The sequence below is a fragment of the Ylistrum balloti genome, unplaced genomic scaffold (genome assembly GCF_031769215.1).
Source record: "Ylistrum balloti isolate Yb309-2 unplaced genomic scaffold, AGI_CSIRO_Ybal_v1 Utg370510, whole genome shotgun sequence".
NCBI classification, from domain to species: domain Eukaryota; kingdom Metazoa; phylum Mollusca; class Bivalvia; order Pectinida; family Pectinidae; genus Ylistrum; species Ylistrum balloti.
In genome coordinates this window covers 715,490-1,003,847 of record NW_026782329.1, presented here as the reverse complement: position 1 = coordinate 1,003,847, position 288,358 = coordinate 715,490, and the positions used below count along the sequence as shown (strand labels likewise).

Sequence of the window (288,358 nt, the reverse complement as noted above, 5' to 3'; positions counted from 1 at the left end):
ATGTGTTGCATATCAAAAGTAGGTCACTATGACCTTTATTTTGACATTTGACCTCTATGAAAAAAAAGTTGTCTGAGCTCTATCTAGACTACATTCACTTAGTCACTGGAACTTCATTCTTCAAGTTTATCATGGTGAGGAAATGTGTCACTCTGACCTACATTTTGACATTTGACCTACATAAAGAAAAAAGTTTGGTATATAATTTATAATTTCACATTTTGTGAGAGACTGGAATTTGCCAAATTACCTTGCTTTTACTGTAATGTTGTGGCAAGAAAACCCAATACATTTCTTTACTGATTAAAATAGCATGTGTAATTATTGCTGTCACAGCAACCGTTTCTCTTGGTGCCACATGTACTGGAATACCAAAACATGACATAATATCAGTCAATATTGGCATCTAATCACAATACTGAATATCTTTTGTGACATGAACTTACTATAAAATATTTCATATTCCAACACCATCTAGAGATTCCCTTTCCTTTAATCATCTCTTCCCAATCCTACACAACCAAGATGAAACCACTAAAACTTTGTTACTTGAAATCATATCTTATGTACTGGGTAGGTATGTCTTTGAATTGTTAGTTCAAGCATTACTTTACAATAGATGTTACAATGAGAAAGGCTCAGATCTTCATCTAGATCTTCTTACAACTGTGCGTGCGTGATAATCAACAGCCAGGCAGGCAATTCAATTGATTATTTCCATCATAAGATGTTTTTACTTTTATGGGTAATTTACAATATTAGACATGAACTTAAGTAACATAATTGACGTGAAATTCTTTCATCAATGTCTGAATCCATTCAGGTGAAGATAATCACCACACAACAATGGTTATAATGAGTTTATCGTGTGCCTGATAAATATAGATCTCTAACATTATTGAAACGTGAACAGCTGTGTTGGAGATAGACTTAAGTGAAAGGTACACGATATATTTTTAAATATAACAAAGCCATCACCACTGAATGATGTTCACTTTTAGAACTTCTGTTCCTCTTGTCAACCTCTGATGTATGTTGGGAGTACATGAATAATCTGTTAATCTGGTGAGTTACTTTTATATCATATACACAGAATCTGCAATAAAACAAGCACCTGCTGTGTTTATGTCCTCAGTTTGTAACAGATGTGTGCAGCTTAAAATGTTCATGGTTGAATGATTCATGTTAAAAATTTTACACATCGGTGAATATGCAGTATGAAGTCACATTTGCTAACTGACCAATCAGAATCAATCCTTAATAGAAATGAAGTGTATATATATATATGTACTGATGTCAGAAATTAAATTAGACATCCAAATAATCCATGCTTCAATCAAAGGATTTACATCCATAAGAGTTGTGTACTTCTATGTTTAAATATTTGTCCATGTTGGAGATTGAATTACCATTTATAGACAAGTCGTGTATGATCAAAGAATAAATTTTACTTAATCAGACCTTTATAAAAAGGTTTGTATTTATTTAACTGACTAGAATTGTATTGTTGGTACACAGATTACAAGTATACCCAACGGCTGTATGATGACTGCCGTGTAAGCATTATTATAAATGGATAAACAGACCACTAATATTGTGTGCTATATGGGGAAAGTCATCAGAATTCTTCTTATCCCTATCATCTCCTCAAGGATTGAACTAAAAGGCACCAAACAAAGCACCTTGTTAAATGTAGTGTCACCAGTATCATGCTGTACATATATGGGTGGTAATTAATGGGCCAATATCACACCTAGTAGAGATAAGATAAATGAGAGGTAAAGGGGTGCTGGTCCAGCACAGAGGCCATGATAGATAAGTACCTCCAGGGATAAATATCACCGGCACTCATCAGCTGTTCATACACTCTTATCTTCAGGACAGCTTGATTCAGCTTCCCTAGTAGTTACAGTTTATATTGTGGTATATGCTTTCCAAAATTTTAGGTATAATGTGAAACTCAATAATTTGAATCAGCAATTATTGAAAATTACATAATTATCATTTGTACATTTCTAATTTTAAAATTTAGTGTATCAAATTACATAAATGTAATTGCAAAAGGGCTTGTTAAATACTTTTACAATACTGGTTGTAAAGATAAAACAACATTTGCATTTATGGTCCCTATCAGTTTTGATTTACATATCAAATAGACATGGAGTTTACAAAAAGATTTATTATAAATATGTTGCCACCAAATGTCATATCATAATGTAAGATTGCAAGATGTCGAAAATGGTGAATGGTCAAAATTTGAAAATTGTAATGGATAAATGAGAATCAAAGAGGGGAGAGGTGTCAGGATGTGTAGAGGAGGGGTGTCAGGGTGTGTAGAGGAGGGGTGTCAGGATGTGTAGAGGAGGGGTGTCAGGGTGTGTAGAGGAGGGGTGTCAGGGTGTGTAGAGGAGGGACAGGATGTGTAGAGGAGGGGTGTCAGGGTGTGTAGAGGAGGGTGTCAGGGTGTGTAGAGGAGGGACAGGGTGTGTAGAGGAGGGGTGTCAGGATGTGTAGAGGAGGGGTGTCAGGATGTGTAGAGGAGGGGTGTCAGGATGTGTAGAGGAGGGGTGTCAGGGTGTGTAGAGGAGGGGTGTCAGGATGTGTAGAGGAGGGGTGTCAGGGTGTGTAGAGGAGGGGTGTCAGGATGTGTAGAGGAGGGGTGTCAGGGTGTGTAGAGGAGGGGTGTCAGGATGTGTAGAGGAGGGACAGGATGTGTAGAGGAGGGTTATAAGGATGTGTAGAGGAGGATGTGGAGTACACAGGGTGGTCTGTCCAATATCAGTGAAACAGTAGGTGACCACATCCTGTTGGTTCTAATCACCAGTCCAGCAGGGGGTCTGACCAGTAGTGGAGATAAATGGGTGTAACTTCAGTGGCCAGTACAACATTCTGAGTGGACCACACAGAAACCATGCCTTCCCTGAAGTTCTCTGCTTTTACAAGAAAATGTTGGTAAGGGGTCTGAAATATGTTAATGATTAATTGGAACAGCCTAATTGATCCAGATGATGATTTAATTGTTGATGCATGCTTAATCAGGAATTTCAAAGAAACAATCTTGACATTTACAAATGATAAACTATCTGAGGAAACATCATTATAAAAAGGAATTAATTATTTTGAAATGTGATTTTAATGGAAATTCCTGAACCATATGTTAATTGTAGTTTTGTAATGTTGTAATGTTTTCATTTGAAAACTGTATTTAAATATTGAATTGCTTGTAATTATGATAATCAACATTTTCAATATTAACGATTCATAAATTATTAATTTTTTTATGGTTCAATTATTTTTGTATTTTAGTCAAAAGTTTGAGACAAAACAATATATAATTAGAAAAAAAAACAGTTTTCTCCATACATATCATTTTCTGATTTTGTCCTATCTTCAAAATGTTAAAAAAAGCCCAAACCTAGAAATACTTTGACATAACAATTTGTGCAGATATGTATAAACATGAAAAGGTCATGAATGACATATAAAACTGATACCATATCTTTATACATGCTGACTGTTAGAAAACTCTGTTTGAGAATATTTGTATATTGTAACTAATTTTTCTGAAAAGGCTAGTTTTCTGGAAGGTAACGAAAATAATGTTATATACATTATTGTACGTGATTGTTCCCTCTGTACCAGGTGAACAGTATTGGACGGCTATGCAACATCCTTATGGTCAGTTCTATTAACATCTATCTTATTTTGGCACATATGTGGGAAATTTGCTGCAAAAAAAACGAGAAAAGTCTATTGTAGATTACATCTGTTGTTTTGATTTTTAAAATCAATATCAATTCTAGAGGACATCAGTATGGCTGTCATTTGGTGCATTGTAGTTATCTGTTTCTCCAGCAGGTATACGGGCAAGAGCTTACAGTCTCATGCTACACTGGTCTTACACGCACTGAAAAATATTGATAATTTAATTGATTGGCATTTCACAATAACCAGTTTTTTTTCTTCTCATTTTTATCTCTAACATTTAAAAAGCAAGGCCCAATAAAATCTGTTGGAATGTTGCTTCAGGTATCCTGAACAAATTATTATTATTGATTAATTTGATTTGTGTCATTACCCAGCTGCCTGTAGAAGTTTGGGCTGTATGGTTTGTGAGATGTAGGATGTTTGATAGGACCATATAACAGTTGGTAGACTTGGAATATATTTCACACCTGAGGGATTGATGAATTTCATACCTATCTCATCATCACCAATATGTCGTGCATCAAAGTTTTAAAATGCCTAAACATATTTTTTGATCTCCCCCCTTCATGCTTTGTGAATCCTATCAGATCCCCATCATGGGGCTCGTGTTCCAGTGATTTTGTTTTCTGAAAGGCCATTACAGACTCCGCCTAGAATCTCCGTCCACCTGTTGGTCAGTGCTATCACCTATTGAGGACCGATGTCCGAGGACAAACTGGCCGGCCTCCCTACTGCAGAAGTTTAATATTTGATCTCAGGTTGTACCCTACTCCACCATTCAATTTGTAATTTATACAGATCGTCATTGTCCACATCTTTACTCCAACTTCAAAAGACAACTCAGTCCAGTCCAGGAGAGTGCTGTATTATCATATCTCTCAAAGGCGCGTGGCCAAGTTCAAATAAACGAAAAATTATAATAGCCCTATTGAATTAAAGGCAGCCCTCCGACCATTCTTGTCAAAAACTTTGGGTATTTAGCAGGTGGAAGTGTGCCTGGAATTTCTTAATTTCAAATGCGTCCAATCAGATTTGAGGTGAAGCCCGTCACCTGCCTCTACCATCTGCCGGTTGAGTTCAGAGTTGATTGTCACAAGGTTAAAATTTAAGTGGTGAAAAATTGAAGGAGGTAATTGAAGGTAGTGGAATGTTTAGAGTTAGGAGTATAATCTGTCTAACTTTGGTGCTAACTGTCAGTGTACCGTTAGTAAGTCGCTGGACAGGTCAGTCTTTACTGTTAGCCGGTCAGTTTTACAGTAAAGTGTAAGGTGTACCTGTAGGCTGTGTATAGAAGAGGTAGAAGTCTACTTCAAAACCTGTGGGTGTTACACAGAAAGATGCCTGCTCTCAGAAAGGACGACATTCTTAGAGCCAGTATTAAGATGTTGAAACAAATGAAAAAGTAAGTGATCTTAAGTAACAGAATGTATATTTTGTGCGTTTTTGCAATAGAACATCATATGAATGAGGCAATCTGGTGTGTTCCATTAATTATAAAAAATGTTTTTTAATTATTGCATATATGAATGTATTTAAAACTTTCAATACCTTTTTGTCATATTTTTTAATTATTGCATATATGACTATTTAAAATTTAACACATTTTGGTCATATTTTTTAATTATTGCATATATGACTGTATTTAAAATTTAATACCTTTTTGTCATATCAAAAGTTGTCAATGATGATGATTTCATCATTAATGGGTTTAATAAATCAGGGTCGTTGTGTATAAAGTTTAGGATATGATGCAAGTTGAAATCAAAGTTGTCATCTGATTTGCTATTAGTATCGTATGAAAAGGAATTGATATTTGCAAAATGATAAAACTACCACAAAAAAAAGTACAGAAATATCTGATCAATTAAAATTATGTATTTGGGGGAAAAAGTATCCGTTGAATTTTTAATGGCAGAATATTTATTAGCATCATTGAAATCAGACAAGTTGTGTGTTTAGCGTGCCTATTAAAAATTAAAACCCAAGTATAAATGAGATTCATGTAGATTATTCGTCAAGCTATCCTAAGTGATTAATCCAGATTTTGAACAGATTGGAGATCAAGTTTCCCTCCTTCTAGTCACTCATTTCCCCCTAACAGATCCATAACTGTAGGACACCTTTGTTGAATATATGTACAGATTTGTCTTTGTGGTATACAGTTACGGTAAATTATGGGAGAATTTGGGATCAATATTGTTTGTGTAGCTCAGAGATTAACAGCTGTTGTATTGACAGATTTTAGGAGCCATATCACAAAAAATACTGTTGTATTAGAGTTATATTCGGTGTTGTGTCACAGGAATGGGGTCATCTAATACAGCTGACAATATCTGTTTCTCCGATTGTAACACTGATAATGACGTTGTCGTGTTTGTCAGAGAGTGGAGGTGAAAGACTACCCATTGTTAAGCATACCAAAAGGACATAGTTTGGTCCACATGATTAGCTCAGTCATTGGAGATCATTGATTTGGGAAAGTTATATGTGAGTTTGCTTCACTTGGTCTGATTAAACTTTACAGATTGAGATGTTTTTTTCAATAATGATTATTTGATATTTATGTATTAATGCTGTTTAGTCATTGTAGGGTTCAGTTAAACTACAGGCCAGGGTAAACAATCCATATAATGACAAATGTTGTCTCTCTTGAGTGGTCCCTCAAGAGAGTTTCTGTGAACACATCACTGTCCCCTACAGTGAAAAAGGTGGTCCCTCTAGAGAGTTTCTGTGTACACATCACTGTTCCCTACAGTGAAAAAGGTGGTCCCTCTAGAGAGTGTCTGTACATATTACTGTCACATTTAGTGATGAAGAACAGGTGGTTTCTCTATTCATCACTGCCCCACACAGGGGTTAAGGTGGTCTTCTTAGACAGTTTTTGTACAAACACTTTCCCATACAGTAGTAAACATTGTCTCTCAAGAAAGTTTCTGAACACTGTCCTATACAGTGGTTAAGTTTGTCTAGACAGTTTACGTACATCACTTGTACATGCAGTGGTAAATGTGGTCTCTTTAGACAGTCTTGGGTACAAATACCATCCCACAGAGTGGTAAAAGTGGCCTCTTTAGACAGTTTTGGGTACAAATACCATCCCCCAGAGTGGTAAAGGTGGTCTGTCTTGACAATGTGGCTCCTTCCTTGTCCCATACAGTGTAAGTCATGGTGAGATAGACATCTGATGGGAAATTTACAATTTTCTGCTTGTTTCCTTAGATGCTATCTCTGTCTGGGGTTACTAAAATTTTGAACTAGGGATAGAGGGATACTAGGTATAATAACACCCATTGATTTACTGGTTCCTGTTTACATTGGAATTATACAGTAATTGGTGAAGACCTACTGGGTCTACTTATGGTGATGAGACATGCTTATAAAGTTTTCCTTAGTGTTTGATGTGGTGGTGTGTATCGAGTAGCTAGGGGAGCAATACCTGTGGCTGATGATAATGTCTCACCTGTTCTTACCTGTCAGGTATGTGAAATATTAAAGACTTATTAATTCTAAATTTTGATAAAGATTTTATTCTATGATATGTGCTACTTAAAATCTACAACAACATGCAAACACTTGGATTTTAAATTGGTCTAGTTTGATATACAATGGATCTATCAATCTTTTAGGGTAGGTTAAATTGATGAGAACTTTATCTGTAGGTGGTTGAATTAAACAGTTTATAACACTTCAAAGGGGAAACAGGTCTGTGAACATTCTTGGTCTTCTGATACAAATAATACTTTGCATGCCTAGTTAAATGTTGACTTTAATAAGGAATCATTAATGTATTTAAGCAGTGTCTGTGGATTGATTCATTTTATACATAATAATTTCATTAGATTCAAATCAGTATTTACTGAACCAAGTTTCTGTACCTGATGACTCCAAAGCTTGTACTGTCAGGCTTCCCTGGACTCTTTGGTTACTCTCCAGGTACAAAGTTTGGAGTTTGGAGATTCTTGGTTAGGGCGGATATCGATGAGGGAGAGGGTGACACTGAACAAATCACTATTTAATATTCAGCCAGGACACTAAAAAAACCTCATTTGGTAATATGGCGATCAACTAGAATATAACTTCACAGCAAATGTTATCAGTTTCTGATATTGACTTGGCAATGAGAAAGAAGAATTATCTTCAGTATTTTCCATTTCTTTTGTGTAATATAGACAGATGTCAATAAAGTGAAATTCTGTATATCACTGAACAAGTCAAGTGTGATCTAAAATAAATCAATTCTGACATCTGTAAGTTGTAAGCAGAGTTGTAAGCTGTGGTAAGACCTGTCATAGATGAGATCTTGTTTATACCCAGCCTGAAAAAGTCATTAACATTCATGTGTGACTTCCTGTGCGGGACTGGTATGTGTTACATAAGACATCAGGTAATTGTTTGCCCTGGGTATATATATCTCTATTGTCAATAAGGTGTGAAATAAGATTAGGGTTTTACCTATTTCATTACCATAGTTACCCATAGAACTGTCAAATAGTGGAATGTCATGCTCCATTTCGTCAGGAGTCACGTTAAGCTGGTATGATGAACTTCCTAGGGACCTATATGTCCTGTGATGACAAACACTTCTACTACACTGGGTACTGTTTGTAAACAGATACACTATTTTTTCTTCAAGCAGTTGTACCCTAAGAATTTGATCTATATCTTGTACTGATGTTTTTCTTTCTGTGTATTTGCAGTGCTGGTGTGTTCAAATGTCCAGAAGATGATAAGCCTTTAGATTATGCTCAGGTATGTTTCATTAATTTGTTACAATCACTAATTACATAATCCTTTAATCTGAATGTTTGTGATGTGTGTGACCTCCTCACTATCAATAAACAGAGTGTGAAATTGATCATGAATGTGAGCACCTGACAAGCATGCTTCCTGTGAATGGTCGCTTTATATAAGATCATCCTTGAAATAATTATACTGTAACTAAGTCTTTTTAGATAAGGAAGTCTCTTCTTATTTACTAACTTATAGAAGGCAGGAAGTTTCCTTTTTATTCCATTTCCTCACTGAATATGTTAACAAATAGATGCTTGTGTGTGTGACTTCAATCGTGAACACCTGTTTTTATATTGACTGAAGACAAATTCACTTGGCCATTTTCTGTGTGACAGAAGTGTCTGGATATGAGTGAAACAGGGCAGGAGTGACCATTGGCCTTACAAGAAATGAGTAGGGTAGTACATTTGTTTAAGCTAAGATAATAGAAAGGATTTTGACTTAGATGAGAGGAATAGAAGTTTATTAAGATTGTATGCCCTTACAGCATCATAATTGTTACCATAAAGACAGTGACAGTATATGATAAATCTTTCAAAATGACTGCTTCATCTAATGGGTGATACTACTAGTAATGGAAATTTAGATGGAATCAAATTTTGTATTTAAGGCAACAACATATATATATATATAGAAAGGATTGTTGAGCTGCCATACTATGTAATTTATAGCAGATGTAAATGACAAAGTTTGCAAACAACAAAGTTTGCAAACATTGCACAGAAATGTCCTATGTTATAATTGCTTGATACAAAGTGAGTCTGTGTAAGTACTAATACCAATTAATGTCTACACTGTTAATTCTAAATCTCTTGTATATATGGCTTAGTATAGTATTGACATAAAAATGCATTGTTTGTCTTTAGTTATCTGATGCATACAACAGTCAAGTAAAGTGTTTTATACCATTAGTCTCATTGAATATACTCATTCATTACATATCAATGTGATACTGGGAAACTACTTTAAATCACATATACTGCCAACACAGTCAGTATAGGGTGGAGGCTGTGTCTTCTGGACCATGAAGCTGCAACATTAGTCCCTTTACAGCTGCCAAATAATGGATAATGTGCCCTCTATAAACTCTGCACATGACTAAATCATCCCTTCAGGGGAGGCAATCACCCATCAGGGGAGTTAATCATGCTCAACAAGGGAATCAATCAAGCTCATCAAGGGAAGTAATCATGCATGGAAAATGATAGGATACTGGAATAGTGTTCATTTAACAGACTGTGTTCATGAAACCTCTCTCAGAACTACCCGTAATTTAGATGATCCAGGGCAGATGATGTATTTATTTTAAAATGAATGTTTCATTGAGGAGGTAAAATAGATGAAGCAGATAACAGGAAGCAAGCATTATCTAATTTTCTACAACATAAGGATGTGTAAAAATGAATTTATGAAGGAAAAAGTTTGGTAGACATGGAGTTTATACCAGCCACACTCTGGTCTAATGCAGAGGAATTTAACAAGTTACATCATTGCATCTAGGTGTCATTTCTATACCATGGTTTTTCAGTAGAACAGCATCCATTCAGTGTAGACAGGTAAAGTGTAACAGACCGCAATTTCTATTGAACAGTGTATTGATTCTGTTAGCTATTTTAAACCTTTTTCTAGTATGATATTCAATTAGATGGCCTAGCTACCACAACTCAAGGTGTTACAAGTAATACCATTCAATCTGTCTTTGATGTCCAACCCTTTCTTCACACTCATTGCTCTCAATTCTGTCTATTTTCCTTCAGCTTATCCTTAACATTACAGTAGCAAATTGCATGTTTGTTGAACATTTTTAATCATCGTTGTGTAAAGGATGTGGTTTTATGACTGGGATTTTATCGCATGTCAGGAGCTTACATGCTGCTGCGTGTAATATAATACCAGAGGTAACTCATGCACATTTTACTGCATGCATACAGGACTAAATCTGTCAGTGACTACCAAACAGTGTCCAACGCTGTACAAATCTTCATTCATTCTTGATATCAATAGTGTATTGTTATCACAGTACAATTTACTACTGATTTCTTTTCCATGTTTAGCCACAGTTGACTTTGTAAATATTGACAAGGGTATTATATTGACTAGACTGTACCCACAACATTCCCTTTTATTGAGTTGGGTTACAGCAGGTGCTTGCTGTTCTGTTGACAGTAGTTGATGTCATACTTGTTATAATGTTTGAATTCGTTTCACAAGATTGGCGGGATATTGATCATTTATCGGGGAAAATCAATCTTGGATTTAATAGGAGAAAAAATAGTGAACATGCCTATGAGGAGTATAAAATCCATTTGATGGTATTGTGATGACAGATTGTATTGATTGGTTTTCATTGGACCAGTAAAAGGGACTCGAGGCAGTAGGGGATGTCAGCTGTTGTCCCTTTGTGTGAGCTATTTGTCCGGCGTGGTCATTATCCCCTCTACACCCTGTAATGAGCTGGGCTAGGTTACTATACAACTTCTAACAGGACATGCAGATGATGTTGACCTCAGGGAACTGAGATCATCAAATCGGTGGTAAGGAGACAGATGGGAATGTTCATTGGATATTCTTTTATTTAAGGTAAAAAGGACACTTTTAATCCAATTAGATGACAAAGGAAATGACTGTTGCCAGTAAATGGAATGAAAGGGTGATGACTTAAGGACGCCCCTTCAGTTTAAATAACGGAACCATAGGACAGTGTCCCTCTATATACAACAGGACAGTGTACCTCTATATACAAAAGGATCATTTATAGTGTTATACAGTCAGTGATCAACATTACTGATAATAAGTTTAATTATATTACATCACACAACATTAAACCTGTACTCTTGTAATTGTACATACTGTTATTAACTGTAATCTTCACCTTTTTCTGGACTTACTGAAGTGTTGACAAAGAGATTTTTGTTTAATGGAAGTTTATGTGGACACTGATATTTACTTAACAGAAGGGTGTAGTAGTGACTTTAAGTCAGGTTGTCATCTAGGGCGTACTCCTTGAGGCCTGCTGTATACTTACACAGTGGTCCCAGCTGTAAACGATAGATGGTGTGGTCCAGTAAGAGACTGGACAGTCAAGTTTGGTCAGTCCATTACAGACAGATTATATACATCCTATGATGATTCACACCATAAACACTTTAAACCTTAATTATAGCCTCGGCCAGCTGTAAAGACACGACCAGTCCGCTGAATTCTGAGGCCAGTATTAGAAGATTAGTGATATATTGACCATCATCGTGCTCAATCAACCATTTCTTCACAGTTTCACATCTTGATAATTGTGATACTGTTGATAGGCTGATCTGTTTAGGAGGAATGTTATCTTTAGGATAGCCATGGAAACAGTATTTTAGTGTGGTGTATGGCTGTGTATCCATTGATTTTTGACATATCAGGGGAAGTTGAATCACTAGGACATTGATGATTGTGGTGACTGGGTAGATTGTACAGGCTCTTTTTGCTGTGTACTATCTACCTCAGGCCTGGTCAGCCAGGTGTACATCAGGTAAGTTTTACTGTGTCTCACAAATTTAATTGTCATCTACTTCATATTGTATGCTGTGGTTAAAAAATTTAGTGTTGTTGTAAGATAGAGCAATTTTGAAAATAGGAACGTTTACACTCTGACATCTATATGTTTTCACTGTGTAAAATCAGCTGACAATGAGAATTTTGTTCTACAAGTCCGTTAATCTTCCTCACTCTATGAAAGGAAATGTCAGGTAGTGTTTGTTGAAATTTCTCTTTCTGCCTGTGATGCATGTACAATATGTTACCTGTTGAATAATTTTCTCCTGTTTTCATAGTCGTGCTATATTTCAAACTGTACGTGTACTACAGATGGCTTTAAAATGCATGTTAGGAGTCTTATATGTGGAATGCAACATGTAAGGTAATTTTAGCATGTAACACATTTTACTACATATAAGAAAATGTTTGTGTATTGTTATCAGGTATTCTCATCAATGTAAGGTCATTTTAGCACCTCCTGTCTTCTCCGTGGGTGTGAGATTAATTGTGTATGTACCACCTGTGATCTCACATGCTGTACTAGAGGACTGTCTGTCAGGTTGTAGTTCCCAGAGGCTGTGCTAACTCCCAAAACACAGCACTGTTACTTTTAATGTCAGGTCACCTAGTACTGAATGGCCACCCAAGTTTCAGTAAAATTTTATCACTTTTTCTCATTGAATAGATTCACTTGATTCATAAATCGCATATTTTTTTTCAAAAGCATGGAACCTAAAACAGATGCTAATATGAAGCATCATACTACATTTTGAACCATATGAGATTGATTTGAAGAAAAAAATAAGCAGTTTAAATATTTATAGACTATAAACTCTCAGTAACGATAGCTAAATTGCAGTATAATGATCAAAATTTTATTGTCAGCAAAAGCTTAGTTATGGCAGGTTAAAGTTGACCTTTTAAACAGCCTGCATGTATTCATGGGAGACAAACAGTTCCATGTTCTATGGGAGTTTGACCACATGTGGAAATATTGATAAAAAAGTTGGGGTCACTTGTTCCTAAGTTTCCAGATTCAGGAGACTTGCACCTGGTGATGATGTAAGCAAGGTTATAGTGACCTTTACACAGCTGTTGAGGTGTATTAGACCACCAAAATACATCAGCTGACTTTACAGCTGAGAAAATTTGGGGGCTAAAGCCTGAAATCCCCACAGACTTGAACTCAAACTGACCTGATCTCTGAAATTTTGGCACATATAATAAAAGGGTCCAGCTGTGCCCATCAAAAACTAGGACATACATGTAATTTGTATATTTTGTTCTTAATTAATAACAAAACTTGGAAACTGTATTTGTTAATTTGGACCTGTGTTTTTTTACGTCAGATCATATGGTATAAATGCCTTTGTTTATCACAGACTATTTCATGCTACAGTGATTGTTTCAACGAAATAAAGGTCTTAGTAATTCTGATCTTGGTAACTTAGGTGCTTTGAATGCATAGCATTTCCTTGAATAAAATAGTGTTTCTTTGATGCACAGAATGAAAATGACAAAAGACATCTTAACGCTGTATCCCATCTGTGTATGGTAGGTGTTTTTTCATCTGCCATTATAATATAGGGTGGATGTACAGGTGTTGCCAACAGCTATAGAGAGCCAGGTAGCTGTTGTATATAGAATACCACATTGATTTTCCATATATCATCAGTATAAGCCAAGGATGAAATGAGGTAGCTAATTACCATATCTAGTGTTTCATGAATATTGTTAAATATGTGACAGGCCTGCCAAACAAACTGGAATTCTTTATTGATGATCTGGGTCCATAACTTTTCCCTTATTTGAATACTGTTACCTGAACTGTATTTCCTAGAAAAATAATATTCAAATTACATGACTGTATAAATAAACCTAAATAGATGTAAATTGTTGGTGATACTGAAAACAGGATACAAAATACAAAAGATTGTGCTTTCACTAAAACTGGGATTCTAACCGTGAATATCTATACTAGTAGATAGGTATTCTCAGGCCACTCTGGGCACTGAAGGTGGGCACTAAAAGTGGGCATTCAAGGTGGGCACACAAGGGGTAAATGTTCCTAACCATTCTATACACAGTACTTAAAATAAATTTGGGCATCACTCTCATAGGACCAAAAGTTAGCCTATAGGAATTTGAGCACATTTTTGAGAATTTTCAGCAGTGTCATTATTATGAAACTCCTGAAATGGATGCTGTATGTAACATACTATGCTAACTGACAGTCACTTTGAGGTGTAAACCAATCATTCTAAGTCTTGTACTTATTCAAATGTATGTTCATTATAGTCTCAGTATAGTGAGATATGGTCCTTAATCAAATCTGATCCTGCGTGTACAATAGTACCAACAGGTACATGGAATTCTCCACTTTGGTGGTCAGAAAAGCTTTGATCTGTTACCATTGCCCCCAGCGAGTGTTAGTAGGTAATAGAGAGCTGGTCCTTATCACTGGCACAAGTTCTAGATAAGGAATCTGCTGACAATTTATAATTTTAATACCATTGATTTATACCTGGAGACAATAGTTGGTATTTGGTAGGAATGTTACAACAACACCTGCAAGTCATATTGTGTACCATACATGTGTCCAATACACCAATATAACCTGGCTATACAGGTGTACATACCTATACACTGACCTACCTGAAAGTACTCCCAATGACTCACCTTTGTCTGTGGACACAATAGTTAGCATTATCTTATGATATGGTCTAATTGATATGTGTTTATTCTCCCATCAAACTCGAGAACACACATCAGGTGTTGGACAGAAAATCGTTCCAATTATAATTAATTGCTTTAGATTTAAATTTTTATTTGAAAGCAATAATCCATCAGATAATTTAAACATATTACCATATATGGGATTAAATGGTATTATTTGAAGCCATGTTGATCAATAATCAATTTGTCAGTCACACACTGCTGAATGCTGATGTGTGTTCTGGGCAAGAGGGATTACCATCACAATGGTAAGTAGACGCTAGGCTGGGGACATTCAGGGGTAATGTTACTCAATACATTAAAATTTATGAGATAATTATAGATATACATCCACAAAATTGTCTCTTATTTCAGGCTTCAGTTCTTATAGACCAGACAATCAGACTGCTGATGAAGATTAATGGTATTTTCTGTGCTATACTGAATAGCTTCAAATATTCCATATATTTACTTCAGGGAAAAACTTATTTCATAATTGTATTTCTATATATCCGTAAACATAAACACAGACTTGTGAAGTAACCAACATTTTGAATGGTTTTTTTGGCCAGTCAAATTTTATCTGTAAAATCACCTGATAATGTTTCCATTCTTAACTGTACAAGGAGATATTTGAGAAAGCTAGCTCGTCATACACCTGTCAAAATTCCACAACCTACAAGATTACATGTTCAGATAAAGAGTACAAGATACCAGGGTCTGATGTAAATCCATTGTCATTGAGTGGTACTTCAGGGGAGATAATCAAACATCAATTTGGAATGTTTATAGTTACCCCAGGCAAATATGTCCTAGTATGTGGAACCTTATCATCTGATTATCTGTTGTAGTCATTGTGAACAGTGAAATAATAATCAGGAAGAGGTAATCATCAGTGTAGTAATATTTACATAAAGAAAGAGGCTATGTCCTTAGGGTAGGTTCTTGATATGTTAGTGATACGTCTCAGTTCAGTGCAGCACTAGCTGTATCTATACTCCATACCTCCCATTAATGACATGCTTCCTACATATCAAGTGTTGCCTAAATCGAAGGCTTTATGCTGTCTTCATGTCATGACAGAACCATCTTCTGAATAAAACATGGGGTCAGACTGATGAATACTCCATGGAAATCTTTTGAATATTTATGGTGATTATGATGTAATATTAGGAGAGAATGTTTGGGATATTCTGTATCGGTCATTTAAGGATCAAGGATGTATTTTTAATGAGTTTTGTGTTTTCTGGTGTAGCTCTGGTATTTTATCTGGGAGATTTGGATGCATTCCAGGTTAATGTGTATTTATAATATGCCATAATGATTTTTTCTGATTAACAACTCCACAGATTTTCTTGCTCAGTCTCACATTGATGCAGTGTTGTCATACACCTGTTACCTGAATAGAACATTATAATTATCTTACCTGGAAATGTTACAAGTACCGAGAATGTTGTCATGTCTTGAGTTGTGTAGAGATGTTGAACAGGTATTGTGTTTATCAATATGCATCAGTTAATGTAGCAGGTTTTGATAGTACCTTTCTATCCTGCAAGTTTCACACTAACAGGATATTACCTTTGGTTAAATCTGTAAAGTGGCAGGCTGGAAAGTGGCCGAGGGTTGCTGGTTCAAGCCCTGATGGAAGCATTATGCATGCTAATGTTGAAACAAACTGTAGACAAAGTATAGGCATGAGGAATGTTGTATTCTCTGTAGCGTTATTAGTAGTCTATGTCACCTTTAACATAAATGAATTGTGGTAATTTTCAGTGTGTATTAAGTATTTACAAGTAGATGATTGCTATTGTTTTGTCCCTGTGTTATATGATAAATGAGATGCAGCAACACAAGCAGCTCTATATTCATTACAGTTACATTAGAATCAGCTGTTAAACTGATTGGATTCGTGTGTTGCATACTTAAATAGTATTTTCTTGCAGTTTTTGACTCTAAGAATTACATGAAAAAATTTTGATTGCAGATCTACCCCGATGATGATCTTACGTCTGAGGTAATGAATAGTCTTATCCGATGTCGCTACCATAAGGATGGGTGTCGCTGGGTAGGCAAGCTGCATAATCTTCAGTCACATCTCGACCAGTGTTGCTATGACAATATAGCTTGCCCTAACAAGTGCCCAGCCCTCCTGTCTCGTCTATCCTTGGAGGACCATCTTGAGTTCTCCTGTCCTAATCGTCTTGTGGTTTGTGAGTTCTGTAATCAGCAGCTTCCTGGAGACACATATGAGAGGGTGAGTTGTGTATATATTTTTATATATCAATGACAAAATATCTCTGGGGATTTTTTTTTTATATATCTTAAGGGATGGAATGAAATGGAAAATAAAACATCTCTGAAAAAGGAGCAATGAAGGAGATATGGGTACCAACAAATGTATCTTGAAAATTCAGTTTTAAGTGAATAGCTAGGAGATGAAATTTTAGAATAAAATCAATCAAAGAATATTGTTAGTCTGTTACTGTGTAGAGTTTGTAGGAAGCTGGGTTAAGTGTACTCTTAATGATACTCCTGCACTTGGATATAACGTAGTGTGTATAGGGGCTCTGTGTGCATTCAAATTGGAATCAGCATGACACGACCTGCAGTATTACTTTGTTATCAGCATTAAGATATCTCAATTATCCTTCTAGGGAGTTTACATCAATCTTATCTGTGTTTAATTTTGTTAGGTGTAACAGAATTCCATGTCAGCAGTTACCTCATTGTAGTGTAATTCTATGAAGGAATTTTAGAAAGGTTCAAACACGTGTTGTAAAGGAATCTATTTGTGCTTGACTGAGATAAGCTGTTTTACTGGTCCTGTCTGAATTCTCAGCAGTAAAGTGCACTGAAAAGTGGCTTTGTCAAACTTGTTCCAGTATAGTCCTCCTTATGTTACTAAACTCTTTTATAATAATTTTAAAGATTCCTTTTTGATACGCAACAATTTCTCAATGCATACCAAAATATATTGCCCACTTGGATTTTAACTGTTGTTACTCTCTTTATAATTTTTTGTGGTGTGATATTAAAAGGCCTCAGATAAATGGGAATATTTTTTTTGCATATTTACAGACACATTCTGGCCAGTGTCCCTTTGAGGTGATGTGGTGTGAAAACAAATGTGGAGCCCGACTAGAGCGGCGCTTCCTTAACAACCATATGAGAAACGAGTGTCACAAGCGCACAGTAGAATGCTCCTACTGCAAGAGGGAATTTGTACAGGAAACATTACAGGTATTTCTTCACATTCAAGATATCTCTATTATTTGAAATAGTATAATTTTCATCTGATTTAATATATTGACTATCCCCACTCCCCCAACCTCTGTGCTGTGCTTCATTACTTTTTAGAGTTTGGATTTAGATATAATTGTCTCCCCTGTTTATATCCCCTTGTTAGATTGGATTATGACAGTTATCACCCTTGTTTCATTGTTATGTTTTCATATTCCAGACTCATCAGTACCAGTGTCCTCGTTTTCCAGTAACATGTCCTAATCGCTGTGACCCCACCAAGATTGCAAGAGAGGACCTAGATGTCCATGTCCAGGCCCTCTGTCCATCTGCTACAGTTAGCTGTGCCTTCAAAAAGGCAGGATGTTCTCACAAGGTAAAAACCACATGATAATTTATGTTTTTTTGTAATTACCCTTCCTAGATAGACGTTTAACATGAAATTTGGTCTTATGTATTTATAATTCTCTTATGATTCATTATTTGGGATTTGAAAGTTTACTAAGGTAATATAAGATTTTCGAGCTAATCTGGGCATCATCATAAGAATGAAAAATTGATAATGCATTCTTAATGAGTTACCAAATGATAAATTTTATCAGACTTCAGAAGCTTTAGGGATCAGACTGTTATAATCTCCCATTTGATATCTTTTTTTCAGTGCCCAAGATTCAGTATGGACAAACATGTGGAAGAAAATATGAAACACCACCTGCAGTTGATGTGTGACTTGTCACATCGCCAACAAGAGGAGATAACCCAGCTTTGTGATGCCCTTTACTCACTGTCACATGTCACAGATGGCACCTTCATATGGCGCATCACTAACTACAAACAAAAGTTCCTTGAGTCTGTGTATAAAAGTGTGGAGATTGTCAGTGAGCCCTTCTACACCTCTCGCTATGGCTACAAGATGGTGGCGTCTGTGTTTCTGAATGGAAATGGGGCAGGGGAAGGCAAAAACTTGTCAGTGTATATCAAGCTCCTCCCCGGTGACTATGACAATCTCTTAGATTGGCCTTTCTCCCTTCCTATCTCATTCTGTTTGTTTGACCAATGTTCAAGTCCGGACAAACGCAGCAATATTTCAGAGAGCTTTACTCCTGACCCTACGTGGAAGCATTTCCAGAAACCTCTGAAAGATGCAGACAAGGACACGCTGGGATTTGGTTACCCAAAGTTTGTATCACATGATGTCCTCAAGTCCCGTGATTACATCAAAGACGATTGTATTGTGATCAAGGTCAAAGTGGACAACAAGAAGTTCATCTGTCCCTGAGCTGAAGGGCACTTTAATCTCCCACTGGTGCTTTAAGTGTATAGCACCCAATGGTCAGACTAAAAACAATGTTATATCTCAGGATTTGTGAATGTTATCACAACATAATCTCTAACCGAATGAGGATCCAGGCCACTTAACAAGACATGTTTCAGTAACTCTCACGACAGGAATGACTCCTTACAAGGCTCTGGCAGTCTCTGTAAGGACTGTATACTGTGGAATATGATATTAACACTGAATTTACAGTACCAAGCTCATCAGTCAAACTTTGATACTGCCAATTTAGACTGGAGGTCAAAAGCCAATCTAAGACTTTTATCTATGATGGAAACATGAGCATTGATGAGGTGTTAATGCTGTAGGCAGGAGCGAACTTTGGATGATACTGTCCAGTGGATCATTGTTTTTGTCTTCAGTTAATCTGTAATATACTCAGTGTGCCATAAAATGATTAAGGGAAGCTAGATGTTCCTACCAATATCCAGTCAAGGGTTAGAAAATGCTTTGTTTGACTTATCAAGACAGTGTTTTTGTCAGTGTTTTTGAGGGGGAGTGGGTAAGAATCTAGTTGGAAATCACAAAATATATTAAAAGATTTTGATTTAAGCATTTGATATTTTTAATGCGTTTTATAACTTGTAGCTCATGTATTTGGAATGAAAGTGACTAGATTATGCTGGCTCAATTGGAGCTCTTTTTTAATTTGCTAGAGATCAATTATCTTTTGTGAAAAATCAGTATCCATAGCAACAGCAGTGATAAAAGTCCAAATTCTTATCTTAAAGAATGCATCAGCAGAGATATTAAAAAAGAACATGGAAGTGCCTGATTAGTATGCAAGTTGATGGGTGGTTCTCCATAATTTAAAGTAATCTTAATTGGTTGACTATCATATTTATGATACAGATTCATTGATTGAATGATATTACACTATGTATTTTGAAAGGTCATGAACTTTATTCATCATGTGATCGATCATCACCATTTTACAGTTGTGTTTATAGTAGATAAAGGGGGATAACTCTATGTTTATAGTAGATAAAGGGGGATAACTCTGATTTATTGAGGTGTGAGTAAAAAAAAAAACTTGTACAGGTATTTTATATACATATATACTCAAGCATCATAACACCCACTCATGTAAATCCATTCAGTGATCTCAACAAGAAGTGTGCTTGATGTGTCTATATTAGCAGGACTTGAGTCTTTCAAAGATAGTTTGACAGATATATAAGATATAGACAAAGTGTGTGAGTGAGACATTACTTGCCTTATTCTTAATCAACAGTTGTTTAACATGTTTAAAGGCATTTCTGATGTTTGATCATTTGACTTAACTAGATAAACATGAAAGCTTTGTTTTGTTTAGGGAAATATGATATAGCAGGGACCATTGTCACTAGACATCAGTCTGGTGTCTAGACTTTTGTTATTTCCACCTTGTTTAATTAGTCATTAGCAATGTGTATATTAATATTATTATCAAAAAATGCCATGTAGAATGTTTTGACTGACTTAGGAAAAAGAAAAAAATCAGCAAATTCAATCCTACTTCATTTGAAGTTAACTTTTTATTTTGGATAATTTCAAAATTTCAACCAAAAACTGCGAAATGCATTTAATAGAACATGTCTTTATTATATGCATTCTGTCTTTAATGTGAACTTGAGGATGTAAACACTTATTGTTTGAAGTACTTGTGAAAAACACATGCAACCTGTGAGAATTTCGTGTCTTATTTCTTCATATCATGAATTATTTCCCTTGTTTCCAATTGTTACCGATTCGGTGCTTCTCTCCTGAAAACTGAGTAGAGGTACTGTACTGTAAAAATGTGTTGTAGAGTAAGGACTGACGGTACTGTTCCTAGCAAAATTATGGGATAGCTTTATGAATGATACTCGGCCTCTTTCATCTCTTCAGGTAGTAATTATTGAATGGTTGGATCATAGCTCTACTTGCCTAGTGCTATAAGATATTAACCTGTATGGGACTAATGTTAGCTTTTAACTTGCCTAGTGCTACAGAGATAACACTGTTATTGCTATTGTTATTATTGTTACTGTTGATATTAATGCAATCACAATTTTCTTTTATCTCCTTTACTGAAAAGGACAAATTAAAGAAAGAAATGTTATGTTTGTCATCACAGTTGGGATGAGAGGAAGATTTTAAAATATTGTGGTAATTCAATAACAAAATGTACCAATGCCCTTATAAGGTGATGAGTTTTGATTGAGGAATTCCGTGTAGGAAATTATGGGACATAGGATCTAACTCTCCAACATGGTTACCAACATGGTTACCAACATGGTACCAGATACACTATATAGACTGTGTGTAGAGGTGTATCTGCCCTAACTGGTCCTGATATGCCAAATATTTGCAATGTTAACTTTTCCTATTCAATATTCACTGATGATTGTTGAGTTGTCCTAAGAATATGTATCTGGACATATTTAAACATAATTACATACTTTAACAGTTATGTATATTGCAATGTTGGAGTAATCAATATAGTTTACTAATTTTATTTATGACCTTCTCTATCATAGTGACCTCCTTCAGTCCTTGTATGCCCTAACTACAATGTCTATCAATCCTTTTGAATCCTAGTATCTTTTGAACTTCCCTGATCCTGGTATCTCCTAACTCATCCCCTTACTCTGAAAGTCTTGTCTTAATGAACTACTTCAGTCCTTGTATGAACCTCATTTTTCTTGTACACCTACCTATTTTGCACTTGATACTTACCTGAGTACAGGTGCAGTTACACGGACACAATTCCCTGTCTCCCCGGTATTATGTACTGTATATGATGATGGTCGTATAACGGGCAGAAACATTTAGGCAAGTAAACAACACAAATGTCCTTGTAGAGTTGAATTTCTTTATCATGTCCTGTATCTGTGGATGGTTGATACCATCATACCTTTCTGTCTTCCCTTCATCTTATACATTATACATTTGTACAGAGATTTGTTCTAGTCAGTTTTCACCCATGTTTTACTATGTATTGGTGTATTTCATATGTCCATATTTATTGATGTATCGTTTAATTATAATAAACATAATAAAAATATTTTCGTGATTGTCGTTCTTTGTTGGTAATGTTGTTATTCAACAAAGTGTTGAATACCCAGCATTTCCTGAGTATGATTTGTGGTGTTGCTATTTCGTCAGGGTGATGTAGAAAATGTGTAAAAGAATCCAATATCATTATTGATTTGAATCTTATACAATAATCACAACACTTCCAAAATTTCAATAAATACTTGTCAATTTAAATTGTTACTTTTGCTATGGGTCGTTAGAAGTTAGGAAACAAACATTCTCTGGATTCGGCTGCGGTAGAGCTGACATGGTTAAACCATGAACACAAAATGTCACTACTGAAGGAAACCAGCATCAACATAAAACAATAAAAACTGATATATTGGTTCAAGTTCAACCAAAAATGCATCCGTAAAATAATAAACAAGAAAACAGGAAGTAAAAGAACTAAATTTATCACTAAGTCAACACAACAAGAAAGTCCTAGATGCAGTATCAAATTAAAAGATGAACGCAAAGAAAACATGTACCAGAAGTAGTTTGGTATTGACCGTTATTCTACACTATAAACTACAGTGTACATATAAAACCAGAGTCATCATGGAACGTCATCATCATCATCATTTAATGGGTTAATGGTCAATTTCATTGTGTGGGATTTATAATCAACGTCATTGTGGTTTTTTGATGATTTGGTCTTATTGTGGAAGGAAATTGAGGTTCTCGGGCTGGTGACCCCATACCTTTTTCACATCCTTTCTGGGAATTGAACCACGAACGACTAGGTAAAAAGCAAGTGCATTACCACTGCACCACACGAAACGCTGTCGGTGACAGAATTGCGTGCATCAGACAGATTACATTACCAAATACCAATCATTGTTGAGATATCTACTAGATAAATAATGTGATACTTAGCTGAGTATAAAATTTATTGTCAAGTTATATTGATAACACATTATGAGTTTACTCTATTCTACTTCATTCTATTCCAGCTAATCTCACTCATACATGGTAACTCATCATCATTACAATGGATTACATTATACATCCCTGGTCAATAGAAATATTCTCTTATACTTTTTCTATCTTCAATGATACATTCTGATGTCTTTAAAATGTTTATTCGATGAATAATCAATACTTACACAAAACACATGTACACACAAGTGTCAGCATATCAACTTTGTTCTTTCATTTGCATCCGTGAAACAATTGCATGATTCAAGACAAAATGTCTGCATCCAGCTTTTAACAGAAAACCAGTTGGACAACAATCCTCACTGAATTGTAAATTATGATGAAAAGATAATGGACTTTTCAAGAGTTTTGATAACTTTCGTCATTTCTTCACTTCCAACTTTAAATTCAACATTTGTCAAGTAATTGCACACCCAATTAATTATTTTGTTAATTAATAATTCATACCAGCAGGAATTGGTCTTGTTGAGGTAAAAAATTATAGCTTGCACAGCTTGTCAACCCAAGTATCGGGCTTCTCTCTGAAAACAGAAAGAACATGTCAAATGAAAGTTCTTTCAAAATTTTCAAAAGTTTTTAGTACATTATCAGCTAAACATGAAACAAGTTTATCTGTTATGATTATAATAAACAAGTGATTAAAGTATGATTATCTTCATTTACATAAAGCATGAAGCAGAACACACATATCATTACCTTCTGAAACATCCGATATTTGTCCTTGAATATGTACTACCAAGACCAATTAAATCCTTCTTCTTTTGGTATTTTGAATCAGAATTACGATTTTGTTTAGGACATTTTTCTTCATATTTTTGTTTCCGGATATTCCATTGACAACAGGAACAGTAGCATAAAAAAATTAACAATGTTAACAATTTAATTAAATCATGAATTTTGATAGAAACTATGACAGTACAGGACAAAGAAAATATAGTAACAATTTAATTATGTTAAATATAGTAACAACTTAATGATGTTAATATATAGTAACAACTTAATGATGTTAATATATAGTAACAACTTAATGATGTTAAATATAGTAACAACTTAATTATGCTACTTACTGAATCTCGCTCTTTGAAATCTTCAGACCTTTAGCCATCATCTCGGCAGCTTGGGACACCAAGGGGTCAAAGTTTAAACTTGCCACTGCCACGACATCCTCACCCCTACAACAGAGTTTTGTGTATTCATTGGACTGTCAATATATTTTGATGGACTAAGTACTGCGTACTTCCAACCATTATTCTGATGACAAATACAGATAAAGAATAAAAAGTCTCTTCCATCCTATTTTCTTCATATTATCTTTAACTAACGATCACAATTATCAACACCATTAAACTTATATCGCAGCTCCATCAAACCAGACATAGCTAGCGTTCAAACAAAGTGATTTGTGTAGAAAGTGAACTTGATGGGATGATAGCATCCAGAAAAAGAAATCAGATGATACTGAAATGAAAAAAATCTCAAAGCTTGCCTTACTGTTAGTGATCATTGGTCACACCAAGGTGTACATTACACATATATGAATCTGCTATAGGGTCAATTATAGGGTCAAGTAGTCGCCTTCAGAAGCAATTATATCCTGGCAATAACACGAGGGAGGTGATTTTATTGAATTCCATTTAAAACTTGTTATAAACTTAACTGTTTTACAACAATTGCGAAACAAGATACCAGCTTATATTAATCAGTTCTGATTGGCCCGGTGAGAAGTGCACCCATGGTCTTACTGTGGAAGTAAATCTGAGTACCTGGGAAAAACTGACATAGTCGGGTAGGTGATCCCAAGTATGATTCGGGGATCGAAATCTGGAAGTCTAAATGTAAGGCATGAAGGTAACAATCCATCCTTATAAAGAATGTATTGTAATATTCTCCTGTTTAACTTATTAAGGTTATTGTCATTCTGTATCAATCCAGATTGTTCAACAATATTTAAAATCAAGGAAAGACACGACGGAAGTAATTATTTGATCCAGAATAGAAGTATTGGTCAGTATGCTGATGATACTTGATCCAGAATAGAAGTATTGGTCATTATTCTGGTGATACCATCACACGGGTAAAATACTAGCTGCAATATACCTCATAGTTAGACAGAAGTTCTCTAGCTTGATGGAGCATCCCTGGTTCTAATCCCAGAGGAGGTTTTGAAATAAATAATGACATTTGTAAACTGATGTGAGGTTTCAGGAATTATACTTCAGTTACATTCACAGGTAACACTGTAATCCCTGGAAACCCGAAGACAAGGCCTTTCCTGAAGTGGGAGGATGTAACCCTAGTAAAATACAATTACAGCTTGCCTAGAGATAAATTCTCTCTAGCTTGGTCGGTGAGCGTCAGACTAGAAAACTAGCAGGTTATACTAACATTTGTTGTTTTTCTGTTAGCAGGCAGATCATATTGTTATTAATACAACATGCTTGATCATAAGTGTACATACACTTGGAAAAATTGTGAAATTATTAACTTACCTGGTGTAAAATGCTACCATTTTCAAGTCGTCCACATTTCCATGAAAGACGATGTCATCGTAACCGGCACCATAACCTGTGAGAGACATTGTAATGTAGGATCATAGATAAACAGATATCAGAATTAATTAAAAGATGCACTTTTACGATATCAAATTTCTTAACATGTCACAGTTAATTGGATATCAAATGTCTTATTTCCAATATCACGATTTTTGTGCAAGATGTCAACAACTGACAGATAAACTTACAAACATTGGGTTTCGGAGGATGCAAGTCGACAAAGATTATGGTGAGGTTTTATGTTCGTCTTAATGATCTCATTGAGAAATATTCTATTTCAATGACATGTTTGGTGCTCGTTAATTTGCCTGTTGGTTCTATTGTTGTATACCTTGTTCTCATTGGAGACCTTTTAAATGGAGACTGGAGGGTGTCGTCGATGAAGCAGAAGATGCTTACACTTACAATTCCAAAATACCTAGTATCCTTGAAAATGTTTCTTCATACTTCATCCTGGTTTTTTATCAAACCTGAATTATCTGTGTTGTTTCATACGACAAGATTCCCTAATCAATAAATCTTCAATTAACAATAATCACAAGTACTCTTCTGCATACTCTAATTTTCTTGATGTACAGGACTATAACTTTGTCACCTATTGCATTCAAATTCTGTTCTGACTTGTGTCCGTGAAACAGTGTCCTTACCTGTATATCTGATACTTTTTCCGTACATGACAGTCCAGAAGTAAGGTACACTAGTTATCTCTGTCTTCTTACCAACTATACTTAAGGCAGCTGTCCGGCCTGTAGGATAAAACATTCAAATTAAATAAACAAAAATATGTCACAACAGTAAACATTATGGAAAAGGCTTAATCAGATCTTAGTTTTCTTTAATGTGGACTTAAAATTGTCTTGTACACATCCTGGCACTTGCGTCAGAACCTTTGTTTTATCAATCAGTGAAATAAAAAAATTAAACACTATGACTGCATCTGATTCTTAAGAACCTTTTTTAACCTTCTTTTGTCAATATATTTAGGTCTAATCCTGTTTTTTATTTTTAAATTTCCTAAATCCATCATGGTAAGATGTGAACAATCCGACTGAGTACCCACCGTGAGCATGAGCCATTTGCCAGTGCTGTACGTTAACATTCTTGTCTCCCTCAGTAAACAGTGGAAACTCCACAATATCACCAGCAGCGTATACATCAGGTAGATTAGTCTCCATAAACTGGAAATAAGACGTTTCTCTATGTCAAACAGTCCTACACTAACATCTTATTATCAAACATTTTTGCAACTTAAATTTATTTTTCTATTGTCGATTGGTTGTCGTACTCCTTTTGTTTGTTTTTTTTTCTCTAAGATAAAAGATTTTTCAAATTAGTAATGTATTCCTAATTTTTTGTGTTTCTTACCTTATTGACAGTTAGAAAGCCTCTATTCATTGTTAAACCGGAGGATTTAAGGAAATCTGTTGTAGGTACTACACCTGTTAACACAGAGAACAGTTCCAGGTATATATCACAAACTACTCAGCACTTACCCCGTACTCTTACATATTTTCTGCAAGTTTACCATATCTAATACTTTCCTTTGACTCGGCACAGAGTGACAAATAAGCTGACTGCAAAACTATAACAAAAAACTTGAGTATTATTTGTAAAAAGAATTTTATAAAATGAAAAACATCTTTTATGATGTTAACATTAATTGTTGACATGGCGGCTGACATCCACAAAGCAGAAGACACTTACTCTTCCGGAACACCTGGTCTTATCATACTTGTACTTTTTCAGGAGTCTCTGCGTAAATCTTTCTTCCATTCATATTTTGCCCTAGCTTTATTGAATTTCAGTTTGGATTATTATAATGTTGACATGTAGATATTTTCTTGTTATTTTTTGTTCAATACCTACTGACAAAGTTGCAAAGTTATAAGATATCATAACGTAGTAATGCATCCAAATAATCTATCTAGTTTAAGTATTTGCATAAAGATAGCAAGTATTCTATCCAATAAGATTCCCTTTGCACATGAGAGACACCCACCTACTCCGAGAATGCAGAGGTCAGCAGGCAGTCTGGTTTCGTCAGAGAGAACGGCTTCAGTTACATGACCATCCTTTCCAGAAAATTCTTTGATGCCTCTCTCTAGGAAAAATTTCACTCCATGATCCTCATGCAACTGGAAATAGGAGTCAAATACTACAGTATTTTCTCTTGTGAATGATATATATTTTTGTTTATAAATAATACATCTTATCAGAAAGATTCCGGATTTACATTTCAAGAAAATGTCATAGAAGTATGTTACTTTAAAAATCATTAATATAATATTAATTTTCAAAGGGGAAGGATGTGACCAAGCCGACAAAAGTCAGAAAATATTATTAGGATAAAAAAAATGTGCTATCTAAACTATGACAACAGACCTTATTGGCATGTTACCTTGAGTAGAAAAGATCCAATTTTTTGGCCTAGCACATTTTGAAAAGGGACACATCCTCTCACGACTACTGTCACAGAGAGCGCGACTTTCACCAAACTAGCTGCCACTTCCATTCCTGGTTGGTAAATACTCATTGTAAACATTGATTACAGACTTGTATGTCGTCCTTACGCTCAACACAATCCCTTCAGTACGTGTTAAACTGTTACATAACTCGTATAATCTATAATAATTCGTAGTTTGTTTATATGAGGTTGTGAGATTACCATCTGGTTTATACAGTGCTGATGTGCTTTAATTGAAAGCAGAAAGAGACAGAACCTGATATTAGAAAAGAAGTCATAGGTATCCATAGCTACACAGCAGGTCAAGCATGCATCATGCAGGGTGTAGAAAATACAAAAACTAGAACAGCATTCCTATTAATGTTAAATGATGTGCACTAGGTTTGAGATTAAAATTATTTCAAAACTAATCTATCAATTGTTTGTTACACGGAAATCTTATTTCATCTTTCTTACAAACTGTTGCATGAAATAAACTAATAAATTTTACTTACAAGACTTAGTATTGTATACCGTGGTCAATCATACCTGTAGTTATTTTATACCGTGGTCAATCATACCTGTAGTTATTTTATACCGTGGTCAATCATACCTGTAGTTATTTTATACCGTGGTCAATCATACCTGTAGTTATTTTATACCGTGGTCAATCATACCTGTAGTTATTTTATACCGTGGTCAATCATACCTGTAGTTATTTTATACCGTGGTCAATCATACCTGTAGTTATTTTATACCGTGGTCAATCATACCTGTAGTTATTTTATACCGTGGTCAATCATACCTGTAGTTATTTTATACCGTGGTCAATCATACCTGTAGTTATTTTATACCGTGGTCAATCATACCTGTAGTTATTTTATACCGTGGTCAATCATACCTGTAGTTATTTTATACCATGGTCAATCATACCTGTAGTTATCTTATACCCTGGTCAATCATACCTGTAGTTATCTTATACCGTGGTCAATCATACCTGTAGTTATTTTATACCGTGGTCAATCATACCTGTGTTTATTTTATACCGTGGTCAATCATACCTGTGTTTATTTTATACTGTGGTCAATCATACCTGTAGTTATTTTATACCATGGTCAATCATACCTGTGTTTATTTTATACTGTGGTCAATCATACCTGTAGTAATTTATACCGCGGTCAATCATACCTGTAGTTATTTTATACCGTGGTCAATCATACCTGTGTTTATTTTATACCGTGGTCAATCATACCTGTGTTTATTTTATACCGTGGTCAATCATACCTGTGTTTATTTTATACCGTGGTCAATCATACCTGTGTTTATTTTATACTGTGGTCAATCATACCTGTGTTTATTTTATACCGTGGTCAATCATACCTGTTTTTATTTATACCGTGGTCAATCATACCTGTGTTTATTTTATACCGTGGTCAATCATACCTGTGTTTATTTTATACCGTGGTCAGTCATACCTGTAGTTATTTTATACCATGGTCAATCATACCTGTTTTTATTTATACTGTGGTCAATCATACCTGTGTTTATTTTATACCGTGGTCAATCATACCTGTGTTTATTTTATACCGTGGTCAATCATACCTGTAGTTATTTTATACCGTGGTCAATCATACCTGTAGTTATTTTATACTGTGGTCAATCATACCTGTAGTTATTTTATACCGTGGTCAATCATACCTGTGTTTATTTTATACCGTGGTCAATCATACCTGTAGTTATTTTATACCGTGGTCAATCATACCTGTAGTTATTTTATACCGTGGTCAATCATACCTGTGTTTATTTTATACCATGGTCAATCATACCTGTAGTTATTTATACCGTGGTCAATCATACCTGTGTTTATTTTATACCGTGGTCAATCATACCTGTGTTTATTTTATACCGTGGTCAATCATTTAGTTATTTATACCGTGGTCAATCATACCTGTGTTTATTTTATACCGTGGTCAATCATACCTGTGTTTATTTTATACCGTGGTCAATCATACCTGTGTTTATTTTATACCGTGGTCAATCATACCTGTAGTAATTTATACTGTGGTCAATCATACCTGTAGTTATCTTATACCGTGGTCAATCATACCTGTAGTTATCTTATACCGTGGTCAATCATATCTGTGTTTATTTTATGGTGCGGTCAATCATACCTGTGTTTATTTTATGGTGCGGTCTACTACCACTTTGCATTTCTTACTGCTCTCTATCACGAGTCTTTGTATCATATACCATCATTGTTCTATTATGATACACCATCTAGTAAACTATGATATTAAACTCCCATGGCTTAACTTCCTAATCACTTTTACTCTCTGTGTATTATCAGTTATACTCTGTCTATAAAAAGCTATAAACTTTATCTATTTTACAACAATTGCAAAACAAGTTATTTCAGGTGATACTTATCACTCTTGTTGGCCCAGATTTACATGCGCGAGGGGTCTTATTGTGGGAGGAAACCGGAGGGCATGTGACCCTGACCTTTTCACGTCCATTCCAGGAATCAAACCCCGAATGGCTAGGTGAAAGTCGAATGCGTTACCAGTGTGCCACCCAACCACCTACTCTGTCATAAATGACCATCAGATATAATATATATCAGTTGCCTTCACGCTCCATATTTAAATATCGTCAGGCATATTCCGTAATCATACACCATCAGTTACACTGAGTAATTACAGACCATCAGTAAAACTTTGTAATTACACATCCTCAATTACACTTGGTAATAATACACAATCAGTTATGCACTGTTATTATACACCACCATTGTTCTCAGAAATACACTATAAGGTAAACTGTATTATCAAACTCAACCTCACAATCACTCTTCCATCATGTATCATTATTATACTACAACAGTCATACATCTTGTGTAACGTACCTTCTACCATTACCGACATATTACCCACAGAATATAATCTATATCAACATATCATTCAGGTAAAAATATTATGACCCAATCAAAATACATTTAAACAACTTATGTTAAAGTTATGACTACCTGCACAATGAACATGTGTTACTACTGTAAATATAAGGATAATAGATAAAGTACAGGCGACAAACTAGGGAGTTATGACTACCTGCATAATGAACATATGTTACTACCGTAAATAACAGGATAATAGATAACGTACAGTCCACAAACTAGGGAGTTATGACTACCTGCACAATGAACATGTGTTACTACCGTAAATAACAGGATAATGGATAAAGTACAGTCCACAAACTAGGGAGTTATGACTACCTGCACAATGAACATGTGATACTACCGTAAATAACAGGATAATGGAAAAAGTACAGTCCACAAACTAGGGAGTTATGACTACCTGCACAATGAACATGTGATACTACCGTAAATAACAGGATAATGGATAAAGTACAGTCCACAAACTAGGGAGTTATGACTACCTGCACAATGAACATGTGATACTACCGTAAATAACAGGATAATGGATAAAGTACAGTCCACAATCAAAAACCATGTATGGTACAAACATACAGCTTTACTTCTAGTACGTAAATAATGACAATTACGCAATATAAACAAAAAATATTTATAACTGACATAGCCTATACTCTCACACACAGCTCAGTCTCATCATCACAAATCAACAAACACATGAATGTACATGTCAATTACAGTCGAAACACCACAATTCACAAAAATAATTTCACTCCAGAAACCTGCAGATTATATAGCTATACTTAGTTATAAATGACAAGGTCACAATTCAAATGAAACAAAATAACAATAGTCTGTAGTCTACATACAAATAAACAATAACACCTTACAAAGCAACAATCTGCAACATACAGATTTCAATTAGTTTAGTTTTCAGTCAAAATAGGAACAAAAGAAAATTTTTAAAAAAATTCATGCAAAAGCACACGGAGAGTTAAGACCAGGTGTTCCAGAAGAGTAAGTGCCTTCTGCTTCATCGGCAAAACCCACCATCTAAATCTCAGTCAATTCCAGTAAGAAATGTCATATCCATTAACGAGCATCAAAAACATCCAGCTTCATAGCACACCAAGAAATAGAATATTTCTCAATGATATCATTATGATAACCAAATAACTACCCCATAAATTTTAGCAACTAGCACCTTTTGACAACCCGTGTAATGAGTGTGTCCAAAAGTTGACAACTTCTTGCACGAAAATCCTGACAATGAGAACAGGCCCTTAAATCAAATCAACTGCGACATATAAACAACGTAAGTTGGGGATGCAGGAATGTTGCTATCCAGTAATGAAAAATTCACAATAGCGAAATTGAAATTACTTCACCATCAAACAGCTTGGTGGAAAGCTGTTCATGTTAGTTTTGCTGTAAGAAAATATTGAGATAAACGGCTGACATAGAAAAGTCTGTTGTGTCCTATACATCACAGTTACACCTAATAGTCTATAGGCTTCATACTGTAAACACAAAACACACCTATAATCTATAGTCTACATACACATAAAGTATGTGAGATACCTTAACCATATCATGCCTAAGACCTTTACCTGTTTAAGCAGTTCGCCTACTTTGTCCCCCAAGACCAGTTGGAAAGGCGTTTTTATGATGTCTACAACCGACACACTTCCAGCTTTGTCTGCCAAGTAAGCTGCTACCTCCATGCCTGAGTATAGAGGATACCTCTACATACTACATTTTATAACACTGTAGTTTAAACAGTATTTTTCCTTTAATAAATTGTTCAATTACCGAATCAGCTGATAGAGATAGAAATAAGGATCACAGCCGAAATAAAAATATAGCACATTCAATTTCTAAACATGCAATATCAGAAGGATTATTAAAGCAGCGAAAGAAACTATGATTCTATTAGAAAAAGACATAGATTGAAATTAAACAAAGATATTTAAGCAGTGATTCAGCTATATGAGAACGCTGAATGATTATAAATTAAACAAAGATATCTATGCAGTGATTCAGCTATATGAGAACGCTGAATGATTATAAATTAAACAAAGATATTTTTGCAGTGATTCAGCTATAAGAGAATGCTGGAAAATTATAAATTAAAAAAAAATGATATTTTTGCAGTGATTCAGCTATAAGAGAATGCTGGAAAATTATAAATTTAAAAAAAAAGAAATTTTTGCAGTGATTCAGCTATAAGAGAACTTAGAGAGACATATTAAATAAAATGAAGAAATACATGCAGTTTTTCCTATATCTAGCTCAGAATACATTCAGTTACAAATAATACCGCTGAGGGAAAGGAAAATGGAGATGAAAGTTACAAAAATATCGGAAACAGTAGAAAAAAAAATACAATAATAAGTACTAGAAAGTAATGCAAACGTGGTTAATAATGGACTAAGCTTAAACAATCTGAAATGAAAGACTTCATCAACAGTTAGATATAATGCTCTCAAATAAACAGTAAAGGTTGTACCCCTGAGTGGTCACTAAACCACGACTATTAACTGTAGCATAAAGTAAGTTGATAACTGACATCATGACACCTAAACTCTTCTAAATGATTTTGTATTGTTGATTTCAACACATGTGTATTACGGTAACTTGAAAGTACAAATACATAAAAAATAACCATAAATGTAATCAATCATTTTCAAAAGAGAAATATTTGGTTTACATGAAGCAACCATTTTTATTTGTAATACCAGATAGCTTCCACAACTATCAATAAATCAAAAGATATGCTACTGTTAAAAAATGTAATAAATAAAGATTCTTTATTGTCACATATCGTGGGTGTACATACCAATAAACGATGATCCAATGATAACGACGTTCTTGCCTACGGCATTTTCAGCGATATAGTTGGCATCGGCAGGTGTCCTCAGCATCCGGACATTCTCAAGATCTATACCTGGGATAGGCAAGACCCTTGGACTGACAAAGAGAAGTGATGATGTCATTGATTGGAGGCGAAAGCATGTTAATTGATATAAATGAATTATCCAAATATGAAAATTACATCAACCCAGTGTTATTAACCGTTTTGATAACTATGATACACATACCTGCCTCCCGTAGCCAGTACTAGCGAGCCATATGTCTGTGAGCTTCCATCTTTGAATGTAACAGATTTATTCTCGGTATCGACTGCTTCAGCCTAAAAATCATAACATATCCTGTCATGTAGTATACTAATGTTAAATGTTCGGAAGTAAATCATCGGGAAAGTTCAATATTTAGTCTTTTGACAGGAAATCACCTAAATCAGGGTTGTTGACCAGGCTCTTTAAGATGATATTATAATCAATAATAAACTGTTGCTGGATAAATGATAAACAGTTGTTGACCTGGCTGTGTAGGATGTTGACCTGGCTGTGTAGGATGACACTGTGTTAAATGATAAACTGTTGTTGATCTGGCTGTGTAAGATGACACCATGATAAATAAGAAACTGTTGTTGACCTGGCTGTGTAGGATGACACTGTGTTAAATGATAAACATTTGTTGACCTGGCTGTGTAGGATGACACTGTGTTAAATGATAAACATTTGTTGACCTGGCTGTGTAGGATGACACTGTGTTAAATGATAAACTGTTGTTGACCTGGCTGTGTAGGATGACACTGTGTTAAATGATAAACTGTTGTTGACCTGGCTGTGTAGGATGACACTGTGTTAAATGATAAACTGTTGTTGACCTGGCTGTGTAGGATGACACTGTGTTAAATGATAAACATGTGTTGACCTGGCTGTGTAGGATGACACTGTGTTAAATGATAAACTGTTGTTGATCTGGCTGTGTAGGATGACACTGTGTTAAATGATAAACATTTGTTGACCTGGCTGTGTAGGATGACACTGTGTTAAATGATAAACTGTTGTTGAGCTGGCTGGCTGTTGTTGACCTGGCTGTGTAGGATGACACTGTGTTAAATGATAAACATTTGTTGACCTGGCTGTGTAGGATGACACTGTGTTAAATGATAAACTGTTGTTGACCTGGCTGTGTAGGATGACACTGTGTTAAATGATAAACTGTTGTTGACCTGGCTGTGTAGGATGACACTGTGTTAAATGATAAACTGTTGTTGACCTGGCTGTGTAAGATGACACTGTGTTAAATGATAAACAGTTGTTGACCTGGCTGTGTAGGATGACACTGTGTTAAATGATAAACTGTTGTTGACCTGGCTGTGTAGGATGACACTGTGTTAAATGATAAACTGTTGTTGACCTGGCTGTGTAGGATGACACTGTGTTAAATGATAAACTGTTGTTGACCTGGCTGTGTAGGATGACACTGTGTTAAATGATAAACTGTTGTTGGCCTGGCTGTGTAAGATGACACTGTGTTAAATGATAAACTGTTGTTGACCTGGCTGTGTAGGATGACACTGTGTTAAATGATATACTGTTGTTGACCTGGCTGTGTAGGATGACACTGTGTTAAATGATATACTGTTGTTGACCTGGCTGTGTAAGATGACGCTGTGTTAAATGATATACTGTTTTCAGGATTATAATGGCTTTGCTTTGTTTCAATGTCTTGCCTCGTCATATTAATGTTAGATGTTAGATTTGTGCTGAAGAACACTCTTTTCATTTAATTGTGATTTCATCCTGACGTACAGCAGTAATGAAAACTCAATCAATCATGAGAATTGAAATTTGTGAACTGTTCTTGAATCAACTAGAAACAAAGACACGAGTGTTAAGAATAAGTAGGTATCAATTACATTATGGTATCAGGATCTGTTAAAATTACCCATTCACCTTCGAACAATACTTGTTATCAAGCTGTGTAGTATTTTTGTTGATATTACTTCTGTATTCTTTTGTAGTTGAGACAACGATGATTGCATTATTATTAAATTTTGGATAATCTGTAGTGTAATATATTTGACAACACTGACACAGAGGACATCATAGAAAAGGCATCACATGCACCTATGAATGCCACTGTTTGCATTCCTTGTATCAGGTATCTTCATGGTCAATTGAATCTGAATATATAGAATTAAACATCACATAAATTACGCCTACCTCTTTTTGAGTGAGGATGTTGATGTCTGCATTCTTGTAGAAATCTTCCCCACGGAGAGCAATGGCCGCTGGCTTAACATCCATGGCCTATTAAAAGTGTATAGATGTTTAAGCTTGCTTTCGTGAAATAATTTAATATCACTGCCATGGTTGGTAGCCATGACATCATATTTCTGGCAGCATAATCATTTCCTGGTTTGGTCAGCCATCAGTTTGAAAATTAAGAATCTGGACACAAATGTTTTTATATCATATAAAACAGCTTCAATGTCCCCTACCTTACTTAGTTTGATTCGGTCATATGGTAAGTGCTCCTCTTTAGTTGCTATGGAAACCTCTCCCGTGAATCCCTCCTGTCTAAGAGTTTCAGCACATACTACGGAGGCAGGACCTGTAAATCAAACAAAGATCAAAAGATGGTGTGATGATATATTTTTGTGTTAGAGATCCAGTCTAATGAGTCAAGAATATAGACACGAAAATTTCGCACACGAAGGAACTTACATCTATTTTTTCTTTCTTTACAATGACTATTGCTATCCCTCACCTCCTCCTATTATAAGGACGTTATCAGTGTCGTCTCCCTTTGCCTTACACATGTTACGTTGACGACGGAAATTCTTTAAGGCTGTCTTATTGGCTTTGACCTTGACCTTTCCATCGGCTACGGACACCTATCAACAATAAAACACATATTACCACCTATTCACTGCAAGTGATGATAATAGACAATTTACAGTTAGGTTAGTGAAGAAAAATAGAACTGTAGTAACAATTGTAAATACTGTAACCATCCAAATGGCTCTTCATCTCTCTCATCCTAGTTCTCTAAAGACATGACTAAGATACGATTTAATCGTCAATTAATTTTGTCACGAGAATGACCAGTAATGTGTGAAGTCTGCAGCTTACTAGGATTTGTTTTCTCATCATTACATTGCCACTTTATCTCCAAAACATGTACAGCACACAAGACTTTACAGTACGCAATTATATTACTCTAGACAATCTATAAATGTAACATACTGTAACCTTACACCAAATTTGTGGATACTGTCCAGTCCTGGGTAATCCTCGATGTCTCCAGTCCGTACATCAAAGCATGCGCCGTGCCAAGGGCATCGCACTCGGCCCTTGCAGTAAGCACCTAAAACATAACAGCATCAATGGCTACTGACATTTGAACACCTTCTAGCATTTTTATCTGGTTTGGTTTTCACATCTTTTACACATGTCTACTGCCCACAGGTGATTAACAGTGTAGGTATAACAAATAGACGACACAAACAGTAAAAAGCTTTGACAATGGTAAATCGTAAGTGACTGGTTCCCAAAGTACGCTGAACATTAATTCTACCAAAACTTATACATCTTTTTCATCAGAATAATATCATGGTGAAATTCTGTTTCCTTGTGTGACATGAAGTGACAATACTTAGATTGACCAACATTTAGAATGCGGGTTTCATAGATAAGGAAGAAATGCTTACTCTTCTGGAACACCTGAGATTATTTTCTCCTTGTACTTTTTCATTGGTCTCTATCTAAATCTTTTCCTCTGTTCATATTTTTGTCATAGTTTCATCATTTTTAAGTTGTTTTAATAGCAATTTCCGTAGCTGTTTTTGACATAGAACATTGACTGATGTGACATACACTAAACATTTATCCGAAAAATAGCTTACAACTTGAATGTTAAGTGGGCTGAAGTGAATTTCGACCCTTACAGTTGCCCGTGATACTGACTAGCAGGTTTTGCAAATGCTTTGACGTGATGAGTACTGACCTTTTACGAGGGGAGCTCCGAAGTGAGTACACTGTGCTCCTAGTGCATGGATGTCACTTCCTTCTTTTACTAAAAGGACTTTGCCTTCTCCTAAAGCCACTTCTTTCATCCTACAAACAAGGGAAAATGAAGGGTTGCTACACAGCACATCAACAAAAAGTTTTACATGTAAGAACCTTTTTTATTCAAATGATCAAGGCTCCCTTTTGATCATTTATTAATCAGGATTTCCTTTGTAGAACAATCCTGCAAAACCCTTTAATGTCGAATTACTAGAAAATGATAAAATGTACATGATAATAAGATTATTTCAAAGTGGGTTGGTGTGTAACTATTAAATTTAATTGATGTTGACCCTGGTGTTATGCATGCTGTATGTAACACAAGAATTAAAAAAAATATACATAGTAAAATCACTACATAACATTTCCTGGAGTCATGGTCTGCCAACTGGGCTGACAAACCTTCATAGGAAGTGTGGATGAGTATAAAATTTTGAACCATGTTAGGTGTATTGATGATAAATCTTACTATAACAGATTAAAATAACCTCATTTAAATATGCTTCTATATATTCCTACATTATGTGCATAATTATACAGTATGTATTCAATGGTTAGACTTATCATGTGTATACAGGGATGCACCTAAGACATTAGACATATATCTTATATTGACTGGGGCAGTATATTTGTGTCGTAGAACTTGAAGTATTCACCAACTAAGCCAGAAATCATGGAATTAAACAAACTAAATACACAATTTGCGGTAACTAATTAATTAGAAGCGAGAAGATAATACACATTCTTTGTATATCAATTACATGGTGAAGATTTTATGCTCGGCCTCTTTACCAGACAGTGCCTCGTATGAATTATCCTTTAAAAATCTTGATAGAATTATATTAAACGAGATGCTCTGTAAGGATAGTATTACGGTAATTTTTTCCAAGGTTCTGTTTTACACAATTTCTAAGGATGGTTCATTTCATAACTACCACAAAAAATACATACGTGCAGCTATAGTGCTTTTTGGTAAAACCTAGAAAATTTGAGCCATCAAAAAATCAACCTTTTCAATAACTTACACTCCGTCTTGGAGTTCACCTTCATCACACACAACTGCTTCAATAACGTCACTCTCCGACATGGTACTTTCTAGTTCTGCAACGTTTTCTACAGTTGTTGTTGAAACTACGGCAATGTCAGGTTCAGCTTCGGAGTTGGGTTCTTGTTGTCCAGACACAATGACCTCAGTGGAATCAGGAACAGGCGTTTTCTGTGAGTTACTGTTGGGAGTATTGGCAGTCAATGACGGATTCCAGTCCCAGGGATTGTTACCAGTTTTGTATTTAGAAACAGGCTTCACAGGACAGCTGTTTGATTGCCTAGCAACACTCTTTTCTGGAGGTTTGATGACTGGTTTGTCCACAGGTTTCACCGCCTCATTAAAGACACTTTCTCCGATATAGGACTGTGGTGAGCTGTTCACAGTGGCTGTCAATCACAATGGAAACAATATTTTACTGATGTGCACCACTTTGTAGTCACCTATGACAGGACGTTTGACCAAATGGGTCATCAGTGTGATAATATATGTACAATTGACCTTTGACTGTAATAGGTAGAATTTCTAGGTTGTTATGGGGTGATAAAATGGTGTACACATACAAATTATCCTATAAATCACATAATTATTGATCTACACACTTGTGACCAGTCTGATCTATAGCTCAGTGACTTAGATGATACTTGTGGTAAGGGATTTATCGCTAAGGAGAATTTATGGAATTATTGCAAGTGGTAAGATGTTGTATGTGTTCTACTGAAATATTTTCATCTCTTATCTGAAAGTTACATGTTCTCTGAACATTGTCATGACCTTGCCCAGATCCCTTTCCGAGTTATGAAGGAAGCTGTGTATAAAACGTTAGTTTTGCTGCATTAAATGACAGTTTTTAAGTGAATGCTAACACGCTGAAAGTCATAAGTACATGCATATAGGACAGCTAGTCAAATAAGTGTATGCATCTGTGTGTTGTGCCATCAATAAAACTGCAACAGTTATAGTAACATCGTAAAGTCGACGGTATCACACCTCCCAGTACACACTACCACGCCGGCATATTTACATATCACTAAGTATTATACACACGTGAAGATAAACTTCTCATGCTCGATAACGATAATATAGCAGTGTAAACACATTCAAACAACGATCTATAAAACAAGATTATACGGGCGTTATTTTAAGTGAGGATAAATTCGATATTACGATACGTGCATACCGTTATTTTATCTTCCTGTACATTTATCGGTCCGATTGGGATGACATAACTTGGTCTCACCGAATGCGATTCCAGCGTTTTTTTTAACACAAAATTAGATCCTTCGATCTCCTTTCTCATGTCAAAGTGATTCCGTTCCCCTCACCAATCCATGTTTACAATATTCACGTTACCTTATGAGTTGATGCCCTTTCGTTGATGTTTTGTACACTTCTTTTGTAACAAAGTTAGGGTTCATCCCTCCCACAACCCTCCACGATTACGGCAATGAATCCAGAGATTGCAACCAAGTTTTAAGCTTTAACACATCCGTACAGTATCCACACCCATGCAGTCTCATACATCGGCAAAGACTTTTTATAAAATCTTTGAGAGACAAGATGCATATTGTAATTGTGAAGTAAGTTATTGAGAATCAGTGTTTTGAAATTATTTCATACAATGTGAAATCTGAAATATATATAAAACTTGTTTGCATCTACCAACTATATTAAGGCAACACTGCGAAATATTGTTAAAAACAAACATATCTATCTCGTTTCTTGTCGCGTTCTGTGTATCGAATAATTGACATTTCCTTGAAGCTTCGTTAATGTGGGGAAGAACTACTTTTCCTATTGTTAAGCATCCTTCGTGTTAATGTAAGAAAACATTATTAGCCCTCCCTTAAGTGATTTCTTACCTGACTGAATGTGTGCACTATCCAGGTGTTAAACCACCCACTGCTGTACATGTGACATCTAGTACGTGTTACAAATGAGGAAACACATGATATTGACAACTCCATAACTAGTATATCAATCACAGTGTGGGACTGTGTACTACGTAATGAGTTGAGAAAAGTTGTCAGAGTCGTTGATAAAATGATTTCTGCCGTGGAAAATCACGGACATCACAGACTCTCCTTTACAACCCGCTTAACCTCTATCTTCACAAAAACCGTTCGATTAAGCTGTATCGTAAGTGCGTTTAATTTGATTCGCTCGTTGTTGATGTTCCAGCTCTAGATGGAAAGATTAATCCTTTCCACCAACCTATGGTGTTAACACATGGCAGTTGATTCAATAATCGTGGGCATGTTCTTGGGCTCTTTCACCAATTCCATAACAGATATACACAGATTGATAAAGAATATGAGTTGTTTTGGTTATCGCCGTCGTGATCTCCATTCGGGATTCCCTTGTGTGAAGTCGATTCAATGATATACACAAATTGATGAAGTATATCATGAGTTTCAAAGTTTGGTTCTTGTGTTTCTTGCACTTTTTCAAGAATTTCCGCACAGTTGTGTGTGAATGACGATTTCGTTTACATGTTGATATTTTATCCTTTTTCAGACGAATACAAAGCAAAAATCATGGAGATGTCATAACTTGTGACATCGACTTTAGCACGAACTTTTCACTTGTCTTCTCCAGTGGTCTCCTTGTTTTTTTTTTAATAATCATTAACCATGAAATGTTTATCTTTGGTTCTATTTTATTCTTGATTCAGTGATTTAAAGCAAAGATAACAAATGCGTTCATGTATCTATGAATGGAATATAAACAATATATATATATACACCGCTCCTGTTAGTAGACATTGTCGTGACACGATCCTATAAAGTCGTGTCGATGACTTACGACAGAGCTATCCGGTGTTTAGATTGAATCTTTCGTGTTATGCTTTCAAAGATTAAGGATGGACGAGTATGTATAGAATATTTGGTTCTGCTAATACTTTGCTGTGAGGGACAGGGGAAAACTACATACGTCTTCATGGCCAATGGATATCAAAGTATAGCATCCCCTAGGGTAATAATGATACCGATGTTCTAGATAATGACTGAATTCTTCAGTTGGCAGATCAACAATACACAACTTCACTTTTTTTCACTGTGTTTCCTGAACATTTTAAAGTCATAACTTGCGATGTTTTTGTGCATTATTTTTGTTATCTCTATCGTTTTATTTTCATTAATGACTACGGTACATAACCTCGCCTAACCTTACCTTGCCTTGCCTGCCTTGCCTTACCTTACCTTACCTTGCCTTGCCTTGCCTTGCCTTGCCTTGCCTTACCTTACCTTGCCTTACCTTGCCTTACCTTACCTTACCTAACCTAACCTAGCCTAACCTTGCCTTACCTTGCCTTACCTAACCTTACCTTACTTTACCTTACCTTACCTTACCTTACCTTTCCTTACCTTACCTAACCTTACCTTACCTTACCATACCTTACCGTACCTGACGATCTGTATGTACTGTTTGATACTCGACATTTACTTATGTTTTCTTAATAAACAAAAGTGTTTCCCTAAATTTAGTCACTTGTACATTCTAAACAAATAAAAAGGAATCACGATATTCATTTACAACACATTTAAATAATATATAAATAACAAAATGAATGATAAATGTACCACTACTACACAGATAACTTACATTGTAAGTAAGTTATAAATTTAATGGGTTTTTTTTTTTAATTCAAATACTGTATATATTTTTAATGCATTCTTATGTATTACTTAATTATAAAACTTGGACGGATAACTCGTATAATTACCAGCTTAATACATTACACAGAACTGCTTATCAATAGGAACTTTTCCCAGGTAACATGTAGTGTTCAGTATCAACGCTGAATCTGAAATTCAATAGTTCCTATGGAACTCTGAGGTATACAAGTATGTTATAGGAAACACTAGTTTCACTAGTATCCGTGCATGTATGAGTTTCTGCTCAGACCGTTGTCCTAGTAACGGACTAGAACTAGCATTGCATTTTGACAATTTTGCTGATGACCGCACGATTTAAAACTGTTTTGGAAATTAAACTTTGGGTTGCAAATAGTTAAATCAATCAAGGCATTTTATTAATTGAAGGGATAATTTTTAAACCACTAGTTTCGATGTGTTACTAGTACTTTAGACGGGTTAAATCTGTTGTTATCAACATATTCAAATCTTCACCGTGATGTAACTTTGTTTATGGTTAATAATTTTACAACAACCAGTGAGATGCTACTTACCAAACAAATACCGTGTATAATTACCATTTCACATCGACTTTTTCAGAGAAAGATAAACAAAAAATGTGTGTTTCAGACCTATGATATTTACTTAACCTCTTCCCTATATCACGATTTTCTCGCAAGATGTCAATGACTGACCACGTGACAGAGAAACAGGTTGATGAATGGGCAAGTTTTACAGTCGTCATGGTGATCTCATTGCGAAATATTTTACTTCCTTGTGCGAGATAAAGCTGGTCCGGTGTGTCTGAAGCTCGTTAGTATGCCTGTTGGTCCTTGTGCGACCTGAAGCTGGCCGAATGTGTCTGAAGTTCGTCAGTATGCCTGCTGGTCCTTGTGCGACATGAAGCTGGTCCGATGTGTCTGAAGCTCGTTAGTATGCCTGCTGGTCCTTGTGCGACATGAAGCTGGCCCGATGTGTCTGAAGCTCGTTAGTATGCCTGCTGGTCCTTGTGCGACATGAAGCTGGTCCGATGTGTCTAAAGCTCGTTAGTATGCCTGCTGGTCCTTGTGCGACATGAAGCTGGTCCTTGTGCGACATGAAGCTGGCCCGATGTGTCTGAAACTCGTTAGTATGCCTGGTGGTCCTTGTGCAAGATAAAGCTTTCCCCATGTGTCTGAAGCTCGTTACCGATGTGTCTGAAGCTCGTTAGTATGCCTGCTGGTCCTTGTACGATATAAAGGTGACTCGATGTGTCTGAAGCTCGTTAGTATGTCTGGTGGTCTTGTGCGACATGAAGCTGGTCCGATTTGTTTGAAGCTCGTTTACGTTTACGTTTCCGGAACACCTGGTCTTTTTCTTGCCAGTCTCTGTCTTTCTTATCATATGCTATTGCTAATCGCATATTGAATGCTGTTGATGCTGTTGATGGTGTAACGGTCTCCTGAAATACTACAGTATGCTGTTTTCTGATAGTTGTGTGTTAACAAGTTATTGGCCTTTATTACTGTATGTTGTTTTCTGATTGTTGTATGCCTCACTTTCATTGTTTTTCGTAATTATGGATATATTACATAATCAAAACATCAGATCAATTTTAATTCCGAATTTGAGCCAAAGTCTAGATACAGGACAAGAGGGTCATAGGACTTAACGGACTCCCGGGTTTTAAATGTTTTTGGCAAATAATAAACACAAACAAAAAACTGCCTTATCTAATATATAGCCTACAGTTATGTACAATATTGCTTGTAGCAAGTGTGGATTTAAAGGACATTGCAAAAATTCGGACAAACTCAACTCTTAGGGCAGTACACTGAAGTTTTCAAAACATTGAAACTCATGGACAACCAAATTCCAACTTGTTTTGTAATTCCAAATGAAAATGAATACAAATATTCAAATATTTGACCCCTGTGACCTTGAAATGTGATTCCCTTGAACAAACTTAGTAACCCTTTATGCATGCCACGAACCCAATATCAGACTTCTGAGCCTTTAGGTTATAATATAAAGATGAAATCGTTTGAAGATTTTAGCTCATTTGACCCCTGTGACCTTGAAAGTCAGTCAAGGTTATTAATTTGAACAAACTTGGTAGCTCTTCATCCCAGCATGCTACAATCCCAATTTCAGAACGGTCGGAAGAAGTCATTGATAAGTACTAACATTATATAACCTATTATCCTGAATGCTACAGGCTTATTTTCGGTTATTGAGAAGAAGCCGCTTGAAGGTTTTAAGATATATGACACCTGTGACTTAAAAAGTGGGTCAAAGTCATTCCCTTGAATAATTTGGTAACCCTTCATACCAGCATGCTACAGTCCCGGTATTAGAACTCTGGGCCTTCCTGCCATTAAGAAATCAGAAATGTCGCACGACGACGGACAAGAGGCGATCGCAAAAGGTCACTCAAGACTTTGTCTCAGGTGACCTGAAAAGAGAGAACAGAGGCAAATCTCAATAAACAAGAAGCCTAATGCTAGCTGAAGACTTTAAAGACATGATTAAATATCAAACGACAGCAAAACATGTGATGACATCACTGTGTAAGACAATTTACAGGGTTTGATCTGTGGACATCCCATGAAAAAATCCGTACATAACGACCACGTCCCTCTTTCCAATTGTACAGGTAAAATTCATTGTACTGTAAACTGAATTAAGTATGTGTTTCGTGGGATTTTCACCTATGCTGTGACTCCTGTAAAACGTATAATGCTTTCTATCTTCTTACATCAACAATCGATTATAAATGAAACCGCTGTTATGTAACTTACTGAATTGTGTACAACCCATGTCGTTTAATGGCGATGATATGAATGTCCAATTATAAGAATTTATTATTGTATTTAGAACCTTAACGGAAAGCATTCATTCACTAAAAAAAGAAGAAGAAGAAAAAAAAACACAAAAAAAAAAAAACCAAAAACCAAAACGACAAAAGAAACAGGAAAAACACATTCACATTAGTTGCTTATTAGACAGTCCCTGGGAACATTCTTTAGATAGATAATGAATAATACATTCATAGTGTAATGGGGTCGTGCCAAAGTAAATAATTCATATTCAGGAGAGAATATTACCACAATACACTTATGTGCGAGTTTTGACATAATGTAACAAAGACATTCCCGGTTGTTTATTCTCTATTAGTTAATTAAGTCTACAGCTTGAATTATAATCATCTATATTGACATATGCACCATATCAAGGTAAACACACAATCACGTATAAAAATAAACATATTCAGGGAAAATGCAAATGTAATGAAATGAGAAAGAAAGCTATTACTACAAAGGGCATCTCAGCACGTCTTACAGGTAATATTGGGCATATATATATATATACATTGTAAATAGGTAACACGGGGCACATAGATAAAATAACAACACAGTGTACTTCTCAAAGACTGCAGTCAACATAAACACAAACGTTGAAGCTGTAGAATATCCCTATGGACCATCCGGAACGTTACCCATATCATTTTAAACAAATACTGGAGTTCGGGATTCGAACCCGCACCCACACTCATGTCCGTACAAATCTTAAATGTATTTACACATACTTACCTAAATCATAGGACCTAGACTGTGTTTTCCCCATGGCGATGCCTCTTCAAAGCAGTTTCTAATATCACACTCAGTTTCTTTTTTAATCCTAATAGTGGCAAGCTGTTCCGTAAAACGTAGACCTTCAGGGATAGACAAGCAAATGCATTCTAATATACATCAAGTTCTAAAATACATACAAAAATGAAGATTTCAATCTAAGATAGATTAAGATATGAGAAAGAAATTTCCCTACCAGTTCCAGCGAGACCTGGATAGTTTCACATCCCAGGGGTTTCTGTTGGGTATTTGGAACATTAATACAATATACTTTCCTCCTATCACACCTACCTCTCCTGTAACGCTGCAAGATAAATCCGTCCTACTTCGTGGTGTGCATCATAACCTTGTTGAGAACCAGTAACAAATGACACCTTGGTGAAAATAACATTCGAGATGACATCAGGTCTTTTAAATGAGGAACATAAACGTTGAATAATATGCACGTGATTCATCATCGTATTAGTCTTGGTTCAAAGGTCAACACATATGTTATATGTCTTTTTGTAAAGAAATACCATACGTAATACGTGTAAGGTTTATCCTCACTGCAACAGGGGCGCTTTGTGATGGAAGATGATTTACAGATTATACAGGGATAGGAAGTTTGTTAAACAACACATTATTGCTAGTGAAAATCACAAACATCAATAACATACTTTATATAGCTGATAGTTTACGAAAATTTTCAATATGAAAAATGTATGAAACTTATAATGGATGTTATATAAAATAGTATGTCCTTCCTTACCTCGTTTTCTCACGGACAATACAGATTGATCCTCTCTACTGTCTGACTTCACGAGCATGTTACACACCCACTCGCCTGCCTCGAACAGGACTCGAATACTAATACGAAAACTATGGACTGGACCTGACAATATGAGAGCTGTTCTTATCATTCCTGTTTCATTTTTATTTATTGAGCACAATCAAAATCGCCAGAGTAACGAAATTTAAGAACTTGCTATTTAACCATATAATGTATTTAATAATTCCATGAAAAATAGGAATTATGAAGTATAAAATAGTTACATGTTGCAAGAGAACTTCTGGTATGTCTGTGACAATGATCGTGTAATAGAAAGACTCTATTCCTCGTCAAGTATCATTTCGTTCAGTTTTCTGTGGAAGAATAATTTGACACGTCATTGATGCCCGAATGTACAAATCACGAGAATGTATATAAAAAAAAAACTTGTCTTAAATGTTAAGATGTTAAATATACGAAACATTTATTTTCTCCTGTAAAACTTATCGTAGAAAAGGGCTATTGCGAATGACTACTTAAACACCTTTGTAAAAATTCTGATTCAACAACAGATATATGATTTGTCAGTAGCCTCCTTTTTATTATCGACTCTTCTCCGCGTGACCAATTAAATTGTTCTTTTTTTTTCAAAACCTTATTTCTTACGTTACACAAGTAATTCGTATCCTCCTCCGTTTTCATCGATATACTACAACCACACTATAGACGTTCGTTCTCTGATACAACTGTTCATCTTTCCCGAGTATAATTCATGATCACCTTCGCTACAAGTCCAGTCCACTTTTCCCACATCACAATAAAAATGCGACAATGACAAGTCTCAGGTAAACAATTAGTGGCGTTAGGTCATCCTTGCTGAATACATCACTGGTCAGGTCTGACTGTCAGGTAGTACAGAATTCAGTAACTCGTTTTACGGCGGGTTAATAACATATGCAATTGGGAAAAAATATCATATTAGTCGTGAATATATATAGGGTCAAATCTGTCTGTATACGATTATCGCATGATAATATGGACCGTGTATGTCAATGTTAACCCGAGTAATTGTATGAAAGCGATACTCCTGAAACGGTATGTTATTTGTGTACTTTCATACCACTTGCATATGATATTTCGTTACTAACTACAACGACAAAATAAGAGTGAAAATCACGTATATATATATATATATAAGTCGTTGTTCATATAGACAACTTCATGTTAAAGGATTTTTTACATTGAATATAGAACTATTTTGTGTAATCCATCAAGTAAATGTAGCATGGTTGAGTTGTTCGGACAATTTTCACAAATATTACCCATTCACATTGGGTTCCTTTTACCGGACACATAGATTATTTATCCGACAGGTACGTTATCTGAATTAAACCCGTAACGGATTTTTTTCTCAGGACGTTGAGAAACGGACCTGTCTTCGCTGAAATAATTGACTCGTTGGGCAAGACATTTAGTTAAATTGCTCTGTCATGCGACGTGCCTCCCGTATGTTGTACAGTAAGGTAGTCGTCAGATACTACAAGGAAACCCAGTCTCAATATATAAACGTGATTCTATCGCACAGATATAAAGAGTCAGATTTGTATCACTTGGAAACAAAGGTTCCTCTTGGTATTGCGTTAAAATTAATCTATCCACGGATCTTTTAATGTCCAATCTGACTAATTAGCTTCCGGAAGTTCATTATTCCCATGGTTACTATCAGATGACTTAATCCAGAAATAACTAGGTCTGTATATGTCATTATGTACGTGACTTCAATTATGGCCGATTTATGGCTATTACACACATGCTGGTCGATGTGAAGGTATTCTTTCTTTAACAGAGAATATATCATCAAACGAGAAAAGTCAAAACACATTGTCAACAACAGCAAGATATATCACTTTACTCTGTTGATTACACGACATACATCAATAAAAAAATACCTTCATCCCATCAACAACATAATCACCTCTAGTTCATGTTTAATCTGTACCTTAATCTGTATCCGAGAGTATTTTTTATACTAGTGTTCTATCATGATTCAGATAGATAGAAGCAATCCCATGGTTATGTGTCATGATTTTTCTTTCTCTAAAATACTAATACCATTTGAATAGTAATGTAAATAAAATGATAATCAAATAATTGCTATCGGTTAGCTTGTAATCATTAAATAAGTGTTTATATAATAATATTAATTTTAACATATCAACAAATATTCATCATACAACACGAGTTGCATCCCTTGAATCTCAGCCCCGCCCACCAAATATCACAGCGAAATGGCATCAGATTAGATGCATTTATCGGAATCCCTTCACTTGAAAGCTAAAGTTATATTATTACGTTCGGAATATCATCAAAGAAACTCTGCTCTTTCATTCTGATACACTGACTGATAGCAAGATGAAATAAAAATGCCGTATTTTTCACTTCAAATCACCGCGCTGCAACAGACTATGTAACGATCAAGTGATGGAAGAGATCATGATGTCGTTAACTTTCAAGGATTCCCCAAGTTTTGCCTTGTCCAATCAGCTATTACGCTTGTTATGACATCATCCAAAGTTTTTCCTTGAAAACCAATCAGGTTTCAAGGCCATATAACAAAAATAAACTCCGTAATTCTCAAAAAAAAAAAAAAAAAACTGTCCGGAAAACCTTCCGGTGTAAAGGCAATTTTGTGCCAACACATAACATGATGCCTTCGAGATTAGGTACCATTCATCTGTATGTGTATTGTTGTTGTACATGCTCGTATAATCAGTGATTTAGAAGTAAAAGAAACCATATTTATCTACTGTAAATGTGAATTCTGTTGTTCTTCAAATTTTCTGATATCTTTAAACTTTTATATAGACGTGCACAAGTCCGTTTTGAGAGCATCGACAGATGAAACAGAAATTTTATTTTATTTTAATGTATAAAATTAATTATTTGAAATTACACAAACTTTAATGTATAAAAAACATTAACATTTTAGGCTAATTAAACATTTACAAACCAGGTACACACCTAGTCATTTACTCCCCAGGTATACTCATTACATCATTTCAATTAAGAAAAACTTGACTAACACAGGAATTTTATAGGATGATAATTATCTATCATATAGTTAATTAAACAAAATTTAATATAACCAAACTGTACACACACACAATAAATCAGTCATTAATCAGAAGTTATGTGTGTAATACCCCAGGTATTGACCAATTAAACATTTACTATAACCTGGTACATATCACAATATAAATTGGTAGACTTCATAGGTTCACAGTGTTTCTGTGTAACTATCAGTACTTTATAATACGTGTACAATCATTGTGCCAATTTCTATATGAATATTTTAAACACTTTAAATAATTAAACATTTGCATGGTCTAAACAAGAGGTGTAGTTGGTATCATACCAGTCATTGAAAGTTTGTCACAAATTTTTGCTTACACCGGCCGCGGTCACGTCTCCAAATTTTACAAATCTCGCCACAAAATAAACTATTATTATCACTATTTACAAAGTATTTATTCGTAAGAACCCACTGATACACCTCTTTTGATCGAGGTGTTGCGTTTTGGTCTTGAACAGTTTCCAGGCGGACTTCTACCGCACGCCATGTTTCCCAAGTTTTTCAGTAAAAAAGGGAGATAACTGAGGTGAACTTCTTTTGTTGAAAGCCCGCGATTTCTTGATATGAATTATTGACCGTAGCTACTCACTATACTGACTACACGGGGAGATTGCACAAGGTTTACAGGGGTTGTTTTTAGGCTAAACGTACTCAGTACGCATAGCCTGTTGCGACGGCCTTTCAGACAAAATTTACCAATCCTGGCCTTCTCATTGGCTGAAATATCGAAAAGAGTTAGAGCCCTCTAGTGGCAATTTTCTGCGTAAATAATGCCGCGATCTTTCAAATCGCTATTTTAAAAGCATCCAAAATTAGTTTATATTTTTAATAACAACACGATTACTATATATTTAAAAAAAAAGAAGCACAGTGTGGTTGAACTATTGATAAATACAATATATTTTACGGTATTCTCGACATGACGTAAGCGTACAGAACACTGCACGTGCGAGTTGATGAGAAGCTAGTCTGGGGGCTTGGTTTGAATTATCAACTAACAGCACTTATAAACAAACAAAACTTACAAACAGAACATCAATTTTGTTTTAATTTTTGTCGTTGTGGTAGGATCGTCTTAATATATAACATCACTTTACCTCATTAGACGTCATCGAATTGGACTGTCCGTCCCACGCGTACACCCGCCGATATGACACTTTTTCAGGTTTTTCACACTCACCGCCATGACACTTTTTCAAATTTTTGAAGATAAAAAGTTTGCGCTTCGTAGGCAAGGTACAATTGGTGCTCATGATTTATGAATAATAAATTTTTAATACTGTACTGATCATGATGTTGACTCTGTTATAACTTTTTTATAAATTTTTTGTCTTTTAGTTTTATTTGATGAAGGTTGATTGTGCTGATTTTTCAAGGTTTGTTAATGTGTATCAAAGTTCCTTGAAAAGAAAATATTCCTTTAAAAAAAGTGCGTATAAAAAACACAAAATATTCATGTTTATAATTATCAATTAACTAGAACGAAATATTTCCATAACATATTTATTCATTTAGCGTGTCATAGTGACATTATCTAATGCACTGGAGATCAGAAATAGTAGTAGCTATAGTGAAAATATTGTAAATTTTGTATATATATGGAAGTCTGGCTTAATCTCAAAGAACTATGTCTTTATAGACATAATTACTGGAAGAAAAGTCTAACCATGATATTTCAAGGAAGATAGGTATGTAAATACATTTATTGTAATTACTTACACTTTAACCAATCTGAAATGCTGTGCACACCTTATCTACTTTCCTCAACTACAAATATAATTATAATAAGTAAGGACTATTACTTTGCAATACATTCAAAATAAAGAAGTAGGTATTAAGTCCTTTCGACTTGTCTAAATATTGATAGGATAGTAATTGCAACATCTTGGGTATTTCAAAGGTTTTATTTGGTCAACTTCATCATAGAGCTATTTATCATTTGGCTTGTTGGCGATAAATATATGGTTGTGTGTATTTTGTTATGTTTTTTTTATCTATTTTGATTTGTTCACATTATTGTCGTCAAATTTGAAATAAGAATTAAAGAAGATATAAAATCGCTTAAAATTAAGAAAAATAGCCTCTGGTTCTCCTACTTTAGTAATTTTTGCATTCCAAAGTGTAAGAGTAAGGGGAAAGTAATATAGCTTTGCGGTTATCTGTGAACATTTTTCAATACGTTTAGCCTTTCAATACTTTCAGTACTTTGATTTAAGATAAAATCCAAGTTGTGTTCGAGTTACCCCCCTTTAACAAACTTCAAGCGAAATTCCATTTATACGTAATATTATTAAATTACTGGTAATGAATTTAGTTTGATAAGACAAATCTTATCTATATATTTAGAATGGATATTGACACCTTTCTGTATGAATATTGCAAATATACGCAAATTGACTGGTACCCTAAGTTCTGAAAAAAGATTGTTACATACAACGAAACTAATGTCAATATATTGATGGAGGAGTCACGGATACGAAAACCAGTAACCAACCAATCAAGTCAATATATTGATGGAGGAGTCACGGATTCGAAAACCAGTAACCAACCAATCAAGTCAATATATTGATGGAGGAGTCACGGATACGAAAACCAGTAACCAACCAATCAAGTCAATATGTTGATGGAGGAGTCACGGATACGAAAACCAGTAACCAACCAATCAAGTCAATATATTGATGGAGGAGTCACGGATACGAAAACCAGTAACCAACCAATCAAGTCAATATGTTGATGGAGGAGTCACGGATACGAAAACCAGTAACCAACCAATCAAGTCAATATATTGATGGAGGAGTCACGGATACGAAAACCAGTAACCAACCAATCAAGTCAATATATTGATGGAGGAGTCACGGAGACGGAAACCAGTAACCAACCAACAAAGTCAATATATTGATGGAGGAGTCACGGATACGAAAACCAGTAACCAACCAATCAAGTCAATATATTGATGGAGGAGTCACGGATACGAAAACCAGTAACCAACCAACAAAGTCAATATATTGATGGAGGAGTCACGGATACGAAAACCAGTAACCAACCAATCAAGTCAATATATTGATGGAGGAGTCACGGACACGGAAACCAGTAACCAACCAACAAAGTCAATATATTGATGGAGGAGTCACGGATACGAAAACCAGTAACCAACCAATCAAGTCAATATATTGATGGAGGAGTCACGGATACGAAAACCAGTAACCAACCAACAAAGTCAATATATTGATGGAGGAGTCACGGATACGAAAACCAGTAACCAACCAATCAAGTCAATATGTTGAGTCTGGTTTACATGGGCCTTATAGAATCGGCATGGTAGGAGAGATAACATGGTTATTGTGAACACATTTCAATGTATTATGTTCATGCTAAAACGCTGCTAACCTATGTACACAAAAAAAGACAAGACATTTTAAATATTGTCATAATTAAATATTTGTTATCAGTTAGCTTGTAATCGTTAAATGATTATTTATATAATGATGATGTAATATTTATGACCGTAACCAATATATAACTGAAATAAGTATATATTGACTGAATTAGATGATCTGGCACGTGATTCCAATCCAAACTGTCTAGCGTTACCTCCCTTTAATAAACATTACATAAACATTTCCTTTATATTGGATGTTATGAACTGTTAATTATTATAGAGTATAAGCTGAGTTTGATAAAATGGATATTAGCAGAATGTGTTATTAATTCCTTTAAATGGTTACAACAAAACCATTAAATTGATTTGACATCATATCTGAGATCATATTAAATTGACATATTTTTCTTTGATAAAGAATTTTGTAACTTGTTTCCTTCGACTATTAAGCTGATTTTTGGATTATTGTGAAGCTAACTCTTTACAAACAAGTTAAAAATAAGTTACAGTAACTACCCGAGGAACAAACATTTATATGTTAACTTTGTTACAGTCCTGTTCCCTCTGTAACAGTAAATTTTGAAACCATGTACATTAACACGTGACATAGCAAAAATGTGTTTAAATTTTTCAAGATAACATTATTCATCCACGATTAGACACGAGACAACTCTTCTGTGTTTTACTTTCAGTTTCAAACGGAATTAATATTCCCATGAATGGAAGATTTCAACAAAAATAATCATGAAATGCATATATATATGATTTTAATAGCAGAAATTATTTCTATATACATTTTATATACAAATACTCGATAAACTAGTATAACAAGGTGTTTGTTTATGTGAAAGCTTGTATACTATTTACAGTTTTTTTCGCAGAAAATCTACTAAATCGTCCATTGCGCGTATTCCAACTTGAAATGGCATAGGACCTTTAAAGAAAAATATCATCCCATGGAAACCTTCAGGGTAGTGAGCGAGATGTACTTTAACTCCAGCTTTCTTCAGGCGCTGATAGTATATCAACCCGTCATCACGTAATACGTCATATCCGGCCGTTAACACATACGTCAAAGGCAAGTCCTCGTTTTCTTTGTCATCCACCATCAGTGGTGAAAAATATGGATCTAAAATTGTTTTTTCGAGATTCGCCGATAATTCTTCGTCTCCAAAGTCTGTCGGTTTATCTGCATTATACAGGTCTTGATTTCGTATGTGTTCCTTCATCAGCCATCTTTTATCAATATATTTGGCATATTTGGACTTTTTAAGCGCTGGAGATGTGTGCTGATTAGTTAGGATTTTTTCCAGGTGGTCGTAACTGATGTTTCCATAGTTCAACCAATAGGTTAACATCGACACATCGTTTAACATCCCCGGGACGAAGTTCTTATTCTCAACATATGACGGTGTTTTCATGTCTAAAAGCTGAAGACAAGGATATATTGGGATTTGAATTTTGACTTTCTTTTTTAGGCGGAGTGATACAGCGGCTGTGAGATGTCCTCCCGCACTGTCTCCGGAAATAGCTACGCGTGAAGTATCGATTCCTAGTTGTTTACCATTGTTGATCACATGTTCTGTGACTGCTAAACAGTCCTGAAATGGTATTGGGTGGGGATGCTCCGGGGACTGTCTATACCTGAAGAAACATAACGTGACAATTTAAAAAAAAAAAAAAAAAAAATGTCAGTTTGACTACCAAGAAGACAACATCTGATACAGGCCTGACTACACGTTAGGAGAAAAACATATTTAAAAAAACTGTTTTTTAAAAATGTAATTGTACATCGAATTTATTTAAAGGTTGGAATAGTTTTAGTTGACAATTTTGTTCCTTTGCATAAACCTCGCCAATCCAAGAAAACACGCATGGTTTAGTGCCAGCCTTGATATGTAAACAATTATAAGTATTTTGAGAGTAAATATGCTAAAATTATTCTCTTAGCAAATCTGTGTAGAATATAAAAAAAACAACGGAAATACTTACGCCACAGAAACTACAACCATTCCCACTCTTTTCGCCAATTCCCGTGTTGCTTGATCATACACATCTGAAATGTACCATGGCGAGGTGGATCATGAAGTTAATAATTTTCGGCACCAGGTTTAAGAAAAAGATTACTTGTACTGCAAATTAAGCATAACATATACTAACTTCCTATCTAAAAACATGGAAACAGGAAAAAACCAGTTACAACCACGGCTCATTGTACTTCACTCCCTTTCCGACTTACCGACAGACAGCCAAGACCAGCCCCCGCCATGATAATACACCAAGGCAGGGCGTGCTGTGTGTGGACCTTTTACTGGTTCATACACCCGGACCCCTACACCAGCGAACTCCGTGTCATAGATCTAAAACAGTACCAAAATGAGAATATTATTCACAGTTATTTTCGTGAATTATTTTCTAGAAGGGCAAATAAGTTCCATCTAAAACTGGAAACGACTTTCAAGGTTACAACAGCGAGTGTTACTACAGTTGTTGAGGATAACATCCGTAAATGTTTGCTGATATTAACATTGAATAATGCAAATTTTGAGTAATTTGAGATCTCGCGAAACCCCCCGCTCATTGGTTAATGTGAAGAGTCTGGTTTAGCTGGATTTCGACGAAGGTTTAGCTGTCTCATCTTATCAATATACAAGATACTTCAATCAATTAAGCATTAACCGTTGGAGTAATTAAATAATTAAGAAAGTTTGGGAAAACGTGTTATAAATAACATAGTGTGCGACTACAAAACACTGATACTGTAGTGACAGCGGGAACAATTTTTACAACGTGACTAAATCTTTATAATGTTAAGTGGTACTAATATGCTTTACGTGCTAAAATACTTTGTGTTTTTTCCACATTTAAGTAAATTCAGGCCAAAAACGTCGACAATATTTTCTTACGAATGCTTGAAAGAAACATTTCAGTACATGTAACCATCAAAGACAGCAATGATTCAGAATCAAATGTCTATTGGAAACCGAAGAAAACATTTCAATGTTGCCTTATTGGTCATCCTCTGGGAGTCGACAATCAAACCCAAATGAAATGTCGATGGATTCAAGCAATCTTTAGGTCTTTTGATTCAGAACAGAAAAAAATTAAATTTGATAAATTTTAACAGAGGTAAACAAACAGACGATCTTATTGATAAAATACGCATTCATATATTAAACTAGAAAGGTATTATCATTGTACACGCGTACCTTCAACTCTGAATCTGTTCCTAATCCAAACGGACTTCCGGTAATCATTGTTGTCAGGACAACGTCTACCAGTTTCCTTGTGTACCACGTCACTCCACCAGTGATACCAAAGTTGTGAAGGCTCAATATCTAAATAATAAAGGTAAAACAGGATCAGTACAAGTTATATAGGTAAAACTGTAAATCAAATTTAAATTTCAATCCATATGCACAGTGTGAAAGAGCCAAGGTCATACCACCGTTTAAAAAATGTAATAAGCATTCTCCTTCTAACTATCGGCTAATTCCTGCATACTTACACCGTAGAAAACTCACTTTTTATAAACTGCTCAATCTGCTATTTGAAATTTGTCACAACATTTATATTGCCCTTGAAGAGAAAAACCTGTATGCATGGTATTCTGTGACATTCCAAAGGCTTTTGATCGGGTTTAGCATAAAGGTTTGGTGGGCAAATTAAAATCTTACAAATGTTACGGTAACTATATACATGGTTTGAAAATAACTTATTTCACAGGCAACATATAGTTTCTTAAATAGTTCTTATTCTCAATTAAGTTGGAATTAAGCAGGAGTTCTTCAATGCTCCGTTCTTGGTCCGCACTTGTCTTAATATACATAAATAATATTGACGTGTCTTTGGATTTTTTACTTGTCATCTAACAGATGATGCTTTTTATACGGCATGTCTTGAATTAAAAAAGTTAGAGAAAAACAAAAGAAAAACGACAGGCTGACACAGTAAGTATCAGATTCAGATACTCGTTCCAATCGCCGAAAACGTAAAAAAACTACGATTTTTACATAAAATGCATAAAAAGTTAACTCCGGTTGTTTAAACGACCTCCTACCATCCACGATTGCAGAAAATAGCCGATACACTCAGCTTAACAACCTTCGTTGTTGGAACTCGCTAGATCTATCTACAATCTCTTCCTTCCATAGATGTATTTAAAAACTCTCTGAGATTAAATGTACAATTACCTCACCTGGAAACTTCAGGTTTGGAGAAGATAGTTTAACGTTATACTGAGTCACAAATGTTCTCGAGTGAATCTTGTCGAAGATTCGGTTTACAACTTGGGACATCCTTGTGAGAATACCTTCCATTGCTTAATTAAGTGTCAACGTTTCGATAATAAAAACATATTATGCTTCAACATGTTACTGCCTTAAGTATAGAATTCAGAGCTTCTTTTGTTTAGTTGTTCAGATCTTACTGTGGGCCTCAGTTCCCTTGTATTTAGACGTGTGAGAAATTCCGTCACAGCCAACAAGAGATTTTGAAAGATGTGTTATTAGCTGTGAACCTGTGTATGTACAGGTTATTTGTAATTGTCTATTTTATGTTAATGTCTGTTTATCGTTATCGACCCGCTGATGTAACTGATATCCACTGCAAACCCCCTTTTCCTTGTTCACGGGATATTGTAGATATAAGAATAAATGTATCAGCTGTAGTTTACATTTTGCAAGACATGGTATTTTGAAAAAAAAAAATCATGTTTTATCATTATCTATTTCCTACGTTTTACCATTTTTTTCTTATATCTGGTCAGCATATCATTGTTACCCATAATTGTTGACATTGTAACCCATGATTGTAGACATTGTGACCCATAATTGTAGATACGCACTGCCTTGCCGTTAAACCTGAGCGCAGCGTCCAGTATCCGAGCGCTCCAGACCTCGGTGACCCCCTCCGGGACCTGAGTGTCCATATACTGGAACAGTCCAAAAGACAGGAGGGCTGTGACTGTTGCTGTCAAAATGACCTTAAAGAGGCTCAGCCCTCGTCTTTCTGCCTAGAAAACAAGGGTTATCAGTGAAGGAAAATCCGTCATACTCCATCGGAAACTTCTAAAAAAAATGGCTGTGTGAATATTGTGATTTTCTTTTCAACTTTTCACCCTTGTAAGTCTAAACATTTCACGTGTGATAACCAATACAAAAACACTCTTTATCATTTCAATACATTTTCATATGAGGCTTTCTTTTCACATATGACATTCACCACGAATATCTAATCTATGGTTTGTGGATTAAGGGGTTTGTGGGGCTGATTAGTGGATTAAGAGTTTGTGGGGCTGGTTGGTGGCTGTAGTGTTTGTGAGATTGGTTGATGGATTATGTGTATGGAGCCGGTTGGTGGTAGTAGTGTGTTTATGGGGCTGGTTGGTTGGATTAAGGGTTTGTGGAGCCGATGGTTGTAGTATGGATGAAGGGTTTGACGAACTGACTTTAGTGTTATGTCCGACTGACCACCACGAGGGACTGACACCACGACTGAATTACCAGATTCCATAGACCTCTATTAACGACTGACCGATCATCATGTCAGACTTCCCAATGAGAACAACTGACTCCTACATCCTTAATTACATTTAAATTGTTGCTAAAAATGACGTCATTACCTTGACCGTATGTTCGGTAAGGAACTTTCCCAAGGCCGCAGCATCCTTCTTCTTAGCTCCCTTGTGTACATGTACCATGGCTGTCAAGAGAAAGGGGGTTGTATACCTGATTGTACAAAACACACAAAAAGATGACAACTTACAATATAATTTCAGAACTAGATACAACGGAGCCATATAACTAAACAGCATCATACAGCTGTTTCATCCTTCTCGGATTCGACAGAGATGCTAAGGTACTATATTTTGAAATCTAGGAGGTCATCGAGAGAAAGGGGGTTATATCTGGTGATAGAAAGCACACAGATTAACAGCACATTACAATATACATTCAAAACTATAAAAAAAATTCTCTTCATTAAGTAGTGTCCGGACAAAGCACTATAGTTTTTACTTCGTTCATCAAAACAACGTAAACATATGTTCAGGTAACAAAGCATCATAGTATCTGTTTCGTTCGGAAGAACAATATATCAACTTTATGTTTGGTCAAACACAGTACAACTGTTATCATATGTTCGGATTAACAAGTCCTTACTTTTTACAGAGTTGTGATGAAAGACACATCCTTTATTCCGAACAAGGTTACCGTGGTAGTTTTAGTACAGGATAATTACCTGGCATGTTAATTACTGATTATCGCACACGTTTTTAAAATAAACTCAAACTAGTCAGCATTATCATCAGGCTTCTTCAAATAGATGTAAATACACTACGTCTTACCTGTGTTTCAACGCCCGAACAAAATGACCTGGTGTCTGGAGTTACTATATGACCACGTATAGACTGTCCGGCAATATGACCACGTGTAGACTGTCCGGAGTTACAAGATGACCACGTGTAGACTGCCGGAGTTACAAGATGACCACGTGTAGACTGTCCAGAAGATAGCTGTTTATAGTAGAAGAGTGAAGAGCGAGACGACTGTTCTCGTGTGTGAAAGGTGCCAAGGCCAAAGTGTAGGAGATAAGACAATCACCAGCTGGTTCTGGTAGATGTTGTTATTTAGTAGGATAATATCAACGAAACCTTAAGTAGTGTTAACGGCAGGTTATCCTCACACGATTATTAATTCTTATCGTCCAGGCGTAATCATTTCTGAGAAAATTCAGATAATTTTAGATAAATTCACGAACAAGACATTCTTGTAGAGAGTGACAAACATTCTTTATGCGACGAGAAATAGTTATAAAACTCGGAAATATTGGAAAATCTAGTCGTGATATCAGGAGGAGGTGATTCCATTGACAGAAATATGTGAATTTTGGAAAAAATGGCTTGCAATCGCCTTAGAATATCTAATAATGAACCTCAAAGCCAACAAGCAAAAGCATTAATTAATATCTCGTTGGATGAATTATACGACGTCAGTTCAGCAAATCGAAGAAAATGCAATACCAAGTGGAACAGAGGAATTTTAACACACCAATATCTAGCACCACATTAACAATGTTATATCAGCAGTAGAACCTGTATGATCCAACTAAATCATTCCTACAGGATTATTAGGATTTTACGAAGAATAATCCAGCATTTAGACGAGTCATCCTCCCCCTATATAAAAGATTAGTGAAAACACACCTTGATTACGCTAGCTCAGAGTGGTTTCCGTACAAATCATACCAACCAAGCAGTGACCAGGATACAATAACTTAACATACGAGAACCGATTACGGAAACTTAAGCTACCCACCCTGAAATATAGGAAAAGTCGAGGTGATATGATTGAAGTGTACAAGATCTTGAGCAGAAAATATGATATGGAATCTGGAAACTTCGTCGAATTGCGCAATGATAACGTTCAGAGAGCGCAAGGACGTGGGAACTCAAAGAAGATATATATGCAAAGATCCAGGCTGAACAGCAGGAAACACAGCTGCAGTGTGAGGACCGCAAAACTGTGGAACAGGCTACCAGAAAAAGTTCTGAATGCCAGGACAACTTTTGGAAGGATCAAGAAGTATTGTATGACTTCAAGGCGGATTTTGTATTAGACACTACAGGTCATAAATATGATAACATTAATGAGTCCGACGAAGAGGACTTTTTAAGGACCTGTGTTGGAAAAATACTATAAGTTACTATTAGTTTAAAGAATGTACTCTATTTCTTCTCTTTGGCCCCGCCCTTCTCATCCCAAGGGGAAGGAGAGCTAACATTTTTAAAAGATTGATTCCCCTTTACTCAAGACAAAATTAGGTTAATATCCAGTCATTCCCACAGGAGGATTAGGATTTTCAAGAATTCACTCCATTTCCCCTATTGTGCCCCACCCCTCCTGCCCTAGGGTGCCGCGACCTGATGTCTATACAAGATTGATTCCCCTTCACCCAACAAAGTTTGGGCAAAGGCCATTCATTCTGACGAGAGGAGTGTGATATTTAAGACATGGGTTCCCCTGTCAACAAGGATGCTTCAGACCTAATTTGGTCAAAATCTGTTCAGTCATTCATGACAAATAACGATTTTTATTAATGACTTGATGGACACCATACCAGCACACGAGCTCAACGGTCCTTCAAACAAGGTGAACTCAAAATCATTTACAGAGACCTATCAAAATTCACCCACACCATTTGTTTTAATGAAAGAACGAATTATGATCAAACCATCAACTGGAAGAAATTGATTGGTGAAAAATAATGAACACTGATTTTAATTTTTCAATTTTAATTGTAAACTGCTTAAACTCATTTTTCCTCATGATGAACTATGATAATTGTTCTTGAAAATTTTCCATTGTATATAAGTAATAGTTAACAATGAAAATTTTCCATTGTATATAAGTAATAGTTAACCATGAAAGGTTTTCATTCTGAAGAGTACTTCAGGGAGTTCCCACTCATCAAATTTGTCTTGAAGCCTCTGTGATACAGGCAAACTAGTAGACATATTAAATACCCACCAACATGTAACATGTGAGTATATTGTTGTTCATTTCCTCTTTATATTTACAATGTAGTTTTTGTTTAATTGCCCTTAATACCTTTTGATACCCACACTCGCAGTGTTGCTATATCCATGAAAATTAATAGTGTTGTCATTTTCAATTTGAATTGTACATGATGTTATCACCCACATCGCAATCTGAAGACAGAATTCACATCAACCAGCTACACGGACCTTTTCATAATCTATAATTCACTTAAATAAACATGCTGTAAATATAATGGACTCATTGTTGTCAGGGATGAAGTTTGAATGTCACAGCTAGATCTATTAAATATCAAAAGAAAATTACTAGTTTATTAAGTTACTTTGAAGTGCAGAGTTTCAAACTTTCTGTCACTTGAAAGGTAACTGTTAAATGTACTGCAGGATTGAAATCAACAAAAAAGAACAGCATGACATGATTCTGATTTTTTTATTATGAATAGTTTTGTTACTTATCAACATATTCCAAGTAATTCTTTCTGTACCCTGGCACTGAGCCGTACCTGTATCAGGAGACAGAAATTATTTTCCTAATGTGGAACATGTACTATAAATGTGCTTACATTGATGCAGTCAAATTTTAGCACAATACAATTTTGAAAAATAAGTGCAATGATAAATTTGCACGTTCACAATAACTGCTATATCAACAACTTACATTAACTACAACTAAAACAATCGTGTTTTAGTGTGGTATCTTCAGCCTGAAATAATTATATCATCACTAAAACAGGTAGGTTTATAGTATCACATAGCAATAACATCACAGTATATTGGGAAATGAGATTTCCTAAATAATGCATCTATCACTGTCATAGGTTTAGTATTGCATTTGTTTTCTCAAACATTCATCAGCAAAGATATGAGTGAACTTTGACTGTGATCTCAATGTAAAACAACACAAAATAAATATCAAATCAATTTTATAATAGAAATTCATTTCAAAGCAGATAAAAAAAAAACATACTCATGTATTTATGTGAATGTTTGTAAAGCATATCACATGTTTAATCATAATATCAATTAAGGATAATTTGTTATACATAAGTAGTTATTTTGTTATGTACTGAATTTGTTTAAACAAGATAAAGAAATTTAAAGTTAAACATTAAAATAAAATTAACATTCCAGTAATCCCGCCTCCAATCTTTTTTGACTTTGTGGTGGCATCTCACAATTAATCACCTTAGTGATGACATCACAATTACAAATTACCTTGGTGAGCTGACATGACCTTGGCATCAATATTGGAGGGGACCTAGATAAGAGTACCACCAATGAAGATGACCTAGATCAGGGTTCCACAAATGAAGATGACCTACATAAGGTTTCAACCAATGTCGATTACCTAGATAAGGGTTCCACAAATGAAGATGACCTAGATAAGGGTTCCATCAATGAAGATGACTTAGATAAGGGTTCAACCAATGAAGATGACCTAGATAAGGGTTCTATCAAATCAATGAAGATGACATAGATAAAGGGTCCACCAATGAAGCTGACCTAGATAAGGGTTCCACCAATGAAGATGAAGATGACCTAGATAAGTGACCCACCAATGAAGATGACCTAGATAAGGGTTCCACCAATGAAGATGACCTAGATAAGTGACCCATCAATGAAGATGACCTAGATAAGGGTTCCATCAATGAAGATGACCTAGATAAGTGACCCATCAATGAAGATGACCTAGATAAGGATACCCATAGTGAAGATCATCAGCAAATGTTTCAAAAGATTAAATGTGAATCAGATTGCATTCTTTGGCCTTATCAGTATGTTTCAATATAACAACAGAACATGTACTCAAGGCCATCACTGAACATCATTGCTCCATGTTTATATAACACACAATAGTCCTTGTGATGAAGACTTGTCATTTGCACCCTTGTTACCAGGATATCACTAATCCTTGATCACACCTCCTGTTTGACTAAGATGACGAATTATATCCACCCAATCATGGCCTCGTGGACGATCTCCCTGTGCATTCAATTTATCAAACAGTCTTCGTTTTTGGTTTTTTGTGAGCTGTTCTTTCTTTTCCTTCTTTTTGGAAATCTCCATTATATTATTGCTGTTTGATTCAGGTTTGTCTTCAACCTGTCAGGATGTCAACAAAAAATGACTTTTAAAGATTAAATCACAATCAGTTTACAGTGACAATAGTACTGTTTAGTAATGTGCAATGAAAACACCTTATATTATATAAGAATAAAAAATCTCAGAGAATTTAGAATGAGCATCTCAAACTCTTTTCATGTGATTTTAGCTGTGACTGTATCTCTTACAACTTCAATTTAAGAATAAATCTCTTAAATCTGAGAATATTTCTTGAATTTGAGAATATTTCTTAAATTTGAGAATATTTCTTAAATTTGAAAGTATTTCAAAATTGTCGTGATAGTATTGGTATCTCAAACTTCTTCAGACCGGAAAATTGTTTCATAAGTGTGTAGAAAGTTATTACCCTGATTCAGATTTCAAAACCAACCATGTCCTGTTACAAAAAGACATATTATACCCATATAAAAGGGCTCGAGAATATATCTTAGGGGAGCTGTACCTGTATAATTGGCTGTGAATCGGGTTGGTCGACCACCAGGTCCTCATAGCTTTCCTTTATCCACTCAAACAGTGTGAAAGTCATGGCACATCCAAGTAAGTCTGGTATCTAAAACAGACAATATAACTATGAGAATTGTTTAACATTGTATCAACATGCATACCCAGTAATTGTCTCTAGTTACCCTACCATAGTTTTAGAACAATAAACCTAATGGGTTACAAAATACATGTAACATTTGATTCAATTTTAGGGCTTAAAACAAATAAGAACAAGCACTAAATTTAATGGGGACCATTACAAATGTCCCCCAAACGACCCCTTTCAGCAGTAAATAATAACAATAATCAGACCTGCAGTCATGCCAAACATGGACTATGCCATTTTGCTCCTATAGTGCCACCTCATACATATATACCAATTTTCATGAAAATCAGACAATATCTAAAATTTGGCCAAATTTTTACCACAGCTGACCGCTCAGATGACCGATTGGAAAAATTCAAGGGGCCTGCACTCCGCCTCGCATGTATGAATATGTGTGTAAAGTTAAGTTAAATTCAATGCAATAGTTTTTGAGAAATGTGTCGGAAACCTTGCTGGCAGAAGAAAGAGGAAGAAATAAGAATAATAAAAAAAAAAATAATAATAATAATAAGAAACAGAGCAAACACTATATGTCCCTCCACTTTGTTTGGGGGACATAATCAACATTTGACAGTAATTCAACTGAAAACCTATAAATGATATGAGTGTGTTTTTTTTGTTTATTTTTCAATATTCTTTCAATACAGTTTGTATCGTGCAATCATATTACCTGATCCTGAAGGCCACTTTGAATTTTCTCTTTTACTCCAGCAAGTCTGAAAAATGTCCACAGAATATTTGATATAATGTTAAGCTGACAAACCCAAATTTCAATTTTCTTGAAGTCAGAAAATGGATCATTTTTATAAATTAAACACAATATATCTAAATATCTTAAAATCTAAAAGTTGGCAATCATTTTCAAAATGAAAAAGATGGAGATATGCTGAAAACAGCTCAATATTTGCTCACTTTGAAATTAAACATCCTACACTTTGATATCATTCCGAAAGTGTCAGTGGTATCAACTTTATCAAAATATGACCAGGATGATATTAACGACCAATTTATCATACTTATATACATTGTATAAATACATACATGTGTTTGTTGTAGAAAGTATCCAGATTAACGGTTGGATTCTCCTCTGGATAATTGTCACCCCAAACAATCTCTACATTAAATGCCTTGTAACTGCCTTCATCGCCAAACTGGTTTCAAATGAGAAATATGTAAAACATTCATAACCATGTGTGAACACAACTACCTCTTCGAACTAGTAACTCCAAATAGGGAGAAAAACTTACATAACCTTCCTAGGTACCTACAACTTTTGAGAGATTTTTCATATAAAATGATCAATATATTTAAATTGGACCTTCATCAAACATTCTGATCAGGTGAAATAAGATTTCTGTGATACAATGGCAAATGTTTTCCCAATTATTTCTGTGTATCTAAATCTTGTTTTGACAATGTTTTACCTTGTACTGAAATGTTGTGGGATTGACTTCCTTAAATGACTCATCCCCTTCATAAATGGAATGTAGCACCTCCAGCTCCTCCTAAAGTGCCAAAATGAATGAAATACCTTACAACTGTTATGATTACAGTGATTAGTCACCACTGATGAAACTTAATGTGACTGAGTTGGTTTATCTTAATAGTCCTTTGGGTAGAAAGACATTGTAAAACTTGAGAAATCTAATACTAGTTATATACTGGTTGTTGACCTATTCCTGAAAATACCAATAGTTTTGTTAATTTCTGCATAACCTGTTCATTCTCTTTCACAAATTTTCAAACAAAGAATTGCTTATCTTTGATAAAAATCTGTGCAGAAATGTTGGTATCTAACCAACAAAATGCCTGTATTAGCAACCTTTAGTGAGAATTGGTGAATAGTATACATCTTCATTAATAAAACAATTAAAAGATTCACACACACTTGTACATTTGTACCCATAAAATCATCAAAAATAAAATAATTCATATTTTTGCAGTAAGATAAAGATCAGAATCATATGAAAGTATTTTCAAACAAGTTGTTTATATATCACATTAGGAAGAATTCCATTGGGTATTTTGTTACATGTTTACTTATTGCATTTCAAATTCTTAAATTACATTTAACAGATAAATCATGTTAACATAAATCACTTTAATGGGTACAATTCTGCAGTTTTAATATTTTTTGAAAGGCAGGTCCTTGTATATTATAACGTATCATGTGACACTTGAATTGGGTCCAGGGAAGTTACTCTTTTGGATACCTCTACAGAAAAGAAATAGACTACATACACATGCCGAGACATGTATCTTGGAACATATAATTACCTCTTGTTGCTCTTGACAACTCATCCTGTCTTTGTGCGTTATTTATGCAGCTAATTTGTGTTGTAGGGAGATGAACCAATATCATGTAACAGTTTTATAATCTCATCCTTACTTCAAAATAACTGAAAGAAAACACAAGTACTTTAGTACTTAAAACCTTTAATAATTAAATTAATCAACCATTCACTTTAAATGTACTCTTATAAATCTTAATCAAATAAGATTTCAACAATATTCTAACTTCAGTATTATAAAATTACTTGGTAATCAACTTATAATAACCAATCTAAACTATCACAACAGACTCATTTCAAGGGACAGCAGTGGTTTAAAAAAAAGTCATGAGTATTGCTAATCTTATAGTTAAATAGTACTCTTCATGAATTTATAATCTAACCGAATTTCATTAAATTAAAGATTTCCATTAGTTGTCAAGAATCATGATTGAACGAGTGAAGGAAGGGAGGTAACTCTACAAGATCACATGAGAAATCATGTAACTTCCATGTTTTGCAATTTACTTCACTCATTGTCATTCATCTCTATACAAAATTTGCTCTTCATTTGATTTTGATTTAAACATATTTACTGCCTTTTGATAGCGACAGGATTGTATATAAGTTGTACAACTTCAGTCCTTTCTCTAATTTCAAAACATTTACATGTACATATATTAACAAAACTCAAAACAGCATATTTACAATACTAAAATACATTGTTTCACACTCAAAGTCTGTTCCGGGTAGTGTATAATTTACTTATATGGTATGAAGTAACAATTCTTTCAATTTCTGTAGCACGATGATAAAGACACCGGACAATTTGATCCCAAGACATGTAAAATTACAGGAGAACCACTCGATTCCGCCACTGATCGAACCAAATAACGAAATTGATGTTCTGAATTCAGAATAATAGCAGTGGAAACTACAGAGGTATAAAATACCTTCAGTCATCGACAAAACATTCATGCCACATCATGGGCGCAGACATCTTGGTTTTCTTCTAAATTTTGAAACATCGTCCCGGATTAAAATTACAGCTGAGTTAGATTCATATATCAAATGGAAAATATCTGAAATCGTTAATACTGATTATATTAAATGTACATAAAATATTTTTGTTTTGTTCGTTTTAATTATTTTAAACTGGAAATTCTAATTGATATTTTCATTAGCGGAGTTTTTGGTCTCGTTTTGTAATTTAGAACGGTTTCTACATTTCCTGTAAGACGCCTAGGAAATGTCAGTGGAAGTGTCATTTAAGTCTCTTGCATCTTGAAACTTACGGCACAAAAAAATCGTTGTAAGTATGCAATTTGTAGACAAGAAAAGTGTCTTCCTCTAGAAAAAGCATTAACTTAAACATGGCATATATATAGGGTAGAAAAATAAACGGTCGGAAAAAAGCTTCACCAGTTCAGCCCTTTGCTTGGAAGCTTTCTGGATTACGGACTTGTCATATTTACTTTAGATCATAATTATATAATTAGTTATACAACTCATTGGAAGTTATGATGTAAGTTTTCTAAACAACAATATTATGTAGGAAAAGAGTAATCAGTAACATTGTTTTTTCTTGAAACAAACCCGTGAATATTCCAAGTAGATAGGAAAAAATACATTGAGGAATGGTAGTTGTTGAAAATAAGCTCGATTTTAAGTAAACTGTTGGATTGACTAAATCTGCAAGCAAAATAGCGGATCGGTTCTGAGGTTGGACTGCAGCATATATTCAGAACACACAGTTTGAGGGGTCCAGCTATATACCTGTCTGAACCTAACTAGCTGAATATTGTTAGTTTTCAGAATTTCTGCATAAAACTGGATCCATGCATGCATATATTCAGTAGAATTTATGCTATTAAGTACAAGTTCATTGGTTTATGTTGGACAGGAACTACCAAAACTGCATTTTGAGATTGACATATATCTATTGCAACATCTGGTACAGGAGAATTTGTACATTATGGAATAACTCCAAGTCACCTGAACTGCAGATTATGTGAAAGGGGCATAAGGCTATAATGTTAACAGCAATGTATTAAAGTCATAAGAATGAATTTCTTTTCTTTTTAGTGTGTTAGATAATGATATTTTCTTGAACATCATAAACTATGAATATTTTTCAGTTTAAGTATAAAAGCAAATTCATTATGCAGATTTTTTTTAAAAAGAAAATAAAAAATTCTCAGAATGATCATGAGAAGGCTCAATAATGGAGTCAAATTAAATTATAAAATTTTTGTATGGTGTGAGTTAGTTTAGAAACCAAATAATTACATTCATGGTATCTATATATTTATGATTATATTATCATACAGAGAAAAGAAATCAGCACCTGGCCCAAATATGGCCTGGGCAAGTAATCTTCCCCAAGAACTTCTGTGTCGGCCAACTGCCTTAGTGTCCCTCACTGGACTAGACATAACGTACAATGCTATCCACAAATTAATCTGGGACTCCTTCTTTAATAACCGAAGATCTGATCGTGTCCCACTACAATTCAAAGTCACTGCTGGGGATCATGAGTACCCTAAGTGTAGAACCAATAAGGTAAGTCTAGATGAGATCTTTATATAGACAGCATACAGATACATCTAAACAGGGTATGTAACTCTGTAAACCTGATGCCTCTACCTTCGGCTTTGTGCAGTACAACATTAGTCAACTACCAGTTCCAGGAGTCAAATAATTTATACTTTATATGTACCTTGGGAAGGCATATAATATAACATCCAATAAGGAGGGAGGGGTGGGAAATTTATAATATATACTGTTTGCTTAGTAGAAACAATTACATACTGATACATATATACCTGATTGATGGATTCACCTTGTTAAATTCTTATATAAATGTCAATGTTCCTCCTGCAGCGTCAGTCTTATGAATGGTACATTCCTAAGGGAATGCTGAAGAAGTCATGGATGAACAAACACTTGAACCAGGTCCCTGCTGTTGTTGTTGTTTTCTTTGACCTAGACTGGGACGAACACCTCTGGAAGGAGAAGCAGATGGAGTGTGCTACTCGAGTGGAAATAGTCAGGTAAATATTGAGGATCCCTGGATGTGTATCATAAATTTGGATATTGATAGGTACAAGTTGATGGTGTCACATGTATGGATATTGTTGTATAAAGTCTCATGGCTTAGTGCCACTCATATGTAAATGATCTGATTCTTTCTGAAAATCAAGTGAAAATGAGACCAAAAAACATAACTCTGTATGAATGTTTCGGGATCATTTAAAGTTCTTGAATTATTGATGGCAAGCATATTTCAATCAGCCTCCGAAAGCTGCTACATACATTTGTCATTTGCATTATGCAGATATAAAATTGCTCATTCTCTCTGTAACCCATCTCTATGACAGGAACAGCCTGGCTAACAGAGGGACAAAAGTGGCAGTTGTGCTTATCCAGAAGAATGCACCTCTACCCCCTGGAGAAGATGTGGTGGCTGCAGAGAGGGCAGCTTCTCTGTGTAGTGCTTGTGATCTGTCTGCCAAGCAGCTATATGTTCTGCCACACACCGATCATCTAATTGGCTACACCATCAGGTAGAAACTGGTTTATCTCATTCAGACTGATTAAAAAGATGTCATCATTGATAGGATAAGTGAAATAGTTTCAGCAAGTAAGCCTATTGATTCTAATTGATGATTTAACAATATTTTAATCGTTTCTATGATTTTCATCATTGTTGTTTTGTAAAACTTCTGTAAGGCAAATTAGTTAAGAGTATGAACCTATTCAATTCCCTATGTGGAATAAAGGTTTACATTTGATAGTTGCACCTGTATGTCAGTCCATACAGTCTAGAGTTTATCTCATATTTTTTGTAATATGACTTCAAAAAGTGTTCCTTGTGATGCTTAAGTTTGACTCAAGGAATAAGGTCCTCACACAATTCTATATACAGATGGAAAATTGTGTAACTGTTGAGGAACTAAGAATGCTTGTACTAGTATAATGTGTTTTAGTACCTTTGCCTATCATAACTTTTTGAAAAGGTATTTGAAAAATAATGATGAACTGTAAATGATGTTCAAACTGAGTTTTAAATGGATATGAGGATTCTGAAGTAACCCAAACATTTCCTTGAATTTTATCAATAACAAAATTAATACTTCAAATTTTTCAGGTTGGAGAATGCATTTTATGAGTTAGCTCAGAGTTACTATCATGGAGAGGCTAGAAAAGTAAAGGCTCACCGAGACTTCCTTAACAAAACAACCCACCAGGTAAGTGTTAAAACCACTGTACATATCACCTCCATGATTTATATAACATCTCAAGACCTTGGCTTATCCTTTGTCAGTAGTTAAACACATTTAATGGTTTAACCTAAGCCTGTGGTTTAATTGTCATCAGTGGTCCAACTCAAGTCAGTAGTTTCAATTTGTTTAGTGTTTTAATTTCATTTACTGATTAAATTGGTAAGGCTGTGGTATAACCCTAGTCGGCTGTTTAATCTTGTTAAATGGATTTACCTTGGTCAGTGGTTTAACTTTGGTCAATTATTTTACCTTTGTCAATAGCTTAACCTCAGTAATTGGTTTAACCAATATCAGTTATTTGATACTGGTAAATGGTTTAACCTCAGTGTGTAGTTTAACCCTGATTTGTTTTACATGTTGATTATGAATTCAATGTTGAATTTATTTGAAATCTGGATAGCTACAGCATGTATAAATGTAATGTAACTAGTTTGACGTCCATTTTTTCTTTTCCAGCTTTTGTTTGTCAGACATCAGTTTAAAATAGCATTCTTCAGTGAACTAAAACAGGATAGTCACACTGCTTTGAAGTAAGTCTGAAATATTAGTTCAAGCATTCTTGAATGGAATTTTAAATTGAGTTAATTATTCAAATTAACAAAAGCGTATATGCCAATTTTAGGCAAGTATTTTGAATAAGAAAGAGCTTTCATCTATGCACTGAAACAGGTCAGTAACATGACATTCATGTAAGTTTGTAAATACTGCCTATTTTGACATGCTGACACTAATTGAATTTCATTTATAATTGATATTTTTTGTTTATATTCACGTTAAGATTTGAGATATGATTTCCAATTTTCTATCTATAAAGACATTATAAACAAGCTTATGGACACCTATTGGAGTTAAGGATGCACGACACCAACCTCCTGGAGATCAAGTCTATTGCTGGCTTCATCAACTACAAGGTGAGTGTGTATTTATCTCTTATCTTTCCATGTTTCTTCTTTGTTGCATACTTAGTGAATGCTGAAGAAAATTACTCAATGTAAATTGACAATGCAGTGCTAATCATGAAGAATATTTGTCTTGCCTGTTTTAATGAATTTCATGTATGATGGCATCTAGTATTACACATGTGTGTGTGTGTGTGTGTGTGTTGTGTGTGTGTGTGTGTGTGTGTGTGTGTGTTCACCTTCCAAATTAATGTCATATCTTGAGAACATTTTACATAGATTTCCTCCATATGTACCCGAAAGTATCACAATGTTAAATGTTAATTGCTAAACTTTATCATATAAAGATCATGGTTGGTCAAGATTAAAGTCTGAAGTCACATTATGAATGAGAGTGAAGACATCCTTGTCTGACAGATATTTTCTAGTTGTATTAATTCAATTTTTTCTTCATGGACAGATTTGTCGACTGTCTTTCCAACACAATGCACCACTGGATTCCATTGCTCAATTTCGGAAGCACATTGACTTTTTCAAAAGCAAAGTAGGAATAGCTGAGCTGGCTTTTGAACACAGTGCTTGGATGTCCAAACAGTATGTAATGTTTTATCATAATCTGTGTGCCTACAAGTTTGTAGATGCAGTTTATATTTGGCTATCTGTTCCACAGTGTGTGTACCTGTAATGTTCCAGGTGTTTTATGATTTACTGGGGTATAATACATATACCATACTAACAAGACTTTGTGTACTGGCTAGGTTCCAGGTGTTTTAGGGTTTACTGGGGTGTAATACATATATCATACTAACAAGACTTTGTGTACTGGCTAGGTTCCAGGTGTTTTAAGATTTACTGGGGTGTAATACATATATCATACTAACAAGACTTTGTGTACTGGCTAGGTTCCAGGTGTTTTAAGATTTACTGGGGTGTAATACATATACCATACTAACAAGACTTTGTGTACTGGCTTAACTGGGGTGTAATACATATATCATACTAACAAGACTTTGTGTACCGGCTAGGTTCCAGGTGTTTGATGATTTATTGGGGTGTAATACATATATCATACTAACAAGACTTTGTGTACCGGCTAGGTTCCAGGTGTATTATGATTTACTGGGGTGTAATACATATATCATACTAACAAGACTTTGTGTACCGGCTAGGTTTAAGGTGTTTTAGGGTTTACTGGGGTGTAATACATATACCATACTAACAAGACTTTGTGTACTGGGGTGTGTTTTAATACATATATACCATACTAACAAGACTTTGTGTACCGGCTAGGTTTGTTTGATGATTTACTGGTGTTTATAGACTTTGTGTACCGGCTAGGTTTAAGGTGTTTTAGGGTTTACTGGGGTGTAATACATATACCATACTAACAAGACTTTGTGTACCGGCTAGGTTCCAGGTGTTTGGTGATTTATTTGATGAAGCCATCAAGCTAGGTTTGACAGCCATACAGACCCAACACCCTGGGTTTTACTATCAGCAAGCTGCTAATCATGCTGTGAATAGGAAACAGCTCTGCCGTGGATTCTGTAAGGTAACAATGACTACAATTTTTACTCTATCACTACTTTTATTCAGTCTGGTATTAGTACTATTCTGTAAGATAGAGTTAAAATCATTTCAGTTTGATTTATTTTCGAACTCTTTGTACCAAGAGGAAACTTTACTGCAGTTAAAAAAACAATAGATTTTAGTGTGAAATATGATATTTAAACTTAAAATTACTTACCTAATATTTTTTATGATTTTCATTGCAGCCCCTGACACAGCTGATCCACCCTGACCCCCTTGAGTTTTTGGACAACCTTGACTTCTATGGTCAGAGACCATGGCGACAAGGACACCAGAGTGAGTTCCTTTGTTTAACGAATCTACTAAGTCGACAGTGCTGATCTGCTGTCTGGCCATAAATTACTTTCCAAGATAGTATTTTTCCAGAAACATATTACTCTGACTTAAAATTTCATGAGAACATTTATAGGATATTAAACACTTTTCTTGCTTCTATTTGTTGAAATAAAACTTTCTGATTTGTGTAAACCATTAAATTTAAATGTTTTTCTGAATGTAAATTTATTAACATTTGATTTATTTGTTGTTACTGCACAAGTTGGTATTATTTTTAAATCAAATGCTTTGAATAAGTTGCTTCCATTTGTTTTTCCTTGTGATGATGAAGTCAACAGTAAGAGTACTGAATTACAGTCATTCTGAACAAATTTCTCTCCTGAAAAAAAAACACAGTATAGAAATCATTGTAAGTTATTACAATACAAAATGTTTTTTTTTTCACTTTTCCAATTTTTTCAGCTGGTAAGTCAATGTTGTCTGTGACGTATGTGACTCCATGTCTTCCTCCATGCGTTCATCTTCACTCAAAGCACATTCAGAACATTGCACATTACTGAAATCTAGACTGATAAGTGGAGAAGCAAATGATCTGTTTGTACTCTGTATTATCATATCAAGATATCTGAGTATCATTTTCTGATTATTTTGTAAAAGTTTTATTGTGATACAAAAGTTTATATCTGATGATATGTAGTAGTATTTGGTTATTAAAAATGGATCTGTTATTTAATTGAGTGGTTAGTAATAAAATCAGTCCTTGAGAGTTTCTTGGCATGATAGAGTATTTGTGATACAGAGAAGACTTTTACTGGTATCTTGTACCCTACACACTCTGATGTCTAAACCATGCCATGGAGTTACATTGTCCAAGTTTATTGTTGTTTTAACTTGATTGTAAGCTGACTAATCCCTACTTACTTGGTATCAACATAAAACCAGTTCTTGCTTTCAACAAGTTTAATATCAATTATGTCAGCGTTTGCGGCAAATTCTGCTCTTGGAATATCGTCAGCAGTCATTGAGAGGGATGTATTTATGATCAAGTTATTTAATTGTGATTTAGTTTAACTGTTTTGAGTTTTTACATTTTTATGATTTATTTAAAATGTAGCTTAGTCTGTTGTCATTCACATCAAACTTTACACAAAAAATTCCCACCTCTTTTAATCACTCTAACTTTCAGTCACCTTTAATGTAATGTGTGTAGGTGTGGATGTTGTTTTGTATCACAGTCTGTTACAAGTTTGTGTGTGATGTATGGGTGATTAGATGTAGCACAGTCTGTTACAAGTTGATGTGTGATGTATGGGTGATTAGATGTAACACAGTCTGTTACAAGTTTGTGTGATGTATGGGTGATTAGATGTAGCACAGTCTGTTACAAGTTGATGTGTGATGTATGGGTGATTAGATGTAACACAGTCTGTTACAAGTTTGTGTGATGTATGGGTGCTTAGATGTAACACAGTCTGTCACAAGTTTGTGTGATGTATGGGTGATTAGATGTATCACAGTCTGTTACAAGTTTGTGTGTGATGTATGGGTGATTAGATGTAGCACAGTCTGTTACAAGTTTGTGTGTGATGTATGGGTGATTAGATGTAACACAGTCTGTTTCAATTTTGTGTGTGATATATGGGTGATTAGATGTAACTAGGTCTGTTTCAAGTTTGTGTGTGATGTATGGGTGATTAGATGTAACTAGGTCTGTTTCAAGTTGATGCGTGATGTATGTGTGATTAGATGTAACACAGTCTGTTACAAGTTTGTGTGATGTATGGGTGATTAGATGTAACACAGTCTGTTTCAAGTTTGTGTGTGATCTTTAACCTCAAACTTACCTGATAACAGATTCTTCTGTGTGGAATTGCTTGAAATAAAAAAGAGACAACTTTTCATAAAGTGAGATTTAGAAAGAACTAAACCAGTTTGTAATAAAACTGATGACATGTAGGTATCATTTATATTGTCAACAGTTTTTACAATCTTACTGCTTTATTAGAAGCAATTCATCAACTAAGTCATGCCTTTGAAAGCCATGCTTAACTAATTGATGATGAAAGCACACATTGAAAGCAGCAACCCTGATACATTTCAGTTTTCTCTACCAAACTATGACTTATAACTGTATGAAGAAATTTCAATCATAAAGCTGTGCAATCAGAATAATCCTTACTTCTTCCTGTCACAGTATATAAGATAATCATGTAATGTCAGCATACCGTGTGTATTCCTTGGAAAGTGACTTGGTTCGGAATACACACATGATTTAATTTTATTATTAGATACAGGAGAGTTATGATTTTTTTTAAAAATTTTAGTGCTAGTGCACCCTCTCATGTAGATTTTTACATTTCTTTTGTATTTGAATTTTACTGAGTCACCTCATGGGTTTCAAAATTTAGTCCAAGTCCTATAAGGATTAAATAGTTGTTGGATAATGTTAATTTATTAATTGACACTTCTGTATCTAATTCTAAAATTGTGTTTAAAGGTGTTATTCATAGATGTGTCATTTGTACAGCTCTATAGTTGTTTCCACAATGATGCTGGCATTGATGATTAAGGAATATTGATACAGCAATTCACAAGGAATATGTATTTATATCACTGACATACAACACAGAAGTGTAAAAATGAATGTATACACCTATTTAATGGAATTTTCCAAAACTTAAAAAAGTACATGTATATTGTTTAAAAAGTCTCTACCATCCCTATATAGGTAAAAGTAATATATTGAAGAGATATGTATAATTATCCTACATTAAACATCTATCAGTATGATCAAAATGATCTATTTTCTTAATGTTACAAAAAATGAATTTTGTTTAATCAGTTCATTAAGACAATTGATTAAGTTTAGGAAATCCTAAGATGATAATGGTTAATGAAACAAGTGTTTTACAGGTATAGATCCCCCGGACATGCAGAGAGAACGAGATGGGATTGCTGCACTACAGAACATGGAGATTCAAGTCGATCACTCTGTGAGTAGTAATTTGTTCCACAATCATTTCCCTTATAGTAAAGATATGTTAATTCATTACAATAACCATTGTTACATTGACCTGAGTGTTGTACATATTATAATACACTGACAAATGGATTACTGTTATCCTGAAATCTGTCAGTATATATAAAGATGTATGTAATCCAAGTAAACATGATCTGTGTTGCAGTGGATCATCATTCCTCTATTGAACAGTGCTGTAGCTCAGTTTAAGAAGTACAAATCACCGAGGATGAAGCGATACCTAAGTAAGAGTAATCAACAGATCAACATGTCTGTTTCTCCTCATGATACTTTAAAATCATATGTTTTAGTGGGGCGCAATTTTTGTGTGTTTTTTTTTATAAAAATGCTTTTATTGTGGACACTTGATTTTGGATAAATCTAACTCAGTAAATATACATATACTAAGATAATATCAACAGTTTGTGTACATATAAATGTATGAATTCATGAATTAAGAATACTCAGGAAATCAGTGAAAATAAAACACCACAAAGATTGATGATTTTACAGTAAAACACATTTTATCAGGCTTAGAGATGAGTGGTATGTCCTTATATGTAACAGTATCTGTACAACATCTTTTTTTAGTGTGTCATTTTCCTAATAATTATGACATATCCATGTTAATGAAAAGCCAAGGAAGTGTTATGATTTAGACAAATATTAAAGCATTGCATGTATATCACCAAAGTCTCTAATGAATTTTCACACGAATAATAAGCAATCTGTTTGTATTCATTCTATCACTTAACACTTCCAGAAGTTTGTTTCTAAAGGCCTGCTCTATGTTAGAGGTGAACAAATTGGTTATTTATGGGTCTAATCATTGGTGATGTTTGTGTTTCAGTGGTGCAGATGGGAGAGGAATATTTCCATGCTAAAGACTACAACAAAGCCCTCATGTAGGTATTTCTTTTTTCTGGTATATCATTTATTAACTTACAAGAGTATTTTCCTTTGTAATATACCTGGTGCTGTTTGCGTTTCTCTGGAAGCTGAGAAACAGACTAGTCTATGCTGATGTAGTTTTGGCTTATGGCGAGATACTTTACCCTAAATGCTCTGGATGGCATGTCAGGGCCTCTTGTATGTTGTTCATTGAGGAAATTACCAGCTGCTACAAGACGACCCTGCTTAAATATGACTCTGGCTGTTTACTGGATGATAGACCTAGCAAACAAACAAACATGATATACAATCTTAATTGGTAAAATGGAAGTAACCATCATTGCCTTCTTGTACTTCAAGATACTGATTTATTATGTATAATAACACTGCACAAATTCTCATTTGTAATGTGTAAAATCTTCTGTGAGTTAGAAAGGAAGGCTCTGAATTTATGATATGTATGTATAATCTGTGTCTTTGAAACAGTTCATCATAATGTTACTGTAAAGCATGACAATTATTAAGTTGTAAAGAATATATGACATAACCTCGATTATACCATCCTTATGAAACCTCGGTTACAAAGTACTTTATCACCAGTGTTCTGACCTTCCGAAATTCTCTCTCCATAGTCTAAGTATCTTTTAGTTAAGGGATCTGGGGACAATTCTGGAGTTTTATACACTTTAATATATGATAAATCCATTTATGTTTTAATTAGTAGAATAACAAACAAATGCTATGTCATTGTCCTGCAATAAACCTATTTCCAGTCTTTGAGTCCTAGATTATATGTTTGTCACCAGGGTTACTGTAGGATAAATACTGTAGACTGTTTTAATGTCTATATAACACTGATTTCACAGGCTGCTGAACAAAGTAATGTGGGACTACAGAGGGGAACGCTGGTGGCACCTGTTAGATTCCATCCTTGATATCTCACTTAAGTGTGCCTATCTGACCTGTAAACTTCAGGAGTATGTGACTGTCTGTGTGGAGCTCATTTGTAACTGTATCCTTGACTTATGTCAGTTCAGATTTATGTATATTTATGGAAAATAATGCCTCATTATATTGTTACTAAAGCACCATTTGATATTTCATGTGTATGTTATCCAGGCAGAAACTTACTGACATCTATGTATTACTTCCAAAAATGATTTAACACTTACCATATACAGTGAAACCTCGCTATAAAGACCACTTTGGGGACTGGACATAAGTGGTCTTAATAGGGAGGTGGTCTTAATAGTGAGGTGGATCAGATTGACCGCAAAGAACCGTAAAGACAATATATATCATTAAGTAATGTACGTGTATATTATTCAACAATAATAACTAAACTGTATATAAAATGTTGAATTTTATGAAATGCATGTAAAAAAGATAAAATTGATGTATTGACAAAAGAATATATATGTATATGTACATATTGAAGACTACATGCACAGTTCTGAAAAATACTATAATATCACATTATTTTTCATGGAGCTTTATTTCCTGGATTTTCAAATAAATGTTTTTTTATGGACATTTGATTTCATTGATTAAAAAACCTCAATTAATCTACATATACATATTTCAACAGTTCATGGAATTGTGGAATAATTGTACCCTGGAAATCAATGAAAATAAATCAATTATGGAAATGATTTTTTCACAATAGTCAAATGAAATTTATGACCCAAAAATAGTCATTGAGTTATTAAGAAAATATCAACAATAAATTACAAAGACATTAAGGGAATGTTTACAATGAAGTACAAAGGTTAAAATCAAATTACCTGTTCCAAATATGGAGGGAGTTGACTCATTGAGGTTAACCAGATGTTACATTTATTGTATTCCATTCACCACACAAGCACCTGTATTATACCAGGGTATCTTAAGTCTTTTCAACAACTTCAATGGCTCCGAATGTTTCTGAACAACATGAAAAAAAACCTATCCTCCCCACCAGAACTGTTCTCTTGTCATTTCTTTGCTAGGGAGTAATCATGATATTGTAGATATATGTCTTTGGGGTTTGAAGAACCTTGACCTAGTTCTAGACAGCATGCGCTCACCTGAGGAGAAAACAAGAATACAGATGAACCTGATCCGAGTTATATCAGTAAGTACCTGTGTTCTATCTATGAATTATATGTCTTGTTTGTTAACATCATTGACAGGATCATATCTCTTGCTATCATTTGATATATGTGGGGCTGTAAATATTATAAAAAATAAAGAAATTGATCCATGTCTGTAAAAATGTAGAGTTGATTCATATTCTTAAAACTTTGGAGCTGGTTCATATATGTCAAGATGTAGATTTGGAATTCATGTATGTAATAATGTAGAACTGATTAAAGTCTTTGAAACTGAAGGGCTGGTTCATGCCTGTAAAACTGTAGAGCTGGTTTATATTTGTAAAATAATGCAGATCCAGAATTCATGTCTGTAACAGTATAGAGCTGGTTAAAATCTGTGAAACTGTAGAGCTGGTTGATGTCATTAAAACAGCATAGCAGGTTCATATATGTAAAATTGTAAAACTGGTTCATGTCTAATGCTGCAGAGCTGGTTCATATTTGTGAAATTGTAAAGCTGATTCATGTGTAAAGCAGCAAAGCTGGTTCATATTTGTAAAATTGTATAGTTGGTTCATGTCTAAAACAGTAGAGTTGGTTCATGTCTGAAATTGTAGAGCTTGCTCATGCCTGTTTAAATGTAGAGCTGGTTCATGTCTGTTATTGTAGAGCTGGTTCTTTAAGTTAAAACTGTCATAAATGTCGCAAGACATGTTTATATAAACTCATGATTGTCAGTACTGTTAAGTTGTTAAAGTTACTTCTGAAAAAAGGATATCTGATAGACATAAAAGGTGATACATGATATCAGACATTGTTGTACACAGAATGACTCACCAGAACCAGAACCAGGTTTAGATCCTATCTGTGTGGACAATGCTCGGCGTCTCTGGTCCAGCTGTTTGACAGACCCCTGTGTATTTAGTATAGACATGCAAAATATTGTACCGTTTGGTAAGTAAAATCTTCAGAATTATTATCCCAGCATGCAATTTAATTCAAATTCAAAAATATTAAATAATCAAGGTCATTTTGACTCGTATTTATTGTCTCTTTGAATTTGTTTAAACTTTGCAGTTAGCCTGATTTAATTTGATTAGAACTGGTATTCATTTGTTGTTATATATCCATTATCAAAAGTAACTGTGGTATGTATATGTGTTAAATGATTTCTGATGGTTTGTAAGAGAGAAAGCATTGATAATGACTAGTTACACATATTAAACAATTATGTTTCTTATACCTTGGACGCAAGAGTGATCAAATAAGCAAACTTGAAATATTATTGTAATTATTTCTATATGACAGTGGAGTGTAAAGCCTGTTTCAGCACAGAAACAGTAGCTGCTGACACAGAGGTACAGCTGGAAGTCTATATAAGGTAGGTTCAATGAATGTGTACTGACAAAGCGATACAGCTGGAATGCTATAGTAGGTAGGTTCACTGAACTATACTGACACAGAGGTACAGATTAGGTAGGTACACTGAACATGTACAGACACTGAGGTACAGATTAGGTAGGGATACTGAACATGTACAGACACAGAGGTACAGATTAGGTAGGGATACTGAACATGTACAGACACAGAGGTACAGATTAGGTAGGGATACTGAACATGTACAGACACAGAGGTACAGATTAGGTAGGGATACTGAACATGTACACACACAGAGGTACAGATTAGGTAGGGATACTGAACATGTACAGACACAGAGGTACAGATTAGGTAGGGATACTGAACATGTACAGACACAGAGGTACAGATTAGGTAGGGATACTGAACATGTACAGACACAGAGGTACAGATTAGGTAGGGATACTGAACATGTACAGACACAGAGGTACAGATTAGGTAGGGATACTGAACATATACACACACTGAGGTACAGATTAGGTAGGGATACTGAACATGTACACACACAGAGGTACAGATTAGGTAGGGATACTGAACATGTACAGATACAGAGGTACAGATTAGGTAGGGATACTGAACATGTACACACACAGAGGTACAGATTAGGTAGGGATACTGAACATGTACAGACACAGAGGTACAGATTAGGTAGGGATACTGAACATGTACAGACACTGAGGTACAGATTAGGTAGGGATACTGAACATGTACAGACACTGAGGTACAGATTAGGTAGGGATACTGAACATGTACAGACACAGAGGTACAGATTAGGTAGGGATACTGAACATGTACAGACACTGAGGTACAGATTAGGTAGGGATACTGAACATGTACAGACACAGAGGTACAGATTAGGTAGGGATACTGAACATGTACACACACAGAGGTACAGATTAGGTAGGGATACTGAACATGTACAGATACAGAGGTAAAGATTAGGTAGGGATACTGAACATGTACAGACACAGAGGTACAGATTAGGTAGGGATACTGAACATGTACAGACACAGAGGTACAGATTAGTTAGGGATACTGAACATGTACAGACACAGAGGTACAGATTAGGTAGGGATACTGAACATGTACAGACACAGAGGTACAGATTAGGTAGGGATACTTAACATGTACAGACACAGAGGTACAGATTAGGTAGGGATACTGAACATGTACAGACACAGAGGTACAGATTAGGTAGGGATACTGAACATGTACAGACACACAGAGGTACAGATTAGGTAGGGATACTGAACATGTACAGACACTGAGGTACAGATTAGGTAGGGATACTGAACATGTACAGACACAGAGGTACAGATTAGGTAGGGATACTGAACATGTACAGACACAGAGGTACAGATTAGGTAGGGATACTGAACATGTACACACACAGAGGTACAGATTAGGTAGGGATACTGAACATGTACTGACACTGAGGTACAGATTAGGTAGGTACAGATTAGGTAGGGATACTGAACATGTACAGACACAGAGGTACAGATTAGGTAGGGATACTGAACATGTACTGACACTGAGGTACAGATTAGGTAGGGATACTGAACATGTACAGACACAGAGGTACAGATTAGGTAGGGATACTGAACATGTACAGACACAGAGGTACAGATTAGGTAGGGATACTGAACATGTACAGACACAGAGGTAAAGATTAGGTAGGGATACTGAACATGTACAGACACAGAGGTACAGATTAGGTAGGGATACTGAACATATACACACACAGAGGTAAAGATTAGGTAGGGATACTGAACATGTACAGACACAGAGGTACAGATTAGGTAGGGATACTGAACATGTACACACACAGAGGTACAGATTAGGTAGGGATACTGAACATGTACAGACACAGAGGTACAGATTAGGTAGGGATACTGAACATGTACAGACACAGAGGTACAGATTAGGTAGGGATACTGAACATGTACTGACACAGAGGTACAGATTAGGTAGGGATACTGAACATGTTCAGACACAGAGGTACAGATTAGGTAGGGATACTGAACATGTACACACACAGAGGTACAGATTAGGTAGGGATACTGAACATGTACACACAGAGGTACAGATTAGGTAGGGATACTGAACATGTACTGACACAGAGGTACAGATTAGGTAGGGATACTGAACATGTACTGACACTGAGGTACAGATTAGGTAGGGATACTGAACATGTACAGACACAGAGGTACAGATTAGGTAGGGATACTGAACATGTACTGACACAGAGGTACAGATTAGGTAGGGATACTGAACATGTACAGACACAGAGGTACAGATTAGGTAGGGATACTGAACATGTACAGACACTGAGGTACAGATTAGGTAGGGATACTGAACATGTACAGACACAGAGGTACAGATTAGGTAGGGATACTGAACATGTACACACACAGAGGTACAGATTAGGTAGGGATACTGAACATGTACAGACACAGAGGTACAGATTAGGTAGGGATACTGAACATGTACACACACAGAGGTACAGATTAGGTAGGGATACTGAACATGTACACACACAGAGGTACAGATTAGGTAGGGATACTGAACATGTACACACACAGAGGTACAGATTAGGTAGGGATACTGAACATGTACAGACACAGAGGTACAGATTAGGTAGGGATACTGAACATGTACTGACACAGAGGTACAGATTAGGTAGGGATACTGAACATGTACACACACAGAGGTACAGATTAGGTAGGGATACTGAACATGTACACACACTGAGGTACAGATTAGTTAGGGATACTGAACATGTTCAGACACAGAGGTACAGCTGGAAGTCTATATTAAGTAGGTACACTGAACATATACAGGTGACAGTTGCTATAATAGCTCCAGCTTTAGTCACTTTTCAGCTGAATATTGAAACTAACTATGGTGATACTGCAGCAGGTCATGTTTAAAAATATCACAATTTTGCAGATGTTTGTGTTCCAGTACAGCTATGCATGTACATGTACATGTTTGACATTCCTTTGTTCTAAACACGTTTTGTTTGGTGTATTTCAGAGTGAATTGTCCATTCCCAGTGAGATTCAGCAAATTGTCTGTGTTCTTGAATAACCAGGTAAGTATCAGGTCCTTTGTTCACCTCATCACACTAACTTCTAGTATCACCCTGCTTATCTATACCCAATGTTTAGTGGGTAAAGATGTGAGTTATATAATAATGACTGTATCCCATTCCTTCGTATTAAATCAGTGTCATATTATTACATATAGTCCTATATATTATACTAATCACGCCAACCTCCTCCGTCCTACAGGCCTCGCATTTAACATTTTTTGTCACTTGCTGAAAACAGCAAGTGCCTTAAATTTGTACTTGCTAAAGTGACTTTTTGCTATTATTGCAAATCTCCGTGTTCAAATAATGTGTTTTGTTTTGTGATTTATAACGTATTACCTTGCTTCATCCAATATATATCAACATTATAGAAGAACTGCTTTGTCCCAATATTTACACTTTGAAAATCAAAGCTCAAACAATTTAATTCTGTGAAATGTTAGGAATGGACAGGCACTCACAGTTTGCATGTGATGAATCCACTTGCTGAAAAAAGCAAGTCACTATTTTTTCTACTTGCAATTCTTGGATTTCTACTTGCAAATAACCAGTGGAAAGTCTTAAATTTGAGGCCTGTCCTATCAAATCAGTGTCAGATCTTTACATGATTCTATGTAGCAAAAAATGACTGGGACAACATCATTACAGGTAATATCTTCACCTATTAAACCTTTAAACTTAAGTAGAACAACAAGGCAAAGTAGTTGATACAGTATGTAATACTGTATGTTGAAATGATTGCGTGAGAAGAGGTGTAGAATACAGACATTATCCTGCAATAGTCCTAGGGAGTGACACCCAACACCTTTCTTCTGACTCAAAGGGTAGGAGGTGAGCTTATAACAAAACTCATATGACTTTACAACCCTGTTTAATTTGAAATATGTAGTGAGTTCCTGCTACAACAAAGATTTGAACCCTCTCTAATCAAATATTCAGGTACCTGAAAGTTTTCCCAGTCCTGCCAACTTTGGAGGATTGAGTGTATATGAGTGGGCTTATTACCAGGCAGGGACTTATTGTCATATAAATATGGTGATAGTTTATACATGTTTTGTGTGTAAAGAACTTCGTAATCTTCATACAGAATATACTCAAATTATACCAATTTATCACAGAACTAGGTAAGACACGTTCAGAACTTTAACTGAACAGATCACATTGTATGTTGTATTGTTTATTGATAAATAAACTTATTACGTACATTATTTAGATAAATAAATTATTTCACAGTGCACTAGATTGATAGTCCGTCATCTGTCACACACATTCATGAATCCCTGTCTCGTGCCTGACTCCTGAATTATGAACTTGACCAAAATAAAAATCAGTTCATACTGTAAATGTTTTTAAATTGAGTATTTCTTTAAATTTCTATAAATATTCTTGTGAAGAATAAGCATTCCAATGTTGACAATTTGGGATTGATCTGAAACTTGCTCATATGAACTTATGGTACTACAAAATTATCCACTGGTATCTAAATTGGTCACCTGAATCAGTTTTCAGCTTTATTTCTGATGTACTGTAAAGTTTTTACACAAGTGCGGCCTTCTAGCTGTCTATACACTGCCCATAGTGTGTTTTCACTCCCTATGGCAAGTGCCCATGTGTCTGTTATGTCTGTATGGATGAGTCGGAGGAACTGACCACAACTGTTGACAAGATGGAGATGACTGTTCAAACAGTCCCCGATTACAAGGTTCCCTATACTGTCATACTGGGCGTCGACGGGACTGAAAGAAAACCTGTTTGTCATCATGGTTTCCTTATGCATCAGCTGGATGTCTCCCCTGTAATGGAGAATTTTATTGAAATGTTTGTCTGTTATCAGCACACTGCCATTGTCTTTCCCGCCATCCTCTGCCAAATCCAAGTCAATTACAGCAATATTCCCTGTAATGCCACACTCTGTGATTTTATATGGTGTGTAGACCAATGGTAATTCTGACAGAGAAGGTTTGGATGTGAGAATGATTTCACCATCTGTGTTGAACTTTGTGATGCTGTTAGTCATTCCTACAAGGATATGTTCATCCTGTGTGACACAGAGACAGTTAGGTCTGATGTCTGTGTGGAATCTGAGAACAGACATCCCTGATTGTTGGCAGTACTCTGTGATACTATAGTCCTCATCAGAACAAGTCCACAAAGCATTAGTGTTAGGAGAAACACTGATATCTCTGATCCCTGTCTGATACTCCATGCTGTGTTGTACCTGGCCGTTGTTGTCTAGTAAAGTCACAGTATTACTTAAAACATCACAAATCCACACTTGGTTTCCAGGAGCTGGGCATATGCTGCTGATTTCACAGGGGCACTGAAACTCTGTCACGACCTCACACTCAGGTAGAATACCAAACTGAAGAGACAATGTGGATTTCACCATTTCTGGTTCTGGTTCATGGAATAGTTGTGCTATGATCTGGTCCTGAACAAAAGAAACCTGTGGTTCTGGAAGATTATCTTTGACAAGATCTGATTGTGGTGGAGCAGGGTCACAATATCCCAAGATGTTTTGGTCTCTGTTGATGGATTTGTGACCTTGATCGGTGACCTTGCTCCAGTCAGTGTCATTAGATGCGTGACCTTGATTTGTGACCTTGCTCCGGTCAGTGTCATTAGATGTGTGACCTTGATCAGTGACCTTTCTGCAATCAGTGTCATTAGATGTGTGACCTTGATCGGTGACCTTGCTCCGGTCAGTTTCATTAGATATGTAACCTTGATCAGTGACCTTGCTCTGGTCAGTTTCATTAGATGTGTGACCTTGATCAGTGACCTTGCTCCGGTCAGTGTCATAAGATGTGTGACCTTGGTTTGTGACCACGGTCTTATCAGTGTTATTGGATGTGTGACCTTGATTGCTCTGGTCAGTGTTGCTGGATGCATTACCTTGATCCATGACTTTGCTGAAACCAAACACTTTCTCTAGGTCTGTCTGGGGATATTTGTTCACTTTGAAACTTGGTGTAGTGGTCAGAGTTGGTTTAACTGAAATTTTGTTCAAGTTGGCTCGAATTTCTTTCTCTGTGTCAAAAATCTGAACACCTGATGCATCCTCCTGGAGTAATTTTTTACATTCTTTATAATGAGATTTCAGATTTCCAAGTTTGATTTGAAGGTCCTTCGTATAGCTGGCCATCATCTCAACATTGTCATGTTGGAGCTGCTTGTAAAGATGTGTATACTTCTCGCTCAATTTATCTGTCGCTTCCTTTATTATCTCCCCTTGGTATTTTACTTTTCTAATAAGTTTGTCAAATGTTTCTGAGTTTTCTTCAAGTTCTTTTTCTGCTGCAGTCTTCTCCTTCTTAATAGTATTTTTATATTTTCCGAATCCATCAAGATAAACCTGTAGCTTTGTTTTCCTGTCTGGTATAACGTTGCTTAGTTCACTTATGTGATGTCCTGTATGTAAAGTAGAAGAACACTTGGAGCATACCAGTTCATCACAGGATGTACACAAGAACTTCACTTTCTTTCTCTGGTGATAAGCACATAGCATTTGACCTTTAACCCTGACAGGAACTGGTTTTGGTAAAGATGCCATCATGACATGTCTCCATTTGACCAGGAGCTATTCCATTGTCCTTACCTGAGTCCTAGGGCCCTATGGAGTGTATGAAACCCTTCATGTGATTAAATATACTATATGATAATCAGATATTATCAATTAGAATGCTGTCACCTACATGTAAACAGGTACAATTCTAGTACTGAATGATAATAAATTGTAACACAGGTTATCTTACAAAGGTTTAAAATTATTTGATTAAATAAACACTTGAAATGAAACACCAGATATATTCTGTACATTTATAACTGTTGATAATTACAACAGATGCCATTTACCAGCTAACTTTTTGGCCTGTAAATGTTTAATTTGTCAGTTTGGAAATTAGTACCAGATATATTCTGTACATTTATAACTGTTGATAATTACAACTGATGTCATTTACCAGTGAACTATTTGGCCTGTAAATGTTTAATTTGTCAATCTGAAAATGAGTACCAGCGTTTAGTGTGATAATGTAACTAATTATAGATCTCTCACTGACAGGTAAATCACATGTTGTAATGGAGGCCACTAGTGTATTTATCCTGAAATAAGCCCAACAGGCAAATCTATCGTTTACCTTTTTCCTTCCAATGTCCAATTTTTATTTTTTTCATCAAATATTAAGATGGCAACTTTTAAATTAGAATGATAAATGCTTTGTAAAATTCCTGTTTTTTATGAGCAAAAATATGGCAGGGTTAAATTGAATATTCTGCTTAAATTTAACAATGAATTAAGAAATCTGCATTTAGTGAAATGGGCTTATTGACAGATGGGTACAGTATATGACACAGGTGTTTCACCATTGTTTTAAGTATCTGTGTGAAGTAGTCACACTTCCCTTACATCACATGAGTATAGATTGTATGATAGGCCTGGCACCTTGTTATCTTACATACACTATATACAGAGTCTGTCATTGCTTTAGGAAAACAGCTGATAAACATTTATTAAAATTATCTAAAAATGTGATTATTGACTTACTGATGGAGTACTTATAATTTATAGGATGTTGTGAAAAGTAATTGTTTACTATCAAATGTTTAATTTGTAGCAAAATGAGATGATTAAAACTTGATGGTGCCTTTTTCTATGTTAATCGTTTAATTTAATTATGGTGTCTCCTTTTTGATGTCAAAAATAAGGGCTTACAAATAAAATTAAATGTTTTCATCCTTTAGAGGAAGGGTTGGCACCTATGCCTCATAGAGCACTGTACTTTGTACAGTTTTTTGGCATTTTCCCATTTCTTTAGAAAAAAACTGTCCCTTATGCTGTAAATTATCATTGTTGGATTATATCTTTGTACTAATTTTGATGGTGGAATAAAACCTGAAAAATAATGGAGAAAATTTTAATTTATAGAGGAATCATATCCTGTTTTATGAGTTCTGTGAAATATGTATCCTTGTTTCAAGCTTTTAATAAAATATGAACATTTAAAAAAAAGATATTACTGTTAAGTGTTAATTTTGTAGTTAAATGCATGACATTGTTATACTTACAGCAGTACAACCAGTACTGTCAGGTGGTGGATGGTCGTGGAGTCTCGGCTGGGACTGAGGCTGACTCCAGAGGTGGGGACCTGTATTTAGTACCTGGCCAAACAAGGCTCTATGCCTTCAACTTCCTTCCAGTAAAAGATGACGTAGAGACACAGCTTGAGGTAAGAACAGGTCTTTCTTACGCCCCTACCATTTTGTTACCTTTTCTGTCTGTTGGTCCTGTTATATAGACAATGTTATATCTTGAAGACCTCTCTCATTTGTACAGGAGTGAGGGCATGCATGCCATACAGTTTCTTGTCTTTTCAGAGTTTGCAGTTGGTGACAGGAAATACATATGTATCACAATGAGATATCTCATATGCCTATAGTACAACTGTTGTCAATTATTTTCATAAATTCATAATGTTTGTAATTTTTGTACATTCTCCTTAATTTCACTGGTAAAAGCACCAATAGGTTAATGAAAGATTAAGTGAAGATGCTTTTGTGTAGATTTCATCGCTGGTGTTGGAACTGGGAACTGAGGTGGGACGCTGTGCGATGTTACAGTGGATGGGTGGAGGAGGACCAGCAGTTACTCCAGTACAGACAGCACAGTCACTGTTACCAAGGAAACCAGTCACTCCAGGCAGTCCAATAGATTGGAACACTGTTGATGTTCGGTCAACCACAAGGTTAGCCCATCACTATCGATCTGTACATCCTCCTATGACAGTTTTGAAAATTGCTATTCCAAACTCATTCTGTCTTGATGATTTAATATGTTTTTAGTAGGTGCGATATGAAAACTTGTTATATTTGTATAAATTAGACATGTTAATTCTTATCAGTATTAACAAGGTACAAATATGTCATGTAAAATTGTCAAACAGGCACCATCACATAATTCATATAAATCATCACAGTAATTGTCAGATATAAAGATGTCGTCATACAAAGTAGTCGCCAGGTGGTAAGAAACTGTCTACCTAAATTCTACTCGTATGTAATTTTTTTTTGGCCTAGAATATCTAAGTTGTCTTACCCCTTGATGAAAAATCTTTAATAATATTTTCCTTGTTTTCAGAATTGTCCCACGAAAAGCCAAACTAGATGTTGTAATCCAGCATGAACCACCTTGTTTACTCAATGAGTTTTACCTGCTCAAGCTGGAAATCACAAACAAAGAAGACACAGACATAGAGGATATCAGGTATGGGCTAATATGGTTTTGTAACTATAGGCCAGGGATTGTTTGTTTGGATTATGGTCCTGTCAACAGTGGTGATCAATTTGATGTAGGGCTTCCATGTAAGAGAAGATGGCTACCTTATTTGAAAATATATGGAAGACCCATCATTCCATCCAGAGCAGTTAGGGTAAATTGTCTTGCCCAAGGACAAAAGCACCACTAGTCCTTTTCTTAGCTTTCTGAAGATGATTAACCACCACAGGTAGGAAGGGTTGAATCACGCACTAGGATCTTCACCTGAAGGTTTATAGGACAAAGCTGAACCAACTGAGCTATCATGGCCCTCTTTCTAGCTGTGGGAAAGAGCAATCAGTGTGTATTGGATGTCAGGTAGCCTTAGATTACCACAAAGCTTTTGTAGTAATCACATCAGAGTATTTTAAACCTGTCTATCTATCATGAAATATAAAATGTTTAAGTTATAAAAAGCACCTGCAACTGAAAATGTACTGAAATTAGCACAATCAAATTTTAGCGAATTATTATCTAATTCTGGCAAATAAGCACCATAAATTCACACATCAGTAATAATTGCTCTAAATATAAATTGATATACAGAAGTGACAATTTGCACATACGTTTAGCTCAATAAACGCCAAAATGAAATTCCCATAACATATATATACTGCCACTGTATATTGGCAATTATTGTATCTTTTATTGATTCTCTATGTTTGTAGCTGAGCTTTTTCAAATCCTTTGATCCCTTGTTGTCTAGGTGATAAAATGGTTATGTTAACCTACCACTCCAGAAGCATGAGGAGAATTGTTGTTGTACATTGATTATGGTACCCAGTGCTAACACTACATAAATTCTCGTGTCAAACTGTATACAAGTTTTGTGTTTGTGTTATATATGTGACCTCCAAGTCTGAGCACACTAACAAGGTAAATTTGTAATTACTGGGCAGAACTTTAATATCTCTATATTTTTATATCATATACCTGTATAATGACTGACCTTCTTTGGTGACCTTGATGACAATAATTCCTTGTTGACAGGTTATCCTTTGGTATCCAAGGAGATGAGACAGGCAGTGATTCTGAACAGTCATGTATGTTACTTACTTTTTATAGCCTTTTATTGGTGTGCTGTTATTTTAGCTTTCCTGTTGAATTCTGAATGTTTTATTTTTAATTTTTCACATTCAGATCAATATTCAGTACATGTAACTAAATATTTCAAATCAGAACCTTATCAAAATTTTATCCAGGAAGCCCTTAAACTTGTTCTTACTACTGGTTTCCTATATAGAATAATAGTAATAGAATGGCATTTGACCTTGGTGTTCACAGATTTTTGAGCTTTTGATTGATACAAATATATATAAGTTATTTTTATGTTTGTATCTTTTCTGTGGCAGCCCATGTTTGTCTGGAGACCCCAGAGTTTGATAATGTGGTGGAGTATTGTAAGGAGGATATGGCTCTCAACAAAATGGAAGCAGGCAACAAGGTAGACTTTTGTTAATGAGGGAGTAATGTTCCCTTTAAATGGTGGTAGTTTTACGATGTAGATTGATATTACTGTTACAATATCATACATGTGTGATGAACCTTGTAAGGGTTAAATAGATTACAAACAGTTTGGTTCAAAACCATTGTTGTAGAAGAAGTTGATCTTACACACTCCATATTTAGTTCTTCAGTGATTTTACAATAATATAATGTCATGAAGCTTTGATATCACTTTTAAACAATAGCAGTGTAATGGGTGTTGTCACACTCAATGATGAGACAGTTGTTATGTGATATAACAAATCATGTGTTTTCTCTCTTCCAGCTTTCTCGCCGTTTATTTGTCAAGAATATGCAGACTGGTGCAAAGGTCCTGTTTGTGAAGGTACTTATCTGCTTATGATGTTGAAAGTTAAGGAAACCTGTGTCTTTTCTAAAACATTTTTGGGTACAAAATAGGAGACATTATATATTTCAATGTAAGATTTTAAGATTTCTTAAGTTTTCATATATGAGATCAAACAACAAATCAAAATAACTGTGTACTTGTTGTCCTCTAAATCTGCAATATGGGAATTGGGATGATGCAGAAAATTGTGCTGTTAGGGTCACACATTTGAAGATTTAAAATTGATTGAAAAATTATAGATGACTTATATACTAATTACTGATTAGAAATCTTGAAAGTTTTGTGTTAGTCAGCAATTGGATTAGTAGTTAATCAGTGATTGGATTAGTTAATCACTGATTGGATTAGTGATTGGTTTAGTGATTGGATTAGTAGTTAATCAGTGATTGGATTAGTAGTTAATCAGTGATTGGATTAGTAGTTAATCAGTGATTGGATTAGTAGTTAATCAGTGATTGGATTAGTAGTTAATCAGTGATTGGATTAGTAGTTAATCAGCGATTGGATTAGTAGTTAATCAGCGATTGGATTAGTAGTTAATCAGTAATTGGATTAGTAAGCTACTAAAGTAAACATTGATCCTGGAGTAATAATGGTAACTGTTTACAGTTGGCATACACTGTTGCTGTCACCAAGAAAGAGCAGCTCATCACCTGTACCTGTGAACAGGAAGAGACCATCACCTTGACAACGGTCACACCCTTTGAAGTATCTGTAAAACTCAACTCACTGAAGGTAAGCAGGATTGGCAGGTATTGAACTAACGCACCCTCCATGGTCTGTGTTATTTCACTCACTGAAATGTAATATATGATAATATAATATGTAATAATAAAGGTCATATATGGTTATGCTAACTATCTGGCATATTCTTGTAATGTGTTTCTGGAAAGGCATATGTGTGATAGAAATACAGGCTTTCAGTTACTGATGAAGAGAAATTGTGAGTGAAAGAGCACTATGTAATATAACATGCAAATCTTGAAAGTTAATTGTTGTGTCACTTTAGTTTGAGCAGATAGAAGCTGTTCAGATAGAGGAACCATTCCTACTACTACCAGAGCTGAAATGCACCTCTCCCTGGCCAGTGGAACTGCAGTCAAGTCAACTCCAAATGGTAAGTTATATTAACAGCTTACCTGAAATATGATAGCAGTATATGTACCTGAAGGCTTACTCAAATGTCAGGTACATTTATTACCTCCAAGATGAGGTTAACTTGAAATATATATACTAGGCATTTGTAAGTAAAATCTACTGACATAGTTGCAAAATAGATTAAATGCAAAAACTTTTTGATTTGCTCTTTTTCAGACTCCCTATGTGCAGAGCGCTGATGAGGATGCACCATCACAACTGCAAGGAGGTACGGTATAAATACAGCTGTTGAGTTCAGTTTGTTATTTTCGAGGTAGTAATAAAATCACAAAAATATATATGTGATGAAAATGAAATTATTACAATCACAAAACCTTATTTTTTTCATAATTTTTGTTAAAAATGCACCTTGACAGCTTCAAACTTTTATTCAGAATGCAGTAACTGGAACCATTTGGAAAAACATTTTTAAAATATGCAGAACAATGGCGACATATTAACAGGAAGAAAACACACAAGTACATTTAATTTTTGTGGTGATTATAAATATTTAAATTGTTGTAAATACCATCATTTTTCTCTTGCAGACTGTTTCATTTTCTGAATAATACCTTCAATTGTTTATGTATGTTTTGTATCATAAAGTTCTACACATGGCAATTGTATGTTTAGTGTGTTTGAAGAAGTCAGAGTGTGCTGCAGAGTGTATTTGCCTACAAACTGTACACTGCCTACAGCCTTCCATTTCCCTAGGAACATACACAGTATACTGGAGAAGGTAAGCTTCTGTGAAGTATCTTGGACAAATAAGAGTAGGATTTTTAGTAATTTTACTAAGCCTTGTAATTTACAGAAATGTTTGGAATGTCCTGGCTAATTACTGTCACTTGCAGTTGAATCACGGATGATATACCCAGCTACCAGAAAATGTTTGATCACAGAGTTTTAAATTGTATCATAATTTGTAATGCCCAATATCTAAACATTTCAGTGTTGATTGTTAAATACTTACTAATAAATAATACAACAATAATGCTTATTTTTTATGCCTTGTCCTTGTCCTAATTATTTTATGAATTATACTGAGGGACACTTTTGTTTGATAATGTAAGGTTATGGATGACTGTCATAAAGAAATATTAATGGAGCATGGTAAAAAAACAAGTAGCATACATCTGTATATGTTTGGTTTGGAATAAAATTGAGTATTTATATTTTGCTTTTAAATGTATTTTATGTTTCAGACACACAGATGAGAGTAAAGACCTTCCGTTTGTGACCACATCTTTCCCGTTACCTATAGTTAACACCGAACATATTCCGATCTCTATGGAGTTACGTCTGCCAGCCTATGGCAGTGTAAAGAACCTGCTGCCACTCTCTTATGTCATCAATAACCGTACCCCGTATCCTCAGGAAATGGAAGTTACAATGGAAGCCAATGATAGCTTCATGTTCTCTGGAAATAAACAGGTAGGTCGAATGGGTAATTGATACAAAGGTCATCTTATAGGTAATTATGATATAATAATAGTTATATTACTCACTATCATTCTGTTATTTGACCATATGTAGTGTGAAATTTCAATTTGAGAAAAGAATTAAGCTATATTTGTTTTACAGGTCTGTGTTTTAGATAGGTTTTTGTTTTATTCTGTTTTACATCTATTTTCTGATGACAAAAATGAATCGTATAATGTTGTGTACATTGTAGTTCCATTTCCGAATCCTGCCAAGTAAGGCCTACAATCTAACTTATAACCTGTTTCCACTGGTCGCGGGACATGTGGCCTTGCCTAAACTCCATGTTAACATGCTACGTTACCAAGGCAACATTGATCTCATCACACAGAAGATGATTCCCACTCATGTCTTTATCAAGGTGAGTAGCTTTGGCCCAGATATGAAAAGAGTGTCTCTCAGAACTGGAATTCAATTGTGATTCAATCTTTCAAAGAATTCAAAAATGTACAAATTTAGGATGTGATGGCATTCCCACAAAATTAAGCCGGTAAAAGAAAATATGAATGGTACAAATGTCTTTCTCTGAAATTGTGCAGTTTGTAGTACATGAACATTATACTTTTTAGTTGCTACTAAGACATATTTGTTTTTAAAATCAGTCATCTCTTGTGAAACTTAATTGGAGTTTTATTTGTAAAAACAGGTGATTTCCTCTTGAAAATTGTGTGTTTTCAGAGTTTGTGAAACGTGACCTGTACAAATCACCAATTCTATGTGGTATAGTATTGATTTTTGTTTTCAGCCGACTGGCAAGACACTGGACTCCTCTGGGTGATGCAGGGCAAGCTACAATTTAAAATTTTCCTTGTAAATCCAGAAAGTGGTCAATACCTTCTAGTTTGATCCCAGTAGTATTATTATAAATCAATGATCACAACAGTTCTACACATCACTTGGATATCAATTCAAATTCTACAGCTTAAGGTGTTATTACTGAAATTACCTCATTAAATTTGTCACCAGGTGTTGTACCTGTGATAGTTGCTTTTCTTCGTTAATGTTTCTGTCATTTCGTGTGATAAAAAATACAATTCAGTAATTATATTGACATTACAATTAATTTGGTGCAAAAAAAATGTTGATAATAAAGATGTTTACTGAAGTCATAGTGAAAGAAAATCTTTAAATACACTACTGTGAAAAAAAAACATTTTTTTTTTTTTTTTTTTTTGAAAATCTGTTTCCATGGTATAAAGGTCTTGATGCTTTGATTGAGAGAGAGTACCAGGGTAAATGTGTTTTAGTACTGATTATTTTGTGATGAGAAGGGACCAGTGCAATAATATTTTTGAGCATCGTCATTATTTCTTGTGTATTAAATGTGAGCTTCTTTATTGAAAAAGATAAAACTTGAAATTTGGATACATGCACTGTAATAAAGAATTGCAAATATTTCTGCACTATTAAAACTGAATGTCAAATTCTAGATTTATATGTTGATATTTGTTTTCGTTCACTGGTCCACAAACAGAGGGTGTGTTGAATTCACCTGTTCTGTACATGTAAATAATTCATTAATTTAGGAATACATTTCTCTTTTCTGGATATGTCACCAGTAACATTATGATAGTGCACATTTATGAAGACAACTAGTGTAAATTTAATTGATGTATGATGTTTTGTGATAATGTTCAGTAAGACTTTTTACACAAGTGTATGCTGGTTTTATTTGTTGTCATTTAAAGATCAGTTTCATTAAACAGAATTTAATCAAGAAATTAGGATGTTAATACGAATCTGGTATTGTTATTGTGTGTATGTTATAGTGGTGTAGTATATTCTGTTTAATCAATGCTTACCGTGTAGCCTTTTCAACATGTTAGATACTTGATGTAGTGGTCATAAATTGTTTTTATTTGAAAATTTAAGAAACTTTCCTCATTCAGTGACCACATTAAAACAATGTAAAATAAGATGCCTGTGCTATCAGTTAGTTGGCAATGATACGCCAGCAGTGCAGAAGATAATAACACTCATCCCTGTTTGACATTAATGAGTGCATCTGTTGTCAATGAACAATTGGGTACAAAATAAAACAAATACAAAAAATCTCCGCTTTATTTGTTATTGAACATTTTCATCTCCAGCAGTTCAGTCCTCAGTTACATTTACAGAAACAGCAGAAAGACAGACATGTTAGCAAAATTTTAATTCAGCTTCTAAACTGATGAACTTAAGACATAATACAAACAAAAAGAGTTACAGAGAGACTTTTAAAAAAGTACAAAAATAATAAGACCATGTGTTACGCAAGGGTAAGTGTCCTAATTCTGCTTCAGTGACAACTTCTGCCTGTAAATCTTGGTCATCACAAGTAATAATGTCACATTCTCATATGAAATCAAAGTTTACAAGAATGAAACCCTCAGGCATTCTGATAAGCTGCTCAGCTTCAAACACATCTAACTTCATATCACACAAGAAAAGGGAATATTTCTGCTGCATACAACTTGAAGGCGTTCATTTGAACACACTGGGTAGCTCCTCATTGGCTTAAGATCATGACGTGTTCTTGCCTTCTTAAAAATGGAGTTATTAAGATATCCATACAATTTGCCCCTGTAACCTTGAAAGTTGGCAGAAGGGATTACTTTCAATTAGCTTGGAAAGCCTTCATCACGGAATGCTTGCGTATAAGTGGTTAATTTTTTTAAAGATATTTGACCCTGTAACCTGTGACTGGGCATGTTTTGCAGAAGAAACAACATGAAAAGGCGAAATGGTCGCAAGCAGCCACCATGCCATTATTCCAAATGCTACTGACCCCACATTATGACCCTGTTCTTATTGGTTTTTGAGAAAGGTACAGTATGGTTGCGATCTGTGAAGAGGAAAAGCTGACGTCGGACGGTTGTGTATCGTTTCATAGATGTTGAATCTAAGAATTTTTGTGGCACCAAATGGTACAGAATACAACTGAAACACGATTTGTGAAAGATGTCTTATTCTTTTATTAACAAATTAATTGTGTACGGCCTTTGTCATTGAGAATGCATCAATAATTTTAAATAAAATCACCAAACTTAAAGGAAAAATCTATATCAATGCTTAAAATATCGTACCAGCAACATAGTTCAAAATTTATTGAAAATATCTTGACCTTTTGTTCAATGTTGTGTGTTTGTCCAGAATACTGGCTTTTAATACCACTGAAATTTTGTTCGTATTTTCGACTTTGACCTGCCTGTGTACATTAATACCAGATTGCGCATGCTTCGTAACGAGCAATGTTTGACTTCCTGTTGACATTCGATACAAAATTCCTCATCAAAATAATTTATAAGCGTAAGTATTGCATCAAATTGGCGAATACCGACGCTAATTCTAGGTATCACTGTTATATGAAGTATATATTTTTCCATCATGTAGATTGCATGATATGAAAGCAAGTGAATTTGTTAAAAATATCCAAGCAAACCACAAGTGTCAACGTGAATGTACTTGCTCTGTTTTGTGGGAAATTGAAATTACCGCGGTTGATAATCTCGTACAATGTGTTCATTGTTATGTTTCGTTATTATCATATTTCATGTTAACCCTACTTTGATATTAACTTCATATATTTATCATTGTTTGGAAATATTTTTACTGTGCAAGTTCTTTCTGACCTAAACACCAGTTACACGGTTAGCAGCATGTAGTGTTGATGGTGTACTGTGTCTCAAATCAGAAATGCACTGACAATCTGTCTTTCGGACAAGGAAAACTCTTTTACTGTTAAGGCTTTCGTTGTTTACCAAAAAGTGTACGTTTGTCGCCAAAGGAAATTCGGACAAGTGTATGATTCTTACAATACATACACTTCAAAGATCAATACATCAGTACGTGTACCACATATACCTATACACAGCGAATGGTAGACTTAAAGGAATCAAATCTCTGTCCACTATATTTCCATAAGAATTTAAACCGAAAAAAATATATTTTATGTTGATAAAATTATCATTAGAATGTGTTTTTATATATTATAGAGATGACAGTTTTTATGTAGTTTATACTGTATCCAAAGTTTTTTTTATATTATAGAATAGACTGCATGTCCAGTATCAGTTATGATTCTAATATGACAAGAGTTTACTTGACTGTATCCATTTTGTTGCAAATAATAACTGTGATATGTTTTCTTTGGAACAGATGGCACTACCAACAATGCCACGCTACTGGACTTCCAGAAAAAACGTGTATGAACAGGCTATCATTAAACAACGTAACCATCAAAGTGACTTCCACGAACGATGGAGCAAAGACGCAGAATATTGGAACAGATCAAATGTGGCAACAAACAAGCAGAATTCCTGGGAATCAGACGCATCTCTGCGTGGAAGGTAATGTTGTGCTAAAGAGCATTTAACCAATAAATTGTTTATGATATTGTAAAACTAGATTTTATATGAACGGAATACTAGAAACTTTCCTTAAATGTAGTTTTGAACAAGCATGTCTTTAACAATATTATACATCTGATATGTTTTGAGAGATTTTTATTAAAATATGAAATATACATTATGAGCTAAAATAATTCATCCATCTTTTTTGTGTTGGTTCCAATACCTTGACCTGTGTACTAAGACACCCTGTGTACTGAGACGTATTTTTCTCAGTCCCATCAAGTGTTTTATAAGACAGGTTCATCTGAAGTAATAATAGCAGAATATAGTATTTCATGACAGAGATTTCTTATATTCAAAATGTAAAGTGAATATACTTCCATCAGATCTATTCTTCTACTTGAAATTAAGTCTTTGGAAGTAAGTTCACAGCAACAACAAATGTGAAGTCTCTGCAAAAATACAAATCAAGTCAGAAACTTCACTCAATAAAATGGTTACTGTAAATTACTTACAATTAAGAAGAGGAAATGGTTGATATTTTAATGTTCTATCAAAAGGTAATTAATAGGCAAGGCTGTAGACATATTAATGATTGTTGAGGTTCCATTGAATTTTAGCCTAGAGAAGTATAAAGCAGACAATGAAAAGAATCTGAAGGCTATCAACTTACAACGTCGCAGATTGTTGCTGGCTGACATGCTGAAACAAGAACGACATGAATTTGAGGTAAAACAATGTTAGTTTTCTATATATTAGCTACTTGGTACAGAAATTGTTAGATTTGACAGACGTAAAAGGCAAAACATGATTTGTTCAATTACAAAAAAACATTAACATATTGAAAGAATGCAGTTCCAGTTTAGTTTGAAAAATTCCGATGTAGGGGTTAATCTTCAATTTAGGTACCAGTAATACTACTCATTAAGAAAAATGGGAGATTGTAGGATGGACCTTTTGAAAAAAAAATGGAAAATTTTAGACAATGAATATAGGGGGATGAAATATAGATTGCATGACACTTATTTGGGTTAAAAAGATCCAAAAGCATTGTGAATAGATTTGATTTTATGCTGGCATGATTTTCAAAGATTTTATTACAACATTTCTTGAGATATATCAAACCACACACCCTTTGCGAACCCCATTTTTTATATTTTGCATTTACTTAACGGGAATTAGTCCTTATTTAAAGGGGAAAACATACTTGGGAATACTGCCTTTTTTGGTAGTTGCATAGGTTTAGATTTACCCCTGGGATGAATGCCATCTTTTTTAATTCAATGTTGCTGTATGATCATTACTATATGTATAAACTTATAGGTGATAACAGTCTATTGTTTGTATCTCCAGGCTGAGATGAAAGGGTACTCCAAAGCTAACTACACACGCCTAGAAGATATGAGAGGAAGAGCAGATGCTCTACGCAGTGCTAGAGAGGAGAAACGGAAAGGGGTAATAATATGTTGGAACTAAAATATTGTAGCTTACTGTATTATACTAAATTTTTATAATGTATTTTGAAGAAATTGTTAATTAAGCAAAATATATCACAGAAAAAAAGGATATGAAAGAAAATGTAGAACTGATTCCAGTTTATAATTACTGGTAGATATTATATTAGAAATTGAGTAACAAAGTTAATATTTTTTTGTTTTATTTTTTTAACAGTTGGCAGAAGAAAAACTGTATGAACACTGGAGACAGAACAATCCTGATCTGAGACAGGTAAAACCGACACTCATTGAAACTCATACTTCTATTTCAGTTGTGAACAGGCACATATGGAGACTAAAACTCTTATACATAAATTATAAATTAACAGATAGTATTGTTTTATTAAATGATGAAGAATTATTGTAATATACCTGACATTGATAAGGATAGGAATAGTTTATTCAGGAAGCAGGTTTCACTCTGCTGTAAAAGTCAAGAGTTAAGAAGCATTGATCTCTGTATAGGTGGAGCAGGAACTGGTGAAAGACAAAGTGGTCGGCAGCTGGGCGGGGCAGGTGGATGAAACTAAAGCTGTGAGTATATTTAGAAATTTTTGCCCAGATTTGTGAGTAAGTTTTAATGAATTGGAATCTATAAGAAAGGACTATACCATGAATTTTCATTGGTCTTTTATACAGCACATATTAAGTTCATAAAGAGTGATATACTTGCAAAAATTTATCTTTGAACTAGTGCTTAGTTTATTTGGAGCTCTGGACTAATAATACTTTTTATCAGCATGAAAAAAGGTAATTTTCCTGAATGGGACCCAAGGACCTTCATGTTGACTATCAGTAAGTGGAAGATTCTACAGGGTCCTCATATAGACTCTGTGTAACCAAACAGAAGATTCCACAGGGTCCTTATATAGACTCTGTGTAACCAAACAGAAGATTCTACAGGGTCCTTATATAGACTCTGTGTAACCAAACAGAAGATTCTACAGGGTCCTTATATAGACTCTGTGTAACCAAACAGAAGATTCTACAGGGTCCTCATATAGACTCTGTGTAACCAAACAGAAGATTCCACAGGGTCCACATATAGACTCTGTGTAACCAAACAGAGGATTTCCTGGGGCCCTGTTATATTCTGTTGTTCAGCTTCTGATATCTGAAACTCTTATAATCACGTGTAGACTTTCCCTTGCTAATCTTGTTTAAATATTTCATGCACTCAGTTTACTACTGGTAAAGGTTAGCCAGTGTTTACCTTAGGATCAGCTGTTCCCTTGATCATTTATAGGGATGAACATGAGTGATCTCAGAGGTATTATTCAATCCTGCCTTTCATATTTGTTTCCCTTCTGATTATCAAGGAGTAGAACAAAATATGTTGATACATGTATCAATGAAAATTTCTGCTTTCCATCTCACAGAGGAAAGAACAAGAAAAGAAAGAAATAGAACGGATAGAACTTGAAATGGAAGAAGAACGACTAGCAGGCATAGATTCAGATAGAAAGAAAGAAGAAGAGAAATTGGATGAAGAAAAACGTTTGAAACGTATACTCAAAGAACAGATGGATGAACTTAAAGATAGAGAATTTGAGGTATGTAGAGCTCAGGATGGTCCCTAGGGATATAATGGGGCTATATATATGCATAAACTCTATATTTATTCTTGTACAATCTAAATTTCACCACTTCCTCAGGAGGAAGTAGAAGGTCTGGGGTAATGAAATGACTTCAGCAGGAAATGAGCTTTAAGGTCATTTACACCGACATTTTCATTTTGTGTTTATAAAAAGTTACTAGTGAATTGAGAAAATCATGAAAAAATCATTCTGCATAGTTACAGAAGTTAAGATTGGATGCAGGAATTATGTATAGATATTTAGCCATAATGGATTTGTATAGTTCTAACTATTGTTTATCTACAAGTGTTGAAACTTCACAAGGCAAGTGTACTTGTACTCTGTTTACCTCTGGTATCTTTGTAACAACATTAACAGTATATTGTTACACATACTCAACATAAGAATTCAAGTCTTGTAAATCAAACCTTATAAGTCATGTAGCCATTGTGATGTTAAGTCATGCAATGTGTTTATTTTCAACGAAAAGACATTGTATACTATTCATGCTCATAACCAAAATAATTATTTCAGGCTGACAACTTAAAGAAACAGGAAGAAGAGTTACAGCAGGAGCAGTGGAGGCTAGCAAGGATTGACGAAGAGAGAAGGAGAGTAGAATTGGCTCGTCAGCAGAGGGAGCATGGGTAGGTGATTTTAAATGGAGTAAAGATGGTTTGTCAGCATCGGGAACATGGGAAGTTGATTATGTGGAGATTAAAGTTGACTTGATAGCAGAGAAATCTTGAGTAGAAAACCATGGGAAGGAGACCTTGATGAGAGTAAAGATGACTTGATAGTAGAGGAAGCATGGGTAGGTGGTCTTTGTGGGGAGTAAAGGTGACTTGATAGTAGAGGAAGCATGGGTAGGTGGTCTTTGTGGGGAGTAAAGGTGACTTGATAGCAGAGGAAGCATGGGTAGGTGGTCTTTGTGGGGAATAAAGGTGACTTGATAGCAGAGAAAGCATGGGTAGGTGGTCTTTGTGGGGAATAAAGGCGACTTGATAGCAGAGAAAGCATGGGTAGGTGGTCTTTGTGGGGAATAAAGGTGACTTGATAGCAGAGAAAGCATGGGTAGGTGGTCTTTGTGGGGAGTAAAGGTGACTTGATAGTAGAGGAAGCATGGGTAGGTGATTTTTTATCAGGTAGAACTGGCTTTATTTTATTTTTGGCCTTGTAGGCTTTTTACATACTCAATGATTTTTTACAAATGGGAAAATCTTCCATTTTAAAAAAAAATCATGTGTAATGAAACTCACACAAATTTAACCATTAAGCTAGGTGAATATTTCTGGGTAAAATCACCGCTGTTTGAACAATATCAGACTTTAGTTTTACAATTTACAAAACACATGTTTCTAATACTTTCGATTTCAGGCGTGTGCTGCTACGACAACACAAAACTCAAATGATGCGCCGATCAAAACAAATTCAAGCTGAGTTGGTATGTAGTGTAAATAAAAGCAGATTCACATAAGCTGTTATTAAGTTGAATTTTGCTGTGGATCAATATAATTTATTATTTGAAATGATGAGTTACATTTGGTTACTGAAGAAAATGTGTCAACTAATCGTTCACATGGAGTAGAATGAGGAAAAAACAAAGGGGGAGCCTACTGTGAAATCATTTATTTTTATGGGAGATTTATTTTCGTTAATTTTATGGGTGTTCTTAATCCACGAATTCATTTGTCAATGAACTACTATAATTAATTAGTTTAAGGATAGTTATGGGACTATAATTATCCTCAAATCAGATGTCACAAAATAGTGAGTTTTTTTAAAACCATGAAAATTTTTACGATAAGAAGATTTCTGTGTATTTTAAAATAGATGTTCATCTTCACCTTTAGGAACTTGATAAGAAGATCTTGAACTCACTGATAGAACAGGAGCACGAGTTAGAACACATCCAGACTGCACGACGTGAAAAGGCTAAAGCAGATGCAGAATGGATGAGACAGGTTTGTGTGCCATTCCTTGGGTAGAAAGCCAAAGAAGAGTAGTATATCACATTGAATTGTTAGTGTTGTAATATACTAAAATGGAGGTGACCCTGACTGTTGATGGGATGGTAAACCCCGCAAAAAAAAATAAACTTAAACTTCAACTTATTTTTAACTGTATTTCAAAATCACCAATAATTGTACACATTACAAAGTCAGAGTCAATGTGAGTGATGTGTGACATTGTATCATTATGTAGGTGATAGAAGACCAGATCAGACTGGAAAAAACCAGAGAAGCTGAACTAGAGATGTTATACCAGTAAGTACTTCTAAAATAGTGTCAGTCATGTTGATGGCATGGACATATTGTCATCTGTATTTCATTTAAATATAAACTTTATTTATTTTACAACAATATTGCAAAACAAATTATAAACTTGTATTAATCACTGTTGTTGGTCTGTGGGAGGACAAACCCATGTGTTGGAGTAGGTAAGTGTATTACCACAGTACCACCTTATCACCACTATATCATTTATTGCTCTGTTATAAAACAACTGTCGGGCAATTTTTGATTTCAAGTCATATTATTGTGAAAGAGTGTCTGAAGAAATTTTATCGATCAGCTGTTTAATTTAATTAAATTGATTAACATATCAATTATGTGGGTTTTTTTCAGAGACGAGGCAGCACGTATGTGGCAGAAACGGGACGCAGAATGGGAACGTGAGAAGAAAGCAAGAGAACGACTCATGCAGGAGGTAAGTTTAGAGTCAGTTATGTTATTTCAGGGTCAAAACATTATTATATATAAGTATTATATAGTTATGACTTCATTGTAGAGTCAGGGACATCGTTTTAGAGTCAGTGAGATAATTCTTTTAGAGTCAGGGACATCGTTTTAGAGTCAGTGAGATAATGTTTTTAGAGTCAGGGACATCGTTTTAGAGTCAGATAATTTTTTTAGAGTCAGGGACATCGTTTTAGAGTCAGTGAGATAATTTTTTTAGAGTCAGGGACATCGTTTTAGAGTCAGTGAGATAATTCTTTTAGAGTCTGGGACATCGTTTTAGAGTCAGTGAGATAATTCTTTTAGAGTCAGGGACATCGTTTTAGAGTCAGTGAGATAATGTTTTTAGAGTCAGGGACATCGTTTTAGAGTCAGTGAGATAATGTTTTTAGAGTCAGGGACATCGTTTTAGAGTCAGGGAGATAATTTTTTTAGAGTCAGGGACATCGTTTTAGAGTCAGGGAGATAATTTTTTTAGAGTCAGGGACATCGTTTTAGAGTCAGTGAGATAATTCTTTTAGAGTCAGGGACATCGTTTTAGAGTCAGGGACATCAATTGAGAGTCAGTGAGATAATTTTTTTAAGTCAGCAATCACTGTAGATAAGATCTTTTTGTGAAATAAGTTTAGAATCGGTGACTGTTCACAAATTGTGCACATTATGCAGTAACAATGTTTATGTAACAAAGGAAAGTTAAGTCAGTATATTTAGAATGTGGGTCACTGTTTAATATAATGGATGATCTGTAAATATGATCCATGTTAATGCTGATGACTGACAACATCGGGAGGAATCTGATGTAGCTAATTTTCTGGTTTATAATTCTGGTGCTCTGTTCCTCCAATAGGTGTTAGATGATCGACAACAGCAGATTGAGCTGAGGATTGAGGAGAATCGAGAGCAGCAGGAACTATCACTAAAACACCGGGAACAATTACTACGCGAGATGGAAGTAGCCAATCAAATGACACACAGAGAGCAAAAACAAGCTGAGGCTCAAAAGGAAGCTTTCAAATTGGATCTAAAAGAACAGGTGAGCATTTATATTTGTTGTTTAATTGTTTTATTGTCACTAACTACATTCACAGTTGTGTAGGAAGAACAAAAAAGAATTAAATACATGTTGTGTTAATATGGTCATAAGGGACTAAGCTTCTCTGTATTACAAACTTATATCAGGTTTATGGATTGAAATTCTTACTTCTGGTCTGGTATATATTTAATAGTTTACAGTAAGTGAATTACACAAGACATATGATTAAAATATTTGAAAAGACATCCTCAGTTTGGTTGTAACAAATTCGGTAGCACATGAATGTGACGATTAGATTGTATTGACTTATGATAGTCCTTCTATCAATAAATCATTTGATATTGAAACATTCTGTATGTTTTGACAGATGTTTTCACGGAAAGAACGTGAGGAGATTGCAAGACAACAAGAGGAGGCAGAAGCCATTCGTGAACAGGCAGAGAATCAGGAGTACACTGAATTTTTGAGACAGGAAACAGAGCGCATGAGGATCCGAGGACCTACACCTAGGGTAGGTTAATTTTTACAAAGGATTTTGTCATTTTAGTTAACAACTCTGTTATGTCTTATTATGATGAGCACAAGAAAAAAATGTTAATTTTACTTTGTAAACAGAATTTCTTAAAAGACTCATGTACTCAAGGTATTCATATGTTCTACATATCATTACAGCATCATATTTTTTTCTTCATATAAAAAGAAAATCATTTAATTCAACTGTTAGTGTATGACTATGGTCAATAGATTTAAATTTGTGTATATACAATATATTGATAGTCAGCATGTACTGATTCACCTTATCCTGACAGTCATGTTCATCCTCGACTCATATCACCATAAAATATCATGAAAATAATAATGATTATTGTAAATAACAAATTTTATACCAGTATGACAATAATCATTTGGGCTTGTACCAACATTTTGTAACATCAAGAAATTATGATAGCATTGCCAGCAGAAAAATATACGAATGGCAGAGCAATGATTTAAAAACAAAGAAATTAATGCTTTTGTAGTATATTGATACAAGGAATGAATTTGACTTGGAATTTAATGTGATTATTCCCTATATTGATTATCTGTGGTACTTTGTAAAGTTAAGTCATATATATATACAAAAAAGTCAGAATTTGTCTTCAGTTTGATCTGTTGAATCAGAGCATCATGATGTTATAAAAGTGATAATTTTATTATTAACTGATAGATATACTGTCATCTATTTAAGATTCTGTCAACATTACAAAATGATCAAATTCTCTTATCTTCATTTATTTCAAAACTTGTTTCTCACGAAGCTCTGTTCTTACAGCAACATGGAAGAAGACAGGCATGGAGCTAGTCTTTGTGATACAAGTACAGGATATGATAGGAAGAGCCAGAGAAACACTTTCTCCTGTTGACATTTTGAACACTTTACAACAAACCTGAGTGCTCCTCTAGTCTCAACAACAAGAAACCAATCGGTTTTGGAACTGTGGCAGCATTTCAGCCTCTTGTTGTAAACAAGTTGAATGACTTGTTTCTCTTTTATGAACTGATCTGACAAGAATGTTAACAGATCAAGGGTCGAAGTAGATATTGTTCTAAAACTATTCAATTTTTCTCTAAAATATATGTATTACTACTAAAAGATCTCAAGATATCTATCTATAATAAACATATCCAATTACAATGATGTAGTTTCATGTACAAATGTATTGTCAGTGTAGGGTCACGAATGAATGTTATATGTTCAACTTATGATAAGCTCAGTCCACTTTGGAATGTCACATCTCTAACTGTCTGGAACATAATTAGTGGAGTAGCCATGACGATATTATGTACACAATGTGTAATGAGTGTCAAAATATCTAAAATGATGCTCCTTGAATTTTCTATGAGTCTGATTCGGTGAAAGTTACGACATTGAAAAGATCTGATATGTATTTGATGATTACATACAACAGATTGAATCATAATCTAGTTATAACGTGTGTGAGTAGGAACCTGTTTGATTCTAGTTATTTGTCAATATTCAAGTACAGTAAGTTCTTTTTCAATTTATTACCAAACAACACTTCCCATGTTTAAACCTGTAGATCAAATTTTTGCCTGGGAAGTATTTCAAGTTTTGTGTACTGTTCCTAATATCTAACACACACATTTAGTTTTTAACATTTGAAGATACATGTATTTAGAAGAAGTGACAAACATTCATTGTACAACACAGGCCTCAACAACATGTAATGAAAGTAGAAATTTTACACGAAATAGAATTCAGCAACATAATCTTCATTATTTATTTAAAATTTTCTGAATTTCGACATTTTGTAGTTCATTTGTTTTCTGTCACATTTTGCAAACAGCTTGTATTTCAAAAATAATTTGGTGAATTTGATTATTAAGCATTTCTCAGTGGATAATCCTTACATTCCTTTTATGTTTTCAATGTTATTGAGGCAGGAGTTATGACCAGAAGTTTTTCTCTAAAAAGTGTTATTCTAAAAATAGCTGTAAGGAACATCATCTACAATAACCATAGAATTTTCTCAAAAATTGTGCCGTTTGTAGGGAATGCAAGTCTTAGAAATAAAAGAGGAACACTTATCGTACAGGCTTTAACAACATACACCATAGTACAAGAATCCATGTTCAAAACCATGTCATTTGTTCAAGACTTTGGTCATATGTGAGAGCAGTTTCTTCTTCATTTTTTTTTTTTTTTTTGGGGTCTTTTTTTTTTTAAGTTGTCTCCGTCCGAAAGCCATACTCTTAACATATAGCTAGTCTAGTGCTTAGATTGTGGCCGTGGGTGCCTGCTGGTTACAGAGAATCTGTAAGACATCTTTCATGATAGATAATGTCTTATTTTCATATTGATAAATAACATGCATATTTATTGTACATAGATACTAAGAATATGAAATAAATTGTAGATACTGAAGATTGTTCTGAATTTATTTTGACATATCTGAAAGTACAAGGAAGTGTTACCTATAGCTATCATGACACTGATAGTTATTTCTTTGCAGTATAAACTACTGTAAGCATATTCTTACCTTTTTGGCCCATATTAACTAAAGATTAAGACCCAAATCATTGACCAACACTGTCAGTGCTAGGTTTGTGGTTGATGCATACTGTGACCATTGTCAAGAAACATATTACGTAAGCTGATGCACTTCCATTGGTTTTGAATTTTGACAAATCCTTTGTCGTGGTATACCTCATATTTAACAGATCAAATCGAAGCATATGTAGGTCAAATACAATGGTCCTTGTTATATGTAATTAAACAGACATATTTGGTATTCTCCTATCCCGTATCTACCAAGAGTACTAGTGTGATTGTCAAAATCTAACATTTCAGTGCAGAACAAACTGCCAATATATATTTCCCCTGTAGTACACGTCATTAAGATCTGATGTCAGAGTAGCTCACTCTATTGTTAGCTTTTATGTACTTGCTACAAGTCAAGAACTAATACCACGTCTGCAGTAATTGTATATCTGGATAGTACACACTGTCAAGTCCGATATGTTTGAGACATGTCTTTGGTGTTCACACTGTCAATATCTGCTACATCTGGATAGTACACACTGTCAAGTCCGATATGTTTGAGACACGTCTTTGGTGTTCACGCTGTCAATATCCGCTACATCTGGATAGTACACACTGTCAAGTCCGATATGTTTGAGACATGTCTTTGGTGTTCACACTGTCAATATCTGCTACATCTGGATAGTACACACTGTGAAATCTGATATGTTTGAGACATGTTTTTGGTGTTCACACAGTCATTATCTGCTACATCTGGATAGTACACACTGTCAAGTCTGATATGTTTGAGACATGTCTTTGGTGTTCACACTGTCAATATCTGCTACACCTGGACAGTACACACAGTCAAGTCCGATATGTTTGAGACATGTCTTTGGTGTTCACACTGTCAATATCTGCTACACCTGGATAGTACACACTCAAGTCTGATATGTTTGAGACATGTCTTTGGTGTTCACACTGTCAATATCTGCTACACCTGGATAGTACACACAGTCAAGTCCGATATATCTTGACATTAGCCAAGATTTAATGATCATGTGATGATATCTGTGAGGATAACAAACAACAAGGACACCAAAACCATAAAATATAGCAGACTTTATTTGGCAGATCATTCTAACACCACTCCACCTGCCAAAAATTCATTTCAATATTTGTTACAAAAGTCACAAAGACACTTTCCCTTGTCTTAAATAAAGTAGTAGTTATAAATAGAAATCCCGCCACCGGGTGACGGTGGATTGTAGCATCCAGGTATACTCAAGTACGTATTTTAATGTACCACGTAACAATCTCTCCATTTCCACTGCTCCTGAAAAGGCAAATCAACAAGAATCAACAAAAACATGTTGGTCACACTGACACAAGACACTAAATACCAGTATATCCAGTTATAGAAGCCATCTTACACACCAACGGTCTTCAGCTGTTTAGACAGGTCGATAGATGGATCTACAGTGAGGAATGATATATGGATTCTTGTGTAGCATAGACAATCACAAGATACCAACAAATAAACGACGGCAACAATATGCATAAAAGTTGACAGAAACATTAAAAGAAAAAAAAGTTGGACCAGACCATGAATTTATTTAACAACTTAAACCAGCATGCTATGCTTATACAGGTTCAGCTTACCTGAAATATACAAATAAATTTTTCAACAAATAAAATTAAGAAAAACATTTTATTTATTATCTCACTTTACAGAAAAAGAAAAATTCTTGGCCATAATGATGCTCAAAGATGTTCACAAGTGAAAAAGCCCAATTCATATATTTGTAAGTTTTTACTTTCAAAATATTGTTTTACTTAAAAAACAAAACAAAAAGTCAGAAATTTGCTTTATCTTCCTAGTAAGCACATTTCTTATATTTTACCAGTAATTTATTTTTCAATGAGAAGCACATTCAGAATTCTAAAATGTATCATTTAAAATTTACAGCAAGTGTTTTTGAGCTGCACAAGTGCAAGGTTCATAATAATATGTAGCAAGTTTCAAGAGAATCACACATACACAATAGTGTCACTGCCAAAATCTACAAAAAAAAAACTGAGAAGTTTCCTTTTTAATTGATTTCATGTTTGAAAACATAGCACTTTACACCAAACTCAATTCTTTCCCCAGTGAAAAAAAAAACAAAATATTTACTACATTCTTGGCCTCAGTCATGCTTTTTCTAGTAAGGAATGATTGACTCCAAACCTCAACCAATGAAGGACTTTCCAACATCAGTTCTGATAAACATAGATATTTGCTTATTTCTTTGATATTTTGTGTGACCATTATAGTCAAATAAATTTCATGAAAAAAAAACCCAAAGAAGACCACAGAAATAATCAGTTTTGCAGATACCATTTTGGATCTTATAAAAACCATCAAAGAATCTTTTAATCTTTTCTTTGTACACTTCTAATCAGTAAATTCTGTCTGGGTAGTCCATAAGCATTAAGATATATGGATACAGGTTCCCCCAATCCCCCTTGCCCAATCTTACCTAAAAAAGTAAATGTGCCCATGTCATTAAATTTCATTACTGAAGCATATTCCACTAACAACCACACTGTAATTACTCCAAACATATTTACTCTACCCGATCTGATACTAATCTGTTATCTAATCCCATCGAGGGACTATTTTATTGTGTGAATAATTGGCTGTGTAGGTGCGTAAACCTGTCCGAAACTAGCTTGCTGAATATCATTAGTTTTCATAATTTCAGAAAAAATAGTAGAGTCCACTTACATATTTCCGGGAGCATTGTGCTATAAAGTATGTGTGAAATGGTTGGTGTCTTAACTTATCATTAATTGATTTATGCTTGACAGGAATTTCTGAAACTGTGCATCTTGAGCTTTATATTCATGAGGTCCAACATGCGGTACATGTGTGTTTGTGTATAGTGGAATAACTCCAGACCACAAGAAGCGGTTCAACTGAATTACACCGATGAAGCCTCAGACTTCATTTATTGGAGTCCAGGGGATATTTACTTAAAACATATTTGACAAGCATCATTTTAAACAAAATGATCCAACATGTTTATAACTATACATACATGTATAATTCAAATAAAAATCTTAAATAAAGCGAAGAGAATTTGACATCAATACATGTATATGTATTTACCTATATGACAAGTTTCTCAGCTGTATTATGTCTAGAATGACGGAAAGTTTCTTAAATGGGAAGTGACATACATATCTCATGACTTACACGTCAAGTCTGTTCTGAAGGCAAGCCAGAAATTAAGTAGAGAATTTTAAAAAAGACAATAGAAAAAAGAGACAATGTTTGATAGGCCGTCTCCTATACCTGTTGTCACCCAAATACATATCTAATAACATGGTCACCTGACACAGTATCATGTCTACACAATGTTTGCTGTATGACACTGTTATACACATAAACAGTACAACTGTAATATAGCTTTACAATAGCTCTCATTGGAAACTTTATTTGTAAATTTTGAATGATTCCAGTTAAAGTGATCTACACCTCATCAACTGACAAGAATCCCTGTCATGATGGACATTGTTTGCAACAAAACTTTCACTTACTGGCACCACTTTTCTATGTTAGGCTCCCAGCCATTCAGTCTAAATACATTTCTTCAGAATTTTTAACATCTTGATAACACCGTATGTAGAATAGCTAGCTGTATACCACAGATGATGTATTTAGATTAGGACAACTTATACAAACTCAGACCCAACCATCTTATCATGGCTGCAAATCACGCAGTGCAAAAGAGGATATTCAACATTAATAAAGTGTCCTGTTAAAGACTGTGACAGTCATCTCTTATCAATTAAAAGTGGATTGTTCAACATAAGTACATCCTCTATTTCTATCACTTCACTAAAAAAATGAAACCTAAAAACTAATAAATAGACACGGTTGCTAAGAAACAACATAATTATATTGTCCCAAAGGCCAGCTTAAATGTAGAAAAGAAATTGTAATACAGATATGTGAAGGAAATTTCAGCAGGTCTAATCTATTCAGGGACTTGAAGGTACGAACACAATCCCCAACAATGATTATCATAGGAGCCTATCTTTGGAGGAAACAAATTAATCCCCTTCCAAGTTGTTTGAAACTTTCAATGCAACAGGGGTAGTAACACAACGACAGACTTATAGGATACTTATCTCATCTAGTAGGTCAAGAATCCAACTCCATCCTTTACCTAGTCTCTGAATTCTTCTCATCAGAAGTGTGGAATTATCACAATCCCGGACAGAACCATTGGAGCCTTACCTAGACAAGTGGTTGAATTATCACAATCCCGGACAGAACCATTGGAGCCTAACCTAGACAAGTGGTAGAATTATCACAATCCCGGACAGAACCATTGGAGCCTTACCTAGACAAGTGGTAGAATTATCATAATCACTGACAGAACCATTGGAGCCTTACCTAGACAAGTGGTAGAATTATCACAATCCCTGACAGAACCATTGGAGCCTTACCTAGACAAGTGGTAGAATTATCATAATCATTGACAGAACCATTGGAGCCTTACCTAGACAAGTGGTAGAATTATCACAATCCCTGACAGAACCATTGGAGCCTTACCTAGACAAGTGGTAGAATTATCATAATCATTGACAGAACCATTGGAGCCTTACCTAGACAAGTGGTAGAATTATCATAATCATTGACAGAACCATTGGAGCCTTACCTAGACAAGTGGTAGAATTATCACAATCCCTGACAGAACCATTGGAGCCTTACCTAGACAAGTGGTAGAATTATCACAATCCCTGACAGAACCATTGGAGCCTTACCTAGACAAGTGGTAGAATTATCATAATCACTGACAGAACCATTGGAGCCTTACCTAGACAAGTGGTAGAATTATCACAATCCCTGACAGAACCATTGGAGCCTTACCTTGACAAGTGGTAGAATTATCACAATCCCTGACAGAACCATTGGAGCCTTACCTAGACAAGTGGTAGAATTATCACAATCCCTGACAGAACCATTGGAGCCTTACCTAGACAAGTGGTAGAATTATCACAATCCCTGACAGAACCATTGGAGCCTTACCTAGACAAGTGGTAGAATTATCATAATCACTGACAGAACCATTGGAGCCTTACCTAGACAAGTGGTAGAATTATCACAATCCCTGACAGAACCATTGGAGCCTTACCTAGACAAGTGGTAGAATTATCACAATCCCGGACAGAACCATTGGAGCCTTACCTAGACAAGTGGTAGAATTATCACAATCCCTGACAGAACCATTGGAGCCTTACCTAGACAAGTAGTAGAATGATCATAATCCCTGACAGAACCATTGGAGCCTTACCTAGACAAGTGGTAGAATTATCATAAACCATGGCAGAACCATTGGAGCCTTACCTAGACAATTGGTAGAATGATCATAATGCCTGACAGATCCATTGGAGCCTAACCTAGACAAGTGGTGGAAATTTCACAATCCCTGCCAGAATCTAACAGACAAATAAATTTTACATCTGACACCATCCCAAGTCCTTCATAAATACACTTGTTTAACATAGAACATGCCAAATTTTCTGGTTCTCCGTCACATTTTACACATCTTTTGAACCATATTGTCCAGGTTTTCCTTCCAAGACTGCTGGCCATCTGCTCCCTGCTGTTGAAACTTAGTGTTGAATTTCTTTCGTAAGTCCTCTCGCAGTTCTTGTCGTTTTTCTAAAATTTTCTTCTTATTGGCTTTGAAGTGCTTTATTTCTTCCTCCGTTATAAAGTCATCATCCTCTGAAGAACAAGGCGCCTGTGGAAACACATTGAAGTATTTTAAATGAATTATTCAATGAAAATTCAGGATGTCAAGAAATCTCAGGTCAAGATTTTTTATACAAGGTGCATGAGGTCATAAAATGCATGATAGGTCTTTGTAAAACAGATGGCCAATGTATTGAAGAAAATTAGTCATATTTCATTAGGTGAAAGTGTTTATGTCCTAATTAGTGATTTCTAACGTTTCAAGGAGGCTCATATTACATTTTTCAAATAGAAACTACAGTTTGTATTCTATATACTCTATCATCTGAAAGATTCAAGGTTATATTTTGTACAGCGGATCCAGATCTAAGGTCACATTGTTTATTAAAGTGGATTTAGCAGACTTGTGGTCATATTTTGTACAGTGGAAGTAGGAGACTCAAAGGTCACATTTTGTACAGTTGATCTAGGAGACTCAAGCCACATTTTGTACAGCGGATCTAGGAGACTCAATGTCACATTTTGTACAGTGGATCTAGAAGACTTAATGTCACATTTTGTACAGCGGATCTAGGAGAATCAAGGTCACATTTTGTACATTGGAACAAGGAGACTCAAGGTCACTTTGTACAGCAGATCTAGGTGACTCAAGGTCACATTTTGTACAGGGATCTAGGAGACTAAAGGTCACTTTGTACAGTGGATCTAGGAGACACAAGGTCACATTTTCAACATTGGATCTAGAAGATCTAGAAGTCACATTTTATATAGTGAGTATAAGAATACTCAAGGTCACATTTTATTAGTGTAACTATCTAGTAAATGTTGTTTACTGACCTCTAACATGTCTAGGAGACTTAGGGTCATGTTTTGTTGGAGAGGACTGGAGTTGGCACTGCTACAACTTTCGGATGTCTGGAGAATATCACACTGTTAAGGAGAGAAACATGAAATATTTTTAGAATTTCAAGTTAGATCCCACATGTTCAATAATTTTATATTCCAACATACATGTTCAATAATTTTTTATTAAGATTTACAGTCCAATATAAGATGAAGAAATGAAAACTCACCAATCTTACTGATGTAACAAAAAAGCCATTTTAAAACACTGATCAATCATTATGAATATTGAGTAAACTGCTTACAACACTTCAAACAGCATATATATGATATGTAAACTCTGTGTTGATGAGAGAGTACTTACTTTGTGTTTACTTCGGTGACTGTTTTGCTTGTTGGGGGAGACCTGAGACAAACAGTTGCTACACGTATCTAACCCATCAGTGGAGGAACTACACACACTATCGCCACCTGGTAAATACATAATCAAAATAAACTACAAACTACTTCATATAACCTGTAAATCGCAGCAACTCTGAGCTGACACGCCGGAGCAGAAAATCCAGCCAAATTAGTATATCACTGCTGAGAGTTTCATTCTTTATCAGACCTTTAATTGGGTTGTTAATACTTTATAATATAGAAGAACAACCACACACAACATATGTCGATACATAGAGTTGTTCTGATGGATAATATGAATATGTTGATCAAGACAGATAGTTATTGTTCCATAAAATTAACCAGCAATATTCAATATTTTTAGTGAACCTTGTCAGCAGTACTTATAAAGAGAGGATAGGTTAGCAACAATGTCAAGATTTAGCCATACAAATGCATTGCATGCGTGTACTGAATCAATCATCCCAGCCAGATGTAACTGTACCATTTAGTACCTTGTTTAAACCACAATTTTATTGATCTATCATAGCACTGTAGAAATTATATCCAAATCCTCACAAATCCACTTCTTAGGTGTAAACCAGTCAAAAATTCTTTCCCTAAGTATGATTAATTAGGAAAAGGAAACACTAATTCTTAAATGAAAGAATAAAGAGAGGCCATTATTCAGCAAGTAGTAAACATTTCTCTATCTGATTCCTTTCAAGTGAACTGAGTAAAACTATTGGCATCTTATTGTAAATCATGGTTACACTTAGAACAGACTCCTTCATAACTTAAACAGATCAATGATTGTAAATAAAATACAGTGATACTTACCGTCCTGACTACTGCAGACACCATCAGAACAAAGGATATCTGAACTGTTGGAACTAGGAGCACTACAGTTCTCACATCCTTCTACGTCAGAGGAGTACCCGAAATCACTGTTCTGACTCTCACTACGTAATGGTCGATCTAAATTCTGCCCTCCACGACAGCCTTCTCTTGATGCTAACGTTGTGTTAGAGTTCTGGTCAGCAAAGATGCCACATTTCTCTGCACAAGGTCCATTAATGGTCGTTCTTGGCTTCAGAGTTGTTGCGTTATCACACTGAAATCAATCAACAGTTTATTTACTACTACATACTGTCATCATAATTCCTATGTTAAGTGTAAAATACTGTGTGTATTATTGTAACGGTTCTTGTCCATTTGTCCCAAAAATAAAGTACTTAAATCATTATTCAATACTTTTTTATCCAAGTTTTTCAAATCATTCACCTATCCTTCCCCCTCACTACCAGGTATACTGCAAAGATTGGATTAGGTACAGCACAGGAATACAACTAAATTAAACTATAGTCACAGATCAAGTTGTCATCAGAAGAGAGAATATCTTTTGACCTGAATACATGTAAAGGTCACAGCAATATTACTGAGAAGTAAATACAACCAGAAGTGTCACTGAAAAACTCCACTGGCTTGACTATAAACATTTTCACAATATAAATGCTAACAGAATTGCTCTAATTTACCTGACTATAAACTGTTTCAAAATATATCTGTTACTGGGTACTACCTCCACTAACCTGACTATAAACTGTTTCAAAATATATATGATACAGAGTACTACTTCTACTAACCTGACTATAAACTGTTTCAAAATATATATGATACAGGGTATTACTTCTACTAACCTGACAACTGCACAGTTACTTAATTTTACGGGCCAATAACAAGTGTTATTACGGTTTGGGCTAGGTCACCGGTATTAATTATTTTGCATGTATTTTCTATTTATGGACTGGTGTCCATGTATACAGGTGGAACTGATCATTGCAGAAATTTTATTCATAAAAGAACTGTTTGCTTGGTAAAACATTTTGCTCTATCTTCACTGATGTTGAATATAGCAAAGTTTAAGTTCTCTCAAATATTACTAATGAGTACAGCTTTAACTAACCTGATTATATGCTGTTTCAGAATATAAATGTCACTGAGTACTATAGAACACTGCCACTTACCCTGTGACACACTGTTTCAGAATATAATAAATAAATGCTGCAGAGGACCACCTCCAGTGACCTGACTATCAATTGTTTCATAATATAAATACCAGAGAGTACTACCACCAGTAATCTGACTATCCATTGTTTCATGATATAAATGCCATAGAGTATCACTACCACTAACCTGACTATACACAGTTTCATAATGTAAATACCAGAGAGCACCACTACCACTAACCTGACTATACACAGTTTCATAATATAAATACCAGAGAGTATTACCACCACTAATCTGACTATACATTGTTTCAGAATATAAATACTAGAGAGTATCGGTACCACTCACCTGACTATACGCTGTTTCAGAAGAGGAACATACTTCACAGTGTGTTTCCTCCTCTACATCCTCTGCACAATTCTCTTTCTCAAGGACAAGCTGGTTAGACTTGGCTTTCTTCTTTTTCCTTTTCTGCCGTTTTTGCTCTCGTTTTTGTTCTTTGGCCCTCTCTTCCTCCAAAATCTCCTCACACATGAGCTCAAGGTTGGAAATTCCTTGTTTTCTTTCTAATGCCATCTGTTAATGATTGTTATAAAATGTGAGTTACTTACGATTATTTTGTTTCTATTTTTTTCATTAATTGTAAGATGATTCACATCATACCTATATACCAGCACTAATGAACACATATCTTATACATATTTAAATATCTTGTTTGTGCATCAGTATTCAATAAAATTTGATTATTTTCAAGCAAAAAGAATTTTAATTTTTTAATTCAACAAAAGCTTCTTGCAAAATGAAAAAGAATATTGAGGTTTTGAAATTTTTCAATATGCAATCGGCAAAGACAGTTACTAAAACATTGGCAAAATTTCCTGGGAAATCAGTAACAAACACTTGATGGGAATTTAATGAGAAAGTAGAAAATTTCATCTGGTTAAAATAATACATATCACATAGTGTTAAATGAAACAAACTTGAGTTGTATTTATTTGCTGCAAAAAAAAAACATTTAATAGGAACACAGAGAGCTTCAACACACTAAATCTTCAAAAAGTTATAAACAAATATTTAATATAAATTGATTTTAAAAGACAAATGTAACTAGACCAATGTCGAGGAAGGGCCCCGCATAATACCTACCCCTTATGATTGAGTTTCTTAATATTAAGAAATATATGGACAGGTGTCAAGTATTGAAAGCAACTTTCATCAAAATCCAATGAAAATGGACAGATGGACAGATATATGGATCGACGGACAGGGAAACGGACGGACAGACAGACGGACAGGGTGAACATTGAACTCGAATGAGGGGCTTATGTACCAAGTATCACAAAGCAAGTTTTAAAGAAATCCCAAATCATTCCTTCAGAAGATATTCTCTGTAAAACATTCAGCCAATCAGATTGCAGCAGCCTCATTAAATATGCGCGGAATTTGGCGAACATCGAACTTGAGCAAGGGACTTATGTACCAAGTATCATAAGCAAGTTTCATCGAAATCCCATCATTCCTTCTCAAGATATCGCGTGGAAAGCGAAACCGACAGACATGTAAAACATTCAGCCAATCAGATTGCAGCAGCCTCATTAAATATGCGCGGAATTTGGCGAACATCGAACTTGAAAGGGACTTATGTACCAAGTATCATAAGCAAGTTTCATCGAAATCCCATCATTCCTTCTCAAGATATCGCGTGGAAAGCGAAACCGACAGACATGTAAAACATTCAGCCAATCAGATTGCAGCAGCCTCATTAAATATGCGCGGAATTTGGCGAACATCGAACTTGAGCAAGGGACTTATGTACCAAGTATTATAAGCAAGTTTCATCGAAATCCCATCATTCCTTCTCAAGATATCGCGTGGAAAGCGAAACCGACAGACATGTAAAACATTCAGCCAATCAGATTGCATTAGCCTCATTAAATATGTGCGGAATTTGGCGAACATCGAACTTGAGCAAGGGACTTATGTACCAAGTATCATAAGCAAGTTTCATCGAAATCCCATCATTCCTTCTCAAGATATCGCGTGGAAAGCGAAACCGACAGACATGTAAAACATTCAGCCAATCAGATTGCAGCAGCCTCATTAAATATGCGCGGAATTTGGCGGACATCGAACTTGAGCAAGGGACTTATGTACCAAGTATCAAAAGCATGTTTCATCGAAATCACATCATTCCTTCTCAAGATATCTGCGGATGTAAGACATTCAGCCAATCAGATTGCAGCAGCCTCATTAAATATGCGCGGAATTTGGCGAACATCGAACTTGAGCGAGGGACTTATGTACCAAGTATCAAAGCAAGTTTCATCGAAATCTCATCATTCCTTCTCAAGATATCGTGCGGAAAGCGAAACGGACAGACAGACGGCGAGACAGACGGACAAGGTGATTACTATAGGGCACCCGCATCGCGATGCGGGGCCCTAATTATATCAAATAAATAAATATAAAAAAATTTCAATCTTGTTGCAAGTATGGACTGACAAACTGTAGACTTCCTCACCTCAAAGCTTTTCTTCAAAGCATCAACTCCGAGGTAGAAAAGGATCTGCCATGTTTGTTCCTCTGCCTTCAACTTTTGCCAAATACGATGGAGACGATCATAAACATGGATTCCCAAACAGGTCAGCACTTCTTCCTGGGCAATATCCAAAGTTTTGGCATGACGGTCTCTCCTGCTCCTGTGAGAAAATGACGCCGACAGTCAGTCACAATTTGTTACTGCTTTCAATTATTTTTTAAAAAGTTGTGACCGTGTTAAAATGTGATTAATGAAGAGGACTTTTTATTCCAGGTTACTTTTTTTGCCTCATGATTCAATGCTTGCAGTGAGGCTTAATAAACATCTGGTTATTTCTTGTGTTTCTTCATTGTGGACTAATGGATCATAACACTCAAATGATCTTCAATGCCTTAAAAAAACAGACCAATATGAGTTAAGTTATACCAAAACCTTTCCCAGAATATCCAACAGATGTTCAAGACATTTCAATGTATTTGACAGTAGAAATTCTCTACAATTAACCCAAGTATGAGAGTGATGTATTACACCATGCTTGTCCCTAAATCTCTTACCCTCCTGCTAATTCTGGTTCTGCCCTTCCGATAAGGTGGGCTATGAAGTCAGTATCACACAACATATGAATGTGTCTCTCATGAGGACAACAGCGGAGACCTTCATACAGTGCAGCACAGTAGCCCACTTCTTTTGAACAGTCCAGATCCTCGACCAGGATATTATAAGCTCGCTGAACTTTGGACTTGCATTCAGAACAAAATCTACAGCAAAGAAATTGAAAAAAAAGTGAACACAAAGAAATTAAACTTTTTCAACAATGCTATTTATAGAATATATATATATAGAATTATACTGTTAGATACAGGTTGTAGGACACTTTTACTATTTATTTTTTTAAACTTATTTTACAACAACTGTAAAACAGGTTATTTCAACTTATAATAATCATTCTAGTTAACCTAGATTGGGGTCTAGGTGTGGGTGGAAACAAAAATTTCCATGGAAAACGCATTCAGTTGGACAGGCGATCGCATTCTTTTCATGTCTGTTCTAGGAATCAAACCGTGGATGTCTAAGTGAAAGGCAACATGTTACCATTGTGCCACATGACCAACTCTTTATCATACATGAGGGCAACTTAATAAAGCTCGCTGATAGACATAAACAAGATGACAAAACACCAGGAGTTGTGGACGTTTTACATACCTATGTTTTCTGAGGTAAGCTTCAAGGGTATCTGATAGACTATCTGCATCAATTAGTACTACTTCCTCTCGGCACTCCTGAGCTAACAAGTCCCAGATTTCTATCCAGCTCCTGAAAAGTTCAGAAACAAGGTCAAGATAATGAGTAATTTATTGGTATTATGATGCTTAAACTTGATAAATCACCTTTAAAAATCATCTTTTCCAATTTATTCAAAATCAAAGTCAGAAAAAAAATTGTTCTAAAAATGAGCCAATTGTATTGTCCATCAGTACAGTATTTAAAACTTACCCTGTTGTACGAGGTTTGTGTGTGTCTAAAGAATGTAAGTTGCAGCGTTTATTCTTCTTGCTTTTTGGAATTGACTCCATAATGGAACTTAGTTTGGCTCTGTAAATGACAAAAGGAGGAATGAAATCATACACTTTCCTGTTGGTTTGGTAAGACAATAACAAAATGGTGCATCAAAAGACTTCATTAGTTACTTTCCTGTTGGTTTGGTAAGACAATAACAAAATGGCGCATAGTTAACTTATATAAATGATCTCATCATGATACATGCACCCATTTTCAACAATTCAAAGACTTGCACACATATCTGTTTCATGCTTATAAATCATGGTATACTATTACAGTGCTTATAGAGCTGTTGTATCTCTTTCACTTAACTTAGTTATTTTTCAATAGTTACAAAAAACTTATTATCTAGTGAGTGAAAGAAATGCCACATAATTTGATGAATAAAGCTCGTTAAAAATTTTCTGCTTGTTAATCAGATGTTAACAACCAAACTATGAAATTACTTCATAATGTAACAACACAGAAATGGTGCTAAACAAGTAAAATTAGTGGATAACACGTTTTGTCACTGTGTGAAAAACACTCAGTATAAACAGCTTATTATTGTACTGATGGAGTCATGTGTATATTGGGAAAAGTGAAATCATTCAAATCCTAGTGTAAGTCAAAACACATTTAAACTTCTAAATTTCTCCTTTAGGAATATTTATGAAAAATATTTCCTTGAAACACTATATTGTCCAAAAGGAGAATCCTAGATCTAGATGAGCTAATTTCAGATAACTTCACGGCTCTGAACTAACAAGTTTTAACCTTAACATTTTTGTTTTCTGAACAAAACATTACTTCTTATGAACGTGTAAATGTCAAATAGATTGTAAGGGCTTTAAACGCCAATTCTATTCAAAGATTAATGTTTTAATTGCTAGCTTTTAATAATTACATTACTTACCTGTGTATGTTAAATAATGCATACAAAGCACGTGGATCAAAAAGGTTATCACGATTGATGGATAGCTCAGCCCTCTGTGTAACTATCAGTGGTTCTAGGGCAGGATGCTGTGAGTCCACCAACTGGTGGAACATTCTCTCCACGCTGAAACAGGTTTGAAAACATTATTTCTATCCATATTTACTGCTCAAACATATTTTAGAATAAAATCTTCTGACCACATTACAATATTGAATTATCAAACAAGTTCAATAACTTGATATAACAGCTATAACCAAATTATTGGACCAATTTAATGAACTCAAAATGATATATATCATATATCACTCAACTTGTATACTTATCAGAAATAAAAAAAACAAAACTTGCTCATTACTTTCCCTTTAAGACATATCTTCTGCCTTTTCACTACAATGTTAATCATCTGACATCATAATAGTGTTATTACACACTTCTTACCTACGTTATCACCATGGTGTATCATATGAATGGTTTCTTACAGGATAAATTATTATACATTACATTATGATATATATAACATAGTTTACATTGTACTAATATTACAACATATATGAATAAAGAAAAATTAAAGACAACAGATAAATTAATTTCCATGTGCAATCATGATAACAGGAACTGACAGATCACCTGCCTTAATTTACATAAATCAAGAACTATATGCATACCTCCTTCTACAACCAACACAAGGCACAAGATGTGTTAGCAAATTCATGATATTTTTGCTAGACACCATCATCTCAACAGCAATCTCATCTTTAGAAAGAGCACTGAATCTCTGGACAAAATGCTCCAACTCCTTCTGTTTGATCCCACGGGCACTCTCACAGTCCACACATGTATCATTGAACTGGATCACCATCTGAAAGAAAAAGTACAAATTTTATGGTTCTTGAAAGAAATGCTTTCTTGTCCGGATCTTACAGAATAATGACCATTTTCTTCACTAGTTCAACCTTTCAGCTGAGACATAAATCTACAATGCAGTACTATTTACAATTGTCTTTCAAACTAACATGCACCAGAATACTATTCCAAGCTGAAATCCTTACACTGAGCATAAAATACCCTCCTCTATCAATGTTCAAGCTTTACACTACGAGAATCTTATGAAATGCGCCTTGTAAATTCTCAAAGGTGATTTACTCAATACTGACAAGTTTTCAAAGGTTGGTAAGCACAATAACATTAGATATTAATTATAAATCGGCTGAAAAGCTGCCTCTTATATTATAGGAGTTAAAATATCCTTGTCTGTATTACTAAATATAGTAATTTCAAGTCAAGGTTTTACATCAGAACATGAATTGTTTAACAAGAAACTATAAGATAATATTATGTTTTTGCAATGGGCACCAAAATTTCCTATGTTGTGTACTACGTCTTAAAATGAATATTGCAAGTAAGTTGATGATAAATTTGAAAGTTACTGGTTCCCTGCACTAACATGTATATATAGATCCCTGATCTCCCCCTCAATACCCTGTCACCAACCTAAAAACCATACCGCCCTCTCTTACCTTGAAGGAGAATCAATAAACTATTTACCAGCACACATGCATCACTAGCTATGTACAGTACATATGCACCTATCATGGTAGACTTTATCCTAGAAAATTAATGTGATCTTTTTCTTTGTTTTGTGTGAGGACACACAAAAAGAACAAGAAAAAAAAGTTTCTCAGACCAAAAAAAACATGTGCTTAGTGTATAGCTATATTTAGTCTTTAGAAAGAAATTAAATCAATACTACAGTTTCAGTTGTTGTAAGCTCCGGGGTAGTGTAGTGACACTTGGACCCTACTACCAAAGCGATCTATAGTATTAAAGCTTATATTATAATACAAACGTAAATACATTAACTGTATCACAGTGAATCACAAGCAGTGTACTTGTTTACCTGTACATTCAAGTTATTGCACTTTTCATGCCAACTTTAGTTCAATATCATTTTATATTAAACCAATTTTTTCCTAATTTTTAAAACCGAACTGCCCTCTCTCACCTTGAAAGAGAATCAATTTGGTTTTCCAAATCTTTTAACATTTGTCTATTCTTGAAAGACTCTTATCTTCTAGACTCATCTTTATGTGTGAGATTTATCTCAATATTGGGATACTCCATATTAGTGACATTTACTTATGGTAATAAGAATGGGTCTCCAGCAAATTTTTTTTTACAAATGTCCATGTGCTATACATGTAATAATGTGTAATAAGAAAAAGTTGGCAGCTGGTCTGTAAGACATGTTAACATATATATATATAGACTGATTAAATGTTTAAGATTGTGGATTTTTAAGAAGCATTTTTGTCTTAAGGGTTTCAAGTGTCTCTCTGCAATTTCCTTTTTGTCATGGTTACAGCTGCAATAATGACCAAGACAAAAAAACCAGCAGATAAATAGTTAGAGCCCTTTAGACTAGAACACATTTTCTAATACGCTTTTCTGATTTTCTCATTGTGGCACTAACTGCATGCCAGAAGACAGGTGGCATCTTTTTATATATGTCAGAAAATCTTCATAGGATCGTGTAATGAACACACATAAAAACACAGGAGATCATATATTAACACAGAAATTTGAATGTTACTACTATATATGACATCTCAAAACTCTTTATTCACTTTGTTTTATTCTCTTTGTTCACATTGTATATATCTGCCGTCTACTAATTTACTTACATCCAATTACAAATAATAATAAAATCCCAACACTTCACCGAGGTCTCATATATCTTTTAGTAGATAGCATGCGGAATAAAAAAACAAAAACAAAAAAAAACCCAGGTGTCAAATGAGTACCCAAATCTTCTACACTTGGAAAATTGTATAATGAGAATAATCTCCTTACAAATGGTTTTGTGCTTGATGATAAATGGGGGCTGCTCTATGCAAAATTTCAAAACAATTGTATATCTACATGTACTCTATCAGGTACTTATGCCGCAGTAGCTATAGGTGGGTATAATTTTATATGGCTTCACGATCATAAGGAAACCTAGTCCTATTATTTCAATTTACTGATCAATCAGGCCCTTATGTTATACAATCTACATTTAATTGTAGCAATACTCAACTGTATATTAAACTTTTATCACATATATCACATACCTATATACATACATTTATTGGTATATTTGAATTTGAAGTATGATAACAATTTTACAATGAAAGTTTTAAGCGAAAGCTCTAGCACTAAATATGAATATAATTGACTAGTTTAAGCTAGAGTGAGTTTGAGACTTTTTTAGAAAGGAAATTGATGAATTGCTTGTTGGTGCACCATCATATAATCCAAATTTCAGAACTCTTAATTCCTGTAACAGATTTTGTGACCTCTTTATATATTTACATAAGCCACATGAGATTGTAAGCTTTGTTACAGAAAAGACTCCAGGTTAAATATACCTTCCAGATTGAAAATTTATAGTTGAGGGAATGGACAGGAATATAACTTTCAAGTTTCTTCCTCACTTTGATTGGTGGGACTTTCCCTTAAACCAGTTAATCAAGTGGTAAAATAGCTATGTGTTACTAAAGAGATGGAGTTATTATTAATTTCAGTTTCCATTCCTAGACGGTACCATTTCCACTTCCAGAACCAGTAGGCTGTGCAACGGGATTGTTACCAATATCACTTGAAAATTCTATGAAAAAATTTAACATCTGACAGATGAACCTATTTACAATATTGAGTTCATAGTGATGAAGATTGATAAAGTATATGGGCAGGTGTTGTGGTCATCACCAAGTTATCACTAAGATGTGCGATACGATATACATGACTGATGCTCATTATTATGAATCATTGTTCTTTTGTCATTAACATTTCTCACATTTGAGAATGTGAAATTACTAACTTGGATTGACTGATGTTTTCATGTTGCCCAGAGTTGTATCTGTAAAGAAGAAAAAGCATACCCTTCCAGGATGCCTGCCTTTATCTCGTCTGTTTCAGGGTTTTAGTGAAAATTTTGTTTACTTGTAAATATGAATTTGTTGTTCATTTCATTTATCAAAATTTAAACAAATTTTGAATTTTACCCTCCTTATATGAAAAATCATAATGTAATATTAGAATTTCAGTTTGACCTATAGGTAAACGGGATTGTGATGGCAGGTAATATTTCATAATAGATTTCTATCAATTAGTTGACTAGTTCCCATAATGTAAATGTGTTTGTTTTAGGGTATAAGATCAGTGTCTTAACAGATGATGACCATTCAGTGATTTACAAGATTCGGATCCCAAACAAGAAAATAATTGGAAATGATCACAACATAGAAAAACATTTTTTCTTCAGTTATTGCATACATATCAGATATATCATGTGTCTCTTATTATGAATAATGCTGCTTAGTTTTTGCTAATACCTGTATATATCTTAAGATATTAAGTGTTGATTTTAAGAATGAATCCTGTCAGTTCTTGTCAACATCACTGCACAACAAATATGATGCTACATGCTAGAGTATATCCCAATTTACATGCACTTTTAGGTGTGCATATTATGTGTTATGCATTATTGGTATTATATTTTAGCGAGATATATATTTCCCAAACAAATTTAGCGGTCAGATTGGACATTGGCGATGATCTATGAATAACGACATAACATATTAGGGTGTGCAAAGAGCATGTCCATTCAATAAAAATTCTCACTATGATTATGTTACATGCATGTAGAAAACAAATTCAGTAACATATCTGAAGCAACAATTCCATGTCAATTTTACATGTGCAATATATAACTTGGCCAACTGATCTATGAAAGTCTAATGAGTGGAAACAAGGCGCATTGGGTACAATATCATTATCAGTGTGGGAATGTCTTTTCATTATTACTACTATTACCATTAAATGAAGATTATTTAGAAATGTGTAACCGGCATTTTGACAGTTGGAGGTCACAAGTTTCGTCATTCATTGGACTTAGGAACTTACCGATACATATTACAATGCATATTTATTTAATCGACATTGCCGTCATATGTCAAGTTATATTGTTAAATCCCTTGACAGAGAAACAAGGGAATTCCATGATACTCATCGCTGTTACCTTCAAGTCATCGTCCACAGTAATGGGAAGTTGTCGACGAAGGAACTGATAGTCATCCGTTTTGTAAACAGCTACCAGCCGCGCCATAGCGAATTTTCAATTATGTCCCTGGATACTTATGAATAATTGAGTCTTCAAACTACCATCGGGCACAACAAATGTGCAAAATAACCGTATGTTCATAGATTTTTTGTAATTTTTCCACCGATAACATTGGATCGGGCACCTGAAGTATGTACAGTAACCTGCAACATAGTCATAACCCTACGACTTCCGTTGTGTAACAATATAGTTCGTTAGCGAAATCACATTAAAATAATATCATTGTTATTAATTACCACACTTTGTTTAATATAAAATTGTCATTGTAATACTGTGATAGTTACATTGTATATTTTTCTTGTAAACATGATTTTTATCAAATAGAGTGTATAGGTGTGTATTGATATTTGCTGACGGAACTATTTTTATCAAGTACAACCTCGTACCACAATCGCTGTAGTGTCAGGGAACATAAAAGGTAGTACGCGCGTGGCGTGGCGCATGACCTGAATCCTTCAGGTTAATAACAAGGGAACGAGGCTGGCCAACACCCTGACCCCAGATATCCATGACCCTGACGGAAACCTGGTTGCAAAGTTTGAGCTAGTAAAAAATCCATGATTAAAAGCAAGCAGTATATAATAACTGACCAATTATTTTCTGGGATGAAATAATAAATTCAATTAATTTATTTTTGTATGACTTCTAATTGTGATTGCCCGGTTATAAGCAGCTGTTGAGGACAAACCACGACGCGCATGCGCAGATTTCTCGCTGCATGTTAACGATTTTTTTCACTGTAGATTACATAGCGGCATTTCAGAAAAAATATTAACATATCGTTTTTTAGATAAAAAAATCCTAAGTGTACGCCTCTGAACAATTATATATTTTTAAAATAATTTTTAGATGAAAATTAGTTGTGTCATTTTTTAGTTGAAACTTGCACATGAATCTCCTTCATAATCTTACCAAATTTTTAACAAGATGATTATTTTGACAACTTTAATGTGAAACAAAAGCAATATTATGAAAAAAAATACAATTGTATGCCTCTGGCTATCAATTATAGTATTTTTCCAACAAATTGATATATACTTCGACAAACTTTAATTAAAAATCAGTTGTGTCATTTTTAGGTGAAAATGACATAATTTCAGTTCATCGCTATACGGGTAAACGTGGCATCAATGTTATGTGTATCGAGTCATTATGACGGACGGCTGGCTATATATACTAAGTAGTTATATTGTTTTATGATCAAAGTACATTTGATATCTTCAAAATAAAGGGTTTCATACGTAATAAGGAATTGAATGTTAAAATATAAACACATTCCCACATAGCGGCAAAGCTATAACCAAAATCAGAGACGTATATCACATATATATGTCTCTGCCAAAATATACTTCACAGTGTGTGGTTAACCATAATCACTGGAGTTTATTGTAATGTCTCGGTTATTTTATATATATATATAATGCAATTTGAAAGGCATATGTACAATTTATAACTGACATTTGTAACCATTGGTGTGAATACATACTGACCGATTTAAGTAAAACGATTATGACGAATTATGAAAGCAGTGTTGAAGTAGTGTACAGTGCATATTTTAACGAGAAGTTTACGATGCAGACATGATCATAACAAAGAAATTCATTCTTGATTTCGTTTTATCTGGGTTCAGAATTTTTTCCATAAAATTAAGGAATTTTAAAGAGGTAGGACGAGACGTCCTTATCATACAATAATAGATATACTAGCTATTCGATTTTATTTTCAGAGAGAAAAAGTGAACTGACGTGATTACGTACGAGTCACGGGTAATGCTTTGTTGTCTGTTTGTTTTGTTTGTTTTTCAATTGTTTCTCAGTCAATATCCATGATTCTATAATTAATTTGTATAACCAGTTCCGTGTCAATAACTATCGGACGAAGTGATCCTTAGTAATGGCCCTAATGACCATTGTTGTACTGTGCAAAGTTATACAGAACATCTTTTCATTCGAAATTCATTTCATACCCCACTTTGATAATAAAAAGCACACACATTTGTAACATACCTATATGGATATGCAGGGAGATACTGAGTAACCCCAGTAAAATCTTCAAAATTGACAATTCATTATATACCATGGATATTTATATCGCATATTGAACGCATAGTAATTATTTTCTCAAAATATTGCCATCATCTGTGCACAGCTCGTATGTGAGAAGTTGTCTACGCCATCCCAAAATGGCCCATGTACCACCTAGCTTGGTGGTCGGGTGGCGCAGTGGTAACGCACTCGCCTTTCACCTAGCCGACCAGGGTTCGATTCCCGGAACGGACGTGAAAAGGTAAGGGGTCACCTGCCCGACCACGTTGGTTTTCCCCGGGTACTTCGGTTTCCTCCCACAATAAGACCCCTCGCGCGCTTACATCCGGGCCAACAAGAGTGATTAGTATAAGTTGACATAACTTGTTTCGCAATTGTTGTAAAACAAATAAAGTTTATATATACCTAGCTCGTCATCATTAAGTTGGCTCATTCCCCGAACACCAACTCTGCCAACTTGAAAGGAAGGTGTTTATGTAAGGAATCCTTTGAAACTAAAGTTATGGTCTGTTTCAACTAAGAATGTCAACTTATTTTGTAAATAGGATACTTACATATCAATAATGAAATTGATAAAAAGTTTCTATTTGTTTTACATATCTGTAACACAATTTTTAGCATATAAAAGTATTATTAAATAGTTTTTAAATACTGATACGACAGTACATTATCCACTTTTGCAACGTTTGATAGTCAATTACTACATAAGTCTCTACTAGAAAACACAAAACACTCTATCCAAGATGGAGAAGCTCGGATGCTGAATCAGCAAAGGTCATCAGGTCGATCGTCCCAGTCTGATAACGATCCTTCAAGATGGCCAGGCGTCTGTCAATGTTGGCGTTTTTCTTCCTCCGTGGTTGAATGGTGCCTCCTGCATCTCTCTGAATCCGGCTGATGTCATTTATGTCCTGTATGTCCTTAAGCGTCTGGATTATGGTGTAGATGTTGGTGTGGGCATGCAGTACCTTCTTCTTCAGTTTCCCGTGCCAGGCTTCAACATGGTTGGTAGTCCGGGGTCCCTCTGTTGTGAAGTGGTTCCAGTTTGTTCGATCTCCCTCTATCCATTGCTCAGTGACGTAATATGTGAATGACAATACGGGATATGGGATGTCAGCATCATTAGCTTCCTCATGGGTTTGTAACCAGACGTCCTCAATATGGTTTAAGGGGGTGAGTAGCAGAACAGCAGCACGGCGTACAAGTAGATTGACGTCATCTTTACATGGATGCTATAAATCTGGTGAAACATAGTTGGACAGGTGCAGAATGTGCCACCACAGAAGAATGTGTCAGATGCTGCAAGCTCGGTCAGGTTCTCTGATGTAGCGAATGCGATCATCCTGTTGTTCTGTTCACCGTCGTCAAAGAGGAGAAAGGGTTCACCCGTAGATGTTTCTGTCCTTCTTCCATCCAAGGTGATGTCAGCCAAAGTCTTCGGTAGCGGAGGAGTCTGCTTGCGGCGAGCACGGTAGAGAGATGATTTGGCTGTGAAGAATGTTGGCAGTCGCTGGACCACGACCTTGGAAGTGTCATCCCAGTCGTTGTCTCGGAGTTGGTTGAGGTCCTCCTCAAAGATGGACAGAATGGACGGATTTAATACATAGTAAATCATTACATAGGACTTGCTAAAAAACCCACGAAAATTCACCGATTTGTAGCGTGAAAATTAATACCATTATTTGATGTTGTAACAACAAGCAAATGGATTACAAAAAAGAATTGATTTACTGACTGCTATTTATAACGCAAGTCATGAATCTTAATGAGAAATAAAATGCAAGAGTTCAATTAATTCGAGATTTGCTCTGTACTATGGTTTTGAAATGAATAGAAGCATGGCAACAGTACAGGAAAAAGGGGTCTTTTCAGAAATGCTGTGTTTAATCATTTTCTAATCTTTGTCCTTTTCCTTAGTGTAGTGGGTTATTTAAGATATAGTTAACGGTTTAGCTTTAAATTCTGGATCTTCTCGCAGTTTTATTTGTTAAACCAAATCCTGGGGTGTCCTTATCATACGCCCCTGACCAAATCAGATGATTTCTTCGTATATAGAGTGTAGTAATGTGTGAAATCATATAGAACACAGAGTCAGACGATGAGAAATTAGCCAATGAAAGAGATGGCTATAGTTCACACCTGTCCAGTAAACCAAAGGGGTTCTCAGATGGGGGTTTACTGGCACGTCCTTCGAAATAACTGACCATAAGCACTCATATAATAAATTGTTTTGTTTTTATTCAATAGATATTGTTGAACTGAATTGTAACACTTTTTTTAAAAAAAAATAATCCTTGAAGTTTTTTTTATTGTGATTTTGAACATGGACAGTTAAAATGTTATCATGGATTCAAATTCGAAATAAGTCCGACATGTTAAGTGTGAATCCTCTAACCTATATAACTATGGCTGTACGGTACCAACTAAGTTGGATAAGCGCTAAGGGGATGTAACCCATGGTATCCCGTAGAAATAGCTACATATGATGGAGTCTAACGGTTGTTTTTTCCCGAATGAGACAAAAAGTTATGCTGAATGATGCTGTATCCATTTCTTAATCGACGGCTGTTGGAATTTCAAAAATAAGTAACATACCTGCTTTATCTATCTATGATTTAAACGCACCAGAACTGCAAAAAGAAGGAGTTCTCCTTCCTATTACATAATTGGTGCCGTATACTGGGAACGAGTCTCTGGTTAAGAATAAGATGCTTACGACAAGAGGATGTACTGAACTCGGGTTGTGATTGTCTGTTGTCTTCCTATAATAAAATGTCTCGGTACCTGTCGACTAGGTGTGGCACAAGGTGATGGCATTAGTCCAGACTTTTCTGAAATGATCATCAAATACTCATCTAACACTTTATGACTGCAGTATAATTGCAGAAAATCAGCTATAGAAAAAGTCCGCAGCGATTGGTGCTTCCAGGTATTGATATTTACATTCAAATAAGCAGGGAAAACGTATAAAAATGACCGTGTCTCTCATTATAACATTCTCGGCATCTTTCTTTCCGGCACAAAAATAGCTCGAATCTAATGCTAACTCGTCAAAAACATCTGTGATTTTTTAAAGAACGTCTCTACGCAGCATCACTACTTGACTGCATGTCGTGATTACACTATGATGTCAATATTCTAGATAAAGGATAAGAAAATGGGAGATATAGAATTAATTGACCTTCAGCAGTTTATCTTTGTATGGGCTTAAAATCAAATAAAAAGAAATGTTCTCAAAGGACCATATTTCTGAGAAACTTTCCAACCAAATACGTAAACTACGTTATGGTCCGTAAGAAAAAAATATATCCGTCTAGTTCCACACAACCTATAGGAAGACATTTTTTGTCATTATTTCATACAAACAAAGCGTTAACACAAATTTAATATAGGTTCTTTGTTTCGGAGCTAACACATCGTAAACATGGAAAATAATTTATCATCATACTTATTGAAACAGAGAAGCTAAACTGCATTTAGTTATAAATTTGTTATAAAATGTGCCTGTCGAGATTGTAGATTGTAATCTTTGGTAAATGGTTAAATGTTAACGCCGGGCCTTTATATTATTTGATTAGTATGTCTTATATTGATAACCCCACGATACGTTTGTCTCTTGTGGTACGACAGGACCATTATGATTATGAAAAACAACCAAATCCACCTGTCAGTTAGTTGGGAAGTCGTGCCGTCCATGTTATCAAACCTGTCTTAATTTTAAGGTGTTGGCGATTTAGGATAATTACGTTAAATGCAATTTATGTAATTTAAGTCTGTATGGGGATAGGGTGATGTGTGACCTTATCGTATAATATGTATACACCAAAATCAGCACTCCTTGATATCAGTGTTCATATAATGTCTTTATGTGTCTATAAATATGGGACGTATAATAAATTGTACAATGTATTATACGTCCCTGCTATATATAAGCTGTGCGTATACAAACTGCCACTGTGATTTAAATGCTGAAATATCGTTATGACTTAGGTCACGATGTAATACCACGCGTCCCAATAACTCGTTATACAAGTAATACAGTAATGGTGTTTGCAAGCTAATTGTATGTGTTCATGTTTATGGCCCGATGTGAATCCTTGATTGGGTCATAATAAAGACACAGACGTGTATGAGCTGAATGTAACTGTGACCCGGAAAATATATTATTTCGTTTTTGTTTATTAGAAACCCCTTCTGATCAACCAGACCCTTGTTGACCGTAACGGTTACCTTACAAAGTAGTCAAGCGGCTTGGTGAGCGAGACAGGAGTAGGGACAATCTTGTCAGAAATACAGAAGAGATGCGTGTTGGAGTAGTGGGGTATGGTAATGTGGGTAAGTTGCAATACCAAGTAGGCCTACTGAGAAAAATTGTCCAATATTGTACGCATCGCACAGAACTGACACGTGCAGACTGGTTCCTGACCGTAGTTATGTTACTCTCCACCAGGGCCGCGCTCCGGCTTCTCATCGGAGCGAACTCTGGCGGAGAGATGGGTAACTAAAGCTGTAGTCTAGTAGAGGGAATTCCACATATGAAAGTTAGAGAAGCATTTCGCAAATCTACCTGATGTTAATAGTCAAAAGTTTTCAAAAAGTACAATACTTTCTCTAATTGTTTGTATACCATTCTTAAACAGATAAGCATACAGGTTAGATTTTTTTATCACCATTTCCCAAAAAACTAGAAGAAAATACCAACATCATGTCAACATAATCATAATCCAAACCCAAATTCAGTAAAACTAGGACAAAATATGAACAAAAGAAAGATATACATGGAGACTCCTAAAAAAATACAAAGAGAATAAGACCAGGTTTTATGGAAAGTAAGCATCTTGTGTTTCATTAATGACACCAGTCATGTAAAACTTGGTCAATCCAATTAAGCAATGTCATGTTAGATAAGAACAAGGTATTAAAACAATGGAGCCTTCGTTCATTACTTTTCAATTAAATCAAATTTGCAATGTAGTTCAAGTTGTATTTCTATGACATGTTGGAAGAACAACAACAGCATTGTAAGTCAGGTGACTATTAAAGCACTTGGGCCTCAAAGTCTTATAATATTATGTCTTTTGCACTTTAATTCATCATTGTTATGTTTAAAGTACCACCTGTGGTAAATAACGATCTTTAAATTTGACGTATGTTTGTTATTGGTCCTGTTTGCACTACAACATGAAATTACTGTCTAGAATTAATATTTTATTATGAAATTTGCTAACCCAGCACTGATAATATCTATCAGTTATGTTCACTATGATTGATGCCTTTTAAAATGTAAGTGGGCTAATGGGGCATGTTGGAAAGTAAGCATCTTCAGTGATTATAGGTGCTATGTAAATCTTAGTCTTGCCTGGTAAGCAATTTCACATTCCCTAATGAGGAAAACATTGACAATAATGAAACGGTATCAAACATGTTGAAGTGATTGATAACAGAAAAGATTGTCTGATCAAACTTATGGTACATCAAACCAAGACCTTTCTGAGATCTTGTTTGATTGTTGATATATAATGCATTTAATTACTGATAGAAATGTATACATTTCAGAGGTCACATTATCATTATTATCCACTTCGTAGCTCTCTTGTGATATGCTGGTTTTCTTTCAGGTCAATATTTGGTACAGCAGATTGAGGAACATGCCTCGCTAGAGCTAGCTTTTGTTTGGAATAGAACTGTGTCAGCCTTAGATGACCTTCAAAACAGGGAAGCAGTTCTGGAAAATCTTTCAGATTTTGCTTCAAGGTAAACATTTCTACAGAAGCAGCATAAATAGTTAAGCAAAATTAACAATGAACTTTTATTAATTGTTTTTCATATTTCATTCTACAAACATATGTATTAGGTTGGTGCCACTGCAGGTTCAAATAAATAAACAAATAAATTTTATTTTACAACAATTACAAAACAAGTTTTTCCAACTTACATTAATCACACTTGTTGGCCTTGATGGAAGTGTACGAGGGGTCATACTGTGGAAGGAAACTGGGGTACCCATGGAAAGCCCACACCGTTGGGCAGGTGACCCCATTCTGAGAAACAAACCCCAGACATCTTGTTGAAAGGAGAGCGTGTTACCTCTTATTACCACTGCTTCACATGGTCATTCTCCTTACATTGAGTGAATGAGGTAGCAGCTCACTTGCATGGGTCCTTGTATCTGCTTGCCCATTATAGTAAAAAGCTTACCTTAGAAGATTCAAGATCCTGTGGTGTTGATATATAGATCCTTGCGTTCTTTCTGTTTGTTCCATATTATTTAAGTAAACTACACTTTTATGACAGTAATGTGGAACATTAAAGTATCCATTTATTTTTCAGGAAAGCAGATTTGATTGTAGAAGTTGCCCATCCTAACATTACCAAGCAATGGGGAGCTAGGTTCCTGGCAACAGCAGACTATATGGTAACAATATTTCTAACACTTTTATTATTTCATAGTGAAACATAGTCCAATTCTACATGTAAGTCTTTTTTGAATATTGTAATATGTGTACTATCCACTAGATGAGATTTTCAAGAATGTTCAAAAGGAATGTATTAGTTAAGTTTAAACAATATTTTCATTCAACTATTTAACAATATTACATCAAAGTACATCAGATTTGGGATAGGAGTACAAGCTTGAATCATGTATTGACTCCTTTTATATGATTTTGCTAGATAACGATGTTTCCTTAAATTTTTGCTGCTAACCAAAAAATAAATTTTCATTTTATTGACATTGTAATATCGAGGTGTTAGATTGATAATACAGGGAAAATATAAATTTTGAAATATTGCAGTATTTTTTGTTATATCTAGTGAAATGTCCTTATTGGTCTATAAATTTTGCAATCAGAGGCAGAAATAAAAGAAATCCTTGAAGACTTAAAGGTCACTATGTAAGGTTTTGTCTCTCTTTCCCAGTCAATCCTCAAAACATCTCTTGTTGAAATCAAAAGCTTATTTCACCTTGTCAGTTGAACGTGTAACAAAGGAATCAGACTTATTGAGTGTATTGTTACAGATATATGGTTTAATTTGATATATCAGTGCATCTGTATTCTGTTATTAGATGTTACATATATATATGGTTTGGTCTCATGTGGTTGGTTCATTAGGAAAGCTAAATATTGTGTGACTTCACATATTATGCCCGGCCAGTCTCTGATTCAGCAAACTTAACGCTCTTCATTTCGCTCTGTCAGTATTGTAGAGTGGTAAGCTTGACAGCTGAGAGGGAACGAGAATGGATAGTCTAGGCTCCGTCTCATATGCTTACATATCATGTAGACCTTAGGCAGAACATACAAAATCATTATTAACTTACAGATACGTTGTTTTGAAACCATCAGTTTTATGTCCTTTACAAATAGAATTGTATTGAAACAATTGAAAACAATTGTATATTACCAGCCAGCATTTACCAGTTGTTATGTCCTGCAAAGGTAAACACCCCCCATACCCCCCAAACCTCCCCCCCAAAAAACCAAAATAACCCCACACAGAAAAGTAGTCATTGTAAGTCCTTGGTTACAAAGAAAACAGATTTGTGAAGGATTAGAAAAGAGTATTAGTACTATATTATTAAGCTGTTGACCATTTATATAAAAGAAAAAGTAATTTTTACAAAAGCTGTGTCCTAAGATTTTTCTTTTATGATCAGATTGGCTCCCCTACAGCTCTTAGTGATGCTACTTTGGAGACAGAATTGAGGAATGCTTCCAGCTGCCATGGTCTATACATTCCGACAGGAGCATTTTGGGGTGGGGATGATATCAAGAAGATGGCAGATCGAGGAACATTACAGGTACACACACTACAGAATATTTTATCAACTGATGCTGTACTCAGATATTACTATTGTATACTGAAGGATCAACATTTCAGAAAAAATATCTTTGTTTTTTGTTTTTAAGAAAATACCTAATTTATCTTAAATTAGAACATCACTATATTTTTCATTCTCCTATACTTGTACCTGATGAAACATGTTGAATATATATATATTTGTTTACTTTATACCTCTGTTTCTTATTAATTTACTTGATCACCCATTTACTGTCATGGGAGTTGGCTCTCTACTAACTTCCCCCACTTCCTATCCACAGTTTCAGCTACTCTGTAACAATATTGTTTAGTCACGTGCAATTTCTTTCAGGCACTGAAAGTGACAATGAAAAAGCATCCAAGCAGTTTCAAGCTTAATGGGGATTTGAAGATCACAAATGAACAGGTGTTGGACAATGCAGTTGTCCTGTATCAAGGTGTTAACAATTCTCCGAGACCTATTTATAGGTTAATTACATTGTCTCATCACAGTGAGGTATAGTGTTTATCCTGCAGTAATGAAATCCAGGGACCAGCATACAACCCTTCTAAATCTTAATTAGAGGGAAAAGGGGATAATAATTGGAAAATGATATTTTGTTTATCATTAGTTGTTATGTAGAATGGATAATAAATCTGGGTGGGCTTATTATCAGACATGTGCCTCTTGCCAGATAAAAATATTAATATCTTTGTTTTGATACATGTTTTGCTGTTTTTAAGAATCTGTGAACTTACTGTAAGGAAAGTATCAATACACCTCCAGTTCATCCTCCATACTTTAGGGGTTACAATCTCTGCACCCCTGAAAAATTTGCTGAAAAAGTACCGTAAATATTCGTGTATAGTGCGCACTTTTTTAAGCTGAAACTGTTGTGTCAAAAAGGGGGTGCGCACTATACGCAGGTACATGCCATTCCTGGGGTTATCATTCCGTCATATTGGATTACCTCCCTTCATATAGTTATATGTAAAAGTCGTCGGTCTTACATGATAGTTTGGAGATAAAAACAACAAAAAAATAAAATAAATTTCGAATGTTTTAATCATCTGCCATTCATGCTAGCATTACGGTGAATCTAATTTTTTTTCGTTTCCCGTCGTTTGATTGGTCTAAAGCAGGTTTCAGTAGAAAAAAAAGTGACCAATGTGATACGCTCTTTTGTAGACTACACAAGAGAAACACCAATACCATTATTTATGCAGCTTTGAAATTTGTTTGATGTAAATCAAAGGATCAAACTTATGTTCTAGTCTTATACACAAGGTGTCACATAAGCTTAACTGTTGCCATGAAGTGTTCCAAGTCTACAGAACGATAGTTATCATAACCCCAGGAGAATTGAGAATTTCCCAGTTTGTCACGCAGAAATGAAAAGCATGATTGTGGCACTAAAATGCTAATTTATTGAGTAATTCAATATATTTAAAGATTGTTTTCCTATAATTCAGCCAATACGATGGAAAAACATACCATTTCTTAATCCAGAACAACTGTTTCAGTGTCAACTAAGAGCTACTTCCCTTCTGTTATTGCCCTTGTAGTGTGTCAGGAATTTTATGCACAAAGAATTAGAACAAATAAAAGGAGACATAAGCAGACTAGTCAGTGGAGTAGAGGTTGTGTCAAAGTTCGCTAGTCAAAGTTAATCTAAAACACATGTTCAGAGAAAATCATGTACAAGATTAAAAAGAAGAAAATCACATTTGGAATTACGGAAGTTTATAGATGGACAAATGAGACCTTACCAACCAAGAAAATCATGCATACCTGCACACCCTTAATATTTAGGGTGGAGACTCCAAATTTATTAGTAAATTTTTAAATAGATTCTTTCTAATTTCAAAATCCAATTTAGTTCACCAGAAGGAGCCAATTCACCTAAGGCATTAGTTTTTGAAAAGTAAGTATATAATTGCTTGTTTTGCTCCCGGAAATTTTGTTGAGGATCAGGATCATATAGTTGCTGCCTTGCCCTTTCGTTCCTCCATCCATTTTTCCAACTTTTCTTTCGTGTTCGTAAAATAATTTTGCCCACAGTTAATTAAGCAAGGATAAAGACACTTGGTGTATACAATTGTCATACTAAGGAGATGTTCAAAGTACCAAATTAAGGGCCCAGAGTTATTGCCCTTTGTTAAAAATATTTTGTCCAGAGCATAATTTTACTTGCAGTGAAAGCAGGAAAATGAAACTTTGTGTATATATTGATCATGTGAAGACAATGTGCAGTGTTTCAATGTCGGGCCAGCAACTCCTTTAAAATTTTGTGCCCAATAAAATAATACTGGGAGCATTCATCAATTTCACTGATAATTTTGCATTCTGAGTTTAAATATTTGTAGCATATGCACCTAATCTCCCTTATGGAAATGTAGAAACATATTTGGTCTTGTAATTGACTAGAGAGAGGTTAACTTCATTGGGAGGGACTGTGAATGCATCAGGATTAAGAAGGTTGAGGAAGTGATTAACAGAACTCGAGGCACTTAATTACCACCTCATTCACACCTACAGTTTTGTAGTGATAGCAGACAGGGGGAGTAACTCCTTTCTTCCAGTCTTTCTTTAGGTAGCTAACAGACAGTTGGGTTATTTTGTGTGTTATATTGCATGATTTAGAAAAGGTTACTGATGGTTCAGTATTCCCATGACTCAAGAGAATGTCAATTATGTTGAAGGTAGTGTACGAGGGTTATGTCCTCTGGCTCCTAATAATGTCAACACCATGGCTGCCGCCGCAGCAGCAGCACACAATTTGGGGTTTGACAAAGTCACTGGGTGCCTGGTGTCAGATCCAAGGTAGGCAACACTCTACAAGACTTTCATACCAATACATTTTATAAGAACATAGAGTAGTAAGACATGTTACATTAGGGAAACACAAAAGTGCTGAAGTATGATAAGTGCCTGGCTACATACTTCTTTAGTTTTATCATTATCAATATGCATGATAATTTCAAACGATATATTAACTGACATTTCAAGAAAAACATAATTTTGAATTGGTGTGATTATAGCTTGTTGCATCAGTTTATCATTCAACCTTCCAGTTATTTCATAAAGGATTATATAGCTAAGACAGTAACAAGTGATCACTGTAATATCTCAGGGTTTCCTCAGGTTAGACAGTAACAAGTGATCGCAGTGTATTTCAGGGTTTCCTCAGGTTAGACAGTAACAAGTGATCGCAGTGTATCTCAGGGTTTCCTCAGGTTAGACAGTAACAAGTGATCACAGTGTATTTCAGGGTTTCCTCAGGTAAGACAGTAACAAGTGATCACTGTAAATATTGTATCTCAGGGTTTCCTCAGGTTAGACAGTAACAAGTGATCACAGTGTATTTCAGGGTTTCCTCAGGTTAGACAGTAACAAGTGATCACTGTTAATAGTGTATTTTAGGGTTTCCTCGGGTTGGACTGTAACAAGTGATCGCAGTGTATTTCAGGGTTTCCTCAGGTAAGACAGTAACAAGTGATCACTGTAAATAGTGTATCTCAGGGTTTCCTCAGGTTAGACAGTAACAAGTGATCACAGTGTATTTCAGGGTTTCCTCAGGTTAGACAGTAACAAGTGATCACTGTAAATAGTGTATCTCAGGGTTTCCTTAAGTTAGACAGTAACAAGTGATCGCAGTGTATCTCAGGGTTTCCTCAGGTTAGACAGTAACAAGTGATCACAGTGTATTTCAGGGTTTCCTCAGGTTAGACAGTAACAGTGTATTGTATCTCAGGGTTTCCTCAGGTTAGACAGTAACAAGTGATCACTGTAAATAGTGTATCTCAGGGTTTCCTCAGGTTAGACAGTAACAAGTGATCGCAGTGTATCTCAGGGTTTCCTCAGGTTAGACAGTAACAAGTGATCACAGTGTATCTCAGGGTTTCCTCAGGTTAGACAGTAACAAGTGATCACTGTAAATAGTGTATCTCAGGGTTTCCTCAGGTTAGACAGTAACAAGTGATCGCAGTGTATCTCAGGGTTTCCTCAGGTTAGACAGTAACAAGTGATCACTGTAAATAGTGTATCTCAGGGTTTCCTCAGGTTAGACAGTAACAAGTGATCACTGTAAATAGTGTATCTCAGGGTTTCCTCAGGTTAGACAGTAACAAGTGATCACAGTGTATCTCAGGGTTTCCTCAGGTTAGACAGTAACAAGTGATCACAGTGTATCTCAGGGTTTCCTCAGGTTAGACAGTAACAAGTGATCACTGTAAATTTCCTCAGGTTAGACAGTGTTAGACAGTAACAAGTGATCAGGGTTTCCTCAGGTTAGACAGTAACAAGTGATCACTGTAAATAGTGTATCTCAGGGTTTCCTCAGGTTAGACAGTAACAAGTGATCGCAGTGTATCTCAGGGTTTCCTCAGGGTTTCCTCAGACAGTAACAAGTGATCACTGTAAATAGTGTATCAGGGTTTCCTCAACAGTAACAAGTGATCACTGTAAATAGTGTATCTCAGGGTTTCCTCAGGTTAGACAGTAACAAGTGATCGCAGTGTATCTCAGGGTTTCCTCAGGTTAGACAGTAACAAGTGATCACTGTAAATAGTGTATCTCAGGGTTTCCTCAGGTTAGACAGTAACAAGTGATCACTGTAAAGGGTTTCCTCAGTGACAGTATGATCACTGTAAATAGTGTATCAGGGTTTCCTCAGGTTAGACAGTAACAAGTGATCACAGTGTATCTCAGGGTTTCCTCAGGTAGACAGTAACAAGTAACAAGTGTATCACTGTAAATAGTGTATCTCAGGGTTTCCTCAGGTTAGACAGTAACAAGTGATCACAGTGTATCTCAGGGTTTCCTCAGGTTAGACAGTAACAAGTGATCACAGTGTATTTCAGGGTTTCCTCAGGTAAGACAGTAACAAGTGATCACTGTAAATAGTGTATCTCAGGGTTTCCTCAGGTTAGACAGTAACAAGTGATCACTGTAAATAGTGTATCTCAGGGTTTCCTCAGGTTAGACAGTAACAAGTGATCACTGTAAATAGTGTATCTCAGGGTTTCCTCAGGTTAGACAGTAACAAGTGATCACTGTAAATAGTGTATCTCAGGGTTTCCTCAGGACAGTTAGACAGTAACAAGTGATCACTGTATCTCAGGGTTTCCTCATAGACAGTGTATCTCAGGGTTTCCTCAGGTTAGACAGTAACAAGTGATCACAGTGTATTTCAGGGTTTCCTCAGGTTAGACAGTAACAAGTGATCACTGTAAATAGTGTATCTCAGGGTTTCCTCAGGTTAGACAGTAACAAGTGATCACTGTAAATAGTGTATCTCAGGGTTTCCTCAGGTTAGACAGTAACAAGTGATCACAGTGTATCTCAGGGTTTCCTCAGGTTAGACAGTAACAAGTGATCACTGTAAATAGTGTATCTCAGGGTTTCCTCAGGTTAGACAGTAACAAGTGATCACTGTAAATAGTGTATCTCAGGGTTTCCTCAAGTTAGACAGTAACAAGTGATCACAGTGTATCTCAGGGTGTCCTCAAGTTAGACAGTAACAAGTGATCACAGTGTATCTCAGGGTTTCCTCAGGTTAGACAGTAACAAGTGATCACTGTAAATAGTGTATCTCAGGATTTCTTCAGGTTAGACAGTAACAAGTGATCACCGTAAATAGTGTATCTCAGGGTTTCCTCAGGTTAGACAGTTTTCAAATTGTATTTTCATCTGTTGATGAAGCTTATCAGAACAGCTAAACTAAGTCTTATCTATGACACAGATTCTCGTTCTGACGTTACTGGTAATGGCTGGGATATGTCAGCTTAAATATGATGTAGATTGTGATGTTGACACCAAGAGAGGAACTCACGTTTATCTCTGCAGTGAATTTGACTTTTTCAGATTTTGTGCAATTCTTGATACTAATGATAATACAATTGCTATTGATTTAATTCATTATCCGTTTACAATTAAGCAACATTAGATTTACCTGCCTCTCATTATCGGAAGAACATGACACCTATTTTTACCTTTTGCTTCATATTTGCATTTTTTCTCTTTAAACAAAATGTTATTGAGAAGTATGCCTTTTTTTAGGGATCATTGAATCTCTATGTATATAACATTACTGTTTACTTACAATTCAAGGCCTTACATGTACATGTATGTCTTGTTTTCTCCCTTGTAATTAAATTTCTAGTGACAGGGAGGTTCACTCATAATTCTGTTTTGCTTCTTCAGTCTTACAGACTGGCACATAGTAGAAGTGGAGGTGTGGGGTCCAGGAAACATGGACAATGACACGGCTTTTCATGTCAAAACTGTCCGTAGGAATCCTGCTAAAGTTGGGGCTGTTACAGGAAGTGCAACATACGCTTCATTCCTTAGTAGCATGTTGGGTAAGATTACGTGTAAATACAACAAGTCATAACAATGATTAAATTGTTTTGTTTTTGTTTTCTTTGTCAAATTTTTTTAAAATGTGAAATTAAGGCAATTATAGGGATCTTCTGAAAAAATTTGTAAGTAAATGATACATTGTATGTAAATGATACATTGTAAGAAAATGATACAGTGTAAGAAAATGATACATTGTAAGTAAATGATAATTTCAACAATATATACTGATCAACCCATTACATTTTGATTATATAAGTATGGATAAAAAACATAAACTCTTATACATGTTTTGTTACAGGTGCCCATGGCAAGGGACCAGGTGTACACCTGTGTTGAAGATCTGTGGACAGTAAAGTTGAACAATTTTATACAGAAAAAGTTTTGATAAAAAATTAATGTCTTTTGATAAAATTGATAAAACTATGACAGCACAGCATGGTCTGTTATTTCAGCTTCATGAGTAACACAAACCACCCTGAGTTGTGACATTGGATCATCACTGAGATTGCCAGTCTAGAAACTCAGCCTTCTGAAATGTATAATTACTGTTTGGATATGGCTGAATTATTGAAACAGTTTTCTGAAGAAAAAGTCTAAAACTGGCTGATTATTGTAAAATATGATATAAACTTGATTAATTTTACCAAATTTGCCAAACAAGTTATTTCAGCTTATACTAATCACTCTTGTTGGCCCAGATGTAAGCATTTTTAGGGGTCTTATTGTGGGAGGAAATAGGCGTGCCCAGGGAAAACCCACATGGTCGGGCAGGTGACTCCTTACCTTTTCACGTCCGTTCTGGGAATCAAACCCTGTTTTCAACAGTATGGCATTGTACAGAGTTAGTGGGCATTACAAATCTCAGGCTAAATTTTTAGGAAAATATTTTTGGTGAAGCCATGATGGTTCATCATTTATTCTAGCAAGAACAGGAAGGCAGATTGTCAATTACCAAGACTAGTGGGACAGTTTATTTATAGAGGTAGGGAAATGTAAAATCTTATATAAAACAAAATATCTCTCCCCTTAAATTCTGAGACATTGAACTGACCTAATTGAATACTAAATAGCAGGATTAACAAGGCTTAACTGTATACTGCTTGATTAATCATTAAAGATAAACTAATACAAATTATAGATTTATGATACAGCTTGAAAACTTCACTGATAAAAAAAATCAAGAAGAAAAGGAAAAAAAATTCCTTGCAAAAATAAGTAAAAAACGAAAATTTCCAAGTCAAAATTGAAAAGGTAATTTCTGTTCAATATCTATGGTCTGCATTTTAATATTACAATGCAATCTGTAAGTCTGTAACATCATTTCAGTATTTGAAGCAATGTTATAATGAGTTATATTACACTATGTAATACACAAAAATAATAGATAGTTATATTCACTACATGGTCGTATTTAAAGAGTTATTGATCACTGTGGAGGTAAATAATTGTAACTTTAAGCATATCACATTCAATACATTCCATATATTCAATATTATACATGTATTAAATGTATATGAACAGAAGGTTTTGTATATTGTCAATAGAGGGGTATCTGGGCATTAGCATTTGTATTGAAAAATGTTTCAGGAGTACATAACAGATTTAGAAATTTGTTCTTTTATGCTGTGTGATGGGATTTTTTACTGCCATAATCATATATACAACAACACATATAATTATGTTTTGGACTAGGCCTATAACCATATAATTCTGTAGAACTGTGTAAGTCAAGATCAACATCTTTTTACAATGAGTATTACCAACTGTTTTAAGCATTGTTTTCATGTCATTTTGTTGCATGTTTAAAATGTTTCAGATTTTGTATAAGACTTGTACTTTCAATCAGATTGTTATTTTTACAGTATTAAAAAATATTTTTTAAAATCATGAATCCAGTTGTTTGTGATTTTATACCGCCACGAAGTTTTCTAATGGGAATGAAAAGAGTAGAAATCATTATTTATTATTGTTTAAAAAACAGCATTTTAGCAATGAGGCCAAAGATCATGTTATAAGGAGTCGGCTATTTTTACAGGATACCATGGGTTATGTCCCCTTAGCGCTTAACGAGCCGTATGTGGGTGGAAACACGAAGGAGACGTACCTCCCTCATCAGCTGGAGAACGCACAGGAAGAAATCTGCAGTCCCGTCATACTGGTCACAGATGAATGATTTATCAGATTGCTAACGTGGGTTGTCGACATTCTATACTTGTAGGTTACGCAGGATATACTGGTCATTTTGGGATTCATTTCAACCATAAATCCACGATGGCACAAATAAACACAAAATAAACTCACGCTATACAATAAAGATACTTTATTTCATATAATATGATATTGAAATACACGTAGCTAGATGCATCAGCTTTTGTGCAACGGAATTATGTCTGTGTGAATTTTACAGACACAATATATATCCACATCATACCGTGACATTAAGACGTGTTCATCCAATCACTTGTTGTTGGTTTTGTTATTAGAACTTCTATTCTATTGACATAACCAACATAAAGGAAACATTTCAGAGTAGTCTGGTAGTTTATCTATCATTTATCATTTATTTTTTAGCTGTCGTTAAGATGCTGTCTTCTGGAGGCTAGCGATGATTAAAGCCACTCGTCAGACATAACTCTCCATAGGAAACAATGTATTTGTATCAAAATATTACTTTCTGAATAACACATTGACACAATGTGCGTCATAGTGAGGGAGACTGTTAATATCCGACAATTAATCAGTTTTCAATTTAAGTCTGACGCAGTAATTTCATACCAATGTTCACAGTTGGTCAAGCCTTCGTCAATCGTTTTTAATATACACAGTATATCATTAGACAGAGTGGTAAATTAGACTGTGTTATCGTACACACAGGCCTTGTTCCTATGTTCCTAAGGTTTTATTAAGTTTTTAATGTAATTCTTAAACAGCACTTAAACATAGGTAATATGGAGTACGGTCCCTTGTGTACCTGCGAGTTAGTTAAAAGTATACATGTCGGAAAATACGTTACCACAATTAGACATTATGGTTTCTGAAAAAAATTTTTTTGGATTGAATACTGCTGCCTCTAATCCGAAAATGACGAATATATATATAATGTTCAGTTTTCAATTATTTTGAAAATTATTTTCCGTCATCACATACTTATACTTAACACTATCAGGTAATATATACAGTTATGTAGTTACAAATGGACGATTCATCACATGTGTTTATTGTTAAACGTTAATTCATTCCTAGGATTAATTTGACATTCAACGGAAAGGAATTAATATATGCCTCTTTTCCTATGCCATATATATGTGTGTAATATTGTTGAATATTGGATAAACAGAGGTTACACAACAACCACAAGTTTGTATTTAATAAATGTGACAACATTTTTTTTAATTTACTCAAGTCTCGTGAGAATGCAAGACACTGCGCTTTCAATGTTATACGAAAATGCTGACAAGACAATCCGTGATGTGAAATTAGATTCATTTAAAATTGTGAGATCTAATGTCATTGTGTGTTATCTGATTCAACGTCTTGACTAAATAATTTACAGATTGTGTGGGTCAGAGATGTTTTAATTCAAAGACACCTGCAGTATTAACATACCTTAAGATAACTAGGTTCCGGAGCCTTGTAACACATTTAACTTGCATGTACCTAACATTTTAAGCATTTCTATCAAGATTAAAATATGCTTAAACATCCTTTACTGTTAAAGTAGTCTGAAAAAAACATGTATAGTCATGATTTAAAACGCATAATGTTTGGAGCTCGTTTGAAAAATAAAGAGCTGTCCGATGAAAATGAAAATATTATCAATATTCCCGTTTATAAGTTATTAGAAAAAAATTCGGTTATTAAAGACATCAAGAATTACATAATTCTAAGGCAGAGTAATTCCTGGATAGGTAAAAACAATTCCTCTCTTATTTTCATGAACAATGGTTACACTTCAACGTGTAAATCTCCCATTCTTCCTATGACGATGCAACTGTCCTTGAAACTGCATTACACTCCCATGGTCAACATGGTGGGTACTGCTGCTATTATTCCTTTCCCAGCGGGAAGCGCAGGGGACTATAGCTTTGTGTTGTTTCAATCCGTCTTTCGGTCCGTCCGCTATCTTGTCCGTGCCCTATCTTCTACACAACTGGTCACGAAAATGGGTGCACCTTGGTGTGACAGTGTCAAAAAATGTCACTCTGACCTACATTTTCACCTTTGCCCTGTACCAAAGAAAAAACCTGCCCGGACCCTATCTTCTACACTACAGATCATGGGAACGGTGTGTGGCGTATCTGAAGGTCGCTCTGGCCTAAAGTTTGACCTTTGACCTACATCAAAGGCAAAACTTGTCGGGTCTCAATCTCTTACACTACTAATCGCGGGAACTTTACACTTGGGATAAGAGTTCATTTCGATGAAATTGTGTGTCACGTATCAAAATCAGGCCACTATGACCTACATTTTGACATTTGCTATAAACCAACGAAAAAAACTTCCGCGACCTCATCAATACTTCTAATCTCAGAGCTTAACACTGAGGATTTGGGTATATCATCCAGAGACGTTATGTTGGTTATCAAAAGTAGGTCACTTTGAACTTTCATTTGATCTTTGAACAACACAAAATAAAAGATTGTCCAGGCCAAATTTCCTACACTGCTAATCATGGGAACTTCATACTAGAGACAGTGGTTTACATGGATGAGACGATGCATTGCATAATAAAAGTAGGTCAATCTGACCTACGATTTATCATTTGACCTTCATTAAAGGAAAATTTAGATAACTTAGTATATGGGGTATGGCTTCACCTCGGCTAGGCGGTGCGTAGATAGGGGACTGTAATTCGTTGAATTATCTTGGGTTTTTTGTTGTATCATTTATCAACAATATCACATTAGCATGAACGATCATTTGTATACCCAGTTAAAGCTGAATATATACCTTACTGATCCCTGTTGAACTCGTTGAAGGCAGTACTTAATGCAATTTTCTGTGGTGATAATCCTTATATGATCAAACATTATCCCTCAACATTTTCAACATTGTTTCTTAACACAGACACAATTCCACACCATAAACATAATCCCTTATCACAACGGATACAACTCACCGACTGCATCCCAATATAAAAAAAACAGCAGTACAAGTGTGTTTACATATCAGAAGTGCGTGTTGTACGATAGACATCGGACCGTGTTATTTCACAGAACTTGACATGTCTCAGAATTGACGAAAGAAAAAACCTACAGGTAAGATGTTTGGTACATTTTATGCCATTTTATGATATACATTGTAAATTTAATGTTTTCAATAAAAGTTTTCACTTTTTTGCAATCGAAAAAAAACACCTTTTAAATAGCTGTACAAATGACCATCACATTAGCTGTACTGTGATACTGCACAATTAAGTAAACGAAAACAATATCTAGATAGGTGAATGGCTCGATATCGTCCTGTTTGCTTACTCGCATTTTCAATCACATTGGTAACGGTAAGCTCACTTGTGTTTGTTAATGATAGCTTGTCGGAGCGAACCGTGTTTCTATTTTATTATTCTTTTTAATAGATCTATATACTTACTTCAGTGTAGCAGGGCGCTTAAGTTTGGGATCTTGTATTAACGTCTGTATCTAAGCGACTACCTTTTCCAACATCTCTCATAACACGGCCCGAGGAACGTTCTGTCCCTCGCCAAGACAGATATGTAAGTAATAAAGTGTTAAAAATGGTAGTTACCAAACTCAGCATTGTGGTGATGTAATGACTGGTTTGGCCGTTGCCAGTATTACATCACTGGGTAGGGTATCCTGCTAGGTTGCTTCAGTATACAATGTACTTCAGTTTGGAAGCAATATTAAGTCTCATCAGGTAATCATGGGCATATAGCAGATTCCTAAAACACACATTCAACACAAGCGCTCATTTCATAAAATCTTTAAAACACCATAGTTGTTCATGGGACGTGACGAAATATAAAAACAAAGAACAAACACTTGTGAATTTGTGTTTGAGATAATGTCATGTGCGCTAGATTATGCCTGAAAATCCGACGGACCTTACTTATAATATTCTTGGTTAACTTGTCCAAATACCTCAACGTAAAAAAGTTCCTAGCTTCCCGCATGACACATTTATCCAACAGAAGAAGGAATATAAAGCATTCTTCAATGTTTCATACTATACCACCACTGCTCTGTATCCAGGACGCCAGACCCATTGTTTATGAAGAGAGTCCCTTCAACCAGTGCCAATGCTATTATAACGGAAGAAAAATGATATCGGTTATTCCTTTCCCATAGATACTTCCAGCATAAAAAATCACTTCGTCCTTTAGGATTTGCAGTAATATAAAAGAAAAGCTGACGGACGGACGGGCTACGAACATGCCATAAATCATATTTGCTCTCAGGACCAGGTAGGCTTACAAAAGGCTACAGAGCCTATATACCTCAGCTGGATTTGTAGACTGAAATGAGTTCCCCCAAACTAAAGGTAAATTATCCTAAAGATTCAGTATACCCCCAGGCAAGGAGACATTTTAATCTTTTATACACATGTTGCTTTCACCTTCAAACTTTTTTAAAACGAATATTCATTAAGTATTTGTATAACTTTGCGTGAAGTTGACATATTTGATATTCTATGCCCTACCCTAAAGGCTATCGTGGATCCATTCGCATCATTAACACGAAACTGGTTCCCTTTCCTGAAAGGATGATTCGTCCTCGAATGATGCTTCTTAACCCGCCGTGGTTGCATGACCTTCTCACTAAACAAAATTGTTCCATTTCCCTCGAAGATGTTTTTGGCTAAATTAGACGAGAATAACTTCATCTCCATGGAAACAAACGTATCAAAGTCTAGTTCCATACCTTGCCCTAACCCTCAGGTTTTTAGACCCCTAAATTGTATATAACTGTTTCTTCTCTTCTCTAATTTCCGATAATTTCTGTTATTCTTAACGTTATGACTCATGCTCCTAGTTGGACGCATGCATTCAGTTGATATTTAAGTCGTCTGGATAATTATAAATTTCCCTAATTCTTTATCAGTGACTGAGAGAATTACAATAACTACTAGGCAAGCCGTTATTGCTACCAGTACATACAACACACCTTATTCCGGATATCAACGGGCACGATATAAAAATACTGATTTTGAGAAAAATAAAACAAGGACGCCCTGTCATAGTACAAACTCATTAGTCATTTATCAAACATCAGTACTAAATGAATAGAAAAAAGAGAATATCATATTTAGGCATGCATATTAATTTGCATTTATTTTCATACTGTATCAGAATGTCGATATCGGGAAATTCAAGTACAAATAAAGACACTGTTGGCTACCTGGATCGTGTCTCTTCCGAAGCATCGCTAGATGATAAAGGAAGGAGTGCGTTATCTCCCCCTGATGGTGGCTGGGGATGGGTTATTGTCAGTAGTAGTTTGATAACCCGAGTAATATTATGTAAGTACGAATTAATTCAAATGTGAACCTAGGATAGTAATTCGATCTTAATTATGACAAGAAATTTGTGATGATCAAGAGGCATGAAATTGTATGATCTATATACTTGCCAGAATGAATATTAAAATGACGAGGGAAAAAGTAAGTGCCACATTCCATACCGAACACGAGAGTAGGACATTGCATACTTTATTTACAAAAAATGACGTGACGACGATGTTTGTGATGTGACGTATACATTTCATTATGTTTATAGCATTTGAAAAGATGCAAAATGCTTTTGCAATCTGTTTTAGCTGGTTTACAATCGTTTTTTGTTTTAGCTGGCTTACAGTCGTCTTCTGGATTTTTCTACCTGAAGTTTGAAGAGAAGTATCATCAATCAGCTGCTCTTACCCTTTGGATGTGTACACTTCCAGGTGTGCTGCGGACAGTATTAGGTACCAGTGAAATCCAGGAATATTTTATATCGAACTATTCACATTTTCACAAAAACCCTATTCTTGTCAAGACAAAGTCCTAGTTTAGTCAATAAATGACGTTATACGAGGTACCTGAAAATGAAATATTTTCCTTTTATTTTACGCCACAATTACACCAGTGAAACATACAACTGTTCTTTACTAAGATAATTAATGTAATGCATTAAACATTATTCAATGTACCGAGCAATATGTCTGATCGATGAAAGATGCGATCTGTTTATAATAACCATGTTGTTTTAAGCATTTTCAATGTTCCTATACCACCACTGCTCTGTATCCAGGACGCCAGACCCATTGTTTATGAAGAGAGTCCCTTCAACCAGTGCCAATGCTTTCCTTTCCTCATTACACCAGTGAAACATACAACTGTTCTTTAGATAATTAATGTAATGCATTAAACATTATTCAATGTACGCATCGTTACTATCGCTGGGGGTTGTTTTTTAGTTTTAGGCTTTCCTCATCAACAGATTCTCATGTCGCATCGTTACTATCGCTGGGGGTTTAGTTTTAGGATTGAGCTTCGCTTTGACTGCTTTCGCCAATGATCTAGTGTTTTCCTTCGTCAGTTTTTCATTACTGGGAGGTAAGCACACTTTTATACAACTTTAGCTACCGAGATAAATATATACCAATACTTTCAAAAATTCTAGCGCTGATCTCTTAATAAATACAGAAACCATGACACTCATTCGTTCAAAAAACATGTATTCTCAACGTGAACATCACAGAAGATTGTTAAAAAAGGAACTTTCGAAAGACACATTTCATTATTATCATTACAAGCTGACCGGTAACAAGTATTTATATATATCTGCATTTAAATGCCGCCTATTATAAAGAAAATGTATGTTATCGTCTCATTACCGCAAATAGAAGCGCAAGAATTTTCAAAGTGCCTGTATCGCTCAACAGACTGAAATATCCAATTTAAATGACTGGGAATTACAATGGATTATTGCTCCATTCGACCCCAACAATCTGCCCCACATGGGGTTAGCCGAATCGTTTATACAAAAATGTACTTCACACGAGAATGCAACAGACCAAATCGGGACTGAATTTAGGCATTCCTGCAGAATATTTTGCTCTATATTGTATTGGAACCTTCTCATCCCGCAACCAACTCGTTAATGTTAAATTCGTCAGTATGAGCTACTAATTCTCATCACGATTTTTTGTCCTGTTGGCATTCATAATATGATGACATGGCGGGTTTCATGGAGATTCGCAAGAGGGTAACTTGCAATTTCAACAAAAAGCACACCAAATAAACACTTTTAAAGACATTGCTTCACCAATAAAACAAATTTTTGCTTTGAACTTAAACTGTTATACTTCAAAATGCAGATATGAAAAACGAAAAAAAAAAGACTTCGTCAATCATTGTTGTTGCAAATAAAGATTGATATGGTCCACACACATATGTTGAGAATTGAAGAATACTGTAAACGATGCACAGAGATGCATCTTACAAGAAGAATGATCTCTAAGCTAACACAAATCAACGTTTTCCTATTTCAGGTGTCGGTATGTGCCTCGTCTTCTCGCCTTCCGTTATTATCGTAAATCAGTACTTCAGCAAAAGACGCGGACTAGCCAATGGTATAGCGGGGTCGACATTCGGAGCCTTTCTTTTTCCTGCTGCCATTGAGTTTCTGTTCGAGTTTTATGGATTTTTTGGGGCATTCCTTATCCAATCAGGATTAGTTTTAAATATCGTTGTATGTGGATCCCTCTTCAGACCTCTTCTGATCGAGCAAAACTGCAAAAGGTACCTCATTATCGATTTCTTCAGTAAATCTATCTCTCAGCAGTATGCTGATTTTTCCAATAAAATGAGACAATACCTATCAATATATATATTTTAGTTAACTGCATAATGCATCGTTACATGTATTTATCAGTTGACAATCTGACTTTTTATTGTTTCGTAAGGAAAGAGTTCTTTTCGCCAATGAATCGGATATTTTTCTTTCCTTACACATCCACGAAAGCTAAAAAATCCCTACCTCTTATGGTGGAATAGTTATGGTATGGGCAAGGTTAAAGTTTACAACAGACAAACAAACAGCACAAAAACAATATATCCCCTATCTTTCGATCCGGGACATGAACATGATTTCAAAATGTAAAGACTAACACGAATGAGCCGTGGACTGTGATGCGGCATTACCTCCCAGTGGTATTTAGTGCACATGTAGTGTTTTCATCGAATTTTAATGAATGTTTTTATTAGCATAAAGTTAGCAGCAGTGTTGAACTAACAAGTATAATTTTGATAACATTATGATAACGGTTGTCATTACCTGAATAGACGAAGTAGATTAAACATATGATATTATGATTGCCAGTCTGATTCGTTTTCAGGAAGAGTCGGCAAACAACAAATCCAGAACCGTCACTCAAAAGAGAGCAAGGCTATGTAGAATGCTGTAACAAATCACATTTTGTAAACAGATGTTGTAGTCACTCGAACATTAAAAACATATTGGTAGATTATCGATTCTTGTCATATATCATAGCAGTTGCCCTTTTCTATGTTTCAAACCAATCAGTATATGCATTTATTCCGTTGCTCGCCAGAGAGGTCGGCATCGAGGGACATAACTCTGTCTATGTAGTTACTGCAACAGTTTTTTTCGCCGGAATAGGTCGAATATTTTATGGGGCGGTTAACGACATGCGATTTTTTAGACGATATAAAATCATTGTGTATAATGTATTAATGGTGTCTACTGGAATAACATACCTGATTCTTCCTGCTGCCACTTCCACGTTCACTACAATGTGCGTGCTTTATTCAATCTACGGATTTATGACGGGATGCATAATTTCGCAAAAATCCGTTATTATGGTCGATATCGTAGGCGTAGAGAACCTAGTCAACGCTCTAGGAATATTGCTGCTTTTCCAAGGAGTTGGATCATGTGTTGGTCCAATAATTTCAGGTATATCTAATATTAAGTATATAATTTTTTTATTCAATCGGATGAGTTTAATGCTTTAGTGATTACAAGCAATAGATAGTGCACTGTTCAGTAATATCTGAGATGACTAGCCAAGCCTTTATATCAAACACATTGCTTGTGTCACTGATTGGCTGTTGACGTATCTCGTTCCATAAATAGTAATTAATCTTTATTTCTGATATAGCACTGCTTTTTGCATCAAACATGCACATTTTGTACCTGCCGTGTTGCGTGCATTTAAAAGTGTATACCATATTTAACTGCAGGTTACATAACAGATACCAGTGATACTACCAGTGGTGTGATATATTTCGGAGGAATTTGCACGACTGCAGGAGCAATAATCTTTTCGACGGCAAATGTGGTGCATTGGATCAAAATGAGGCGTCGAGCTAAATCTGGGAATGATATGTCGATAACATCTAGAAACCTTATAGTCTGAAACTGGATGATACATCTCGTAGAGTTGCAAACTTGCAGACTTCTGGCCTGTGGACAAATTTGTAGAAAACAAAATATTTTAAATTTTGAATTGTGCTGATGAAATATATCATTATTATTTATATTTTATTTGTGTTATTTGTGCATATGTATTTACTCTAAATAAAAACACTTCAATGTCTGGACTGCTTGCTAACATTTATTCATTATCTATCGTCACAGAATAACGTTCCAGAGAAGGCGTAAACTTATCGTCAAATTAAGCTTTAAATACCGCAATTCAACAGGAAATCAATGTTGTATCAATTGAAATCATTAATGCAAGAGAAAGAAAGGCTTGGCTTACGTTGTTTAGCGTGCTATCGAGAGCTATGGTCTTTCAGGACGGCATCCCCATGTATGTGAAAATGACAAAGACTAATCTGATTTGATAACAGAATTTAAATCCAAACTCAAATTCATCGACGACATTCGCCATGAAAATCTGGATCAATTCAATAAAGTAATGTCACATTCCAAATGAGAAAAATATTTACAACAACCGAACCAACAGGAAATGTGACGATCATCAAACAGCTTAATATTGCATATAAAAATATAATATTCCTCAATAGGATCACTATGACAACCTTAAATCTTTCCCACAATTTGTTTTATTAATCTGTATCCCTCTAACCTCTAAGTAGTGAGTTTGGTTATAAGCTGTTGTCCTCTTGCACTAATTAAATCTTGACGTTTGGAAGAGAATATAAAATCAGCCGAACTCGATTAAAATATGTTGACAAGAACTCGATCATTTTGTATAATTTCATCATCCATTTATTTTATCTTTGCTTTGGACTGTTTTTTTTTTTTTTTTGCGAAATACGCTTCAGTATAGTTCATAAATAAGATCGAAGGGGTTCTTCCAGCTCAAAATTGATTATGTTGTTTTCATAAAAGAATTTTCCAAGCAGAGGAGGTTGAAGGTTGATAAAATGCCCTTTTGAATTCTTTAAAATCCACATACATTTAATTCTCCTTCTTGGGAAACAAAATTTCTGAGCTGATCGAATCAAGAGTGGTAGTGAAAAGCTCGGACAAAGGGTTGGTTGAATAGCTAAACGAGCTGGTATGCCAAACAAATTAGGGCTCAGGGAAATATGCATATGTTTGGAAGCCTAAAGACCAAAGCATCCAAAATGATTTGTTTTATGTAAATTGGCTCAAAATGTCTAGAGCAAAATAGCTTTTTCAGACATTGGAAAACAAACAAAGGATTTTGCCCTTACTTGTGACAACTGTTAACGACGCGCTTACGTCTAGAACACACATACTTGTGTGGTAGAGTTTGAATGTTTAAATGACTTGGGTTTTACATTTTGCGCTTGTTACATTACTACCATTTAAGTCATGGGTAAACCAACTATAAGTTGCAACAGCTGATGTACTGCTAAAACAACAAAAGAAAGGTTAGAGGAAATAGTATGATGCTTTCCAATATCGTATCAAAACCTGAGTTGGACAAACAGATCCAACGATCACAGAACAGTTAAAGGCAAAATGCTAAGATAGATGACCACACCCAGAAAAAGATAGACTCTTGTGAAGTGGAAATTAACGATCTGGAGAAGGATAATGGTGAACTCAGAGAAACTGGTGGAAACCTTTAAAACCTTTGTTCGTAATGACATTGTTCATATAAAGAAATGATAATTAGATTTTACGGCCTAAAACAATGCCGTCAAAAGAATTTTAATTGCATTTCTGGTTGATTGGATTCATCAGAGGAAAAGACAGTGAATGAATATAAAGAAAAGGTGACTAGGTTTGTTAATTCTAAGTACAACTTACAGAGTTGGAAAGTGCAACAGTGGTAAAAAGATCACTCGTGAATTTAACATTCACGAAGTTCTGCAGGAAATATATATAAAAAATTAGACCATAGTTTTCGATACTTTGTCATACCGCTTCTCTTGCTTGGAGATTATTTATATTTTCAAAGTTACAAGCATAATCAATCGCATGCTTCAGAAGGTTGTACGAAAGATACATAAGTTTTATGCAAATTGAGGAAATTCGATCTTTTTCTTTCACTGCTTAAGGAACATCAACCTAGCAAACTAATCTGACGGGAGTCAGAGATCATTTCATTTTCGTATGTTATTTTATTCGGTACATCACATGTGTAAAGCTATCTAACGTAGGGGTCAAAGGTCTTGTATGTTTTGTATAGCCACATCACATATGTAAATCACTAAACTGACTGGGGTCAGAGGTCATTTTATTTGTTTGAAAGATAACCCCATTATACTTGGAAATTATGAATGAAGGTTAATAAAAAGGTTTTAAATGACTAAAAAGTATTAATTACACAAAGCATTAAGTATCAGGTATTGTTGTTCGACGTTACTTGAACGTAATATGTCAAGAGAAACGTCGGGGATAGAGGTGGGCCTGAAGTTTTTCGAAGTATCAATAAAAATAACTATTTAGAACGTCGTTTAGAGCAACACTTCTTTCGAGGTATACTTAGAAGTGTTTCTAAACGTATACATTTGATACGTTTGAGTATGACGAGATCTCGTATGCAGCTTTCGTAAGCTCCTTTATTATGTCTGTAAAAGCATTTAACATCGACAATAATGAATAATAGTACACTTAAGTGGTGAAACGAAAATCGAAAGTAGACATCATCTCAGTGTTTTAAAGACGGTATTTGTTATTGTTACACGACTGTAATATTGAGAAACAACTGATTAAACAAAGTATTTCATTAAACTGAAAGAAAACGCAAATATACATGATTCTTGCTCAATATTTCGAATTAACCAATTTACATCTTACATAACAACATGTATAACAAGTAGAAACACATTGTTTGCGTTCTAAAAATGGTTCTGTTTTAACCGATTAGAATTCGTGTTTATTTATGGACTACAGTCCCACTCGAGGTCTACAGAACACACCCCATTACCGTTCCTGGACGAACTACTGATCACCCTGTTAAAGGCCAGATATATGTCCTTGTTGATGCGGTGATTACCTCCCTTAGTGTCCCGTTGACCATTCAGGGCGAACAAACATTCACTACAATGGGTTGCGTCGAGGCCCTGGTCGTTTGTGACCCGGTACGACCGGTCGGCCACGTAGAATGTGACAGTGTTGACGGAAGGATTAACAACGTAATGATCAGTGAATGCCTTCTTGGCGAATTGACAGACACTTCCTCCGCGCTTATATGACGTAATATCATAGGAGGTGGATGTTGCCACAGCCTGGATCTCGGCTGCGTTGTCGTTGTGACCCCCATCTCCTCCTACGTGAAATGAAATACGTGGTTAAATAATACAACAATATCAGAGATAAAACCAATCCACGTTATAAAAAAGAAAGAAGAGAAAACCGTCCAACCAACAACAAGAAACGAAAACAATCCTAACATTTTTTTCAAAATGAAAATGATCTAGAAAACAATACAACAGAATAGAATAAATCAACACCAGATATATCAACGTAATAGACATGGAATTCTGCTCAATGGCTATAGATGAAATGTATTATATCAATACATATCAACATCACACACAATCTTACCCTAATTTCATAAGACTTTGGGAGTTAGGGAACAGGCCATAAGAATACGTTATTATCAATTGAAAACTAACAATATCTACAAAGAAGAACATTTATTTGTGTATAGTTGAACACTCCAATTAACTTACCGTAGCCATTGTTAGAGATACTATCACCAATATTAAGTAGCCATCCATTTCGTGAACTTCGCCTGTCGAGATGCACCACAACTTTAAGACTCGGAGTACGTCGTCCGCATGTTAGGTGATTGGCACGTATGCAAGGTGACTGGGCGAAGTTTACCTTGACAACCACGCCTTTACTACAGGATCCCGTCGCTCCTCGGCTAGCATACCTAGATCTTATTGACATTCCCGGTAGAGTGCCACGAGTGGTTCGTCCTCTGACTAAGTCCAGTCTCACAGACACAACTGTAATGGAAACATCTTTGCCTCAGTTTTCTTTTGCTCTTATATTTGGAAACGAAACATTTAGGATCCTCTTGTGATTTCACAGGTAATCAGTTAAACAGTCCCAGTTACTGCGTAATCATATATCAATGTAAATAGTCCTATGTTATAATTTGTATAATTATACTTGGTTAGTTCTCTGCATTGTCCAGTATCAAACTTAATATCTGGTTTAATCAAATGCATTATCCATTAGTAATTGAGGAATTATTGACATCTAATCTTGCCAGCATGTCTGTATTCATGCGTATCTTTTTATACAACCAGTAATATTGCCAGTTATCTGTTATAACGTTTTTAACTTGTATTATGTTTATCGCCACGTGGAAAGCTAGGTCCATTTTAAGGCTAGGTCGCTTTGTAGTTATTATTGTTACAATCTTAACGGCCCGTCAACACATAAAAGGTCATTAGGGTCATCAACTGGTGAAAGACACAGCGATCCAAAAGGAAATTACATCAAACAAACTAAAATGTTAAAGACAAATGTTGAAAAAATAAGATTTTATATGGTGATATTATCACAAAAAAAATAAAATGGTAAGTCATATTCTATAATATAGACCAACGTCTTTCAGATTACCTAGACTTTTATAAATATCAACAGTTTCAAAAAGGGTCTTTAGACTTATAACGTTGCGATAAAAAAATCCCGAGTAGACAAAGGGTCAATGCAGTCTAATAAAAGATGTTTAACGGTGAATGGCTTATCACATTCTATGCATCGAGGATAATCTTCGCCTTTCAACATGTATGAATGTGTAAGGTATGTATGCCCATCGAAAAACGGGAAAGGACAATTTCGTCTCGATGGTTGTCTCTATAGCATGGAGACCATTCACCGATGATAAGTTTACAGAATGTAATTCGTTATCGATATATTGATTCCATTTCTCCTGTCACTAAGCTGTTAAAAATTGTTAGATAAATAGTTTAAAATCAGTAAAATGAAGTTTAAAAAACAACAGGTGGTAGCGATAAAGCTGCCCTTGCGACACGATCGGTTTTTTCATTGCCTGGTATTCCTATGTGCCTAGGACCCAGCAAAAACCAACCCGAACGTTCGAGGCAAGTTCATGATATAGTATTAATGTATTATGAACGAAAATATTGTCGATATTTCTATTGCTAAAACTTTAATGTACAGAAAGAGATTCTGAATGGATAACAGCTTTGTTTGGAGGTGTTCAAGGGCGCAGTGAATATTGAGGCGTTGTAGGGTAGCCGGCATCCGTAGGCTTCATCTTGTGCCCGCTATGTAGTACCTGGTGACTACCTCACAGAATACAATACGGTAACCCGTCTCATACCATCCAGACCAATCAGGGTTGATAACCACAACAACACAACCAAGTCAATTTCCCAACTTCCTGAGAAACACAAACGGATACAGAAAGGAAGTCGAACGACGCACCTTGGATTCTTAACCGAGGTTACGTATTTCAACGCTCTAACCAACTTAGCTACTTTTTTCATGGTGTATTACTTGATATATCTAATCTAGTACAATGTTGTTGATTGGAAAACAGATGACACATATTGGTTTACATATGACTTACCTGCTTGCACCTGCCATAAACATAGAAAGACTTCTAGGATATTCACAAATATCTTCATTTTGGAGAGAGGTCGTTCTCTTGAAGAAAAAAACAACATACAATCGTATAATATTGATGGACACCTAAAAAGAATGTTATTAATTGTGTAATATCATCTTTCATTTGATCCCTTCTATAGAATAAACTGACTCATATAAAATACTTGCTTTGTTTTTTGCAATCATTCAGTGTTATATTCACAAGTAACTGATGTAAAAATATTTTTCGATTATTTGCTCCTAATAGAATAAAGCGTACTTACGTTTCCTCGCAGTATTTCGTTTGAGCAACAACATTGAAGGAGCCACTTAAATACTTGTCTGATCAGGAAGATAAAGAAACCACAAAGAGGATCGGTCAGTGTTTCTATGTCTTCCTGGTCCATAGAAGTACTTTACTAAGTAGTGGAGGTAATTACTGGAAAAATAACACTCTATTTTATGTGTCTTAATATTCTCAGCGAGTTTATTTTGACATCTTGTCTCCTATTAAGAAGCCATCGTCAAAAACATTTACTAAGAAATTCTTTCTGTGACGTAATAACCATCTATCATATTATGGAAATGCAGCTGAAGTCATTAGTTACACATATCAATTACACCTATGTGCCGCTCTATGACCTTGTATGTTCAAGATCGGTAAGCTTATCGAGTTCCCACAAGATTTCATCGCTTATGAATTGTAATGACATTTCGTTAGCAAAGTTAACGATGCTTTAAATTCACCATATAGTTGACATGAATTTGGGAATGACTCGTATTTTAGCTACGTAATTCTTTTATGTGTTGGCTTGTCCCAGTACAAGATTGTCTCAACCCTTTTATGGTATCAACGACATGGCCGTATGGCATAGCACAACAGGCAAGTTTAGTGATTTCTTGATTATTCCCGTCTTTCCATTGTTTGTTGCAACACATCCATATAAATCTATGAATATATTTATCATTTTTGAGTTCCTAATTCACATTTTTGTTTTGAGCCAGAATGGATTTGCATTACAAATTGTCTTTATCTAAAATTTTCGGACTCCAACCTCAAAATACAATGTTTGGGTAGGAACTTTCATTCAAACAAACAGTAATTTGTCTGCATTAGATATTATGTCTTGATTGAATTAACTAACAAATAAATTAGAATAAAGCTTGAATATATGAGCTCCTTCGTTACTGACCTATTCGTGTTTAAATTTTCTACTTGCATATTACCTTTGTCCCTCTAACAATGTATAACCGAAAAATGTGTCTAGGTGAAGCAATTATAAACATCAAACCGACAAACATAAATTTGGTTTCATACCGCTGGAATTTTTATCTTGTTCGTTATGTAAACATCGTAAATCTATACTTTGAATGTTACAAATTCACTTTCCCGTTTGTTAGTATAGGTTGTCCCATTATTAACATGGAATAATGGATGTTTCAAGCGATTCTTCAAAAAGAAAAGAAATTGACTGAGAACACTTCTTTTGTGGAACATTGAAGCAGTCTAGAAGAAGACACAACTCTACGCGGACATTCCCTTCTTTTCTGAACACGATCAACTGTTCGTGTATTCACAAATATTGATTTCCAACATAACACATTCATGTTTTGAATATATTTATTATTTCTCAGTAGTGTATACGTACCCGAAAATATGTGATATTGTGTAAGGCTAGCTCCAATTGGCAATGTTTTATATGATCTAAGACTAGACATTTAACATAACAATATAATTTATAGTAAACACTATATAAAACTATAAGGCACAGGATGTGTGTCACAATTTTCCCGAAAACTGACATTTGTAAAACCGCTTTTGTTTTGGATATCCAAATTCTTACCATTTAGGGTATGAAAAATCAGTTCCTTGTTTATAGTTTTAGGTGTAAAAATGTTCCATTTCAGTATGTATATGACCACATCCTTTGCATTAGACCTTCATATCAGCTTTAAAAAATAAATACTTTGACAGCATATCATGGACGGAATATTTCAATATACTGGATATCATATATACGTAATATTTACTGGCAGTAAAATCAAACAGGACCAACAACGTAAAACCTTACCAACATCCCTATCAGACTCTCTGCTTACAGTATCATTCATCCAAACACAAGTTACATATATTCATGTTTCAGAGAAGTTTTTATCAAACTATAATAAATCCACTGCCTTAAAAATCATAAACAAGAAAGTGCACGAAAAAATCTTTCTACCATTTCTATCATTTCTACCACGGAGATTACCAACATCGGCAGATTTTAAGCCTTTAATTAAATGATCTTATTTACGTAAATAAACTTTATCAATGTTCAACCTTGTTCCATCTCATTTGCCAAAGTTAAGTCCCTTTCCATATCCATAATTATCATAATTATAACACAGCCTGGTGTCACCACTGATCTTCGTCATATCGTTGTGGATTGAAAATAATAGTGAGCGCTCTATTAGCAGTGAAAATGTGCTTCGAACAAAAGACACTTCAATAAATCAGTGATTTACAGAAATCCGACGATATATCAATATTTTGTACATGTTATATGTGATATAAACTGGACACATTTTCTGCGAGATATGTGTTAAATATCGGACTGCTTATTCAGCTTTTATGCAGATTTTTTAACATCTTCATCAAGTAAGTAGCACCACATTTTACAATAACAGGGAACAGATTTATCGTCGGAGACTCAGAATATCGTATACATGGACAAAAATGTGTAGACTTAAATGTTATGACAAGGAAAGGAAGTTAGAATATTTCAGCAGAATCTTGATATGATACTTATCAAATAAAAATTAAAAAAAAAACATCCCTTTCAACGTTGCTGTAGTGAATCAGAGACCTGCAAGACCATAAAATTTGTGAGATATCTCTCAGTGAATAATTTTACTGTTAGCCTCAAATTAACTGTATTCATGGAAACAAAAAGTACAACAAAAACCGCAAAAATAATGGGTAATAATAAAAGGGGATTGATTTGATATCTATCAAATACATAGGTAGATATCAATTAAAGTGGACAAGTTTACCAATGTACATAACGACATTAATATATGTAAATAACATATAACTCTCATATGCTATAATGTGTAAATAGTGAGCTTTTAACAATATCTAGATATTTTGCTACTAACAGCAGTTTCAATTCTCTGTCAACTATTTCCTTTATAAGGATATACAGTTTGTAATATGGAATACAAGGATAACATGTACACAGATTTTTAGCATGTCAAAACCAAAATGAAAATCTGACAACGGAATAAGATCATATTTTCACATTAGATATATTTTACACATGAAAATGATGCAATTTGAAAACAATGAATACATCTCTCTGTACTAGAGACAGTTTAAATGCATTTGAAATCAAAATACTGTTTGTAATTATAGTTAAGGTGAACAATACATTTTCAAACGTAAAAGGAAAAGGAAACATATTCGACAACAAAGTACATTCAAAAGTCAAAATATTAAATGTGATATTGAGGCACTTTCAAATTAATTGTTATAGTTTAGATATCTAATATGAAAATAATTACATGTTTACAAAAGTTTTAACCACGGAATAAGATTCTAAATATGTTAATGGTTTTGGTAATAAAATGGATATGATTAAGATGATGGTGTCACAAATAGGATATTACATAAATTGTGAACAGCTGTGAATTAGGTAAATGTAACTTTACTGTGTCCCAGGAATATGTTTGTAAAAGATAAGTAAACATTAAGTGTGCAGCTTTAAGTACAAAAAGCTTAGAAACAGTACTGACAGGATTTAAATCATTCCATACTCCCCAATATGGCCAATCCAATATATAAAATTATATTTATCACTATCTATCTGACATATGGCAAAGACTGCAGTACTTACAGAGTTAACCTTATATCATACCTGTTATATATCTCTCTTCCCCTAATACCACTTAGATACAGTACTTACAGAGTTAACCTTATATCATACCTGTTATATATCTCTCTTCCCCTAATACCATACAGTACTTACAGAGTTAACATTATATCATATCTGTTACATATCTCTCTCCCCCTAATACCACTTAGATACAGTACTTACAGAGTTAACCTTATATCATATCTGTTACATATCTCTCTCCCCCTAATACCACTTAGATACAGTACTTACACAGTTAACCTTATATCATACCTGTTATATATCTCTCTTCCCCTAATACCACTTAGATACAGTACTTACAGAGTTAACCTTATATCATATCTGTTATATATCTCTCTTCCCCTAATACCACTTAGATACAGTAATTACAGAGTTAACCTTATATCATACCTGTTATATATCTCTCTTCCCCTAATACCACTTAGATACAGTACTTACAGAGTTAACCTTATATCATACCTATTATCTATCTCTGGTCAGTTATATGGTTTATTCACTACTGGATACAAACGTGTGTTTCTCAAATAGTTTTATATTACTATCTTCTCCATATGGCTAAGATACAACATGCAGTGATTAAACTTGTATCATATCTGTTAAATGTCTCTACATCCTGGATACGTCATCTCTGCTGTGAAACTTTGTACACTAATTATCTTCATCTCCATTATATTTCCTGTTCAATGTGAGAATTGAAGTGTTAGCACTCTGAGGAGGAGAAACTTCCCGTTTTTAAAATGCTTGTCAATCAAATTTTCTTAAATCATAAAAAGTGATGTTACTCATAAATATGTTGGTAGGTTATTTATCAAAACGATATAAGTAAACTGATAACTTCCTTGTTTACAGTAGTAACATCAAAGATACTCCTGTATTATGATAGTATATATAAAAAAGTCATTTGAATTGAATCTCGTACAAAGTGTTGATATAAAACAACATACAATATATATAAACGGGCATGTATACTTAATTTTTGGCAGTGCACACACAATCAAAAATATTTAAAGTCCATATATGCACGTGTCACTTAGCATTTTGATTAGACAGAGCTGACTTCTCATTTTCAACAGAGTTTGACATTTGACAAAAAATACATTTTGGCAAACTTCAATTAAATCAAAATTGCGTGTTTAACAAAATCATTCATATAACTGAAAATGGGAAGTAAGTTAGTCATTTTGTGAAATTATGGACGAAAGACGCCTAAAGCATAAAACACCTTATGGGTCTGGCTGTTATCCAATAAATAGACCAAATGAGTTTTAAGTTCAGATAACCAAATCTGAAAATTCCATTTCATGAGTGCATTGGAGGAAATATAGATACACACAGGATATATTCAATACGAAATTATGTTGATCTGTAGGTGTTGATTTAGACCAATGAAACAGACTTGATTATGTGGGACTCTAGATCTGTTTGTCTCCTCACTGACACAAAGAATGTTGTCGATAATTTAAATCAAGACTTCAAAATTATCAGCAGGAGATATACAGTCTCCGCCACATAACGGCAATATAGTGGATTATCAAATTCCAAATAGCTTCAAGTATTTAAGTCTGTTTAAAGTTAATTGCTTACCTGAATTCTACCATAATGTGAATTTTAAACACTATTTCTGATATAAAACAAATACTTCCAGTAAAATGATAGAGGAACACAATGATAACATCCAAACATTTTGGAATTCTAGGAGTTTGAAAAGGAGGATATTAGTGGATATTGATATATATTGACGGATTTCGTTCTATATTAATTGGTAAGAATATTTCTCACACCAAAAAATATACATATTTAACCTTATTTCTTCAAAGTATAAAGTTGTGTTTTTTTCAATTTAACAACAATGAACAAATTAACTTACATTAAACTAATTTTCAAACCTGGTGTCAGGAGTTGTTGCTCTTTGACAGCGGTGAGGTAACCATGTCATAGACCATACATAACAGTATTCTAAATGCAGCAAAAATATCTAATAACAGACAAATTTGCCATGTGAATGTATAGCCAGAAAGTTTTGCTTCGTTTAACTACATTAAAGTAGAGTATCTTAACAGTTTGTGCAACTTAGATTAATTAATCATACTATTTACTTGTTATCTTAATACCATAACATTAACACAGTCGAATCTGTTTACCTTTGTTACTCCTACCCACATACCTGACAGTATCACATTTTGTTAAACCTACTTGTCTTTGTTCATCTCCCATCTTTCTAAACTCAGTCATCTTCGTTTATCTCCTTCTTTCTAAACTCAGTAGCCTTTGTTCATCTCCAACTTTTGTTAAACCTACTTGGCTTTGTTCACCTCCCATCTTTCTAAACTCAGTCGTCTTTGTTCATGTCCCATCTTTCTAAACTCAGTCGTCTTTGTTCATTTCCCATCTTTCTAAACTCAGTCATCTTTGTCCATCTCCCATCTTTCTAAACTCAGTTGTCCATGTTTACTTCCAACTTTTATCAAACCTTGTTGTCTTTTCCTACCTCCCATACCTTTCTAAAATCAGTCGTCTTTGTTCACCTCCCATCTTTCCAAACTCAGTCCTCTTTGTTCACCTCCCATCTTTCTAAACTCAGTAGTCTTTGTTCATCTCCCATCTTTCTAAACTCAGTCATCTTTGTTCATCTCCCAGCTTTCTAAAGTCTGACGTCTTTGTTCACCTCCCATCTTTCTAAACTCAGTCGTCTTTGTTCATCTCCCAGTTTTGTAAACTTGGTTGCTTTTGTTTACCCCTAAACTTTGTTTACATCTGTGTCCTGCTTTCCCCCCAATTGTCATTATAGATTTTTAACAAGTGGTTTTCACAGGGTAAGATAAATAAGAGTGAGCAGATAAGAGGTCGATGTATTGATAAAGTTTAACTCATCTAACAAAATTCTATTAATTTTTTTACCATCAGATAAATAAATATGTTCTAGCCTTATTAAAAATGAAAAATCCTCAGAGTTATCACAGATAATATGAAAACATTTTGGCAAAGTGAAATAAAACTAGGCTGTGCCCTACCCCATCAATTAAAATACATCATTAATCTTGTTCCTATTTGCCAGGGTACCCTGGTATTTTGTGGCCTTTGGACTCTGCCCATGATTTCAATAGTTCATCCTGTTGCGTCAGTTGCTTTTCAAATTTTGTCACCAAAGACTTGAGATCTTTGATGGTTGCGTCCCGTTCCTTTACTGCCACTTGATATTTTTCAGCCTTGCTGAGAGATTCTTGACAATTTCCACACTGGCCTGCCTGGTTATTCTGGTGGAAACAACAACAAGCAGTTAAAGAAATGTTCGTTATATACTTATCAAGCTGATATATTTTACTTTCTCCTCATTATTCTTTCTTTCATTAAGATAAATTTCAATATTCAACTCATTAATTGAGGATAGGAAAATCAAATTGTAAGAGTTACCACAGTCGAAATCCCATAAAAGGGTTGAAATTCCACAATGAGGACTACCTGATTTCCATTAGGATTGTCTTAGCCATTGTATAAATGTCAACCATTTGGTAATAAATATAGAAATTTGGTCTGATAATTACATCTTACATGTTACCATGGTAATCTTCAACAGATATAACTGGCAGTCACAACCAGGAAGACTGATGTATGGAGTACAATCTGACATGCTCCAGTCCTGTTGTACTACTGGTCGTGAAATACAACTCATTATTTCATTACCTTCAATGACTTGAATGCCTTAAGTTTCATCCTCAGGCTGTCAGCTTCTTCCTGAAGACGACCAAGCTCTTTCGTCAGCTCTTCCAACTGTTGTTGTCGTTCCCTACAGAACAAAATACACTCAAATTACAGAATTAATTTACTATATTAAATCATAATGGTTATCTCTGATAATTATAATAAACTGATATTTTATGGTGTTGTAGCTTTTTAACATTACATACGCTGGCAGAACTTACCAAGAATTGCCTTTCAATGCCTCTGCCATCTGCATTTTCAATCGACTTAGTTTGTCATCTCGTATTTTTATTTCTTTGTCTTTCTCAGCAATTTCTAAAGAGTGTTTTTCTTCCAGCTGTTGAAAATTGAAAAAAAAAAACAACCATATGTTTAAAGGGCAGAGAATGCAGAAACAGAGCCAAGAAGAGATTTGAGAATGCAGCAAAAAGAGATGGATGAAGAGAGTTTTGTAAGAGATAGACCCAAGAAGATTTTTGCACTTCATCTATATTTTTCAGTTTTGTAGCAACGTAGACTTATATTCTGATCTGTATTTATGACACATGATTAAATTCCAGAAAACACATTATAAAGCATACAAACCTCTTTCTTCAATTCCTCCATCTTTTTACTGTTTTCTTCACGTATGGTCTTGACCTCTGCTCTGAGATCTTCCAGTTCCTTGAGTAGCCGGTCCCTCTCTGAGCGTGTGATATCATGTGCTTTCCTCTCCTCCATTAGTGCTGCCTTGTGGGATTCCTCCTTTAATGTCAATGTATCAGATTATAATACTAACAGTTAAACACCCCTGTGTAATGGAGAGCATCATTCTTGATAGGTACTCTCCAAAAGACTGACCAACTTAACTTACTACTTATCCTTTCCACTGACCGCACCTGTCTAAGGATGTAGTCTTTTATAATGACCACACCTTCCCGAGGATCTAATCCTTTCTACTAACCACACCTGTCTAAGGGTCTTAACATTTATACTGACCACACCTGTCAAAGGATATGGTCTTTTATACTAACCACACCTGTCTGAGGATCTAATCCTTTCTACTGACACACCTGTCTAAATATATAGTCTTTTATACTGACCACAACTTCCTGAGGATCTAATCCTTCCTACTGGCCATACCTGTCTAAGGGTCTTAATATTTATACTGACCACACCTGTCTAAAGATATGATCTTTTATACAGACCACACCTGCCTGAGGATCTAATCCGTTTTACTGGCCATACCTGTCTAAAGATATGGTCTTATACAGACCACACCTGCATGAGGATCTAATCATTTTTACTGGCCATACCTGTCTAAGAGTCTTAACCATTTTACTGACCACACCTCTGTATCAGGGTCAATCCTTTATACTGACCACACCTCTGTATCAGGGTCAATCCTTTATACTGACCACACTTCTGTATCAGAGTCAATTCTTTATACCGACCACACCTCTATCTAATGGTCTAATTTATACAGACCACACCTGTCTTTAGTATTTAATCCGGTCTACTGGCAATTCTTGTCTACGGGTCTTATCCTTTCTACTGGCAAATTTGTCTAAGGGTCTTATCCTTTCTACTGGCAAATTCTTGTCTACGGGTCTTATCATTTCTACTGCATTCATCTGTCTAAGAATCATTCCTTTATACTGACCACACCTATCTATGGCTTTAAGTCTCTTGACTGACTACAACTATGTAATTATAACCTGACCTTACAGATTGACAACACTAACCTGTCTCAATATCTGGTCCTGTAACCTGATGTTACAGATTGACAACACTAACCTGTCTCAATATCTAGTCCTGTAACCTGACCTTACAGATTGACAACACTAACCTGTCTCAATATCTGGTCCTGTAACCTGATGTTACAGATTGACAACTGTAACCTTACCTTACAGATTGACAACACTAACCTGTCTCAATATCTGGTCCTGTAACCTGACGTTACAGATTGACAACACTAACCTGTCTCAATATCTGGTCCTGTAACCTGACCTTACAGATTGACAACACTAACCTGTCTCAATATCTGGTCTTGTAACCTGACCTTACAGATTGACAACACTAACCTGTCTAAATATCTAGTCCTGTAACCTGACCTCACAGATTGACAACACTAACCTGTCTCAATATCTTGTCCTGTAACCTGACCTTACAGATTGACAACACTAACCTGTCTCAATATCTGGTCCTGTAACCTGACCTTACAGATTGCCAACACTAACCTGTCTAAATATCTAGTCCTGTAACCTGACCTTACAGATTGACAACACTAACCTGTCTCATATCTGGTCCTGTAACCTGACCTTACAGATTGACAACACTAACCTGTCTCAATATCTGGTCCTGTAACCTGACCTTACAGATTGACAACACTAACCTGTCTCAATATCTGGTCCTGTAACCTGACCTTACAGATTGACAACACTAACCTGTCTCAGTATCTGGTCCTGTAACCTGACCTTACAGATTGACAACACTAACCTGTCTCAGTATCTGGTCCTGTAACCTGACCTTACAGATTGACAACACTAACCTGTCTCAGTATCTGGTCCTGTAACCTGACCTTACAGATTGACAACACTAACCTGTCTCAGTATCTGGTCCTGTAACCTGACCTTACAGACTGACAACACTAACCTGTCTAAATATCTAGTCCTGTAACCTGACCTTACAGATTGACAACACTAACCTGTCTCAATAGCTGGTCCTGTAACCTGACCTTACAGATTGACAACACTAACCTGTCTCAGTATCTAGTCCTATAACCTGACCTTACAGATTGACAACACTAACCTGTCTAAATATCTAGTCCTGTAACCTGACCTTACAGATTGACAACACTAACCTGTCTCAATATCTGGTCCTGTAACCTGACCTTACAGATTGACAACACTAACCTGTCTCAGTATCTGGTCCTGTAACCTGACCTTACAGATTGACAACACTAACCTGTCTCAATATCTGGTCCTGTAACCTGACCTTACAGATTGACAACACTAACCTGTCTCAATATCTGGTCCTGTAACCTGACCTTACAGATTGACAACACTAACCTGTCTAAATATCTAGTCCTGTAACCTGACCTTACAGATTGACAACACTAACCTGTCTCAATATCTTGTCCTGTAACCTGACCTTACAGATTGACAACACTAACCTGTCTCAATATCTGGTCCTGTAACCTGACCTTACAGATTGCCAACACTAACCTGTCTCAATATCTGGTCCTGTAACCTGACCTTACAGATTGACAACACTAACCTGTCTCAATATCTGGTCCTGTAACCTGACGTTACAGATTGACAACACTAACCTGTCTCAGTATCTGGTCCTGTAACCTTACCTTACAGATTGACAACACTAACCTGTCTCAGTATCTAGTCCTATAACCTGACCTTACAGATTGACAACACTAAGCTGTCTCAATATCTGGTCCTGTAACCTTACCTTACAGATTGACAACACTAACCTGTCTCAGTATCTGGTCCTGTAACCTGACCTTACAGATTGACAACACTAACCTGTCTCAGTATCTGGTCCTGTAACCTGATCTTACAGACTGACAACACTAACCTGTCTCAGTATCTGGTCCGGTAACCTGACCTTACAGACTGACAACACTAACCTGTCTCAGTATCTGGTCCTGTAATGTGACCACTTCCACTTCCTTGTTGCGTATTTGTTCCTGTAGATCCTCCACTTGTTTCTGTAGAGAGGTGATTTGTTTCAGGAGGTCTCGCTCCCTCGCCTGTAAACAACAACAACAGACCTTTTGCTATAGGTGACATGTTTTATTACAACAGATTGGGTAGTGTTTTGGTCAGCTACAATAAACCAGATTGAATATTTTATATTCAAAGAATTGAGCTAGTTTTTTGTACTGTCTGTAAACTATAAGTCTTAAAAGAATTATATCTGAAACGCTTTCTCAGGTCAACAAACTAACAATTTTGCTATTAAGAATTTTGAATTGGATATGTTATAGACAGGCAGAAATGAGGAATGACAAAAGCCACTAATCAGTAATGGACTGAGGGAAGAATATGTATTTTACACATGAATAAACATACACATTTAATGCAAATATGTCATATGTTAAATTATATAACATATCCCACATTTAAGTTGAAGAATTTCTCCTTCCATGTTATACACACATCAACATACCTGACCTTAGGTTTGACAAATCCTTAAAAACCTTTGAAAAAGCCTTTCAAAACAAGTAATTTACCTTATCTCTCAATCCAACCCGTCGGCGTGCTTTTGGCATGATTTCCTAGCAAATTTTTCCCTTAAAACTCCCAAAAAGAGAATCCTTTAGATATTTTAACAAACTGGAGTCAACCAAGAGCTGTCCGGACTAGAAATCAGCCCCTATCATTTACTCCGTTATTTCAGTTGATTGGTCTTCTAAGTCTCTGGCTATTATAATAATTCTATAGGTAGTTTTCACGTGATTGAGTCTTAACTAGTTATTTGGAGATTAATTTACTAGATACAATTGTATATACATAGAAGGTAAAGACACTTACACACGATTTAGTTAAAGATAATCTCTAGTCTGAAGGTCAATGTTACTTATGTGTAGTCTTATAACAGGGAATCGCCTCACTGCTGGTGTAGTTACATATTTCATATAAACCTTCAAATCTTGAAAATAAACCACTGAAAAAAAAATGTCTTCAAAAAGTCAGTCTATGTTAGATATATTTAGAATGATAGTGTCAGTTTCAAATTATTCTGGATTTGTTACAAAAAATACACATAGGAGCCTTGCAGACAGCATTCAAAGTTTTATCTGGGTGGAATATCATTATTAATGCAATGCGTCAGCAAAGGATGAAACCAGAAACATCTTATACTCTAATAAACAAGATATTAAGAAGAAATGATTTACCAGGGACACATACACAGTATATAAATCAACAAACAGGTCAATCATCAGACATTGTCCTTATATGCTAGAAGCTTGAGACAGACTATGAAGACATATGAATGTTTCTGTATTTGTATATTACATTAGAACTGTCCTATGTCATTAATATACATTGATCTCTATTTGGTTCACTCAATTCCATCAAATATTCTTTCCTCAGTAGCTCTCTAGGTTATGTATGGTGCATCAAAATATATCAAGAACACAAATGTTAAGAATATAGATCATTGTTCTCGGACGGTCTCTTAAATATTTTATAACAAACTTCACTCTACCTATGATTTTATTGACTTAATTCATCATCAAATGATGAAATCAGCACAGCCAATATTGTGCTTTCACTACAGTTATCAAGTCTTTAAACAGTCACCATCAGACAATTAAGTATATGTTTCTCTTTAAACAGCCACCATCAGGCAATTAAATATATGTTTCTCTATCATTTTTACTTGATTTTGTGATATACATGTATATTTTTTATGTATGTTAGCACAAATACATAATCTGACAAGCTTTTTATTTTGAAGCAATTAATTTCAGTACCTGTATGGAGAATTTGATGGACTCTAGTAACACACACAGGTAAAAAAAAATTAATTTCAGTACCTGTATGAAGAATTTGATGGGCTCTAGTAACACACACAGGTAAAAGATAATTAATTTCAGTACCTGTATGGAGAATTTGATGGGCTCTAGTAACACACACAGGTAAAAGATAATTAATTTCAGTACCTGTATGAAGAATTTGATGGGCTCTAGTAACACACACAGGTAAAAGATAATTAATTTCAGTACCTGTATGAAGAATTTGATGGGCTCTAGTAACACACACAGGTAAAAGATAATTAATTTCAGTACCTGTATGGAGAATTTGATGGACTCTAGTAACACACACAGGTAAAAAAAAATTAATTTCAGTACCTGTATGAAGAATTTGATGGGCTCTAGTAACACACACAGGTAAAAGATAATTAATTTCAGTACCTGTATGAAGAATTTGATGGGCTCTAGTAACACACACAGGTAAAAGATAATTAATTTCAGTACCTGTATGGAGAACTTGATGGGCTCAGGTAACACACAAGTAAAAGACACAAAGAGGATATCACATGAATCTGGTTGGAAAATGAACAAAACACATACATATACTTTGAATACCATCAGCTTAGGTTAGAGAAGTCATAACTTTAGTTATCCCTTGGATCAGAAATCTAGTCTATATCATTTTATAGTAAGCATGATCATACATGTCTTTTTGTTCCCTGAAATCAATAAATCCCTTCCTTCATTGAAGACCAACGTACATTCATATTGTTCCTTGAAATCAATCATACGATCAGAACTTTATCATCTGGAAAAGAATTTTGTGGACAAGGTAGTTGGTATATCCTCCATACAGGATTAATAACATCTGAGTGAGTGTCAGTATAATGCTGGCATTTTTATAGTACTTAAGGAGGAATTATAGCTGTTTATCAGACCAAATCATTAAAATATAAGCCTGTTTTATGTTACATGTTTGGAAAAAATGAGGCAGTTTAGTAGGTATTTTTTTATAAGGGTGGAAGGGTGATGATGACTTTAACAGTGCTTCCTTCCAACAAGAAATGTTGAGGGTTAAGACATACAAAATTAGGTGTAGTAGGAAAATGAAGCAAAGATATATACTTTCGTTCTCATATTTAACACTACTATCACTTCAACTATTAATTCACTTCTTCAATAAAGTCTAATTGACCTGTCACTACAGGTACAGGTGCTCTTTGTGGGAGGTTTCAGATCAACCAGATGTAATTATTATACTAAATCATTAAATTTAAGTGTGTACATCTTTTGTTGATAGTGATTTATCATCTTAAATGCTCAACTCCATTAACATTTAGTTATTCAAATGAAAGCTGTGTTTATGTTTGGTATATTAGGAAGTACTCTGAATTAAAGGATTATGAGTTGGTGGTATATATGTTGTTCATGTCTCAGTTTACTTGTCAGCCTTTCAAATTTAAAACGGGAGAGAAGAATATGCCGATGAAGCAAACATCAAGAGACTGTGACAAATATTTAATTTGAAGCTATGTATAATGTCCTGTGATAAAATAGGTGTAGTAATGTTTCTTCAAGCTTATTCAAAACAAGCGATGCATCCAATTACTTATTACTGAAATTCAGATCTCCATATCTGTTAAAGATGCACAGTTTGGGAAAAATAGCATTTAAAGAATCAACAATGAACTTTTTATTTACAAATGTGTTGTCGAACTTTATGAGCAAAATACTGATGGTAATCTGCATGGACATGTAACACACTTTGCTACATGTATGAGACTACCTATAGACTTAATATTGTGAGGGACGCGGTGACAGCAGTGATTAATGTTTATATAAATACCATAAAAATGCAAAGTGGTGGAACCACAGGAGGAAGTTAAGAATTTAAATCTTGCTATTTGAAAAATGAAATCTGTACATATGGAAAGTTCTCAAAGCCTATCACTGCTACCTTACACTATTAACTCTTACACAAACATAACAGTCTCAAATTAGGACAGGGCTGGCAAGAGTGTGTTGGTTTGTGTAATTGAGAGTTTATAAAATGTTGAACAACTTGACAAACATCCACTTAATATGTTTGCCATACCATGGTCTATAAAATAGGTGCATATAGCTGGTCACCATGTGGTAACCTACTACATCTACTACACAGGGGATGTCGTTTTTATTTACATTATTGTTGTTTAAACCAGACACTAATACCATTTCAGCCTTGTTAGCTGTTTCTTTCAGTATAAATTTTCTTTTCCTGATCATAAGTAAGAAACAAGACAAAATTCTATGTTATTCAATCCTCACGTTTTTCTTATATAGTAAAGGAAACCTACTGTATTTATTATTAATGTACATTTTTAACACACTAGTAGAATTGTTTGGTGGTTGTCCTTTAGTTAGTTAGCATGTTATATACCATTATCCAAAACCAATTAAGATATCAAGCTGGAAAATTGATATTTTTCTTTTCTATTATCTAGTTGTTTAGGTGGAATGAAGTGGTACCTATAGTTCTTGGTCAAGTGTTTACTATTTAATATGAATAAAATATTGATCATGCCATTATTTTACCTTGTTAATCACAGTACAGCTGTGAAGAATCTCAAACATGAACTGTGCTGGATCAATGATAAATTGTTCTCATTGCCAGGTAATGTCATTGAATCCTTGTGGTAATCGATCCAACAGTTGATATATAAATTTCTACAGGAACTAAGTGGACAATGGGCCAGTATTCGGACTAATCAAAGTATATTGATTGTTAAAGTCTAGTTTTAAATAGCATAAACAGATGGAATTTCCTCCCAAATAATTTGTATTAATTATCAATATTAAACTGCAGTTGATACCCATTGATATTTCAGATATGTTTTGTATACCCAGGGACCAATAATCCCCTATTATCACAAATGTATAGACCTGAAGCAATACATTATTAGACATAAATTTATATAGCATACCTTGTACAAATATAAGTGTTATACAAGCACAATTCATAGGCACCATAGAAATACCATCTATAGACTAGAAAACTCATTTTAGCAAACCTTTTGGAAATAGTCAATGTCCTAAAATGTGATTATGTTCACAAATTGGTAAATAACATATAGATGTAGATTTTAGCACTGTACTAAGAAATTAAATATAGTAATGATAACAATTCATATCGCTTGTGATCACACAATGGATTACAAGCTCTTGTTAAAATTAGTTATCAAGATATATCTATACTGGACATCAAAACTGTCAAAATCGATCAGTGTTAGACCAGTAAAAAAGCAAGTCATCAGATTCCTTTTTACCTGTCCCAGCAAGGTGAATTGATTGGTATGAATTAATTCTTTACCCCAGTAACCTTTAAATAAGTAACGCAAAACATATCTGTGTCTGATGAAATGCACAAGACATTGACGATATGCAAAAACTTTTGAATAAGACACTAAAACTACAAAACTAAAATTATCATAACAGGAAGATTAATGGATTAAACGTACATTTAGAATGATTCTAAATCTGAAACTTATTTTGAAAGTCACCTGAACCATTAATTTCTTCATCCATATTTTGAGATTGAATTATCAAATAAGTAAAAAAGTTTGATTCTGAAAAGATTTTTTTATGATTTGCCAAGCCATGTTAATTTATGGATCAAAATGCTAACACTATTTTGTCATATTGTTTATATCTCTGCTTGTTGGCATGTTCAAAAGTGTTTAATGGTTAGAAGCTCTCTACATGTACCATTGTTTGTTTGTGCATTTATAACATTTGGCACCCAACAATGCTCTGTTGGTTGGACTGAAAAACAACATAACATTCCTCATGAAATCGTAACATCTCATCCCTTAGTGATGAAAAAATAGTCTTAAATTGAATAATAAACTTTAAAGTTTTGAAGTCTTAGACAATCCTGAAAATTTGACATTTAACTTCTTAAGAAACAACATAAATACATGTACATGAAATGCATAAATTTTGGTTATTTCAGGATGGCATCAATTTTCTCAACTTTATAAAAGAGTCAATATTTCAAAGATTTCAGAAAATTTTAATGACTATGTTCACTAGCCTGTGACTCTGTTTTAACAAGAAGAACTGTTTTAGACCAGCACAGGGTTTTTACATAATTTTGCTAGTAGTGGGCTGTGTAGTGTAAGTAGGAGGCTGGCCTGCCATGTACGTGAAGTTGTTTATGGAACATTATTATGGAACTGGATTGGTGTAGGTGGCCAAATGATCAAAGAAGTCGGTCAAATTGGCCGGCGACTGGCTCTTTTGGAAAACCCTGCCAGCAAATACAAACTTGTATGTGTTGCATCCAAGGATTTAATTGCTTGATATAAAAATTGAGATCATTGTAACAAATTTGGTCAAAACCCTTGTAAAGAATACAAACTGTCTACATAAGCTGTATGATAGGAGTATTTTGAATTTGAAGTGACACTTCCACTTCAATGTATATATCATAACATCATTGGCATGACCATATTATTGATATCTTAGTATCTGTACAAATAATATTACTATACCTTTAAGTCTTGAATTTCCTTTTTATCTGCAAGCTCCTGTGACTTTGTACTTGATGCGGAATCAGATTTCCCTGAATCAGATTTGACACTGACACTACTGGCTTTTGTTTCTTTTTCTCTTGCAGCATTTTTTTCTCTCTGTGGCGGAACAGCCATTGCGTTCCCTGTGATCCCTACCATATTAGCCTTCCCATCCCCTGTTCCAGACACGGATGTTGAATGGAAGGCAGGTAATTTAGGAATGTCATCCTTTACTGGAGTCTTTAAAGACTGCCTGATAGCACCCAGTCTTCTCACTTTGGTGTTAGACTTTGACATGACTAGTTTCTAGAAAATTCTTCTATCAATGTCAACTAATGGTTTTTCTATGTTCTTCCATAATCAAATGTGTGATATTAGTATTAATTTGTCCATTAGACACAAGATACACTGAAACAATGTATAGTTATTTTGTTGACAAATTTGTTACATCGTTCCTTTGTCCTATATGTCTCCCAATCTTGTTCATAACACATCATCTACAAAAACAAAAATAATATTCTGTATCAGAATCGAATCATACCGGTACATATTAATACAAAAAAGTTTATGTACAGCCTCAGAGAGAAAAATTGAAGTTTTAATTTGACTGGTCTACTTACATGATATTTACATACACACACACACATTGTATACATGTACACATTATGTATGTACAGATGTACTATACATAATATACATGGGACGTCCACAAACGGTAAATGTACATTCAGTTAAAAGGGCCTACAGCTTGCGTTTCTTGTGGTAGGATTAGAACCCATCCTGTACATTAAATATTGTGCTAACTACATGTATAGGTCTACATATAAAGGGAATGGTCGGAAGTGTTCTTACACAATCAGACAATGGCATTATTGTGTATTGACCATCGGTCTCTGAACCGTGGATTGAAAACCAACCCTTATAATATAAGGTTCATGATAACGGCATAACGGTTAACTTATTCACTTAAAGGTTTGAACACAATACTAGTAGCAGACTTTCCGACTACGGCGACGAGTGATCGCTGAATGGATACATGTGACAAAAATGACCAATTCACACATTTGCTTCACGTGGTATTTCAGAATAAACCAACGTCTAGCTATCAGGCAAGTCAACCTCGCCTAGTTAAAATGTATCGGATTTCAAAGTATACTAGGTAATTGTACTCACGTGCTCTGTTAATTCTCATTTTCCCAGTTGGAAGGCACTCTAGCGAATGTGACAGAAGCGTCCTTGTCGACAAGTTGAAGCCGAATGCTGCTTAGACACGAGACTTCTGATTGGTTCCTTTACACACGAAGGACGATAACTCTTACTGTCAAAATAGATGTCTGCTACACTTATTTTACGCGCCTTCAGTAGGAAAAAAATATATAAGAGTTCCCTATTTCTGCTTAAAACAATCATGGTTGAGGTAGGGATTTTTATTGTGTTTTTTATATTATCATTTATAGAAGTTTCCTAGCTTCCTACACTGACTTTTGAAGTACTACATACATGAAACAATAAAATGAAACAAAATAAAAACAATGTGTTCCCTAGTTTCTAGGCCATTATTTTTTACGGAACCTAATTTTGTTCAACATTTTACTACTGATTTCTCCCGCGTTTTGTTTTCCAATCCACAGAAGAGGCGGTATATTTATACATAAACGTTCTCTCGACACTTTGAAACGACGTTGGTCGGACCAAGCCGTCAACAGTAATTGGGACGTAAGATCAGTTTTGTTTTTATGTTGTTGGGATGAACATATATTTGTGAAGTTGTCACCTTATTTCAAATGCATATATTGAAGCTGCTTTTTGCTTCTCCTAAAGACTGTCATCAGAAAAAAATAAACAGCATTTCTGACAGATTAAAGGGATATTCCTGCAGTGATATTCCTGGATGCCAGTGATAAATATTTGTCGAAGGGTTCAAACTATCTATCCATGTATTTGTTTCTTGGTCACGGCAGAGACATATTATACAAAATCTATATCTGGTTGCGGTCAATAAAACACTTGTTTGCGGGGACAGAGGAGGCGGGAGGCGGGAGGCGGGAGGTCGGGAGGTTGATGACATTCAGAAACTTATGCATTATACTAAGTGTAACTTACGTTACCATTCAGCTGTTGCTTGAATTTTCGTTATCCTTGTTGAAATATAACTGTGCTTTTTTTAAATACCGTACATTGCACAAGACAGTGAAGTTTTGGTCGAGTTTGATATCATTAGGAAATAAGATTACGGAAGATAAAGGAAAAAGAAGATGTGTAAAAGTGTTATTAATCATTTAATGGAAATTTTAAGAAAACAAAATGTGCATAAACTACTCTAAAAGGAACTACAAATATGGAACACGAAAAAAACCCTATCCTAATTGATATATGACTCCATTTCCGTTCTATCGATATGTGGAAACCATTATTATAATCATATTAAATCAAAGTGTAATCTACATTATCCTCTTTGTAATTTAACTTATGCTGTTTTATAGCTTTAATGGTTTCATCTTAGAATGAATAGTTAAACAACATCATAAACATTGACAATTGATTGGTAGTTTCTGGTTAGTTTCTTTTTGATACATGGGTTGGAGTTTTGATACATTACAATTTATCATCGCTTCTTGAACTGTGTTACTGAATTCTAATACACCTAATTTCATTTCCCATTATGTCTATGAATTGACGAATGTCTGAATTGTTAATGTTGCATTGTATATCAAAGCACTAATGAAACATATTTGTGACGTTGAATATTTTACTTGTTCATAACATCAAATCAAACTCGTAGAATATTACACATTTATTACAAATTTATTCTGCTTTATTTAATAGTCAACCATTATTTCATTTTTAGAGTCTGAACCATGAAAATTCGTTTTAAACCTCTACCGAACTTTAATTTTAAAATTAAAACGCTTTGAAACATATTTGAAGATTTTTTTTTGTATATTTTCCAAAACATATGGACGGTTTATCTGAGAATTGGTGTATAGTAAATCCAAGATGGCGGATATGCAAATTAAGTAAGCGAGCTTAATCTGCCGTATATGAAGTATAGGAGGCACCACAGGTAGTAAGGCGTTGGGAACAGGAAGTTAAGGGATCGGGAATGTGTTCCAAGTTTCTTATTGTCAATTTGATACTCTGTTGTATATTTATTAAAAGCTTTGGAAAATGAATTATTTTGCATAATCGTATATTATAGAGAATAGAGATGCCAGCCCTATCTAACATTTTTTAAAATTTAAAACCATTGTTCTTATGCACATAAATTACCGACATCTTCCAAAATACTGTTCATTTTGAAATAAGTAATAATCAAAATGATATATAATACAAACAACTTGTATAGAAAAAGCATGTTTATTTCATTTCTGTTGATACGCTATTGTAAGGATTAATTTAAACATTTAGCCTGATCATACAGGCATTCACGTAGCAATAGTATACAAAAATACGCACATTGTATCAAAGTATTTGGGTGTGTATAAGTAAGAAAGGGTTGGACGGACTTCCATTAGTCAGATGCTATTATCAGTAAGAGAACATTACACATGTGTGTTAGTTTTGATTACACAAAAATAAGATTGAAATAAGCACGTATTTCAAAACGAGTTACAAAAGGTTCTCGTTAACGACATCTTAAATCATGTCCGATTCCATAATAACAATGGACATTTTTATCTTAAAAAAATTAAGAAAGCCAATTAAGACTATAGATCATGGACATTTTTATCTTACAAATAATTAAGAAATCTAATTAAGATTATAGATCATGGACATTTTTATCTTACAAATAATTAAGAAATCTAATTAAGACTATAGATCATGGACATTTTTATCTTACAAATAATTAAGAAATCTAATGGATTATTTTTATCTTACAAATAATTAAGAAATCTAATTAAGATTATAGATCATGGACATTTTTATCTTACAAATAATTAAGAAATCTAATTAAGATTATAGATCATGGACATTTTTTATCTTACAAATAATTTAGAAATCTAATTAAGATGATTATAGATCAAAGACAACTTGATAATATCATTACATAAAACATCCGAGACACAGTTGTACGAGATAAACTCATACACTTCGTCAACTCTACGTGATGGGGTATCACAGGTCCTCTAAGCAGCATTGATATTAAAGCATTTATTTGCAAACTGATTCCTGAAGCATATGCTTTACATGACAAACGTATTATGATGATATTAACAAAACCGATTGAGGCGTGTCTTTCGACCAAATTTCACCTCCTCTTTTTTACATAAAACTATCACCGTGTACAGTGCCATATACAGGGTCAGTGGTATTTTTGACGCGAAGTCACGAATCCGATGCTACATCGTACACAACGAAGCTAGACATATTGATGATCACATGCTGATCACATGATGACTGAATTGACTGATCTTCTGGACATGGATTGTATACCAATATATAACAAGATATACTTATTGATACAGCTAATTCCAACGACAAGAAGTCATATTAACGATTTCATGTCTAAACGTGTCAAATATCTAACCAGGAGTTCTATAGATAGTACAGTACATAATGATCCTTTAAATGAAACTGTTTACTATTAATAATTATGTACAAAGATGTCAGTATCACGGACCCTCTCTCAAGATTCCAGATTGTATGTAGTAACTTAATTAAGATAAACAAGGCACAAAGATGTCAGTATCACGGACCCTCTCTCAAGATTCCAGATTGTATGTAGTAACTTAATTAAGATAAACAAGGCACAAAGATGTCAGTATCTCTCAAGATTCCAGATTGTATGTAGTAACTTAGTTAAGATAAACAAGGCACAAAGATGTCTCTCCCTCTCTCAAGATTCCAGATTGTATGTAGTAACTTAATTAGGATAAACAAGGCACAAAGATGTCAGTATCACGGACCCTCTCTCAAGATTCCAGATTGTATGTAGTAACTTAATTAAGATAAACAAGGCACAAAGATGTCAGTATCACGGACCCTCTCTCAAGATTCCAGATTGTATGTAGTAACTTAGTTAAGATAAACAAGGCACAAAGATGTCAGTATCATGGACCCTCTCTCAAGATTCCAGATTGTATGTAGTAACTTAATTAAGATAAACAAGGCACAAAGATGTCAGTATCACGGACCCTCTCACAAGATTTCAGATTGTATTAAGGAACCTATTGACAACGTCATATTACTATTCTCTCTCACACCTGCAAATTATATGTAATGTAGATACACTGAACATTTACACGTAGAAACATTTCTGACTAGCTACATGTGTTATGAATATAATGTCTTAATGCCAATGACAGCCATTGTGTACTACAATGGTCAGACACTACTAAAGGGTTTGAATAGAAATACCTCAATCTAAAAAGATATGGAATGATGAGCGATCTCGGTCACGTGGTTGTCTCGGAAACAGGTATCTTTCAGCATCCCATATCTTCAATTGTATCATTTTTCATTCTTTAACTTTCATCATCCACTATCTTGCGTCATCCTTTATCTTACACAATCCTGTACACTAGTATTTTATCATCATGTACCTCTTTCGTCCTTCTATCTTTCATCCTCCTCTTTCTTATTCATCCTCTTTTAATCATGTGCTATTGTTTATCATCCTCTATCTTATTCGTCTTCTTTATCATCTGCTATTGTTCATCATCCTCTATCTTATTCATCCTCTTTATCATCTACTATTGTTCATCATCCTCTATCTTATTCATCCTCTTTATCATCTACTATTGTTCATCATCCTCTATCTTATTCATCCTCTTTATCATCTACTATTGTTTGTCCTCCATCTCTCAGCATCCGATATCTTTTATCGTATCGTGTTTTTCTTCCTCCTCCATTTTTTATCATCCTGTATCTTTTATCATTCATTTTCCTTCACGCTCTCTTCCTTAATCATCGTCATCACTTTCCTCTTCGTCAGTGTCCATATCATTTTCATTGATCACGTAATCTTCGTCAACCTCAAGGGATAAGGCTGGATTAGAAACTAGAATAACAAATATTATATATTACCATATCTATATTTATTGTAAGTTCAAATAACATATCAAGAGAGGAGGAAAAGCTACAAAATGGCTGCTTTATTTAGTGTGTGTTACAAAATGTTTCCGATTTTAATACTCTGAAAATCTAAAAAGTATGTCAGATCGTTATTCGGGTAGTAAAATAACGAGTAATACATTCCATTACCAAAGTAAGAGAATAAAGGTGACATTAGATTTGGAATGCTATGCTCATTATCATATTAATAATTGAAAGATAACGAAATTAGGACAATTTTCGAATACAACATTAACGGATATTTTCTGATTTGTTTTGTCCTCGGTTTAACATATTTGTTGAAGTCTTACCTGATCCCTTAAACAGCATAGGACAGGAAGCTAGACTGGTGGAGTTATCAACCCCTTCTACCCTCCAGTGAACAAGGCGCGCATTAGGACTCTTGGAAGATGCTATGAATTGCTTTCCATCTTCACATATTCTACTCGATACAACCTGAAACGATTAGTGATACATATATTTCCAATATGTTACCAATCTCTAGATCATACACTGTTCTGTCAACATCCCCCAAATTTGTTTTCATACCAGCAAATATGGCGTTAAACACCAAGTTTCCTTTTTTGTCATTCAAAGACATCTAATGTGGTCTATCTTGTAGATGCACAATATTTCCCACTATTTCGCTCCTTTTTATGATTCCAACAAACCGTAAACTACAACCATGGACACTTTTAATCATTGTTTGACCAAGGGAACAACATTTGTTTTTCTTTCAAATTCCAGGATGTTTGTTTGTTTGTTTTATGTATAATTCCAGACTTAAACTACATATTTATTTGCAATATCAAACTGAAACAGTTCACTCCATATATGCCATCTTGTGTTTGGTCCTTTCATTATATATTGAGCATTTTCTACCCAGAAACTACACACTGGTACATTAATTACACATCAGAGACAGGTCTTGACCTACCGTATGGTCTAGTCTGTAACTCGCTAAACATTCTAATGTAGCTTTATCCCAAACTCGAATAGCATTCTCTTCTTCGTATGTTGCATACGAGAAAAAATATGGTCCATCGTCTTTCAAGAACACTTGCACGGCACTGCGATGTCCCTCCAAACGCTTCAGCAGTTCTCCTATCAACACAATTTATAAAAGAGAATTAAAAGAAAATTACAAGTGGTATTATAAAACAGTTTATAACAAATGTAGTCTTGTTATTGGAATGAATGAGCCAGGTGCACTCCTGGTAATAACAATGTACTAGCTGCAATACACCGCTCATTTAGAGGTTCGAAAGGCTAAACGTGACTCTAGAAGGTTAGGAGTCTCGGTTTCGGATTCCCACTGGAGACATTGAAATAAGTACTAACACTAACGGGTCCGTTACAGAAGTCCTCCAAACAACTTCTTTAGTCGTGAATAATGTTTACAAGTACAACTGAGTACAACTCAGGAGGGGCTGCGGAACTCTGGCGTACACATTTTGAAATTTTAAGCACTAAACGAGACACTGACAGGAAACACTAGATAATCCCTTGGTCGACCAGTTTGCCGAATCAGAAAAAGGACACCACCATTGTATTTTAGACGTCATATTGCATCTACATACAAAATTAAATTGCATTAAAATAGAAACATTTTAAAATTACGACCAATCGAAAGCATCCATTTTACAGAATAATAATAATGATAATATTAATAGTGGTAAAATCAGCAAGTCCCCTTGTCTGGGACCCTACTAATGACTTCCGCTAGCCTTTTCTTGCTTATTTCTCCAAATGGAGACATTAATGTTTTCATGAGAAGCTCTGATATCATCATATTACCTGTGTTTCTATCCCAAACTCTGAGGATGAAATCATCGTGGACAGTAAGCAGTCGGTTGTCATCTAGTACGTGAATCTCATCCACCGATACGTCTATGCCCTTCCTGTTGGCGACCTCAAAGTAATGGTTCTGGTACTCTCTGTCTTCACACAGGGTCACCCGTCTATCTGGTAGTACACGAATCTAATCTTATATTTCTCGATTTTATTGTTCACTTCACAGTTCGCATAGATTTTCAAATAAACCGATTAAAATTTAAAAAAATGTTACAACTTCGTTAGTAATGTATCATAGCCAAAAATACAGGAACTAAGTTACCATGTGGAAAGTAATACATATCCCTCACAATATACCGATAGGAAATCAAATAGCTAACGGTGATGTTCCCAATAGAGTTTACATATCAAACTACGAATACAGTTGTGTTAGTATATCGTTATATCATTCCAGGCTTTTCCTGTCATTCTTCGGATATATTTCTGATGTATTGTTGACTGAATGGTCAAGTGGATATATCTACAACAACATCATCACATTGTACTTGTACGTGACAATCGTCAACAAAAAAGCCATGCTTCATGTAATTACAAGAATACTAACTTTCTTTGTGACTCCAAACAACGAACGATGCTAATTTGTATTTTTCCTGGGATGATCCGGAACTATCAACGTACGAATTGACACCAAATACAAAGGTTTGGCCATCGCCTGACAGACATGCCTTCTCTATGGGTACATCGCTATAATCATACTCTGTGGGAGAAATCGTTCGAACACACTGTAATGTAGATATATCGTACAGGAGCCATGCACCACCAGAAATTCGTCCAGCCAATAATGTCCAACCTTTGTTAACCTAAAAAAGAATAAATTTCTTTGTATTTCTTTGTGACGCTGCAATGTTTTATAATGATTTATCATGATATTTCACTTTTAGATAATTTGGTAATGATATGTTGAGTTAGATAAGATATTGATGGTCGCGAACGAAGAATGACTTTTAAATTTCAAAAAATATTTTCCAGTGTAGTAATGCATTAACAAAAAAACTTTAACTCATCATACAAGCTAAATTACTTAATGATATATGAAACAGTGTCAATTGAAAGAGGACATACATAAAATATTTCCTCAAATGGACTTTTCTTGTCCGTTTTAACATTGGAAGGCCTTTGAATGATCGCTCTCGATTTTCCAGTTGCGGTGTTGTATATCTTAAACCTCTGCCTTCCTCTTGTTTGAGTCAATATTTCTGAAAAATAGATTTATCTTTCAGCAATAAGAAACCAGTGGCATGTTTGAATGCTTAGATTTAAGAGTTATGCACTTAGAATCATTGTCGAGTCCCTTAATGACGAAATACCTGTGTGATGCAGTTTAAGTCTATACTTGACTCATCTCTAATTCTAAATTTGTATAACAAGTTGCTAATCACTGTTGTACAATCAATTAAACCGCTTAATAGGGTGTACTATTGTATGCATTTCAAACACAGACAGCCAATTTATTTCAAGTTTTGTTTTGACAAGTATATTGATGTACTCACACTCTCCATTTTGACATCAAAACTGATGTACTTCTTCGCGAACTATATCAATGAAATATTTATTGGTATTCTGATAGATGATGCAACAGTTACCTGACCCGTCAGATTTGACATGTATATCCACAGTATAAGCGGACAAGTCGCCTTCAAACACTTTATCTACTTTCATGGTGTCCAAGTTGATGGTTTTGATTTTTCTCGAACTAGTTACCACGGCTATGTGCTTTTCGTTCAGGATCTTTATCACACCTGGAGGTGCATTCTGTGAAAAAAGGTAAACACAGCATACCTCTATATTTTTCTGTCTAGAATTTCTCTTGATATAACATTTGGTATGAATAAACTTTTATCAGGAGATTTCAAAGTTTCCAACTGGAAGCATCTTAATGTATATATCAGCTTGCACGCCTACCTCTGATGTGACTCTTTTGTATGTTGACGTAATCTCTGAACTCTCATAATACAGACTTAATCAAAATTGAGCAGTAATTGATTCGTATTTGTCAAATGTATCTAATGATATTAGAATTATAATGAATTACGAAACAAATGAATGCGACCATAAAAATGCAGCACTTATTTTACTGTGTCTTGATTCAAGTAGTAGATGTAAATATATCCTTCATCAATATACTTTCTTGCACGATGTGGCGTCTGTATGCTTTGGATTACAAACAAGAAACAAGGTTTTGCTCCAATCTGACGAGAGTAACCCAAAAAAACAAATCTAATAGTAGTTACATTCGTATAATACTATGTATTTATGACTTGAAAAAGGGTGACGAATATGTTCTTGAAGATTCTAGCAATGTAATTCCCATCTGTCTTAGTCGAAAAGTATGAAATTATATGAAATTAAGTTATGATACTAAAAGAACTTTGTGACGATATCTGATTTTTTCGTTTATCACATATAAGGTTAATACACTACAGCAGGAGGATTCGAGTCATTTTACTAAGTCACATTTATTTGTAGACTATTGATAGTTTTTGGAGAAATAGTACATACTGGCGTGCCCTCACGGACAACTTTCTTTGCATGGATGTCATAAACCTGCAGATTGACTCTCTCTGCGTCCGTCCGGTCCGTCTGTACCATAACAACAGCATAACGAGGGTTCTTCATGGGAACGAAGTGTCTAAAGGATATAAAACGCAACACTTTAATTTGAATTCCGTTTTCGAGTTGAAAGTGTTATTTGCTGTGTAATACACAGTGATGAACACTGCTATAGAGTTTAGGTACAAGGATACCTTTCTTGCCAGAATTCATTCATCAAACTTATATGTTATCGACATACGACGTAATGGGTCGCGTGCATAAAGATCACAACATCGTACCGTATTACATGACCAAGAACCAGACTTTGGTTTTTGGTCTCTTTTTCCTTCCTCTCCAAATCCCACACTCGCACTGTGGTATCGTCTGTTGCCGTCACCATGGTTTTCCATGACCAACAAATGACGTCACGTAATGGACCTGGGTGAGGAAGGATACATGATCGCTGCTCCTTCTTGAGATTCCAAACAACGACTTCGATCTCTCCGGGGAAGTAAAGGAAATTGCCAGTAGCCGTGATTCTGTAGTTCTGGGCAAAGTCCATTCGGTAACCTATACATACAAGATAGAAGATAGAAGCGATTAGGAGAAGAATGAAATATATGCCTTGGTTGAAATAAAGTATAAAAACATTTATTGTCAATATGAAATCTTCTTAAAAGGAATAAAAGAATGAAAGACCTACTTAAACAGGTTACGCGTGACTTTTTGATATCTTATACCGGACATTTACACCAAATTAATTAAATAATTAAATACCACGTCTACATAAATTAGCTCCCTGTTTTTCATATTAATGATATTAGTCGTACAACATTTTTAAAATCTTGCAAATAAAAACAGCATTCGTCTGGTTTATTAACGAAACACAAATCTAAAATATTCTCTGGGTTTTTAAAAGCAATATTATGGCAAAGTTTAAAAAAATGCAAAGAATATGGGAAAACTGAAGTATACTACCTTTTATTGTTTTAAGTTTGTCCAATGTTTTGATATCATAAATAAGCAGGTCGTTGTCGCGAACATTAGATAAAATGAATCGTTGTTCATCAGGTATAATCACAATGGCGTCTATAGTGAGATTCGGTTGACCGGAAGTCTGTTCGGTACTGAAAACCTGTACCCAGTTAGTGAGGTTCCGCTTAGGGAAGTTGTATACAGTGAAGTAGTGCTGATCGCTGTCCGTCAGGACCACGTAGTTTTCAGAGGCTGGGGAAAATCAAAAGTGTGTCAGCAAACTATCTGATTTAATACCATTGTATGCATAACATTATGTATATTTTAGAATTCGAATATTGCTATTTGCTAAAAATTGACAACAAAACTTGCAACGTAACAAGTCATTTAAGAATGAATGAAGCTGTTTTTTGGCAACATGTATGTGTTGCACTTATTGCGATCGAATTTACATGCAGGTCATCTTAAATAGAAAGTGCATATTACCCGCAATGGCACTTGGCATGTCCATACAAAATATCAGCTTCGATTCTGAGACTTCGACCGTAGCAACATTATCACCATTCTCCATATTGTATACGTCAACAGTGTCATCACAAAACGTGGCCAGTAGTGATTTGTTCTTGCCTCCAACAGCTGACTGGCCGCCGAGGTTGTCTATAGAGAAAGCAATTTCGCCTGACTGTTGTATGGCGATATAATCGTCAGCGTAATCCACGAGGACATGCCTGTCATTACACACATAACGCACTTGAGTTGGATTCAACTTGATGCCATCGTATGATTTGAGAAGTTTCCCTTCTATCAAATCCCAAGTTTTAACAGAATCTTCATCGTCATCCGAACCTGGAAAAAATGTGCGCAAGATAATATTTGTTGTACGCGAGAGTCAATTCACAGTAATAAATCTATGGTATTTGCGAATTTGACAGCAGCTAAAATAGAATTGAAGAAACCAAATAACCATTCATTGTAAAGTGTCTGTCTAAATCATCATGAATACAATTTCACGGTACGCCTTAATAACCCGAATAAAGTCTGTGTGAAAGTTGTCTGTAGAGACGTTAATAAACTGTGTGAAAAAAGAAAAGAAATGATACTATATTTATTTTTGTCTACAGAATGTGGAAAAGAAGAAAAATGCCGAATTTTCGGACAGTTTCCTCACAATCATGTAGTGTACTAAAGCGTAAAAATGCTTAAATATCATCACTTAACCTGTTAAATTAGAATACATTTTATAACAATACCCATAAAAAGGTATTGCTTATTTGATGTGGTACAGCCTCTTACATGATACGGCAACTTTTCCGTTCTGTTTAATGTCCACTGAAAGGATAGGACCTTGATGTCCAGTCAGACAATAGATAAGCTGACCACCCGGCTTCATAAGGACTTCTTGGTCTGGAGCAAGGAACGGCACATTACACTTCTCACACTGTCGGAGAAGGTCAATCGAGAGCTGCAATATTGCAAAAATAAAGCATTGTGATAAAAAACTTTAAAATATAATGTTCTAACTACCCTTATAGATGACTGTTAATATTATTGTAAATGCAATAACATTGCACTCGGATAGAAAGATTTTGTGCTGTCTGTTGTCAGCTTATTATTTTGCAAGGTGTCCTTTGACAAGACCTTTTTGGTGGTACCAAAATTTTTGACCATGTGATCTTGACTGTGATCTTTGATCTACGTTTGAAACACAAGAGGTATGACTTTGATATGTGGCATGCGTGTCCTTGTGACATGACCTTTCTGGTGGCACTATCCTTTTTGTCCATGCTACCTTGGCCATGACCTTTTCACTATATTTGAAATAAAGAAAATCATTACCACAATGAAGACATAAGTCTTTCACAATGTGAACATGCAATTATCACATACCTTTCACAGTAGAGTTTTAATGTCCCACTTCAGAATTTGTTGCAACCGGGGTATGGTGTTTCATACACACATCTTGCTCTTTATGTTTGTATTATTTGTGCGCTGTTTTTGGCAGTCCGATACAAATCATGTCCTTGATATTAATAAACCAGAGAGACATTCCTCTATTCCTATTTGATTTTGAGCTCAATTTTAAGAAAGGTTGTGATATTTGTACCATTAAAGCACTATTGATTTAATGAAATTCTCTTACACGCCAAGCGATTTATATATTTTTTTCTGTCGAATCAATATATATATATATATGCGATTGCATAAACGGTGTAGCTACCTTTTCTCCTGCCAACCTGTCCAAGAGTTGTGGAGCCAACTGAAAAGGATCGTACAACAGTGCACCCTGGGACATCTCAATGGCTGCTCCTACAGTTTCAAGGTCACTATCTTTCGGAAACACTTTCCGTGCAAAGGCAAAATCATCCAGAATGGGTCTGATCCGCGAAAGAAAAGGAGTGTTTCATTATATCAATAAACAACAATAAAATAGAAAGAATAGGCCCATAAAGAGTCCGAACCTTCATTGGCAAAATAATTATTTAAATATCACTTCTATCTCCAATCAAACGACAAATGAAAACATGTATGAGCAGCATAAATCGTATGATTCTCACCGTACAGAAGAAGCCACAACTTTGGCCTGTAAAAACTCGAAGTTCAGAAGACATTCGTTCTTGAGTTCCAAGGCATCGACCTTAGTTCTGTGATAGGGAGAATTATTCAACCTACGTTGGTTATACGTCTTTCCATGGACAAGTGGCTGGCTTGAAACATGTCGGTCACTCTCACCCGACTTTTTCTTCTTGTCCACGTAGGGCTTTTTCTTCCCTATATGACCATAAAATAATTATGGGATTCACCATTAGTTTATAACATTTTACATTTGCTCCAATACCATTCATTGTATGGAATTGTAATGTCCCAAATATCATAAGTTAAGTAACTCACCGTCAGCCCATCTGCCGTCGAAGAAGTCTGCGAGACCTTTATTAATCTTGACAGACACATTTGGTTTGCAGTATCTGGCTTTAGCAGCCTCTATGAACTGGCGATGATACCAATAAAGTACACGGATGCCATCAGCGCCTCTCTCCACTTATAGAAACAGAACATGAAAGTATCTCAGTACATAAATATATAAATATGCACGTTGCACTTTCCTCATAGCTTATGTCATATTTTTTTCAAGTTATCCAACTTATTTTCAATCTTATTTCTGAACAAAAAACATGGTATCACCAAAACTCTTTTGAAGTAATATATTCTGATATTCTAGTAAGAGTTTATATGAAGAACATTCTTTGATCAGTCAGCCAAAATATACATGTATATACATATTTTATATGCTATTTAGAGGATAGAATTAATATAATTAACATTAAAAGCATATTTTCGTCAAATTTACCACACACTGACCTATATACTGTTGTATTTCCGCCTTCAGCCGGACCAGCAGCAGGGGAGGTAATCGTCGGACTGGTGGAACCCAAAACTGGTATAGGTCATTAAGGACCTCATCGTCACATGACAGCACGTCCTCTAACTCAGATTCTGAAAGCCCATTCCTGGCTGGAAATGTAACATATGATCATATAATCCACACATTACCCTTAATCTTACTAAGTGTATCTGAATATACTGATGGTGTAATTTTAGTTGATTTACATATAGAGGCTTAACGTCTGTTAAGTGTTAAGATATACCTCTTAATTCAATGTTAGACGTTCACACGATTATCCGCATACGCAGACATGTAAAAATTTGTCTTGTGGAAAGCGCAACTATATTCAATAAACATTTACAATCATGAAACCGTTAGCATGTTCATACAAGTAATGAAAAAAGCTAAAAACTTACAAGCAGTCAAATAACCAAGTGTCCTCGACACAAATATTTCTCCGTGTTTAGTCTCCAGTTTAGAAAACAGACTGTCAATGCTGCTCCTTATGGTCTTGTTAAGAACAGTTTCGCTTTTATCCCAATAGGAATGCCATCTTTGAGCACTTTCAAATGATAGTTTCAAGAACAGTGGCAAAGGGCAGTGGTAAACACATTTGTTGAGAATGTCTAGCTGTGTAGGGGTGAGTGTTCTGTTGCGGGATTTAAGCCATTGCTGTATGATACCTTCGGCATCGGATGCTTTCAGTTCAGGCACTAACCAAAAGTTGTCTTCATCTTTGAACATAGCCTGATTGTATATTGAAAAAAGAATAATATGTTATATTCTTACCAAATATATTCGTACCTTATATATATATATATATATATATATATATACACACACACATATATATGTATATATATATAATTAAAAAAGATGAAAACTTTATGTATCGTATATATAGAAAATCAAACACTTGACATGGCAAATAAATTCGCTGACGTTTTTAGGCCTCGCGGTCATCTTCAGGGGATTGTATTACGTAACATATTAATTAACATTGTGACGAAGTATTATTGTGTGTATATATATATATACAATGTATATACATATATAAGGATACTATTTCGTTTATCGAAACCCTCCCTACTATTTCCTAAATCGACTCGTCAAGGATACTTCAATTATGTTACTGATGTATTGTGTAACGGGGATGTTGCTTGGAATGATGTAATTTATGTATTTTGTTTGATTTATAAAAAAGTGAGATAAATATGAAAAAACATCCATGATGATAAAAAATATCACGTTTTTCATGAACAGAAAACTGGCTGTCACACCGGCTTTGTATATCAGAACATGTACCTGACTGGTGTCAGTCGTTATTCTAAGATTGTACATTTCCCTAACATGGTTATTATTTTACATATTTTCTTTCTTTGTTTTCAGTCAAATGTTATACCTCAGTGGAAAAAAATATAAGTGATGATCATGTTTGACAACTCCCGAGTGATTGATACCAAACAGAATCGTAAACTAATACTAGACAGTAATCTTAACAATAAACTGCTTAATAGGGAGAGAGAAATTAACTGATCTTCTCCTTTCTCACCTTGAGCTTTGGAAAGCATTCAAATTCTTCGTCCTCGAGAGTTGATACAATCAGTTTAACATGTTTTCCGATCGTTCTGGGTAACCAGAACAAACTTCTAGCGTTGTAGGAAATGTCGATTTGATCTAGGGAATCCAGAAGGATGATAAGCGGCTGTGCAGGTTTAGCAAAACTCAGTACGAATTCGAATTCCTTCGACAATTCCTGAAGGCTCTGTATAAAATTAATGTTCACAAAAATAAAAATGTTTTATTGTAATAATGTCAGAATTTTGAAGTGTCCTCTAAGCAATAATGTATCCACAAACTTTCACAAATATTCCGCTAATTATCGATTAAGAGAACTGTAGGCAATTTCGATTACAATCATTTTACCTCTGCAACGTTTACTCCATAGGAAACTGAAAAACCTAATATCTATACTTTATTTGCATTGTTTCGGTGAAACAATGACAGTGCCATTTTAACCAAAGTTTCAGGAGAGTACAAAAGCTCACACCGCCCAATTCTTGGAAAAACAAGTTAATCTAGATATGTATTACATTATATCTACCCATTTTTTGAATCATTGATTGATTTACACTCTGTTGAAATAGAATCTTGACATTCATCCAGAAGAAGTGGTATTTTACTGCAGTATCTTTACTTCTCCTTTTGGACTCCGTCCCTCTGGCTCCATGGGGGTGAGGCCCATCGTTTAAAAAAAGTAATTCACCATTGTCCAAGAATGCTTAAGACCAAATTAGGACAGAATAAAATAATTTCTGGAGAAGAATGATTTTGAAGAATTTCATCCATTACCCCTTGGGGTCTCGGCCATTCTGCCCCAGGAAACCGAGATCCACAATGTATACAAAAGTAATTCCTAATAATTATGGTTGTTTCAGACCAATATAGACATTCCTACAGGCAAAGGATTTTAAATAATTTTATCTATTTCCCCTATTGTGGACCAACCTTCTATCCCAGGAAGCCGAAACAAACCGTTTATAAATCTCTAATCCCTTTCACCGAAGGATTTTTCAGACCAGATTTTGACAAAGTCGAATAAGATCTATAGCGAAAGATGGGATTTAGAGAATTTGCTAGAATTCCTTTTTTGGGCCCCGTCCATAGATCTATAGGGGGCCGAGTCAACCATTTATATAAACTTTGTCCCCCTTCCCCAAATGCTGTTTTTAAGCAAATTTGGTGAAAACTCGCTCAGTCGTTCAGGACCAGTAGTGAATTTCAGTAAAACGTTGACGGATTCCCGACGGATGCCGGACGGACGACAAACGACGCGCCCTGGCATAAGCTCACCGGTACCTAACCTCACCTCTGGATTGAGTGATGACTGATTGTAGATAGCTTTTATCTGATTGATGACGGAGATGAGTAGACCGTTGATATTAGAACTATCCGGTGTTGTTCCAATAAACCTATTGAACATATAATACAAACTGTTGGTTAATAAAACAAAGCAGAATTGAATTCCAATAATCAAACTGATGGTAATATATATAGTGTTATAAAATGCATGTATATTCTATTTACGTTCTGAATGCCCTCTAATCGTATGATCAGTGATCTTTTAGGACCTTAGCATCACTGATTCCGAGAAGGGTGAAACGGCTGCAATTTAGTTCATCTTTGTTCACGTGGTGTCAAGAAGGGTTATCGATTTATAAATAAATTCATCATTAATGAGAATCCGGAATAGTGGGAACATGAATATTTGATTCCAAATATGACAACCACAACTCAGCTCTGCGTAATATACATTAAGGTAAGACTAGTTAGCATTTGCCAATAATGATCAACTATTGATTACTTTCTTTCAATACTTAGTTATACTGTCTTCTTTATCAGAAGATAATTATTACAGGAACCATGATTGTATGTTCACAAACAACGACTTTAAACGAACTGGGTGTCTGATATATACCAAGGTTCTGAATTTGTTTAAAACAACTTCATTATTATTTAGAAATCTGTAGTAGAAATAGAAACAAACTCTCCGACAATTTACAAGCTAAAGCTTGGAATTTATAAAGATATGTAACAGACAGTTGATTATAATGAGACGAATTGTTATAAGTTCTTATATACTTGTCTTCGAATAATCTCTGTTAATATATGTATTAATTTTTTAATACTTTATATTGCTTAAAATACAAACTAATAATTAAAACATCAACTAATAAATGTTCTTTGTCAACACTTAATCTGTAAGCAAACTACTTAAAAGAGGGTGGTTTCAAGGTGCTTGTAATGTTGTATAACTCAAGATATTGCAGGTACTAGCTGTCATTTCTCTCACTTTTGGAAAGCAATGTAGAAATAAATACTAAAGAAACAGAAGTTTTTTTATTTAACATAAGTAAATACTGTATACCTGAGCACAACGGCTGGCTGCGTGTTGGAAATCCACGTGGGTGCGAGCTTGGCTGTCATGGCCATCAAGGACGTCTTACCACAGCCAGAGGTTCCGTGAATAATCAAAGGTTTTGTGGAGTCAGACGTGAGGTATTGCTTGATTTTCTATGAAGAAACGATGGCATTTCATGTCAATACACTAACAAGTCTTAGCTTTAGGAAGTAATGAGAAAAATGTTAATTAAATTTTAAATAAACGATATTGTATTTCCAAAACATTCTGCTGACAGCACGAGGTTTGGGTATTGCAAACGATATCAGGAAATATGGCACATCCCATTTACCTAAATGTTACCAATACAATACGAGGGCTGATTGGTAGGTTGTGAGCCTCATATTTAAAGGTTTAACTTTTTGCGGACATATTGCATTACATTTTCCTTTTCCTGACCGTTCAGAATGTCCCCCACTGCATGTATGACATCATCAAAGTGGGTACCGGAAATGGCCTTGAATGAAAACCTGATGGAGCGAGATAAGACTAATATGGCAGAAACTCAATGAAATCAATGACACAATCGTTAATGGCAGCCATGGCAATGACAGACTTGTGAACGGGGCAATGTCCTGGTGACACAACACACCTTACTGTGGTTTTCGATTCGCTTGAGTTTAATATTTTCTCTTAACTGCCTCAGAAGCTGGATCTGATTGTCCATTTTTGCCTAATGCACCAAATGACGCCTGTCTTCGTTTACAAAGGCTGCCTTAGATAGTAAGGAAATAATGGAGCTGAAAATGGACATCCCTCATAATTTAGGATTAAAGTTAAAGAAATACTTGTTGTGCATTACATACGTCTAACGATTTCGCCCTTCCACAGAAGTTTTCGCATTTCTGTTGGCAGAAACGAATATGCTGGCAGCATTCTAGCATAAGTGGATCGGTCAGTTCTGTATCTGAGCGTTGTTTTATCCCATGGTCAATCAATCGGATCATCTCCTTGATGAAATTCTCCGTCATAGTCTTCAAGTATTTCTGGTGGACATCGTTATCGGGGTCGATACCTGCATAATAAGGAATATTAGAAATATTTCTACTGAAGAAATACTGTCCCTTTTGGATTTCCGTCGAAACTGGTATATTAGTATGGCTTAAAGCGACAAAGCATATGTAACATCCCTATGGTATCAAATTAATTTTCATGGTTCCAGTGATATGGTGGACAGGAGCTAGCAGCTGTACAATGATTAGATCCATGCATGGAATTACGTGATGTAAGTATTACCAGCTTGAATATATGATATTTAGAATATATGCAGCATAGATATACTTCTACTAATTAGTCTAGGTCTCTTCAATCGTTACAGGATTAAAGAAATAAGGAAGGTGACATGTAATGAATGAAAGACCAATGATGTTTTCACATGTTTAGATAAATGCAAGGGTGTAGAAAATGCCTATCACTTAGAATGATGATACCTTTAAAAATATATATTTATAATAAATAATGTTGTTGATTCTCATAAACATTTCCCTTCCGACAAAGCGTACGTATTAAGTTAACTCTAATGTAAGTTTTTTAATCAGTTACGTGTATGTATGTCTGTCTTTCAACAGATAAAAAATACGGACTATCTATGTCTGTTGGGAATGGAAGAGGCAATGTGTTGTCTATGTAATACATTAAGACTTTCTGTAGTGTTGTTGCTGAAAAATCAATATCTACGTGTCATAATAGTTACCATTTTCAGTCCAGTTGACAGTGGTCTTGTGTATATTATCAGCAGGAAGGTGAGGTTCCATCTTCGAATCCTCTAGTACACGGAGAAGCCTGCGGGATTCTTGCCAATACTCGTCCTGCCCACTCAGATCTGAGAGCAAATCCAAATAAAGCTTATAACTGTGTGGTTGCGCTAATAATAGTTTAGTATGAAATAATACAGCTGTGTCATTCGGTCTGTATATTTTTCGCTGTCAAAATGTCACTAAAATTGCTAAGTTTCAAAAATCATAAAAATTCTCAAAAAACTTTGTAAGAAATTTTGAATATTTCATAAGGTGTCCTTGACAGTTCCGAAAATCTGAAAAGTCTTCATTAGCAACACGGAATATAGTTATCCAAATAGCAATCTGTCTACATAATCATAATCCAAACCAAAATTCTATAAAACTAGGGCTAAATTTGAACAGAATAAAGATTTACACAGAGACTGCTGGAAAAGTACAAGGGAAATAAGACCAGGTGTTTGTCATAATTTGAGACATACAGCCCAGGATAGCACTTTATACGAATAATGTTTCATTGGAGATATTTACATCGGAAAATGTACAATATACATAAATACATTTATTCTGGAATCTCGTCGATTTCTTAACGATATACGAAACGCTATCAAATCTCAAACACTTTTCAAATATGTGACAGAGAATTTTGATTTTGCAATAAATGCAAAGTTTCTATTCAAAACCCAATGTATGGTATTATTAAGTAACTGTGAAAATATTGTTAAGCATTGGAAATCTATGGTGATAACCATCTCTATTTAAGTATGACAAACATATGACATAATGAAAATTTAAAGGGAAATGACATATGACTAAACACAAAAAGTCTGTGATGTTTTAAACAAAAAAAAAAAAACTATTTTAGACTGTGTCAGTTATTTCCATACATGAAGAGAATTTTTGAGGTGTTCTATATTGGGTGCCCGTTCGTCTTGAAAAACATCGCTGAACCTTGTATGCATTGCTGCATTCTAGTTAGACACAATATGCTACTGACATGTAAAATGTTAAAATGAAATACAGGATTCAAACCATAGATAGATTTTTTAAAAAGATTGTTGCAAGTGTAACAACATGGGTATCTTCACTTTATAGATGATACCGACATATATACAGCCCAGCAGATATGTTAGATTATATAATGAACAGAATATTTACCAATGTATCTCCTTAGCAGTTTGTGCTTGCTTCCATCCATGTCCTCAATGCCGTCGATTTTACGCCAGAACCACAGACAGTGTGGAGCAGGGTTGGACACGTCCAGCATACCTTTTTGTATTTCCTTCTCAGTAACTACAAGGAAATCAATAGTCAAGATTATTATTTTCTTCTGACAACTGACAACAAATGCTAACAATTATGATGCAAATACTGCAAAAGTAATTTTTAAAATGGTTCAAGTGTTCGCACTTGCGGTAAAAATGAGTTTTATTGCATTATTTATAAAATGGGCCTCTATTTTCTAAACATATTTTATTCGCAAGGTATCTAATGTATGTGAGTCTACCATATCCTTCAAAAAAGAACAATTAATTGACTGACTTAAGTAACCGTGCAATCCTATCAATACTTGGTGAAAGGCAGTATATCTCAGAAACAAATATCATACTTGAAACATAATATTTCTCTGCCGCTTGTGTGGGGAGATTGGCTCTAGCTGACGCTTCTAATGCGTCCTGCATGTCACACTCATCCTCGTTCCACTCATCCTTAGCCTCATTCTGTAGGTCTTTGTCTTTACTCAGCCTGTTAGGTATATATTTACTGATGGGCTGTAGCACGTACTCTGGAGGAACAGCGTTATCATCACGGAGATACCATCTACAAACAGGAAACGATCGTTTGTGTTGGATTTGATACACCAAATAACGGATTTATTTTGCCACATGTAAACTTCTACCTAAATACTCCGTGGTCTTCTTCTTAAATACCCCCAGTCTTTAACCTAAACACTGACCAGTCTTCTACCTAGATAGTCCCCAGTCTTCTGCCTAAATACTCATCAGTACAATTAGAGCTAAACATGAACAAAAGATTTACATGTTGACTCCTAAAAAGTACAAGGACAATAAGACAGGTGTTCCGGCATAGTAAGCGTCTTCTGTTTCATCGAAACCATTCGCCATGTAAATCCAGGTAAGTAATGTAACGTTCTCAGATGAGAACAAGATATACAACAACGGAACTGACATTTACAATAACGAAAATTTAAACGACCAATGCGGCATTAAACAATTGTTGTACAACTCTTTAGAAAGGGTCATCACACAGAGATCCTTAGTAAAGTGTATGTGATTGACAGGGAAATACTTCCCACTTCTGACGAAATCCCACAATGTTCCTAGTATATAAGTTGACTGTGAGCTCTCACATACTCGTTTTTAGGCTAATAATTGATTTAATGGTTGTTAACCACATCTCAATAGTAGCATTGGTTATGAATTCAAGGAACGATTTGGTGTTTAACATTCCAGTGGGGCTTCTTATATTATCTCATACACGACAGTTTATAAATGACGTTTAATAATGTGATAATAAAACATTACCCAGGCAGCCAAAAGTGTATCAGTTTTATAAGAAAATTGATTTGAGTTTTTTTCCCTCTTTATTTCAGCGGGAATATGAAAAATGTGATATTGTGTGTCAATACCATATAGTGTTAGATTTTAGGTAATTAATTTAACATAAACAATAATTTAACTAGTTTAATAAATTAAATGACATTGACATCTATGTAAAAGATCCCCTCTTTACTATATCATTATACATCTTATCACCTCACGCAAGGTCAGCATTACGTTCACAATAGAACCATCTCGCGGGAGCAACGCAGGCTCTAAATATACATATTTATTTCCTCAATCAATCAACCTATTCGGAATAACTCGCCCATTACGGTTTGATCAGGAAACAATTGTTTGACAATCCTTACTGGATGGGTGTGCAATAGACCAGAATATATCTTGAGGCACCGAGAACAAACAGATATACCACTTCTCTTACTTAACATGGAAATTAAACGACACATAGAAACGTCCGAGTGACATATATACACTGTCATTGGGTATGTGTACATAATTTTCTGATTGAGTTCGGTGACTTCTTAGAGAGTTTTGTGTTTTCAATAAACAGATAAGAGAAACCAGATAAGTAAACATATATATATATATGTATACAGTTGTAATTATTGTTGGCTCTCACCTAGGTAACCATGGTTCAATTCCCTGATCGATCGTGAACGTTATGACGTCATCTGTCCGGCGACAGCAATGGGTATTTGTATTCCGGTTTCCTACTACATTAAGACAACATGCGCGCTTCCATCAGGACGAGCATGCGATTACTATAAGCTGATATCATTTGTTTCGCAGTTGTGAAAAAATTGGGTAATAGTTTACAAAATTCATACTTGATGACAATCAAACAAAAGTAGTATTTGATGGAAATGGGTTTTCAATCATACCAAATTTCAATCAAGTTCATAATGCTGAAAATCACAGAGTCAGAAACAAATTAAAATCTAGTGTTTTTTCAAAATTTAAAAGCGGTTTGATATCGTTAAATCAAATAGATAATGCATACCTTTCACAGTACAACAATTAAAGCTACCAGCTTATGTTAATCCCTCTTGTTGGTGAGTATGGAAGCTCGTGAAAGGTCTTACAGTGGGAGTGATCGGGAAAAACACCGGTTCTCGGGAAGGTCACACACCCCTCCCCCATACTCACACACTAGGGGAATCGAAACCCGTGACGACAGTGTGAAAGGCGGGTACGTTACCACTACGCCACGTGACTACCCTAATTCTCCACCCTAAGATGCTCGCAAGTCCCAGTTCATTGAGATGTAGATAAACTTACAACTTAATATTTGGAGAAATACAAGTTGACAAAGACTATTGGACAGTTATGATCATTTTATGATCGAATAAAAAAATAATGTTTGATGTATGTGATGTTCATACATGTAGGTACATGTATATATACCACCTAGTCTTCTTTTTATCAATGTCATTCCCTATTGAAGGACATGATACTATTTTTAGAAACAGAAGACCATACACTTTTGAACACCTGATCATATCATCCTTGTAATTCCTCGAGTGTCTTTGAGCAAATCTTTCCAATTCCATATTTTACTGGGTTTTACTAATTTGCGTTAAGTGTACGATTCTTTTGTCTTAACGGTTTCACAGATGTATGAATTATGATGTCACGAAAGAAACGAGTTGATCCGAGAAGAAAATGTTGTTTCCATGAAACGTTGAACAATGTGTGCGACTATAGTATACAGCTTAAGCAAAATGATTAAAATTAAATATAATATGTAAAAGAATCTTTTGTAAATACATAAAACTGGTTTAGTATGGAAGCAAGATGATTGGCTAACATTATCAACAATGTTATTTCAAAACTGAGTAAAAACTTACTTGGTTAGTAGGGCTTTGATTTCCTCCTTTTCCACTCCCGCTAAGAGAATCTGGAATTCTTCAACAGCAATGGTACGTGGGGGACTGCGGTATCCATACTTGTTGGCAAGTAATGACTGCAAGAGAGGTTTTGTAACCGATGTAAAACACTTGTGTAAATTGTAAAAAACACTCGTGTAAATGTAAAACACCAGTGTAAGTGTAAAACACTCGTGTAAAATGTAAAACACTCGTGTAAAATGTAAAACACTCGTGTAGATATAACACTCGTATAAAATGTAAAACACTCGTGTAAAATGTAAAACACTCGTGTAAATGTAAAACACTCGTGTAAATGTAAAACACTCGTGTAAATGTAAAACACTGGTGTAAATGTAAAACACTCGTGTAAAATGTAAAACAATGGTGTAAAATGTAAAACAATGGTGTAAAAAATGTAAAACGCTCTTGTAAAATGTAAAACACTCGTGTAAAATGTAAAACACTAGTGTTAAATGTAAAACGATCGTGTAAAATGTAAAACACTCTTGTAAATGTAAAACACTTGTGTAAAATGTAAAACACTCGTGTAAAATGTAAAAAAAATCGTGTTAATTGTAAAACACTCGTGTAAAATATAAAACACTCGTGTAAATGTAAAACGCTCGTGTCAAATGTAAAACACTCATGTAGATATAACACTCGTGTAAAATGTAAAACACTAGTGTTAAATGTAAAACACTCGTGTAAAATGTAAAAAAAATCGTGTTAATTGTAAAACACTCGTGTAAAATATAAAACACTCGTGTAAATGTAAAACATTGGTGTAAATGTAAAACGATCGTGTAAAAAGTAAAACACTCATGTAGATATAACACTCGTGTAAAATGTAAAACACTAGTGTTAAATGTAAAACGATCGTGTAAAATGTAAAACACTCATGTAGATATAACACTCGTATAAAATGTAAAACACTCGTGTAAAATGTAAAACACTAGTGTTAAATGTAAAACGATCGTGTCAAATGTAAAACACTAAAACACTCGTATGTAAATATAAAACACTCGTATAAAATGTAAAACACTCGTGTAAAATGTAAAACACTAGTGTTAAATGTAAAACGATCGTGTAAAATGTAAAACACTCATGTAGATATAACACTCGTATAAAATGTAAAACACTCGTGTAAAATATAAAATACTAGTGTAAATGTAAAACACTCGTGTAAAATGTAAAACACTCATGTAAAATGTAAAACACTCGTGCAAAATGTAAAACACTCATGTAAAATGTAAAACGCTCGTGTAAAATATAAAATACTAGTGTAAATGTAAAACACTCGTGTAAAATGTAAAACACTCGTGTAAAATGTAAAACACTCGTGCAAAATGTAAAACACTCGTGTAAAATGTAAAACACTCGTATAAAATGTAAAACACTCGTGTAAAATATAAAATACTAGTGTAAATGTAAAACACTAGTATTAAATATAAAACATTCGCGTGAAATTGCAAGAACACAGCCAATAGAACATAAATGATAAGTTACAACGAAGGAAGCCTATTTTTAACCAAATTCCAGCAACGCTGAGGTACAACGACCACATACCTTACTCGTATAAAATGTATACCACCGGATGTTACCTTCAATAAGCGAAGGTTTCTGTTTGCCTTCGTGATACTTTCAGGATTAGAACATTGTTTCTGGTATAATGTCGTATCTAATTTAATATCAACCTTGAATGAAATCAAATCCTAATACATGCATGTAAAAAGCAGTGTACATAAAGACAACATGTCGGCAAAGTTGTCTGTACGTTTTGGTGAGAATATCGGATTATAAACACAATGTACACAAACTTTTTAACACCATTATTGAATAGATTTACTATCATTATGACAGAGAAAATAAAATATCATCAATAACAAGGAAAACCCGTACCCAATATCAAACTGGTATGTAAGCATTTAAATTCTCTTTCTGCAAATAGGGATTTCCACATAGCTACTAAACAATTTTTTACATTTTCTTACGGCGACAGAATCTAGATTATGGACAGATTTTTGCTAAGCGAAAATATCGAAACGGTGCAGATAAAACAACACCAATCCCTGATGATTGAATAATACAACGTTCTTGACTCACTATGAAGTTTGGTCCTGTGGAGAGTTGTTGGCACAGCCGTAGTTCGGTCATACACAGGTCAAAGGTCGTATGATCGTCGGCCGCATCGTCTCGTATTCCCCATCTCATGTCAACAACCTGGAATTCATACCCCCGGGTCTGGCAGTAGGAACGTAGTGCGGGATACGCCTCTCTCATCCAAGTGTTTCTCTCGTGCATAGTATCTTTGTATTAATATGATAAAACTAATCAGCAGTATATATATGTATGGCAGTTTGTCTTCAAGTATCTAGCTTCAGGCAATATCATTATCAAAATACATATAAGAAAAATAAAACTATTAGACGGCAATCAATCATTGAAGAATAAGTATTGTTTTAAAATTGTCCTCGGTTAACTAATTGCAACATTTCTTGAAGGCAAAAGGAAGCAAAACAGTTCACTTCCGGGTCATAAATCTGTCTATAAAGTATAATTTTACATGTGTTTGTGTCAATTGATCTACGTAGCTATACAAACGTTTAATTTTACTTACCTGTAAATGTACTGCTGGTAAATATCCGCACGATTTTACTGGTGGAAGGGATGTCCGTGTTGATGTTACCGGTAAGTATCGGACTTGTCCCTGTTTTACTCAGACTTACACGAGGGATGGTTTTCTCTCTCGACATTTTCATCATGGTTTTACTCACACCACGTTGAAATAGTTGTTCAGATTTCGATTTAGAAACTGATTTTTTGGTTTTAGTTTCCACTGATTCTGGCGATGTAGCCGCCACAGTTTTGTTGTTAACAGGTGTTTTGTTGTCAGTTTTGGTCGAGTCATTGTTTGTTTTTGAGTCAGTTTTTGGTTTGGAGTCAGTGGTTGATGAGTCCTTGTTTGTTTTTGAGTCAGTTTTTGGTTTGGAGTCGGTGGTTGATGAGGTATTAGTTGGACCAGCTTTGATGCCTGTTTTAGACAAGGAAGTTTTATTCTGTGCAAGCGTTGACGATCCGTTTGTTGGAACTCTGAAAAAAAAGGTAAAAATCCTCATCTATATTGAATTGTCATGATTATAAAGTGTAAACATATAGGATCTACGTTAAAATGTTTGTCTATAATTAGTCCAAAACTGATTAATTTTGTGGTCATTTAATAAACACGCTATATTAAACATCAGTTGGCTTACTTCGTTTTCAAAGTCTATCTAATATTTCCTATAACATGTACTACTTTAGGGCGGCATTGTATGATAAAAGCAACTTTGATGATCTCTTTCAGCTCAGAACACGGTTACAGTTCTTTTTGTTATGAGAGTACCAGATTGTTACAGGTTAACTAGGAAACGCTATCAGGGGTTTATTTAATAGGAGTGAACCAGGAAACGCTATCAGGGGTTTATTTAATAGGAGTGAACCAGGAAACGCTATCAGGGGTTTATTTAATAGGAGTGAACCAGGAAACGCTATCAGGGGTTTATTTAATAGGAGTGAACCAGGAAACGCTATCAGGGGTTTATTTAATAGGAGTGAACCAGGAACGCTATCGGGGGTTTATTTAATAGGAGTGAACCAGGAAACGCTATCGGGGGTTTATTTAATAGGAGTGAACCAGGAAACGCTATCAGGGGTTTATTTAATAGGAGTGAACCAGGAAACGCTATCAGGGGTTTATTTAATAGGAGTGAACCAGGAAACGCTATCAGGGGTTTATTTAATAGGAGTGAACCAGGAAACGCTATCAGGGGTTTATTTAATAGGAGTGAACCAGGAAACGCTATCAGGGGTTTATTTAATAGGAGTGAACCAGGAAACGCTATCAGGGGTTTATTTAATAGGAGTGAACCAGGAAACGCTATCAGGGGTTTATTTAATAGGAGTGAACCAGGAAACGCTATCAGGGGTTTATTTAATAGGAGTGAACCAGGAAACGCTATCAGGGGTTTATTTAATAGGAGTGAACCAGGAAACGCTATCAGGGGTTTATTTAATAGGAGTGAACCAGGAAACGCTATCAGGGGTTTATTTAATAGGAGTGAACCAGGAAACGCTATCAGGGGTTTATTTAATAGGAGTGAACCAGGAACGCTATCGGGGGTTTATTTAATAGGGGTTTTTATTTAATAGGAGTGAACCAGGAAACGCTATCAGGGGTTTATTTAATAGGAGTGAACCAGGAAACGCTATCAGGGGTTTATTTAATAGGAGTGAACCAGGAAACGCTATCAGGGGTTTATTTAATAGGAGTGAACCAGGAAACGCTATCAGGGGTTTATTTAATAGGAGTGAACCAGGAAACGCTATCAGGGGTTTATTTAATAGGAGTGAACCAGGAAACGCTATCAGGGGTTTATTTAATAGGAGTGAACCAGGAAACGCTATCAGGGGTTTATTTAATAGGAGTGAACCAGGAAACGCTATCAGGGGTTTATTTAATAGGAGTGAACCAGGAAACGCTATCAGGGTTTATTTAATAGGAGTGAACCAGGAAACGCTATCGGGGGCTTTATTTAATAGGAGTGAACCAGGAACGCTATCGGGGCTTAAATATTTATAGGTGATCAGATAACGCTATCAGGAGCTTAATTCTTTAAAAGTGTACCAGGAACCGCTATCAGTAGCTTTCTTCAATCGGAGTGTACCGGGAAACGCAAACAGAGGCTTAATTCGTTATGAGAGTACCGGGAAACGCAAACAGAGGCTTAATTCGTTATGAGAGTACCGGGAAACGCTATCAAGGACTTAATTCGTTATGAGAGTACCGGGAAACGCTATCAGGGACTTAATTCGTTATGAGAGTACCGGGAAACGCAAACAGAGGCTTATTTCGTTATGAGAGTACCGGGAAACGCAAACAGAGGCTTAATTCGTTATGAGAGCACCGGGAAACGCTATCAGGGACTTAATTCGTTATGAGAGTACCGGGAAACGCAAACAGAGGCTTAATTCGTTATGAGAGTACCGGGAAACGCAAACAGAGGCTTAATTCGTTATGAGAGTACCGGGAAACGCAAACAGAGGCTTAATTCGTTATGAGAGTACCGGGAAACGCAAACAGAGGCTTAATTCGTTATGAGAGTACCGGGAAACGCTACCAGGGGCTTAATTCGTTATGAGAGTACCGGGAAACGCAAACAGAGGCTTAATTCGTTATGAGAGTACCGGGAAACGCTATCAGGGGCTTAATTCTTTACGAGTGTAGCAGGAAACGCTACTAGGGGCTTTATTTGATAAGAGTGAACCAGAAAGCGCTATCAGGGACTTTATTCGCTGTTTTTACCTCGAAACACTATTGGGGGCTATATACGTTATGATTAAAAACACTGTATAGAAATGTAATCGCTAATCGTTCGTAAATCAGGGGTAGTTATCGGGCTGGAATCGTTTCAAGTAAATCAAAAATACTAAATGTACTTTCATTCAAGTAATATCGATAGTATTATAGTAGTAGATAAATCCTGCTTATTTCTGGTTGTAAGTAACCAAAGTCTGCTGACTTTTTGGTTTCTTTGTGGTTTTAATTGAGATAGGTCTCGACGAGATCACGTTATAAACTTGTTGTTGGCTTGTGGGCATGACAAACTAAGGTTTTAAAACCACTTAACATTTAGCACAATGTGCCTCCATTTCATTATGTAGGTACGATTTAAACTAAATAGGGCTATCTAATGCTCACAATAGAGTGGTTGAAGCTGTGATTATCGGTGCGGGACAGAGTTAGTTCGTGCGTAAATATTCAACAAGATCTTCACATATGTTATATGAATGTAAAACTCTTCACTAATTAAAATTCAGATAATAGTAGATTTATAAGCTAACCTTAACACTACCAACACCATAATAACGACCAAACCTAACCCTACCAACACCAATATATCTGTACAGTAGACCCATCAAACCTACCCTACCTACACCAATATATCTGTACAGTAGACCCACCAAACCTTAACACTACCAACACCATAATAACGACCAAACCTTAACACTACCAACACCATAATAACGACCAAACCTAACCTACCAACACCAATATTACTGTACAGTAGACACATCAAACCTTAACACTACCAACACCATAATAACGACCAAACCTAACCCTACCAACACCAATATATCTGTACAGTAGACCCACCAAACCTTAACACTACCAACACCATAATAACGACCAAACCTAACCCTACCAACACCAATATTACTGTACAGTAGACCCATCAAACCTTAACACTACCAACACCATAATAACGACCAAACCTAACCCTACCAACACCAATATTACTGTACAGTAGACCCATCAAACCTACCCTACCAACACCAATATATCTGTACAGTAGACACATCAAACCTACCCTACCAACACCAATATATCTGTACAGTAGACCCACCAAACCTTAACACTACCAACACCATAATAACGACCAAACCTAACCCTACCAACACCAATATTACTGTACAGTAGACCCATCAAACCTACCCTACCAACACCAATATATCTGTACAGTAGACACATCAAACCTACCCTACCAACACCAATATATCTGTACAGTAGACCCACCAAACCTTAACACTACCAACACCATAATAACGACCAAACCTAACCCTACCAACACCAATATTACTGTACAGTAGACCCATCAAACCTACCCTACCTACACCAATATATCTGTACAGTAGACACATCAAACCTACCCTACCAACACCAATATATCTGTACAGTAGACCCACCAAACCTTAACACTACCGACACCAATATTACTGTACAGTAGCCCCACCAAACCTAACCCTACCTACACCAATATATCTGTACAGTAGACCCATCAAACCTACCCTACTAACACCAATATATCTGTACAGTAGACCCATCAAACCTACCCTACTAACACCAATATATCTGTACAGTAGACCCATCAAACCTACCCTACCTACACCAATATTACTGTACAGTAGACCCATCAAACCTACCCTACCAACACCAATATTACTGTACAGTAGACCCATCAAACCTACCCTACCAACACCAATATATCTGTACAGTAGACCCATCAAACCTACCCTACCTACACCAATATATCTGTACAGTAGACCCATCAAACCTACCCTACTAACACCAATATATCTGTACAGTAGACCCATCAAACCTTAACACTACCAACACCAATATATCTGTACAGTAGACCCATCAAACCTACCCTACCTACACCAATATATCTGTACAGTAGACCCATCAAACCTACCCTACTAACACCAATATATCTGTACAGTAGACCCATCAAACCTACCCTACTAACACCAATATATCTGTACAGTAGACCCATCAAACCTACCCTACTAACACCAATATATCTGTACAGTAGACCCATCAAACCTACCCTACCTACACCAATATATCTGTACAGTAGACCCATCAAACCTACCCTACCGACACCAATATATCTGTACAGTAGACCCACCAAACCTTAACACTACCAACACCAATATATCTGTACAGTAGACACATCAAACCTACCCTACCTACACCAATATATCTGTACAGTAGACACATCAAACCTAACCCTACCAACACCAATATATCTGTACAGTAGACCCACCAAACCTTAACACTACCGACACCAATATTACTGTACAGTAGACCCATCAAACCTTACCCTACCGACACCAATATATCTGTACAGTAGACCCACCAAACCTTAACACTACCGACACCAATATATCTGTACAGTAGACCCATCAAACCTTACACTACCGACACCAATATATCTGTACAGTAGACCCACCAAACCTTACACTACCGATACCAATATTACTGTACAGTAGACCCATCAAACCTACCCTACCTACACCAATATATCTGTACAGTAGACCCATCAAACCTACCCTACCGACACCAATATATCTGTACAGTAGACCCATCAAACCTACCCTACCTACACCAATATTACTGTACAGTAGACCCATCAAACCTACCCTACCTACACCAATATTACTGTACAGTAGACCCATCAAACCTACCCTACCTACACCAATATATCTGTACAGTAGACCCATCAAACCTACCCTACCTACACCAATATTACTGTATAGTAGACCCATCAAACCTTACCCTACCGACACCAATATATCTGTACAGTAGACCCACCAAACCTTACCCTACCGACACCAATATATCTGTACAGTAGACCCACCAAACCTTACCCTACCGACACCAATATATCTGTACAGTAGACCCACCAAACCTTAACACTACCAACACCAATATATCTGTACAGTAGACCTACCAAACCTTACCCTACCGACACCAATATATCTGTACAGTAGACCCACCAAACCTTACACTACCGACATCAATATTACTGTACAGAAGACCCACCAAACCTTACCCTACCGACACCAATATATCTGCACAGTAGACCCACCAAACCTTACCCTACCGACACCAATATATCTGTACTGTAGACCCACCAAACCTTACCCTACCGACATCAATATTACTGTACAGTAGACCCACCAAACCTTACCCTACCGACACCAATATATCTGTACAGTAGACCCACCAAACCTTACCCTACCGACACCAATATATCTGTACAGTAGACCCACCAAACCTTACCCTACCGACAATATATCCAATATATACTGTACAGTAGACCCACCAAACCTTACCCTACCGACACCAATATATCTGTACAGTAGTACACCAATATATCTGACACCAATATATCTGTACAGTAGACCCACCAAACCTTACCCTACCGACACCAATATATCTGTACAGTAGACCCACCAAACCTTACCCTACAACACCAATATATCTGTACAGTAGATCAAACAAACATTACCCTACCTACACCAATATATCTGTACAGCAGACCCACCAAACCTTACCCTACCGACACCAATATATCTGTACAGTAGACCCACCAAACATTACCCTTACTACACCAATATATCTGTACAGTAGACCCACCAAACCTTACCCTACCGACACCAATATATCTGTACAGTAGACCCACCAAACCCTACCCTACTGACACCAATATATTCGTACATTAGATCTACGGAACCTCACCCTGCCGTACAAAATACCAAATTGCACGGAGGTTAGATATAGCTCTACTCCCACTTTAACCTTTTATCGGTAGGACGTGTTTTTGATCTGACTGTTAACAGGGATAGGTAGTATAAAGCTGTTTTTGCTGTGTTAAGAAATGTAACACTATTACGGGTAGTGAATAGATGTCATTGTTTAGAAAAAACGACGACAGACTTTATGGATAATTGATATACGGGTAAATATTGTACACCACAATAAACATATGTTTGTATAGACACATGGCATTCGGTAACAATATTCTGTTTTGTTACACTATAAAATACTGTGTTGTAAGAACAGGATTTACGTAGTGTCGTACAGTATTTATAGAGATCAGTAAATATGATTTAAATGTATTCACATTGCATGTGGTAATTGCTATGAATTAAACCTAAATTCGTCTCTAATTATTCAACGTTGAATGGCTTACTTTAATGTTTGATGAACACATGATCAATTACAGTGAAGATATGACTGTTTTCTATGACAAAGAGTTGAGTAAATAAATAGAAAATACTTATTTGAAATAGATTACGAAATACCGGACAGATATATTGCTTCTATGATAATTGACTTAATCGTAAACGTGTATTGATTCCAACGAGAATGGAACAAACCAAAGAAAATATCTGCTCAAAGATAGACATATGAAGATGGATTTGTACCCAACACGCGTCTGAAATCTACAGATTACCTGTACAAAATAATCATTCTCTTTTCAGTGTATACTAAAGAATTTTAAAGGTAAGTTAGGATGTGTTCAGTCCGGCCTGTCCTATACTTCTAGTAACGCTGCATGGAATCATATTGGTTATGATAGGTGATGTCATGCTTATATATAAAATACATGTGTGTTCTCAGTGACAATTGTTACTTCATAACATACAAATATACGTCGTGTCTCGACCATACACACAGTTCTACAATCCGTACACTAACTGTAACGGTGTGTCTGTTGCTTGTTGAGTAAACTGATCTGTCAATGTTTATACTTCTGACAAGGTACACGCCGAATCTAAATACATATAACATGAACCCACAATGCGATATATACTCGAGACACAAATTTGCACACATACCTATTATCCTCGGGCCTTTTCGGGGGCACTGTCTTGCTTCCCCCAGACCCCATCTTAGCGTTTCTATAACGTCACATGTGAGTTAAGGGTAGACTCTCCGTCATGGCGACCTTGTGTGGGATTTCCCCGATCCGGTCGCATACCCACAGTAACTATACCATGCTAAAATCGATACACGTCAGATCGATCTTCGCAGTTCTATAAATAGCACACCTTGATTATTCAACGGGTAGTCAACGTCCATCCTCCTTTGTTGTGTCAACGCACAGGAAATACTTCAGTGACACGAAACTAATAGTCGTTACACATTTCAGCATGTTCTGTCGGTTAATGTTGTATATATTTAACATGAATATGTATACTGACATCATGGAACTCGTATACAATTAAAATAACCAAGACATGGAAAGGTACACACATTGACATAGGTATCTATAAATACAATTAGGTGTTAAATCAACGATGTATTCGAGCAAGGCTATGGATATTTTCTTTAATGTATACTTTGATATACATGTAGCAAAATCTATGTTCTAAATAAATGTTAAAACTTTTTTTTTATTTACCAACAGGTCAGTTCGTTTTGGTACGTATTACAGTTATACTGTATAATGTATGGTCAGTTCCAACAGGTAAATTTACCTGTAAAACTCACCTTCGTTGTTCTCCACAACGGTTACTACTTGCATCATTCAATTTTGAAAGTTTAAAAAGCTATTTAAAAATTATATATCTAAACATCATTTGAATTATTTGTTATCAAACATTTTTTCATACTATTTAATAGGATAACAAAAGTTCAGTAACTTTAAATAACTATATTGGCTATGTGTTATTTTTTTCTCAGATTTTAATTAATTAATTTCCTTTAACCATATAAGGTATGGAGAACCCTATTACACGATTTCATATATCATGTAAAATCATACCATTATTGTAAATGATGTCGTTACTTCATTTCAAGTCATATCACGGAGATTAACTATTACCAAAAATGATTTTGAAAAACTTATAGATATTTAATGGTTTCAACATGGCTGAATTTTTTAAAACTTATTTTCATTTAGTCTTATGTAGTAATAGTTATTGAAACATTTTCTATGTTCATTTAGCAGATAATAAAATTTACCTCCTATTTGTTGGCTAAGTGTACATATTCTGTCCCGATAGCTTCTAATTCCAATAATTATTAAAAATAAGTTTTTTTAAATGTAAATTTACACAACCTGTGTCTTTCTAAATAAAAATGGGGTCAAATTTGCCCTGGTGGAAATCGTTATGGACAAACAACGGAAGCTGAACTCAGACCATCAAATAATATATTAGACTTAATGCCTGCACATATTGTATACAAATGAGAATATCTTACCATTTATTTGATTTTACAATATTTTTACTCCACAAATCATTTCGCCATATGTTACGGGAACGCCTTTTCGAACGTAATAAAAACACGGTAAATCTTCGTTTTCAACATATCGTTAAGACTTACTACTGATTTCCAGAGAAAAATGCTGAATGGTGAACACTTCTTCCGAAATCTATCTTGATTTTGATATATGAAGTCAAAGTTATAAGATTATTTCGTAGTTTTATTAAAAAAATTACCAAACAACTAACCATATTGTTAGACTTACAGTTGTTAGGTTCTGAATGACAAACAAGTAAATAACACCACTAAATAACGTTTTAGATACAGTGGAGCCAAATAATGGATTAAACTGCATCTTATTGCTGTTTCGTCCTTCTAGGACTCATCAGTGATGCTAAGGGCCTAAATGTTAAACACAGGAGGAGACTGAAGAAAAACTAAAATGATCCTAAAAAATGACAAAATGCAGATGGGATGCACCAGTCTCATAATTCAGTAAATTTCGTAATTTTCATGTATCTTTAGAAGAACGTCAAATACATGTGTATATTCGGAAGCGTGCCAGTATACGAATTAAGTAAAACGTAGAATGCAGGTTACAGCATATTTCAGGGACTGAAGGTCCACTAACAGTATCTACCGGATGTCCCTAGACTTTGCCAAAGGATGATCTATGCCATACACTTTAGATACGTCATAGTAATCGTTGCACGCTATTGCAAAATTGAAGTATTATTTTAACAAAATAATAATTTTTCCATTCGTTAATGCATTTTACACCTGATTAAGTTTAATCGAAATATAATGCGTTTTTTTTGTAAGAAAAGACGCTCCTGTATGTAAAGACATTTGAAAGCACTTTACACAAAATATAGGTCTTATTTTAAGCCAAAAATCCAGTTTATTTCTGCATGTTTGGTAAAATTTACTTAAACAGTTACTATAGATAAATTTTCTAATAAAGTTCACATTATTTTGCCATGAAATTTTATCAGAAGATGCAAAATTCCCAAACCGAGGGGGAAAACAAGTTGCTTTGTCAGTGTTATGCTAACATTTTGGTTTGGCGTGCTCAATGTCTATGATGTATCTATAGTATTAGTTACCCTATGGCGTATTTTAGTGTGATGAGTGTATACCGTCTACAATGTCGAAGATTGTATACATAACAAACAAGTGTAAAATACCATTTACTACAAATTTCGAATTAGGTATGGTAGATCCAAATAGCGAATTTAACCTCATCATACCGCTGTTTCATCGTTTAGACAGGGAGGTTCACTAGCCCCATAATTCCATTACTTTGAATTTTTCATATGTGATAGTTTCAAAAAAGGTCAGGTACCTGTTTATAATCTGAATCACACGTGTAGTCGAATTATTATAGACAATATAATGGAAAAGATAACATCAAGCTTACGTGTTATCTGTACTTTAAATGATACTGTAATTAAGGGAATATCTTAATTACAATGTAAGGACAGTGTACCGATAGTGTTTAACACAATTATTATATCATACGATAATTCATGGAGTTCACGTCTACTTAAGGGGAAGTCACCCTAACATGGATACCTAAAATCAAATGTATGTTATCGGACATTGATAGCGCTTTTGGACAGAAAATCGAATGTAAAAAAAAAAAAAAAAATAAGAAAGATTAGTTACACTGTACAGATGACAACGTTTTATCTGAATTTAGAAACATTAAATATCTTGGAAATGCTTATGATATGAAAGGATAAGTGAATTAAATTCCGAAAGGGACAAAATGGTTAGATTTGCATTTCATATCGTTATCATTGAGAGTGTAAACAATGTCCTTGCTCATGCGCGATATGGGAAATTTTAGGAATCATAACAAAGAGTCAGATTCAAAATAGGTTCCGAAAGGTCACGTAATGAATTAAGCTATTTCCGATCAAAACAGTGAATTGCGATAGACACAAAAGTGTCTACCAGTGTTAGTTTGAAGCTAATAATCTTACCGATTTTTCTCAACAAGTGCCATAATTTTGTGAATCGATTGTAAGTATTACAACACTTGCCCAAAATCAAACGCATGGAAAAATGACGAAATCTAACAATTTGGTCGTCGCTTTCACAAAGATGTTTGTTCGAAAGCATGCTACTATGTCAAAGGTCATTCATAAATAACACTTGATCATCAGGTGTGTAAATTTACTATCAAAACGAAGATTCTCTCGGACTGAAACATGACGAGCCGTTGGAACTGGTAGCTACAACAATATTGAGCTCAACTATCAATATTCTAGAAGAATGAGTGTATTAACTCTTGTAGGTAACAATGGTTCTAGAATTATCAACAATCCTTTCAGCCTATTCAATAGTACATTCAGTGATTTTCTCTCTTGATTGGCCCTCATATAGCCCCGGCATCTGTGTGGTGATCTGGACACTCCCCCCACTCTGTTTAGCACTGAAGTTTGTAAACTTCGATCAAAATTATATCTACTGAATGTTGAAAGCGATAGATTCAGTGGGGCTTGTGTAATGGTATGGGGAGGCATCTCCCATGGAGTAAAATCTCCCATAGTTGTCCTGGAAACAAAAAACCTCAATGACGTGCGATACATCAACCAAGTCCTCCAACATGTCCTTCCATTATATAAATACTATGTCGGGACCTCTGTCCTTTACTTCAATACTATGTCGGTACCTCTGTCCTTTACTTCAATACTATGTCGGTACACCTGTGCTTTACTTCAATACTATGTCGGTACACCTGTGCTTTACTTCAATACTATGTCGGTACACCTGTCCTTTACTTCAATACTATGTCGTTACCTCTGTCCTTTACTTCAATACTATACCGGTACCTCTGGCATTTACTTCAATACTATGTCGGTACACCTGTGCTTTACTTCAATACTATGTCGGTACCTCTGTCCTTTACTTCAATACTATGTCGGTACCTCTGTGCTTTACTTCAATACTATGTCGGTACACCTGTGCTTTACTTCAATACTATGTCGGTACACCTGTGCTTTACTTCAATACTATACCGGTACCTCTGTCCTTTACTTCAATACTATGTCGGTATCTCTGTCCTTTACTTCAATACTATGTCGGTACACCTGTCCTTTACTTCAATACTATACCGGTGCCTCTGTCCTTTACTTCAATACTATGTCGGTACCTCTGTCCTTTACTTCAATACTATGTCGGTACCTCTGTCCTTTACTTCAATACTATGTCGGTACACCTGTCCTTTACTTCAATACTATGTCGGTATCTCTGTTCTTTACTTCAATACTATGTCGGTACCTCTGTCCTTTACTTCAATACTATGTCGGTATCTCTGTTCTTTACTTCAATACTATGTCGGTAACTCTGTCCTTTACTTCAATACTATGTCGGTACACCTGTGCTTTACTTCAATACTATACCGGTACCTCTGTCCTTTACTTCAATACTATGTCGGTATCTCTGTCCTTTACTTCAATACTATGTCGGTACACCTGTCCTTTACTTCAATACTATACCGGTGCCTCTGTCCTTTACTTCAATACTATGTCGGTACCTCTGTCCTTTACTTCAATACTATGTCGGGACCTCTGTCCTTTATTTCAATACTATGTCGGTACACCTGTCCTTTACTTCAATACTATACCGGTGCCTCTGTCCTTTACTTCAATACTATGTCGGTACACCTGTTCTTTACTTCAATACTATGTCGGTACACCTGTCCTTTACTTCAATACTATACCGGTGCCTCTGTCCTTTACTTCAATACTATGTCGGTACCTCTGTCCTTTACTTCAATACTATGTCGGTACACCTGTCCTTTACTTCAATACTATGTCGGTACACCTGTCCTTTACTTCAATACTATACCGGTGCCTCTGTCCTTTACTTCAATACTATGTCGGTACCTCTGTCCTTTACTTCAATACTATGTCGGTACCTCTGTCCTTTACTTCAATACTATGTCGGTACACCTGTCCTTTACTTCAATACTATACCGGTGCCTCTGTCCTTTACTTCAATACTATGTCGGTACCTCTGTCCTTTACTTCAATACTATGTCGGGACCTCTGTCCTCTACTTCAATACTATGTCGGTATCTCTGTCCTTTACTTCAATACTATGTCGGTACCTCTGTCCTTTACTTCAATACTATGTCGTTACCTCTGTCCTTTACTTCAATACTATGTCGGTACACCTGTCATTTACTTCAATACTATACCGGTGCCTCTGTCCTTTACTTCAATACTATGTCGGTATCTCTGTCCTTTACTTCAATACTATGTCGTTACCTCTGTCCTTTATTTAAATACTATACCGGTACCTCTGTCCTTTACTCCAATACTATGTCGTTACCTCTGTCCTCTACTTCAATACTATGTCGGTACACCTGTCCTTTACTTCAATACTATGTCGGTATCTCTGTCCTTTACTTCAATACTATGTCGGTACCTCTGTCCTTTACTCCAATACTATGTCGGTACCTCTGTCCTTTACTTCAATACTATGTCGGTACCTCTGTCCTTTATTTAAATACTATGTCGGTATCTCTGTCCTTTACTTCAATACTATGTCGGTACCTCTGTCCTTTACTTCAATACTATGTCGGTACCTCTGTCCTTTATTTAAATACTATGTCGGTACCTCTGTCCTTTACTTCAATACTATGTCGGTACCTCTGTCCTTTACTTCAATACTATGTCGGTACCTCTGTCCTTTACTTCAATACTATGTCGGTACCTCTGTCCTTTACTTCAATACTATGTCGGTACCTCTGTCCTTTATTTAAATACTATGTCGGTACCTCTGTCCTTTATTTAAATCTGTCCTTTATTTAAATACTATGTCGGTACCTCTGTCCTTTACTTCAATACTATACCGGTGCCTCTGTCCTTTACTTCAATACTATGTCGGTACCTCTGTCCTTTACTTCAATACTATGTCGGTACCTCTGTCCTTTACTTCAATACTATGTCGGTACCTCTGTCCTTTACTTCAATACTATGTCGGTACCTCTGTCCTTTACTTCAATACTATGTCGGTACCTCTGTCCTTTACTTCAATACTATGTCGGTACCTCTGTCCTTTACTTCAATACTATGTCGGTACCTCTGTCCTTTACTTCAATACTATGTCGACATCTCATTCTTTTACTAAATGATATGTCTATATCCCTTACTCAAATACTATATTGACACTTTTCTTTTACTTAATATTTCGCCTTTGTGCACAACCAGATTAGTTCCTTTTTTCTTTTTGGTAGTAATGGGTTGAATGCCACATAGAACCGTGCAGTTCCCATGGTTTCGGAGATTTTTACTTTATTCCAAGCCATCAAGCAATTTGATCAACTTTGGAGAATTGTATAGATATTCAATGTAGGATGAATTGATGAAAACATTTTAGGATTTTTTTTTCAGTGAGCCGTGGAGTCATCCAATCTGATCTATCTGGACGGTTTCAGATGATAATATCAGTTGCAATTAGCATAAACATGTGTTTTGAAATTGACACAAAAGTAAGCATGTTCGCAATTTGAAAATTATCCAACTCTCTAAGACCCTTTATTCTAGAAAGATTAGGTATGGGTTTCTGGAAAACACTTTATGAACACAAAAGGGTTAGTAAACACAAATTGAAGTATAGACAATCTTCTCTCATATCCCTTTATTTACCACCCTTACATATGTATCAGGTCGATATGGATCTCCGTTTTTATGCTCTTATGCAAAGGGAACAAAAAAGTAAGGAGAATACAGTCAAAGATAGGAATTCAATGAGAGAAAATTTCCAAGCAGGAAGTATTACTTTAATATTAGGCACCTGGCAAACTACACAACATATCTCAGATCAAAAATTAGAAAAAAAGAACACAAGATGATAACAAAAAATGATAATACAATACCTTCCAAATCCTCTGTATACTTGGAAAATCAAAACATTAACAGATCTGATCCTTTTAGAATCTTTATGATTTCATTGAGTGGAGTCAGCATTATGCCTTTGATATGAATATAATTTCAACGATTTGATTTGACTATTAGACAAAAACCTAAACCATGCAATATACAAGCCTGAAAGTGCGACTAGTACCATGACAGCAGGGCGTTACTTGTCACCAGCTGTTTAATATGTCACTGATGATCTATGTTAATTCGACTAGTTCTGATTGTGAGTCTCCATTGTCCCCCAAAGCATTGAATGAATCTGGTGCTTTGTTTCCTTCAGGTTCATATTCTATGACGCTATCAGATTTAATAGGTTCCTGGTTTGAATCATCTGAGATGTTACTCTTTTGTTTAAACATTAGCTGTTCCTCATTGTTTGTGTTGTCTATTTCTTTGTTTATTTCAGTAGCCGGTTCTGTGGGTGTCACTTTGTCATCGGTCGATTGATCTGTTTCAATACCACTTCCGCTTTCGTCGACACTTGTTTGGGTTTTGACAGGTTTTGAAAAGTCTTCCTCACAGAAAGCACCTAATCCTCTATGAGTGGTCACTTGGTCCACTTTGGGTGGTAATGGTCTCGCCAATCCCACAGTAGGTGTCTTCCACAGTTTTACCTTATGTTCCAATTTGACACGTTCCTTCTCGGCCACTTGTAACTTCTCTGACGCCTCCTGCAAGGGCAATATTACTAAAATGGAGTTTTGTGTGTGTAAATAATGTATTTAATAAATACACACATAAATTATAACATATATGATAAAATAAGAAATATCATAAAACAATAAAATATATACTGATGATTATATATATATAAGAAACAAATTAATAAATATTCGGGTGACAATACATTTGATATAATATATTACATCGTATAATATAGTACTGTAAGAAAATATGTACTATATACTGCAGAGTTCTTAGATATATAATAACTTATGACATAATAAATTAATTGTTTCCGTATATTATGTTTTGCATAATCTTTATTAGCTCACCTGGAACATTTATCACATTTTCAATTGTTATAGCACACCACGAAACAGATTTTTTTTTGCTAATGTCTTGCATAAGTAAGTTTATGTGACACCTGTTCGAGCTTTCTACATATACCATCGGATTTGGTGAGAAAATTAAAGCTTATATTTTTGTCCTAATATTTATACAATTGTAACTGTGTACTTATTCGATATAACCTCGTAAATTGAAAAATTCCCATTGCTATTGTCAAGTCAGTTTAATGTTTAGAATGATTTACAAGTGTACATATGATATTAACAGCAGTAGGCCAAGGTGTAACCTCCACTTTTTAGTGACTTGTCACTGTTAATTGAACCTTTGATCAAACGATATTTGCAATTTATAAATTTCCCAATAGATTCTGATACAATATAACATACCGATAAATGCTGTTCGGCGGCCCGTCTTTGAGCCTCGAGCTTTTTAAGGGTCTCTGCAGCTTCCTGTAGTTTACGAGATTGTTCCATTTGGTGTTCTTCTAAACCTTCACGACGTGATCTCTCTTGCATCAGCAGTTCCTCCTGTTCACGCCGTAACGTTTCAAGTTCCTCTCTCTTCTCCATCTCCTCATCTAGCAATCTGTCCATAAATACAATGAATATTCCACAAGATTGACCGATTTCACGAGAAATAATACTATTTTTATTGATGATATATCAAAATAATTATGTTCACGTTCACGTAATGAAAGATTTGAACTTTCGAGTATGCAGCTGGTTTATGAGAGGAGCTAAATAAGTTTAATTGAAAAACATATTATGCTGAATAGAAATATTGTATAATTTAAGTTTATAACACTTGTCTGTACCTAGCCTGTAATGCCCGCACGATCTCCTCGTCTCGCTTGGCCTGTCTTTCTTCCTCCAGTAACCTCTCCAACTCTTTCTTTATTTCCTCCAGTTCCCGAAGTCTCTGCTGCTCCTGCTTACGTAAGGCTTCCTCAGCCTGTAGTCTTGCTTCCAAATCTAATTGGTTCTAGTTAAAAAGGTAATGGAAATTTATAACTAAACATGTGAGTGTAAAAAGATTGCACAAAAACACACAAGTGAATAGGTGAGACAGATGTCCCGAAAGATGAACTAAGACACTTGTAAATATCTTAATGTGAAGTATTCGAACATTCACTTATCAACTTGTATGCAATATAATCCCTATAACGACATGATAAAGTTTACAATGGGATGGCACAAGTATTTTCAAGTATTGTTTGAAGCGTAAGATCATAAAGAATTACAGAGGAGATGGATAAACATTCATATTTTTTTCTAATCGTGGACAAGACTTCCATTTCCCTCAAAAAAACTTGACTTGGATATCACTATTACATTTGCCCCCTCTAAATAATGTAAATAAAATCAGAGACCACCAAAATGCAACCTTAACAAAAAAGATAAACAAAGGCGATTATAAAAAATAAAATTTTATAAGATCATGTGTTCAGAAAAATGTGTACTGTAACTATAAAACACAATGAGATATATCTAAATACACAACCCACACAGTTTTATTGTTGCAAAGCACCTGGATTTCAATATCAATTGCCATTTGCTGCAAGGTAGAAGATATTTAGATATATCTTTTTTTCTATATACGTCATATACATGTATTTTGTGTATATACTTCATTCAAATGGACCACACAGTAGAATATCCCTGGTAAAATAAATGTGTAGATTATGAAGACAGGTATGTTTTAGGCAAGAATGATACAATTTAAGTTGTGCAAATGAACTGAATGACGTTATATTAAATCATGAATGGTATTTCCTTATATCAATCTACGATGTTCACCCATATGAGGCATGAAAAGTCGAAATTTATGTTTTCAAACCAGTTAACTGATATGTCTGCGATTATACTCTAATGTATGTCTACAAATCTGTGCAATATAAGACAATCGCAACAATCAAAATGGAACAAGATGCGCCGGAAGTTTAAAGGTTTCTATACTATGTGTGATATATGTCATTATCTCTACATATATTGTTTTTAGAGACGAATCAAGGTAATCGAAAACTTTTTTTCTTTCTGAACACCCTTATCAATGCTATTGTCCCTGTATTTTACCTGTTCAGATGGTAGATTTGTGATATTTATCTAACATAAAAAGATTCTGTATTCTATATGTCTAATGTAAATCAATTATTATACGAATCCATCTTATATGTATCAGCCACACTGTATATATAGGAGTTACCAAACTTACCATTCTGGCCTTTTCTAGTTCTTCTAACTGTTGTAATCTTTGTTTTTCTTCCTCTTCTAATTTCTAAACAAACAAATTAGATTGTCTGAGGTGATGCATATACACATACATTAACAAACCAATACCCAGCAAACTTCACAAATCGTTTGTCCAATAGGATTCCATCACCTTTATCATTTCTATATTTAAAACACAAACTAAATATAGGTTTAAATGACAAGATCTGAAGAATTACATCATCAAAAAAAAAAAAAAAAAAAACCAAAACAATAATAATAATAAAAGAAATAAAAAGGTTAAGTTTCAGTGATAGAAATAAGTGTAGCCATCTTTGATTGTATAAGTTTTTATCAAACTTCGTATAAATAATAAATAAGATAAAATTGTAAAACAATAAGTAAATTTTAAGCGATAATTGAGATAAATCCAATTATCCCAATATAACAAGGCCACAGAGGTAGATTATTCTAACATAGATGAATAAGTCCAAACGTCTCATACTTAACTAATATCTATATGTCTAATGTTTAATGCATTACTTGACAATGCGTGATCAACAGAATGGATTCTCGTGTATTTTTCCCCCATCAAAATGGTCCGGTATAAAACAAGAACTAAACATTACACTATTTGTTGTATCATATTTAAAATACGGCCAACACATGCAATACATGGTATCATCGTGCTGATAGATTCTGATTCACATCATCTGTGTTTATTATCATTTTAAATCAACGCGAATGACTCACCAGTCTGGCATTTTCTAGTTCCTTTAAATGTTGAAGTCTTTGTTGCTCCTCCTCTTCTTGTTTCTAACATATGGAAGGAAATGTTTTGTCAACTACATATAATTTATGCTGTATTTGTTAAACAGAAATCAATTATAAAATATAATAATGATATTGGCAACATATATATGAGTAATCGAAAGTCAAACTGCATATAACTCTAGTCAACATATTTTTAGGAGATGGACATGTATTGCTAATATTATGTATATATGAGATACGTTGATGTTTTATCGGGCTGGAAGCTCTCTGACGTTATTGATATATGTGAAGTTGATATTTTTGTGTTTGAAATTGTAAATTATTCGATATTTGGTTTCAAAAAGGTGGAAGTATATAAGATACAATGTTAGTTGAAAAATATATTTACTAGCAGAAAATCAAATTTGATGTCATTAAGTAGAATTGTATCTGGATAAGGTACATGTAGTGAGTTACTATTATCAGTGTTTCTACCTTTTTAAGCAAATCTCTCATTTTTTGAAGTGATTCCTCCTCTTCTTTTCTTCGTCTTTCTTCTTCTTCTCTCTGTCGCCGACCTTCCCGACGAACCTTTTGTCGCTCTTTTGCTTCTGTTCTGTGGAAATGATAGTTCTTGTCCGAGCATTTATCTATTGCTTTCTGGAGGGCTATTACAAAAAAATATCACACAAGGTGAAAAAACCCAACAATTTATTGTAATAACAAGAATAGGCAAAATATTCAGTAGTGCTGTTGCAATCAAAACGATGCAATAGTATTACCTATAACAGTATGCCTTAGAAATCTCATTGAAACCGTTATGATAAACATTAAATAACTTGTGAAAGCATTATCTCATATGACAAGAAAAATGGTACTCATTCGCGAAAATGTTTTAACTATGAAATAAAAGTAATGTATATATAAGATATAGAGGATAGTACATGAATAATTAAAGTATTCGTCTTATTGAATAACAGCTACATTTTATCCAGTGGGATGAAATCTTTAATCTTTTTACAATGAACACCAGGTTCTATTTATAACTTTATATGTATATTTATGCCATTTATAGTTTTGCTATAAACTATATGTGGCAATGCGAATATTACGATAAATTGGTATAATTCAATATGGTGTAGACATAGACGTATTTCATTTCCATTAGATAATAATGTAAAACGCTATAGTTTCCTCACGAGGCAACTTTGTACTGCCAATCATGTTTTATTTATGGGCTTTAAATAAACAACGTTATTACATAATATAGCTAAGCAATATTCACGGAATTCATCCTATTCGGTGCCAAATAGGCACGGTTTAAAAGAAAATGAAATATACAATAAAATATGCGAACCTGTCATCCAGTCGTTCCGGGTTTTTATATCATGGGCGCTCATTTCATAAGGCTTGGCTGAAGTTTTAAGAACGAATTTGTTCGGTTTTGAACCACTTTTCATACCAGCATCCGGTATTACCTAAAGATCATACGCATGTTTAATATACAACTTTTTATTTACCAGTAAACCACATAAAAAGAGTTACAAATATTTTAGTCGTAGCATATACATCATCAATTCAGAGTAACTCTTGGCGAAAATAAGTCCGAGCAAGTGTTTCCAGTACATAGAAGCCCATTTGTATAGAGATTGCAGCTGGATCCATTCATATAGAATCTGGAGCTATACTAATTTATGTAAAACAATTAAAAAAGAATATAAGCCTTTTATCGTAACGTAATTTAAACTCAAATTAATAAATATTGCTTCATAGGAGACACTCGCATTGCACATTTAAGCCAATTTAATGTATGTCTCGAAATCAAATCAACGATACTATTTACAAGCATTGGACACATTTTACAGCAGAAAATGGATAATTTCCTACATAAACTATGATGGCGATTTGAAATTGTCTGCATCAACCCTCATCTTTCGAAACTCCGTGTTGTACGTTTAATGTCAGTTGGAAGTATCCAAAGAGTTGGTCGACATTATAGAGCTAGAATCGATAACTAACACAATCAGACAAAGTGGATAAAAATATTTACGTTTTGATAGATGTATGATAGTCTTATATTGGTTTAATGCTGTATGAAATCAAATATTAATATGTCTACAGGTGCTGTAATAAAATACAGACATGGTTCAACTTTTAAAAAAGCTGTCTTTTTCACCAATGATGATCACAAAACAATTCCAAAAAAGTCTACCTACCTCAACTTTACAATCTTGGTCGAGTCGAATTTCACCTTTCTTTTCTCGTTCGTCAGAAGCAGTGTAGTAAGTAAGCTGCCTGGTATTGAGAACCATCCAGCGGTCCTTCCAGTGTTTAACCTGATATCCTCGCTTACACAACATACCCTTAAAAGACACATACGTTAATCTTATTCAGCATCAAAATAGCCTACATCGTTATGTTGTAAGTTATGAAGTGTTTTCTGATCATTGGATCCAGTTTCTCTGATAAATGCAATAGAAACTGAAAAATGCCTGGCTATATAACACGATGTTGTTAAACCCCGAGGAAACACAAATAAGAAGATGATTCCATCGTAATCTGATATACAAACTCCACAATGATGTCGCTGAAGTATATACTTTCCGTAGGATGCTTACCTTATCTGTATGTCATTTTACTCGAAGCATGGATTAAAGAGATGTATTGATTTTATATGGCTGCTTTATTTTCCTCCAACTAAGCATTGAGGAAAAATAATGAAACGTTCGACTCAGTAGTATAGGTATTGCTTAAATCCCTGCTAATTGGACACAAAACGATGTAATAACCAGCTAGACCATAATATCGAGGTTTTAGATATTTCAATACTTATCAGCAGCCATTTTAGAAAACAATATTAAAAAACGGAAATATCTTTCGAACACAAATCTAAATGACTAAAGGAACAAGGTGGTGTAGTGTATGAACCACATGTTTGATCTGTCAGGATGTCCAGATTGCACCTATGCTATAAGTTACTGTTATATTTGCATTTCAGGTGGATTTACACAGGCAGATGTTTACTGATAGTGATTATCATGATAGCTTTATCATTTCACACATAGAATTATCTGTAACCCTTTCGTCATAACATGATGTCCTGATTACTGCGTGATAGCCAAAAGAGTATGTATACTTGAGGTGTTGTCATTTATAATGACCATAAATGCCGTACGAAGAAACACCACTGTTTATATTTACCTTCTGATGACGTTGTGTCGTCTAAAACAGAAGCTGACAAAATAAACCTTCAACAGGAAAAGCCATTTGACAAATTACCTTCGTCAACTTTATAACATGGTAGTGCCGTAATACCTGGCACACAATGAATGTATTTACTATATCAGTCCTATCATGGCACTTTTCTGGGTTTGGTTATGAAACTTTTGCCAATTTGTTTTCTTTTTTAATTTTGGAGCATCTGAGCGTTTTATGTCTTAAATTTATAAAGATCCCCATGGCATGTACCTGTTGCTGACTCGCGTGTGTGTGATGGAAGGTATGTGTATGGTATGTCGATGGAAGATATACACCGCCAAATATATCATAAATCATATATATTCGTGAATATGTCTGAATTGCTAAGCTCACTAAATAAAGTATTCACGAAATCTAACTGATTTACAGTAATTTGCTTTATTTCAGTTTCTAGCCATCTGCTCTTTAAATGGTTATTATTACAAAACTCAGAGATGTCTATAAGATATGTTGAAAGGAATCACACACGTTCTGCTTATATTGACATTCTCTTTAATCATCGCACTACACATATTAAGTACATGTAGGCTGACCTTGTCCACCTCCACACCCAGATACACATTCTATACTGACTGAAGTACCGATCTGATTAACTAAATAATGATACATGATTTTGTCAGATTAACCTGTTTAAAGATTTATCAAATAGCCGGCCTTATAACCAGTGTATTTCCTGTATATATATTTTCTTTGTTTGCACTATACAATTGTAACTAGTCAGAAATCTAATTTGATGTCTTAATACGGACATTACCATTACACCATAAATTTATTATCCTATATATACTTATTACTAGATGCTGCAATGTTGTTTAAGAAATTACGTATAGAAATTCAAAATATGTCGATTTTTCAATGAACAAACTTAATAATCAATTGTTTGCTAATCAAGTACTCTCTGGTTACACTTATAACAAGAAAGACTATCTATATCGACACTCAACTGTGTATAGCAGATATATATTATATGAATATTGGATTCTTATACCATATACTTACCTGATTACGTAATGCTAAAATAAAGTAATATTCATCTGCTAACATTACACAAGATACCAGAACTACCATGTTATTAATCAATTTTATAAAGAAAAAAAGGTTCACATGTTAATGATCTATAGTAATAGTATGATGTGAATAGAAATCACTATATACTTCATTTGTAGACGTCTTTGACCGAACACAATACATGGGCTGGTCACAACCAAGCTATGCTACGAAGATCTGCAAGAGCAGATATCTCAAAAAAAAAAAAAGATATAGCAATTTTATCAGGTGAATATGACTCATCTATGTTCTGTTATAGTTAATAATTTTATTTCCTAATCTTTTGATATATTAATCAACATTATTGTAAATTGTTTCAGCAATATCTTGTCTAAGTATACACTACCGTCATGGTCATTGAAATACAGATATTGCTTTATTTACAGTTTCGCGTAGATAAACAAAGCTTATTTTTCCAATGGCTTTCTTGTATATCAAACAAAACTAAGGCATAAAAAATTAAAAACAAAACAAAAACATACTAATCGATGGATTTATCTAAGGTAGGGTAGTTAAACACGGAAGTGTGATAAAGATTTCACTAATCACGTCGTTCATTTTTTCTCTATACCTAACCGATTACTTATAACACAAAGTGTCTATCAAATGATAAAAGAATGATAATAACCGTGGTCGATGAAAATAAAATCGGATTTCTATTTCTATTTGTGACGATATAACAGATGAAGCAAGATGTGTATTACATTTATAGATCAGAAGTAAACTAGAAGTCTGGGGTAGTCAAATAAGTCTGTTCTGGTCATAGTTCTGACACACAATGATACATTCCGACCTACCTTGATAATGGTGTCACTGATATATTGCTGAAACAGTTCTTTGGTCGCTTGTTTGATCGCAACATCAGTCAGATCTGTGGTGAAACGATTAACAATCATGGTCTCAAATGTTTGGAAGGACATTCCGTCTTGCATGGAATAAGATTTTATGATGTCATCAATTTTTGCCAATAACGTCACTTGACTGGTACTTTCTACAAAAGATTCTACAATTTGCTTAGCCTCGTCAACATGAATCTGCACTGGAAGAAGTGGCATGCCCTCCTCGTCCTCCTCTGCAAGGAAGTTGTACACCCTCCACAGTTTGTAGCAGGCCTCTTCAGGTAGTGCCTTAAGATTTTCCATGGATCCCTTGGGTTCCTTTTTAACTTTGAAGTATAAAACCCAACAGTTTCTGTGGACCTCCTCAAGGTCATTGTCTGTCAAGTTGAGTTTCTCCAATGTGTTGTTGTCGACTTTTCTGAATACCTCTTCCTCCAGGATTTTGATGAATTCTAGGTATGATAGGTCGTTAGTACTGTTCTCTTTGTTAAGGATCTCCTCCGCCTTGTCCATAGACAGCACCAGGCCAATGGTAGATGTCAGTACCTGTAATTAGTTAATAACACCGTAACTATACGAATAAGATAATGAAAAGACACCTAATTATCAATTTACTACTATCTAAGTTAAAACATATTTCTTTATCAATGTGTCACATAATAGTCCGTTCTGGCAGACATACAAATGTCATCGTTTTCACGAACTCTTGCTTAGGATGTACATACATAAAGATTATACATCTACTAGTATAGGACACTGTGATTACCATTAATGTTGTTTACGACTTACTGTGTAAAGACTATACTATAACAATTTGATGAAGCGACAAAACGACAATAGATGAATGACATGTTACTTAAACTAGAATGATAGAATGCGGCAATATCGTGTGATTTTGAGTTAATTTTTGTGTGTTGTTATATTAGTATTACATAATAAGCGTAGTATAAACGTTGTAGTTTAACAACAACACAGTTAAAAGTATAGTCATAAAATATATGAATATATAATACATCGTTTCGTTACTGACCTTGAGTTGTGACTTCATGACCTTGCCAGTGGAGATATTGGAGAGTGTATCAAAGACATACCACACGCTCTTACGCGTGTCCTCTCTCAGGCGATCTATCGTCTGACATGGATGTTTCCCACCACTGGACCGCTTGCTAGGTCGGCCTAGGACGGGCATGGCTTCCTGTGACAAGAAACAAAATCTCTTTGAATGAAGTTATCCTAATATTATCATTAGTGTATGACTAATGCCAGCTGACTTCCGTCCTAAGGCTAAAGTAACGAGAAAGCGTGTGACGTCATGAAACGGTATACTTTTGGACAAGTGTTTTGTTTAAAAATCTTTCTTCGGCCTGGCTGCTTAAAGTTGTTTCATTGAAATAAAACATGATTTGTAAAAAAAAACAAACAAACAAACAAACAAACAACAAAAAATGAAAAACAAAAAAATAAATAAAAGAAATAATTCGATCAGCCTGACACAGTAACTGGTCCAGAGCCGTTACATACAATCACTTCAAAAACGTTACAAAACTGCTATCGATCCTAGCTTCGAGATTGTTTTCAAAATCATTCATATATGTAATTGTATGTTTTATGAATGAAATGTATTCTAAACATAACCGTTTCGTTGGACAATGTCGGAAGTTTTCGATGATAATTTATACGGATTCAAACCTCAAAAGAACGTACTATTTGTACTAAGCATCAGCAAAACCAAATTAGTGCAGACTGATGTCTGTCATTGTAGAAGTATGACGCACGTGAAGATGAGCATTAAATATGCATTAATGAACGGAAACCTGTAACGACCGAATGGTTTCCATGGTTTCCTACTACAATCACTGTCAATAACCGTAACAATTAATCTGTCCATCAATGTCGCCCAGTCTGTCCGACCAAACACATATCTCACTTTAACAACCCTAGAAAAAGATCATGTCAAGGAGGACAGGATTCTGACGCAGCATTGTTTATCAACTTTCATCTTATAAGTTATAATACCATCGTTATTTTCAACCACAAAAACAAAATAACGATAACTTAATTTGTAGCAACTTATATTGTTAACGTCCGTTTCAAACTTAGATATGTATGATTGTATCCCAAGTTTGTACTTATAATACATTGATAAAATGTGATATGTTATCGTGATACTATATACTACAAAATAAAAGCACCATCTGTATGCTACGTGTACAAAGATACACCAGCAAGTCTAACCTGTGCAAGAGTGGAAACAGAACATGTCAGCTGTATATCATTGTATGTAGTATGGGATCAGTATATAAGAGGATTCTGTTTTGCTTCCTTGCAGGGGAACAGTGAAGAGACCAAAATTGATATGCTGCTCCTACTATTAAACATAGGATGTAGCCTTTTTAATTCTTTCCCTTATATTACCCTTATCTGTTTTTGTTGGAATCTCTCGACATCCTCCTCTTATAACACTGACTAGTGGGAGAACGGGATTATCAAACAAATTATGTATAGTTAGTTTTCCTGTATGCGATAATCAGTGGTCAATCGGTAACATCCGTCCTCTTTATCATTCCAGAAATGCCTTTGTTATCAGCATGGACTGTAATTAAATTGTCTATTATCATTTGTTGAAAAGAATATCGATACTGTAGATGACAGAAGTCAAATGGGAAGTCTCTTAAATCAATAGCATATGTTATACTAGGGTTAATAAAGGATCTTCAAAAACGAATTGTTATCTGACAATCATGTGTCGTTATATACTATCAACTACACAATTAAGTCTAGGAAGTTTTATTCGCAAAGAGCAAGTCATGTTATAGTTGACTTATAAAAGGGAATAAACTTCAAGCCATGTTAAATGGGTTTGAACCTTCTTACAAAGTCATGCGCAACATATGAAGATGTTCCGGGTGGATGATTCAGTAAACATATTAAGATGGAGAATGCCGTCAACATTCCATGATTTGCCTTTTATATTATATTTTCACGAGTTTACATATAACGTGTACTGAAACTTGTACCTCCTTCTGGACGGAAGTGGTGCTAGTCTAAGCCTTTGAGTGAAATTAACAAAAGCGTGTTAATGAAATCAAATATTGAGTCATCAAGTGGCTGTGGGAAGGTCTGTCATTTAGGTTTTCGATGTACGTGCTGTATATACGTGCGTCAATGGTGTTTAGAGTAGGACATACTTAAGACAAAAATATGTCTCAAATACAGTCTACTTGTTTGTGTAGCTATATATATATATCTACACAATTAAGTAGACTGTATATATATATATATATATATAGCCTCCGTGAGATTTATATTAAAGAGTTCACATTGTGCTGAGAAACATAGTCAACATCGAGATGTTATTACCGTGTGCGATATCACAATAATTTTTTTTCTTTTGTGTTCCACAGTCTGGTCGATACTACACTCAAGGACATGTTATTTGTGGATTTGATACCATATATTTATGACGGGCGGGTGTAAACCATCAAGCAGAAGAGGACAACTGGATTAATTTGTCGTATTCATTTTAGTTTGGATATAAACTTCGCTTTCCTTGGAAATTGAACAGATTACTATATATATCCTTATATTTCATCCTGTTGCATATATCTCTGTCTTTTTACGCTTATATTTAACCCTTCATTGCTGACGCATTATATCGGAATTTGTATTTACAACTATCAACAGCTGAAGACAAAGCAACCAAACTAACCTCGATACATCGGCAAAACTGATTCAGTTATACAGTCATACAACAATACCACATAAAGAAAATAAAGTTCTCAAACATGAACATATATTTTATGTATTTGTTGATACTCTCGTAATATATTGATTTAACATAGAAAAATTAAAAAAAATATCAATTAGAAACTAATCCAATAATGATGAATTCAAACAATGTATTGCAAGAATTTCCTCATAATTCTGATGATAACAAAATTAATTGATCAATATTTTGAATATGTCTGGAATGGTGATATGCAGAAAACGTACATCTGTATATGCTATGATCTTCCCTTTTTAATGCAGATATATGCCAACATCTTCGGTAAATATTTCTTTAAAGTGAATTATGTGCTCGTTGGGGCTTGTATGTGAAAATCTGAATGCTGTCAATTTACTGACACTATTCTAACTATTCTTTCAAATCAGGACACATGAACGTGAGTTCAAGATAATACATTCATAACTGAGAATTATACATATCCTCACATATAGAACGCTTTTCATAACAATTAATTTGCCATTAAAAGTATCAAATGATCAACGATATATGAACTAGACCATGTTCTTGTAAGACGAATGACATGGAATTCTCTAAACAAGATGGGTCATTTCATCAAAATATTTTACACTTATAACCAAAGCATGAAACATTCTTCAGAGCGAACGAGAATGGACACGCCCACAGTGTATAGTGGCAATTGCCTAGTGTATGCAGGTTTATTCACATAGACTTTAGTATTGTTTTGCCGTTAGAAAACAATGCTCTTCTATGATAACAATAGAATAAAACAATATTGTACTGATTTTTCACTAATGGAGTATAGAACGAAAAGACGTTGTAACAGGAAGATTACATAATACTTTAGACAGAGTGATATCAGCGATATATCAGATAAATACAACACTTTGTTTATCCACCTTTCCCCTTCTAATCTACTCGCTTCAAACACACACAGGCGTGAGATTAAAAATCTTATTGTTGAAAGTCAATGTCCGGAACGTTATCAGAGGATCAAATTAATGTATTCATTGATGATTATATTAAAGAGTTCAAATGTCACAGCTGAATTTATAATGTCCTCCGATATATGGACACTATAAGTCGTCATATATATATATTTATATATATACACCTATCCATAAGGTAAAACAGAATTGATCCTAACCTAAAGCTGATCTGTTTCTGAAACAGCAAACAATTCAACTTGGTTAGAAAGTGGATGTATAACGGAATCAGTCCATACGTTGTACATGTGTCTTTAATGTTTTCATAGCCCCTTACTCCGGTATGAACAAGTAGATATTTTTGGTATGGTCAATCGTTCATCAAGTAGTGTAATAAAGAAAGAGAAATCTCGACTCTACCAACAATTTCCCCAAGGCTTGGTCCATAGTAGAATTACATCATTTAAGTTGTACAAATATGTTAAACTACAAACCTAACCTACATGTGGACAAGTGCTTTAATAAATATGTCGTGTCTCCGCTTACCTTAACGATTTACACAGGTAAAGACTCCAATATCCTTTCGACTTCCCTGTTCTAGATAAATATGGCGTTGTTTTGATCGCAGAGATCGTTTAAGAACTTGTGAACACTACTGTAAAGGATATACTGCCATTTCGGGGCTCATCCCTTGTGTTTGTCATTTCCTACAGGCAACTGTCAGCAGACGTCACACATGTATAGTTCACAATCACACACGTGTATAGATAATACACATATATACGTACATCTAGGAGTGTAGTGAAAAATATTACAGTGAAATTGATTCGTTTTTAAAATCTTTACCAGTACACCTGTGTTAGTAAGTAACAATAATGTCGTGGAAGCGTCTATGTCAGTGAAGTAGTGACTAGTTTGCACGGTCTAGCTGTCAGAAGGCATGCTTTGATAGAGACAGAGATTTTTCATCCAACAAATATGTATACATGACATAGGATACAATACAAATGTGACCTTTGCTATCTGTATCATTTGTTAGTATGCATTCAAATGAATTCGTTGTGTTAATGTAACGAAATACAATATTGTATAAGGCATTATGTAGATGTTTAGTCATGATCGTGAATATTCCCTTACGATCCCCAAACTCCACCAACATTGCACTATTGTACTTTACTGCGTATAGTTTAACAAAACCCCAATAACCTTATGATATTTTATCCACAGGAGAACTGTAAATACGTGTATATATAGGTATACGGACTGATATAGACCTGTAATATTTACCTGTAGATGTGCAGTATCACAAAATATACCTCCTCAAACCTTCCTGTACAATGTACACAGGCCTACATTATTTCAATGTTGAGCCTCTCCACCCGCTTGTAGCATAAGTTATGGCGATCTGCTGATAACTGGCGGACCACTACACAAAAATATAGTTTACTTCCTGTTAACAAAGACGTAGGCCGCAATGTCAACATCTATTTATAGTGTCGATCACCAGATTGTCCTCAAGGTAACATATCGTTTCATAATAAACATGATGTTATCTTATACTCTCTTCAATTTAAAAACAAAACTTTAAAAATAATCATATATGTATTTATATGTATAGATCAGATTAGGGAGTCAGATAACTTTTCTTCTGTGATTTCATGTCTGTTGGATTTATCCGATACATTCGTATTTCAACTGGATTTCAACACTTAACATCTATCATTACGAAACAACATGTTCATGATAATAAGCATTGCCCAACACTGAATCAATATTTAAAAAGTTATGATAAAAACATTTTAATTAATTCTGATCGATCTACTGTAAATCATACAATTTAAGAGAGTTTGAAAACCAAAACAAAAAATTATGAATTCTGTTCATTCCCAAATGACAAACCATCATAACATAAACCAGATGTAAACAAAATAATTGTATATGATTAGGTCCAGATTTGTTGATTACAATATATTTCTTGACACTAATTTGGTAAACTTTGGTTGGTCATTTCGTATATTTCAGCATCTAATGTATGATTGAAAATCAAGTGACCTAGTTTATTGCAAGTTTTGGTGGAAATTATCCAATGGCCGCTTTACCAGTAGTAAATAGCAACTTGATAGTGCTTTTCAAACATCAGGAACACAGCGAACACATCTTTTCATAGAAATTGAATAAATTTAACATTGTTCTAACCTAGATATATTTTTTGACGCAAAAATTTCAAGATCAGTAATGGTATCCCACACAGTTCCCATTCAGATTAAATATATAAAAGATCTACCAAAGAAGTTGGAACATAGCCATCATATCATTGAAATATGCATTATTTTTGTCCATAGTCCTGTCTTTAAATTAAGAGAAGTTTGTTTAAACTGTTTAAAAGTCCCTTTATGCTCTGTTTTTTGTACTTGACACAAATAACTATTACTATTTAACACAAAGTTACAATTAGATACAGTAGAGATAAACAAAGAGTTGAATCCTATATAATCATATTCTTATAAAAATTTCCTAGAGATTCTCATAGGCATATCAAATATTTTACCACATTCATCCTTGATTTGATTTCATTGCTTCATTCATATCGATATTGTCATAAAATTCGAAATATTTGTCAAACAATCCCTCTGTGCTCGCCTGATTCTCGTAGCAGTTATTATATAACATAAACACTTATGGTTGTAACCGTTTCCGTAATATCCAAACACCCCGCAACTATAGAATAGAAGTTCTTACAACACAACCAGTAGAAGATAAGAGTTTTATGTTTCGATGACTACAAGGTCACCTTCATCAGGTCAATGACCAGTGTGGAGCGTAATCTTCCATTGGTTTTGTTATAAGAACTTCTATTCTACTGACATTACCAACCCGAAGAAATGTTCCAAAGTAACCCAAAACTACTTCATTCAATATCTGATTGTTCACTGATTTTATAGGCTACGTCTGTTTTTACAGTTACTGCACACCTGGCCCCACTTGTATTAAATATCTCAACTTGAGATTTCCTCAAGTCGAGATTTTCCTCAGCTGATATCTCCTCAAAAACGGCTTTTATAAAATTCTCAAGGAACATGAGGAAGGCATCGGCCAGGATGTCCTGAAATTCCTTGAGGAATTTTCATACAAGATATTTTCAAGGAGATATTAGCTGAGGAAAATCTCGACTTGAGGAAATCTCAAGTTGAGATGTTTTATACAATTGGGGCCAGATTTAGTTTTCGTTGAACTGGTAACCTGAATTTGCAGGTGAAAATGTGTTGACTCTTAAAACGTCATTTTAAGCATAAATGTTTCGCGTAGCTCGCGGTACCTTGTAGCGACGTAGGTAGCCAGCCCTACTATTACATTGTACCAGCGTATTCCTACCAGCGACATGCCAGAGCCAGTCTGTCAGGGACAGGGAGAACCCAATACCAGTAGGACCAATAGGCCTTTACACATAGCCCCTCAAACCCTTCCATAGCCTGACCTATTACCGCCGACTGGGGATGTTGTAATGGGGATTCCGTTTATACTAAATAAAACATCAACTGTGACCAACGACTCCTGGTTTTCCTTTGGCTGGCCTGCCATTCGAACTTACTAACCACTCTTACTGGGTGGCAAACGCTGTGGCGTGCTGGGACACCGACCGGTCAATCGCTACCATAGTTGAGCCGGTCCCAGACACGTTACAATAATTATATACACTGTATATATTTAAATATTTAGATTTTGATTCGGTCTTTTACCTTAGGTTTAGAATAAAAAGCTTACTTCAACCAAATCTAACGATGGTTTCAAAATTATCACTAATTATTTCTCTTTGTTTTCTGCGAAAAGGTCAAGATTCTATGGTTAAGGATCACTCAGGAACTTTGATATATATACTACAGGTCAACATATTCCAGATTCTACAGTTAAGAATCACTCAGAAACTTTGATATATATCCTAAAGGTCAACATATTCAAGTTTCTACAGTTAAAGATCACATCGAAACTTTGACATATATCCTATACATTTTGTAGGTCAACATATTCCAGATTCTACAGTTAGGGATCAGTTGGAAACTTTGACATATATTCTAAAAGTCAACATATTCCAGATTCTACAGTTAGGGATCAGTTGGAAACTTTGACATATATTCTAAAAGTCAACATATTCCAGATTCTACAGTTAGGGATCAGTTGGAAACTTTGACATATATCCTTAAGTTCAACATATTAAAGATTCTACAGTTAAGGATCAGTTAAAGGATATATCAAAACCAGTTTCAACAAGAAAATGTCACCGTCCAAAAAATACTTTTCTGACTAAAACCACCACAAGAGATTGACAAATTATACATAAATAATCTATTTTCATATTCAAAGCTCATTAAACCTTACAAATATAGGATAGGAGGATATATTTCACTCTTGAAAGAACGGGGGCTTTAACAGTGTATCCTCTGGCTAGTAGATCTTGAACACTTGTAGTAACACTACTTCCTGCAAGCTAGGAGAGCATCATAAAGCATAGACCTTGATATCGTACAAGGAAAAGGTCAAGATTCTACAGTTAAGGATCACTTCGAAACTTTGACATATATCCTAAAGGTCAACATATTCAAGATTCTACAGTTAAGGATCAGTTGGAAACTTTGATATACCTCCCATATATTTTGTAGGTAAACACATTAAAGATTCTACAGTTAAGGATCATTTAAAGGATATAATATCAAAACCAATTTCAACAAGAAAATATCACCGGCAAAAAAAATACTTTTCTGACTAAAACCACCACAAGAGATTGACAAATTATACATAAATCATCTATATAGGATAGGAGGATAGGAGGATATATTTCACTCTTGAAAGAATGAGGGTTTTAACAGTGTATCCTCTGGCTAGTAGATCTTGAACACTTGTAGTAACACTACTTCCTGCAAGCGAGGAGAGCATCATAAAGCATAGACCTTGATATCGTACAAGGAAATGGAACACCGAGTGATATCTTCTTGTGAAAACATTGTAACTGTTTAAACTTTCATACAGATTTCAATATTTACATATGCCATCAGTAGGCAAACGATATCTAGCACGAAAATAATGATATTTGGAACAAACCTTTAAAACTGAATCAAAATATATCCTATTTGCAACTCGTTATTAACTGTACTTAAATCCTCTGGTAACATGATATTATATGCCTGGATGTTAATAAAAAAAATTGACATCTTGAAATCTTGTAACTTGTAACTTGAGAAGTAAAAATCGTATTATGAAAATAAATTACGACGGGATAAGTCAGTGTATTGTGTATGCCTTTGCTGTCGGTCATTCGATTAAATTAATTGAATTATAAATTAAATCAAACTGTTGACATGCTAATTTACTGGAGATAGCTTCAATCTTGATGCCATGCATTTAACACCAAGTTTAATTCATTTAGTGAATAGTGACACGGTTCAGAACATACACATGTGCTTGACGTTCCTACGAAACTATCAGATATGTAAAAACTACGAAGTTAATTAACCATGGGACTGCTGTACCTCCTCGTCTAGGTTTTGACTTTTCTTTTGATCACTTTAGATTTCCCTCAGTCGCCTCTTAGGCTTCCGAATTTTGGCCCTTAACATCACTGACGAGTCCTAGAAGGATGAATCTATATGGTGCATTTTTATCATTGTTTGACTCTGCTGAGTCTAACTCTAAATTTGTATTAAAAGGTGATTCTCATTTATTTGTCTTCTTATACAAATATTGACACTTAGTACAACATATTAAGGAAGTAACGTGTATGTATGTAGTTTTCTGTGGAACGGACTCGACTTGTGTTACAGCTTATAATCATATATGCTCAAAATATTTGTGCAGAAAACTCGATTTGTGAGTATGGAAATATTGATTTTGGAGTAAGAACAATATTCAGACATGCCAAATTATTCGCAGTAAGCTACACAAATTCCAAATATACTGATCATGTAATATTCTTCCTTGAAAAAACTATCTGGGAATATCTCATGAACAGAGCAGCTGGAACGGGAACATGTTTATCGTTTGTCTTCGCTGTCGTTTTACAATGTCAAACTAGTCTAAACTTCTTTAACACATTAGCTGTGAAAAAACCTGAAATATAACAGTAACTCTATATACAGTACACGAGCACTGTTACATTGCACAATACTTACGTTTACGTCGTCCCCCATCTTAGTCCAGGAGTGACACGGCCCGTCTCCTTCCTGCTTTTTTAGGTGTATGGCAGGAAAGCCGTAAACTTCCGTCTAACGACAAAATGTATTTTTTCTTAACACGATAAGCTTCCTCTTAAAGCATGATCATCTTTGTGTTTTATACAATATTTATTTGCACCCTCAAACATCAGCCTTACAATTATTGAATTCAAATAGACAAATGATTAGCAATTCGTATTCAGTGGGTATAAATTGATGATTAAACTGATAACACGGAGAGGTACATCAATCAACTTCATTGTTAAAGTTCTTTAAACTAAACATGAAATGCTCTACTGAAGTTAAGACCTGATATTTGTCATCATTTATTTGTGTAGAAATTCAGTATCCTTTAATGAAGAAGACAATGTCATGTAGTAACATTAATATATTCCTATCGTATCAAAACAAGCTGTCTGCACTGTGTTCTTTCTTCATCAGCGAAGACCTTTCTGGGTAAGCCCATCTAGATTTATAGGCTTTCTCCGCAGCAGTCGACGAGGCCCAAAAATAGATGTCAAGGCTTTAAGTATATATTACTAGTGCGACAAGTACTATAACACGCAGTTACAAGTCCACCAACTTGAGATGGTACAAAATCAAGCCGTCAGATTTGTACATAGTAACTACGTCCTTCTGCAAAGATCCTGGTTGTGTTACTAAAATGGTTTAGTCTGGGTTCTTGTTATCATGCTTTACCGCCTAACAAACCGACTTATTGATGTACCAGTACCAATACCTAGCATCAACAGGACCAGAAGCTCCATCGTCAACACCATCTGGAAGACATCCAGCAGGACTGACATGTACAGCTTTTCATTTATTCATTGAAAGAAATGTCAAAATCTGGACGGGGAGGTGCACCAGCCCAACAATTTACCACATTTAATAATCATCATGTAATAAAACTTCGTCGAGTTGGGAAAATATTTTTCGGCTTAATACGAAAACAAAAGTAAGGAAACTGTTCAAATATATACAATGATATATAACCCTTGTGTGACAATCCAATTCACTTGTCAATCAAACCAAGCGTACAAGGTTGCCTTGTGATACAAGGGACATAACTCGATAATTCCAACCATGTATCAACGCAAATCATGACTTCATCTATACGTATACGACAACAAAAATTGTGGCCAACAGACAAAAAATCTGCAAAAGTACCACGTCTTATTGTAGATTTTTTGCCAGTGTGTAGCATATTTGATGCATTGATGATACAGCTTCAATAATAATGATAAGATTTGATTATAGGTACACGTTGTAACACTGAATGCCTAGACAGACAGTGAGCTAGACGGGCGAACGGACGGCGGATGAATGGGTGGGTGGGTAGATGGACGGACGGACGGACAGACAGTCATTATTTTTCTCCTTTCAGATTGTAACACTGAATGTCCTAGAAAGATTTCACTAATTATATTTCAAAAGAATGATCACCCCTCCCCTCCCTCTTTCCTCTTTTTCAACAGTGAAAATATCAGTTATCATTCCTCTGTCAAACGACAGAAAATCTTCACAATTTTTTCCGGAAAAATTTCAAATGCATGTATAGGATGTAATTTATCTTTGTGAACTTCTGTCACAGATTTTGGTTGTTAGGTAGGTTTTACCCATACAGTCAAACGAAATGACTTTTCGTGTTATCTTTTTCCTGATATTCATCATCCAAAAATACATTTTATCATGAAACCAGAAAAGTCCCTGGTGAAATACCATCCCGAAAATAGCAGTGTTGGTCCAGGTTATTCACGGAAAACATACGAATAAATAATGAAATGAAGCTACAGTGAAAAACAGCGCAGTATAGAAATGATATCATGAGAACAAGATATATTTTAGAAGATTTAGAAACCATCATGCATCTTTCATCGACTTTCAATCCACTATATGTATACTTATATTTGTTCACTAATAGATAAAAAATGTATTTGTTTCACATATGTATATGCAACCTGCAGAAAAAAAACAGTCTGCTTCAGTCTTCAGTGCGATTACAGACGAAAGGCACTCGGCTGCAATATATTAAAAACATAGCATTCAGTTGAAACAGATAATAACGCACCTTTAACACATTAAAATAAAGGTTTGAGAATGATTAACATTTTGACCGTCATCATACAATTATATTAATGGTCACATCTCGCATATGATTACATACACATTTGTCATAAGTTACACCGAGAAACAGTGTGTATTAACATGACCTATGTCAACAGTAAGCAGAACAGTGTTAACAAAACTCACCCTAAGCAGGGACGTATCCCTAAGTAAGGTAGACGAGACATAATAGCATAATCCTTTTTCTCTACGCAATATATCTCGCTGAGGTGAACACCTGAGATGGACAAACAATCTTTTTCATTAGACACTTACGATATACGAAAAATACAAGAATAAAATTCAGTAACTTAAAAATCACTATCGCAGACGTTATCAAATAGTAATGAAGCGAATACACTAATTGACACTTACTATATAATTACATATATGTAGATACAGGTAAAATATTAATTGACAGCAGTGATCACAAATACATTAAGTTGTGTTAACACGTACATTTCATATTCCAGTTATACTTATACATAGTAAATCATAAACAGATATATTACTTAGATGTTTGGAAACAGGTACTGGCCGTCTGCTGTCAGATCTCGAACTGCCAGATCGATTACAAAGAAATTGATCTGAACTGATCGCTGAAATTCGATTGGTCGACGCAGTTCGTTTTATGTTGTGAATAAACTTTAAATCTTTTATCTAAATTATGTACTCGTTGTTACATATACCGAGTCTATCCGTAGAATGTAATACGATTATAACAATAACAATTAATATAATTAAAATACATACATGTAGTATTAACCTACAGTGTACATTTGTATCACGTGGCTGTCATGTGACATAACCAATATCTATAGCATTGTATTGATAAAACATGAGGAAACGAATATCAACAAGGAAATACAAATGATGTACAATTCACCATGTTACATCTACGTTTTATATTTTTTCACTTCATATCATTAAGTCATAACAGTGGGTGTGTGTAATTAATTTGCTTTTCGTAAGACTTGTGTCACTGTGTCAAGTATCAACTTGAGACATTATTTCTTTATTTATAGTACAAATCAATTGAAAAACTAGTATTTCCTTCGACATAACCTGCATATAAGGAACAATGTGATAAACGTGCTATCAAATACTAAAATCGACAAACTTCTGAAGATGAGATTAATTACCCCCATAATGGGCCTCTTTACATAATGTCAGTGGCGAAAACAGGAAGTAGAACTCTTCATTCGTCGAAATCTTCGCGGACAACCCAAAACAAGCTAGACGTCATAAGTAATATTTGTTGATATCACCCGAATTTCTGCAAAATAATGGCAGCAGATTCACCTAAGAGGTCTTCTAAGTATAATCAGAATGTTGTTCGGCCGCAACCGTTCAGGTATGGTAAAGAAAACACTAATAAGATATGTGATTTACTCGGATACTGACCATTTGTTTGCTGGGCAAAAATCGTTTCGGACAAAGTCGTGTCAACAAATTATCAACAGCTGATCAGAATCATCATTTGTAATGGCGACTAAAAGTGTTCGCTTGAAATATATTACAACGATATATAAACCTGGAGTAGTTTTAAATAAGAATTCTTGTTTTCTCAAATTCAAAGCAAGAAGTGAGGGAAAGGAATTGGCCTCTAGTGGGCCTAAAAACTGAAAACCCATCGTTTCGAATTTACAGGTCACATGCCACTGTCCTACACGAACTTTTCAGACTCATTTATGAGTAATCTTTCCTATGTGCTTTTTCTTGTTAATAAGACTACACATTAAGATACAAGATAATTTATTTGTATTGCATCGGGTAGTGTTTGATGCAATACAAATATATCATCCATGTATTTATAACAGGACACAGTCATGTAAAACATTTACACCTTATTTACAATCCATTCATGCTGTGTTTTTCGAATTACGTCATTTAAAAGAAAATCAGTAAAACTGTATACTTAAGGTTCTGAAATTTAATCAAGAGCAAAAGCCAGTACAGTCACATACATAATGGTATTTCATGACTTACCTTTTTTTTAAATAGACTTTAAAACACAAGATATCAGAATTCTTTAATATCATTTATATTTTAAGGTTATGGTAAATATGGAAATCAGCAAAAACAAGAATAGACAATTTCTAATTGTATTAATATCGTACCACATATGGTACAAATTGAGCATTTGTTTGTTAATAGAGCATTATCAAAACAGTTAGCATTTCTTGTACATTAATGTTTAGGCTATCAAATTAATTCCTAAAGGCTGAAATTACAACTGTGTGTAATATGTAATGGAAGGGTTGTTTTTAGGCTTACCAAATCATACATGAATATACAAATCATAAAAAAGAATTATTGTATGGTTGTCTATGCAGTCCCTGTCTTTATCAGTAAATTAAAAAAAGGTGCTAACTGTATTATACCATTTTTGCTTTTGTATTTAGAAAATAGGGGACAGCTATCATCTGAACTTGATCATGATAAAATTATAACATTTGTTTCATGTCCTTTTAACATTATAGATCTGGAGCAGTTCAAAATTAAATGCTTTATACACACATTTCATCCTTTTCTGAGACTCACAATACAATCAGTGATCATAGTTCCAAAACAAATCTCATTAGCTTTAAATAGTTTCATAATTCAGCTTGAAAAGATCAGCTTAAAAAAGAGATATATTGGTATTTGATAGAATATAGCTACATGGCTTAAAGATTTAAGAGACCAGATTAGAACAAACATAGGTTTTTTTTTCATTTTTTGATGAAAATATATTAATGAGGGTATGAAGTCAGTAAAGGAAACAAAACAATGTTTGATGTCGGTCAACTATCAGAAAACTCATAAAATATCACATATTCATACATGAATTCATCATGGAGATGTCATTTGTTGTATAATGTTATGTGTTATATTTTTTTTTCCAGAAGTTATCTTTGAATATGAACCTACTATGTAATCAAAGTAATTGGCTTTACATATTTATGTTTTTTCTTTTTTCAGTGATAAATCTGTTATGGAGAGTGTGGTGGATTTCATTTCAGACGTAGTCCCACAGGTAGTGTATTTAATAAGAGATACATTGTACTCAACTCAAAGCAATATTAAAAACATCATTATACAGTTTAAAGTTATCTAATTTTAGTTTAAAATGAAGTTCATGAACAGCCATGCAATCCAGTTAAGTTAAAATGCTGACTCAAAATGTATAAGATTGTTCATACAAAATAGGTCCCACACTATATGTTGTAGATATACATCTAATTTTGAAATTGCAATTTTACTTCATGCAAAATTGAAACAGGCTCTGAGGTGAAGTCGTATCAATAGTAGAATGATATTAATTTTACAAGCAAATCAAGCATACAGTATGTTACTGAGTTGTGAAATTTTAACGTCACACTGTTGTATAGATATTGATGATTTTTATGACTGGAATGTAAAATACAAACTATTTTGAAGAAGAGTATAATATGAAATGTTATACACGAAAGTACAAAACAAAATTTTATTGAATTATTTGTAGGCATATAGTGGACATCAAAAACAGTTTGAAGACAAAGAAAAAATTCAGTGGGTTCGCTTTGAGTCATCTGACATAAATGGTAAGACATGCCTGGTATTATCTACAACCTCACTATCTCAACCCCCTCTTGACATATAAACTATAGATATGGTGACCCTTCAAACAGTTGCTTTTGAGGCTTAGATATTTGAGACCTAGGCCCATGCTTTTAATGTGGGATTCACTCTAATTTTAAAAACCCACTTAAATCTCTTTGTTTTGTGTCTCATAAAAAATTTGGAATCTATGTTCTGGACATACAAAAATGACATATAACTGTACAAGGTGTCAATGATAGTGTTTTTGTGTTTAAATTTTTAAGATGAGAAATAAGCTTAATTTATGGCAAGGTTAGGTTCTTAGTATTTCAAAGTTAATTATCAAGGAACAAGAAGCTAGAAATAGCTCAGTCTAAGAGCACTGGGCATAACAACATCCTACAAATATGTGAGGTGTGTGATTCAATCCCTATCCAAGGATGTTTGTGATTCTAATGACTATCCTGTGCTGTCTTGACTGTGCACTTTGTCAAGAAACTGTGAAGAAACTATCGGAATCATCCTAGCCTTTTTTTCAAATTAATTTTGTTATCCTAATCTTTATTGTAGTATTTGATATTTTACATATATATCATTTGAGGAAATAACTGATAATTTACTGTTGCAGACATATGTAACAACCCTGACCTGACTATAGGAGAGAACAAAGGAATTCCACTACTGTTGATACTAGGGTATAGCAATGGAGTACAGATATGGAATGTTCTGGTCAGTTTGAAATGTTGAGATATCAAATAAGTTTGACTTCGATATAAACCTGTTAAGTTAGGTTTGACAGTTACTTTATTGATAAAATGTCTAAAAGGTACTGTCAGTTATAAAATTTGAAAATGTGAAAAAGGTAATGCATTCTTTTTTATACATGTGTATAAATTTTATTTTAGAAACCCTCTCTGTGATGAATTAAAGTACTCGCTATAAATTGAAGTGTGAAGCAAACTAGACTGGAAAATTCTATGTGAATTACCTATCAGTAAACATATTTCTTACCAATATGCTGGCAAGGAAACCTTAAGATCTATTTGTCATGTTACTAAATGTTGATTTAACCTTTAACAGCCAAGTGGAGAGGCCTTAGAAGTGTTATCCTTACGACAAGGGCCAGTCAAAATTGCCCGAGTACTGCCCACACCTGTTCCAGGTAAAACCATTCTTTTCTAGAAAACACAGCAAACCTCTTAAATTATATAACACTATCTGTCTCTGGTGTCATTAAAATGAGGATTTGAAAAAGAATAAAGCATAACATGAAAATAGTATTAGATAAAGTCTTATATACATTAGATAGACTGGTATATGTATTTACAATATATCTATAAGTATAAAGTCTTCCCTGGAATGTCTTCGGATAAATGTAAAGTTATAGACATTGTTACGTAAATACCTGTGTTTTCATATCTTGGGGATATAACTGTATTTTTCGCTGTAGTGAGAGGTGATGTAGACCAGTTTCACACTCAAAGACCCCTTATGGCCATCTGTGATACTTCAAGGTAATGTATTTTATTTATGTAATGTGATTGGTTTGTTCAGATCATTCCAAAGTTCACCATAAAAATTCTAGTTTTTTTTTTTTTTTTTTTTTTTAAGGCAGGTCTACAGAAGCCAGTACTCTGCTATCAGGAGACAATAATTAGGTTTTAGTTATTAAAGGATGTGTGAATCACTTGCTCTCTCTATCTGTATGAGAACTGTGTCAAACAAAAGATTCATTGTCTGGGAAAAAAATACTCAGCCATATATTTTTAAGACTGATACTACACAGGTGATTTTCAAATGTTGTGATGATGAGTTTAGTTACTGAATATCATTAGTATCCTGTACCTGAAGTTTCATCAAACATACCCCAAACACGTTGACTATTCAAAGCTCTCCAGTAAGAAAATTGACAGTTTAACCATTTTTGTTCAGTTTAGCTTGTTCTGTAATAAAATGATATATTTGTAACCTAAAAGTACAATGAATGCTTAAAATTACAAATGGTTAGCTCTACAAACACCCAGAGGTGATTGAATGATTTGGAATGGAGCCTGTAAACGTATCTAATTTCTTACCTCATTATTGGTGACATTCCTATACATCTGGCTGATATGAATGTTTGAAATTTAGTTTTAGCAAATTTAGAAACTTATTCCAGAGAGAAAATCACAAACAACATTCCCTGAAGCTCAGATTTATATCATCTGATGTGGTTTTGTTTTGTATTGCAGTGCTGGCCAGCCATACTGCTCAGTTAAAATTGTATCGCTGAAAACTGGAGACGAGGTGCATTCCCTGAATTTCCCCAGCATTCCAGTCCTCAACATTGAGTGCAATAAACGGTGAGTTCCTTGACAAATTGAAAATATAGATGAATGTCCTGAAGTCAAAGACAGAGAAAACAAGATAGTAGTATACAATATAAAATGCTCACACACAAATTGAATGTCTATGGTTTTATAGGTACATTTTCTAAGACTATGTACCAATGACATAACTTTATCAAAGGCTCTCTGAAGTCAGGTTTATGGATCTGATGTAATCATAGTGTTCATTTTCTGAATAAAACAAAATTACTCTTAAACATCTAACTTTAAGGACCTGAGCAATTTTTCTTATGCTTTGATTTATATTTATTTTTATGACAAACGTCAGTCAGGTTAGGGTAGTTAGTAATTGTTTCCCTTTAATTTATATTTCAGCTGTTTATAAAAAGGATGTTACCGCTGATATATTTTCTAATATCTGGATACCATTGTAACATAAAGAAAAAATGAGCAAATCCATTACCCCCACATTGTTTCTCTATTCTTTAACTATAATTATATTGAATTTTTACTCCACTTATCTTGGTTTTACAGGGTGTTAGTAATCGCTTTCCAAGAGAAGATATGTATATTTGATGCATGCACCTTTAAACAAAGGTTTTGGGTGACAAGTAAGTAAGCAACATATTATAATCAAGAAATCAAGACACATTTACCACAAATTTTAATATGCAAATTTAAAACCATTTTCTGTTTCGAACTATTTTTCATTTTGGTATCAATAGCATCATTCAATTTTTTTTCTAATTTTGTTACAAATCTAGGTGCTTGTTGTATTTTTTGGTTGCCAGTTATGTGGAATTGGAATTTTATATGTTATATCAATCTGTTGTGATAGGTTGCTTCCCCTGCCCAGGACCCGACCATAATCCAATAGCCTTAGGCATCAGGTGGCTTGCATATGCAGACAAACGGGTAAGTTCACTGCCACATCACTACACTTCAGGAGGCATAGTCTACATGGATTAACAAGTTTGCTTGCGTTAATATTTTTTGTCATCACACACTTTTCTATATTATTGTACTATGAGATGAGATCCTTAGTTTCAAGCATAAGGGTAATAACCTTGCAATAATGCAAGGAGTCCCATTCATTATAGGTTTATCTTCCTGAAATGATCCTGAGGTTGTTCTTCAATCTTAAATAGAACCCTGATATACCTGTAATAAAAAGATTCATAGCTTGAGCTCAGATGTGAGATTAACTACAATTTAAAAAGTTCAATTATGTTGACAAAAATTAAATGTGACATCTCTTTTTACTTTGTAGTGTGAACAAAATTATACGTAGGAGTATTGTTAAAATCTTATAAAATTTGTTAGTATTTAATAAGCTGAATATTTGTCTTATTTTAACAGTAGCTAATTGTGTTATCATGTTTTGTAGTTGGTACCAATGCATCAGTCATGTGGAGGAATGTCTGGAGATGGAGCACAGTCTTATGCTGCCACAGTCATCAGTGCAGCTAAGGTGAATACATCCAAATGGTTTCTGTCCCAAGACTTTCCACTCATCTAGATTGTCCAGAAGTAATGATTACATACCAGTGTACATCTCTGTCAGAGAATTATGATGTCTACAGATCTGTATCAGAATATCGATGCTGTCTGAAACTCTTCAAGCACATTAAGTATAAATTGCACTACATTTAGACACTAATTATGTTTGTCACACTGGGTAAGAGAATACTGTTTTTGATTTCAGGGAGCGTTTAAGGGTCTGACAATGTTTGGCGAGGCAATGGTAAACAGTGTAACAGGCTGTAAACCACAGCCAGTGAAGAAAGTGGAACACAGCTTTCAAGATGTGAATGGGTTTCATCCCGGAATAGTTTCTATAATAGATCTACAGACCATATCCTCAGAACATGTAAGAAACAGCACTGTATACAGCTAATGAACTGTCTGAAAAACTCCTAACACCAGGTCTTAATATTGTTCAAATTGTATGTATTCCTTATACCTAGTGGCAGTTTTGGGGGGAAACAGTGGTAATGTTGACATACCATCATCTAATAGATTCTCTCAAGGTGTAGTTGTTAAAAGCAAATACTGAAAAATCATAAGATAGTTCTGTTTGTTATAACTGTGCTAATATGATATATTCACTATTGATGTAAGATGATTACCGAAAATTCTTCAGATATGAATGTAGAATCAATGTCAGTTTTTAAGAATAAATAGGTTTGAATAAGTACATAGCAAAGTTTCTAGAACACATTCCAGAGCAGATAAGAATTATGGATAATGTCTTCTACTCAGTAAATCATTCATGTGCTGTTTCAGTTTTGTGTTGGTTATGTTCTGTTTCAGTTTTGTGTTGGTTATGTTCTGTTTCAGTTTTGTGTTGGTTATGTGCTGTTTCAGTTTTGTGTTGGTTATGTTCTGTTTCAGTTTTGTGTTGGTTATGTTCTGTTTCAGTTTTATGTTGGTTATTTTCTGTTTCAGTTTTGTGTTGGTGAAGAAAGCGAAGGAGATGGACTTATAGCACATTTTCACGCTCATGCAAATGAACCAGTGGCCAAAATGGCATTTGATAGTTCAGGGACATTGCTGTTGACAGCTTGTAAGCTAGGACATAACTTCCATGTGTTCCGTATAATGGCTCATCCTTGTAGTTCATCACTGGGAGCAGTTCATCACCTCTACACTCTTCACAGAGGGGAGACAACTGCAAAGGTACAACTTTAATGAAGGATAATTAATTTAATGATTTTTTGGTGTTTAAATATGTATGAAATAAATGCATGTGACTCACTGAGAAAAGTGATGAATTTAACAGCGCTGTTCATCTCTTAGAATTTGTGATGGAAGTACAAAAGGATTAAATTGGAAGATATGTTTGAGATAGTATAATTGTTTTATCCTTTGTGTCTGTTTCCTTAGTAACTTAGGATTACAATTGATATAAATAAAGTAATGTATGTTACTTGTTATCATCCCAAACTACTGAGGAGATCTCAAATGCATTTCAAAATCAAATGTGTCCACTTTTTCTCTGATTTGTAGATGTGTTCAAACGAGAAGTCTTTCATTCATATTTGAAAAACATCAGTATGTCATCTTTCCATTTGATACTTTTAACCCCTCAGCAAATTTTAAACAAATGAAACAAACATCAGTAAAACAACACATGTAATTGTATTATATTTTAGGTAGTGGATATAAGCTTCAGTCAAGATAGTCGCTGGATCACGATATGTACTCACAGAGGGACCACCCATGTATTTCCAATTACACCCTATGGAGGTAAGTAAAGCCATGCATTCCCAATATTACTGCACAAAGATGGCAGTCTACCTGTCATTATGTATATATATCTGTTTGAGATGTTTGAATTATCACAGTTTTATGTCTGATGTTTCTTTATAGGTTCAGTGTCCAAGAGAACTCACTGTTCCTCACGCGTTGTTAACAGAGCTAGTCGATTTCACAAGAGCGCAGGTTTGGATGAGATGCAGCAGGCAGGCGGTCGCAGTAGTCCTGTACTGTCTGCTAGTCCCAGTAGCTCCTCAGGTATAGATAGCAATCCATGTACCAGTCAACAGTTATAGGAGTGTTACTTTTAATTTCTAGTGCTATATAAGGTCATTTTAGATACAAGCAGTAGGAAATCAGAAGTTTCTGTAAAATAAAGTTGGAACTATTTTTGTTCAGTGGCCAGTTAAATTAAGAAAGTAAAAAGTGTTTGTAATTTCAAATAGATACAGATATTCAGTATTGAATCTACAATAATATTGTAGTTTCTTCACAGATATACAGATAATATTTAGTGCACTGATATAAGACATAAAGGTAATGACAATGCATACACAGAATATACTACTGATTTGCTTCAGGTCATTTTGAGAGTTACCCAAGTCTGATGCGACAGAATGTGATGAGCAACAGCACAGGGAACCCACGTCTGCCGCCTTACCCCCACCCCACAACATTGTATGCCCTGGCACAGATAAAACAGCCTCTCCTGCTCACCAACAGTGTGACAGGCGTGAAGAACCAGAGCCCGTCCCACTCACCCCTTGGAACAGACAGTGTGTTAAGTGTGTGCTCACATTTTTCCACACCACGATTGTGGGTTGGAGGCAGCTCCAGTGTCACTGTAGACAGAAGAGGTAAGTATGGGATCAAGATTGGTCAGCAGTGGTGTGAAGTAAACAACAATATTTCTTGAATTGTTATTAAAGAAATGCCAGAATCGTTATCTGTAACTAAACAATTCACACTTATAAGGCAAATTCTGCACTATGTTTTATTGTTTAATGTATTGTTGTAGAGGGTAAACGTGCTGCAGACTCACTGTTTGTGATGTGTCAGACTGGGACACTAGTAGAATATGTATTGGAGCCTCGCCCAAAGACTCTGGTAGACAAAGGCTCAGAGGAGACGCCCCTTGAACTTCTTGCCACTGGATATATACAGTGGAACTTACAGCGACCAAAGACATCAGAGGACATACGACTGCCACTTGCCTCCAACAACCCTATCATCCAGGCGACTGAGGCTGTAACAACCCAACAACCAACAACTCTGAAAGGTAAACACTGTCAACATTTATGATTTATGGTTTATACTTTTTATTCTTTTCTAAATTTTATTAGAGAAATATCTATTTTGTTTCAATGTTAGACCATTATGCCTTGAATGAGAAAACATTTCCGGCTAAAGAGAGTGAATATTGTTCTATCCTGCTTACTTCTTATTTTTTCATAATTATCAGTAGAGAAGTATGTATTAATTTGAATGTGAGAGAAGAACATTTGATAAGCAGTTATTCCTTGCAAAAGATGGTGGATATTTTCTCATCTTTATGATATCATGTGTATCCCACAGATGTGTATACTGGTGATCTTGATCCTGTGACCCGGGCAGACTCAAAGGATAGCTTGTCATCAGATCATGGTACCAAGGACATGGAGCTCCAGGAGCAGTGGTTGTCACAAGTTGAGATTATAACTCATGTTGGCCCCCACCGTCGTCTGTGGATGGGGCCACAATTTTCCTTTAAGACCTACCAGAATGTACACAACACCACAGTTCTATCCTCCAACTCCTCAGCTCTGCTGTCACAGAGTCCTGAGGCTAATATGTCTGCAATGGACGTTGTGTCCAATGAAGTTGACCTGGAAAGTCTCAAGTAAATATTGTCTCTCTTATTTGTATGATACGCATGTGTTTTCAGATAAAATCTCTCTAAGCCGATTATGGACTCTGATACAAATGATTTATGATAGCAGTATATAATCAACCTATCGTATCTCACAACAGTTTATATTTTGGAACCATGCCATGATAATTTTAAGAATTTTAAAGTGTTTTTCTCTTTGAAGGATACAACCAGCCCGTTCCAGTCCTGTTGCTATGCCAACAGCTCGACCGGCATACCGTCGTCTATCAGGCAGTGATAGCACACCACCAGCAGGGAAGGGAGCCTATAGCACAGCTCTGCTGATTGAAGCTGGTAGGTCCTGTGTTGAAGTTCTGTCGGATAAGATGTCTGTTGTTTGTATATAATTTTTCAATATATGATTTTAATTTTCATTGGACACTGATTTGAGACATCAAAAACTCCAAAGTTGTGTGTGAGTAATGAGAATTCATATGTTAAATGGATTAATTGAAGCTTAATATTGATTATACACCTCTTTTTTTTCCTACAGGGAGCTTTGAACAGTCACCAAATTTATGTGATGTATACAGCAGCTGGGCAGAGTCAACAGTTGCCAAGCAACCAAGAGGGAGTGAAGAGGAAGAGGATAGAATTAAGGAGACATTAGCGGAGGCCATGTTGGAATCACCAATCAAAGGAGGGGGTCCATCTAGTATAAGTAATGGTGAGTATTGAACTGTGTTTAAATTAACGTTATTCCACCTGAGTTTGAAATAGGAGTCCAAAAATGAAAAGAAATCATACTCATCTTACATTCAGCTAGGTTTTATTCAAAAGATGTTAACTGGTCATCCTTTTGGAAGCATATTTCATTGGGCTTGTAGGATACCACAGGAATCTTGCCTGAATGTGATATTGATGATCAAAACACTTTTATCTTTACTTGAATGTGTAAAACCAACTCTTGCCTATTGGTTAGCACACTGTTTGATATTCTTGTAGCCTAGAATAATGAGTTAAGTTGAAGTACATATTTAAGTAAATGTGTATGACAGGGTAACTTACAACACTTGCCACAGTTTGTTAATTTTGTGACAGTCATAAATGGAAAGGTTGATGAAGTGATAGTTTTATTTTGTAAATCCTCAAAAGTGTCGTTGTGTCATCGCAAAGGAACTGGTCATATTCTAATCCCTTTTTGTGTTGAAAAATGGAAGATCATTATCAATGATACAGATAAGCAATTATTGGTACAGAAAGGGTTTACAACTGCAATCAAGAAAGGTTTTAAAACTGCAATCAGAACTGCACAGTGATAAAAAGTTGGAGGTCAGAAATATTTGATAAAATCACGGAAGATTAGAATGAAAAAAAATTTGATATTCGATGAAGCACTTACTTTATCTTATCTTGTATGGTATGTAAGAGTTGTCTCTCTTCCCATCTGAATCTTCAAACTCTAGTATTTAATTAAGTATGGTGAGTAAGAGTTGTCTCTCTTCCCATCTGAATCTTCAAACTCTAGTATTTAATTAAGTATGGTGAGTAAGAGTTGTCTATCTTCCCATCTGAATCTTCACACTCTATTATTAAATTAAGTATGGTGAGTAAGAGTTGTCTCTCTTCCCATCTGAATCTTCAAACTCTAGTATTTAATTAAGTATGGTGAGTAAAAGTTGTCTCTTTTCCCATCTGAATCTTCAAACTCTAGTATTAAATTAAGTATGGTGAGTAAAAGTTGTCTCTTTTCCCATCTGAATCTTCAAACTCTAGTATTAAATTAAGTATGGTGAGTAAGAGTTGTCTCTCTTCCCATCTGAATCTTCAAACTCTAGTATTAAATTAAGTATGGTGAGTAAGAGTTGTCTCTCTTCCCATCTGAATCTTCAAACTCTAGTATTTAATTAAGTATGGTGAGTAAAAGTTGTCTATCTTTCCATCTGAATCTTCAAACTCTAGTATTTAATTAAGTATGGTGAGTAAAAGTTGTCTCTCTTCCCATCTGAATCTTCAAACTCTAGTATTTAATTAAGTATGGTGAGTAAAAGTTGTCTCTTTTCCCATCTGAATCTTCAAACTCTAGTATTAAATTAAGTATGGTGAGTAAAAGTTGTCTCTTTTCCCATCTGAATCTTCAAACTCTAGTATTAAATTAAGTATGGTGAGTAAGAGTTGTCTCTCTTCCCATCTGAATCTTCAAACTCTAGTATTTAATTAAGTATGTGAGTAAGAGTTGTCTATCGTCCCATCTGAATCTTCAAACTCTAGTATTTAATTAAGTATGGTGAGTAAGAGTTGTCTATCTTCCCATCTGAATCTTCAAACTCTAGTATTTAATTAAGTATGGTGAGTAAGAGTTGTCTATCTTCCCATCTGAATCTTCAAACTCTAGTATTTAATTAAGTATGGTGAGTAAGAGTTGTCTATCTTTCCATCTGAATCTTCAAACTCTGGTATTTAATTAAGTATGGTGAGTAAGAGTTGTCTCTTTTCCCATCTGAATCTTCACACTCTACTATTTAATTAAGTATGGTGAGTAAGAGTTGTCTATCTTCCCATCTGAATCTTCACACTCTAGTATTTAATGAAGTATGGTGAGTAAGAGTTGTCTCTCTTCCCATCTGAATCTTCAAACTCTAGTATTTACTTAAGTATGGTGAGTAAGAGTTGTCTATCTTCCCATCTGAATCTTCAAACTCTAGTATTAAATTAAGTATGGTGAGTAAGAGTTGTCTATCGTCCCATCTGAATCTTCAAACTCTAGTATTTAATTAAGTATGGTGAGTAAGAGTTGTCTATCGTCCCATCTGAATCTTCAAACTCTAGTATTTAATTAAGTATGGTGAGTAAGAGTTGTCTCTCTTCCCATCTGAATCTTCACACTCTAGTATTTAATTAAGTATGGTGAGTAAGAGTTGTCTATCTTCCCATCTGAATCTTCAAACTCTAGTATTTAATTAAGTATGGTGAGTAAGAGTTGTCTATCTTTCCATCTGAATCTTCAAACTCTAGTATTTAATTAAGTATGGTGAGTAAGAGTTGTCTATCTTCCCATCTGAATCTTCAAACTCTAGTATTTAATCAAATATGGTGAGTAAGAGTTGTCTCTCTTCCCATCTGAATCTTCACACTCTAGTATTTAATTAAGTATGGTGAGTAAGAGTTGTCTCTCTTCCCATCTGAATCTTCAAACTCTAGTATTTAATTAAGTATGGTGAGTAAGAGTTGTCTATCGTCCCATCTGAATCTTCAAACTCTAGTATTTAATTAAGTATGGTGAGTAAGAGTTGTCTATCTTCCCATCTGAATCTTCAAACTCTAGTATTTAATTAAGTATGGTGAGTAAGAGTTGTCTATCTTCCCATCTGAATCTTCAAACTCTAGTATTTAATTAAGTATGGTGAGTAAGAGTTGTCTATCGTCCCATCTGAATCTTCAAACTCTAGTATTTAATTAAGTATGGTGAGTAAGAGTTGTCTATCTTCCCATCTGAATCTTCAAACTCTAGTATTTAATTAAGTATGGTGAGTAAGAGTTGTCTATCTTCCCATCTGAATCTTCAAACTCTAGTATTTAATTAAGTATGGTGAGTAAGAGTTGTCTATCTTCCCATTGGAAGTGTATGCTTTGCTAAAAACAAAAACATTTGAAAGTCTATATGTATTCTTGTTGTTTCACAGCTTTCACTTAGGGAAGGGGTTAGATGAGGTGACAGAGTATATGTATTCTTATTGTTTATAGCTTTCACTTAGTAAAGGTGTTGGATGAGGTGACAAGGTAACTGTTCATTATTTTCATAGCAAATACTATTCCAAATATATCCATGATGATAATTAAGATATAGGTCATCATCAGCTCAGGTTTAACTGTTAAAAATCACATTTGGCCTCTTTTTAAAAAAGGTAAAGTTATTCTAAGAAATACTAAATGAATGCTATACAAATTTACTTTGTATTTGCACTATAAAATGGTGATATTAAGTTCTACACTTGGGGAAATCTTATTTGTAAAATTTGTGCAGTTGAAACAAATTATGGCTAAAAGATTAAAACTATTACATTAAATTAGTTGTAATTTAATTTCAGTTTTAAAAAGAAGATATTTAATCAACTAAGGATAAAAGATATTGAATATCAATTTTTTAGAAATATCTTTACTTACTGTATTAAATAGCTTGGAAAATTTATCAAAAAATTATGAAAAAAATAAGAGTTTTAGGTTTATCTTGGACTGTATTTTAAAAACTGGAATTATTTACCTAAACATAGATAGCCGTTGCTAGTTTATCAACACATAGTGACTAAATGTTGCATGTTATTCTTTGAATATATAATCACATTAACAGTAAGTTCATTGTGGTAGCTGATGGAATATAAATGAATTTCAATTATATATAAACTGTGTATGTTTATATGTAATATAATTATCTTTGTCTTTGGGTAGTGGGAAGGAGGGCATTCATCATGATAGGAAAGGAAGTTACAGTCAGGAAGTAAAACCTATTTCTGTCTTGAAAGAAATTTAATATTCTACTTTTAAGATTGATAATTTTGAAAATCATTCTCTGATATAAACAAGTGGTCATCAACTATAATGACAGTTGATTATTTTCAGGAACTATGAATTCTGTCATTGCTAAGAAAAGGTACAGACTTAGTTTTTGATAAAAGCATGACAGGCTCTTCCTGACTCTCCTGTGCTTGCTCTGTTAGACCTGCTATAGAACGTTACGTATGTGTAATAACATTTAAGATTTTAGGTAAACTATTACTGAACAGCTGCGGAAAGAAAATTTAGCAAGATTCTTTTGTCCTTTTGACCTTGTTGGAAAGTTAATTACCCACAATGTCCACTTAAAAAAAATCCCATGAAATGCATTTGGTTTACATTGCTCAATAAAATGTGCATGCTTCTGTGAGTGGTGATTTATGTGATGCAGATTATGACATTGTTTATTTCTTTTTGTGAAGGATGCTAACTTCAGAGACACAATGTGTCATTTCTTTGTGAAGGATGCTAACTTCAGAGACACAATGTGTCATTTCTTTGTGAAGGATGCTAACTTCAGAGACACAATGTGTCTTCTCTTTGTGAAGGATGCTAACTTCAGAGACACATGTGTCATTTCTTTGTGAAGGATGCTAACTTCAGAGACACAATGTGTCATTTCTTTGTGAAGGATGCTGACTTCAGAGACACATGTGTCATTTCTTTGTGAAGGATGCTAACTTCAGAGACACAATGTGTCATTTCTTTGTGAAGGATGCTAACTTCAGAGACACAATGTGTCATTTCTTTGTGAAGGATGCTAACTTCAGAGACACAATGTGTCATTTCTTTGTGAAGGATGCTAACTTCAGAGACACAATATGTCTTCTCTTTGTGAAGGATGCTAACTTCAGAGACACAATGTGTCATTTCTTTGTGAAGGATGCTAACTTCAGAGACACAATGTGTCATTTCTTTGTGAAGGATGCTGACTTCAGAGACACAATGTGTCATTTCTTTGTGAAGGATGCTAACTTCAGAGACACAATGTGTCATTTCTTTGTGAAGGATGCTAACTTCAGAGACACAATGTGTCATTTCTTTGTGAAGGATGCTAACTTCAGAGACACAATGTGTCATTTCTTTGTGAAGGATGCTGACTTCAGAGACACAATATGTCTTCTCTTTGTGAAGGATGCTAACTTCAGAGACACAATATGTCTTCTCTTTGTGAAGGATGCTAACTTCAGAGACACAATGTGTCATTTCTTTGTGAAGGATGCTAACTTCAGAGACACAATGTGTCATTTCTTTGTGAAGGATGCTAACTTCAGAGACACAATGTGTCATTTCTTTGTGAAGGATGCTAACTTCAGAGACACAATGTGTCATTTCTTTGTGAAGGATGCTAACTTCAGAGACACAATGTGTCATTTCTTTGTGAAGGATGCTAACTTCAGAGACACAATGTGTCATTTCTTTGTGAAGGATGCTAACTTCAGAGACACAATGTGTCATTTCTTTGTGAAGGATGCTAACTTCAGAGACACAATGTGTCATTTCTTTGTGAAGGATGCTGACTTCAGAGACACAATATGTCTTCTCTTTGTGAAGGATGCTAACTTCAGAGACACAAGATGTTTTCTCTTTGTGAAGGATGCTGACTTCAGAGACACAATATGTCTTCTCTTTGTGAAGGATGCTAACTTCAGAGACACAAGATGTTTTCTCTTTGTGAAGGATGCTAACTTTAGAGACACAAGATGTTTTCTCTTTGTGAAGGATGCTAACTTCAGAGACACAATGTGTCATTTCTTTGTGAAGGATGCTAACTTCAGAGACACAATGTGTCATTTCTTTGTGAAGGATGCTGACTTCAGAGACACAATGTGTCATTTCTTTGTGAAGGATGCTAACTTCAGAGACACAATGTGTCATTTCTTTGTGAAGGATGCTAACTTCAGAGACACAATGTGTCATTTCTTTGTGAAGGATGCTGACTTCAGAGACACAATATGTCTTCTCTTTGTGAAGGATGCTAACTTCAGAGACACAAGATGTTTTCTCTTTGTGAAGGATGCTTACTTCAGAGACATAATATGTTTTCTCTTTGTGAAGGATGCTAACTTCAGAGACACATATGTCATTTCTTTGTGAAGGATGCTAACTTCAGAGACATAATATGTCTTCTCTTTGTGAAGGATGCTAACTTCAGAGACACAATATGTCTTCTCTTTGTGAAGTGTGCTAACTTCAGAGACACAATGTGTCATTTCTTTGTGAAGGATGCTGACTTCAGAGACACATTTGTCTTCTCTTTGTGAAGGATGCTAACTTCAGAGACATAATATGTCTTCTCTTTGTGAAGGATGCTAACTTCAGAGACACAATATGTCTTCTCTTTGTGAAGTATGCTAACTTCAGAGACACAATGTGTCATTTCTTTGTGAAGGATGCTAACTTCAGAGACACAATATGTTTTCTCTTTGTGAAGGATGCTTACTTCAGAGACATTATATGTCTTCTCTTTGTGAAGGATGCTAACTTCAGAGACACAATGTGTCATTTCTTTGTGAAGGATGCTAACTTCAGAGACACAATATGTTTTCTCTTTGTGAAGGATGCTTACTTCAGAGACATTATATGTTTTCTCTTTGTGAAGGATGCTGACTTCAGAGACACAATGTGTCATTTCTTTGTGAAGGATGCTAACTTCAGAGACACAATATGTTTTCTCTTTGTGAAGGATGCTTACTTCAGAGACATTATATGTCTTCTCTTTGTGAAGGATGCTAACTTCAGAGACAATATGTTTTCTCTTTGTGAAGGATGCTAACTTCAGAGACACAATGTGTCATTTCTTTGTGAAATATGCTAACTTCAGAGACACAATATGTCCTCTCTTTGTGAAGGATGCTTACTTCAGAGACACATTTGTCCTCTCTTTGTGAGGGATGCTAACTTCAGACATTCAATATTTCAGCTTTGAAAATATTTCAAGGTAAACATTTCTATCATTCCTTTTAATGTACCTAATTCTGATGAATTTTATTTCCATTGATTATTTGCTAATTGTGTTTTAATATAGTTTCAAACAAAAGCTTCATGACTTTTGTAATAGTAAAATGTGAAGACTGACTCGTTGTGTACTTTACTACAGATAAAATGTAGTGACTGGTTGTGTATTTTACTACAGATGAAATATGAATGCTGACGCATTGTGTATTTTACTACAGATGAAATATGAAGGCTGACGCCTTGTGTATTTTACTACAGATGAAATATGAAGGCTGATTCATCGTGTATTTTACTACAGATAAAATGTGAAGGCTGACTCATTGTGTACTTTACTACAGATAAAATATGAAGGCTGACTCATTGTGTATTTTACTATAGATAAAATGTGAAGGCTGACTTAGTGTGTATTTTACTACAGATAAAATATGAAGGCTGATTCATTGTGTATTTTACTACAGATAAAATATGAAGTCTGACTCATTGTGTATTTTACTACAGATGAAATATGAAGGCTGACTCATTGTGTATTTTACTACAGATAAAATATGAAGGCTGACTCATTGTGTATTGTATTACAGATGAAATATGAATGCTGACTCATTGTGTATTGTATTACAGATGAAATATGAAGGCTGACTCTTTTGTATTTTACTACAGATAAAATATAAAGGCTGACTCAATGTGTATTTTACTATAGATAAAATGTGAAGGCTGACTCATTGTATATTTTACTACAGATAAAATGTGAATGCCGACTCATTGTGTATTTTACTACAGATAAAATGTGAAGGCTGACTCATTGTATATTTTACTACAGCTAAAATGTGAATGCTGACTCATTGTGTATTTTACTACAGATGAAATATGAAGGCTGACTCATTGTGTACTTTACTACAGATAAAATATGAAGGCTGACTCATTGTGTATTTTACTATAGATAAAATGTGAAGGCTGACTTAGTGTGTATTTTACTACAGATAAAATATGAAGGCTGATTCATTTTGTATTTTACTACAGATAAAATATGAAGTCTGACTCAATGTGTATTTTACTACAGATAAAATATGAATGCTGACTCATTGTGTACTTTACTACAGATAAAATATGAAGGCTGACTCATTGTGTATTTTACTACAGATAAAATATGAAGGCTGACTCATTGTGTATTGTATTACAGATGAAATATGAATGCTGACTCATTGTGTATTGTATTACAGATGAAATATGAAGGCTGACTCTTTTTGTATTTTACTACAGATAAAATATAAAGGCTGACTCAATGTGTATTTTACTATAGATAAAATGTGAAGGCTGACTCATTGTATATTTTACTACAGATAAAATGTGAATGCCGACTCATTGTGTATTTTACTACAGATAAAATGTGAAGGCTGACTCATTGTATATTTTACTACAGCTAAAATGTGAATGCTGACTCATTGTGTATTTTACTACAGATGAAATATGAAGGCTGACTCATTGTGTATTTTACTATAGGTAAAATGTAAAGGCTGACTCATTGTGTATTTTACTACAGATAAAATGTGAAGTCTGACTCAATGTGTATTTTACTACAGATAAAATATGAATGCTGACTCATTGTGTACTTTACTACAGATAAAATATGAAGGCTGACTCATTGTGTATTTTACTACAGATAAAATATGAAGGCTGACTCATTGTGTATTGTATTACAGATGAAATATGAATGCTGACTCATTGTGTATTGTATTACAGGTGAAATATGAAGGCTGACTCTTTTTGTATTTTACTACAGATAAAATATAAAGGCTGACTCAATGTGTATTTTACTATAGATAAAATGTGAAGGCTGACTCATTGTATATTTTACTACAGATAAAATGTGAATGCCGACTCATTGTGTATTTTACTACAGATAAAATGTGAAGGCTGACTCATTGTATATTTTACTACAGCTAAAATGTGAATGCTGACTCATTGTGTATTTTACTACAGATGAAATATGAAGGCTGACTCTTTTTGTATTTTACTACAGATAAAATATAAAGGCTGACTCAATGTGTATTTTACTATAGATAAAATGTGAAGGCTGACTCATTGTATATTTTACTACAGATAAAATGTGAATGCCGACTCATTGTGTATTTTACTACAGATAAAATGTGAAGGCTGACTCATTGTATATTTTACTACAGCTAAAATGTGAATGCTGACTCATTGTGTATTTTACTACAGATGAAATATGAAGGCTGACTCATTGTGTATTTTACTATAGATAAAATATAAAGGCTGACTCATTGTGTATTTTACTACAGATAAAATGTGAAGGCTGACTCATTGTGTATTTTACTACAGATAAAATATGAAGGCTGACTCATTGTGTATTTTACTACAGATGAAATATGAAGGCTGACTCATTGTGTATTTTACTATAAATAAAATGTGAAGGCTGACTCATTGTGTATTTTACTACAGATAAAATGTGAAGGCTGACTCATTGTGTATTCTACTACAGATAAAATATGAAGGCTGACTCATTGTGTATTTTACTACAGCTAAAATGTGAATGCTGACTCATTGTGTATTCTACTACAGATAAAATATGAAGGCTGACTCAATGTGTATTTTACTATAGATAAAATGTGAAGGCTGACTCATTGTATATTTTACTACAGATAAAATGTGAATGCCGACTCATTGTGTATTTTACTACAGATAAAATGTAAGGCTGAATTGTATATTTTACTACAGCTAAAATGTGAATGCTGACTCATTGTGTATTTTACTACAGATGAAATATGAAGGCTGACTCATTGTGTATTTTACTATAGATAAAATGTGAAGGCTGACTCATTGTGTATTTTACTACAGATAAAATGTGAAGGCTGACTCATTGTGTACTTTACTACAGATAAAATATGAAGGCTGACTCATTGTGTATTTTACTATAGATAAAATGTGAAGGCTGACTTAGTGTGTATTTTACTACAGATAAAATATGAAGGCTGATTCATTTTGTATTTTACTACAGATAAAATATGAAGTCTGACTCAATGTGTATTTTACTACAGATAAAATATGAATGCTGACTCATTGTGTACTTTACTACAGATAAAATATGAAGGCTGACTCATTGTGTATTGTATTACAGATGAAATATGAATGCTGACTCATTGTGTATTGTATTACAGATGAAATATGAAGGCTGACTCTTTTTGTATTTTACTACAGATAAAATATAAAGGCTGACTCAATGTGTATTTTACTATAGATAAAATGTGAAGGCTGACTCATTGTATATTTTACTACAGATAAAATGTGAATGCCGACTCATTGTGTATTTTACTACAGATAAAATGTGAAGGCTGACTCATTGTATATTTTACTACAGCTAAAATGTGAATGCTGACTCATTGTGTATTTTACTACAGATGAAATATGAAGGCTGACTCATTGTGTATTTTACTATAGATAAAATGTAAAGGCTGACTCATTGTGTATTTTACTACAGATAAAATGTGAAGGCTGACTCATTGTGTATTTTACTATAGATAAAATATGAAGGCTGACTAATTGTGTATTTTACTACAGATGAAATATGAAGGCTGACTCATTGTGTATTTTACTATAAATAAAATGTGAAGGCTGACTCATTGTGTATTTTACTACAGATAAAATGTGAAGGCTGACTCATTGTGTATTTTACTACAGATGAAATATGAAGGCTGACTCATTGTGTATTTTACTACAGATAAAATGTGAAGGCTGACTCATTGTGTATTTTACTATAGATAAAATATGAAGGCTGACTAATTGTGTATTTTACTCAAGATGAAATATGAAGGCTGACTCATTGTGTATTTTACTATAAATAAAATGTGAAGGCTGACTCATTGTGTATTTTACTACAGATAAAATGTGAAGGCTGACTCATTGTGTATTCTACTACAGATAAAATATGAAGGCTGACTCATTGTGTATTTTACTACAGATAAAATATGAAGGCTGACGCATTATGTATTTTACTACAGTTAAAATATGAAGTCTGACTCATTGTGTATAGTATTACAGATAAAATATGAAGGCTGACTTAGTGTGTATTTTACTACAGATAAAATATGAAGGTTGACTCAGTGTGTATTTTACTACAGATAATATATGAAGGCTGACTCAATGTCTATTTTACTACAGATAAAATGGAAGACTGTCTCATTGTGTATTTTACTACAGATGAAATATGAAGGCTGACTCATTGTGTACTTTACTACAGATAAAATATGAAGGCTGACTCATTGTGTATTTTACTACAGATAAAATATGAAGGCTGACTCATTGTGTATTTTACTATAGATAAAATATGAAGACTGACTCATTGTGTATTTTACTACAGATAGCTTTGGACAGTTAGAATTGCAAGTCCTTTGTGTTTTTCACTACAAGTTAAACAGGATGACTAGCTCATTGTCTGATTTACTAGAAATTTACCATTAAATACTTTTTCTGTTACCATGGAAACAGATAGGCCAAACCACAAAGTTCAGTTTTTTTCAGATCAGCTATTTTAATATGTTCAAAGTAATTACCCAGGACTCAAAACTTTGTACAAGTATCAGGCTAGTACTCTAGTTGAAGCTCTCCAAATCAATACTTTGTATCGAACATTTAGAAATTACAAATAGAAATTGAACTTGTTGTAATATTAACATATATATATAGAAAATACATGGACAGTGTCTGAAAGTATAAAGTGTTTTTTGGCAAGGGTGAAGAAAGACAAAAGTGGCGAGCCTTTGGTGAGCCACTTTTGTCTTTCTGTCCCAAGCCAAAATACAACTTATATTTTAAGACTCTGAAAATGAATTCTATTCATCCAGCAACACTGATTAAAAATCAGACTATTGAAACAAACAGTTTTGTCGTTCAATCTGTGTTAAGCTGACATTACGCTGAATTTTGCCTGATTTCAAAACAATTTCTCTGTGCACATGGAAACATACTTCATCAGATATAACAGCGATTTATGAATTTTCATAAATCAACTTGTTCATTACAACATGTAAAATTGTCTATTTCAACAACTATTTATAGTTTTAAATGAAATATTTAAGCAAATTCAGAGAGTAATTCTGTCAAATAACCGCACTTGCTTAAATACAGCTGTTTTCCATTTCCATATAAGGCAGGTGTATTCCAACAACGGCATTGCCAGTTGCAGTATAAATATAATTGTGTTTCTTTCTATTAAACATTGGGTAGGAGTGAGTGGGTGGATAATGTCATGATTTGCATTATCTTTTTTTTCTGACTGGCTCAATTTCTATTTAATTCAGAGAGAATATTAAAGCTAGATCCTTGTGTATTTTATTAAGGTAGACTATGAAGGCTGAATATTGTGTATATAATACATATAGAATATGAAGACTGGCTCCTTGTATATTTACAATTATTATTTTCATTGGCTTCCGCCAAAGAAACAGTTTTTAAGTTTACCTTTCTTTCATAGACAGGCTGTTAGATTAAAAGTGGACATATCTCATGGTGCGTGGTATTTAGATATCACCTTGTCTTTGAAAGATGACTTTTTTCAATTACTGTAATATAAACATACATAGACAAAACGCATCTGTATGAAAATTAGCAATATTGATTATGTGGTATCACTTTTTTCCAAGTCACGTTCCCAGGATATTTAAGATAATGTATGTTTATTTTTATTAATCCACAATCTGAGAAAAGTCTCCCTGTTACTGTGACGAAAGAAAACTAATTACACTTATCCTTACGTGACATGGCTAATTCCATCACAATGGATAAGATCTGGTAGTAAGGGCTTTATGTTCATCCCGTAATTACTGTTACTTAATCCTCCAGTATCACCATGTCAGTGTTTTGTTGGAGAAATCGCGAATTGGGTAGCAAATCCTTGGCCACGGGTTAATAACTTGATAGCTGATCTTGTCAAAGACGGATTCTCATTTATATCTTTGCTTTAATAATCATAAAACTGAAGAGTACACCTGTGACAGAGGCAGATATTAAAACAAGTTGCAGTATATGTTTTAGTGGATTGGATAGATTTATGATGGGTATTAAATAGAATGCCAAGAACCTTAAGACCCAATTTCTACCTATAATTATAAGGTCACAGCTGGCTGGCAGTTTACAAAGGTAGGGTTAATGACGATATGATAGTCCTGAATTATACGAGGTTCATACACTGTCGTCAGACATTACACGCCAATTGTGATTGTCTTTATACCCCGGGTGAATTACCAGCTAACACAGGACTATATATCCTAATTTCATTTTGTTTCATGTGCCGAGTAATTCATGTTTTCTGTTGTCTAGATCTTCTCAGTCATCGATGATTAATAGATTTTCCATCGAAATAGTCTCTACACATAACAAAAGAAGACTGTAAAGATGGATTTGTGAGAGACCTTTATAGGTCCTAAATAACTTGCTTGGATAGAGTTAGAAAAACACCTCCATAATAAAGCTATGAAAGATCGACTTTAGTATATTTTTTGCAGTTAAATCAGAAACTATCACTTGACATTTACAAGCAGAATTTTAGACCTTTCAAAGTAATGTCTTATTCATTATTATCTTAAAAGATATTTGTACTTTTCATTTTATTCTGATGTTTATATAATCAGATATATTTCTCAACATCTGTCCATTTGTAATTTCATCACATGGCAGTTTGTGTTCCTGAACATTGATATAAAGTTATATAGGATATCACCTGATACATTATGTATCTTATCTAGAAAGATTTAAAAATGTAATAGAAGTGCATCATTCTGTTGTCATGGCAACTTTGTTATGAATTAAAGAGGTTCTTTATCGTGATGGGGAAAAAAGGGAATTCGCAGATATGAACTTATTCTTGTTAAATAAGAACATCTGTAGAAGAATGCCATCTTTTTACCTATAGAGACTAACATCGATGTGATTGGTTCAGATATAGAAAATGAAACCAATTATTTTAAGGACAAAAGCAGTCCCGCATGATATATCAATTAATGTTCTGTTTAGTATATGATTACATGTTATTACCAAACACTTTAACTTTCAAAAAAGTTAATATCCTAATGACTTGATAAAAGAACTTCTATTTGCTACAGATATCAAATATTAGGTATTTTGAAATCACTTTCTTGAATTGACCAAGACTTAAATAGTGGGTGTCAGCAATGAAACAGAAGATGTCTACCTTTTTGAAACACATGATTTTATTTCTTGGTATTCTTTATTTCAACTTTTCTTCTGTTCATATTTTGCTGAAGTTTAATTTAATTTTGAGATGGAATAAAGACCCTTTTGACATGTTAATCGATAGAACAAAATTATTTAATCAGATTTGTTTTTAAATAAAATGTTAAATAGTTTTGTGTTTTTAGCATGATATTGCGAACATGAACACAACCATAGCATCTTAGCTTCGGATATTTCCCAAGGGAAAGTCAAACTAATGATGGTGTCCTCAAATTAGTTCTTCATGACAGAAGACCCAGTCATTAGTGTATGTGATTATGACATAACATATTACAGGAATATGCTTTCAAAAATCAAGTGTCATGTTTTGTTGGAATTCTTAATAAGGCACAGCACTGGCTCACCTGAAGGTAGGCGACAACAAATTTTAGTAAAATTGCGGTCACACATAAAGATTTCAACAGTTTGTTTCCCAACTTTGACACCTAATGGCACAATTGTCACACAATATTATATATTTTTGAAGTAATTGAATGTTGACCTTGATCAGGTTTGAAAAGAAGTATTGCATGGTAACAAGCCATATGCAAGTCAAGCATGTGATGCAGTGAACTGATGTGAACAAAATCGAATAAGTTTGAATGAATCACTTTTTTGAACATACTCACTCCCACCTTTCTGTTACTATTTGTAAACAGTAAGCTGTCAGACCATTTTCATGCTCTCGTGTACAAATAGTCGGTGAGCTAGAAATAAATAATAGAAGGTTGGTATGTGTTAAACATGTTTTTAAAGAACCGCAGATGGAGGTCTAATTTTTGATTTGACACTTTGCTTCAATGACCATATCTGGTCGCACCTCGTCACTTATCACAGTTTAAGACGGATGTAAGTTATTTGTTAGGCATCATTATAATATCGTTAAGATTTGAAATAGCAAGTCATGCCTTCCATTACAGTCAATACTTGCGTTTTTTCATTAGATTACTTGTGTCAGGAAATTAATTGCAGTAGCATTCAGTTATATTTTAATTTTGTTCACATTTAGTGATAAATCTAAAATATCCTAATAAGATTGGTTTTAATCAACACTGCTTAGATGATGATTTTTTTATTCATTTAAAAAAAGATACCAGACACTGATTTAGTTACTAGGGGCATTGTATTCATTATTCTCGAAGTGACAATATGTTACAGAGTGAACAGTTTGCACATTTGTTCCTGCTTGAACTCAAACCAGTTGTATCTATGCATGCTAGTGGTTATTGCCTCCTCTTCATGTGTCCATACCAACATAACATTACGCTTATTTACATTATAGATATACAGTTGTAAGTTATATGAATATAGGTATAATTTGTATCCTCTATATTAAGGTCTTACCGAGAAACATTTAACGTCATACCAATGTTTGCCTTTATTCCAGGTGTTAGTTAGTTGAGGTCGGGTAGAAGTGTTATGATGACAAAGATGTATATGTATATATAGCCTATTGATTTCAGGACTTGGGACGGAATTAAAAATATATCTACATGTATAAGTTCAAACCATTTTTATTTCAAAATCAGATTCTGCATTTCATTTAGCAAATCAAATAATATGGTACTGAGCTGTATATTTGTTTTCATTGTTTTCCTTTTTTGTATGGAATTTATTCAATTCTGTTTTCTGCTGACTTTCAGATGTATTTGTCGGAAGCAATGACAATCTAAGCACGAGCTCTGGGTCCAGTACAGGTATACCTTTACCTAGAGGCGCCGAACATGTGCTTGACAACGTGTTTCCCTCAACCAACGGATCATTGGACTCATCTAGCTAGCTGCCTGATTATCCTGAAATAGTTCTTAATTGATGTTGTGAAATAGTTTTGTTCTTTGCTCCACTTCAGATCAATGTGCAACTGACTTACATACGTTGAAGTTAATACCACAAAAGACCTTATCCTTCCTAAGTCATAGACAGTGAAATGATGAAAATCATCGAAGTACTTAGACATACAATGACGATGGTGTCTATAATGGTCACATCTGTGAAAAAAGTTGTTCTACAATGGCAGGTCAAGACAAAAACATTTTCTATGGAATTGCTGTTTTCCACAAATTGAGAATTTAAAAGGTAGTACATTAGATATGGATCCTATTTTTATGGTATTTATTTCTTCCATACACGAAATACAATTCAACATCAAACGTGTTCATCCTTGACAGTGTACCGTGTTCTTGATACGTTTTTTAGGTACGAATCATTTTATATTTATACAGATGAATACAGACAACCGTGATCTACGTTAATATTATCTATTCATGAAATAGAACTCCTTGAAAAAATAAAGTGATGTGGTTTAAAATGACAATGGATTTAGTTGTAGTATAAGCACTGTTGAGAGTCTGAAAAGGATACGGTTTGGTTTTTGGTGAAGGAGCTTCATAATATTGTTTACTCGATTGTTTGTTCCTGCCATAATGAGTTCTTAAGCGCCTATTGTAATGTGTTCAAATGTTCCACTTAATAGACTAAATTATACCGTTAATTAAGTGTTTTATGTTCTATACTTGTTGAAGCTATGGTTTTATCTTTCTGTTATATGTTACTACTGTAATTACGGTCATCTATCGCTCTGACTATATAAATATGATACAAAGTTTATTTTGCACTATTATATTTTAAGGACTTTCGAAGATACTTTAAAATCATGTTTTTGTGGAGGTCAAATTTCGTGATTTTCTGAAAAAAAAATACTTCTGCATGGGCACTTTGTTACATGAATAAATGGAACTCCTGCAAATACTGAAAATTCATGTTAAATATTAAATGATTTAGTAATTCATTTATCAACTCTTGGAGTAGAATTTCCAAAAAGTGTAATAAAATAAGCTCCTCACAAAAAAAAAAAAAAAAAAAAATAGTGATTAATTAAGCAGCAAACTCAGATATATACTTACTTATTTCTCTTATACAAAACCAGTTACTTAAAACAACACTTCAAACATATAGTACATTAGTAAGCATTGATATAATAAGAATTGGAATGTAGATAGGTTTTAATGAGACTTGATATAAGGTGGTACTTATGATATGGTGATAATTGCATTATTATTTATCGTTATATTGGTATACTCACCTCCGTTACCCTTTAGTCATGTGTGCCTTTGTGTAACTGAAACATTATATATTGTTCACTGAAGGCACAAGTTACACCAAAATCTATTTATATATATATACATGTATATTTGATTTATCCTTAAGATTCTTTTACAGAGAACAGCGTCACAAATCTACATCATCAAATAACTTTTCCTACCAAGTTTCGATGCCCTCTGTAACGAAATATAGTTAATGCGAAATGCCAACCTTGCTTAGCTTCTCTTTCTTTTCTTTTTTTTTAAATACGGTGGGAAATTTAATAATGAATGTTATAAATGGTCGTGGTAATGCTGCTTCACTTCTTCGTGATTGTTATCAAGTAAGTTTGGTCTCATTCTTCTTTCAATGATGATATCATGGTGAATAGATGTTCCTATATTATGGTGTTTAGAAAATTATTTGTGATAATGAATTGTGTATGCCTCTTCGTAAATACTAATGTAAAGTTCTGTAGAATAATTACTGTTTTGTAAATATCATGTTTATAATGATCTTAAAATATAAAAGTATATGTACATAAAGCTTACAAAACAATAAAAAAGGAAGACATAAATTCGATTTGCATACATACTATTTATAATGAAAACGTACTTTCCAATTCTGAAAAAAAAAGAGAAAAATGTTAGTAAATTAATTCTGCTAGAAAGGATGTGTACTAGTTATGCTTTATTTTAACCTTAATATATTGAATTTTAATCTAAGCAGTAACATTCATTCTTTGGTATGCACATCTGTTACTTGCAGGTGTTTAGATTGCTAATGACAGGACGTTTCACTCCATCATAAAGATTGACTCACTATATGAATTCTTATTCGCCGAAATTAATACCATAATGAAAGAGAAACTCAACCGTTTGTTCTGATAAGATTTTTGTTAGTAAACAAGTGTTTGTGACAAAAATGGGATATTGAATTCAATTTTATTGCTTCACGATTAGGTGAACTTCAATGTAAATTAATGTGGGGCCATTCTGGTCATTAAACCCATTATTTTTAAGGCATCTAGTATGGCATATTGATACAAAAACGAGTCGATGAAATTATGTACATAAATATACATATATATTTGTGAATATATCTTTATGTGATGTAAGGATACCACAACATAAACTACATTTCTGCATATTGATATATGTGTCTGTGCTCAGGTTTTATTATGTCCGATCTCTTAAATAGATTAGCTGATATGAACTACTTTATTAATACTTCATCTATCACCCCAGAGTGTGTTATTTTACTGGTGACGATGGCAGGTAAATGATTGACATGTGTATAATATCTGGTTCACCTGTTAAGGTGGGAATGTGACGATTTGTGGTCCTCGTTGTATATAGAGCTCATTTATATTTTTTCTTTGTATACTTTATCAAACTTATGTTAGATTTAGTTGTTAAGTACATAATTTATATTATGATGGTGGATTTGTTTCTACACTATATTGGTATTAATCAAAGCAACCTTTTATAAAACGTGATGCAGTGGATAATCAGGATGATGATGACAATAATGACGTGTTGCACTCTGCCACAGCACAGGCATGTACTGGTTTTATTGTATGCAATGAAATATATGAAGCGATTTGCAATATACGACACTTGTTTTAATTGAGTATTATTTGTCCATTGAATTTCAAAATTCACAAAAAAAAAAAAAAAAAAAACATTCTGAAGAAGAATATCTCATTAACATACATTTTGACTAATAAACTGGTTAAATAATCAATTAACCTGTAATCGCTGACAGGGCATTAATTATATAAAAAGAACAATTATTTTGGTTCATCTTCAATGCTTTCTGTTTTTTTGTTTTAAATTTAGCTTAAAGTGAGAACATAAGGCTACACAATCAGCAAATTTTGCATTTTTTTTATTGTGAAGCTTCTTGTACATTTCCTTTAAAATGAACAAAATCCCATATAAGATAATTCCTTCTAAGATACACACCATGGTTTCAAATAAATACTCTTAAATTACTACAGATCCACAGAGTTTCGATACGGCAGATTAAAATCTTGATAATAAACCTTACTGAGATATTTTGTATGGTTAACATTTCTCATTTGCCTACCGGTATATATTTAGAAAGAATCAAAATTATGTAATAGTTTTCTATAAATCATTCTACACATGTATACATTACATGATTTCGAGATATTTAAAAAAAATTCTATAATATAGTTTTTTTTTATTGTCAGCAGTTCAATTTCCGAAAAGATTTTTTTTTTCAATTGTCTTATTGAGTAAAGTGAAAAGCATTACTGAACATTATCATGAAATTTTCACAATGTGTGTATTTTGTTACCAATTAAGTCATTTCGTTGTCAGATTCTGTTCTCTTTAACTAATGTTTGTGTAGAATGATCACTAATGACTGGTTTTTAAATAAATGTAGGAACATGTAAGGTTTTCTGTTTTCAATTAATTCAACCAAAATTAAATTGTTCACATTATAACATATGTTTTGATTAATTTGTTCCTTTATGAAATTGATATGTTTATACAACTTAGAATTTTGTAATCTTTTACTTCATTAGTTTGGACCATGTAAAGTATCGTTTAACTTTCCTCCATGTTTATTTGTGATATATATTATATATTAATAGTAAGTATGCAACGAATGTGAAATGACGGTGATGAACATATGATCAAAGAAGGATAGGTAATTATATGATTCTAACGATGTTGTTTTCTCTTTTTGTTGGCAATGAATTAATTTGCGATAAATGCAGTTCCCTTAGACTCTCACAAATATATAAGTATGTTAAAATTTGGGGTTTCGAATTTCGATTTTAGTATTAATGTTGTTTTTCTAACACTATCATTTTGGGTTATTTGCTATTAATGGTAAGGTAAGTTCTATTGTGTGTTCATAAGTATTGGTAACAATATTTTTATCTGTTAACTAAAGAATTTATCATTTTATCCCTTTTACTATTTATTCATTTTATGAATAAATATTGCAGTCATTAAAAATATCTAAAAACAAAACGCGTTGTCTTATTTCATTTTCAATTGTTCTCAATTGTTATTAAAATATATGGTGGTAAACTAAAAAAACTTTTTTTTGTGAAAAATAATGTGCATTTTAATAAAAATATTTGGTAGGCGAAATCATCTAGATGTTCGAGTTTCTGGTTGACAATATCTTTCTCGAGTTTGATTGGTAAAATCTTCCAAATGACTACCTATGTGCTTTTCTCTTGACTGACATGTTCATAAGAGGTTGAATTTCCAGAAGAGCTTACAAGAACAGTCCACCAAAAACTTGCAAAGTAATTCAATTTCACTCTCCGATAAGACGTCTGTCTTAAAATAAAAAAAATACTGACCTCGTCAATCGTATATACTTGTCAGATTTGAAAATCAAGAAAAAAGTTTCACCAGTCGCTTTACTCAATTTTTTTCTTCATGTGAAGCCAACATGGACATCTTATTACCAAATTGTATTATAAGCATGGTGAGTTCAGTTTCGCAATTGTGAATATTCCATTTCTTTATAACAACATCCCTGCATCCCCAGTCTATGATGTTTACATATGGGAGTTAATTCGATATTCATTGGCCTGTTACATATATCACAATATTTGTTTAAGATGTCGGCAACTGAAAGATAATCTCGTAACATAGGGGTTCCAATGATGCAGGTTGATGCTTCATGGACGACACCCGCCTTGTAAATCTTGGTCAATTCAAGTAAATAATGTCACGTTCTCAAACGAGAACAAGGTAAATAACAACGGAACCAACAGGCAAACTTTGCAACACAAAGAAATAGAATATTTCTCAATGAGATCACAACACAGGGTTTCGAGAGATGCAGGTTGATGAAGAATATGGTGAAGGGTTTACGGTCATCGTAATGATCTCATTGACGTGTTTGATGAGTCTCAGTATGCCTGGTGGTTCCTTTATTGTTTAGGTTGTGCTGAATTGGGAACGTGACATTACTTGGCTTGGCCAACATTTACATGGTTTACCTCTCCGGAATACCTGGAGTTATTGTCCTTTATAAGGAGTCTTTCACTTCTTGCCATAGATTCACCGAATCTGCGTTTGAATTAATATTCTGTTAACATATCTGTTCTTTGTTGTTTCAGCTTTACATTACACGTTATATACCTTATTGACATAAAGTGATAGTGATCAGATAAATGTTTGAAAAATATATTTTCTTTTCCATTTCTATTTCATGGATGTGTATTTATATAGTGTTGATCTCCCTTGAGCTGTTTTTAAAAAGTTGTCGAGTAATAATGTTAAATGTAACTTCGTTCGGTGTAGGATACTATCTTATATCGTGTATTTAAACAGAAACTTGTCCGTCAAAAACTGGTCAATTTCGATACAAAACTACTGTCAGTAAATCTTTGGTAATCGTTATGAATTGAATTTTAATCCTAGAAGTAGAAATAAGAAATAAGACAAATAAATTCTATGAACCATATTCAAGATCTTACGGTGTCCACAACATTCCAGTATTCGCACAGTGTCCCATCTCGTACTGTTTTCATTGTGACATCACACAAAACGTTAGTGGGCGTCGTCTGTTTCTTGTTCCCGATATGTTAGCTCGTTGGTGCCTATGATTTTCTTTCCAGATTTCACAGAAATGCATAACGGCCAGTGCAACCTGTACACCAATCCAGGGGTTATATGGTTTCCAGACCTGTTTTTGAGAGGTTTGTATACTCTGGTCCTGGTGAGGTATCATATCTATAATAATTAATGGTTAAGATCCAAACAAGATAATTACTGATATTTTTAGGAAACGGGCAACATATACAGAAAATCTGCTTTGACCAGTCTGTTTTCCCTTCTTGTTGCTTTAATTGATGAACAATATCTAACATGCCATTTTGTATTTATAGCGAAAGATATTGCGTAGATATAATGCTGCTAAAAACGTTAGGATAATAGTCGGACTGAAACATTTGCTACAGTTACATTCTGTGTTTAACTTTTTGCTATTCTGTTGCAAATACTTGTGTAAAGCTGCGTGGCCTAATGAGAATTTTTATCCATTCATGAAACGGGAGACATCCCAAGTCTGTGTTGTCGTGACCTCTAATAGTTTTACAACCCAAGGTAAGTGCGATCGTTATTTTAGAAGTTATGTTTTGAATGCTTTTGAAGTCACCTTATGGGGTCGGATTACAAAATTACTAGAATTGAAATAATTGTTCAATCGTTCTTGCTCTTTATTGAGACAAAAACTTTGCACTTCATTTTATAAATTTGGAATTTATTACTTCATTTTCAAAGGTTCATCTTTTCGTTTGAAGTAATCATATCATTAACACAATTAATTTTCGAGGTTTTCGTTCGTTCAAATTTAAAAATGAAATCGGTTAGTTATCTGACAAGAGCGAGGCCGCCTTATGTCATATCTATCGCTATACTGGTGTCAAACCAAGGGTGTTTTATTGAGGGCCCTTTCAACCCCTCCATTGTTACCTACCCTTTGATATAGTTAACAGAATGAAAGTCGATACCGGGTTGTTTCAAATACTCCGGCACAGTTTACACTCGGTATGACATCTGCTTTTGTCACAAAGAATAGCAGATATACGCATAAAAGTGTGTCGAAGCTTGAAGCCTTAGGGACGCGTGAATATCTCAACCGAGTGTTCACAGCTCCAGTGTCATGTTCGCGCACTCTGTAAGGTATACCGTGCTTGTTGGTGTTAGTGATAGGTATACCGCATCAGGCCCACGTTAATATAGTCAAAGCACACGGCTTCTTCTTATCTGTAACAAAGCAAGGTATATTCATTCACAAAAAAAGTGAACATAAATTTTCCAAGTTTACAAGATTTTTTGGGTTCCAGCTGGTAAGGACCACCCAGTGTTGTTTCAGAGATATATTAGTAGTGTGATACTCATCGTCATTCACATGTTTTTCTGCAGAGTTTAGTTTTATGAGTCGTTGTGTTTAAACTGCCGGAATTAATATAAACTTTGCACTTTTCACCAACTTAGTTTACGTGAATAAACTCGTAATTTAAACAATTTACGTGATATCAACACTACTAACAATGGTCTGGAGAATGCCCTTCGTCATCCCAGCTCACCTAGCTGTTTATACTGTAAGTTATACAGGATGGTTTCGTGGGACTACAGCGACATGTGTCTCATCGGCCAATTACTAATGTTACACAAGAATAATAGTCGATAATAATTAAGGAGACAAAATGGCAGAGCAAGATCTTAACGTTACATAGATTCATATGCTTGACTAACAACTCGGTAGTAAATTGTCCAAACATGTCTGATTTTGGACAGAAGCCTTAATTATTGCGCCAACAGAAGTATTATACGTTAATTGTGTCACATTTACAAATATACAAAGGTAGTATTCAATGTCTAGTCGGGAATATTTTCCTTCTTGTACGTCTGCTAAAACCAAAATGTCACTGCACTGTTTCCTAATATGATCTTTTCTGTAGGTTTAGTCTTGATAATTTTGGAAGAGTTATTGCCCTTCCGTCATTTCAGCTTTTGCTTTGTCTCTGAAGATCATTTTCATCAGTTTTCAACCAAACGTGATAGTGATACAAAGTCTCATCTTCTTACTTGGGAAAGTGAAATAGATGACTTTATTCATTGGGCAGTCGATTTGCTATAACTTTTTTTTAAAAAAGAAAATTTAATAAAGGAATGTAAATCTTCTACTAAGCTGTATGGTAGAAGTTATGATTTCAATTTCCTTATTATAAAATTCCATTTCTGGATAGCAAAATCCCTGCCTCCCTAACCTATGATGTTTACATGTCGCAGTGAAAAATTCAAAAATGAACCTAGTAATCGGATTGGGTTGTATAATAGAAACACGACTGAATAGCGCCTAATTTATTCTAAAGACTTCCTTTCTTTTCTAATCTACTTTCTCAATGGATCCAGACGTCGTTGCTTTGATTCATTGAATCCAAGAAGTCTAATAATGTTGTCTCGACACTGAATCCAACAATCCTGTGAGATCGTAGCATGTGGTAGACTTTTCTGTCGGATTCTTCTCCCTTGTGTTTGCAGTTAATACTGCCAATTCTGGAAGTGACGAAATTTATTTGAAGGTTAAGTGTACTTACCTATCAAGATTTTGATGTTTGTTTCGACCAATTTTGGTTTCCTTGGTTGTCTGCTTTATACTTTATGTCCTTAGTTTCATTGACCTAGAAAGTTACTGTATGATGAAACTAAATTTGGCAATACTACGGCCGATTCACTGTGAGTCTTAAATTATTCAATCCTTTGTTGACTAAATTTTTTTTTATTTAAAACATTTAAAATAAAATTAGAAATATTAGACACTAGGCGTAAACTAAATTTAGTCATACTAGAGACAATAGTACAACATACATATATGGACCATAAAAATACATTCTCACAAGTATTCATATAGTACACTGATAAAGCATCCAACAGTCTTGTTGCGTTGTTTCAACACTTGGCTCAAAATTAAAGCCTCGTTCTTGCTTTGATTCGTCTCAAACATGCCGCTACCGTGCCTTTGTCGATAAGGTAGATTACAATGTAATATAGTAATATATTGTACCGTGTTTGTGAGGTAAGGTGAGTATTGTGTCTGATCCCTATATTAGGATTTTTAAATATAAATACCTATTAATGTATATAGCTGTATTCATCTGTAATTCCTTTATCGGTTCGTGGTTAGACAATAGCAATCGCAAGCTATTGTATTAAATAAACAAACTCTGTAAGTCAAAACACCTCAAGTCTGCATTTAATCTATTAACATTTCCATAACAGTGTTTCGATTTTGAGTTGGCCCTGCAAAAACTGGACAATGAAGATCAGTAATCAGTAAAATTTAAAGAAACCGTATGAAGTCGCGTCGTTTTGAACTGAAGACCTTTGCACTCTTCGACACGTATTTCAATTAAACATACGTGGTGGTATTGCTCCACTTAGGTGTATCTGTGGACACACTGGACTAAAGCGTTACGTCACACGTACCACTCCTGACCCTCGTGTCGTGGTTCCATAATGTAATATAAAACCATCCCCATCATCTGTATACATATAGCCTCTGTTTCCTCCACTCGGAAGCTGACATCTAACGCGTAAGAGGTTGATGTATCGAGGTATTACTGCTTGTTGACATGGACTTGTCCTCATTCTAAATATTGATAAGTTCCAGTGCGATTTACCGTTAATTGGTTCCAGCTACAAGAGTTTGTGTGACGAAGGTGAGACATAGGCACCTAACGGCGTGTCTCTTTACAGCCAATCAATGCCTCGCTGACGATGTCGGGGGTTGGCGGTTCGTTCTATTTGTCTCGTTTTCATACCAATCCATTTCGTTTAACGTCGTCATCAGTCGCAGCAAATTGCTTCAAGAACGCCACTCCGTGTGCTATTCCAAGCTCTCGGGTGTAATGAAGCACACATTTTATCCGGAATCGCCAAGGCAAGCCACTTCCGGTCCGTATCCGCTTCCACAGTTATATTCTCGTCTAATTCCCTTTCATCAGAATGCTTGTTTGTGATCAAAGGAGAAGTTGGCGGTAATTATACAGCTGTGGATGTCTTGTTGTTCAGAACTTGATCCCTTTTTCTTCATCTATTCTTTAGTCTAAGTCATCTAATTAGTTTTTTATGTTGGAATGACGGGTCTGTCTTTGGCTCTGTACAATATGGTGATACTGTTCCTGATAGTTACTGAGGCTGTGGCGACAATTTCGAGGGTAATTCATTTCTTTTTGCACTGCCCTCGTGACTGCCACTTCCGGCGTCGTAGGTAAACAGACAGTGCTCACGCTAGCGAGTATTGTTACACACACATTAAACTCCTCTACTGTTACAGCTTCATTAACAATAACTTGATCTTTGATTCCCATCATTTTAAGGTCAATCAGAAAACATGTGCGAAAACTAACTAATGAAAATGATATGTATTTCAAATGGAAGACGAGAAACGAAATGTGGACGAGAGTTTTTGCCATTTGTTTACGTTTATGGGATCTGCTATTCTTATTATTGATTTAACATTGTCATGTGAATCAATAAGAGCCATGTACATTGTACAAGTTCTTCTGTTAAATAAGAAAAAAAAACTGACGGAACAGAAACCATCGTCGACTAATATACTTATATCGTTATTGTTTCTGAGCAGTTCTAATTGGATATTCTCGATGCCATTCTTGATTATTGATAACTGTTCATTTTGTTATATACGTTGTATTTATGTTCTTTCTGTAACAGGAATGACTTATTTTGTATATAGAAATAAATTATCTTTAGTACTACTTAATTTGATAATTTTATTGAATAATATTGTTTTGTTAGATTTGCCTCCCCTTAACAGCATTTGATACACTCTATAAGTACTAACGGGATTTTGTATCGCTGTATCCCATGGCGACAGTACCAGTTCAAAGAGATATCCTTCAAAGAAGGATGCGATTGAAATGTTAGAATTGGAAGTTACAACATCAAACTATTGTGCAATAGTGAATACCACTGTTCAATAGCATTACATAGCACGATGCAGCTTACCTCACACTGTATTATCTACAGGAAGACGTAAGATGCATCGTATAATTGGGTGATCATATAGACTCATTTATGATGCTAAAAACCTAGAGAAGGTGAGCTAAGAAAATCAAACTAATAGCAAAACCGATATGAAACGTGCACTAACCACAAATTCGTGAAATTCAAATATTGGATAAGTTGAAAAATAACTTTCAACGCGTGTCTGTATTATGAAATGTGCCAATATGATATTATGAACAAACCTCGAGGTCTCGTATTCACCAATCTACCAACAATAGGGATAAAAATATATTTTCCCCAGTTTTTAAGACAAGTTTATTGAAGTGTTTAGGTATCATTTGGATCTATTTAGTTACAGTTCCAAACAAAATATATAAAATAATACCTAACTTTGTGTGTTTTCTTTTAGAATTTAAATGTTTACCTTAACTTTATCCATACAGAGAAATAATTTGACGAAATTCTCGAAACTGGTTAATCTTTACGACGTAAATAAATTATTACAAGAGATAGATTTGCTTTTGCTACGATGACAAGCTCTATTTGAGTATAAGATGGAATTTGCCATTTTGTCTCATCTGCTTTTTATTTGATCATTATTATTATTTATCATATTTTATTTTTTGAAAAATGGAAAATCGTAATGTATTAAGATAGTGTTGTGTATGTGATTTTACTGGCTTCATGATATTACTCATTCACAATAGAAAAATATACAGAATTTCTTTGTACGTCTGCTCCATTTCATAAACTCTGCTTATATAGGAATAATATAGGTGATTTGCATACAAACCTTTTTTGAACTGAATAAAGATATGAAACCATCTTTTTTGAAAACTAGACATAAAGTTATCTAGAATTTTTATCTTTCATTGCACTTCATGGCTTATTTCACTTTATCTTTTTGTTTTGTTTTCGAGCCTTTCAAGCTGTATACTGTCATATGCACAAATGTTGTCGGTGACAGACTGGACATTACCTTTTGTTTTGCTGTCACATGACTGATGACGTCATTGCGAGATTTACGCCATTTTCGAAGGGACAAAACATTAGTCAGCTACACGCGACAGGCGAACATAACCACTTACAGTCCGGGCTTTATGCTGATTACTTTAGACAGGTAACAAATGATTAAACAGACATTTGATTGACAGCTGACTAGTCTAACATCAATCATTTCTCTGTCCTGGTACCGCTTCTTTTTTCACATCCCTCGAGTCTCCCTTGCTGTTGTCTAGTATTGCCATTTGTTTGTCCAAGTCATACCTCATTCATATCAAAGATTGCACTTATTCCAATACACGTTGAAATGTCTTCTTGTAAATTCTGTACATCAAGACACTGAAGTCTTGAAAATACCTTAAACTTTTTGTTCGGACTATTTCATCAAAATTCTAAATTGTTATTAAATGTTGCTATTCAGTTATGTGTCTTTTGTATATATAATCTTCACAATTAATTGTTGCCTTCTTCGTCTAATAACTTGATATATCATTTAATCCACGTGCTATCCAGTGAATTCTAGTGTAATATTTGTACGTATATATCAGTAGTGGAGTGGATTTTTTTTTATTGACTGTGCCAGTCAGAAATCGATGTTTCAGTCAGTCAAAATGTAACATCCTGAGTAAAGTTATAAAAAAAATAACATTTTTTTTTCATTTCGAGAGAGACTTTCAGCTCGTCGTGAAGTTTTAAGTTTTGCTCGCTAATTTTCGTAAAAAATAGACCTTCTAAGGCCCGTTTGATAAAACATCATAGGGAGTGAAACTCAATTAATATTATACCTTTATATATGTAAATACTTTTATAATTAATTGTATATATGTTATCGGAGGTAGAAATTCCATGCTATAGTTTTCGTTCTTTCTTTAATGTTTATATTTTTAGGGCGAATAGAAATCTGTTGGATCTAAAATGTATCATTTTAGCAGTGTAAAATCTTGAATTATTAATTATTCTGATCAATGCTATTAATTCAAGAAGTATTCAGAAAAAAATCAGTCTCAATGACAAAACTATTTTCAGGATACGGCAACATTTTCAGTTTCTCCGGAGCTTTTATTATATCGACACAAACGAGGCAATTAACGAGTAAAGTGTTTTCTGGATATCAGTGTGTAATCTGTCTTTACAATTCATATGATTAAATATCTTAATTTTATAATTGAAAGTCAGCTCATAAAAAGCATTATGAACATGGCCAAGCATCAAACAAAATTGATTTAATATCAAATTTATCATGCAAATAATGTGATAATATATTTACTTTACTCGCCGTATTTAAACTGATGTATTGTAAACTGCATTGTTAACTTGACATTGTCTATATATGATTATATGGATATTTGCAACATTGTAATATTGTCTGTGTATATTATGATTATATTGATATTTCTGTTATATATATGGATATTTACAACATTGTAATATTGTCTGTGTATGATTATATGGATATTTACAACATTGTAATATTGCATGTATATGATTATATAGATATTTACAACATTGTAATATTGTCTGTATATTATTATATGGATATTTACAACATTGTAATATTGCCTATATATGATTATATAGATATTTACAACATTGTAATATTGTCTGTGTATGATTATATAGATATTTACAACATTGTAATATTGCCTATATATGATTATATAGATATTTACAACATTGTAATATTGTCTGTGTATGATTATATAGATATTTACAACATTGTTATATTGTCTGTGTATATTGATATATATATATGGATATTTACAACATTGTAATATTGCCTGTATATGATTATATAGATATTTACAACATTGTAATATTGCCTGTATATGATTATATGGATATTTACAACATTGTAATATTGCCTATATATGATTATATAGATATTTACAACATTGTAATATTGCCTGTATATGATTATATGGATATTTACAACATTGTAATATTGTCTGTGTATGATTATATGGATATTTACAACATTGTAATATTGCCTATATATGATTATATGGATATTTACAACATTGTAATATTGTCTGTGTATGATTATATGGATATTTACAACATTGTAATATTGTCTATATATGATTATATAGATATTTACAACATTGTTATATTGTCTGTGTATGATTATATGATATTTACCACATTGTTATATTGTCTGTGTATGATTATATAGATATTTACAACATTGTTATATTGTCTGTGTATGATTATATAGATATTTACAACATTGTTATATTGTCTATATATGATTATATAGATATTTACAACATTGTTATATTGTCTGTGTATGATTATATAGATATTTACAACATTGTTATATTGTCTGTGTATGATTTTATAGATATTTACAACATTGTTATATTGTCTGTGTATGATTATATGGATATTTACAACATTGTGATATTTGTTAGTGCTTCGCTGATAAAGTATTTCATGGTCAAGTACAATGTAGCATTTTATTAATATAACAAATATACAGGTTACCTGTATGATAATCAAGGACATACTGCATCTCTTACTAAATTTGGATCGTAAAGTATTATTCACTTTTGTGCCCTTTATACAATTCTGTTTATCGCAGATCAGACACAATGAAATGTTAGTTATTAATAAGTACACACATTTGACATTTATTCAGCAGTGTAACCGTTTCATACAACAAAATGTTTGATTATATATAGGATTTAACATAGTTTTCCATTTCGTCAGAGAATTCGTTAAACAAGTACTACTCGTATAAACACATGCGTTATGAGTTAAAAGAGATAAAAATGTGACGAGTTCAGTTGATCTTGAGTGAATGAGGGTGGATTCTTTTTACCACATTATTTGTTTTCAAATATTGCCGTTAATATGTTTTCAGTGACACGTGATTGATACCAATTCGTTATCAATTGATGAACAAACAATTTTCTTAATGCATAGAAAATAAAATAAAATAAGATTTATTGTATAGCTTTACTAAATATATATTCCCTTGTCAAGAAAACCCGACTGAATTACGAAATATTTTCAATCGATTCAATTCAGATTAATAATGTCCTTTTACGATTTAACATGTGTGTAATGAAATGATTAAACTATAATAATGCCTTCATTCTCAAATTGCCAACACATTATAATTAATGACTGTGAGTAAACCATAGGGGCAATGTTGTATACATACAAATTAAAACAATCCTTGATAACATTTTTACGATTTCTATTTGTAATATTGCCAAGAATTTATGTTATATATCTTGGCAAGAATAATCATTTTTAACCCATTACGAAATATATTACAGTACATCACTCTGATGTAATTATAGTACAAGCAACTGACAAAATAGCTGTTCTCATTTACAGAAATTTTGTCTCGTCCTTTGTCTCATATTCTCTCGTTTTAATTTTGTATCGATTTGGAATTATGGCTTGTAACAGGAGTTAACTTTATTATGTGTGTATCTATCACAATATTGTACCCGTAGGTGATACTGTATATTATACATTTCAAGTGACTTATCCCTTTATTCCTTATTTTAAATTACCTAAGTATTTGTCACATCTAATTGCGACAAAATTGACCTGTTTGGCCGAATAATATCTGAACCTGTTTCAAACTCTTCTGTAAACCCAACTTTAGAGTAAGTGTTAGGACTTTAAAATGGACAAAGTGCTACAACGGTTACCAGTACGCTTTATTTTGCATTAGCCATATCTAAAATTTTTGACTTTGTAAAATCTCATTTTCCAAAGGCGTTTAGAAAATCAATGTACTTAGGTACAGCAGATGTTGTTATCTAGGTACACAGATGTTGTTATCTAGGTACAGCAGGTGTTGTTATCTAGGTACAGCAGGTGTTGTTATCTAGGTACAGTAAATAGTGTTATCTAGGTACAGCAGATGTTGTTATCTAGGTACAGCAGATGTTGTTATCTAGGACCAGGAGGTGTTGTTATCTAGGTACACAGATGTTGTTATCTAGGTACAGCAGATGTTGTTATCTAGGTACACAGATGTTGTTATCTAGGTACACAGATGTTGTTATCTAGGTACAGCAGATGTTGTTATCTAGGTACACAGACGTTGTTATCTAGGTACAGCAGATGTTGTTATCTAGGTACAGCAGATGTTGTTATCTAGGTACAGTAGATGTTGTTATCTAGGTACAGCAGATGTTGTTATCTAGGTACAGTAGATGTTGTTATCTAGGTACAGCAGATGTTGTTATCTAGGTACAGCAGATGTTGTTATCTAGGTACAGTAGATGTTGTTATCTAGGTACAGCAGGTGTTGTTATCTAGGTACAGCAGATGTTGTTATCTAGGTACAGTAGATGTTGTTATCTAGGTACAGCAGGTGTTGTTATCTAGGTACAGCAGGTGTTGTTATCTAGGTACAGTAGATGTTGTTATCTAGGTACAGTAGATGTTGTTATCTAGGACCAGCAGGTGTTGTTATCTAGGTACAGCAGATGTTGTTATCTAGGTACAGTAGATGTTGTTATCTAGGTACAGTAGATGTTGTTATCTAGGTACAGCAGGTGTTGTTATCTAGGTACAGCAGATGTTGTTATCTAGGTACAGCAGATGTTGTTATCTAGGTACACAGATGTTGTTATCTAGGTACAGCAGATGTTGTTATCTAGGTACAGCAGATGTTGTTATCTAGGACCAGC

At 34.7% G+C, this 288,358-nt stretch overlaps 14 protein-coding genes across 16 annotated transcripts in view; 6 read left to right on the top strand and 8 right to left on the bottom strand.

Annotated features, from left to right (window-relative positions):
* LOC132555705 (TNF receptor-associated factor 4-like) overlaps positions 1-19,252 on the top strand; it is a 36,326-nt gene extending 17,074 nt beyond the window's left edge. The window contains exons 2-6 of the mRNA XM_060220068.1: positions 8,406-8,457; positions 16,718-16,987; positions 17,812-17,973; positions 18,194-18,349; positions 18,635-19,252. Of these exons, the coding sequence (XP_060076051.1) occupies positions 8,406-8,457; positions 16,718-16,987; positions 17,812-17,973; positions 18,194-18,349; positions 18,635-19,252 (1,258 nt within the window). The remainder of the gene's footprint in view (positions 1-8,405; positions 8,458-16,717; positions 16,988-17,811; positions 17,974-18,193; positions 18,350-18,634) is intronic.
* A 4,055-nt stretch (positions 19,253-23,307) lies between these two features.
* LOC132555703 (apoptosis-inducing factor 3-like) lies at positions 23,308-46,429 on the bottom strand. Its single transcript, XM_060220064.1, has 17 exons — positions 46,396-46,429; positions 39,166-39,574; positions 38,079-38,188; positions 37,330-37,439; positions 36,840-36,966; positions 36,571-36,683; positions 36,293-36,379; positions 34,316-34,407; positions 34,054-34,184; positions 32,825-32,940; positions 27,842-27,977; positions 27,208-27,281; positions 26,903-27,020; positions 26,490-26,588; positions 25,780-25,855; positions 24,358-24,462; positions 23,308-23,811 (listed from the first exon to the last, which is right to left on the bottom strand). Exons 1-17 carry the CDS (start codon positions 46,427-46,429, stop codon positions 23,769-23,771), a joined length of 1,980 nt encoding a protein of 659 aa, XP_060076047.1. The 3' UTR covers positions 23,308-23,768.
* An 8,131-nt stretch (positions 46,430-54,560) lies between these two features.
* Positions 54,561-59,398, bottom strand: LOC132555713 (neutral cholesterol ester hydrolase 1-like). The gene is made up of 6 exons (XM_060220075.1): positions 59,321-59,398; positions 58,544-58,711; positions 56,907-57,035; positions 55,937-56,057; positions 55,690-55,753; positions 54,561-55,341 (listed from the first exon to the last, which is right to left on the bottom strand). The coding sequence occupies exons 1-6, from the start codon at positions 59,396-59,398 to the stop codon at positions 54,561-54,563; spliced, it is 1,341 nt and encodes a 446-aa protein (XP_060076058.1).
* A 3,827-nt stretch (positions 59,399-63,225) lies between these two features.
* Positions 63,226-68,236, bottom strand: LOC132555665 (RWD domain-containing protein 4-like). The gene is made up of 7 exons (XM_060220017.1): positions 68,191-68,236; positions 67,245-67,366; positions 66,392-66,472; positions 66,009-66,118; positions 65,638-65,683; positions 64,821-64,928; positions 63,226-64,357 (listed from the first exon to the last, which is right to left on the bottom strand). The coding sequence occupies exons 2-7, from the start codon at positions 67,266-67,268 to the stop codon at positions 64,160-64,162; spliced, it is 567 nt and encodes a 188-aa protein (XP_060076000.1). The 5' UTR covers positions 67,269-67,366; positions 68,191-68,236; the 3' UTR covers positions 63,226-64,159.
* Positions 68,237-68,499: 263 nt separating this feature from the next.
* LOC132555660 (trafficking protein particle complex subunit 11-like) lies at positions 68,500-97,601 on the top strand. Its single transcript, XM_060220012.1, has 31 exons — positions 68,500-68,549; positions 69,568-69,799; positions 70,121-70,290; positions 70,618-70,803; positions 71,388-71,487; positions 71,980-72,053; positions 72,338-72,434; positions 72,883-73,016; positions 73,833-73,974; positions 74,198-74,288; positions 77,202-77,281; positions 77,474-77,552; positions 78,158-78,212; positions 79,065-79,210; positions 80,250-80,311; positions 81,098-81,224; positions 81,579-81,651; positions 84,723-84,780; positions 89,850-90,008; positions 90,343-90,524; positions 90,917-91,042; positions 92,084-92,136; positions 92,446-92,537; positions 92,865-92,924; positions 93,558-93,683; positions 93,958-94,065; positions 94,263-94,314; positions 94,719-94,824; positions 95,291-95,519; positions 95,761-95,928; positions 96,313-97,601. The coding sequence occupies exons 2-31, from the start codon at positions 69,596-69,598 to the stop codon at positions 96,343-96,345; spliced, it is 3,372 nt and encodes a 1,123-aa protein (XP_060075995.1). The 5' UTR covers positions 68,500-68,549; positions 69,568-69,595; the 3' UTR covers positions 96,346-97,601.
* Positions 97,602-98,834: 1,233 nt separating this feature from the next.
* On the top strand, positions 98,835-108,300 carry LOC132555698 (trichoplein keratin filament-binding protein-like). Its single transcript, XM_060220059.1, has 15 exons — positions 98,835-98,855; positions 99,705-99,895; positions 100,519-100,627; positions 101,252-101,353; positions 101,570-101,626; positions 101,860-101,928; positions 102,774-102,947; positions 103,506-103,618; positions 104,349-104,415; positions 104,825-104,935; positions 105,177-105,238; positions 105,599-105,680; positions 106,557-106,742; positions 107,110-107,253; positions 108,055-108,300. The coding sequence occupies exons 2-15, from the start codon at positions 99,705-99,707 to the stop codon at positions 108,082-108,084; spliced, it is 1,497 nt and encodes a 498-aa protein (XP_060076042.1). The 5' UTR covers positions 98,835-98,855; the 3' UTR covers positions 108,085-108,300.
* Positions 108,301-111,490: 3,190 nt separating this feature from the next.
* Positions 111,491-129,026, bottom strand: LOC132555657 (gametogenetin-binding protein 2-like). The gene is made up of 12 exons (XM_060220007.1): positions 128,825-129,026; positions 124,431-124,624; positions 123,745-123,888; positions 122,784-122,882; positions 122,493-122,603; positions 121,844-122,047; positions 121,272-121,449; positions 119,099-119,326; positions 117,581-117,854; positions 116,724-116,830; positions 116,354-116,446; positions 111,491-115,565 (listed from the first exon to the last, which is right to left on the bottom strand). Exons 1-12 carry the CDS (start codon positions 128,909-128,911, stop codon positions 115,353-115,355), a joined length of 1,932 nt encoding a protein of 643 aa, XP_060075990.1. The 5' UTR covers positions 128,912-129,026; the 3' UTR covers positions 111,491-115,352.
* Positions 129,027-135,244: 6,218 nt separating this feature from the next.
* Positions 135,245-147,019, top strand: LOC132555658 (aspartate dehydrogenase domain-containing protein-like). 2 transcript variants are annotated; one of them, XM_060220009.1, is made up of 8 exons: positions 135,245-135,306; positions 136,590-136,725; positions 137,302-137,386; positions 138,629-138,772; positions 139,124-139,229; positions 141,475-141,595; positions 144,977-145,134; positions 145,434-147,019. In XM_060220009.1, exons 1-8 carry the CDS (start codon positions 135,273-135,275, stop codon positions 145,469-145,471), a joined length of 822 nt encoding a protein of 273 aa, XP_060075992.1. In that variant the 5' UTR covers positions 135,245-135,272; the 3' UTR covers positions 145,472-147,019. The 2 variants fall into 2 exon arrangements, with proteins under 2 accessions (XP_060075992.1, XP_060075993.1); XM_060220010.1 differs by lacking the exon at positions 145,434-147,019 and having other exon boundaries at positions 139,124-139,288; positions 144,977-145,080.
* A 5,426-nt stretch (positions 147,020-152,445) lies between these two features.
* On the top strand, positions 152,446-156,513 carry LOC132555679 (monocarboxylate transporter 9-like). The gene is made up of 5 exons (XM_060220033.1): positions 152,446-152,614; positions 152,938-153,054; positions 154,624-154,873; positions 155,470-156,050; positions 156,338-156,513. Exons 1-5 carry the CDS (start codon positions 152,446-152,448, stop codon positions 156,511-156,513), a joined length of 1,293 nt encoding a protein of 430 aa, XP_060076016.1.
* A 2,908-nt stretch (positions 156,514-159,421) lies between these two features.
* LOC132555678 (uncharacterized) lies at positions 159,422-162,154 on the bottom strand. The gene is made up of 3 exons (XM_060220032.1): positions 162,097-162,154; positions 160,217-160,498; positions 159,422-159,810 (listed from the first exon to the last, which is right to left on the bottom strand). Exons 1-3 carry the CDS (start codon positions 162,152-162,154, stop codon positions 159,422-159,424), a joined length of 729 nt encoding a protein of 242 aa, XP_060076015.1.
* A 6,920-nt stretch (positions 162,155-169,074) lies between these two features.
* Positions 169,075-180,055, bottom strand: LOC132555715 (trichohyalin-like). Its single transcript, XM_060220077.1, has 6 exons — positions 179,738-180,055; positions 173,352-173,474; positions 170,315-170,473; positions 169,951-170,066; positions 169,712-169,814; positions 169,075-169,284 (listed from the first exon to the last, which is right to left on the bottom strand). Exons 1-6 carry the CDS (start codon positions 180,053-180,055, stop codon positions 169,075-169,077), a joined length of 1,029 nt encoding a protein of 342 aa, XP_060076060.1.
* Positions 180,056-185,661: 5,606 nt separating this feature from the next.
* On the bottom strand, positions 185,662-214,982 carry LOC132555677 (NACHT domain- and WD repeat-containing protein 1-like). Its single transcript, XM_060220031.1, has 28 exons — positions 214,930-214,982; positions 207,320-207,792; positions 206,806-207,008; positions 204,682-204,797; positions 201,862-202,073; positions 201,411-201,545; positions 200,210-200,338; positions 199,323-199,531; positions 198,484-198,629; positions 197,425-197,527; positions 196,108-196,320; positions 194,972-195,302; positions 194,531-194,683; positions 194,063-194,209; positions 193,729-193,942; positions 193,392-193,548; positions 192,467-192,635; positions 191,660-192,019; positions 191,177-191,425; positions 190,498-190,768; positions 190,166-190,295; positions 189,250-189,418; positions 188,729-188,862; positions 188,211-188,466; positions 187,610-187,777; positions 186,750-186,916; positions 186,124-186,268; positions 185,662-185,759 (listed from the first exon to the last, which is right to left on the bottom strand). Exons 1-28 carry the CDS (start codon positions 214,980-214,982, stop codon positions 185,662-185,664), a joined length of 5,310 nt encoding a protein of 1,769 aa, XP_060076014.1.
* Positions 214,983-222,076: 7,094 nt separating this feature from the next.
* LOC132555691 (differentially expressed in FDCP 6 homolog) lies at positions 222,077-237,398 on the bottom strand. The gene is made up of 11 exons (XM_060220047.1): positions 237,311-237,398; positions 232,383-232,547; positions 231,311-231,898; positions 228,425-228,571; positions 227,566-227,686; positions 226,704-226,876; positions 226,209-226,271; positions 225,460-225,522; positions 224,063-224,229; positions 223,635-223,833; positions 222,077-222,908 (listed from the first exon to the last, which is right to left on the bottom strand). The coding sequence occupies exons 2-11, from the start codon at positions 232,539-232,541 to the stop codon at positions 222,435-222,437; spliced, it is 2,154 nt and encodes a 717-aa protein (XP_060076030.1). The 5' UTR covers positions 232,542-232,547; positions 237,311-237,398; the 3' UTR covers positions 222,077-222,434.
* An 8,210-nt stretch (positions 237,399-245,608) lies between these two features.
* LOC132555693 (BCAS3 microtubule associated cell migration factor-like) lies at positions 245,609-272,392 on the top strand. Of its 2 annotated transcripts, XM_060220051.1 has the most exons (21): positions 245,609-245,683; positions 247,294-247,348; positions 247,817-247,895; positions 248,522-248,622; positions 248,974-249,055; positions 249,344-249,407; positions 250,125-250,235; positions 250,755-250,831; positions 251,059-251,135; positions 251,608-251,691; positions 251,926-252,090; positions 252,669-252,899; positions 253,376-253,469; positions 253,593-253,736; positions 254,060-254,335; positions 254,497-254,757; positions 255,054-255,357; positions 255,551-255,681; positions 255,881-256,054; positions 259,945-259,975; positions 271,722-271,840. In XM_060220051.1, the coding sequence occupies exons 1-21, from the start codon at positions 245,616-245,618 to the stop codon at positions 271,741-271,743; spliced, it is 2,631 nt and encodes an 876-aa protein (XP_060076034.1). In that variant the 5' UTR covers positions 245,609-245,615; the 3' UTR covers positions 271,744-271,840. The 2 variants fall into 2 exon arrangements, with proteins under 2 accessions (XP_060076034.1, XP_060076032.1); XM_060220049.1 differs by lacking the exon at positions 259,945-259,975 and having other exon boundaries at positions 271,722-272,392.
* Positions 272,393-288,358: the final 15,966 nt, after the last annotated feature.

Coding starts and splice junctions, on each gene's coding strand:
- LOC132555665 (XM_060220017.1), bottom strand. CDS start 67,268: ATGAGTTGTCAAGAGCAACAAGAG. Junction 66,119..66,391: donor CCACAACATTTCAGTACAAG/GTAAAACATTGT, acceptor ATTTGAAACCAG/TTTGGCGATGAAGGCAGTTA. Junction 64,358..64,820: donor ATTCACAGCCAATTATACAG/GTACAGCTCCCC, acceptor ACATCCTGACAG/GTTGAAGACAAACCTGAATC.
- LOC132555703 (XM_060220064.1), bottom strand. CDS start 46,429: ATGGGGAAAACACAGTCTAGGTCCTATGATTTAG. Junction 27,282..27,841: donor CCTCTGCATTCTCGGAGTAG/GTGGGTGTCTCT, acceptor CTGTGTTAACAG/GTGTAGTACCTACAACAGAT. Junction 26,589..26,902: donor GCAAATGGCTCATGCTCACG/GTGGGTACTCAG, acceptor TTTATCCTACAG/GCCGGACAGCTGCCTTAAGT.
- LOC132555678 (XM_060220032.1), bottom strand. CDS start 162,154: ATGAAGATATTTGTGAATATCCTAGAAGTCTTTCTATGTTTATGGCAG. Junction 160,499..162,096: donor TTTATGGCAGGTGCAAGCAG/GTAAGTCATATG, acceptor TTTCCATTACAG/TTGTGTCTGTGAGACTGGAC. Junction 159,811..160,216: donor TATCTCTAACAATGGCTACG/GTAAGTTAATTG, acceptor CATTTCACGTAG/GAGGAGATGGGGGTCACAAC.
- LOC132555698 (XM_060220059.1), top strand. CDS start 99,705: ATGGCACTACCAACAATGCCACGCTACTGGACTTCCAGAAAAAACGTG. Junction 101,627..101,859: donor ACAATCCTGATCTGAGACAG/GTAAAACCGACA, acceptor ATCTCTGTATAG/GTGGAGCAGGAACTGGTGAA. Junction 105,239..105,598: donor GAACTAGAGATGTTATACCA/GTAAGTACTTCT, acceptor GGTTTTTTTCAG/AGACGAGGCAGCACGTATGT.
- LOC132555715 (XM_060220077.1), bottom strand. CDS start 180,055: ATGTCAAAGTCTAACACCAAAGTGAGAAGACTGGGTGCTATCAGGCAG. Junction 170,474..173,351: donor AGGACCAGATACTGAGACAG/GTTAGTGTTGTC, acceptor TTGACATTAAAG/GAGGAATCCCACAAGGCAGC. Junction 169,285..169,711: donor AGGCATTCAAGTCATTGAAG/GTAATGAAATAA, acceptor TGTTTCCACCAG/AATAACCAGGCAGGCCAGTG.
- LOC132555679 (XM_060220033.1), top strand. CDS start 152,446: ATGTCGATATCGGGAAATTCAAGTACAAATAAAGACACTGTTGGCTAC. Junction 153,055..154,623: donor TGTGCTGCGGACAGTATTAG/GTACCAGTGAAA, acceptor TTCCTATTTCAG/GTGTCGGTATGTGCCTCGTC. Junction 154,874..155,469: donor ATCGAGCAAAACTGCAAAAG/GTACCTCATTAT, acceptor ATTCGTTTTCAG/GAAGAGTCGGCAAACAACAA.
- LOC132555677 (XM_060220031.1), bottom strand. CDS start 214,982: ATGGGGTCTGGGGGAAGCAAGACAGTGCCCCCGAAAAGGCCCGAGGAT. Junction 194,684..194,971: donor ACTTGGTTATTTGACTGCTT/GTAAGTTTTTAG, acceptor TTACATTTCCAG/CCAGGAATGGGCTTTCAGAA. Junction 187,778..188,210: donor TGTTTGGAGTCACAAAGAAA/GTTAGTATTCTT, acceptor GTGTACTACCAG/ATAGACGGGTGACCCTGTGT.
- LOC132555658 (XM_060220009.1), top strand. CDS start 135,273: ATGCGTGTTGGAGTAGTGGGGTATGGTAATGTGG. Junction 135,307..136,589: donor AGTGGGGTATGGTAATGTGG/GTAAGTTGCAAT, acceptor GTTTTCTTTCAG/GTCAATATTTGGTACAGCAG. Junction 139,230..141,474: donor TGCAGTTGTCCTGTATCAAG/GTGTTAACAATT, acceptor ATTATGTTGAAG/GTAGTGTACGAGGGTTATGT.
- LOC132555693 (XM_060220049.1), top strand. CDS start 245,616: ATGGCAGCAGATTCACCTAAGAGGTCTTCTAAGTATAATCAGAATGTT. Junction 255,682..255,880: donor AGCTCTGCTGATTGAAGCTG/GTAGGTCCTGTG, acceptor TTTTTCCTACAG/GGAGCTTTGAACAGTCACCA. Junction 256,055..271,721: donor TCCATCTAGTATAAGTAATG/GTGAGTATTGAA, acceptor GCTGACTTTCAG/ATGTATTTGTCGGAAGCAAT.
- LOC132555713 (XM_060220075.1), bottom strand. CDS start 59,398: ATGGTACATGTACACAAGGGAGCTAAGAAGAAGGATGCTGCGGCCTTG. Junction 58,712..59,320: donor TTACCGAACATACGGTCAAG/GTAATGACGTCA, acceptor CTTGTTTTCTAG/GCAGAAAGACGAGGGCTGAG. Junction 55,754..55,936: donor CTGGTCTTGGCTGTCTGTCG/GTAAGTCGGAAA, acceptor GGTACATTTCAG/ATGTGTATGATCAAGCAACA.
- LOC132555657 (XM_060220007.1), bottom strand. CDS start 128,911: ATGGCGCGGCTGGTAGCTGTTTACAAAACGGATGACTATCAGTTCCTT. Junction 122,604..122,783: donor CACAAACCTCGTACAACAGG/GTAAGTTTTAAA, acceptor TGAACTTTTCAG/GAGCTGGATAGAAATCTGGG. Junction 116,831..117,580: donor TGTCTGCAGTAGTCAGGACG/GTAAGTATCACT, acceptor TGTATTTACCAG/GTGGCGATAGTGTGTGTAGT.
- LOC132555660 (XM_060220012.1), top strand. CDS start 69,596: ATGGCCTGGGCAAGTAATCTTCCCCAAGAACTTCTGTGTCGGCCAACT. Junction 73,017..73,832: donor AGTGCTTGGATGTCCAAACA/GTATGTAATGTT, acceptor TGTACCGGCTAG/GTTCCAGGTGTTTGGTGATT. Junction 81,225..81,578: donor GCAAAATATTGTACCGTTTG/GTAAGTAAAATC, acceptor TCTATATGACAG/TGGAGTGTAAAGCCTGTTTC.
- LOC132555691 (XM_060220047.1), bottom strand. CDS start 232,541: ATGCCCGTCCTAGGCCGACCTAGCAAGCGGTCCAGTGGTGGGAAACAT. Junction 226,877..227,565: donor CCGGAACGACTGGATGACAG/GTTCGCATATTT, acceptor TTTTTGTAATAG/CCCTCCAGAAAGCAATAGAT. Junction 222,909..223,634: donor CCGCCGAACAGCATTTATCG/GTATGTTATATT, acceptor TTGCCCTTGCAG/GAGGCGTCAGAGAAGTTACA.